The sequence below is a fragment of the Bombus pyrosoma genome, linkage group LG3 (assembly GCF_014825855.1).
Source record: "Bombus pyrosoma isolate SC7728 linkage group LG3, ASM1482585v1, whole genome shotgun sequence".
Taxonomy (NCBI): Eukaryota; Metazoa; Arthropoda; class Insecta; order Hymenoptera; family Apidae; genus Bombus; species Bombus pyrosoma.
This window is the reverse complement of record NC_057772.1, coordinates 8,140,693-8,429,050: the sequence shown is the minus strand read 5'-3', so window position 1 is coordinate 8,429,050 and position 288,358 is coordinate 8,140,693. Positions and strand designations below refer to the sequence as shown.

The 288,358-nt window shown below is 35.0% G+C and overlaps 19 protein-coding genes and 3 long non-coding RNA genes across 43 annotated transcripts in view; 13 read left to right on the top strand and 9 right to left on the bottom strand.

The window, feature by feature from the left end:
* Window positions 1–3,178, bottom strand: part of LOC122566221 — a 3,223-nt gene extending 45 nt beyond the window's left edge. Inside the window, exons 1-2 of the long non-coding RNA XR_006316439.1 lie at window positions 1,110–3,178; window positions 1–300 (exon numbers count right to left, since the gene is read on the bottom strand). The exon at window positions 1–300 is cut by the window's left edge and continues 45 nt beyond it. This is a non-coding gene — a long non-coding RNA (uncharacterized LOC122566221). The remainder of the gene's footprint in view (window positions 301–1,109) is intronic.
* A 160-nt stretch (window positions 3,179–3,338) lies between these two features.
* LOC122566216 (actin, muscle) lies at window positions 3,339–6,248 on the top strand. Its single transcript, XM_043723172.1, has 3 exons — window positions 3,339–3,476; window positions 4,437–4,587; window positions 4,680–6,248. Exons 2-3 carry the CDS (start codon window positions 4,462–4,464, stop codon window positions 5,682–5,684), a joined length of 1,131 nt encoding a protein of 376 aa, XP_043579107.1. The 5' UTR covers window positions 3,339–3,476; window positions 4,437–4,461; the 3' UTR covers window positions 5,685–6,248.
* A 136-nt stretch (window positions 6,249–6,384) lies between these two features.
* LOC122566214 lies at window positions 6,385–12,481 on the top strand. Of its 3 annotated transcripts, XM_043723164.1 has the most exons (11): window positions 6,385–7,769; window positions 8,347–8,487; window positions 8,574–8,905; window positions 9,183–9,884; window positions 9,948–10,281; window positions 10,355–10,689; window positions 10,763–10,988; window positions 11,065–11,403; window positions 11,504–11,657; window positions 11,730–11,893; window positions 11,982–12,481. In XM_043723164.1, the coding sequence occupies exons 4-11, from the start codon at window positions 9,235–9,237 to the stop codon at window positions 12,279–12,281; spliced, it is 2,502 nt and encodes an 833-aa protein (XP_043579099.1). In that variant the 5' UTR covers window positions 6,385–7,769; window positions 8,347–8,487; window positions 8,574–8,905; window positions 9,183–9,234; the 3' UTR covers window positions 12,282–12,481. The 3 variants fall into 3 exon arrangements, with proteins under 3 accessions (XP_043579099.1, XP_043579100.1, XP_043579098.1); XM_043723165.1 differs by lacking the exon at window positions 8,574–8,905; XM_043723163.1 differs by having other exon boundaries at window positions 8,347–8,905.
* LOC122566220 (26S proteasome complex subunit SEM1) lies at window positions 12,277–14,523 on the bottom strand. The gene is made up of 4 exons (XM_043723175.1): window positions 14,382–14,523; window positions 13,303–13,472; window positions 13,117–13,213; window positions 12,277–12,819 (listed from the first exon to the last, which is right to left on the bottom strand). The coding sequence occupies exons 2-4, from the start codon at window positions 13,385–13,387 to the stop codon at window positions 12,771–12,773; spliced, it is 231 nt and encodes a 76-aa protein (XP_043579110.1). The 5' UTR covers window positions 13,388–13,472; window positions 14,382–14,523; the 3' UTR covers window positions 12,277–12,770.
* A 64-nt stretch (window positions 14,524–14,587) lies between these two features.
* On the top strand, window positions 14,588–22,062 carry LOC122566217 (sugar transporter SWEET1). Of its 2 annotated transcripts, XR_006316438.1 has the most exons (7): window positions 14,588–14,813; window positions 15,965–16,042; window positions 16,315–16,438; window positions 19,562–19,717; window positions 20,837–20,956; window positions 21,052–21,257; window positions 21,373–22,062. XR_006316438.1 is itself a non-coding variant. In XM_043723173.1 (6 exons), exons 1-6 carry the CDS (start codon window positions 14,737–14,739, stop codon window positions 21,157–21,159), a joined length of 663 nt encoding a protein of 220 aa, XP_043579108.1. In that variant the 5' UTR covers window positions 14,588–14,736; the 3' UTR covers window positions 21,160–21,357. The 2 variants fall into 2 exon arrangements, 1 of the variants encoding a protein (XP_043579108.1); XM_043723173.1 differs by lacking the exon at window positions 21,373–22,062 and having other exon boundaries at window positions 21,052–21,357.
* An 885-nt stretch (window positions 22,063–22,947) lies between these two features.
* Window positions 22,948–55,762, top strand: LOC122566215 (soluble guanylate cyclase 88E). Of its 6 annotated transcripts, XR_006316437.1 has the most exons (14): window positions 22,948–23,608; window positions 42,410–42,600; window positions 43,879–44,092; window positions 44,584–44,857; window positions 46,313–46,436; window positions 46,875–47,016; window positions 48,739–48,865; window positions 50,740–50,944; window positions 51,545–51,691; window positions 52,644–52,776; window positions 53,505–53,732; window positions 53,952–54,281; window positions 54,939–55,067; window positions 55,141–55,277. XR_006316437.1 is itself a non-coding variant. In XM_043723171.1 (13 exons), the coding sequence occupies exons 2-13, from the start codon at window positions 42,433–42,435 to the stop codon at window positions 54,956–54,958; spliced, it is 2,112 nt and encodes a 703-aa protein (XP_043579106.1). In that variant the 5' UTR covers window positions 22,948–23,608; window positions 42,410–42,432; the 3' UTR covers window positions 54,959–55,280. The 6 variants fall into 6 exon arrangements, 5 of the variants coding, with proteins under 5 accessions (XP_043579106.1, XP_043579101.1, XP_043579103.1 ...); XM_043723171.1 differs by having other exon boundaries at window positions 54,939–55,280; XM_043723166.1 differs by lacking the exon at window positions 54,939–55,067 and having other exon boundaries at window positions 22,953–23,608; window positions 55,141–55,762.
* Window positions 55,763–61,043: 5,281 nt separating this feature from the next.
* On the top strand, window positions 61,044–67,487 carry LOC122577922 (odorant receptor 13a-like). The gene is made up of 9 exons (XM_043749627.1): window positions 61,044–61,187; window positions 62,536–62,661; window positions 62,722–62,842; window positions 63,758–64,019; window positions 65,490–65,612; window positions 65,737–65,827; window positions 65,911–66,050; window positions 66,839–66,971; window positions 67,355–67,487. Exons 1-9 carry the CDS (start codon window positions 61,044–61,046, stop codon window positions 67,403–67,405), a joined length of 1,191 nt encoding a protein of 396 aa, XP_043605562.1. The 3' UTR covers window positions 67,406–67,487.
* A 5,663-nt stretch (window positions 67,488–73,150) lies between these two features.
* Window positions 73,151–76,542, top strand: LOC122577928 (heart- and neural crest derivatives-expressed protein 1-like). Its single transcript, XM_043749642.1, has 3 exons — window positions 73,151–73,446; window positions 74,273–74,477; window positions 76,264–76,542. The coding sequence occupies exons 1-3, from the start codon at window positions 73,151–73,153 to the stop codon at window positions 76,540–76,542; spliced, it is 780 nt and encodes a 259-aa protein (XP_043605577.1).
* A 2,041-nt stretch (window positions 76,543–78,583) lies between these two features.
* LOC122566315 lies at window positions 78,584–196,926 on the bottom strand. Its single transcript, XR_006316458.1, has 4 exons — window positions 196,748–196,926; window positions 172,945–173,032; window positions 96,744–96,845; window positions 78,584–78,730 (listed from the first exon to the last, which is right to left on the bottom strand). It is a non-coding gene; the product is annotated as an uncharacterized LOC122566315 (long non-coding RNA).
* On the top strand, window positions 117,750–118,736 carry LOC122566313 (protein twist-like). Its single transcript, XM_043723419.1, has one exon. The coding sequence runs from the start codon at window positions 117,750–117,752 to the stop codon at window positions 118,734–118,736; it is 987 nt and encodes a 328-aa protein (XP_043579354.1).
* LOC122566316 lies at window positions 194,359–195,354 on the bottom strand. The gene is made up of 3 exons (XR_006316459.1): window positions 195,094–195,354; window positions 194,590–194,706; window positions 194,359–194,491 (listed from the first exon to the last, which is right to left on the bottom strand). It is a non-coding gene; the product is annotated as an uncharacterized LOC122566316 (long non-coding RNA).
* A 259-nt stretch (window positions 196,927–197,185) lies between the features above and the next one.
* LOC122566304 (trichohyalin-like) lies at window positions 197,186–199,968 on the top strand. 2 transcript variants are annotated; one of them, XM_043723404.1, is made up of 3 exons: window positions 197,186–197,413; window positions 197,686–198,942; window positions 199,061–199,201. In XM_043723404.1, the coding sequence occupies exons 2-3, from the start codon at window positions 197,717–197,719 to the stop codon at window positions 199,062–199,064; spliced, it is 1,230 nt and encodes a 409-aa protein (XP_043579339.1). In that variant the 5' UTR covers window positions 197,186–197,413; window positions 197,686–197,716; the 3' UTR covers window positions 199,065–199,201. The 2 variants fall into 2 exon arrangements, with proteins under 2 accessions (XP_043579339.1, XP_043579338.1); XM_043723403.1 differs by having other exon boundaries at window positions 197,686–199,968.
* A 1,040-nt stretch (window positions 199,969–201,008) lies between these two features.
* On the top strand, window positions 201,009–204,922 carry LOC122566302 (WD repeat-containing protein 3). Of its 2 annotated transcripts, XM_043723397.1 has the most exons (14): window positions 201,009–201,242; window positions 201,316–201,525; window positions 201,595–201,792; window positions 201,873–202,037; window positions 202,121–202,326; window positions 202,421–202,556; window positions 202,633–202,823; window positions 202,894–203,089; window positions 203,171–203,398; window positions 203,480–203,749; window positions 203,823–204,065; window positions 204,146–204,309; window positions 204,391–204,613; window positions 204,690–204,922. In XM_043723397.1, exons 1-14 carry the CDS (start codon window positions 201,072–201,074, stop codon window positions 204,852–204,854), a joined length of 2,766 nt encoding a protein of 921 aa, XP_043579332.1. In that variant the 5' UTR covers window positions 201,009–201,071; the 3' UTR covers window positions 204,855–204,922. The 2 variants fall into 2 exon arrangements, with proteins under 2 accessions (XP_043579332.1, XP_043579333.1); XM_043723398.1 differs by lacking the exon at window positions 204,690–204,922 and having other exon boundaries at window positions 204,380–204,533.
* A 150-nt stretch (window positions 204,923–205,072) lies between these two features.
* Window positions 205,073–207,610, bottom strand: LOC122578016 (KICSTOR subunit 2-like). Of its 4 annotated transcripts, none has more exons than XM_043749852.1 (10): window positions 207,200–207,610; window positions 206,757–206,903; window positions 206,518–206,669; window positions 206,316–206,456; window positions 206,085–206,223; window positions 205,953–206,017; window positions 205,824–205,889; window positions 205,605–205,755; window positions 205,386–205,496; window positions 205,073–205,322 (listed from the first exon to the last, which is right to left on the bottom strand). In XM_043749852.1, exons 1-10 carry the CDS (start codon window positions 207,278–207,280, stop codon window positions 205,152–205,154), a joined length of 1,224 nt encoding a protein of 407 aa, XP_043605787.1. In that variant the 5' UTR covers window positions 207,281–207,610; the 3' UTR covers window positions 205,073–205,151. The 4 variants fall into 4 exon arrangements, with proteins under 4 accessions (XP_043605787.1, XP_043605785.1, XP_043605786.1 ...); XM_043749850.1 differs by having other exon boundaries at window positions 205,074–205,322; window positions 205,824–206,017; window positions 207,200–207,287; window positions 207,381–207,609; XM_043749851.1 differs by having other exon boundaries at window positions 205,075–205,322; window positions 205,392–205,496; window positions 205,824–206,017; window positions 207,200–207,609.
* Window positions 207,611–207,785: 175 nt separating this feature from the next.
* On the top strand, window positions 207,786–210,292 carry LOC122578018 (transmembrane protein 165). Of its 3 annotated transcripts, none has more exons than XM_043749854.1 (7): window positions 207,786–207,824; window positions 208,200–208,258; window positions 208,335–208,536; window positions 209,173–209,348; window positions 209,476–209,658; window positions 209,767–209,872; window positions 210,018–210,292. In XM_043749854.1, the coding sequence occupies exons 2-7, from the start codon at window positions 208,241–208,243 to the stop codon at window positions 210,092–210,094; spliced, it is 762 nt and encodes a 253-aa protein (XP_043605789.1). In that variant the 5' UTR covers window positions 207,786–207,824; window positions 208,200–208,240; the 3' UTR covers window positions 210,095–210,292. The 3 variants fall into 3 exon arrangements, with proteins under 3 accessions (XP_043605789.1, XP_043605788.1, XP_043605790.1); XM_043749855.1 differs by lacking the exon at window positions 207,786–207,824 and adding an exon at window positions 207,852–208,007; XM_043749853.1 differs by lacking the exon at window positions 207,786–207,824 and having other exon boundaries at window positions 207,849–208,258.
* A 395-nt stretch (window positions 210,293–210,687) lies between these two features.
* On the bottom strand, window positions 210,688–222,193 carry LOC122578015 (protein mini spindles). The gene is made up of 31 exons (XM_043749848.1): window positions 221,946–222,193; window positions 221,072–221,138; window positions 220,782–220,975; window positions 220,424–220,630; window positions 220,177–220,296; window positions 219,902–220,077; window positions 219,604–219,827; window positions 219,339–219,533; window positions 218,970–219,150; window positions 218,764–218,876; window positions 218,487–218,691; window positions 218,236–218,399; window positions 217,990–218,141; window positions 217,698–217,916; window positions 217,422–217,605; window positions 217,091–217,294; window positions 216,025–217,026; window positions 215,704–215,907; window positions 215,462–215,597; window positions 215,200–215,393; window positions 214,907–215,127; window positions 213,979–214,158; window positions 213,639–213,810; window positions 213,406–213,564; window positions 213,143–213,330; window positions 212,843–213,005; window positions 212,581–212,754; window positions 212,352–212,501; window positions 212,058–212,232; window positions 211,845–211,988; window positions 210,688–211,065 (listed from the first exon to the last, which is right to left on the bottom strand). Exons 2-30 carry the CDS (start codon window positions 221,126–221,128, stop codon window positions 211,870–211,872), a joined length of 5,832 nt encoding a protein of 1,943 aa, XP_043605783.1. The 5' UTR covers window positions 221,129–221,138; window positions 221,946–222,193; the 3' UTR covers window positions 210,688–211,065; window positions 211,845–211,869.
* Window positions 222,194–226,472: 4,279 nt separating this feature from the next.
* LOC122577950 (high mobility group protein DSP1-like) lies at window positions 226,473–243,086 on the bottom strand. The gene is made up of 5 exons (XM_043749695.1): window positions 240,647–243,086; window positions 232,578–232,802; window positions 228,866–229,029; window positions 228,531–228,705; window positions 226,473–228,356 (listed from the first exon to the last, which is right to left on the bottom strand). Exons 1-5 carry the CDS (start codon window positions 241,340–241,342, stop codon window positions 228,246–228,248), a joined length of 1,371 nt encoding a protein of 456 aa, XP_043605630.1. The 5' UTR covers window positions 241,343–243,086; the 3' UTR covers window positions 226,473–228,245.
* An 11,731-nt stretch (window positions 243,087–254,817) lies between these two features.
* On the top strand, window positions 254,818–256,684 carry LOC122565679 (histone deacetylase complex subunit SAP30 homolog). The gene is made up of 3 exons (XM_043721892.1): window positions 254,818–255,546; window positions 256,057–256,284; window positions 256,408–256,684. The coding sequence occupies exons 1-3, from the start codon at window positions 255,376–255,378 to the stop codon at window positions 256,534–256,536; spliced, it is 528 nt and encodes a 175-aa protein (XP_043577827.1). The 5' UTR covers window positions 254,818–255,375; the 3' UTR covers window positions 256,537–256,684.
* Window positions 256,685–256,795: 111 nt separating this feature from the next.
* On the bottom strand, window positions 256,796–259,375 carry LOC122565677 (exosome complex component RRP45-like). Its single transcript, XM_043721888.1, has 10 exons — window positions 259,190–259,375; window positions 258,877–259,000; window positions 258,720–258,814; window positions 258,299–258,521; window positions 257,883–258,100; window positions 257,575–257,802; window positions 257,362–257,495; window positions 257,177–257,259; window positions 256,973–257,096; window positions 256,796–256,885 (listed from the first exon to the last, which is right to left on the bottom strand). Exons 2-10 carry the CDS (start codon window positions 258,940–258,942, stop codon window positions 256,824–256,826), a joined length of 1,233 nt encoding a protein of 410 aa, XP_043577823.1. The 5' UTR covers window positions 258,943–259,000; window positions 259,190–259,375; the 3' UTR covers window positions 256,796–256,823.
* Window positions 259,376–259,809: 434 nt separating this feature from the next.
* LOC122565678 (putative high mobility group protein B1-like 1) lies at window positions 259,810–263,028 on the top strand. Of its 2 annotated transcripts, none has more exons than XM_043721891.1 (7): window positions 259,810–259,828; window positions 261,039–261,121; window positions 261,394–261,568; window positions 261,714–261,832; window positions 261,912–262,054; window positions 262,112–262,286; window positions 262,362–263,028. In XM_043721891.1, exons 3-7 carry the CDS (start codon window positions 261,460–261,462, stop codon window positions 262,422–262,424), a joined length of 609 nt encoding a protein of 202 aa, XP_043577826.1. In that variant the 5' UTR covers window positions 259,810–259,828; window positions 261,039–261,121; window positions 261,394–261,459; the 3' UTR covers window positions 262,425–263,028. The 2 variants fall into 2 exon arrangements, with proteins under 2 accessions (XP_043577826.1, XP_043577824.1); XM_043721889.1 differs by lacking the exon at window positions 259,810–259,828 and adding an exon at window positions 259,926–260,280.
* An 86-nt stretch (window positions 263,029–263,114) lies between these two features.
* Window positions 263,115–266,329, bottom strand: LOC122565675 (alkylated DNA repair protein alkB homolog 8). Of its 4 annotated transcripts, none has more exons than XM_043721887.1 (8): window positions 266,286–266,329; window positions 265,307–265,417; window positions 265,006–265,237; window positions 264,746–264,868; window positions 264,461–264,658; window positions 263,998–264,383; window positions 263,757–263,912; window positions 263,115–263,685 (listed from the first exon to the last, which is right to left on the bottom strand). In XM_043721887.1, the coding sequence occupies exons 2-8, from the start codon at window positions 265,406–265,408 to the stop codon at window positions 263,131–263,133; spliced, it is 1,752 nt and encodes a 583-aa protein (XP_043577822.1). In that variant the 5' UTR covers window positions 265,409–265,417; window positions 266,286–266,329; the 3' UTR covers window positions 263,115–263,130. The 4 variants fall into 4 exon arrangements, with proteins under 4 accessions (XP_043577822.1, XP_043577821.1, XP_043577819.1 ...); XM_043721886.1 differs by lacking the exon at window positions 266,286–266,329 and adding an exon at window positions 265,999–266,264; XM_043721884.1 differs by lacking the exon at window positions 266,286–266,329 and adding an exon at window positions 265,851–265,990.
* Window positions 266,330–268,399: 2,070 nt separating this feature from the next.
* Window positions 268,400–288,358, top strand: part of LOC122566303 (flocculation protein FLO11) — a 30,017-nt gene continuing 10,058 nt past the window's right edge. The window contains exons 1-3 of one of the 3 annotated variants that reach the window (XM_043723400.1): window positions 268,400–268,562; window positions 271,097–271,282; window positions 287,652–287,740. In XM_043723400.1, the coding sequence (XP_043579335.1) occupies window positions 287,698–287,740 (43 nt within the window). In that variant the 5' untranslated portion in view covers window positions 268,400–268,562; window positions 271,097–271,282; window positions 287,652–287,697. Of the gene's footprint in view, window positions 268,563–271,096; window positions 271,283–284,591; window positions 284,682–286,971; window positions 287,013–287,651; window positions 287,741–288,358 lie in introns of those variants that run through there. The other 2 variants (XM_043723401.1, XM_043723399.1) reach the window with 2 other exon arrangements.

The following is a 288,358-nucleotide window of genomic DNA, read 5'->3' as shown; positions in this document are numbered from 1 at the left end:
ATTTATTCAAATCTCAACACTGGTATTCAACATAAATAACATTTTAGAAGGGATAGTAATATACGTATCGTCATCTACCATGCATGGATTGAATTACGCGAAGGAGTAACTCATTGCTTCTATCAAAATTACCGGGTTATCCAAACGGACTTCTTTACGTTATCGTAAGCTTCGTAGTCAATTTGTTAAGATAGACGCGCGCTCATCCAGGAACACGCTCCCCTTTAATGCTGGCTTTCTCCTTTAGCGTAGTCCATACATTGAGTGCTTGTCCTGTTTGTGTCTTTCGCATCGCAGTATCTGCAAATTTGTATTCATCACGCTAATCAATTGCTCAAATTTGATAATGTGATATTTATACAAAAGGTAGTTCGAATATCCATATACGTGGAATTATTTTGCCGTCTTCTTACTTCCTTGAAATTGTTGAATTACACACTAAGTACACATGCATGAAAAGAAGAATTTGGTTCTTCAAAATTCCTCCATTCTTCCATAAAGTTTCCTCTTTCTTGCAATTGCAATTCTTGCAATTCTACGTGCAACTCGAATTCTTTACAACTCTATAATATACTCTACAGTTACGATGAAAGATATCAACACTTAAATAACAATTATTACGTTCGATATCTTTCTTTAATCGATAATTACATCACTGACAACGTACATTGACAAAGTACTTTAACGTACTTAATTCTTCGCGAAAGTTATAATCTAATCAAAGGCCTGGTAGCAAAGACGACTCTTGTTTACGTTTGTCTTTTCTCAGGAAATTAAAATAATACTCCGTAGATCCTTTCGTACATTACAATTTTTCTTAACGAAATATTCATCGTATTGCACTATAACTACGAACGTGCCTCTATGTATATCGCTCTATCCAACAGCTATATCTAATTCGATTACAAACTTTTGGCACAACTGTTCGATTTTCATTCGACGATAGATCAGGACGTAGATCATTTTTCGTAATACCGATTCCGCCAAGTCGTGAATTTTCTGAAACGCGTTACTACTATCTAAATAGCAAAAAGGCTTGGCAAGGGTCGTCTTTGTCATGAGCCCCTCAATTTCTACCGATATTCTTATATAAATGAAAATCTCATCACCTTCGAACATTCCACCGAACATTGTCATCTTCTTGCACGATCACGAAACTTGGAAACTGTTGGTCGATCGATCGAATCACCGTCTGTATGCGTACAAGGGGATTCCGTGTGGAAGTTCGTTTGCGATAAAGACGTGCCGTTTCGGGGTTGAAACACGGCAATGCGAATCTGCGAATCGGTCGCACGGCTCGACGGTGGCTCTTGCAAATAGGTAGAGGGGATCGGTGGTGGCTCGAGCTACGTGGTCGCCCCGTGCACTCCCAATTATAGAAAGCAGCCTAATCGTCCAATAATTCGATTCTATATGCATTTCATCGGCCGTAAATGGCTGATTGAGCCATTTACACCCGGCGTTGCACGCAACCATAATATACGGATCGTTTAGCATCGAAAATGGCGTCGCGTCCCAACTGTAATTCGGATTATTATTGTTGGCACGCTGCGGCCATATGAAGTCATATATTATTCGTTTACGAGTATGAATGACAGCCGCGAAATAATGCGCTTGTTAGCGTGGACATTTTAGAGATCAGCGGCCTTAAAAATTTAATATTTCAAGAGAGAAGTTTCGAATCACGGAAGTTCGAAATCAGAGAAATGGAACGTCAATCGGTGAAATTAGGGCGATAATCGGTTGGGTTAATACAATCGTTTTAGAGGGATAATATTTAAATTTCTATTATGCTACTTCTATGGGTGTTACGCTTTTGCTTTTATGCTTTTCGTTGTTTCAGTATTTTACTTTTCCATTTTTACTTTTCGTAGATTTTAAGCGGATAAATCTTTTTATTTATTTCGACCCGATATTTTTTTTTTATTGTTTTATCGTTGCACTGTAAATTCTGCGTGGAAATTTTTTACAAAATTTTTAAATTTGCTACGAATAGAGTAATTCCCAGATATTGCCGATTCAGTTAGAGGAGAACGCACGAAAAATATTTCGCAAAGGCACGCAAAATTCAATTTTATTTCGATTACACGTATCTAGTGATTAAATTTTAGCTATAACGTATTTATTGAAAGATTTCTTTTGTTGAAAGATCGTCTCGTATTTAAAAAATGTATTCCAGGTTTCTCTTTGATTTATCCCTTCTTATTAACCGGATGCGTATCTTTCTAACTTGAATTCGAAAATAACGCAATCCTAAACGAATCATTCATTAATTGATAAACACTCATTTACTACGTATCGTAAACATCGAGATCCACTTTGTTGAATCTTCCTTTCACGAAGCACATTTCGTCCGAACCTCATAAACTTTCATGTCTATTAAAAGCTACCGACACACCGATCTAAACTTTTCATTCAAAAACATTGCAATTTCAAGATCCCATAAGCTTCACCAAGCTCTATATTTATAGACTATTACCACTACTAACATCCACATAAATTTTTTTTCTACTTTTAATTAATTAAATTCAACTTAAACGTAAATCCTAATACAATTTTCTGGTTAAATACAGCAGCAAGTATTTATACACTCGTAATCGCATTACCAGATACAAATATACCGCGGATATTTACGTAAATTCATATTTAAGACAACTAAAGAAATAGAATCTAAACAAAAATTCGTTTCACCCGCGAAATATCATAAACTTCGGACATTTTATACATTTTCGCACCTCTGATCCTCTCATAAATGCACGAACGTCATAGCTATAGTCATTCGGAGATCGCCTCTTCCTTTTTTCGACGATAGAAATCAAATATTCTATCTACATTTCAGTTGAAAGGAAACTGAACTTCATCGTCTACTTTAAATCATCTCCGTTGTTCTTCGATCGATTAAAAATATTTTGTCATTTTCTTACAGCCTTTGTCTATAACGTAACTTTATTTAAAAGGTAAAACATACCAGGTACCTCGAATATTTCAACGTATTTTGAAAAATGAAGAAACATTAGATACAGTACACGTTAGGTAAGAACAAGCTGTACATGTGCTTTGTGTCTACCTTCCGGTTAATGAATATGATGGCACATAAATTGGAGGATGAATCAGATTGGACGCCGGTGCCCTTCGACCCTCGGCCGATTAGCGCCTAACGGAAGACGGCCCTGGCGCGTGACGAGTCCTTATTTGGATTGGGGGGCCGTCGGCCGCCGCCTCGTCGCGACGCACGGCGTCTCTCCTTCTCGGCGTCACGGTTAGGGCGGCTAAGGACTAGGCGGTGGCGGCGGGCCGAGACGAGTGTTAATGCACGATAGATTTCCATCTAAGGGGCGGATCGCTATTTTCGGCTGCGAACCGATATGGATAAAGGGACCCCACAGAGCCGGCACTGTGCCACTCGCCGCTCTCGGTCTCTTGCACGACGTACGCCCTAAGCGACCATTGCCGATCTCTCGACTCATTAGCGAACGGTAAATCGAACGAGTGTTCCGTTAGTTTGCATCCGCTAAAACAGCGTGCTGGTGTGTAACCGATGAGCTTTCTTCTTGATCGTTGAATCGAGACGAGGGTTGCACGCATGATAATCGCGGACGATCGGCTCGGTCCTCGTGCCTCGTGGAAAACAGGAAACAGTGTGTAGAAACGAGGTTTTTGCAAGGTGTAATTCGCGTCGTTTCAGTGACTTCGCACCGGAAATCAGTATCGACCTTGCCGAGAGAGTGTACGAGGACCGAACGCAGTCGATCGTTGCAGGATCCTTGCATGTCATCGAATCCTCATTGTGAAGTGATGTTCCGCAAATGTGATACCAATGCCTGTGTTCTTTTTAGTATACGTTGCTACCGTTGGCTTTAATAGGCGATTCTTTGTTCGATTGGTTTACAATTAGACGCTCTTCTCTTAAAACAATGAGTAGCAAACGTTTAACGATAATAATTATTCGATCGTATAATTATGGTAGTATTTTAATAATCAACGATTAGATAGCTGCAATATGTCGACTAATTCTTATGACAAATATTTAGTTTAAATTAACAGTTCCTTTATGGTATCTCCTGTTAAAATTGCTAACGATATTTATCTTGATATTTATTCTGCTTGTAAGTAATATCTAATGAAATTCTCGATATTTTATTGATTATACCAAACATTCTTTTTTGCAATTCAAATTCTAGTGATTGAAACGGACTTCTTCTACCTATTTCTAATACTGCGCATTTGCTCCATAAAAGATCGTATGATTTTTGTCCTTTTACTGACTCAACCCCCTAACTCTCAAACCTCTTATCAAGATGCCTGTGAAGAAGTAAAAATTGCATTAAAATATTAATATCTAACTATTAACTAACCACTTAAGAAAAGAAAAAATATGATCGAAAACAAACGCACGAAATACAGGTTCATATGCATTTCAAATTTCATTTCTACAGTAGGTAACACTAATAATCAAACAAGATGTGTGATGATGATGTTGCGGCACTAGTCGTGGACAATGGGTCCGGTATGTGCAAGGCGGGATTCGCTGGAGATGACGCACCGCGTGCTGTCTTCCCCAGCATTGTTGGCCGCCCACGTCATCAGGTACGGAAATTTTGAAAATCATCATGGAATTCCAATATGTACGCCATTTTCTTGTTACCATGTCTCGCTAATACTGTTAATAATCATTGCAGGGTGTGATGGTCGGTATGGGTCAGAAAGACAGCTACGTGGGAGACGAGGCCCAAAGTAAAAGAGGTATACTTACCTTAAAGTATCCTATAGAACACGGTATCATTACCAATTGGGATGATATGGAGAAGATTTGGCACCACACCTTCTACAACGAATTGCGAGTTGCTCCTGAGGAACATCCAGTCCTTCTCACCGAGGCCCCTCTGAACCCAAAAGCTAACCGCGAAAAGATGACCCAGATCATGTTCGAAACCTTCAACAGCCCGGCCATGTACGTCGCCATCCAGGCCGTGCTCTCCCTGTACGCTTCCGGTCGTACCACCGGTATCGTCTTGGACTCCGGAGATGGTGTCTCGCACACCGTACCCATCTACGAAGGTTACGCCCTTCCTCATGCCATCCTCCGACTGGACTTGGCCGGTCGCGATTTGACCGACTACCTCATGAAGATCCTTACCGAGAGAGGTTACAGCTTCACGACCACGGCTGAGCGAGAAATCGTGCGCGACATCAAGGAGAAACTTTGCTATGTCGCCCTGGACTTCGAACAGGAAATGGCCACCGCAGCTGCCAGCACCTCCCTCGAGAAGAGCTACGAGTTGCCCGATGGACAGGTGATCACCATCGGTAACGAGAGGTTCCGTTGCCCAGAAGCCCTGTTCCAACCTTCCTTCCTGGGTATGGAATCCTGCGGTATCCATGAAACCGTCTACAACTCCATCATGAAGTGCGACGTCGACATCCGTAAGGATCTGTACGCCAACACCGTACTCTCTGGCGGTACCACCATGTACCCCGGTATTGCCGATCGTATGCAGAAAGAAATCACTGCCCTGGCTCCATCGACCATCAAGATCAAGATCATCGCTCCCCCCGAGAGGAAGTACTCCGTATGGATCGGTGGATCCATCTTGGCCTCCCTGTCCACCTTCCAACAGATGTGGATCTCCAAGCAGGAGTACGACGAGTCCGGGCCTGGCATCGTGCACCGCAAGTGCTTCTAAGGTGGTGCACCCATCACAGGGGTTCATGATTTTCACCTGCTTTCTTTTCTTTTTTTTCTATTCGTGCTCGAGCTGTGACCCTTTCACATATGGATTCACCGATGCCAAGGGGAAGAAAGAGAGAAGAAGGTAGAATGGGGGAAAACGAGATTTGGGAAAAGAAAATTACTGAAGTGCCTTTATTCTACACATTTATCAGACTGTACTTTACTTTTTAGTTTGTACAACATGACTGTTTGTTATTTTAACGTTAATTAATTTATTGATAATAATCTCCTCGGCCATTGCAACAAGCCCTTCTCGGCCTTGTCAATATGTATACGCTGACTTACATGTATCGTACAGACACGCACACATACACATACAGATACAAAGGCTTTCTTGAAATCGTAAGCGCACGTAATTTGGCATTTGCGATACGCACGGGGTGGTAATCGACGAGAGTGAAGTATATGATATGGGAAACCATGACCAGGCGCATCAACGTCGGCTCATATTGCTGCCTGGCGTATTGTTCTTATTATATCATATAATTGATGATAATAAAACTGTATTATATAATAATTCAATGTCGGATTATGTGAACCTTATCGTACGTGATATTTCTGGCGATTACTCAAAACAATGACATAATGGACGGGTACAAATTACGATTTTATAGATAAAGTTCAAGAGAATTATTGTGTTTTGGGTTCTCATGACATTTAACTACAGTGTGCTCTGGCAGCTGGCCAGTTTGTGTGCAACTTTAAGTGACTATACATATTTTCATTTCTTTCAACAGACTATAGAGTTACACAGTAATTAAGAAAAATTATGAATAATTCTCTGTTCGCTTATCATTATTATTATTATTTATATGACATTGAGAATTAGATATAATGCAAGCGTTAAATCTTCAAGAGAATTAGATACATACTCTATATTAAGAACCGACGATACTTCGATCCAGAAATAGATCTACAGGCTACACCTGTTCAGTCATAACATTTTACGAAGACATTACGAGCCAATTAGAAGATCACAGCAAATCCTTTAAAATAGAAACAATTAAATTTATCAATTCTCCGTACGATTTATTCGTGGGATTTAATTTCATCGTAAAACGAAACATCTCATTTATTTCCTTGTCCATTTATCTTTCTGGATATAATTATCTAAATTACCTAATATTTATCTATTACTCGTTTCGACATCAAAGTAATTATCTCCAGCATCAATGACCGTACTTTAATCCCACAACAAAAACATCTCTCACGTCTTTCGAGTTCGACGACGGTCGATTGTAGACTCTTGTTCGAAGGAAAATCCGTAACCCAAGACGAGCGATAAAACTGTGCTACAAATAAAGAAATAACAAAAATAGAGTTGTCGGTACGTGGATGCCGTGGCTGTCGAGGAGTGCATGCCGGGGGTCCCCGGGATTGCCTCCCTAGCCTTACAAGGCCCCGGGTGACTTACGCTTATTTTGACGCTTCACCAACTAAAATTAGAGCCCGCACTCTTTGGGAGTTTTGGGACGTGTATGCATACGTGCGTGCACCTGCATGGGGTGGAGGTGCTCCAGTTTAGGATGATTTTATCACACTCCGTCCCTCTTCACGAGACAGCCACGTGCTGAAAATGCTAATGCTAGAAAACGGATAGCTTTACGAGCAAGCTCGACGAGTAATTCGTATGTATTACGAATCGTTGCTCTTTACCAGTTAAATTATTACCGTATCGTATGACTTGTCTTTGTATGAGATAGTGAAACATGAAAAATGACTGTGCAGCATAATTCTTCGATCTATTATACGTGTAACGGAATAGATGCAGAAGGGAAGAATTGATAATTTATTTTTTCAAAGATAGAGTCGTTAATTACTTACTTTGGCTGAAACAAAACTTAAAAATTTATTATCAAGCGTCATAAATAAGATTTATTAGATAAGTTAACGAACAGTTTTATTTTCTAGTTATGTGATAATATAGTTATAATGATCGTGGTTTAAGTTATAGATAAATTATGTTCATTGAGAACGGACGGAAAATTATTAGTTTCTCGATGATTATAATGAAATTGTCTTGATCTTCTAAACACAGGTACATATTATAAGTATATACTAATAATTATAAGTAATAATAAGTAAGTGATTTGAATCGCATACTATAAATATTTTCTCTTTTTAACTGGAATTTCGCTTTTAATAAAATATATGAAACATTTTCCTATACGCAAATATCTATAATAAATTTCTACTTTATACATGTCATACTAATAAATAAATAATAAATATATTATTGCAATCTTAAATAATGTCAATTAATTGTTAAATTATAACTTGTATTGTCATTATTAATTTCTAAATATTTGTTTAGCTATGTTTATGAATAATTTTAATGATAATATGTTGAGGTAATACGTATATACGGTAATATAACACATAACATATTGTTTTGTAATATCATAATTAGACTACGGATTTTGCAGTATAGTTCTAACACTTATTAATTTTTACAATTTAATTAGAATTATATAATCTTCAAATTCAATTTGTATTAAATAGGTATGAAAATCCTGATTTAAATAGTGATATTACGTGTATGATTCAAATACTTTCTTAAACTTTATGATAAAATAAAGAAATACTAAACTTATATCTATGCACTCTGTATTCAGTCATCTTCTACGTTCTACATATTTAAGTACGCATGTGTCACAACACTTGCAACGGCGCATACATATGTTAACGTGGTTCTTTATCAACAAAAAGCGAAAAACAATTACTTTCGTAACCTCGAATTCGAGACACAGTACCAGGTACGTTTTATGATCTAAAGACTTTATTTCAATACAATTTAACAACATATCTTGTTTGTATAAAGTATGGTTTATTTGTGAAATAGTTACAGTGATTATTACTGTCATGTGTATCTTGTATCCTATTCTATTAAAACGAGAATAATCAAGCGATGACAAAGATCGCCATTCTTTCTAAAATGTAATCTATGTCTCATCGTATAGTCACGAAAGAAAATAAAATGTTGATAGAAATTCAGATGTATTTAAGTATAAAGGGATTAAGTTAATGATCTGTGATTATTAATGTATCTGTGAAACGAGTTACGTTCGTTAAGGAATTTTATGATCCAATTCGAACGAGAATAAAACATGCCGAGGTTGCAAAAAACATCAATATGTCAATACAAGTAATATAGGAATGTTTTAGAAATATAAGGTAAATTTCATAAATTATTAAAGTCATTTTAATAGGAAATAAGTTTAATTTAAAAAATAATTTAATAATTACAAGAATATTTGATTTTCTGAGGACATAATTTTGAATGATACAATGAATTTTTTATGCAACAATATTATGTTAATTAATGCTTACTGAAAAGAAAGCTTTTTGTGTTCCCAATATTAAAATTATTATATGAATAGTATTTCTGTATTTACATCTGATCAATATGGTAAGTTTGTAAAGGAATAAAAATATTTATCTTTTTTTGCAGATTTATATGATATTGGCACAAAATGTAATATTAAAGGTAGTATTCTTATATTATGTTTACAATGAAGGAAGTTATACCAATGAGCTGGTTGAACCAGATATTGTTGATTTTAAGTATATTAGTTACATTGTTATGTATATTTATACAAGAATGGGCTGGTCTGATACCATTATATATTTCTATTTCATGGGCTATTTTTATCATAATATTATCAGTGTGGCTCAGTTGTTTTTTATTTCAAGTTGCATTAAAAGCTAATAGACCACTTAATATAAGGTTTGTTAATAACTGGTTATATAACAAATTTGTAAATAATTTGAAATTACAAATTGATTCCAAAGAAAAAAGTGAATGTATTAGTAAATATGAGAATGAAGTAAGAACAAATAAAAACACAAACTCAACAGAAGCATCTAAAGAAAAGCGAAAGGAAAAAGTAATAATTAGATCTAGTGGAAAAGATACTTCTATAAAAAGAAAGAGAGCGATAGAAATATATAATTTAGTAACAGAAATAAATTTAAAATGCATAAAGGTTTGGTATAAATCTATCAGCGATGATAAATCATTCCCTAATGAAGCACAAGAATTGCTAAAAAAATTACTGACCAAACTGTTTCATAAGATCAGTTTAATAGACAAAATAAAGCTTACTCATAAGCTGTTTAATGTGTTCTTATTACATTTAAAAGAATATCACAGGTATGATGTTTCATATATATGTTTATAAAGTAAATTATTCAAACTAACTATATTATATTGTAGAGCATTACGACGAGTTGAGAAAGGAACAGCACCAAATATTGAGGAAGCATTTAGATATTTACATCCTGGTTCTCGTAATATGCCAGCGTTAGAACATATGCTTCATCGAATGGTTACTATCCTAGCACAAGAATTTTTACAATGGGAGTTAACAAGTTCATTACCATGTAAACTGTTACTATCTATCTTAGCAAAAAGATTATTAATAGTTGTTGAAACAGTAAGTTCTCCAAATTGGTTATTTCAAAATTTATCTGACTTTTTACTGCAACAAACACCAAAAAATGTTGCCAAAGTTCAAAGTAAACAGGAAGAAAATATTTCACATGTCCAAGTATGTGCAGAATTCTGTAATGCTTATTTTACTTATCATTGATTGTTACGAACTAATAAAAGAACTATTTCAGAAAGTTATATCCAATGCTCTAGGAGATGGTATAACATCTGCGACAGCAGCTGTGATTCCACGATCACTACCAAAACCAAAATCTGAATCATCTACTAAATCTTTAATTAAGCATGAGAATACCTCAGTATCTATAAATGATAAGAGACCTACTTTACATTTACATAACTTAGGTACAGAACACAGAGGTCTATGGGGTCAAAGTGTAGTAGAGATAGATGCTGACATAGAAGGGGATAAAATATCTCCTGTATATGAGGAACCTACAGATTTTGCTACAACAATTGCTAGACTTAGAAATGTATTACAGCAAAAGTCAACTGTGAATACACCATTGTGGGTATTAATATTTTTCAATTTTAATAAATAATCTAATAAATCAAATATATATCTATATTATATTTTTCAGACATGTGGAAGAAAAATCTTATGTAGTATATGAAGGTAGTCAATTTACAAATTTGTCAATTCCTTGGACAGAATTTCATACAGCTCTTGATGGATCACAACAATTACTTTATTGTATTCAATTTGATGATATAGAACAACGGGGAGTTGATCTATTTGAAACTACAACTGCTACTGTTAGAAGACAATACCGCGATTTTGCTCAGTTACATACTAGTCTACAAGAGGTGAATTTAATATTTTATACCTATTAACTGTTTTATGGTGCTTTTTGATTTATTTTATGTAATGTAAAATATATAGATTCCAGAATTAGCACCTATTATGTCAAACTTGGTATTACCAAAAGGTGGTCGTCTTGAATTAGAGAATTATTTGAAAACTTTAACTACACGCTTGGCTAGTGAATGCCCACCGCAATTGCGGCATTTTTTACGTCCAAGTAGTAACGCTAATAAAAAAGCAGATGTGGTTGCACCTCGATTTGACAAATTTTTAGTCAAAACAGTAAGTGGTGTTTTTAATACTCTAAGAACAGTCGTTCCAGGTTTTGAAATTGAACAAGAAGAAGAAAATGTTCCGTTACCAACGTTAATGCCTTTAGCTGATATTCCGTGGAGATTCGTCGAGAATATTAAATCGGTAACTAAATGTAAATTTTAATGGACAAAATATTTCAAATTAAATGAAATTTATAAATCATATCATTATATATAAAATTTCACCTCTCTTATTATGATAGAAAAGTCTAGCATCTGAACTTCAACAATTAATAACTGAAAGAACTGAATATTCTTGCGTGGATTCTGCTTACGAAGCTGTTGATTCAATGGAGAGTGCTAATGATTCTGCATTATTAACTCATTGGTGGGAAACTGTAAAAAGTTCTTATGAAGGTAAATATAATATATTATAAAAATTATTGAATATGTTATAAAATGTTTCTTTTCTTTTACTTTTATTTTCAGAGGACCTTGATGATTTGGATTCACATCTAATATTAACATGTGTTGCTGTCGATCTTATTTGTGAATTATTGGCAGGAGTTGGAAGTAATAATACCTTGCAGCAAGAGGCAGTTGTTCGATGGGTAAAGCTACTCTTTGGAAATGTTACTGAACCTATATTACAAGTAATAATTCATATTTATTTATTATTTTTTATTGTTACAAGAAGTACTATTATTTTTGTGTTCAATTATGAATTTCATATAATTACAGACTGTTACTTTACAAATTTTTGATCAATTGGGTAATATATCACTTCATAATGTCCAAAATAAACTTTCTGAGGAACCACTGGAACTATTAAAAAAAAGACTGTTGCAAGAATTATTAGTTAAACTTCCAAATGATGTAAAATTAGTATTTGGCGAAGATGACACGTTAAATATTTTAAAGTATATACTTGATTCTTATGAAATAAAGAAGATTAATGTAGACTTAAACCTACAAATATTAGATGTTCTAGCATCACAGCTATTAAGTACATGTAGGTCAAAACATAGTACAACTCTTTAATAATTTAATTTTATTTTAATTCAATAACAAAAGGTTGATTCAATTCCTTTTCTCAATTTTATTCAGCCATTGATCAAGTTACATGTATTAGAAGTTGCTAATTACTGAAATATGTTTTAGTTGAAAGGAATTGATGTGCCATATGTAACTAAATTTGTTGATTTAATAATGTAGAATTATATAAAATTTTCAAAAACAGACTATGTACCTGATTATATAAACTAAGGATGCCAAGTATTTTTTTCATTAATACAAGACTCTTTATGAGTTGTATGATGTAATTCGCGCATATTAGGTACTATATGCATTTAAATTGTACATTTGTATTTAATGTTTAAGTTTTGTACAAATATTTATGAAAAATCATTAAATTTCACAATTAATAAAAATCTATCAATATATACCAAATGAAACTTATATGTATGCAAAATCTTAGGAAATTAATACACATTTATTCTTATGAATAATAACATCTGATTTATAATTTAATTAAGGTTCCTTCCCTTTATTGTGACTCTTTTGTTTTTCTAATTGTGCCCTGAAACAAATAATTTTATTTTAAAAGATTTTATGATTTGTACTTTAAATATAAATTAATGTAATTTCATTGCTTACATTATATTATATACGCATATGACAATTTTTTAACCACTCATAACGCTCTTAATATTTTAAAGGAATTTATATTTTTCAGTATTAAACAATATTGCTATAAATTGCAATAGTATTATTGCAGTAAAAATATCATACTAATGAGATTGAATTGTTTACTATTTTATGGTTTATAAACCTGAAAGCTATGTGCTTCTTAAAATAGTGTTATGATAAAAATTACCTTAATTGTTGATTAAAATCATCTTCTACATCATCATCATCCCAGTTGTCTTCCCAAACACTAATATCTTCATTGTCTTCATCAACTGCAGTCCAATCTATCAAGTCATTCAGTCAAATTGAGGTTAGAATACTGCACGAACCATTTTAACAATTATAATTAGTGTATAACATTAAATTATTGTACCTTCTGCAGGGAATTCCTCAAATTCATCATCTTCCTCTAATAATCCCAGATCAACCTTTGCTTTATCGTTCTTGTTTTCTGACATTGTGAAATCTTATAATTATCACGTAAATATGTCACTTACAGAGGTAGGGACAGAACGCGTTTGAATCTTCTAGAGACTTTCCTTGCTGCATAAAAGACGATCGAGCATGAAATAAAAGTTCAAAGTTACCAACTTTGACTTAAAAGAATTCTATAGATTATTATAATAAATTTATTTTAATATAAAGAAATTAAATTATCGTTCCTCATGTATTTTCCTATAAGTGAATAGTGAATTGTATAAAAAAAAATATTGATTCTATAGTAGTATTCTTCATCATACACTAAAAATGTTATAAAAAATGCTTAAAATAAGTAATATAGGGACTATAGCACTTGGTTTGAAAATTATTGCATTTGGCTTAAAAAAAGTATCTATAATTTAACCAGTTCTCTTAATTGAAGCTGATTATATGATATTAATATTAACAATAAATAATAAAGCTGGCCCGATGAAGATAATATAATTATTTTAATCTTTTAAATACATATACCGTAATATAGATTAAATAAATATACATAATATAAATTAAATTAATGTATTGTAATTATATATTTTGTTAAGGAAAAAATATTAATAATTGAATTTCTCGAAATCATAATCTCAAATCATCATAGGCATTCAAAATTAACGCTAAAGAAAGCTAAATTTTCGTTATATCACTAGATTGCGCTGATCACTGATAGATACTTAACATTATTTCACTATCTTGTATGTGCTTTCAGATATAAAATACTATTTTAAGCAAAGAGTAGGGATACAACTATTGTATCCATGCATACCCCTACTCTTTTTTATACGTGTATGTATGAATGTACATCTACTGCTGTATAATGAAATTATATCACAGAAAGTATTGTGTAAACTGAAAAGCATAAATTTCAAATCTGTAAATTAATTATTGATATCGTATAGTAAAACGTTATCAGGTATACGAATTATCAACACTTTAAAGACATTAAAGATATATATAACTAAGTATATATTCGATTACCTTATCGTGTACAACGGAAAATTCCTTGTATCCTTTTTTTCATGTGACGCAATATAGGTAATCGTAAATATTACGTTTCACCGTTGATAGTTCAATTCATCAGAAATTAAAATTAAAATTGGAATTCGTGTCGATAAGCAAACGAGTGTAAGAGTGTGCTTACCGGTGTGTTGCATCGCAGTGGGGCGAGGAGCAACACACCAATGTCGTAAATGGAATAACCAATCATTAGGTACTTTTTTCCCTAATCTCCTCGTTTATGGTGGGGACATTCAGTTTCGTAATGATGAAGTGATTCGTAGTCGTAGTCTCATAGTAGTCATTGAGTGTCAAGGAAGATAACTGTTGAAACGCGATGGGCTTGGAGGATTACAAAGAAATTGTGGCATCATGTGCCTCAATTTGTACAATGGCTCAAATGTCAGCTGGCACGTAAGTTGAGGAAATAAAAAAATTTCGATTTATTCATTTTTTCTGAAATACAACGTTCGATTTCTATTAGAAAATATACGTTTTGGAATAGAAGTGTATTACAAACTACGTGAGCGTGTAACTGTTCTTTGACATTGACATTTATATTCAAACTACTTTTTTAATATTCCACGTGATACGCCGAACAATTGATTTCTTTGTTTTTTTCGTGCATTGCGGCAAAATTGAGAGAAGTTGTGTTACTTTTATATAAAGCCATTAATTATAAGTTATAAAATTTAAAAAATATGTATATTTATATTAGTAAAGTCCTGGATGTCATGATATAATTTAAATCGTAAATGTATGTTACTTTTAAAAGTGCCATATCATTTTTTTCATTATTGCGGTATTAAAATATTTAAACCATTTTATTTGCGAATATGCGCATGTGTCGCTCATTTTTTTAAATGACTAATTATAATGTAACAAATATGTATATATGTTTTTATAAACTTATCATAAAAATAATTAGGTATATTAGATACGAAATTTTTATATATGTTTCACGTTGACCTTTGTAAATTAAAATACCAAAAATGATAGTATTAATTATATGTTTGAACTATTACTGATGTACAATAAAAACATCTATTTGATATTTTTTATGTATTTATAACATGTAAGATATGTATGAAATTGATCAATTAGGACTAAAGTAATTAAAACTAGTATCTAATTAGTAACTAAAATTAACAAATAATTACTTTTTATATGATTAATCGTAAATATTTATACATAAACTTTGCAAATTTCATTCTCATTATTTGTACGTATACCTAATAATAATTTTAAAGAAAAGTGCTGACATAACATGATTCATGAATATATGAAGTTATCTAATAGCATATAGTTTATATAATAGAAATATAATATACCAATTTGTATAAGCAAATTATATATATAATATATTGTATCTATCATATGTAGATTTATAAGTCATTTGAAATATAAAATTTTTGTATTTTATCAATGTGACTTCAAAATATTGTAAAGATATAAGTCAAAAGTTGTATATGTGATTTTACATACTAGCTGTTTACATTATTACTATCAATTTGAAGTATGTTAAGTAATAGAAAATAACATTTTTGATTGTCATTTAATTGTAGATTGATATGTAAGGATATTTATCAAAAGGGCTCGTCTAGAGGATTTGATCCCATGCCTTTTTTGGGTGGCATAGGAATGTAAGTGCAGTATTTTATTATTTAACATAGATGACATAAAGTATGACATAAAGTGCAGTATGTAATGTTATTCAAAATATTACTGATTGTTTTGTTCTTGTGAAGTAAAGATATCTAAATATAGTATTAATACTTTTGCCCATAATAGAAATATTTCATATTGTTTTCTGTTCATAACTATGAAAAAAGTATTATAGATCGTAGTATAAGAAGGAAATACATATATACAGACTATTCAGATAGACATATAGTGAATCAAGAACTTTTTATAGGTGCATCTTGATGCTTCAATATGCATGGATTGTGAGGGATCCTGCAATGATTAATGTTAATGTTTTTGGATTACTCACAAATACAGCATACATGGCTGTATATTATTATTACTCACCACACACGGTACGAGTTTATATTTCTAAATTCAAATGCATGATGTGTTACTTTCATTTCAAATGCATGTTACTTTCTTTCTTTGTAACTTGTTTCCCTTTTTAGTTTCCATGTTTGAACGTTTCAATTAATATTCTGTTACGATATACACCATAGATGAAGTTGTATGTTTTGCTGTTAAATTTTAAGAAACTAAAAGACTCTTAGAAATATGTAGCTTTAATTTTTGTATATATTGCAATTTTCCTTATTGTATCATACATCATACAGGATGAGGCAGAAGTAAAATATTACAAGTTGTTTTCCCCGAAGCTATTGCAGATATCAACCTGAAATTTTTAAATGTTAAATGGTGCAGAAGGGCTAAAATTTTAGATTGTAAGATATTGTGAGCATGAGTGTTTTAAGACTGGAAAGGGTGCTACGCCCATTTTTTTATCAAATAAGATGACATATTAATTTTTCGATATTCGGGCAGATGTTATCAAACCTAACTGTTTCAATTTTGTATAGTTAAGGAATTATAGCGGAAAATAACTTGCATAAATGGTGCTGCGCAAAGATGTTGAAATATATCAAAAGAAATCTATATTGCTTCGAAAATTATTTTGTTAAATGTTCAAAGAGTTCCCCATTCACTTCCAAACACGCATTTATTCTTGCGATAATAGCTTTGCGAACTTCGCGAAAAAATACTTTAGATAAAAGTTGTTAAGTTTGATAACATCTGTCCGAATATCGAAAAATTAATATCCGATGTTAGTGCCTCTAAACCCTCCAATACCTAAAAATTTCAAGTTAGTATCTGCAATGGCTTCGGAGGGAACAGATCCAAACACTTTATCTGCCCCACCCTCTATACAAAATTATAATATATTCAGTTTGTTTGTTTTTTTTTCTTTTTTTTGCGAGACCAAAATGTAGCTACATCTAGCAAAGTCATATATTCATCAATAGTGCAAAAGGCGCGACAAACATTCGCAAACACTTGTAACATTTTCAAGATAACGTGTACGTGTATTTACTATTTGCTCATCTGTTGCACAGCCGATAGATACGCGGCTGAATATATAACGAGACATTGTCTTTATTGAATTACAAACAATTGTAATAAAATAAAACCACAGGATATCCGATAGCTGGTAGTATAACCAGTCAGTGGCTGATCCCGCATGAAAAAGTAAGTCGAAAAGAAAGACTAAAATTGTTTCATTTGACCCTTCGCTTTTGAGAAAATCAAGTTTAAAAATGTTTGCGGTACATGTACATTCAACCCAGCTCAGCGGATTTTACTGTAGGCTATCTTCATCCATATTACTAAACGCTTCTAATAATAGTTAACAATTTCAGATGACTTGAATGTTGAGGCCATAGGATAAAGGAAAATGTATATTGCATGAGTGTGGAAATAATGCAAGAATAATAGAAAAGATAATAATATTGACGATGTTTATAAATACGTGGTCTTCAAGGGTAAAGACAGCCTACTATGAAATCCATAATTTTAAACTTGATTTTCTCAGAAAAGAAGCCTTCGACTAAAAAGTGTTATTCTTCCTATTCGACTTATTATTGATAATTATCTACAAGAATGCCCATCTCATCGATTTTGATGGTTTCTGAATATATTGTAGAAATCCAAATGTTGAACAACTGTTTCCTATGTATATATATAACCTTTGCTCGGCCATAGTTTTTAAGATATTGCCTAAAAATTTATTTTGTTTATAATTGTGTATCGGTAACAACCTATACGTTAGTATTGGCTGCCGGCAGCCTTGCGGCGAGCAAGTATAATGACCCAAGCGAAAACTAGCTCTTATCTTTTATTTCTGGTACGTATAAACGAGAGTTTGGCGAGTTTGGCTAAAGGTCCGTGCACAATTGCATATGCGAGACTGTAAAAAATGTGTGTTATAACTTACAACGTATTGGATTTGGGCTTGAGTTAGTTCTTTAACGAATAAAGTTGTTGCGTAAGATAATAACAATTATTCTTTTCGTAAAATAACATCAATTATTCATTCGCCTGCTATTTTTATAATTAATTTGTTATCATTTCACGTAAGCGTTGCCAGCCGCCTCACGGTGGCCAGATTCAAAAGACTAACGCGAAGCGAAAACCTAATATGTAGATTGGTGTTCTTAATTGAATTATAACAGGCATTTCTTGCAGCCTCGCGTGTGCAGTTGTGCACGAGGCCTTTGAAGGAGGATTTTCGTGCGACAACAATAGAAGGAAGTGATTTTTATAAATCTTTTTGTAGACTAACTACTAATTATATGGGATTAGAGGTTTTCGGGATGCAAATACAGTCTTGAAGTACAAACGTAATATTTTTTATGTCAATTCTTCTTATCGTTTATTAAATTTTTGAATTGTCACGTTTGGTAACTTTTTAAACTGAGAAACTGATTGATTACTTAATTTAGGACAAAGTTGGTTTAAATTTCTCCAAGGGTTGAACCTCAAATTCTTAGTTGATTACTTATTTACAATATCTTTTTAAACAATAGAAAAAAGTAAATTTTTCCTCTGAACGCCAGAACTTTCCAATCTTTCGTGTTTTGATCTCAAAGACAGTTTCAATCAAAGCGTAATCTATCTGCCTTTAAGAAAATTTCTGATGACTGTGACAGATGCTATACTGTACGCAAACAATGGTTACATTGTCAAAGATGATAACAAGATTCGTATCCACTTAACTCGGAATCGTGCTCGCGAGAACATAGGAGAATGGCTACAGTGTACCATATACGTTTATTACTACAATCAAATGTCGTTGTCGTCTATGAGCTGTTGCTACAAGTATAATTAGGCGAGTGCGATTTGGTAGTCGCCGAAGGATTTTAAATTTAACGTCACAATGTTGATTTCTACAATATGTTAAAAAATCATGGAAATCGATGAAGTTGGCGTACCTGTAAATATAATTATCTTATTCTTTCATATAGAACCACCCCCTGTCCGGTTGCACTATCAGTTATCGGACACCCTGTATATCGATAGTTAGGCAAAATTAAGACTTTGCGTAGAACCTAAGTTGGTGTTTTGCGAAGAAACTTTGAACAAATATTTCTAACCGTATCAATGTCTGAATAAATATTTTACATCGTCTTCCGCATTTTTAGAAGGATACACTTGCTTTAATAGGCAAGGCAGCAGTCTTTGTAGCGGTCTTCCTCGCGTATGCACAAGTGGAAGATCCCGAGAAGCTCGAATTCAGATTCGGTTTGATTGTGACAGGATTATTTTTCCTCTTAATAGCGTCTCCTCTCCTACATATTGTAAGTAAAATTCCACGAACGTAGCTAAGAGCTCTAACAAACTTAATATCCACGAAACGAATAATACAAGTATTGTTATTCGTTTGCATAAACCTTACTTATCTTACATTGTTAGCATTTTACTCTAGCTTTTTATTCAGTTTTTCAAATTTCGATAAATATTAATATTATTCGATGTTAAATGTTAAAAATAATTATTGAAAGATTAGTGCATGTATATATGTTTTATCTTATCAACGTAGTTCTGTCGATGATATAATGTCTCTTTTCAAATAGCTAGCTATTTTTTTTGTATACAATAATGGACGAGAAATTTTGCAATCGTTGAGTAACAATTCTGCGTTGCGACAAGAAGTTGTAAAAAGTTGTGAGCCGTGACAAACCATGCGAAATCGTGTAATCATCCAAATAGAAATAGCGCAACTGGATTGGAAACTTTCAGATATTGTTATCGTAAAATTTTATTGCCTTCAGTAAGATTTCGATGAAATTTATCCAGCTTCTTTAATCACGATTGCGATGTTTTAAAGAATTTAAAATTGATTTTATATTCTTCAAATTTCCTCGGCTAAATTAGGATATATCTAACAGCCGTATTATTGTAGTTCCGTTACGTATTGCCTCAATTTCTCGTTGACCGAGATGTTCTTTGCACGCCATCGAGCGTAACAGTATTTTACCAGATGAGATTCATTTTCAAACGTGTAGCAGTTTCTTGAGTATACTTTCCTGAGATATTATACATCTTAGTATCCAATTTATTCATACGCACAGTTCTAAATATATTTCTTCCTACTTTTACTCGACTTCGAACGAAGAGTCGATTTAGTTACTGAATGATTTCCTTGTTAAACGTATTTCTATTTCGAACGAATGCGACACAAGAGCGAGTTAGAAAAAGATACTCTAATATTCTCAAACATAATGTTTAAGAAACACTGCTATTATTGTTCGCATGAAACAAATAATACGAATCAGAAGTTTCGTTAATAATTTTTTAAACGCTAGACATTACGTTTAATTATACTTAGATTGTCTGAATTAACTTATTTAACTTTAACTGTATTTACGAAATTTGTTTATACGACTGTAATAATCTTTTGTTTTTTGATTCGTCAGAGGGAGATCATAAAGACGAAAAACACGGATATCCTTCCGTTCCCGCTGATATTTATGGGCACAATCGTTATATTTTTATGGCTATTGTACGGCATTATAATTAACAACGTCTTCATTATCGTAAGTAGATTCCCTGTTTCTTATTCCTTCGTACTATCTAAACTACTACAAAATTCGCAGATTATCACTCGCTAATGTATTATGTATTTTTAAAGTTTCAGAACTCGGTAGGTTTTGTTTTGTCTGTGGCGCAATTGTCCCTGTTCGTGATATATCCATCGAAATCGAAAGGCAAAGCTTCCAGCCAAGAAAAGAAGGATTAAGAAAAGTGATATTGTAAATATTGGAACTGTGTAGGATGTCTTGTGCGTCCAACTGTTACAATTTTTCTACACGCCTACAAATTAGCAACTAAAATAAGGTCTACAAATATGAATTGGATAATAGTTAACGCCGATAGCCATCGATGTTAATTGTTATATCTAGACGATTCTTATTAAACGACGAATTTTCTAATGAAACGTACATTTTTTTAGATCCTGAATATTCTCGAGCGTAAAAATCTCTATATAGGCTAAGAGTTTGTTTAATGCTGTTATTTTTGCTCGTAATCTTTACCAGATTAATTTGTACAATTACCGTGACACGATAAATCAAGTCACCAATTTTCAATGTAGCGCAAAATACGTATTAGCATAATTTAAGACATATTAGAATATACATATAGAAATCAAATAATTGAAAGTTAATCAGAATTTGTGTACATTGCGGAAGTTTTACAGCGGAATAATACTTAGATGATTATAGTCGGAGTACTTTGTCAGCTATTAAAACAGTTGACAAATTTATAAACGCTTCTATCTTCTAAATCATCGATTAGTATATTTATATTTAGCGATCTTCATATTCTACGCTACAAAGTAACTTCTCTTCAGAATTGAAATGCACAATATTATATATAATCGTGTTTAACATGATTGTTGCGATCGTGAAGTTTATAATTTTATCAGAGTAACATATTTAATTAATCGGTTAGATATATCTTTTAATCGCATAATCATTAAATAATACTTTAAGCTTAAGTAAAACATTTATAGTACATGAATTTTCAGTGTACAGAAGTTTCCATTGTCGATATTGTACAAAATATGGTTAAAATCTTCTCCAAGTCTATATTACTTTTAGTATCCACAGATTATTAAGTGATATTATACTTTTATATCCTATTTCTAGTTACACATTTAAACTTCCTATAAAAATCCATTCTTTGTACGTGTATTAATAGTACACTGTACGCAAAAAGGGGAGAGATCTCTCCCCTGTTACTCATTCAGTTGTACGTTATATTTAAAACAGGAAGATCTTTTCAATTGAATAACAATGCTCTAAATGATGGTAGATTTTGGTAAGTGACCACATACCTTAACTCTTTGTTATTAACCACGAAGGATCGTTAAATCAATTTATTTCTAGTTCAGTCGCAATAACCGAACGTTTCCTATTATTCGTTTAACTAACGAGACAATCATTTCATTAGAATATTTTAAATAAAAAAAAAAAAAAAAACAAATTTTGAATATAACAAGGATCGCTTTTGCTGCGAGTTTTTCAATTTTATCATTTTAACTGTTCACAGGTCAAAATGGTTAACTCCACTTCTTGTTAAATTTTAGCCAACCGTTTGATCGCCCAAACGATTCATTGGTTACGTAATTTCATCAATTCCCTCTACTTGTTATCTTGTGGAGTTAATCGATCTGGCAAGTAAACGGTTCAGCCGTATTTTTAAAAACGATTTATCTTTTAAAATCATTATTTCCTACTACTCCTTAGATACGTGTAATGATCGTAACGATCAATCTGTAGCGTAATAAATCTTATCTTATCTTTATTATTCTCCTGAAAGTCACGGTTACCGACTCCGCTAACAGAGGTGCGTTTCTTCTTCCATTGAATTCATTACGTAAATTCAATTGTATGTCTACTAATAAACGTATATTTCTCAATGGCCGACACGCTCTTGGTATGATGCGGAGCGTGTGTGCGCGCGCTCGCCTCGGATCCGCGCTATTAAGAATAACCAAAGGTGATTACCATTTTACTTTCTACGGGGGCCACGTTACACAGCATGCAAATGCAATATTCTCTTGGCAACTGGCTGCGGTTCCCTTGCGATTTACGTCTGCGATGGCTCGTTAGTAGTCGCTCTTGGTATCGGCTTATTATATGAACGACGTACATCATCGCTTGACTTTCTGATCGAGTTTGCCGGCTAATAACAGGAAACAGTGACCTTCTATATAGTAGACAGTAACATGTCTGGGTATGTCGTGGTCAGTAAAGTGTCCGATTGTTTGACGGGCACCCGGTACTCTATGATTTTGCACGCGTCACATCAAATTAAACGGACGAACGTTCAATTATTTTTCGATCTCCACGACGGATCTCGTTTCGTTTGTTAAATTACAGAAACGTTCGAAATATTGCTCTTCTCTTTGTTTGTTGGTAATCTCGTCGAGCAGCGTGACAAATTAGCAGCTTAATTGTACGTCTCGTATTAGTAAAAAGAGCGCCAGTGACGCGAGTTTCTTGAGTTTTGCAAGTTTTGGCACGATACGATGTAAATGATTTTCGCAGCAACGCGCGTTTGATTTGTGCTACCTTGAGCAAGCAAAGTAATTGTTTGCAGCGTGTTGGAGATTTCAATAATTTCTCTAGCTGCTTTGATAGCCTCATTGCCGAGGAACAATCTAAAGAAGAAGATGGGACGAGGTAAGTGTGTCTCGTTCGATTTTCCAGAATGAAATCCTCCAGTTACTTGTTGATGTTTTGCGTTGGTGTTATCAGGTTTGTTCGTGTTGCAAGTGTTCCGATGTATTGAACGAAGCGAGGTATTACTGGCCATTGCTTGAACGAAATTCGATATTTTATTTATTTCGCGTTAAATTAAAAGATTTCGATAATCGTAAGTAAATTTCGTAGTTTTCGTTTGCGTTTGAAAATGTACGGCTTTGTCGTTTGACGAGTTCTTGGAACGAAGCGCAAATGATAGTAGCATTATTGGAAATTCTAGCTCATCAAATTTTTATTTGGTGCATGAAAGGGTCCTTCATGGAGCGTGAAGAGACTAGATTCGGTAAAAATGAGTCATTTGCCACGTATAAGTGAAGCTTGCGTGAGCAAAAATAAATAATTAATTATTGTATAATTAAGGTACCATTTATTACCGCATCTAGCGTATTCATTAAATTTCATTTTAATTTCAATCTTTGACTTTGCGATTTTCATCGATCTCCACCACTGCAAATGTACTTGGCCGAATGCAATTTTTGTCAGACACGGGAGTTAAGAAAGCTTGTATTGGCAATTACTGGTAAATATTTTGATGAAACGATCTTGAAGCATCGTTGGTTCAAATATATCAATGCCAAAGTTGCATTGAGAAGCAAAAATAATTTGGGATATGTGCTGCCTTTTCATTCCATTCTGAGAACGTTTCCAGCGATCCACGTAATTTGAGAAAACTGGCTGTGTAAAAGGTATCGAAATAAAATTTGTCTCCTTCTAAATAACTGTGTCGTTTTTGTACGTATATTATCATTAGTATCGTTCAATGGAGAGAATTTTATTCTTAAAAGTTTGAAAATACTTTTGTTACCATGATCGATCTTGATTTAAAATTCCGTCTTTAAAATGTGACTAACGAAAACATCGTTTCTCTCCTGGGAAGAAGACATTTTATACGATCCTGTGCCAAAAGCTTGAGGACAATATGAAACTCTTGCAACTTTCTATTCCTCTTTCCCATATAAAACCTGTCGCATGAATGTTTACACTCCGCGGAATTTCTATTTCGCATCGCAATACCATATTATCATTAATTCAAATAAATGAAAATCGTACGAGTTCTATTTCATATTGTATATAAATGTATATAACGAGAAAGGCATGGAAAGAAATTTCATGCAACAGAAACATAACCCGATACTTGTATTTCGCATTATTACTATGATATTGCGGATTCCGTATTTATCTTAACGAAAATACGACAAAATTTCTACTCTCTTAAATTAATGTTGCAAAACATAAAAGAAGCATGATTCACGTCCGACACATTTGGTCCGCGATTTACGTCACGAAACTGTGACTAGCTATCATAATGCAACACAGGTTAATTGACTTGGGACAACGTGACAAAATAAAATTAATATCTTTCTTCGATCAAAATTAATATCATTCTTTCTCCTTCGAAGAAAATATGTGTATACCCAAGGATGCCTTCAGACGATCGCTAATATCGTCAATATTTCAAGGTTTTCGACGAAGATAATTCGTCGATACATATTGACAATATCGATGATACACACGCGTGTATCGATCCTTTTAGGTTAAGAATATTGAAATACGGTAAAACTTCGTTTATGATCGTCCAACCAGGGAAAGAGTCGATTCGTATGTTTCGACGATTATGAAAAGTGGACCGAGTCAAGAATCTAGCATAAATGAGTTTATCGCTTATTTCACGTTGCGTTTAGTTACGTTACCCTATAATCCGAAACCATCTTTGCAGAGTAGTAGAAATTGAGCCGTAGGATCGAGTCGATTTTGCAGAAAACGATCGTTTTGCGCCCGTTGAACAGAATTCGTTTCTTTCCTCAAACGCAAAGCTGTAAATATCTCGAAACGAAAAATAAACGATTTAAGCCACTTTTATATTCATCCACACGATGTAACCACGTTGTTCATATGACAGGAGTCCACCTATTCCTCCCCACCACTTACGATTTTTCGTTCAATTGATAGCAGTTCACGAACGTGTAAGTACATATGAGAGGATTTCACGAAACATTTCCTCTTTAAACGGATAACAATGTCGCGGACTTGTATCGACTGCGAGGCGTTACAGCGTGTCACAGTGTGTCACAGTAGTCGCACAACGCTCTACTGTTTACATGTTAGTGACGTTCTTAAGAGCGGTTCGTTGGTAATAGGAGCACAGTTAAAGTTCGGTTAACACTAACCTTACCAGACCCGGTCGTACGAGCAGTTTCAAAATTTAACTTAAAGTCGTACATTCGTCTAAGTTCATGTAAATTCTTATATTAACAAAAATTGAGAAATTGATCGATCAGATAATGTAGGAATTCGTATAAAGTTAGATGAACGAAAGCAATTACAATGAATATACAGCTTTAAATAAAATTTCGATTAAATTTTGAAATTGCTGGTTCGATCAGGTCAGACATTACTAACATTTTGTTCGTACGAATGGAGTTCCACTGTATTGGCAATATACAGGGTGTCCCAAGCTTAAAGCGCAAGGGCTTAATGTATCGAAATTAAGGAAGGAAAAGAATATGCCGTATAACGTTTGTAGATGAAAGCTTCGTTAGAGAATTATAAGCAAATAACGATCGTATATATGAAACAGGCAACGACGTACTCTCCATCTCGGCGCACAAAAGTTACCTGTATCGTTGTGTCAGAGTAGTTACACGTTTTCCATCGTGCGGTGTTTCGTGTGGTTAACGGTCATGATAATGATGCAATAAAAAATGATTAGCTAGTATTTTTAGTTGCTCGTTTGCAAACGTTGTCCTTGCGCTCGGACACGAGCTTCACAACAACGAATTGGCGAAGATGAACAATGGAGTTAAAATAACGTCTCACAGCTCCTGAGAATTTTGTCGACTTCCAAGAACTGCGCTTTTCCATTCCGCGCGCTACTTCTTCGCGCAAACTCGCTTCCGTGAAATAAAACTTTTCTTTTATAGTTCGCCGAGAGTAAAAATCAAACGGTGACCTTGGAGGCCGAAAAATTGGTCCATAACAATTTTCTATCCATCTTTCACTATACTCGGCAGAATTGTATATGCTTGGAAGAATCAACACAAGAAATAAAAACGTAATTTTTGGAACTCAAGAAAATTCTTAGAAATTGCGAGATATTATTCCGTTGTTTATCGACGCGAAGCTCGTGTCTGAACGCAAGAACAACATTTTCGAACGAGCAACTAAAAATACTAGCTAATCATTTTTTATTGTCTTGTTATCGCACGGAAATTTAAAAAACTGATGCTTTTGTGTTCTTTGCGCTAGTTCTTCGTGCCAAGTACACCGAAAGGGGGATAGGTCGTGGTGGACCAGTTCATCGGGCTACAAGGTCACCGGACGTTACACCCCTTGATTTTTAGGAACCGTAAAACGGAAAGTTCATTCTACGGAAGTGACTTCGCACGAAAAATTCACGCGAGGAATAAAAGACGCAATCCTTGAAATTCAACGAAATTCTCAGGGCCCGTGATATGCTAATTCCATTGTTATCGACGTGAAGCTTCGAATCCGGCCACGTTTATTATCAGAACTATTAACGACATGGAAGTGCTACCATGTGATAAAAAGACGCGTGACTACACCCACACCATAACACGGTCGACTTTCGTGCGCTGTAATGGAAAATCGATCGTTGTCTACTTCATACGTACGATTACTCCTTCGTAACTCTGTAACGCAGCGTTTATCGACAAACTTTCCGTAACGTTCTTTCCTCTTAGCTGAGCCTTTGCTGTTCGACGACTCAAGTATGCAACACCCTGTATATTGACAATAATCTGACCGCATCCTGAAAGTTTCGAAACTTCCTGGTAAAAAACAGCGATAAAAGGAAATTGCAAGAGAAGAAAAAAAAAAGGAGAGAAGAAAAACGATGAAGAATTCAGTACGGCGGTTTTCGGTGCTGAGAAACGTGGTCGCACGAAGGAAGTTCGATCGTAGCCGGAAGAGTCGCGTGGATGGCGCGCATCCACGAAATTCATGTCCGCGCACGGCTTCTCTTCGTGATTGATCCCGAGTGTGCGCCTCGGCTCGTTGTTAGTATAATGTTCACACACAGGAAAATAGCTAGGTTAACGTGAGTGTGTTCCTGTTCTGTGGAGGTGGACTCGTTGTAACACCTGCTGCATCCCCTGATCCTCTCGTCGCGTTCGAGTCATGTGAATCAGCTGATGGTTCGTATAACAGAGCGCACGGTCAGATAAACATCGTAGAGAATAAGAACTGCCATTGCAGCCGTGCAAATGCCGCGATTCCAAGATACGTGTGCTTAGGGTAAATGTGCTTGGCAGGCATTTCCCAACAGTCAAGCGTTCACGGTCCTACGTACACGTGCTCGTATTACCTTTTCACCACGTATGATACAACATATAAGAGATGTTCGAGATTCCACGAGCGCGAAAATAAAGGAACATCGCGCCAAATGAATACGATTAGTCCATTTTTGTTGATCTTCTGTATGATTTGCTGGGTGAAAGAAGTATTGAAGTATTTTAGCGGATACGAGATAGTTGAGGGACAGTGACAATTTTTAGGATACGACAACTTTGCGAATAGGTGGTAAATTTCTATGATATTTCGCAAGAAACGAATAATAATTAGCTTAGGTGTTGTTTTAATTAAATTGATATTAGTCCGCGTGACCAAACGGTATTCATATTTTTGAGACACTCAAAGGAAAATCGAATTAAATGAGAATCCACATAACGAACTAAACGCAACGAATTAAACAATTATTGTTTTATGCAAAAATCATGGAAAATATGTTTTTCGAAAAGAAATTGCAAATGGCTGTAACGTTTATACGTTATGACCATGGAAATGATTCTTTTGATTGTCGAATAGAGAGATTCGTTTCTGTATCGAGTCTAATTAAGCGTTCAATACATATATATTGCTGTACATTTGTATTCGCCTAAATATAATATTCAACTACGATGTTATTTGACGTTTCGAATTGATAATACGTCAGTAGGAACGCGATTATAAGCATTCGATATTCGGTATGTTAATCGAATGAGGAATAATCAAATCGTAATTAAAAAGCAATTAAGCGAGAAGTTATTGACGAAATTGTTAAATGAGATCAATTGATCGCGAGGTATATTTTTACGATGAAATAATTCTGTGGTTAACGATCGAATACATGCTATAATTATAGTCATATATATAATTATTACCAGTCTTATACTCTTGAAATAAAATATAAGACGACTAAAATATAACAATTAAATTATAATTATGTCATCATAAATATGAACGTTTCACGATCATCACGCGATACACGTAATAAAAATGTATGAAACTAATTTCTTTAATGTCAGGATCTCGAAAGGCTGTGATTAATTAATTAAACGCGGATTATTATTCTCGGTAATTTTTTATACTTCATCAGCAGCATAAAAAAGTGGTCTTTTATATAAATCGATTCGTAAATTGTAAACTTTGATTGCTATGTTCGATATATACGGACGTTAATTTATTTATTGTAAATATATGTTCCATTAAACGTTCGTACAAACAGTATATTAGCTACAGCTAATAGACCGTATACTATGTACCAATTAACGTCATTAACGATCGATACGAGGAATATTTTATATTGAAATTTCTTGTTCGTAGGACGAATATTTCTTTCATCACAGAATGATGCATATTCTATTGATAATTTGTACGCGATTCATAAGCTGGAGGATTTTCTCTTTTACAGACAAGTCGATACTTGGATCATGTCTCGTTAGACCGAACGGCGTATTTCTTTTTTAAAAATCGTTTTCAATCTTTCGCTTGCTACCTTATTTTCACTGACGTCATCTGCATACTGGATCGTTTAAGTTCAACTTTTAAGGACAGTCTCTCACATTTTCGTGCTTCAACAAATCCCCGAAACTTCTTGAATAATACTCTTCCAAGTTTCTATATTATCATCCAACAGATTTTATTGCTTCACTTTATTTTAATTGTTTCGAGAAAGACGCAAAGCTTAAAGAAAAAATATAGAGAAAATGAGAAACTACTGGTCGACTCGGTATATGCAATAGATGGAGGATTAATTGGCAATAAGCGTAAATTGTTGCCAATTTTTCTTTCCAATTTGAATAAAATTGGAATAAATTCTCCGTTTCAATTTTAATTCGGTTTTCCTCTTAAACGAGAACGTACTATATCGAGGATTATAAATAACAGAAAACAGCAGAAGAATAAAGAAGAATAAAGGATATATATATATATATATATATACGTAATTTGGAAACTTTTTCCTGAACTGTCAACGTGGTCGATGTACTTTTTCATTCGCCTTTTCGAAGCAAGTTCGTAAATTATAGACGCTATGGAAAGTAGAACGTTTCCCTCTGCGTTCACATGGCAGAGGCACATCCAGAAACGGCAGCCCTCTCTCCCATTAGACTTAATATCAATTTAGAGCACAATACAGGGAGTATTTCGATGCCGTGTAATTTGCTTGAACGTTCGTTAAGTATATCTGGACAATTATAACCGTATCCAATAATGACGAGGTCGCACGAGTCGGTCAAATGGTTGCAACACGCGCCCTTAAGGATCTTATTAGCTAACAAGACACGCTAAATTCTGAATTTTCAAGAAGTATGAGCAACGATGAAAAAACGAGAAACGGAAAGAATATTAGACACGTACGTTCGTATAAATCTACAACGAAAATTGCACGATGAAAATTCTCGAAATTTTCCAATCATACGTCAGTTCGAATAACTCGAATTCATTTTTGAAGAACTGTGACATCACGGCAAAGTAACGTACGATATACAACATGTGTGTATCTGTATCACGTTCTTACGCTTATTTCCAGCGATAAATCGAAAGCAATTCCTTCTTTCTGTTTTTAATTATTTAGCGTCGCATTAACCGCTTACGATTTATTATCAGCGACGTGAAGCTCGATTCACACTAGCGGCCAAAGCTACGCTACGATCAATCAAAACCTGTGACTTTATCGAGGCATCCATACTAAACGACGAGAAACAATCGAATGTTAATTTCGATTTGATTTTGCGAGATTCGTCACAATATCTTTTGCGAATGAAATCATCTACTTCGCTGTAGTTTCGTCTAAATTCGATTAAACGTTCGTGCTTCGTATTTCTTTTCGACCGTTGATCGCGTAAAATCTCTACGTAGCAAATCGAAGTCGATAGATTTCCATTTGACTTAATCGGATCGCTTATGGTAAATCCTTCTCGTTGGATTACGTGTAAGGAATTTTGGTGTTGATGGGTGTGACTGATCTGATCGTATCGTAGTCGCTGGTGTGAACGAAGCTTAAGAGGCAAGTTCACAGTTTGTCATACGGTTTGACGAGCTTTAGGTAATTTAGGAGTCTTCGGATTGTTTGTTTCGTCCTTTCAGTTCGGCTTTACGTCCAATTATCGTCTTAAAATGTTACTTATATGCTTTCTTACTTTTATATATCGTTTATATATTTTGTAAAGTTGACGAATCGTACCAATCGAGTTGCGAAATTGCGTAAAGTAATCGTCGTGAAATTCATCGCCGGGAACGGTGCGTTTTTTAACGCTGTTTGTATTCTTTTCATCGACTTCCCTTCTCCGAGAGAAACGCGAATAAAACATAATGGTGAAAAAATTCTAATAGTTGTCGTAAAACTGCCTTAACGTATCATCGAGGGGAAGGAAGGACGGTTCCTATTAATTTGTAAATTTGAAAGGGGAAGGAAATTTGGTTGCAAAGAACGCATAAATCCATATAAATGTGCATGAAAAGGATTTTCCGAGGGACTAATTATTCGTTCATATACTCTTCGTAACGAGTGTAGAGCAAAATTACTGCGTAACCAAAGTTAGGTATTGTACAGTGGTGACAGATGTTGTGAGATTGTCTGAGACTCGTATTTACAGAAACTTTCATATGACGAAAGTTTTCTGTTGGCAGATTGGAGCTTCGATATTTCACTGTGAAATGTTTTCAAAATTATTCAGTAAGAATGTATCAGAAATGAAAATTGCACGAGTTCGTAATGCGTTTAATGAAAAGTATGTGAAAAGTCCTTGTAGAGTTATGCGTACGTAATATTCATATCGTGATGCTATGCACGTTAATTTGGTTCGATTCAAAAATTCTGGTTTAATTCTTCTAAAAATGTCTATGACGAAGAAAAGTGTAGTAAAATTTCGTAAAGAATAGTTAAAATAAAAATGAAATATTAAATAGAAACGTCTATGATTATTAGCGAAAACAATAACTCCCGCTGATTTCTTTACGAGTCGTCTTCATCTAATAGAATTTTTGATACATCTTTGACGTTAAAGAAATGTATATTAAACGTAGAAATTTTTCTTACTTTAATCCTTTATTTCTTTAAATACACTCGTACAAATTACACTTACGCGTTAAAAGCGGTGATTACATATTAATTAATACATATTAATTACATATTAATTAATTGTTACTTATGTGCATACATAAAATATAAGAAGTCTACTAGAAGAATATTACGAGTCTACTCACTAAAGAAACTAGTTTCTAGTAATTGATATCATGAACACACCTATCGTTACTCGTAACACATACAAAATCTTCAAAAAATATTCCTATTCGAAAAGGTTTCTTCTCCATTCCTTACAAATCTACCTACGAAGTAAAATATCCCTGACAACTGATATCGTGAACACACATAAAATCCCCCAAAAAGTTCGCCTTCTACTCCATTCCCTAAAAAACCCGCTAAAAAAAAAACAAAAGAAAAATTACTATGAAACAATGCGGTGAGCACGTCGTACAGTCGATTTCATCGTTGACATGGCACCTGCACCATCAAATTCTATCTACCATACGAGTCGCGTTAACGTATACAGTATATAGTATACAGAAGGATCCTTGATAGTGATCGTTCGAATCCAGCAGGCGAGGGAGTTGCCCCGGAAGCGAAGGTGGATTTCGTTTCCTAAAAGGCGGTCGAGATCCGCAGCTTCTGACGTCGCTGTAGTCTTGACGAGTCGACGACGGAAGGAAGAAAAGGTGGGAGCAGGGTGAGAGGGGGATGAGTAGGATAAGACGGAAAAAGAGGGAGTTCCTGGCCGGCCGACTATTCCGTACACGGCACACTGTCCCGCAGGACACGTGAATCGACGCTTTCACGAAATGTGTAACGCGCCGCTCTAACCAACTCGAGAGGATCTCCCTTTCGGTTTCCTTGGCCGACGAGGCGCACGGCCGCGCGGATTTTCCACCACAGTTTTAACGACGATTCCTTTCGTGCGCGCGGGTAACGCCGCGTCTTCTTTCCGGCCGCAACTTCCAGAACGAGTGACGCAAGTGAAGTGACACACAGTCGATAGATCGCACGGTCGAGAACCGTCCCGCAGAAAGAATCTCCCCTAAACGGTCGCTATTTACCGCTTCTTACACCCGTGTTTCCGGTTCTGGGCTTGCGACCTTTCGATTCTGCCGTCGAAACCAGTTCACGTAAGTGAGGCGAATGCTTTTTACCAAAACTTTGTATCTTCGCGCGGGCGCTTTTTTTGTCGCTACGTTCGAATCGAAGGGAGAAGCGAAGGAATCGGTTAAGAGATCGCGCTGTTACGCTGTCGGAATGTTTAAGGATTTGCGACTGTACTTGGCGAAGTTTCGTGCCAGTGACTCGGTTACTTTTTATCAAAATGTTTCTTCGTCCAGGATTTTCTTCCAACTTCCTAAGAGATCGTGTATAACGGCTATTTCATACGTTTGTTTTTGCGATCTTTACGAATTATACACATAGCGAAATTTGATACGAGTGACGCGCGTATAAAATTATTTTCAATAATCATTGCTTCTTGCTTCTTACCGATATGTTTCATCGCGCACGCTCTTCTCGTTTTCTATCTTATATTAGAATTATTTTGAAAAAGGAAACGATATCGTGAGATCGAATGATAGTCGTTTGATACATCGTCGATTCTTTAGATTTTCCAATTACGTGGTCAAATTTAATTCTAGCGACGAGATCGCTTCTTTTCAAACGTCTATCTGTGCATGTATCTTTCAATTATTTTTCCAGCCTGTTTCGTAAAAGCAAGAGAAGAGTAGCGCATTATCAGCAGATCAAACGATTGCTATTTGATACACTGTCGCTCCTTAAGACTTTGTCATTGCGTTGCTACATGAAATAACGATGTTCTCGATGTATAACCGCGCATTGTAGTTGACTCTACGATTAGTAACATTTCTGATAAACACACATTCTGTTATTTTCTAATAATGTTTGGAGAAAACACGATATTTCTCGATCGATATACTTAGCAGTGTTCATAGTTCTAACTGGAGAATCACGTGTATGTACATTGTACGTAGGACATGTGTAACGTGTGTTACGAATATTAAAGGTTTCTAATTCATATTCATTATGTCATGTCTAATTCTATTTAAATACGTGGTTACGCGTGTATCGTTATATTATTTAATCGATACATGGACATTTGACTGTCTAGATATATTTATTCGAACAACCTGTGAAAGAAAACTATGCATTTACGAATATTCAGGTTTCAAGCAATATTCTCAAATTTTAACGTAACGTCTCTCAACAAGATTTCATCGATTAATCGTCCGCTTTGATACAACAATATCGAGATTAGCAAACATGTATTTTGTTCTTAAAACGCGCAGGTATATAAAGTTAAACTGCGAATATATTTGTTCACGTGGAACAGACATCCTTAATGAGGTGTATTAAAGAAATTGATCTTTAAATAACTATTACTCTGAAGACGTTATAATTTTGTCCAGTCCATTGATTAGAATACTATTTTCTTTTTTGTAATTTTCATATTTAAAGTATTGATAATTGACATTTGTAAAAATTTGTTCGTCTCGAACGAAAGTCGATGTGATTCGATCAAAATTGTAATAATACAAAATTGGAACTTTTTGATATTGTATCAAATAATAAAAAAAAAATTATTCGTCGAGTATCTTTCAACTATAATTACTGCATTAAATAACGTTGAAAGCAATAGAATGTTAAAAGTGGAATTATTCGAAACACCAAACGCGTCCATTTAACGACTGTCTAGTTCGAATGTTTGCCTCTCGGTTTCAGGAGATTTCTAACGACGAACAGAAGCTTTTTAACGTAACGATAGTTCAGTGTTTTGATAGACGAAACACGAGGACGGATTACTATTTCGATATCGTTTACTCGAGGTTAAAAGATGAAAATCGTCGTAGCATGTTCATGACGTGTGCTTGAAACAAAAACAAGTATTCAAGACATGCATGCATTTATTACGCGAAATGCAAAAACGTAGATACAACGAGAACGAAATGTCGCGGTGTATCTTTGAGCATGCAAGAAAATGAGCGTCGCGGAATCGTAGACCGGCCGTTAAAATATTTCTGACTAACAAAGGAATAAAATCCGTGAATCTTTAAAAGGAAAGGTTCTTACAATTACCTAAAGTAGTTGCAGTCTCTTTCTCTTTAAGCGGATGTCTCTGTATTGCGAGCGTTAAACTTGTGCATTAAATATGCGCATATTAAGCACGTCCAAACTTCTCTATCGCTGAAATTTCAAGATAATTCGCAACATTTTTCGCTAAATACCAGAGTACAAACTACCTTGCAATTTTTTGCAAAATTTCTCGAAATCCTAGAATTTTTCAACGATACTATGCACGTTGGAACACGCGCGAAAAAGAGCTACGCAAAATAACGGGAACCGAGTAAAGTCCAATAAATCGGGTAGCAGCGAGCTTTCAAGAAAATGTGCGATATTTGAATGCGAGTGGTGTAAATTATAATAAATTACGCTGTATAATAAATTATTTAATAATAATTTAATTTAACAAAATTCCAAAAGGTCATGAAACCAATGAAATTGTTTTTTAAACGTATTGGAGTCCTAGAATTTGTTCGTAACGCTATATGTTGGAACGACGTAGAGAAGAAAATCTGAAGAAAATTCCCAATGTGTATTTCCATCGAATGGTACGCGCATAAACGATCCCACGCGTGAAAATTTCTTTTCCATGGAAAGCCGTAAAAAGCATCGGATAAAAGTTGAACCGATCACAGTCGGCGTTCACAACAGAAAGTGCTCGTTAAAGTAAGATCATTAATAGGGAGGGTGTTTATTTCAGGATATTTTTCTAGTGACTCCGCGGTCCTCCGCTAGTCCATCATATAAATAGAAGTTGCAGATGCGGCTGCCAGATATGTGTGCTTCCATTGATCGTTCGAAATTTATCGTGAGAAAAAGAAAGAAAGAGAGAGAGAGAGAGAGAGAGAGAGTATGAGTATCGATGGTATTACGAAATTCGAGTGATATCGTTTTGTATCGTGAACGGTATAATTTCATTGGCAAATACACGAAACGCGAGTGAAATTTTGTTCTTTGGTAATAAAACTGGTTTTGAGCATTTCGTATTGGCGACGCTGTTTTTCAATTTCGTCCACTCTTCCAATAATCTGTAGGATAATGTACGATAATTGACAATTTCTTCGAATTCCACGGTGCTGTGATTTGCTCGTTAAGATCGACTGAACCTGGACGATCGTAAGTAGATTTTCGAACAGACGGTTTTTGGGAGAAGACATTCTTTCTATTTTTTATGTAACGTTAACGAAAGATCGGAGTAGAATAAATTTGAGAGCAGAAGAAAAATGGACCTTTAGAATTAATACGAATGAAAGTACGCGTTGGAAAAGCTCGATAGCCGTTGTTATTTATAAAAGCATATTCAACGAGGGATTGATGAAAAATTTGAAGAATTTCATTTAATTGAATTATTTTCCCATGAAATTTTCTATATCGGGAATAATTAGCACATATTGTTTAACAAAGTATTTAGTTAGAACCGGAATTCTAAAATTTTAAATATTTCTAAGCATCTTTTTCTATATTTTGAAAACAACAGACTTATTAGAGTCATAAACAGCTATGTGTCTGTGAATTTCGAAATGAAAATGAACATTTTTTTAATTATTAATGGAATTAACGACCCTTGTTGATTTTTTAATAGGTCAACGTGACCCAATTGATTCTTTGGTTCATCTCCAATGTTAACAGAATAAATATTAAACGTGAATATTTCTCAGCTGGTTTCGTGGAAACACATAATTGCATGGGACGAGTTAAAATTAGTAGATAATGTAATAACTGTATATTTTTGGAAATTGTGTAATATCATCTCTACGATCTAGAACCGCGACGTTTGATCATACGTCGTTATTTATGCTAACATTGAAATCGTCCTTTCATTTTCAGTACGTGCAGAACGTAAAACTCGCCTGTTCCTCTAATTATTCTAAAACAAAATCTTTACAAATTCCATCGTAATTTGTTTCAGGAGAAATAACTCGCAGCACAAAGGTTTAACGAAATGCTAAAAATTTAACTGCCATTGAAAATTAAAGTAATTGGCCGATGAAGTTTAAAGCAATTGGCCGATGAAGTTTAAACGCAATTAAAATTGAAATAAGACTCGAAAGTAAAATTCCAAAGCAAATTCGATTATTTTCTAAATTTACCAAAACGATAAAACGTTTAACACTACGTGTTGTCGTTAAAAATGTCAGACGCCGTAAATTGTAGCTCAACGAAATAACACGTGGAATACGATAAAAAAAGAAAAAAGAAATAATTTACACGAAATTGAATTACCATATAGACAGTGACCAATAACAAAATAAAAAAATAAGTATTAAAAAAAACGATGATCGATAAAGTAATTTCTCAAAGTCAAACGGAAGCGCGAAAGTACAAGTTTCTTCCTTTTTATTTATTTATCGCGACTTTAAAATTTGTCCGATCGACGTTCGGTAAATTCTGCCGCGCTAGGAAAAGTAAAAGCGATCGCTGAAAAATCGCGCAGCTACGCTCGGCCACAAAGGAAGGTGGACTCTCGTTTTTCATCCGCGGGCGAACCTATCCGCGTATATCCATCGGTAAAGGTGCATACGTGAGCGAAATTGTGAACGGTCTAATAATAACCAGGCTCTTACTTATATGGACGCTTGATTTTAATTCAAGCAAAACCGTCGGCCAGACCTCGTCCTTTGGTGCGCGGGGTCAGTGATCATCATAATCGAAAAACGCGAGGAGCATCCGAAAGCGGTCAAAATCGTCCCGCGTATCGCTCGGGAAATATCGTTCCAACGCGAATTCCTTGATCTTCAGTTATTTTCGTCGGTTATGGTAAAAGGACTTGATCCAGCGACAGCAACGGGCCAGAATAAATCGCGACAAGTGAGAAGATTTCTAAAGTTTATTTTGTGCCGTAAATATAAAATCCAGCTTTTTTATTATCCGGCCTGGTATCAATGCCAAGAAGCGATGTAATAAACAGTTTGCTTAACATAGTTGAGTTAAGTGAATCGGATTGCGTCGGATATTTGCATACAGCTGGCTCGCGAAAGTATTCCAACGCTCTTAGAAACTTTTTATATTTCTTCCTAATTTATCATCACTTCCTTTCTTTTAAAAATTAGAAATTTTTTACGTTTAGATTGTCTTTTTTTCTTTTTTTTAATTTTTTATCTGTATCATTATTGGTCTCGTGTCAACGTACGAAGCGATATAAAAATTTCCGTGTTATCGAATCGACATATCGACCGGTCAATTAAGAATAATAAGTTTAAAAGTTACAAATAAATTACTCGATTACTTAAAAATAAACTTAGACATACTATATTACTATGACGAATATAAAATACCATTACCATTCGTATCTTTGACGGCTCATCGACTTAAGCATCCGATGATTAACACGATTCCGATAAGTTCTAAATGTACGATCTTTTCAATGAAATATAAATAGTTCGTAATATTCCGTAACCTCTGTAAGTATCGTCCGTAATTATTGAAATATTGAAGGAATCACACGTAACATTTATATTTATTGTTACTTTTATGACACTTTTTTTACCTTACTACAACTACTTTGTGGCATTTATATTTATATTTATATTTACTGTGTTTTATTTGCCAGCAGTTAATATAAACGAGATGAAAAATAATCGATGAAACGAAATTTTCTAATTAGACGTAACGCGCAGTAAGATTACAACACAGCTGTCTAACATATAGTGGACAAGATTGTTTGCAACGTATTCATTCTTATGACAAGAATTGGAGATCGTTAAACGTTAAAAATCATTAAACGTAATTAGGCTAGAAGATCGCTTGAAATTAATTGAAATATGCGATTCTTTAGAAACTTTTTTATACATAAAACATTTCCATTCAAATCAACAGTTCACTGTAACGAAACACGAACATCTCGATCATATTCGTAACAATTGAAACGAATCCGAAATTTTATATGAACGTTGCAGGATATTCATCGGATGTACATACCTTGCAAAGATGACCAAAGTATTTGAACAGTCGATCATTCGCTATATTAATAAGCCACGATATCCGAATGAGACCATCTTTATCATTAATTGTACGTTTGTAACTACTGCCACGTACCAATTTCTGACCAGGTGTAAAAAGATTTGCGATAAATTTGTCGTAATTTCTATAGTTTAGTATTATTTTTTTAAAATTTGTTTCAAATTTTACAATTATAAATCACGATGTTATAATGACGATGGTAGTGGCTCGTTACAGTGGCAACGAAATTTCGGAAAATTTCGCATAGTTCACGTGACGCGTTGATAAAAATTTATCGTGCTAAGTGTTCGAACACTTTTGCGAGCGGCTGTATTTATTTTTGAAACGGGATAATTAAATCTGAGTTAAGTTAAGTTTCCAAAAGTATCGTTTCTATCGAGATACCGCAAGCGATCTACTTACGCGCATAGCCATCGACAATTATCTGATAAGTGTGTCTGATAGAACAGTAGAAAGTCGGAAATAAAATCATAGAACAGATATCGGTATGGTAATAATTCATTTGAACAAAAGATATTTGGGTAATTCCATGAATTGAAATGTGGAGAATAATTTACACTATTTTCTTGGGAGAGGCAAATTCTGGAAACAAATCTCTCGGTTTTTGAAACGTCGAGTATTAATCGTATTGAACGTAAGTAATAAAGTTGAAAATTGGAAATTAATTTGTAACGTGTAGGGTATTATGATATACTGTATATATAGATATATTGTATATATAACAATATCATTCGTTAAATATAAATCAGAACACGTATTATTACATTCCGTACTTCAGACATCTCAGTTGTTGTTAAATTATTTGTCGCTGCGTTAAGTAGCAAGAAGCTTATGGTTTTAGGAAATTTAAGAAATTTCCTAAACTTAATGTCATGTGTGTATCATGTATCTGACATATCATTGATAGCTCTATGATCAAATAGTTTTCTATCGGCATAACTAAAATACGATTAAAATACACAATGAAACACAGAATAAAAATTTAAGAAGGGATTTAAGAAATACGAAATTTACGCCGGTATCGAGGTATTTTCTTTTTCGATAATAAAGTATTTTCTAACATTTCTTATATTTTTCGTTTTGCGGTGTATCACCGAGGCACGAGGTTGATTATTATCGGATTCAATTGGAACGTTGCAACTGTACGCGACACGAAGTTAACTTCTTACAACTTTTACGATTTTGTTGTCCCCATGTGATCTTTCCTTTTACAAATATATCGTTCTTTGTTTCAACGTGTCTTCGTTCTCGGATTTCTGCTTCTTTCTGTACACGGTGCATCAACTATTTTAAGAAGATTAAGTTGAAACATTTGAAATGTAAAGCATTTTGGAAATAAATCAAATGCACTCTGCTCATATCTGACAAGCATTTCATTTTAATTCCATGCTGAATCATTATACAGATGTAAAGTGGTGAAATATTACGAGCTTTGTGTCATAAATCTTGCATGGCCCATTCGCAGAAGACTCTTCGTCTTCGGATGAAAAATATTTTACGGACAGCGACTTCAAACTTTATATTGTATCCTATCTATATTGTATTATATCTATAGCAACAAATGTAACAATTGTTCGACATTTTACGTTAACAGTTTGACTAATCACCGTATCGGCTTTCACGATCATAATCGATCTTTTCGTTTTTAAGAAAACGGCGTGATGCGGATCGACGTTTACCTCGGATAATCGAAAATTTTGATAATACGGAAAGATCTATTAGCGTTCGTAAATCGTATGATAAAACCATAGAAATTTTGATAACATGATATTGAACGTGTATTTAGATTTAATTCGTTATTTAATCGATTAAAAGGTCGATTAATCGTTTTCACCTGGCTACTTACACTTTCGTACTTTTCGTGTTAAAATCTCGAAAAAGAAAAATAAAGACAAAGATATGATAAAGTACAAAGCAGCGCGGATAATGCAGAACTTTGGCTAAAAGAGACCCGGATTACCGAGACTGCAATGTTAATTCCTGCATATGACACGTTAATCCATAATTTTTCTATTATGGAAATACAATTAAAATTTAAGAGGAAAAGAATTGGAATTAATTCAAATAGAAGCTATTGTTCATAGACGCGAACATATTTATTATATATTTATTGTTAATTATTATTTGAAACCAATAACGAATTAATGTGTATTTTAGTTGTGTCGATAGAAAATTATTTGATCATGGAGCTGACAACGATATGTCAAATATATGACATATTAAGCTGTCCCAACAGTTCCTTTCGTTTCATAAGGAAATAACAGATGCACAGTGTTTCTTCTTTTATATTATTTTATTGGATCATGTACCATCCACTTTATTCTACTACTACAAAATGGACTATACATGATTCAATGAAATAGTATAAAACAAAAAATGTTGTGCTTTTATTATTTTGTTCTAGTACTACAAAATGGTCCATACATGATTCAATGAAATAATATAACACATAAAATGTTGTGCTTCTATTATTTTGTTCTAGTACTATAAAATGGTCCATATATGATTCAATGAAATAGTATAAAACAAAAAATATTGTGCGTCTATTATTTTGTTCTACTATCACAAAATGAACCATACATAATTCAGTGAAATAATATAAAATATAAAATGTTGTGTTTCTATTATTTTGTTCTATTACTACACAAGGGATTCTACATAATTCAATAAGATAATATAAAACAAAAAATGTTGTGTTTCTATTATTTTGTTCTACTACTACAAAATGGACCACACATGATTTAATGAAATAGTATAAAACATAAAATGTTGTGCTTCTATAATAATAGAATATTCTACACAGAATTCTTCACAGAATTCTATAATAGTAAAACAAAATATGTTCTACTACTACAAAATGGACCGCACATGATTTAATGAAATAATATAAAACATAAAACGTTGTGCTTCTATTATTTTCTTCTATTACTACAAAATGGTCCATACATGATTCAATGAAATAGTATAAAACAAAAAATGTTGTGCGTCTATTATTTTGTTCTACTATCACAAAATGGGCCACACATGATTTAATGAAATAATATAAAACAGAAAGTGTTGTGCATCCATTATTCCCATATAAAACGAAAGGAACTCTTGGAGCAATCTAATATTTTACTATTTATCGTGCCACTAATAACGTTTTCAACTTGTACTTCGTTACATAGAATAGTAAGCATCGTTCGTAACAGAAATTGGCGAATTGCAAGATAAATCGTATAACTTGACTGAAAATCCTATTTTATCCCATCGTTTGATGTTAACGGAAAGATCGATGCGTAGAAAATGAAATAAGAACCTCAAGCTATCAAACTCTTCGTTTTTAACATTCTCTATCCTTCTTATTCTTCTTCTGTTTATCGTAGGAAGCGAGTGAAAATTAGCGAAGATGTACGGCCTAATTCTGGAAAACATGTCCGAGTACATACGACAGGTGTACGGGGAAGATAGATGGGAGGAGATCCGACGACAAGCATCCGTAGATCAACCTAGTTTCAGCGTTCATCAGGTCTACCCTGAGAACCTTATACCGAGATTAGCGAAGAAGGCTATTCACGTATGTGTTTGTTAATTTCGTTGCGCAAGTGCATGATTAATGATCGATTGTAAAAGGAACGCATGACTTACAGTAGTCGGAGACAAAAATAAGTGGACATTTAGTGGAAGTAGGTACCGATGAAGTTTAATCAGACTAATACTAATGCTATGTACTTAATACTTGTGCTAGGTACTTAAGTTATTTCGATGTATGTATATCGTTATAGTAAGTGTTGGGCAAGGTCTTATTTACCGATTAAATAATAAATAACAGATTGAAACAATATTTTAATCTCGAATAAGATTTCTTATTTAAACAAAAGTCATTCGAACGACGCCAGATATAATTTATTGTTTTATTTTATTCTTCATTTGGATTTAAATCGGAAACAAACGATAATACATAAATAAATGTTTTTTCGCTTTTGTCTTATCTGTTTCATTTTGTACAATGGAAAGAAGATGAAATTAACGTGGCTATTTTTCGATGGTCAGGTTCACATTTGCTTCTTAAAACTACTCGCGTACACGAACAAGTTGTCCGCGAGACTATTTTATCTCGACATATTCAGCATAGTTAATGAATATCATTAAGACTAAAAGTTTTCATTTAAAAGACGAAGGGATAAGCTTTCGCAAACACATCGGTGAGACACGTGTTGTTTAAAAGAACAGAGTCAAAGAGAAGAGAACGTGCAAATAAAAGTTTTCGTTAAAAGAAACGTACTTCCCTTCAAGCCATTCGACTTTTATCTGATACATTTTCCGATATAATTAAACACTTAGCTGTTGCGACTTCTTTGAAAACTCTGCAAAACGTGTACCTAAAATATGTCGTAAAAGGTAAGCGATGACGAGTATACTCGTCGAACATAGAGTACGCGTGGCTGTTATAACATAGAATTAAAAATTGTAATGAAACAACTTTTTTTTTAAATTTAATTACTGAATTACAGGGCTCGCTACAACACGAAACATTGTCATTTCTTCGTGACGAGTATACTCGTCGAAAACAGCTAATCGGTTAATAATATCGAGAACATTTCAGTTTAAACTCTTAGGTGACTCACTCTGCACATTGGCACAGCCTGAAAGAATACACAGATGACTTTCTTTCTACGTTTCCTCGCTAATGTTACGTTTACGTGACTATCACGTGCTATTTCACTGCCTGGTTTTTTAATGGGTTGATTAGAAAAGCTTTACTCTACCTTATCACTTACGTACCTTTAAACTGTATACCCTGTGTATTGATATCGTTTAATTCAATCGAATACATTTCTAACTTGTACTACAGGTACTTGGCATAACGGAAAAAGAATTTTTCGATCAGATGGGTGTACACTTCGTCGGATTCGTTGGCCAGTACGGTTATGATCGTGTGCTTTCAGTACTTGGGCGTCACGTAAGAGATTTCCTTAATGGATTGGACAATTTACACGAATATCTGAAATTCTCCTACCCTAGGATGAGAGCGCCTTCGTTTATTTGCGAGAACGAGACGCGGCAAGGTAAACAACCTCCAAATGAATCGCATGTACCGTGAAATTACGCTATTCTCGCGATTTCACACGATCGTCTCAGGAAGCAAAACGATCAATTCCATTTCTTGTAATAAGCATCGCGATGTCATTAGTCCAACTACACGAAGAACGTTCAATTGTATAAAGATAAACCACTCATTTCCACAAGTTTACAAAAAATAGCGCTTTTAACGTCAATAAGTAATTTTTCCCCGATTTTCAATTCTCCCAGTCGATCAGTGTGACCCTTGCGGGTGTGTAGATTTTACATTTTTACCAGCGAAAGAACAAAGCAACATCGATCACGCGTTTATTAACGAAAAATTATTTCTTTCCTCATCCACTGTCCATCCTCGTTACTCCCAGTCTCACTGGTCTATAATTACAAAGCGCTAAAATAGAAAAACGGACTATTCGCAATATCATCGGCTAAGAATAGAGTTCGTGGTCTACATTTACTTTTATTACGTGCATTGCAGGCCTGACCCTCCATTACAGGAGCAAACGACGCGGATTCGTTTATTACACGATGGGTCAGATAAGAGAGGTGGCCCGACACTTTTATCACAAGGAATTACAGATCGAGCTGGTGCGCGAGGAGATTCTATTCGACACCGTGCACGTCACTTTTCAGCTCACCTTTGATAACAGGGCTTTTACCCAAGCCTCGTTGACTATGACACGCGAAGAGAAGCATTTGCCAATAGGAGCCTCTGTCTTGTTTGAAATATTTCCTTTTTGTATCGTTTTCGGGTATGTGTTGCAGCAAGTTTATTTACATCTTCGTTCATAGAGTATCGGGACACTTACGAAAACTGACAAACAAACCGTGAAATCCTGAGGAATCTTGTTAGAAAGTCTTAGACTCACTGTCCACTGTCAGCGGAACGTCGTGTCCATCAGAGTCGCTTCGTAGACATTTGGTCTGCTGGACGATCCATCTATAACTGTAGCGAGATACATTTTGTCGTGTTATTAAAATGTCACGCTTTCGTCTTCTATCGCTACGTTCTTTATAGTTGCAACGTGTTACCGGCGATGTCACAGCCGAATTTACGTTCTTTCACTTTGGAGGAACACGGCGGATCGACGCTGCCTTCGTTCTCGTTTCGTACGCCGATGAAACGAGCATGAGAGCACCGTTCGTTCGTCGTGTTTTGCCAAACTGAAACCGTGTAAATTCGGCTTAATTTGATGACGGATGTACGTTACATTACGATGATCGCTGCGCGGAAGAGTACTGCCAACATCAACGCGACCGAGAGATGTCTTCAGTTAATCAATAACATCGTCGATATCTCGAGGTTCTCTACGAAAATGCAATTTGTCAATAAATAACGAGGATATTGTATTGTAATAAATGACGATACAGGTTGAGCCTGTAGCGGCACTTGACATCAAACTTTCAGCAACTTTCCAACGGGTTCTGTCCCGTGGCTTGCTACACAAAGACCCTATCCTCGACCAGACGACGGCAGAGCTGTGGTTAGAGCAGTTGGTTACGAACGTTCAAGACTAGGTTTGAATCCCGGCACTCACAGTCGGGGTTTTTACGCAATTCCTAACTGAGAAGAAGGCAACCCGGATGAAGATCTCGTACACCAGCAGTACCTATCACGACCTATCCACCTGAATCCTTTTACTTGAGAACCTTGAAACATTGGCAAAATTCACGGTCTAAGATCATACGATCATACGCGTCTATGAAGCGACTCTTCGTGGACAGTGGCCTTTAGATTACTTTGTTTGGGACATTGGAATGTAAAGAATCTACATATTCCACGGTTGATTAGCTAGTTTGCAACTGGCTGGTGCAGCATCGGTGACGTGTCTAGACGAAGCTAGTTGCAACGCTGACGAAACGTCAAGTAATTTGTTCTTCTTGAAAACTGTTGGATTACTTCATTTGGAACATTTGAATATAAAGAATGCACATATTCCGTTGCAAGTAGCTGATACAGCATCGGTGCGTGTCTAGAGATCACCGGTGGAGCTAGTTGCAATGCTGGCAATGCAGAAACGTCTCAGCAAACAATTCCTCCAGGATGCTTGTTCGACCAGAAAATCTCAAGACTGTCATCGTTTATAAATAATACAATAAAGCGTTTTCCTTATCTTGGCAAAGCTTCTATCTTTACCGACAAAGTTTATTTATCTTTTTATCGATCGATGTGCGTGTACAGCGCGTAATTAAGCTTTCGTTTTTAGATCAGACATGATCGTAAGGAGTATCGGAAATTCTTTGATGGTAATATTGCCCGATCTAGTTGGCAAAAAGATTACACACTTCTTCGACCTTGTCAGACCACTCATTGCATTCAAATTTCACTCGGTACGTATATTTTTAGAGAATGTTCTATTTTTGTCACCTCTCTGTTCATTCTGTACTGTGCTTTTCCTTATTCCTTGATCCTTTCCAGCTTTCCTTTATTTTTAACTGGCAATACGAACTATTTCCCTTTGGTAATATTTTCTTACTATTATGTTATTCTTTAATCTCTCTTTTCTTCAGTTTACTTCATTGGATCTTGCCAAAACCTTGTCTTTCCTTGTTACTCCTGTTCTACGTTATAATTTACATCCATAGCTTTTATTTTTTCGTATATTTAAATCACGAACGTTTGCACATTTCTGAGCAAAATTTATCTATTATTTAGAAAATGGACATTACGAGAAAAAAAATGTAGAGAATGGACGTTCATACATCAAATTAGATTGTAAAAATAAGCTGCGGATATTCATGGAAATAATTGTTACCTGTTCTTTGCAGATTTTGAACAGAACGAATAATATTTTCGAGCTAGTTACCGTGGAACCAATTCTCACAGAACGGCCACCAGATCGACAGAAAGATGAAATTTTATTGAGCGACGAACTCGACTCGGTAGACGACAGAACCTTGAGATTGAAAGGTAATTTCTTTGACATTTCCATTTAACAGTTTACACTTGTAAAGATCGATTAATCTCCGACTTGATACTGTTATTTTGTTTCGTTAAAAAATTTAACACTATACCATTTGTTTATATCGTGTATTGTACATCTCGATTTTTCGTACTATGTTTTAGGCTTTTACAAATATTCCACTTACAACGGGGCGAAAAATTCGTTGTTACGTCGAGGCTCGTTCTTTTCTGCTTAAATTAGATCGTGTATCGGTGTCCTTCGACATTATCACTTCGAACAATGGAAATATTATTTAAGATAACGTATATCTATGTATATAAAATAGGTACGTGAACGGTTCTAGCGAAAAACAAGTATTTTCTTTGTAAGACTCACGGCTAAAGCGGGAAACACGTGAAGCAGCGATCGGTGTTCTGTCAGAAATTATTCGGTCGACTACTTCGGGCAGTCGTATATTTTCTAATTAATTTCTAATTAACCGAACCTAATAAACTCGGCGATCGTAGCTCTTGTTATCGGGCTGTAGTTAACATACCACGTTATTGAATAATATATTGCTGCAATTTATACAAATTTATTTGCTATCGCCACGTTGTTACGTGCTTTTGTAAATATATTAATTATTCCGTTGAACTAATTAGCCTACCGATGCGAAGGGCTCTACTAACTTTGACAACAATTTTAGCTTAAAAAGTTCTAATATCTGTAAAAACTTTGCCGACTTTAAATTGATCTTACGTCGCCGTCAATTTGCGAAACAAATATGAATCTAATCAGAGTCTTTGAGATTTCTTCTCAATTTATCATCCTCATATGGCGTAATTGCAATATAATTTGTCCATATTTTTTTTTAGTTAAATTCTTGATTAAATCGACACGTCGCTTGAAAATACTTATGGGACGCGAAGAAAATCATTATTTTCTTTCTACAAATCATTTTCATGCAACACGAAGAAGATGGCCGTGACTGAATTCGAACGAGACGTATTTTGAAACGTTTTTTCTTTAATTTAATAGGCGACAGTGACAAAAAAGAAAAATTTTGGTTCTCTTACTCTACCTTCTATATTTTATGTATAGTCTGTTCCAAAGATAATGACTCTGTCCGCTTTATAATTTAGATTGTTAGCTCCGAGAAAGTACATTTGCGCAATTGTAGACTGGCAAGTTTATTAAAATATTCACGTTACACATAGCCCTGTTCGTCGGCATTAAGACACGCGAGATAATAAGAAGGACCATTAGCAAATTATCGATACAAGAATTATTATCTCGTTTGAAACACCGAGGCCGTAAAACACCCATATGCTTAAAAAAAGAGAAAATCTTTGTCGACTAAGGCGATCGCTTTAATTCTGGAAGATGTTACCTAGAAATGTTTCTATAAATAAATCTTGCACACGCTTTTGGAACAGACTACGTACATATAAGAAGTGCAATACATAGAAATTGTTATTTAATGGAAGCTTCTAGTTCGCAATTTAAAAATCATCGATTTAGAGGGGGAAAAAAACAGATATTATCGAGTAACACGTATAGTTTAAAATATTTCCCGAATTCGAAGGTGAAAACGTTTCGGGCGATTTAATTCGAAACGAATACAGCGAACCGCGTGTTTCGCGTTCGTAAAATACGAGACAACGTAAAAACGCGATAGACAAAGCAATTTCTTCGTTTCAACATTGATTGTTTGAACCTTTGTAACAAATATCCACGACGTTCATTAGGTCAGATGATATACATGGATAACTGGAAGATGATGATGTATCTTGGTACGCCCGTTATGCCAGATTTGAATTCCCTGATCGCAACGGGTCTCTACATTAATGATCTATCGATGCATGACTTTAGCAGGTATCAGTGCATTTCTTTATTACTTCTGCCTTCCTAAGTTGTCCTAATGTACATGTTGTTTCGTTTAAATTCGAGCATCGGAGAAAATTTTATCGAGATATCGTTACTTGTCATTTTTTTTTTTCTGTTATAATCTGCGTACGAGCAATCTATCATACAATAAATTGACATGGATATTATCGATATTATTTAACTTACGTCGCTAGATCTGTATGGTAGATGTAAAAAGCGACGTCTCTTTATTTTGTGTATTCTCATTTGTTGTACGATAATTTTATGGTCGGGTTCACTGAATCATTGGGCTGATTATTCAGCCATTGTTGATGCAATCTGCTATTTACTTGTTGCTTACACATCTATTTATATGCTTTTGTAATATCGTTACCTTTTTACTTTTATTTGTTAAATTTGTATTACCTATTTTCTTCTTTATTTTTCTTCTTTCTAAATTAAATTTTTATTTACCTACTACCGCTTATTAATTATGCTTGTAACGGGCGAAAGCCTAACGCAGCAAGAATAACAATAAAAGGAAAAAAGAAAAAGTAAGAGGATTAAATAGGGGTTAATAAGTAAAATAATTCAACGTTATTGAAAGGACGTAGATTATTATTTTGCCAAGGTTAAGAAATATATTAGAACAATGATTATATTATGCAAATTGGAAGCATAAAAAAATAATCTAGCAAACAAGTATTATAGCTTATTCCAGTACTATAGAGTACTTTTTGTACTCTATATTATTTTTTCAAATTCCACAAAAATTACAGCATTCAGAGAGAAATATTAAATACATTTTTGGAATTCCTTCTCATAATTACCGTACGAATGGCGAAAATCGAATAAAAAGAAATCACAGATGAATGTTGATCCTTGACGGGTTAACCGTAAAACTTTAGAAAGTTCCTATTTTTTCTTTTTTTTAATTACGCCCCATAATGTTACCATTTCAGTCGTTGTTCTTAAAAAAAGGAGCAATTAACATTTCACGATTCTTAACAAACGACGCTTTACCAATCAACGTCGACAGCGAGAAGAATTTCGTACGCGACATCCATAGAGATTTATCAGCACGATACATTGTTATACGCAATTATAATCATAGTTCATTTTAGATTTCAAATCTTCGCGACGGCGAGGCGTCGTGACATTGGTTTCTCGGCAGCAACTACGTAACCGTTGCACTTGCACTTGCACTTGCACTTGCACTTGCACTTTGTACCTGCACTTGCACTTGCACTTGCACTTTGTACTTGCACTTGCACTTTGTACTTGCACTTGCACTTTGTACTTGCACTTGCACTTGCACTCGCACTTGCACTTTGTACTTGCACTTTGTACTTGCACTTTGTACTTGCACTTGCACTTGCACTTTGCACTTGCACTTTGTACTTGCACTTGCACTTGCACTGTGTACTTGCACTTGCACTTGCACTTGCACTTTGTACTTGCACTTGCACTTGCACTTGCACTTTGTACTTGCACTTGCACTTTGTACTTGCACTTGCACTTGAACTTTGTACCTGCACTTGCACTTGCACTTTGTACCTGCACTTGCACTTGCACTTGCACTTTGTACCTACAGTTGCACTTGCACTTTGTACTTGCACTTGCACTTTGCACTTGCATTTTGCATTTATCTTTTGCGCAAACGTTTCGTATACATTGCAGTCTACTTCTTGAGAGCAGACCTGAAACTGCAGCGTGTACGAAAAGTTGGCGCAAAGGACAAACGGGGAATGGAGGTGCGAAGTGCAAATACAAAGTGCAAGTGCGAGTGCAACAGTTACACGATTGCTGCGGAAAGCCAGTATCACGATGATTACGATAAAACAGATTGTATAGATAGAAAGCACGTGTCCCTTTTGTTATAGAGACCTGATGCTTGCTGGCACTCAACAGTCGGTGGAACTGAAGTTAGCTTTAGACCAGGAGCAATTGAAAAGCAAAAAGCTAGAGGAGTCTATGAGAAAGTTGGACGAGGAGATGAAACGCACGGACGAATTGCTGTATCAGATGATACCGAAACAGGTGGCAGATCGTTTGAGAAACGGCGAAAGTCCGATAGACACGTGCGAGGTAAGAGCGATGGTTTAAAACGAATCGTTGCCTGTTGTACGCTAATAAATCGTCTATCATCCATCGAAAAGCGATACTACGAAAGTATCTTTCTTTGTCATAAAGCAACCAGATTCTCGTCATCGTCGATGTTAAAAATTTCAGAACTCGAACGTCTTCATAGATTTCGCGAATCACATTTTTCATCGCGAACTTTATAGCGCGATGCAAGATGATTCGACGTACGAACGTATACGTCAGTTTCGAATCTTTGAACATTTCAGCGTATTATTTTAGAAATTGTTTCTCGTCTGAAGTTATCGGTAATTATTTTCCAAATTATTTCATTGAAACAGAAACTTTGCGATAACGCGTACAGGTAAAAGTTGTTCGGAACACCGACCTTGACAACGTATTTCAGGGTGGTTGAAATCGATCAGATCGTCCCCTTTGTAAATAATTACCAAATTATTGATCGCTACGTTTATCGAAATTACGTACCGTATCCTCTCGTTACGACTACCATTTACGCTATCGTACGTGAAAGCGATGGATGTCGAAGAAGAGTAATCATCTCTGACCGTGATTGATTAACACGTTTCACTATCATGACTATTTCAGATGTTCGACAGCGTTTCAATTTTATTCTCGGACGTAGTGACATTTACAGAGATCTGCAGCAGAATCACACCGATGGAGGTGGTGTCCATGTTGAACGCGATGTACTCCCTTTTCGACACGTTAACAGAACGGAACCGGGTGTATAAGGTATTCTTAGGTAGTAAGAGTTAGACATTTATTCGTCCTCAAAATCATTCTCTTGCTTTATTCGAGTACTCGACGCACAATCATTAAAAGAAACCGCGCGTCTTTTTCAAAATTCCTTCTAAATCTTGCTGCGTTCTTCTCAGTCATCGTCGATGCGATTCTACTATTCTAACGTTAAAACGTTCAAGAACAAAAATACCACCGTACGTAACATTCGAAGTATCAAATATTTCAGCGGATTACGTACGAAGAAATTATCGTTGAATATTTCAGTCACACCAATTAGTAACGATTTAATTAATTATTTCGTCGGAATATCGGGAACGTTGTATTCTTTGCGAAAGAAGAGGAGATGGAAAATTTGTAGGAACTTGAGAACCACAGCACGGTTAGTTTGCTTTAACCCTTTTGCTTTGAGCGCCGCTTATAGGCGACGACCACGCGACGACTCCTGGGTCCGGCACCCCATATATCCGGCATCCAAATGATGCATATACAAGTGTTATCTGTAGTCAATAATATATTTTTCCGTTATCGGCAGAATATTTTCTGTTGATTTTATTGACACATTGGATTAATCGCTTCTTAAAGTTACTCATTGTTGAAACAACATCAAAACGTTTCACGCAATATATTTCAAACATTCAAACGATCGTATACCGTTTCATGCTAAAAAATCTATTAAATTCATTGACAGTGAAACGATATTTCATATACGGTTCTTACAAGAATTATTGTTATTTAAGACTTAGGAAAACGTATATACAACAACCACGCACACTGTGCGTATCTCTGGCGCGCGTTTCCGTTCAGTGACAGTACTTCGGCGGACTGGACTGACGAAGCGAAAGGGTTAAACGTTCGTTTCCACGTATTTCGATAGTTCTTTTCATCCAGGGTATTGAATATTTCACGTATATTTGATGACAATCCTTGCAATTTGTTCCGCTAGGTCGAAACTATCGGCGACGCCTACATGGTGGTATCTGGTGCACCAGTGAAGGAGAACGATCACGCAGATCGTGTGTGTGATATGGCGCTCGATATGGTCGAAGCGATCACGGACCTCAAAGACCGATCCACAGGTAAATTTCTGCGACAGGTAACTTAATTTGCAAATTATACTTCGGGTGAAATTTTGTTCGCGTTAAGAAGATCGATATATTTCGCGAAATGTCCTGAAAAATTGATTTATGTACAGATACTACGTATATTCGATTCCATTTGAAAAAGGAAAGATACGTTTCACGCTCACCGTGTATATCGTTGCTGGTAAAAGCGACATTATAGAAAGATTATTACTTATTTATATAAATTAATATTCTCTCCTACGATCTGTTCCTTCTATCCCCATAGCGTGACTCACCCTGTATAGGATTAAACGATTTTCTCAGCTACAAATTCTTTCTTCGGTTTTAAATAAGCAGAACAACGAGTCTGCTTCTCCTCCTAACAGGTCCATAATACGCAAATACTGTGAATATTCACTCTTGAATCAAGAGGAAATGTTAAAGAACGCTTAGCACTGTATATACGCAATGGTAAACGTATTTTTGCGAATATTTCGAAGACTTGTTCATTAATTTTATTGAAAATGATTCATTAGAAGAATCTCGCTATTATATCTATATGTCGAGTTCTCATTAGTACAGAGAGTACAGAGAAAAAATGATTCAGAACGACGATATCGACGATATATCTCAAAGTCGTTGAAATCGCACGTGGCTCCTTTATCCTGCGTATTCGTCTCTTCTCTTCTTTTTGTTTCTTTTCTTTCTAGTGACTATAACACTCTTGTAATTTCCTACTTCAGGTCTTCATCTTCAAATACGAGTCGGTATCCATAGCGGTGCTGTGGTGGCCGGTATAGTCGGCTTGAAAATGCCACGATATTGTTTGTTCGGTGATTCGGTGAACACGGCATCTCGTATGGAGGCAACCAGCCAGGCAATGCAAATACACATATCAGAATCCACGCGAGAACTATTGTCACCGTCGTATAAAGTTAAAGAACGAGGGGAGATAGAAGTGAAGGGTAAAGGTATGAAATTAGCATTGTGAGATATAATTCGATGCGAAACATCGGCTTGGCAACTAAGTGATTGCGGATTTTGTCAATACCACCTAATGGGAAAATCCGCAATCACTTAGTTGCCAATCCAATATCAGAAATATCATCGGGATCCAACGAAATGGTTGAAGAAGGTGGCATCGAAACGACTCCAAACGTGCAGATTACAGAATATCGCGTGTATTTCAGGTACGATGAAGACTTACTGGTTAGAAAAAAGGGAGCATAGATCGTCGTCGACGAAAGGAATTACCATTCAAGAACCGACACAGTGGAACACGAGAAACACCGAGAAAAGAGTGTCCGCAGGGACGTCGGCTACTTTCCAGACAGCCACCATGTACGAAAATCAAAAATGCTTGGACACGTTGTCTAGGAGAGGTTCGAACATAGTCTCGCCAACGCCTGCAGATTCGACGTTCATCCCCGAGGAAAGAAGAATTTACTCGCCTATCACGTTCCAAGACGTTGCTCGTCGATCAGTGGCAAATTCACCGACGAAGAACGCCGATTCGAAAGGTAACTAAAATTCTGAAACGATAAATCGTTTATCCGTAAGCATGATTACGCGTATAGGATGCTAGAAAGAGCGCGAAGAGTCTGAAATTTCGATGAATTGTAATTTACACAAGCTACCTATTGGGAGATGTAAGAAGATGCTCGGTAAAGATAGAACCGAGTGTTAAATTTACACTTTCGCACGATATTTTTGTATTTTTACATTCTACCGTTCGAGTTTCGTATTTCACGCTTCCGTCTGGATTTCCATGTTTTCGAAGTTTAGGCGATGCGAGAAGTTTAGGTGGTAGAAGCACAGAGAACGAGGAACACGAGACGCGCGTTCTAAGCTCGAGTTTCAGTTGGGACGTTAACTCGGTGGTTGAAAGTAGAGCCAGAAAGCGGAGGACAGTGAAAGATAAATGAAAGGAAAAGATAGAGCAGGAAATTAATTAGAGCGTTGTATGTGAGGCAACGATCCAAAATACACGGCAGAGTTTCAGGCCAGACGTAATTGTACGTTTACGTGTGCTTATACGTATCAGCTTCTCTTATCGAGAGATTCTCCGACGAATCGAATAATTCGAAATCTAAATTTGCCGTCGAAATGGTTACGCGGTGATTCGCCGATCTCAACAAGCTCCTTTTTCTTTTTTTAATGCAAGCTAAATGTGGTAGTTTTCACAGCACGACCCTAAGAATGATATTTCGAATGAAATGGGAGACAACTAAATGCCACTAAAGACACCTTGCAAGAAAAACCGAACGAACTCTTCGGCCGACCCGATAGAATTAGGTCATCAGAAGGTCATTATTCATTATAGCGATCCTTATCAGCGAAACATTAATAATTTCTCCCTGAAAACCTGTCTACTTTCAGAATGCAGGTCGAACTCGATGGGTGCGGTGATGACCAGGAACTCGGAGATGTTCAGCTGTCTTCTGAGCGACACCGAGGAGCACTTCAGACAGCACAGGGACAGTTTATCGCCCCGCGCGGAGAACCGATCGGCTGGGATACATCCGAAACCAGAGCTGAACGTGACGAGCTCGAGTTCGTCGTCGGAGGAGTCTCGTGACGACAGAGCTGCGTCTGCCGATTCCGACGTCTCGAAGCGACAGAAGAGCAAAGAGTATTACACCACGTTCCATAGCGATCTCAGCAACTCGCAGTCGTTGACGCACCAAGATCAGTGTTGTCCTGGTTTCACGATGTCGAAGAGCGGCAAGACGCGCCATCAGAACAACGGATGCTGCATCGCCTAGTAGGACAAGCTGCGAGTCTGTCCATCGATTTGCCTTCTCGACGAGTTGACCTCGTTGTTTCGACGGTGCGTACACCGAGCGTGATCGAACTCATGGTTGCGAGCATACACAGTGTCCCACGCAACTGGGACAAGCTACAGCTCTGAAACGGTAGAAGATAGAGAAGAAAATTCGTTGTACAAAATTAATCGAGGGCGATGGTAATTAATCGTTTTGAATATTCCAAGATCACCTGTTTACAGCAGCAGGATCGTTCAGAGACTGACAACCCAAGTATTCTTTGACGATACAACGCATTCTGAAAAGAGTCTTTGCAACTTTAGTACGTACACTTAGACGTTTTTCGTGATATCAGTTTGATTCGAGCGATTACGACGTACACCTCGACGTCCACTTTCGTCGCGAGTTCCCTCGAGGACATTTTCAATTTTGCAAAAGACATCGCCTGTCTGCTTTGACACGTCTGTTGAGATTTTCTGTAACGACATATGGGCGGCCATCGAACTCCCGCATCTTCATGATCTTATCGCAGCTTGAAGAAGTAGGGACGATCTTAAGATTACATTAAGAAGAAAGGGGAAAACTAAAATTGAGAAAAATACATCGTACGATACCGTTTAATTTTGTCTAGCGAGATTCTCTTCTATCTTTTAACGTGTCAGAACGACAGCTTGTCCAAGTTGCGTGGGACACTTAGTATATGGTTCATTTTTCATTGGTCGAGCACTGACACCCTTAGGACGATTTGGAACCCGCTTATATTTCGCTGATGGTCGATTTTATATCCTGATCGCGAGATTAGCGTCGTAGAGCGTTGCTGCGAGATTGCGTCAGTCGTTGGAAACTGTCGTTTGAAATATTTTCGTTTATCGAATTCGAGAGAGATAAATTTCGACGTTTCGCTGGAATTGCAATTTTAGCTTTGTCGCGGTGACGAATGACACACGCTACTATCAAAGTGTGAACTCCGATAAAGCTATACTACCGCCAGCATAAGTTTAAGACACTTTCGGTGTGAGAGGAAATTGCGCCGTTTGACGCAAATTCGATGTTTCTCGTTATCTTCGTTTTCTAGTTGTCCTACTATAAATCTATCGTTTCATTCACCGTACGTATAATATACAAATATCATATTGTACATTATCGTTCAAAATGTGAAATCGTTCGGTAATCGCATAGAAGGTAAACATTTGCAAGAAAACTTTACGTGCGCAATTTTATTCGAGCAAGAGATACCATAGCATTGATTTCTAATTAATATGTCTATTACGTTTCGAATTAATCGAAATAATAAATGAAATTGATAGAAGATTCGCTGTATATGTAAAATACGGTTGAGCAAGTGATTTCGAGTTGTCCGATAATGTAGGTAAAATGATACGGAAGAGTAAATGAATCATAGAATAAGGCAAGCTGAATAATTCCATTTTTGAAAAACTTAACTTTTCTGTTAAAATGCACGTTCGTCGATTAATTCGTCGGGAATCGAACGATGGATGGTTCTCCATACGCAATGTTGGAATTTTTGAATTTATATACAGACACGTAGTCATAAATTTAGAATTCTAAGCGCTGTTGTTTTAAGAAAGTATTTATTATAGATATGTTACAGACATAAGAAAGATAAGCAACGTGACGTTTAGATAGTAGTTTAAATTATTGAATTTTTTAATGTCGCGAGGAACGAAAAATGTAACATCGATGACGAAAAGAAAAGATCTCAGTCAAGAAAAAAGAAAACGGTAGATACTTATTATCATTACCTTCCTTTTAATCGACGTTCTATCGATTATAAATAATAGAAATATCGTGTTTATAGATGTTATTAAATAATTAGACTGCGGACACTTAAGCAACTTTGTATCTTTATAAATAATTGAAACGATAAAATACTTTGAATATTTTGCATATATATATTCGCGTATGTTCATTCTGTGTATTTCTCCATTCTCAGATTTTCCAAAAAATGTATAAAAATCCGCAGTCTATTTACGATATATGTATACTGACTCACGATAGTATTAGAACATTTACGATCTTAGAACAATTTTATGTCCATATTGTATCTGTTATGTAAAACATTTTGAAACTTCGTTGGTACTATAACGAAAGGTATTTAATAACGAAAGCTCATTAGTACTACGATACTTGCCACGATTGTATTGGCAAAATATGAAATCAGTCTGAGAATAATGTATATAAAAATTGCAAAACACTTATCGCAAATATGTTAATAAAAAATTAATATACAGTTACAAATAGCCATCCGATGCATGTAATAATAATAATAATAATAATTGTTAAATATAGTCTCACTGAATATTCAGGTTTAATAATGTAACACTTAATCGACTGTCTTTAAATACTGTTGTCATCTCCACGAAATATAAACACAGGGTCCGTTCGACTAACACGTAAAATCGGGCAGGACGCGATTCTTTGCAGATAAATAAGGAAAAAGTATAGAATAAAATTTCGCGGATCAGTTTTCGAGAATATCGAATTTGAAAATTTATCGAGTATACTTGAACGTGGATGATCTAGAACTGAACAGGGTTAAGCTATCAACGAGAAGTTATTCTACGTGTGAAAATAAATCGGAAACGTAGAATGATATCTTCCCATTAAAAATTTTGTTTCCAAGAAATTAGGATGAATTTTCAAATTTATTTTTCTCGCAAACGAAGTGTCTTACGAACAAATGTTATTCTCACACGTAGAACGACTATGCGACGATTGTTTATTCTCAATTCAATTCAATTATACTCGATGAATTTTCGAACTAGATTTTCTCTAATCATTAAAAGCTAAGGCAAGAATAAACAAATTTTACTTCATAGTCTTCTCTCATCTTTCCACAAGCGATCGCGTCGTGTCGGCTTCTGCGTGTCGTTCGGTCGCATCCTGCACGCGTGTTCGTGTTAAATGTCTCGTAGTTCTATGTACAAACATTTTCAGATTGATTTGAAACGTTATCAATGTAATCGTGGTAATCGAGTTTCGTAACAACAAATTTCAAAATGTTTTCTCCTATAACGCACGCAATACATTGTCCGCGAGTAGTGGAATAGTTCTCGCGACTCGGTGTACAAATAACATTGTTTGCTGTATGTATAACGCGTATTTAATATTTCAAACGACAGTTTGCAGCGATTTGGCCAGCGCGCGAAAAGGGAACAAGCGAGAAACGTAGCACTTGGTTAGCTTCTACGCACGAGGTTTTAGCGGAAATTTAAAAGTCGACCGTGTGCGTTGTCGATCGAAACCGACGTTCTGCAATTCTCAACGATTGCAATTCAAAAGTGTCTTAAATGAAATTTATATATAGTATATTCTTGTCACGTAAGTTAATATTCGATACTCGTATCGTACATTTTAAATCGTATAAGAAGCAGAAACTTACCGAGAACTTAGGTTTCTTTTAATACTCGTCGCGTGTGACTCTTCCAGTTTCTCTGGCACATACTCCTTTCATATCCGTTTGTAATCTTTGTTTTCGCGAAGATGGTTCGTCGCGTCGATAGCTTTAAATCTGTTAAACGGAGGTGACGTTTATCACCGATTGATCGACGAAATACGATAAAATGAGATGCAACGAAGTGAAAAATTGATCAGATAAGCGAACGAATTAGCGGAGATGTAGTCTCTTTTCTTTTTCCGTTGATAATTAATTTTAAGCTTTGTCTGTGAACAATATCGTTTGAAATGTTTGCCTGCATTAATCGATTAATTAATCTTGATCTCAAGCGTTAATTCGTTACGATGATATTATAAAGTTAGAATTATTTTCTGTTATAACTTGCAGCCGACGTTATAAATTACGCTAAAGTCTAATAGATTCATTTGCATTTAATTCGTGTAATAAATTCATTTCGTAAAAATTCAATTGGCGCGTAATCAACAGAAGATCACGAGATTAATCGGTGTTTTCTTTTACATTGATCCGTCGAATTTTCATTGGATTAATTTAATGAGAAATATCATGCTGTAAGAAGTAACACAAATAATAAATATGTTAAGTATTTTCAATATAATTATGAGTGTATCTCTTAATATTTATGCTGCATTTTATAAAAACAATTCAAGAACAAACTTCTATAAATTTAATATCGTCCCCTTGACTGAAAATGAATTTTCCTCGTTTGCATATCTGTTGGCTGTCAACGAACGTTGCTCGATAAATTCTCAAAAGAATAGTAATCATAAGAAATATAGCAGATACGTAAAGAAATAATTTTGAACGAAAGATTAAAAGACTAAATATGTATAGCTAACAACATATTTTGTTTTTTAAAACGAAGATAACGAGCGTTACGAAGTCGTTGTGTATTTTCAAACTGTTCAATTTTAAATCTACGGCCGAAGAATTGTATACAAAGAAAACTTATCCTGTTTCTTAAAATAAAAATGACAAATATATATGTAAGAATTTGTTATATATGTAATTTCCAAATTTGCAATTGTTTCTTAAAAACGTTACTTGTAATAGCGTAATTACTCGCAATATTATCATTTCGTCTCACCGTACGTATTACGAAATATGAAAAAGATCGTGTCATTAAATTATCGCATCACGAATAATTTTGCGAATTTTGTTGCCTGCTCCGAATTTTAATGCGATTGAAAATTGTTAATCTTTACGATGATATGAATATCGGGAATAAAAGTTTATACTGTGCGATACCTACTACCTTCCACCGAGAGCTTTTATATTCATTTTAAAACGCATTTCTGTTCGTTTCTTGAAATAAAAAATAAAGAATCGAGTAACATCACGCGCATATTCGCAATACCGTTTTATTCTGTATTATTATTCAGATTTTATTTCGGAATCCAGCGTAATATTCACGTTGAATGGCCGACAAAAATAAATTAAAATAAACGAAATATCTCGACTATGAATGTTCAAATATAAATACATTTAACAAGTTTTCTCGCAAATAAAATATTTTATTCCCAAAAATACGACTAAATTTGCTATTTACAACTCGAAACAATATTTCATACAGCTGTGTCCAATACTGGCAACCAAGAACTGTGCCGCAAGTTAGATGCCCATTAATTAGGAATCGATGCTGTATCCTTTAATTATAAATCGAAATTGGCATGTAACTTCGCAGAATGTCTCACTTCATTGTACGTATTTTCCAGATTGCGTGTTCCAGAATGAATAGTCGATTTGAAAACGTCACTTCGGTCGTAGATTTCTCATTCGCCTTTGATTCTTTATGCAGAAATAATAGATTCTCGGAAGAGTTTAATTAACGCAATTCAGTCTTTGAATTAAATAAATCGTCAACCGTGCTTTCACCTATTGCTTGCCATCGTTTGCGTGACAAATTGAACGAATCAATTTCGTGTAGTTGTTCCTTAAATATCGTCTATGAAACGGAATATCTAATGACAGTAATCGTCCTTGTTGAGAACGGATCTTCAATGATAGGTCTGGCTAAACTTCATAGGCCAGTCTTTGGGAAGTAGTCGAGGAAAATACATTGAAACATCGAACATCTCGGCATGGATAGTACTCAATATGAGTACTTGAGACTCAATAAGTACCTTCTATTTACGATCGGCATCTGGCCGTATCAAACTACTCTGCAAAGGAGTTTGGTTGCAATCGTTTTCATTCCCATCATTGTTACTCAAGTGATCCTACAGGTATTGATGCACATCGTGAAACAAATATATTTCACTTCACAGCCAGATATTGGACTTGATTTATAAATATCTATATCTGCAGAGCTTCCATTTTGTCCATTGCAACGAACCTCGAATTATTCGCACCTCGACTTATTCTACCGATTAATTACGTTACTCGGTGTATGCTCTGCTGTTCGCTAAAACCTCGCCGAACAAATATCAATGTATCGAAATAACTGCGCGTAATTTGATTTTCGTTCTGCTGTCACATATAGTTATGTAGTTACAAACGTTATATTTTAAATAGTTTCCACATCCGATCGTCTTCGTGCTTCGACAGTGTAATAAAGTGGCGAATGATTCAACGAACGATTTAAAAAAGAATATTTTTATCTACAAGGTTTCTTGCATTTTTGGCATACGTTACTTGGTCGATTTTCCATAGGAAATAAATGTTGACACTTTGACTGTTACGGTTTTTCCTGTGACGCCACGATGGTCATTGGTGACCAGAGCGCTTGAACTTATTAAAATTGTAAACATTGTATGAAAATTGACAATTAGGGCAATTTGAATATAACCGATAATTAGAAGATACTGTGAAATGAAAAGTGCTCCATTGAACAATTGAACGTTTTTATTAGAACATCAATAAAAAAAAAAAAAAGAATGAGAACAAATCTTGCATCTAACGGTGCACTGTGTTTACATACATATCTTTGAGGGGTAATCTACGAATATTATTATAAACACACCTTAAAAAATAATCGTAAATGCTGCTTTATAATCATATAATTGGAGTTAGAAGTGCGCACATACCTTACTATTATACATAGAATGAGCAAATACCGTTGACTAATATCTTCTACGCGTTTCAACGATATATTCTGCACGTTTTGCTTACCACGAAATAACGAATGCGAATGATTTGTTGAAATAAACGAGGCCTTGTTACAATATGTCGCTATCAACTGTTATCAAGGCGCCACGGTGGTTACGTGATCACTAATAAAATAAACGGTCCATTGGGGAAGAATGTTGTCTTATATGATCAATTTATTATTATTTTGCCATTATATGCTTTGAATAATAAAAATACTCACGTGACGTCCTCAGCGAAACATGTGATTTCGGCGTGGCAGTCAAAGTGTTAATAGTTGGTTTTCATGTAACGATGCTTGAAGATTAGTACAAGTTGAGATGTTATTTTACTTTGATGTACCCTGTATAGTCCGATGTGAATGTAATAGTCTTGCGTTATGTAGTAGTCATTATTATATGCTATACGTATATTGTTAGCAATTTTCATTTCTTCTCTCGCGGAACGTTTTATTGGAATTTTCCTTTTGCAATATTCCTTTTTTAGGGTGGCGGAATGGTGGCTGCCATAACTGCCAACGACATAGACTCGCTACTGGAAGGTTTCGCGCCTTTTATGATCAGTTTGATGTGCCTCGCAAAGTATATCAATTTCTTTTACAATTTCAAACAGGTAAGTTTGCCGTGTCTCTCGTGTCAAAGTTAACGTTAACGTTCACGCGCGATCACACAGATGAGACGATTGCTGGACATAATGCGAGAAGACTGGGAAATTTATAAAAAACTGAGAAACGAGTACGATCTTCTTTGCGAACAATACGCGATAGGAAAGAAAATTACTATCAGTTTTGTAGGTAAGGCGACCTCGCAACTTGCGATACAGCGTTTAAGAGTGATTAATACTGTGAGTATCTCATACGTATTGACCTTCTAATAACGTTTATATTAGTAACATATACGATACAATATATTAATAACATTTACGTCATGTATCCTTAACGTAGATCAATTGTAAGAAAATTTGAATGTTCTAGAAACCTGAGAATATTTTATCCGTTTCACTCTGAACCTATTACTTTATCGTTCAAACATAATATCTGTGTATTTATTATTTTTTACTCTTTGGCTTTAATTTTTCCCAATTCTATGTAACTGCTTTCCTTACGTTCACTCATTCTGATCTTACTCTTTATCGAACGCTATATGAACTCTGTTCAAACTTTCGATAGATAAATTTTTATATCGCAAGCATTTTTCAAGATTCTCAAGATATTCGACAACGCGTGTTAAAATTCTTTCGGAATTCCTAGATCGAGCGGGAGATTTCATACCGAGTTGCTATTATTATTAAAATATTCTAAATCGATTTAGAACTTTCAGCAATTGACGCTGCATACAACTAACATAATTGATATCAACAAATTGAAATTATACGATACGTGTGTCGTCGATTATATCGAAGATTAATGCGAGTTCCAGTCGAAGCGATCTTTATCTCTCCAAAAAGAAAGAAAGAAAGAAAAAAATGGGCAAAATTGCTCGATGAGCAGTGGAATTTGTTAGATTCTTCGCTATTATGAGAACTTCGTCTCGCGTCGCTCGAAATTCAGATTTTATTTGACGAAAATAAATATGAGAAATATTTTTTGCGAAATTTACGAGCGTCCAAGAAAGTAAGAAAATTGGAAAAATAAGAGAAAAATGAAGGGAAAGCAGACGAAACGGTGCTTTCAAACTTCCGCAACTTTAATTCGTAACGTTGACCACAGCTTTCTTATGCGGATTAATAACACCGTTTGCGGCGATGCCATTGCTGCTGAATGCAGCTGACGCTTTAGGACTCTGCAATATATCCGACGACCGACCGTTGGCGTTTCGTGTTGAACATTTCGTCGACGTGGACAAATACTACTTTCCTCTTTTGGTGCACTCGTACATTGGCACTTTAGCGTACACCGCAATTGTTTTGGCTATCAACTCGATAATAGCTGTCTACGTTCTACACGAGTGCGGACTTTGCGAAGTTTTGAGGTAACCGTATTAACTGTATCGATAGAAATTTCCGTCGAAACTTTCGATCGATCTCCGTGCAATTTAGTTGTCCTCTGTCGCGTAAATTTCATGAGAATTTCGTTGTTGATACGACTACGAATAGGGCGAAAAATTGGCAAACACTGCGATGTTTATTTTGATGTCAAAAGCGATATGGAAAAGTAAGGTGAAATTGAGAAAGAAGAGCAAGCACGATCTGCGAAAAATTGTTGGAAAGTAAGAAACAATTAATGAAAATTGTCGAAAAGAATAAATATTTATCGAGCAATCAATATATTTTATGAAGCTTTTAAAATCTTAGCAAAGGTTTCTTCGAGTGGTAAGGTACGTACGATATTTGTGCAGGCAAAAGGCGCATAAATTTTTATATTTCTGACAAATTCCTCGGATTGATCTATGGACACTGAAAGGGTTAATAATTATTTAACGAGCAATTCTGAATTTCTGAAATTAATTTCCTCCAAAAGCATCGAATATCAAAGGTATCTACATTGCGACTCGATGTTACAAGAGGCAACGAATTGATACGAAATATTATTGCGTATACGTTTTTAATGTTAGCCGATTTAAAAACGAGATTTCAACGTTTAATACGAATATATGGATAATACCGATTGAATTGATTTCTCTTATATGCAATCTTCGTTAATCGAAAATTTCGAGATCTTTTCCATACTTTCTCAAACGATTACGGTAAGCTACGAACTTCTGCGAAATTTGTGTTTTTATTATAGTTTAGAACGTTTAGAATTTTTCAAATTGTCGCGCACAATTAAATAAACCAGCTAACAAGAGACACTGTCTACGATGAAATCTCGTATCTTTAGTATAAATCGAAACAGCGGTCTACGAAACTGGTAAAAATATTTTGAAAAATGCTATTGCAACTGATTTAGCAGCTAGCTCCATTTGTCGTTTATTAATTTTCTTTTATGAGAAGTAAGTTGTACAGTGTATTCGTGTTGCCACATCGTAATCGAATATTATTTTTTCACGAAGAGAAGCTCTATGCGTTCGTTCGAAAATATCCTAATAAATAAAGCGATAAAAATTCGCAAAAATAGATGCAACTCCCAAATTTATATCAATTTATCAATTTATCAATTTATAGCATGTTTGACTTTAAAGCTGCAAAGATACACAGAACGTACAGAAGATGGAAAAATCTACGAAATATCCAAAGTACTCGATATGATATTTATAGCAAATGAAACGATCTTTTCTCGTTCCTCTAATCGTAGTCATAAAAATATAAAATTACATAAATATTCACAGTCTGCTGATCGTCGACAGGATTGTTTAAAATATTTTTGCCAACATTGTACACTCTTTCAAATACTCATTCAATCTGTATCGAACGATTAATGCAATTGCACCGTGAATCAATTAACGTTGCTTATAAGAAGATAAACGAAGAACACTTTTAATCGTGAAATCGTAATTGTTTAGATTCAAGCTAGAAAACTTCGTGGAAAGCGACGTGATGGACGTGAAACTACATGCCAATGAACGCGATGATAAATGGTATCAAAATGCCAAGGACTGCGTAATACTGCACGAACACATAATCGAGTCAGTATTCTTAATCGTCTCAGATTGTTCTCTATTCGAGTTCTTTGTCACGTTTCTCTTCGTTTCTAAGTGTTTCCAATGAAATAAAAATATCGATCTTTGCATCTCTCCTTCGCTAATCAAGATTCGCTAATATACTCGAGGACGCAAATACAACGTCTTACTTGCTTCAGATAGGATTCAGCATGATTTGCGTAAGCTTCACACAGTTCCAGGTCGGTTTGTAATTCGGATCAAGTTCGTTTTATCGTTTGTCAGCAAGACGATATACACGTTAATTGTTTGTCATTGCGATTAGGCGGTAATAAACATACAAGAAAACGCAGCCTTGGCTTTTAGATATATCTCGGTGACGATTTCCTTGCTATGCGATCTTCTGTTCGTAAGCTGGCCAGGACAACAGCTGTCGGACTCCACCGAACGTATATTCGAATTTACGTAAGGATTTTTCTTTAACCTTTTCTATCCATCGACTTTCTTCGAACGAATGAAAAGCACGAAGGTTCTGCGTTAATTAAACGCGGAGTGTCTCGTAGTTTGGTATGCAAATTTTGTCGGTACGTTGAACGAGTAAAATGAAGAACAAAAATGTTGTACGAAAGTACTTGGAATTCGAGGTTTTAGTAAAAAGTTGTGATAGAAATATGAATTACGAAGACAACGATAATTATAATTTCCGCGATATTTTCGCTCTGATTTCACGTTATGTTAGATTTTGATGTGCAGCTGATATTAGAAAAATTCAAAGTGAAACTTTCGATGAGGACATTCCACTATCTCGTGTTACGTTGGAAAACTTGTTAATTATGTATATCTTATGCATTGTTTAAAAATGATTGAACAAATGACGATAGTTTATCTTATTCGTGTGCTTTTTAATATCTTCGATACGAAAAGATATAAGAGAGACGGATAAATAAATCGTTTAATCGTCGTAGATTGCATGGAAATTTTAACTACAGATGGTATATAAACAAATTAGAAAATTATTCTTTCGTGGTATATAAATTTTAATAGTAGGACTTTTGCAATCGTGAAAATTTCTTTCCTTTCTCAGTGGTAAATTTCGCGTTATTTAATAGAGTTTTATGTAGTAGTCAAGTAGTTGATTCCAGTATTAATAAATAGATTCGTGAAGTAAAGTAGACGATAAATCAGATTATGTAAATTAAAGTAGAAATTGTAGATTACAAATTAAAGATTCAAAGGAACGTACGTATTTTCAGAACAAACGGCAAATGGTATCTATCGTCGATTAATTGCAGGAAGCTTTTAATGATGATGCTATCAAAAAGCATAACGCCTCTGAAATTAACAGCCTACAAATTCTACACTTTAAATTTAGAGAGTTTCAGTGCGGTAAGATTTATTTTCTACATTGATCATTCCCTAAATCGTCACGAAATCATTCTCAAGTCTAATGATCATTCAGGTACATATCATAGCATGATCATAAACGCCAAAATATATCAATATTGACAATTAAATAACGTTAATCGAAGGATCACGTAAACCATTGTTCACTTAATTAACATTCATTTAAGAAAATCTCGTAATTCATTTTTATTTATACAATCAAACTTTTGTTTGATTGCTCCATCAAAAACATCCATTTTCACTGCTGCTAATTTATCAAATATTATTATTGTATGTATCATACATACGTATAATATTATTATCTTCAGACACGAAGCAGGTAATTAAATTATTTACTACATTTTTATTATCTTTCACGTTTTAAGGTTGCACGAACATCATTTTCTTATACCATGGTTTTATGCTCCGTTCAATAATTATCAACCAATGAACGATGATTATTGACGATTTGCAAAGAAGAAAGAGAGTTTATAAGAACAATGTAAGCGTCTGTTGCCATGAAAGAAGCGTAGGTACCGTAAGGTTGACTGAACTATGTACTTGAAATAAAAAATAGTCTAATTGTTACTCTTTCGATCTTCTTTTAATTGTTATTTTTTTACTCATTAACTAAACATTATGTTTTCAGCTTAATCCTATTTTTCTTCGATTATTTTTTTTTACAATATAATTTTAGATACCACGCGAATGTACTTAACGTAGATATATCGGATTGGCAACTAAGTGATTGCGGATTTTGTCATTAGGTGGTATTGACAACAACCGCAATCACTTAGTTGCCAACCCAATACGTAGTTGATCGATTAATTCCGCCTAAGACCTTGTGATCTCTGTATAATTTTTCAACATACGTTTATCACCTAATTTCGTACTTTCTTCGCGCTGTGACGAACAAACGTCAGAATATTAAGGGTTATCATAGTTCTCCTTGCCATGACCAATTCCACTATACGCCCACGCACATGTTGCCCTTTGGATTCATTCCGCCCTTGGAAGATTAAAATTGCTCTCCGATGGTCAACGTCATAGACTGTGACGAGTCGTTAACAAGTTTTTATCGACATTCGAATGACTTGTCCGATAGGTAGGTGAACGAAAATCAATTAAGCCCAGGTGGGAGGTGGAACGCGTGCCGAGCCTCTGATAGAACGGCGTTGCCGGTTTCGTTGTCGACAATCTATTTTTCTCGAAAAAGAATCGGCCCCCGGCAGCCATATGGCACGCCAAACATACGGTTCGTTCCGATAAACGTGGAACACCGTTCGCGCATTTTTCCCTTTCTCTTCTGAAACGTAAGATTCGGCAACGAAAGCTTCCAAGCTTAGTCGATGGAAATTATCGAATTATTGGGTTGGCAACTAAGTGCAATACAACGATTACAAAAACGATAATCGAAGAACGCTCGTAGAAAACACTGGAAGTGTGAATAAGAAGCAACTTTTCCAAGACGAAGGGAAAACTTGCGCATCGACGTGGTCCAAGTTCATGGAAAAGAAAGATACCTTCTCGTCGCAAAGAAAATTCAATCTTCCATTCGCTTAACACGGCTTATCATCGTACGAACGTTGCTCGCGAATCTGGCGAACGTGGTCAGCGAGTTTCCATGTTTCTCCCGAATCGTCGTTCGAACGCCGCACTGTACGAACGTCTTCTCCCACCGATCGGTAGGTTTCCGGCCAATTTGCGTCCTTGCCGGGTTAACGGACTCGAATCCTTGGAAGGACTGTACGTGTACGACCGAGCGTTCACGGGACAAGGTTTTTTCCCACCGGTTGGCCGTCTTTATCCTGAAATCTGCCGCGCTAGCCAGGCTAACACCTTGCGGCTCCTTTCGTCACGCGCCCTAGTTGCTCGTTGGCGCAGGGCACGCGCCGTGCCAGGGGCCCCTTTCACAGGGGTAGATCCCAGTGCAAGATGGATATCGCTAATTGTCTCAAGGCGATTCGTCCCGAGCAACGACCGTTGCATTCTGATACGTTCCCCTCCATTTTGCCCGTACGACCAACCATGGGTCGTACGCTACTTAATTAAGTTAATTAAGCGAATTGAAACGTACTGGAATTTTGATTGTTCGAAAGATGGCAGGAGGAATACTACGTTCGTTTTTTTACTAATTCGCAACGTTATTTCAGAAATTTTTTAGAATGGGTCGTATGGTTCATTCGATGCGTACGTACGTTGTATGCTATTTGTGGAATATGGAAAATACAGTATGCGACATGTGGACAGAGGGAAGATTAAAAAGTGGCGTAATTTTACGAAATTGAATTATGATAGTCGAAAACGATGAATGTATGATATAAATCAGACGGTCGATTCTGGAAAATCGAGTTTAGTTTGGGAATAATTAAATTAAATACAATAAAAGTTAGTAACAAATCTGCTGCAAATTTTACCTGGAAAATCGAGAATCGATTTTTTAAGTTCTAAATTACTGTTCTTTTCGCGTGATCTATTCTATTCAGCAAATGACTGCCGGTAAAATAAAGCAAAAGTAAAAATTCGGTTGGCAGGTAGTTTGAATTCTATAGAATTTACTTGTATATATTAGAATAGACGGCTGTTATTAATATGTTTAGTACGAACGAGAAAGCTTACCGAAAGCCTACTGAATTAGAAAGACGGTGCAATGTACGATACGCGACGACTATCAACTAAAAACCAAAGACTATACAACAGTGTACAAAGTGTATATCGTACAACTGTCCACAATAGTCAGCGTGTAAATTTCATATTACAAGAAGATAATTAGACGGACGGTGCAATGTACGATACGCAACTATCAATTAAAAACCAAAGACTATACAAGAGCATACAATAGTGTACAAAGTGTATATCGTACAACTGTCCACAATAGTCAGCGTGTAGATTTCATATTACAAGAAGATAATTAGACATACGGTGCAATGTACGATACGCGACTATCAACTAAAAACCAAAGACTATACAAGAGCATACAATAGTGTACAAAGTGTATATCGTACAACTGTCCACAATAGTCAGCGTGTAGATTTCATATTACAAGAAGATAATTAGACAGACGGTGCAATGTACGATACGCGACTATCAATTAAAACCAAAGACTATACAAGAGTATACAACAGTGTACAAAGTGTATATCGTACAACTGTCCACAATATGCAGTGTATAGATTTCATATTACAAGAAGATAATTAGACATACGGTGCAATGTACGATACGCGACTGTCAACTAAAAACCAAAGACTATACAAGAGCATACAACAGTGTACAAAGTGTATATCGTACAACTGTCCACAGTAGTCAGCGTGTAGATTTCATATTACAAGAAGATAATTAGACATACGGTGCAATGTACGATACGCGACTATCGATTAAAAACCAAAGACTATACAAAAGTATACAACAGTGTACAAAGTGTATATCGTACAACTGTGCACAGTCGTCAGCGTGTAGATTTCATATTACAAAGGAATTCTCTGAAATGCTGTCGATAACCAAAGAAGAGCAAGCGAAAGCAATACGCCAAATTTTACAAGCAAGTTAAAAATAAAAATGATTTTTCTGCTTGAACGAGTAAACTCGAGGATGTTTAGAACGTAAGAGTAGAAAATAAGAAAAATCTCTGTGCTCATGGAAATAAGATCGCAATAATCGTGAAAACCGACAAGTAACTGTTACTATTGTTATTATTGTTATTATATAATTTTCTTTTGTTCGTCACCGTAGATAATTGTTCCTGGAGAAATTCGAACGTTTACAACGTGTACGCCATCGTTGTACGTAAGTATACCGATACGAAAAGCCATAGATATTCGTCTCTACTAATTTTTAACATTATTTCAGATATCTTTTAGATAGTAGGATTTATTCTATGCATTTTAAATATGTTGTACATTATTCGTTGAATATTGAACACAGGTGTAATTGCTCCCGGAGGAGTTTGAACGCTTGAAACGTCGCGACGACTCGTCGACGTGCGTAAATACACTGGCTCCTCTTCGTCTTCGTTTCTTTTACGACTATTTTCTATTTGCAGCGACGAACAAGATTCGCAGATTACTCGTGCTTATTGTATTTCCTCCATCAAGAAGACATCTGTCGTCCGATCGATGCGAAGAAGCGAAGCAGCGAGACTTTCTATCCTCCGAATTGTAAATGGTACAAAGGCCGGAAAATTGGAAATTCGAAGTAAATTATCACCGTGGAATCCACTCTGTCAGTTTCGGATCGGCGTTTGAAATCCTTTACGAATAATAAAAGATGTTCCCTCGTTGTCATTTGTACGCTTCGATGCGATTTTAAATGCATTTCTCGACTTTTTAATCATTTTGAAATGTAACAAATTATGCTTTGTAAAACACAATGAAATAAGGAAAATTACTTATAATTTATCGTAATACCAACTACGGCGCTTCGCCACGAACAAGTCATCGATTAAAAGAAAATTACCGAACGTCCTTCTCCATCAGCCCAGATAATTTTGTATACGATAAACTTATGTCGAACACGTTTCTCGCAAATTGTACATATTCTCCGTGTATATTTTCATATTTTATAAACATTCACGGTCTAATCACCAGTATTTTCATAGCGGAGCCAATAGAATGCAAAGGGTCGATAAGAGTCACCGTATTACGTTGCTCTCTCGCGATCTTCGCTCGCAAACAGTCTGCCAATTTTTGTGCGTTTATGGCAAAGTCCGAAGGTACAAAAACGCGCATTCCGCGTTCAAAAAGTAGAATATACATTACAACATTACTTCTACTGCTCGCGTATTGCACATTGCACGACCGTAAGTTCGTCCAAATCCAAAAGGAAATATGCAGCTAAGGACTGGAACTGAACTACCGGAATATGCAAATAAGAAGATAAGTATCGTGCAATAAAAAAAATATACCGCGATATTTAACAAACGGAACGAATTTCTACTCGTATTCCGTTTAAAAATATAATAAACGCGCTAAAAAATAGAATAATATAATCCGCAGCTCAGAATCCGCAGTTCAGTTGCAAGCTTTCTTCGACGTTTGCTCTTTAAACTCTCGACGAGGATCACGCAGCATCGAGAAAAATTTCAATCAACAGGTACGCTCGCTCCTCGCGTGCCTGTTATCTAAATCAACAGGTTAATTCTTCCGCTGTTCTTCGGCAAGCGTTTAGCTGCTGTGTTATACGGCGGACCGATAAAGGGCTCGGACACAGGAAAGAAGAAAAGGAAGAACGCGAGCACGACGAGCGCGGGTCGTGGTGGTGGGTTTCTGCGGGGTAAAACGGTGCCGGCGAAGACAAGGAGAGGGTAGATGCAGAAGGAGCCAGAACGGGCCACCAGGTGCACCTACAGAATGGACATAAAACGAAGTGGGAACCATATGTTGATGCGGCGAAGGACGCCACGGCACGCGCCACACTCAAACTCCAGCTTTTACGTCGCGAGCATCGCTCACTCCTCTCGATTGTTGACACCGCTGCTGTTGCTCGATGAAACGACGAAACGATCCCGGTGCTTCGCGTACTTCGCGTCTTTTTAGAATCGCTGCAAGTACAGGAAAATACGAGGGCCGATAGTCGACGATCGATGCTGACTTTTCGATCGACAACCACGTGTTATTTTAAACGATGACTTTAACGTTTGCTGCCATACGACGGAACACTGCCGAAGGTGGATGACCGAAAAGATATTCGTCCAAGTTTGGTATTTCGGTACGTGTGAAACGGAAGTTAAACTGTGTTTCAGTTTAGTCGAATCTCGATGGGTAATTATAACGAACGTTGTTGATTCGACACGATCGAATCTCGTAACATGTGAAACCGGCGCACTATCGAGACTATTCTGTGATTGATCACGGTGTAAATATATTACTAACGTGGAAACCTTGTCGATCAGTATTTTCACGAAGAAAAGTAAAAGTGTTTTCATAAGGTGGAAAGCAGCTGGAAGAAGAATAAGAAGAAGAAGAAGAAGAAGATTAGTCGTCGATCGTCTTAGGGATCCTAAAGGGTCTAAGAGTTCTCCAGATTCACCGCTGTTGAGAGGAAAGCGTCGCCTGGAAATTCAACCCGATGGAACAGCAAAGAATTTCATCAAGATCGTCTTTCGAATTGTCGAGATTTCGCGTTTGTGTTGAGAATTAATTTATTTTAATGAGATATCGTTGGAAAGTAGCCAAGTGAGGAAAAGGATGGCTCTACTGTCGAACCACCACGAATACCCAGTTTCTACTGAGATCGTAACAACTACGTACCCGACGACGACGAGGACTTACGACACTTTATATCCGTCGCCGTACAATTCCCCGAATTACGACTCTATCAAAGTTGCATATAGTGAGAATTACGCGCACAAAGGTGAGATCACCCCGCAGAAGGCAGCAGAGACGATCAGTTATGGGAAAGAGGTAGTTGCAAAGTATTCGAGAACGCCGGATACGTACGAGAGAAGCTCGTTTAGCGTTCTGACACCTGTAACGCCTCAAAGGTAAGTTGATATTTTTGCTTCGAGCCCTGCGAATATTTCTCGCCGACTCGTCCTTACGATACATTTCCACTAGTTGCGAATCTGCGTTTCGTACGTCTGTCGCTTGTGCGAAATCGCGCATTATCGTAGCTTTGTACAAAGCAAGTAGCAGTATACGTTTATGTAAAACGAAAGTTGTATATAATTGTTTGAATGGAATTCAGTCGAAGTTGAAGTTTCCTACAATGTTTTTTATCTCGACAGATATCGAAGGAAATTTCATTTGAACAAGTTTGGTAAGTAAGTGATTTTCCTCGTCATCTTCGTCCAGCTCTCGCGTAGCTGCCTAGTCTCGAGATATATTCTATCGATAGTCCACCAACGACTTTATCGTAATCGAACAGCATGGCAAGACGTTTAATACGGTTGTTCTATCGCACTTAATTTGTAAAATATAATCAATGTGTATAATTATGATTATATATAATTATAAACGTTAGACAAGTGTCGAGATCATCGCGAACGACCTGCTTTTGCTTGCTTGGAGCGTGCAATGGCATTAAGATAATTCCCAGTTTTGAAATCGTAACACTAGCGTTGTTAGCACAACGACTATCGAAATGACTAAATCGTAAAAACGATCTCAATGGTTCGTTAAAACGCATGTGTATTTTACACGATATTAATACAGCTGGAGAACAAACGATACGAGGTAAATAATCGAAATAGCTATAGTAGTAACGTATATGAGAAGGATGTACAGCAGCATTTTTCTAGCGAATGCGACTCGTTACATGTTAATCACGTGGCTTGAATGATCACATTATAATCGATATAATTTTGACAGGTACGAGCCACAGCATGCGATAAATCACACCGCCTCTCCGGGAACGATGCTGCACGAGGACAGTTCCGTGGAGTATCATCCGCCAGCCTATTGCTACGAAACTCCGCCTCAAGAACAAAAATTTCAAAGCCTCGAGGCCGGCAAGCCGATGCAGATGATGGTGGAGCAAAGAAGCAATTGTTGGGAACCTGTTACATCGGCGCAGGTAAATCTCAATGGATAGTAGTTCTTAATCGAGAACATCTCGCGATTTTACGACCAACGAAAGTTGTTCCTGAAAAAAATGACGTAAGATCGTATAATAAGATTGAACTGACGTGGCTATTACGGGGATGTGCTGAATTAGAGTGTTTTAAAACAGCGTCTTCTTGTGATTTTTTTTTTTTTTTTTAGAAGGGAAAGAAAGAAACGAAGTTATTGAATTTGGAGGTATGGTTTTGTATATATTTAACGAATACAAACAAATTTTTGTTAAAGTAAAAAGAAGAATTGTAACAGATTTCTAAGCCCATTTCATGGGCTGTAGTTTTCGATCGGCGTGAAAGATCCAGCTCGTAACTTCTTGACCGAAACAAAGAACCAAAAAGCGATTAAATTATTATATATTTTTCTTCCCGATGAACTAAAAAAAGGGGGCAGAAAATAGTGCGAAATTAAAAATTTTGGCGGATTTCAAGAGAAAATGTGTTTTATAAAAAGAAAAAATAAACGTTAAGGTGCTATAACAATTATTTAAATAAACTTTCTGGCGAACTTTTTTACTTCGTCCTTTTTTGGTTTTTTGTTTCGATCAAGAATTACGAGGTGGATCTTTCACGCCGATTGAAAACTGTTATAATTTTTTTCTTTCCCTTTAAAAAAAAAATCACAAAAAGACGCTGTTTTAGAACATTCTAATTCAGGACACCCCATTAAGACGAAACACTGCGTACGCGGGAGTATGTAAACGCCTTCTATGAATGAAATTTATGAATAAATAAAATAGATAACGTTTGGAAGCAACGCGAAGATACGCGTGTGCAGAAATTCCAAGATATTTAGTACAGAGAAATATTTATATTAGGTTGTCCGACAAGTTTCTTTCGTTTTATGAGGAAATAATAGACGCACAATGTCATTGGTTTTATTTTGTCGAAATACGTACGATCCATTCTGTTCTGTTGAGATAAACACCGTGACATTTCACAGACTTGGTTTCACGTTCGTACGAAGGTGCATTGTTGTAGTAAACACGTTTGCGAAAGAAAGACACTTTCCGGACAACCTAATATACAGGGTGGTTGGTAACTGGTGGTACAAGCGGAAAGGGGATGATTCTACGCGAAAAAAGAAGTCGAAAATATAGAATAAAAATTTTTCGTCTGAGGCTTTGTTTTCGAGAAAATCGACTTTGAATTTTCGCTCGGTACGCGTGCACTTTATCGCGTCTCGTTATAACGGATCTCACTGTAAATCGTATATATATCCATTTTGTTCTATTATTACAAGAAATGTGGCGCATCTATCGTTTCCTCACAAAACGAAAGAAGCTTTGGGAACAGCCTAATACATTTTTAAAACATCAAATATCTTGGAATTTCTATTGGGTTGACAACAAAGTGATTCCGCAATCATGTGCGTTTCAATTTCGATGAACAACGTCGTATCTCGTTCGAGTGGGAATCAGATTTCCAAATTTTCTTGGCAAGCAGTTTGCACGATCGCAGCTCCAATTTTTTCTATCAGATGTTAATTTCAATTCGCGTGACAGGAGCCTACGTTCGGGCAAGCGAATCCAACCGGGTATTTATCGAAATTTACATGGCAGATTCGTGAAATCTCGTTTCAACGCACGGTGCTCGAACACGTAAACGACGTAACTAATCTGAACGAAGCTTCGTCTCGATACATCAACTTGTCGGATCGACGCGAGAGGCGAATAAAGGTTAACGAATTAACTGTCACGAATGAAAGATTTACATTGACGCAAGATGTGTAAATTGGTTTTGTAGAAACAAGTGTCGCCTACCAGCAGCCCTCGCAGAGGAAGACGACGCTCCAGGGACATTCCGCCATCGCCAAGCGTGTTGAAGCGCCGGCGTTTGGCCGCGAATGCGCGCGAAAGACGCCGAATGAACGGTCTGAACGACGCTTTTGATAAATTACGCGAAGTTGTACCGAGCCTTGGGGCGGATCACAAGCTCAGTAAATTCGAGACGTTGCAAATGGCGCAGACCTACATCGCCGCGCTCTGTGACCTTCTTCAGAGACACGATGGCAAGTGGCAGTGAAAAAGGAATAGCTGTAAAAGGCTAACGTTCGAGTATCTACGTTCTACGTATGTAAATTATCGCTTGCAAGTATTTAGAAATTTACTTTTTACGTATATCAAAATATTTTCGAGTCTGGCGATTCCAACGTTGCGTTAACTTGGTGTTAATTAATTGGCAACGAAATTATTAATAAAACTGTAATCGTATCGATAACGTAAAATGTACAAGTAATCTTCTGACAATGTGTTTAGATTTTTAAGTCTGCAGGGCAATATTTATTCTATTAATATGTGTTGTGTGTATTGCGTTCTTGATTAATTTGCATGTAATTCATACCTTTTATTCGTGGATCGTGTACGATTACGATCACAGACGGCTAATAGTCCAAAGATATATTAGATAAACTTATACATATAATTAAATTATTATTAAATCGTTTTTAAATGCCTAGGTATTATCGTAATCTATTTATATTATCGCTGTTGCGATACGTATTTCGTATCACTGCTAATTTTCTGCTACGTATGTAGAATTTAACACAGAACTTCATTTGTTTAATGTAAATTTATTCGATATTTTAGTCGATAAAACGCGCCAGAAATGATAGAAATGGCGGGAAAGCGTAATCGAACGAGTAATAGGATAATTTAAAAGATCGGTGCCATTATTGTAATACTTAAATAAATACTAATTTCATAGACATCGTGAACATATTGTATTTATATTAAAAATTAATGCGAGGTCGTAATAATTATTTATCGTTTAAGAAGCTTTCTAAATTTTTACCTATCACAACGTTTTAGATTATCTATTCGTAACTAGTACCATGTTCTTCTATTTCGATTTATTAGGTTGTCCGAAAGGTGTCTTTCTTTCGCAAACGTGATTTTTACAACAGCGCACTTCTATACGAACTAAGTCTGCAAAATGTCGCGGTGTTTAGAACAAAACGCATCGTACGTAATTCGACGAAATAATATAAAACGAAAAAACGTTGTGCGTCTATTATTTCCTCATAGAACGAAAGAAACTTTCCGGACGACCTAATAGTTTATAAATAAACGTTCAAGAGCAACGCCAGTGACTCGTGCGATTATTGTATATTTATATATTTATTGTGTAGCTAGTCAGGAATTGGAAAGATGCGATTTCGACGTTTATCGAGCTAGGAACAATAATATTTCGTACCGTCCATTTGATAGAATAAGTAATTCACGAAGCCAAAGAAGAATCGTTGAACGACGTGAAGATTCGAGGATGTCGGATAACCGTAAGTGATAATTTCTAGATTAAGTTGTTTAAAAGAAGATTCGTGTGAATATTATATCAATATGTTATGGGAAATTTATATCGATGTAAACTATTGTAAATAAAATATCCGAAGATTCGAACGAAAAATTTTCTCGTTTCTTGAAAATTTCGAAAATAAATTAAAAATGATGATCTCTTGTAAGTCATTACGCATTACCCTCGTCCATGCAAATTTTTCCAAACCAAAGAACTGGCAGCTGTTTTCAAAGGCACAACGATGGAACCTTATCGATCATCTTGAAAGCAGAAAACGAGAGAAATAAATTTCGAGGCTTTGATAAATTAATTTTCAAAAGCAAACTTTCAAGATTGTCAGTTTAATAGACCAACGATGAATGAATAAATTTGTATTTATTATTTATTTTAGTCCTTAAGCCTTTCGGCTTTGGACGAACTTTCGGTTTACATTTCTTACATTTAATGTATTGCACTCCTTAGCATATTCTTACCTCTAGCATCTAAAACTAATGACTACAAACTATTGCAACTTATGACTACACATTATTGCCACTTTGGTTTTTTTTTTGCCTCCTTGCTGTGCTACCTTCTCGTCATTCCACTCCGTCTTGTATTGCCTCTGCCCTTCTTTTCTCTATTATTGCTCTTAAATCCATCAGTCCTTCTCCAGTCTCACTCAGTGTTTTTTCCATGTCTTTTGGTCCTCCCGTTATTTCCCATTCTTCTATTACATGTCGCAGGTCCTCTTCTTCCCTTCCACATAATCTGCACCTTTTTTCTCTCTCCTCTTTCCAGTATTCCTTCGCTTTGGTCTCGTTTCCACGCCTGAATCTGGCTATAATTTTCCTGCCCTTCCACCTCATCCTCCCTTCCAAGAATAAATTTGTATATCTATGGAATACGTTTAATTGCGCACGCTGATACCTTGCCAGGGAATCTAACGATAAATAATCATTAAACGAATAAATAAAATTTACTCATTCGGACGTAAACAATGTTTTGTATCTAATTAATGGAAGATGGCTGTTTTACTAACGCGTTTAATATAACATAGTGATATTACTACGAATAAGATAAGAATAGCGAGGAAAGTAAACTGAAAGACCGGAATCTTGTGCGATTCATAAGGAAAACGATAAAGATATTATCTACAGAATTTCCAAAGTAACATTAAACAGGTTGCCCTGTCGAAGTCCTGGAATTTCGTTCGTTTGAAATTAAAAAGAAACATTGGTTGGCGATGGAACGGAAAGAGAAGGATGACAGTGATCGGCAATCCTTTTCCATGCGGCAGATTGGCGAGACTGAAAGAAAAAAATGTCTGTTTGGAAGCGCGTGGGCGGACAGCGGCACGTGCCGCACAATAGAGCTCGTTAGCAGTTTTGCATGGATTCTCTCGTTTCTCTTTTTCTCCAAACGGAGATCCACCTTTCTGTAATAAGTAGGCATTCCTTCCAATCTTAGATGCTCGATGATCAGAGATCATTAATTACTGGGATGGACACGTGCCACGGCTCATATACTTCGCGAAGGCTAAAACGAGATCACGAGATACCTGGAAATACATGGAATGGGGTAAAATTCAGAAGCAAATACGTACATCGTCCTGCTCGTGTATTTTCGATTTTCTCAAAAATTGCAACCAGCAAAAGCATGTAAACCTACGTACGAGAGATAATTAGAAACATTTTGATCGATCTTGGAAAATCGATCGTTCAATTAAATCAAAATTGCAACTGTTAAAACTATGTACGTAAACCGATATTCCCAAAAGTCGTAAAGCTCGATCTACTAAGCTCGGGTGAGTTGCTGGTCGCTTATTACAGTCGTTGATACATTGTACATAATGCAGTATCTTCAATGGAATATGTTGCTATTATATCCTAATATTTGTAATTTATTTACAATGAATGGATTGTACAAATATAGACAGAAAAACGATGGTAGGTTAATATGAACTAATCGCAATAATACGCTACAATTTAGACAACTCTCGACACAACGGATCCAACGTTCTCTCTCACGCGGACCACACTCTCTCGACAGCGCTAACAGCACTATATCGACAACGCAACTCGCACTCTCTGACTTCTCGATTCACAGTCTTCGACTTCTCAACTCAAACTCCACTGCCCTCGCATGTCTTTTGTCCTCCCGTAGACCCACCACACACGTGTTCCGCGACCGCTCGTGGTCAAAGCCACGTAGACCTCTTCTATGAAACTATTCACTTGAAGGACTTGAAGGACGACACATTTACGGGCCCATCGGCACCTCGGCTCTCGGGACATTGTTTATGGTTTAAAAACGCCTCGGCTCTCGCGACATTGTATGTGGTTCTCCCGCTAACTCCTAGGCCTTATGTCCGCGATACTACAATAATTAAAAACAAAGTTAGAAATAAATTGTATTTATTCGCGATTTTATGTATCATCTTCCCTCGGAGTTATGCGAATCGAACAAATAACAATAATCGTATGGGCAAAACACGTGTGTAGCAACTTCTACATGGAATTAATGTCGACAATAATGACGATAAAAAGGAGATGGAACAAAGGATAAATCAGTGTAGCAGAGGTATCGTATTTTCGTAAGATCTTCGATATAAAAGCGTGAAAGTGTAAGAGCGAAGAAACACGCGTGCGTATCCTTTTTTCTGTCGATGAAGATTTCGTGGAAATTCGACTCGCTGTCAAACAGACGTACGCCCGGACGTTGCGTGTAATCGAATTAGCGACGCGAACGAGGAGTGACAAAAGAGTACGATCGTGAAATTTCTGAAAAAGACAACACGTTCCAGTTGCAAGCTGAACGCTGAAACGACGTTCGTCTGACAACTGAAACGTGTGTTCGGTTTAATGGAGTACGCGGGAAAAGAACAGAGCAGAGAATTCACGAGACGAATTTGACCGAGCCGAGAGCTGGAGTTTGGGCGTGACCAAAAGTGGTCGACTTTTCGAAATTGCTATTTCAGGTAAAATTCGTGCCGCTTACGATCCTTCACGCTGGTTTATTCGACGGCACAAAACAGCAATTTTCGCACTTCTCTCGTTGTTGACTCTGGCGCGTAATCCGATTGTAGTTTTCGATCGATCGATCACGGCTTGTTTTTTTCTACACGCAAAACTGCGTAAAATTTGGTGTAAGAATATGGAAAATATTATTCTATGTAACCAAATTATTCTCTTTTCGCTAGGAAAATGAGGCTAACGATCCGCGATGCCCATTGGTTATGACCTACGTTAATGAATGAAGATAGGAGGAGAAAACCTTCTACCAGCGTGGCTATGGCTGCCATTGTCCATAGGAAAAACCAAGCTTTTAGGTAAATAAGTACCCCCACTCTCCGTGATTTTTAAGAACGAATAATAAATCTAAGAACTGTTCCAAGGCCCGCCCATAAATCGATTATCCTTGCAGGAATGAAGATTTCGCCAAAAAGATTCTGTTTGGTGGTTCCTTAGATTTACTAAGGGTCTGTATAACTTGTGCGCGGACTTTTGAAGGTCAGACAATTACGGACGCGACGTAACAAAGCTTCTCGTTGCGACTTGAACAATAATACGTCCTTATTCCAGATAACTTTTCGATCGGACGTTGTTCCAAATGTTTCAACACTGCGACAAAATATTGTTAAGAATATTTATTATATGCGAGGATGTCGTTACGTCCTTTCCAAATCTCAATGTATCGGTAACCTTTGGGCAGAAGAGTAAATTACAACGTTGAAATAGTTTGACAGCAATTTGGTCATAGAGGGGAAACAGCAACGAAAGGGCGGTTTCCAGAGTTAAACTCTGGAAATTTTTCGGCAGAAATTACACCCTAATTACTGCGACGTGTTGTTCGATAACGAGCCGTGGCCACGGTCCTTGGTGCACGGCATCCTAAAGGAAGAACGATTCGTTCCAGGTTTGCGAGAGCGCGCGTACCATTGAGAATTTTGTGACACCTCGCTACCCTTATGGTGTCAAAGCCAGCACCCTCTATGGAATTACGACCCCAACCACCTGACTCCGTGTCGAAAGATTTTGCCACCGCTCTCTTTCTCTCTCACTTTTCGACCGCAAAACTCGTTAACCCTTTTCGTGATGAAAACTCTCGTTGATTTAACCCGCAAGGAACTGGAACCCATAGGGGTTTGTGTTGGAAAAATCTAGTCTGACCTGGCTTCAGAGAAATAACACGGTTGAAATTCGTCTCGAGTACTCCCATGGCGCCGTGTTTCTTAGTTTTTTTTTTTTTTCGGAATCCATTGTGTTTGTCCAGTATAACGTAGACTTTCCTGGAATCGAGGGAGCGGAAAGAATCGAGGGAGGAATCGAAGCTACGATTTCCGAAAATGGCACGGTGTTCTGTTCGTACCGTTTTGTAGAGAAATTCAAAACAATTTGAGAGAGTAAATTACCGAATGTAATGCAACGATAAATGCAAGATAAATTTTATTGTATCCTAGATAGGTAGATGGAGATTTCAATTCGTTTATGGAATATCTGGAGACGTAAGATTGTACAGAACGCATATAATTCGCGCGAAAGTACGAGATATCCGAGGTATAGGTTTATCAACCTACCTGCCTAACTATCCTTCGGTTTGACCTAACATTTAATCTATTCACTAAGAATCTTTCGTCCAAGTGGCATTTTTTCAGTTATATTCGTAAATTATATTTGCAGAAATTATATTACATTTGCGATATAATTATAACATAACCAGGAAATAAACCTGTTTTAAGTTTGTTTTCATCACGGATATTAAACAAATTATAGAAACTGAAAGAATTCTTTCTTATCTTTCTCTAGTAAGATATAAACTTATAGTTACGTTATAAACAACGAGATAGCAATTTGGATAAAAATGGGATGGTGTTAAAAACAAGTTGAAGAACGAAGAAAACTGTCAAAAGATGAGGTCAAATGTCGCGTCATTCATCGACAGTGAACTAAACTTTCGTTGGAAAGAGTGAGAAAGGAGAAGAGAGAAAAACACCTCAAACATGTGTTGAAAACACCAACACGTATATGGTATAGAGTAGTAAGTAAACTCCGGGTGTAGTAATACACACGGGGATTTTCTCTTCTCGTTCAAGTTTGATAACGCCGTGGTGACGCACAAACATGCGCAAGTATCAATCAGTTGAATTAAAGTCATCACACACACACTCCAACCCAATCTCGAACGTTTTTTGAAGAACATCAGTGCGAGAAATAATGAAGAGAAGAGAGGCCAATGGTCACTGCCATTCGAAACCTATCATTCCACACACTAGGTGAAAAAACGCGCGGATAAGACGACCACCAGTGTCACGAAACACCGTTGGTGACTAAAGGAAGATAGAGGAAAGAGGTGCTTCTTCATTGAGAAAGCCGTTCGATATAGATGTCGACGCCTCGGACCCCACCGACATATAACGTTCGAAATCGTTATTATATAGAAACTCGTACATAATGCGACCACTAGCGAGAAACCAGTTGCACTTTATGCAACACCTATGTACCGCAAAGAAGTCCGATACACTTGTTAGCCTACCGCTAGGCGCAACAATAACTGCAGAATTTGCTGTACCTTTCGCTCAGATCGAATATCGCAAAGGTAATAAACGAGGACGATCGTTAAAATTCTAGAAGCGTAAAATACATAGAAATGATATTTCTGTTGACAAATGTTCGAATAGAACGGAAAGCAATTACGAAACACGACCACCGGTCTTTTAATTAGTTAGGGAGATAAGCGCGATACGAGCGGTTCGGAGGCTAAAAGCTAAATTAACTTCGCATTTTGAGATTTCTTAAAACTTTAGCCCCGAACCACTTGCTTCGTACTTCTGTCGCGTAATTTCATCGATCTTTTCTATTTTTTGTTTCGGGCAGTTACTCGATTTTACAAACGACTGGCTCGTTGCTTTTATCCTGATGTTACGTATCGCTGTTTTGCACTGACAGTGGTACACAATTCAAGGAAAGCAAACTCTAGCAGCAGAGGCGTTTCAAAATTTACAAAGAAATCTTCGCGAGTTATTTCAACGACGTTACAAGGTCGACTTAGCGTAAGATACGACACCACTACTCGCGAAAGCAGTTCAACCTTGCACTTGCAGCGTTACGAAAGGTGGAGCCAGGGTTGTTGCAACACTAAAGCCAACTAGATAGTTATAAACAACAATTTTATTCTCTAACGCGTAACAAATAGTATTGAGGTGTTGTTGTGAGTGATAGTGCTACTGCTGGTATGGATGTCGCTGCTGGGATACTGCGGCTTTCTTCTTATTTTGATGTCGTGGAAAAAAATCGGATTTCGGTCGCCGGGATTCGACGATCTCGGGTTCCGAAGTTCGTAACCTAAGGCGCTAACCACTGCGCTGTCGTCGTCTGACAATAGTTGCTGTCGAGTACCGCTACAGCATCATAAATATATCCTTTTACACTAAAAATGCAAACATAATGCTTTTACTCGCTAAAAATAAATTTGAAATCGTTCGGGCTGCGCCGAAGCAAAGTATCGACGCATAGTTTCAGACGAAATCTTCGCAATGTCCAAGTAAGTGGAAAACGTGAAACGTTTCATTAAGAAATTCGTCCATTTCATGCGCAACGTGTATCAACGCGTAGCAACACGAGAGATGGTTCGTTTCTTGCCACCGCAGCTTTCCACGCCTAACCATCGTCATCTTCCTAAAGTCTGCGGTGTGTCTCACGGTGTGCCGAAACTGCTGAAAGCGTCGCCTAAATTACGCTTCGATTAGGGTGATGATCCCGAGAATTCGTAATATCCAGTTGTATTATATCGACGCAGGTATTCGAGCAACCGCAGAGGCGTCGTGATGCGGCGACAGAAGTAGACGCCAGGAGAAAAAAAGTTGGCGGCGAAATTGCCGAATTCACGGTAGGACATCGGCAAGAGCGAAACCATGCATCGTGTAGTTATTACAGTTTTAGAAAAAAATTAGACTGGACCGCGTGTCGACAGAAACGCAAATGCTCGCCCGCTTTCAATGCAAAACTCGTATCTCTTTCCTTTCTCTATCGTCGATCGACCTCTTGTTCGCGTTTTTCGTCTCGTCCGCTCTTACGTAACTGTGATTCATCGACGCGTCAGTTGCTCGAAAATAAGAAACTCGAAATCTCCAACGTGTAACTGCCTCCGAGCATGTAACAAATCCAATCTTTCGACGGTAACATTTACAAAAGAGAAAATTGTTTTTTCATCGACGATCCACCGAAACTTTGATATAGTATTACTTCGCACGTATTGTTTCAGATATTATGCGTGGTACGATGTTACGAAGACAAAGTCACGGAATCTTCAGCGAAACCAATTGTCCCGATTATTTCATCGCATTTGCAGGTAAACGTATTTCAGTTATTTATACGTGTGCTAAGAATTTGTAATCCAAAGAGCGCAAACTTGATGGCAGTTTGAACTTTTAGAAGGTTTATAAAAAAGAGATGAACGTTTTACGCGTAACTTTATGTTCAAAGTAAAACCCCAAACTCCGTGCAAATTTTAACAAATAGACGTCGTGTCGCAGCTAAGCTACGCTGTATAGCTGTTCCAAGTATGTACCATTGGTAATAATTTTTGTAAATTAAATATTGGTTCGCGTGATGTCCGCTCGTATTAATACAAAAAGCTTTTAATAGGCGTATTTGCTTCCGAAAGAAAGATAAATACCACCGCCGCGGATGAAGATTTGCCTCATTAAAGAGACCAATTATTATTTAATCATCGGCGCGCTGCTCAATTTCGCTCGACTGTCGAACCATATGTTTCATTGTCCGTATAAATTGTTACCTCGATGTCAATTTTTTCGGGCTGCAATTTTTTACCTCTTGTCGTTGAACACGTACCATCGTATTATCGACACGGCACGCGCCCTGTCCAAAATATGGCGAACAGATGATCACGATGAATACCCCGAAAGCTGTAGGTGCATTCACAGTAGACATCGAAATTTCGTGGACGATCGTTTCGGTATCACGGCTGAAAGATGAATAAGCTTCGTGTGCGGAACAAGTGTTTCGAACAGATCCAACGAATCCAACCAGATCACGAACGAACAGATATTTTTTGTTCTATCAAGCATCTGGAAGCTCGTACGAGATTCGTTTCTGTCGTAGAAACGCGGACACCAATTACACGATACTCGAACGACAGCTCGTAAATTAAGTTGAAACCGTTCGTTCTAAATTCTATGATCAGGATTTTTAGAAAAGCTTGGAACAAATGTGAACAGGCTGATATGTTTGCTTCGACGATTATCACGTGTATAGTTGAAGGAAGGTATAGTTTAATTCCTTGCAGTCGTCTCGTCGAGTTCAATCGTTGTGAGTCGTAAAGACAGCATCGCCTTGTAACGCGATTTACATCTTGTACTGCGTTTCCAAACTCACATTTAGGATCAGTGATAATATTCATGCATTTTATGTGTTCACGAATGCGAACAAAGAAGCAGAACCTAAATCTTCGGAGTCAGATCAAGTTCGCTTTATCACTAAATGCAATGCGTAAAACACGACATTCTACGTATTTTCCGTATTAAATTTTCACTCAATCCGATGCTAAAAATTAGTAAAAAGGCTGTCAAAATTACATCAAGCCTATATCTTCCTACAAGGTCCTTGCGACTTTGATTTCTTCTCGTCTAAAGTTTGAACAGTGCAACCTAACGCAAGATTAATATACCTTGGGCTCTGAGAACCAGAAATAGAAATTCGCTTCACCTGCTTCGTACTACAATAAATATTTATCTTCTGCAACTTGAAAAGTTCGTACATTTTTGCATATTATACGCTTCGTGTGCATTTTCGTGCTTTCCAGTTGCCCAAAAATTCATGAAAATCCAGTCTACTCGCGTCGGTAATCACGGAGTCGCGATAATTATACTAATTGTATCTTTAAAATTCGACTAAGTGACGAACAACACGAGCACAGCCTGCGTCGTCCATTATATTCCTGTTTTGTGCTCTACTTGTCGTTCGAAAGCGCCGTATCAAAGCCATATAGTCAGAAATTGCTTGTCGATGACAAGGTCGCTCGTTACGAAACAATTTTTAACTATCGATTCGCAGTGACAGCGTTCTGCCGGTCAATTAGAAGGTAATTGATCCCCTGTGCTACGTTTATAGTAGCCGGTTACCAAGCACGGTCACGCTTTGATGGTCAGGATGTAACCGATGCAACAGATGACACCGGCTTCTCGATGCCACCACCCAAGCCTATCACTACACCAGGGATACCGCATTTATTCTCCGCCCCGTAGACTCGTGCCATGTGGCGATCCCTTCGTCCACGTGGAACACATCTTCCGACACGTCATCGATACAGTTAATTTACGACCGTGCCACGCTCTGTCCCGAACAGATATACCTTTCGACTTTGGTGAACCCAAAGGATCGGCTGTGTTCACAGCATTGACGAAACCTTCAGCTTGTGGATTGTTTTTTTCCAGGAAAGTTTTGGAGTAGGGCGAAGCAGTAAGCATACTCGTCACATCGTAAAGTAATTCGGATATGTTTGTTTATAGCTCAAATGTGTAGTACGAATTTAAAGTTCAAATTAATGTTAAAGGTAAAGCGGTGTTTTTACAACACGGTTTGAGAACTGTGGAAAACCTCGTGCAACGCGGTATCTCCATAACGCAATTTCGCTCTGCCTCGATTCGAGAATTGGAGAAATTGGAGTCTGTATAAAAAAAAAAAAAAAGAAAAAAAGGAACGCAATGAGAGTTTTTAAAAGCAAGCACCGTCATTCGTTGTTTCTTGGTTGAGTCTGTTTTTAGTTCGTGGAGTATCAATCCTTTGCGCTCGAGAATTTGTTTATAGGAAAGTAACAACTGCAAGCTTCTCAGATAAAAAGTGGATGATACTTTTAACGACTAACATAAATAATATTAATGTGTAATATTTTAACACTAATCTAACCAGGCCTGGTGAAATGAACGGTTTCAAAATTTAATTCACTGCTGTTTCTTCTGTTCGTCTAACTTTATGTAAATTCTTATATTATTCGATTAATCAATGTCTCAATTTTTGTTAATACAAGAATTTACATCAAGGTACATGAATGAAAGAAATAACAGTGAATGTACAATCTTAAATTAAACTTTGGAACCGGTCATTTGACCTGGCCTGGTAAGGCTAGCATTGAATTAATTATCGATCGTTTGAATAAACACATTTCTCTTAGTTACAAAGAAATACAAACAGCGTGCTTTTGTTAATTAATTGAAACCTAGCGTTATATGAAAAATATCCGTACTTCTATAATCGCAATATTACAAACATACCACAGTCTATATAAAGGTAAATTCAAAATAAACGAAGAATTCAGTGTGTTGCACGAGTAAATTATCACTTTTCAATATCTGTATTTCTTTCTCCATCACATTTCGGATAAATACCAACGATATTTATCGTTCTTTGAGAGATGGCCGCAAATATTCCGCAAATAAATTTTTCAACCGCGAGAAGCTGCGAGAACGATCATTTTTTAACATTCTCCCGTGTCGTACGTCTACGAAAAATTCGACCGACAGTAAACGCGTTAAAAGAACGCACTACCGACAAGCGTACCAGAGTCTGTAAGACTAAAACAAGCTTCTTCAAAGTAGGCCGCATTCTGAGCGCTCGGAACAAACGCGTTATCTCCTCGGGGTTGAGTCGCGTGTAGCCAAAGCCAAGTACCGTACTTACACGAACCAGGTAATGATGCAAGTCTTTATGCTGGCTTTGTCGAGCGGCACTTCGCACAATGTCGTCGAAAGAATATTCGCGGCTACGTTCGCGACGATTTCTCGAGCTTCGACAGGAAACGTCCATTAGCGTTCCGCTTAAACGACGATTTATAGCTACGGTACCCGTTTCCTTCTCTCGCCACCTTCTTTTCTTCTTTTATTTTTCTTTTGTTTTTTTTTTTTGTCGTTCCTTCCCCTGCTACGCCACCCCTGCCTTGTTCTCGTTTAACCGACAATTGTCAAGAAAATCGCAGTATCAGCGAGTCACAGGTTTACAGTATCGGGCGGCAGGTAACTGGTGAGTTTTTAGCAACGAGGCTTCCGAATCGGTCAGGTAATTTTAACGACGATGTAACGCCGGCGTCACCACCCGTCATAAAGTACGATCATCACAGAGATCTGTCTCGGGATGGCTCGGCTAAGTGAAGTATCGTGTTCGTGCACCGAAGTTCGACTACCACCGATTTGCTGATTCGATCAGCGACGAGCTGCGTACACGCAGGACGATGGCTACCAACGAGTAGAATTATTTCGTTATTGGATCGAGCAATTATATCGGTGAATTTTATTGATTGGGTATCGATTAGATCGTCAATTCAAGGAAGTAACGGTATGTCAGATTGTTAGAATTTCACGGTGCCTGTTAGATGACACGTTTGTGATTCGCCTGGAATGTTGCTACTTTCGAAAATATATTTTCGCCGATTCTCTCCATTTCTTTCTTTTTTAATTTCTCACGAATTTATGAATGTCTTCTAGCTTTATTGTAAGACTCGACTCGCCCAACGGTGATTGTGCCGGCTATGCAGCGAAAGATCGAAATATATTGTACGTACTTTTTATTTGAATTGCAAATTCGCAAATAAATAATTGTTGTAGAAATTTTATTTCCAATACAATGGAATAGAAGGGTATAGTCAGAAGCGAATTGTTGAAGTAATTACCTCAAAAAAAGTTCTGCATCTTTTCTTTTGTTACGAGGAGAATAGAATTTAGTGAAACAAATTCAAAACAAAAAGAGGTCCGTATTATCGTGTGCTTGAATAAAAATTTTACTTTGGGTTACAAGGTCTAGAAACAAAAGAGCTATAAGTAAATTTCTGTTGTTGTTTCTTGTAGCTTCCAGCTACAGTTACAAACCAAGGTTATCTTTTCGGTAATGTCCTATACCATGAATATATAAACGTACTCCCTATTTTATCCTATTGTATCGTAACACTGAAAGAGTGAGGATCTGCAACACTATACCTGTACTTATACCTACACTTATTTCAATATATATTTTCTATTACAAATTCATCCACTCGTTCCTCCATCAATCAACCTCAACACTAATAAGATAAAATCAGACAGATACGTGACATCCTAGAAAATTAATGCCGACTGCCTCGTTTAGTTATAATCGTAGCGAACTACGAACGACGTAACAGCGAAAAAGCTATTGGGTTGTCCGAGAAGTTTCTTTCGTTTTATAAGGAAATAATAGACGCACAATGTTTTTTTTCTTTTATATTAGCTTATTGAATATGCACGAACATAATAATAGAAATATAACGAAATGAATCATACCTAATTCGATAAAATAATATAAAACAGAAATTGCTGTTCATCTATTATCATCTTATAGAACGAAAGAAACTTTTCGGACAACCTATATGAATTCCTATTACATTTGTTGCATATAACGAGACACGGTGGCCAATAAGTATCATATCGGATCAATTACACCTGGATATATGTTCAAAGATCCCCCTTGCAAACATGAAAAGTTTCATCCCTTTGGTTTGTACACCCTATGAAACACTTGACTGCTAACCCTCCCTTCTGTCATTCGAGTTTTCTCTTTTGAACTCGGTCGACCGTGATAAAACCTAAACTGCATCAGAACCATAAACCGTGTCATTGAAAATGTAAATTAGGAATAACAAGGGTGCTAGTATTTAATAATTAGCGCGTACGAGCCTGTGTGGATAATATATGTCTAGGACGAAGGACATCGGGGCTTTTCTTTTGGAATGCCTGGAAAGGTCCCCAATACTCTAGTCCAGACTTTTTATTATAGCTGTACTTAAATAATAAAACTGAGAAATAGTTTATGATTTAATCCGAGAGGAGTATATAAGGACAGTCAATAGTCCACTTGGACTGAGATTCAGTAGGATAAGTTCTACTTGTACTGTGAACAAGTACGTTGGGTCACACCAGAATCGTGGACCAAATCGCATTCGTCATCCCGTTGACCGTGGATTCGTTATCGAACCTAAATTCATTGTCATCGATATCTCGATTATCCAATCGCCGCTATTACTCGTCAAACTCTGTGACAATCACATTTGTATCGGTAAATATCATCTATAGTACATAACAACGATGGCTAATTCATGTAAAGATTCGTTATACGCCTCTGACTCCAATGATAACCCGACATATATAGCTAACATTTTGCGAGATTTTTTACGTGATAACGATACACAATGAGTTCTGAAATTGTTAGAGAGAGAATAGGTGCTTTAAACGAAGAACCAACGATACAAATTTCTTCGCGCAATTCTGCAATTTACTTTACTTTAGTTTTTGCGCTGTGTATTTACCAGTTTATTTTTCGTATATTTTCAGGTGTACAAATTTATCGTCACCTGTAATAGGTGGCACTTTCAAAGATGATAATTTAGAAAAATATTCATTCTATTAAATAATAATTACGTGTTATACAGCGTGTTCCCAATTTAAATGTGAAAACTACGGGAACGTTTAGGGGAGCTGATTTCCTCGGTCTCGGTCTACTTTGGAAAATATCGCCAAGAAGACAAACCGAAAAGTTGTTGTCTTTTCGCTCATTTATTTACTTATTTATACTTTTTCTCCATTCTGAGAAAGAAACGAAAGAAACTTTTCGGACAACCTAATACATTCCACCATCCGAGGAGCGTTCAGTCAGCGGTTGATATGACTTTTGGGTCGATATTATTGTCGATATCTAAGGTTCTCGACGTTTTATCAACAATATAAAATATCGATCGTTGATACCTGTATTTATTTATTTATTTACAACGAATCTCTTCTCTCCGAAAAGGTTGTCGACGAGTCTTTTAATTATACGTATTAATTAACGCTAAAACTACCACAGCAATCGAGATGACTGGTTGTACAATTTTACAAACCAAGGTTCGTTCAGCGATCATGGTCCCAGATGGATGAATAATGCCAAAAGTGTACGTAACGTGAAATTCCTTTTGTACGAAACTAGTAAACCGATAAATATAAGAATATTCCCTTACGTATTTTTTTAGAGACCAGTCACTTTGACCGGTTTTGGTAGAAATAGCTTGGTCTTAACCGCTACGCCAAAAAACTACCTGAAGCAGATCCGTGACAAACGAGAAATTAAGAACCGCCGGTCTAGAGGGTCTCTTACGCGCGCTAATATCGAGAACCTGGAACACCAGCGACGAGTAACAAGTATCGGCAATAATATCGACCGTCTGGCTTCTTTAAAAGTACTAGGAAATGCAGGAAAGTCAACCGCCAATGAACGAACTTCTCTCGAAAGCACGCGAGAAGCCAAGTTTTCTGAAAGGAACTCCGTAGAGAAGCGAAGAAAATGAGGAGGTCGAAATGCATGATTTCACGTATACAATTCCTGAGGCGATACCTGTTCTCTGGCCATAACGTAACGATAGGTTGGCCGCGTCGCGTAACGGCGTCCGCGTGGCAGCTTAATTTCCCCGAAACGAAAGACCGGAGCGCGAGCGTGACGTTCGTGGCAGAAGTGCGGCTCACGACGCGAAATAACAACCAGGAGACGTATTATTCGAACAGGGTCCAGTTATCCGCGAAAGGGTAACAAAGGGGTTAGCAGAGAGACCGCGGCTAGAAATGATCGGTGTGCGTACGAAGGCAAAAGCGAAGGGCAAAAGCGAAGCGAGGCGAATCAGCGGGGCGTGACCGAGGCGAGGGGCAGGCTGGCGCAATTGCGGGCCACGTGCCGGTCGCGTGGCACCAACCGACGATTGGGCCGCGATGCGACGGCACGTCGGGACGACGGGACGCCAGGAAGCCCGCTCACCGTCTCTCGTAATGTCCTATTCCGATGTGTCATGTGCGAGAGATCGTTGGGCCCAGCGGAGCACGACGGCACGCGACCACGGAAACCTCTTCTTCCTCTCTTCGCCTTTCTCTTCCTTTTCGCGACCGCTGCCTGTTTCGTAGCTGCCCGAGCAGCTTACGCAGGTACAGGAGAAACGACAGCGGAGCTGTTAGGCCGGTTTCTCAGTTTTTCACTTTTAATAAATTACGTGGGCGGGATGCCGGGTCATCCCACGAGTTTTGCTACTTTGTCGTGTTAAGTCAAAAGGGCGTATCTGCAATTTACGTTTTTTAAATCAAGTCTTGCGCTGTCGTGTACCGGCGAAATCGTTTATTTATGCGCGTATTCAGGTAGGAGAGCCGTGTTTCCATCGGGACTGAAGATACGACGGTTTATATTTCCAATATTTTTATTTTTTATTATTTATTTAGACGCGAAATCGACGTTTGCTCGTTGAATGGTCGCTTTTCTCGAAAACACCTTTCGACCGATACCGCGGTATTTGGAACAGAATTTGAGATACACCTGTAGATGCTATGGAAACATTCAATCATCGTCTCGTTCTACTTCTCTTCGGCTTTCTCGCAAATACGTTTTACCTGTACAACTTTTGTGCTTCTTCAAAGGTACGTGCTTCGGGGCAACGTTTCGCGAACGATCAAACTACCCCTATAGGCAAGCAGATTTTTCTGGTTTTTACAAACACTGCAATTAGCCGGTCTTTGGGAACATTCGCGGCTACATAACGAAAAACAAGTATGGATATCGAAAAAAGGGAAGAAAATAGGGGAGGAACATTGTGATCTATTTAAGCTTATTAGAATCGCCAGAAGAAAAAGTACTTTGAGTTATTCTATCGATTGAAAATGATACTCGATGCGTATCGCGATATTTAAAATGCTGGAAACGACAGCAATATAAAAGCGGTAGGAGAAGACAAAGGAGAAGACAATAAGCCATAATTTGACTTTTCGAATTTAATCGGCGGATAAAGAAGCACTTTTATATACATTGGACTTGTTGATAAAATTAATAATAACGAACAGTGATGTTAAAATAAAACAAAAAGGATTATATCGTATTGGAACAACGGAAACGTGTACACATATTGTGAATAATAAAAACGAGTATAACGTTGAAACGTTTTTGCTAAATACTTCAACTTTTGCTACGAACAACGTTAAACTTGCAGATTGTTATCCTTTTGTTAAATGTCTTTAAGCGGAGTCACGTTGGACGGCAAGAAGTTAGCACATGAGACATCGTGACTCTTGGAAATTACGTATCCGTTGTTCTTCATTTAGGATTTATTGCCGGTAACGGGAAGATGATGACTGTATGGTTATCTTAAGTATCGTCCCCTGTCTCCTTCAATCTTCCGTGTTTTCATCGCCATCAAGCTATCGTTATAAGCCGTGTGATTTACATTCTTTTACAACCATCGTAATATTTTGCAAGTGCAAACGGCACGCTTACGTAAATGATACTATGATTAGAAATCAAATCTTCGTCATTTTTTTTTTTTTCTCATTCCATGAATTGCACGTTCTAATGGAACACATACGTACGCACGTAACATACTATGACTAAATTTTGAACGTACTGAGAATTACGTACGTTTTGCGATGCGTATGCGAAGATACGTTTCAAATGGGAATTTAAGTTTATTAATTCGGCTCGATCGATGTAATTTAAGTTTAAAATGTGGTTAATGCGCCGCGAATTTTTACGCAAACGCGTATCTTCATAGAAAATTGATAAGAAGGAAAGAAATTCGTAACAAGTACGCGGATGTGGATAAAAATTTGTTTTGCTTCTATCGTGTCGATGCTATTTATTTTACACGTTCGATATAATTTGCATATTTTCAAGAAGCATATGATATTTCTTAGATTAGACATATACAGGTAGAATTTCAGAATTCTCAGACTCGTTCTTTTCGTTGTTCGCAATTCGCGGAAATAATTAGAATAATTGTTGAGACGGCTGCGACTATTCATTCGGAACTTTCTAAGAAGATAATATATGAAACGTGCTAATAACCTTTTGAAGTGAAATTTCTAGATTGACGTCTCTTCAATCACGTCAAAGTAATTCCGTTCGATGTGATATTTATTTCAAAGGAATCAGATTCACAAAGAAGAGTTAATACCCGGTCGTCGATAATACCATAATCTTACAATAAATCAAAATTAATAGAACGGTGATAGAAAATGTGTGCGAGGATGTGTGGCATTTTTAGAAATTTCTAACGGTAAGTGAGATCAGAAGAAGACCGAGTATAAAGCGGAGATTAATATAAAATCAGCAGAGACGCGTTACTGTATTTTAGAAAAATACGCGATTAAAATGCAAGGATGATTATAAAAACAGTAATGAATGAGTATAGAACAGCTGATCTGATGTAACGGTGTCCTTTACGTATAAATTTCTACAACCGTTAAGATAATAACCTTCGTATAGATATATTATCGCTTATAAGAGTGGTATCATTTACTCGATGAGAAGGGAAAAACACGAATTTTTTACTGGACAATGTATTGGATTGGCAACTAAGCGATTGCGGATTTTGTCATTACGTGGTAATAGCAAACCCCGCAATCACTTAGTTGCCAACCCAATACGATGTGTTTGAATTTCTATCCACTCTAAGTCGATACTTAGATAATTGCAGCGAAGAATTGTTACTTTGTATTTATTTAAAACGTTTGAATAATAATTCTTTGCTGATAATTCTTCGTCTTTTCTGTTTAATTTCTTTCGATCGTACTTCATCTTACACCGATTACGTTTACTTTCAAAGGCGACAGTACCGTTTTACAGCAAAGTTAATTGAAATCTACCGAGGCGATGATACACCTACGGCAAGTCTTACGGTGTATTAAAGTAATCTCAAATTAGAGAAAGACTAATAACGATACGAACATTGTAAAAAAAAAAAAACAAACGCGGACAGACAAACCGTAATGTGTATGTTTAAGAGCAGCAAGGTGTTAAAACGAACGTTTCACTGACCAATTCTATGTAGCACGCGACTAAAGCACGCGATTTAATTCGAGCAATTTGATTTACAGCTATCACGCGACCGTTGCGTACTCGTGGGTAACGACCCGTTGCAAACGAGCCAAAGAGGATGCCTTCGATGGAAGCATCCCACTACGTGCACGTGAATTCCAATGAGCCCGATGCATTTCGACCGTTACACTCGAGACGGCTGCCGCCGCTTCTACCTAATCTACGAAATCTCCCGCCAAAACAGAACGTTCTCTGTCAACCGTGACAGCTTACGATGTAGCGAATATTCAGCTTTACAGAGGAGTAAGGTCATTTTAACACGTCGAGATGAAATTTTATTTTACGTGCGACTTGATTAACAAATGACAAATAAACGCGGATGTATTAAAAGAAAAAAAAAAATACCATTCAGCGTTTCTTTATTTTCCGACGATTTTATCGTATTACGTTTAACCGTCGAATTTTTAATCCTATCGCGGTGTTGCATAAAATGGAAACGAGAAATCATGCGTGTTAATAAATATTCCCTCGCGTCTTCTCCAAATGTATGAAATTTTCTAACGATAAAAGAGTACGATCTGGCCGAAAACGATCCAAAGGATGCAACGGGGATAAGATTTTCGTTGTACGTTAGCTATGATCTGGATTTAAAATACAAAAGCATGGAACGTGCTTTGGTAATGCATTGTGCATCATTCGGATGCGTGGTTTAAATCAGCTCCAAGGCCAGACAAACGCGAATTTTGTTGTTCAAATATCAATGTCATTGTGTCACGGTACTTTCGAACGCGTACATCGCTGTAACAATTGCAAGGAATAGATTCATTGTAGATCTACCTGTCTGTCTATAATTTGTTTAATCTGATTTCTTTAATCTGCGAGAACGATCAGGGGCGATCTCCTTTGGCGGAGATACAGGCGTGTGCATAAAATTGGACGAAGGAAACACGAGACTCAACTTCTTCTCAGGTGTGTGTCAGGTATATGTTGACTTTCGCGTATCTCTTTTTAGACTTATTGGGTGGTTTAATGCGCATGAAGGAAGGGGCCTAAGATAGGTCAATTTCAATTTGATGCATAACCCTGTCTAATGATTTATAAATTGGCCTGACTCACCCCACGCGAATGCTGTCACGCTTCATCGCCATTCAATTTTCGGTAACATGATCACGCGATCAATGACCAACCCTCTCTCCTTCTTCCTCTTGTCTCGATACTCTGCAATGGAAAGAGAAAAATAGCGGTAATTACTTAGATGCAATATTCTTAACGTTATCTAACATCAAAATTAATTGCACCTAGTACGAACTTACGAGTATACTTATAAGAGCGTTGCGCGTAAATATAGTAATTACGAGAAGTGTGAAACAGGTTTTGGAATGTCAAGCGTGGCCACATATTGGAAACTCGCGTTCCAAAACTATTTCAGACGTTTGAGTCTAGCGGAAGAGCGACCATGTAGTTTGTTAAAGCGTGGTGTAAGTTTGCGTGTAAGGTAAAGTATGTGAAATATTGTGCAGGTAAGTGTAAGCGTAAAATATAAATATGATAAATGTAATTAAGCGTGGAATGTTATTTATATTAATTTAAACATCGGTATAGAAGCTGTTCGAGAAAGGAAAAAACATAGTGAAGAAACATCGTTAATGGCACTCGTCAATAATATCATGTGCGTCATTATTTGTTATTTTTCATAATCCATCGTATCAAGTTCGATGTGTCTGGTATATTCGAACTAATGGAACGATAAATCAATTTAATCTCTGCACAAATAATTATGTCGCTTGTAATATTCTAAATAATAATAATAATAATAAATGTAATATTCTAAAGTCGTTATCGTTGTACACTCTGTAGCTAATTTCCTGACTGTCGTGCCACTGAGTGATTAAAGAAACGTATTTTGAAATAAAACAAGTTGAAGAAGTGGACGAATGGATTCGAAGTTGTTGATTTTTTCGACGTAATTAATAGATGCCTTTAGAAGAAACGAATAACATTAGTCCAACTTGAACTATATTAGCGTGTACAACTAACGTTATTTATATTTTTCAAATGTCCAAGAGCATGACAAAGCAGATGTTCCATCTTCAAAATCAAATTAAACAGGTTGCTATTTCCATGGAAAATAGGTCGACGATGCATCGAATTTTAAAATTACTTTTCTATGAAAATTGCCAATATCTGATATCGTATCGCTTACTTACAGCTCTCAAGCGCATACCACGCTATATAATAATCGATAAAACCTGCTAATGTAGAGATATCGGTGTACAAGGAGCTGATCGAGAAACACAAGCGGCTTTGTTATCGGCCACTTTCTCTTCATCACGCAAAATGAATCAATGACAAACTTTGTGACTTCCGTTTCAAAAATTATTGCTAAAATTACCGATAAGACGTTCGATTTTCGAGTACCGATAGCAACGAAGTCGGTTTTATTTATCAGAGTACACCAATCGCTCTAATTAATCTTCCTGCCATCTTCACACGTCGCTGGGCACACCTTGCCTGTAATTACGTTACTCGTGCTAACTTCAAATTGCCCTCCATCCGATACACTTCCTACATTACATGCTATTTATTTACGCACATTTCGCACATCTATACGAACATCGGGTCGAACGAAAGCGAAACTATCGTAGAAATATTAATTTTTGCCTCGTCGAAAAAACCATATGACAACTATTGATATTTTTTCTTTCGTCCAGACGTGTCAAATATCGTCAACGGATGCTTCTGGCTTGTTTCTTTGATTGTTCAATAACCTGCGAGATATTATATCGTTTCAATCGATAAGATTTTTATTTGTTAGCGTCGGTGCATCCAAACGGTTTATTCAATTATTCGATATTTTGCTCACTTTTCTCATCGTGCGACAAATTTATCAGTTTTAAGGAATAGAATCGTATGGCTGTCTTTGGCTCCGTGTCTTTTTTAAATATAACGTCTCACTCTTTTTTGCGTAATTTTATTTCGTTTCGTCAGGAATATCTCGAATATGTTTATAATACTAAAATTTGGAATGAATTTCTGAAAATAGTAATCTGTGCTGGTAAGAAGCAATCGGACGAGTAATTTTTATCGAAAAAGTATCCAAAGGTATTACTTTATGCTCGTGTAGTTAATAATTATCTGTTCGGGATGCTTTCACGTAGGTTACGGCATTTATCAACATCATGACCAATCATTTCCCCATCACGGAACATCAAGCCAATCACGCATCTAAAACCGCCAGGCGTATTTAATGAAATATCGATACATCTCTCGGTTTGGTGCACGAAGCGTCGAAGTTTAATCAATTTATATCAACGTTCACCAGTTAGAAGCAATAATTTTTCATCTAACTTTTTGTACCTCTGCTACATTTAAAAGAAAGATCAATGTCCGTTTTGTTTTTACCTGCTTCGGAATTAATCAAATTGAAGTAACTGATTTAGGAATTTTGTACAGTGAATTTAACGAAATTCAATATCTACGCATTTTGGTCCAACGAACGCAGCTCCGGAATTATAATACAATTTTAATTTCTCATAAAAATAACGTTTAGTCGTTTTATTATTTATATATCTTCGCCATCCATACACTGTACGTGTTTCGTGGATATAATGTGAATCTTAATTCTAACATACAAACCAGTGTAACGTTTAGTTCTACGTTATACTATATTCAAAGTTTACTTTTTATTTGAAAAATTGTATTATTAAATAATTGTATTAAGAATATATCAAACTTCTCCATTTTTAAGCTATTAACTTGAGAATCGTGCGATAATGCAACAGTTGTTAAAATAAAAAATCAAAATTATAAAAAATTATCAAAAGTATCAAAATTATAAAATAAAAATAACATAAAATACATACTATATGTAGATGGTATAAAAAGCACGTACAGCATGATATATAAATAAACAGTCATATAATAAGAAATACGTCGTTTTCCGCTCCCATTAAACCAATATAATTCACCCTTTTTGCATAAGCCACGTTATCCTACCACCAATTACAGCGATGTAACTTATCATGCTGCTTCACCGATCCTCCGTGTACTCTTAATTCTCGTGCAGCATTCAACGTGTTAATAAAAGCTGATCATCCACGGTACGATATTTCTACGCTTTGATATTACACCTCGGACGTTGCTGCAGTCACCAGGCTGACGAATTATGACGAGTGGTAATGGCGAAAGAAAAACGGGCATTCGTTGTTTTAAGGTGCTATTATGGTAATCACCGGTGGGACATAAATTAAAGAAAGTAGCGTGTTGCCCGAAGGCGTCCGCGTGTTCTGCCACGAGTAGTCAAGATGACGATGCAACTGTCAGAGCTCACAGTCACTTCCTAGGTGGCGATGTACCCGGTGCACCTGGTCACCCGTTATCCGCGACCAGGATAACGTCGATGCTCCTACGATTCACCGATTAACGCAACTGCCGTCTGTTCTTACTCCGCTCGCCCCTTTCTCCTTGTCCTCGATTTGTCTGTTGACTAATTGTAAGAAATCTGCGACCATGATACATGACCGATCGCGACGTACTTTCGTCTTGATCCGAGCAAACCTTCCGATACTAAGCCTGTGTCAATGAACGCTATGTTTCAGCTGCGTCTCGATTAATCGTCCGCTGTTTCTTCCAACTCGAGTATTTTACTTCAGCGTGTTATTGGTTCCGCAATTGGCAGAAATTGACTATTATTTTTTGGAAGCTGAACATCCTTTACGAGCATTGTGTTAGTTCTTCGGTTGGAACCGTCGCTTTTTGGATTCAGAGTGTTTTATTTGGGTATGTTGTTAGTTTTCCTTTTGGCACAAGTCGTCTACTATTTTTTTAGAACTCGAGCGTTTGGCTGTGTTATTAGCCTTTCAGTTGGGAGACGTCGTGCAGTACCTTTTACAAGTTGAATATTTTGTTCGAGTAAGTTTTACTTTTCCAATTGGGAAGGATTTTCTACTATTTCTTAGGATTCGAGTATTTTACTCGAGCGTGTTATCAGTTTCCTAATTGGGCTGAAACGCGGAACTGGCATTTAATATTAGATTTTTAATCTTCGCGTGCTTTTTAAATTACGTATTTATATTTCCTCGGATCGCGATCATGTTGTACGCGGTTCAATGCTCGTCTCAACATCTCGCGGACATTCCAGTTCACCGTTCCAACTCATACTTGGAACAATCGAAACAAATATATACCATGAGAAACACGATCGAATGCTGAGAAAACTGTAAAGTATTCTAATTAATGGCATATACTCTTCGTTCTTGTCGACCAGGTTTCTTCGTCGACTACTTTTCTCTCTCTTTAACATCTTAATCTTACTCATTCATCGACTTGTATTATTAAAAAAAGAAGATGCTACGTCGATCGAATCAAACGTCATCGAATTAAAATTAAACTAAATATTAACAATTTTGCAGCATTTGTCGATTATTCGTGTTTGTAATCTCTCGTTACGATGTTAGAAGACAGTTTCCTTCGAAATGAAGAGACTCTAACGTACAACACAGGAAGGAAAGGAAGCGAATTGTGAGTTTCGGAAGACGACAGACTGCGAACGCGTAACGTTCACGGAGAACCGCGAGGAGAAAGATCCTCCTCGCTTTCTTTGCGTACGAATAAATAATTAACTAATCGCCAGAGTGAAATTCATCCGTTCGGAAGGCAATCCTTTGGGACGAGTTGTCCGACGACGTGTCTTCGACGACTAAATCGCACGAAACAGTGCGAATAATCCAGTCGCAAAGTCTATTCGTTTTCAAAAAGACAAATCGTTATTCGTTTAGAGGCTGTTGGTGGACGATACGGAAAAAGTGACGAGAGATAAGTGAAACCAAAGTTCAAACGTTCACGGACGACTTTCCCCGTAGCTGTTTTCGACTCGAACGCAGTTCCGTGGCTAGACACACTTTGTCGCTGAAACGTTCGGTTAGAAAAGCGACGTACGGTAGAAACTACAGTTTTGTCGCGCAGTAACGAACGCATTGTCGAACAGCGGTCATTCGATTCGCGTCTTTGAAATATCTGTTTCACGGACGACACGGTTATCCTACGTACTTTCTTCTTTCAGATTTCTTCTTGCAAGTATAGTACGACACGTAGTATAAATTATTACATATGTTATTGCAGTATCGTAACTACTATGATCAGTTTATTAACGATAAGTAGATCGAACAGCTGTTAATTGAACAGAAAACAATGTTTGTTAAACATGAACTGATCGCAGCAAACGTATAATAATTAACGCAACTAAGTAATTAATCGGCAACTCTCATCAACGCAATCCGCGCTCTCTGGCATCTCAACTCGTACTGCTGTTAATTCGTTTATTGTCCCCTAGCAACCCCTTGTCTTTTGTTTTGGCCTCACTACGTACATGCTCAGCAATCGCTTGTTTATAATCCGCACAACACCCCCCAGGCCCCTCGTCCATGATACTATATTATGAAAGAGGATATTGTATAAGTATTTGCAAAAAAAAAGAAACATTTGACGTGAAAACTGAGGAGTAATAATTGATACAAAGCGGTGTAATGACATAACGGTTTAGAAATAAGCAAATAAAACAAAATTCGAGAAATATGGATTTTATGGATTCGAAAAGTACGCGGATATGTAATTTGTAAGTCATACGCTACTATAGCGTTTAAAAGTGGTAATCTAAATATTTAATTGGCAAATTAATATATTAGAATAATTACATTGCTCGTCTGTAATTTAATATCGTACGACAAAGAAAAGTTAGCTACGGTAAAATCATAAGCAAAATTCCACTTATTAATATAGCGATGTTTGAATGCACGTGTACAAACGTATATATATACGGCTATGTATACTCTAACGCCGTAATTATTATGGTCGTTTGTGTTTGAAATACATCAATCCTGTCAGTGGCACGCGCTCATTATATAATTTACGTTTTCGTTACATCTGCAACGTTTCTCTCCTAAGATAAATCGCTAAAAGTCAAGCGTTTTCAAAGAATACTAGATTTATGGTACGGAGAATTTGATAGAATTCAGACGAAGGTAAGGCAAAAGGCGCTTCTTTCAGAGTAGATTAATTAAATTTCATTAAACCTATGGAGGTTACAAAAACTAATATTTGCTTGCCTATCCTCATTTTCCAACGAGGTATTTTCTTAGCGGATCCTTCGGTTCATTTCCACGGTAATCGACGTTTTCTATCGAGTTCCAGGAAATTTAATATACTTCGATCTAATTAATCAGTACGCGTATAAACGTTATAATAAATACGACGCCGAAGAAATAGATCTTCTTTGTTTTATACAGCCACTGTATAAATTACAACTCTAGAGGAGCCATGTATAAGTATTAAGAACTAAATATTTTAGTTCTTAGTGGACTGACAGGAGATTTGGCAAGAGAAAATAATTAAATTCGAGTTATTATACCGGTGTACGAACAAACGAATACGAATAAATACGAGAACATAATAGATTTGCACGCACCAGTTAGCAGCGGCGAGTTTTTGCCAATGGCACGTTCTTAAAATGTTGGAAGACACGGCACCTGCCTATTCTCGGCTGTTTATGAGGGGAATTACCACGGTACGAGATGCAAGAGGGATTTCAATTAACACTATCGATCTACGTAACGACTGCAACATTCGTTATATCGTAACTTCTATCGAACATCGAAACGTTTGATATATCATTCACCATAAATCTTTTTACTACTTCGAAAATTATAATTATATCGATCTACTTCGATCGGGATTCACATAAAATATCAATCTGATGTTAGATCGCACTAACGTTTCGCAGGTGCGCCACTACACCTGCGAATGAAACAAGGATGCAGGAAATTACACCTTACGAAATCATTTAATCTTTCTCTTTAGCAATGTTTTCTGCTTCTCATCAGCATAGATATATGTCCTATCAGTTTCGTACATCATCCTGCATATTCATCCGCGAATCTTATTTTAAATGCTGAAATCTTCCTTTCTTTTCTAATTATTTTATAGTCTTGCCTATTCATGTTATTTCCTCTATTTTTCTCGCTCACTATTATTATATATTATATTTATCTCTCTTTTTCATATATACACATCTTGTATATTAACTCGCTTTCCTCAATCTTTACCTTTTGTTGCCTTCTTTTGCGTTTCTTTCTAACATTAAGGACCACTGTATCATATATTGAGTTGGCAACTAAGTGATTGCGGATTTTGCCATTAGCTGGTATTGACAAAATCCGCAATCACTTAGTTGCCAATCATATTACATGTCACGGTATTATATGCCAATATAATAAAATAAAAGCGTGAATGCACTTGAAGAGTAAGTTAAGCGCCAAGACGTCCGACTTTTCGCTCTAAATTCCAAGCTCGATACAATTCTCTCGATGATTAGGCTTTTAATTGACACGATACTGTGATCCTTTACTGGCTCACATAAATATGCTCACGAGGTTTCACTCCGACTTTCTGAAACACCCTGTACAATTTCCACTCTCAAACGATTACTTTTCCTTCCAAAGCACTTTCTTAACGTAACGAGGCCTCGTTGGAAATTTCCTCGACATCGTGGCGCTCACCAGCCAAGATACTTCCCGGACGGGTTAAGAATAACCTGCTAACGATTTTCCGGCTCCTGTAGAGCTTCGTCATGCTTGCAAACTATCCTTCGCACGGTTATCACACGCGCAGATACTGATACAAGCGTAGGTCGCGGACTACGTGTGATTTTCTCTTCGATATGTGAACGCGTGCAGCGTTCTGTGTCTTTGTTGCGTCCGAGAAATGGCTTGGTCCGAGAAACACAGAATATGTAGTTGGGATAATTGGTAGTTTTCTATTTTAATACTAATCTCATACCGATTGCAACTTTGTAAGATAACAGACTTTGCAAGAAAACTCTTGGAAATATAATTTTAATCGCGCGATATTTTTTCCTACTCGGAGAGGATCACGAAATTATTCGAACGCTCCTGCAGATTTTTGACCCACCTATCGTTTTGAAATTTCATTAGCACCGTGATTAAAACGCGATTATACCGGTAAAATTGGCAACAGATCAGCGAACGCGTATTATAGAAGTTACAAGATATTTACTGGAGATAGACACTCTGCAACAATCGGTAAATTGTTTGAACAATCGATTTATTATTTTATAGCGAGGCAATCGTTCGCATTAATTGTATGTTTCACGCTACTCTTCACGCTGTGTATACCAATTCTTTGCTACGTGTATGTTCGCAATAAACGTCTCGTACCTTACACATACATATCTTTTTTGTATTTATTTATTACTATACTTATTTATTATACTATATTATTTTATGCGTATTTAAATGTTACCGATACAATCGCGATACTCTCATTACCGCGTTAACGAAATTTCAAAGAAGAATTTACGTATAACGCGCACGATATAATCAGCCAAAACGAAACTTGCCCTGTAAACATACGAACACTCTCACAAGCGTAAAATACATAATCGCGTACGTAACGAAAGATTAAACATACGAATACAAAAGAGCGAATTTCAAAGGTATTAACAGCGACAGACACAAATCCAGCGAATAAGTCTCAATTCAAAGGTTCGTTAATTAATTGCTAAGAATTTCGCGAAACGGTATAAACCAACGTTTTAGCCGGTATCTTGTGGTATTCCAGATGCGCCAGCGAAAAGGTTAACCGCCTGGTGTTTTTCACCGCTTTCTTTTCTCCCGGTTGTACGCGTCCTCTTGCAGGCAAGTTTGCGGTGCTCGATGTGAACGTAGCTTTAGGATCGTACTCGCTCGCAAATAAGTAATTAGCGCTATTAGACGCGCGTGCTGCGTCGAGCCGATGGTAATTAGAAATAAACGATCCAACCGGTGGAATACGCGTTGCGGCGCCGCGATACGCTGCCAACGTTCGCGGTGTGTTTAGCGAATAGGTATTCGTGCTTTAACCGCCTAATAAATCAATAAAATGTTGGTAAACCTCGTAGGAAAAGCAAGGTGATACGCGTTTCAGTCGTACGCGTGAAAACACGCTGAACCGACGAAACGATTAGCATCGATATTGTACGGTGCGAAACGGATGAATAACGATGATTGCACGATAAATTGTTCGGTTAATTCTTTCTGACCTACTTTGATTCGAGCGCTATGCATAGGATGTAAAATTGATTTATTTCGGAACGTGTCTCTTTTCGGTGGAAAACGTAGAAATGTCTCGCAGACGATTTCAGAAATGGAACGTCGTTGTCGTAAAATTCGCTTGATACGGAGAACATTATTTGTATTTTCGTATCACACAACGTGCGAACGAGGAGAACGACTTTAGAAACGTCTTAGAACATAGAAATTTAGAATCTAAACGAGAAACTATATACACGTGTACATAATTTATTAGACGTTATTGTGTGTTACTATCAGCGATTTTTTTTTTTTTTTTTTGCAACTTTCTCAAACTGAAACTTTTCTACCGAAGTAATCTCGAGGGTAGGATATTAAAATCGTGAAAGTTAAGTACCGTCACTCGCTGTTGCGATACCAGTTCCCTGCAACTTGAATTAATATCGTGTAATTAACCAAATGCTCGCGATAATTGACTTCGCTCGGGACTTCGTACGAAAACGTAATAAAGATATTGATTTTGTAAAAGGACGAGTAAAAATTGATTACGGTATTACTCTAACTATGGTGTTATCGGAATTGTCGCGTTAAAACCAACCTATACTAAATAATCAATTTCTTACGATCCTATCTATCTTGCAGGGATAGGCGAATCCACCGCGTACAATCTGAAATTACCACAGCGGCATATTTCAAATCTAATTCAATCGATGTTATACAGAAAGAAGTTGTTTAATAGACCAATAAATTTGCCAAACATTTGACAGTGTAATTCGCGTCTACTACGCCAAGCTATTAACTACTTGCTATGTAGTACTACTATATAGTAGATGTTAATTATTGCTGGTAGAAAATCGACGAGTCGAGCTTCTTATTCTCTCATTGATGTCCCCAAGCATTCTTGTTTAATGGCATCCCGGCGATGCCTGGTAGCGAGGACATCCACTATCTTTACTTCGTTATAAACGCCTCTGGAAAACCACCGTGAATTAAAACGAGCAGTACCACTCGGATCTTCGGGTTTTATTGGTCAGTTAACAGATTATTACCGTTGTTAATTACACTGCAGCTATTTAGAACGACCGAAAAGTAACTGTACAGTATGTGTGCGGAAGATGCTTCGTACTGATGTTAACGAAACGGTACACTAAGTATCATCGTGCCGCAGAGTATTTTTACGCGTGTACCTAAACGATCGCACCTTGCGCAATAAACATTCGACGAGAATTATCGTATACCCGGGTTATATTTTTCGAGCAAATACTGCAACCCTTATTGACAAAATGGACCTTCTTTTTATTATTATTATTATTCTTTTTTTTTATGCCGAGAACATTTCCTGGGTTTTTATCGAAATTGTACGAATACCATTTTTGGATAATTATATATTCCCTCTCGTCGTGATTTGTTCTTGTTTCTTGTAGATTTTATTTTTATTCCGTGTCTGTTGCTTTAATCGATATCGATGAATCGTAGGCCGTTTAGATCGAGTTATTCAACTTTACAGAGCTTCGTCTGAATTTGTCAGATTTTACGTAAGGAGAGCAGCATCGATAACATTTACTACGTCGAATATAGGAATATAAATTGAAAGTAAAGATACTTTAGAATTAAGTAGGTACTAATGCTTTTACGGTATAAATACGACGACGTTGTTTTCTAGAGAATATCCAGCTGGATCGAGTAATGTTACAACAAATATACGATAGAATTTAAAGGACTCCTGGTTACCTTGACATCTCGGAAAATCTAAGAAGTTAGAAGATAAATTCGTATCCATCCGACGAGTTCCTCGAAACGCAACGTTAATTCCAAGATATATTTCAATGAAACCGAGTAGATAATGAGTTATTTTAGATAATACTTCTCGTTGATTTAGCCTGTATATCAACTTAAATCTACCACAAACTATCGCGGTCATCAACGATACTACCAGCAGGATAATTATAATTTTTCGTATACAGAGAGTTGGTTCAGCGGCGAGGATATAAAATGGGGAAAGTGCTTTTAGCAAGCTCAACTTAATTTATTTTGTAATTACTATCCGAGATAAAAATCTAATAGCCATTCTATATTCATGGTGCCTCGAAATACAAGAAACATATTTTTCTGCCGCGTGATTATCCTGGCGATCGAATCGTTTCACGCGACTATCGCAGGTCGGATTCATCAGGATAATAGCGAAACGGTAATGTCATCCTCTGTTGCTTGGCTTTCTCAAACTCTAATCACTGATACGAACCGTTAGCCGTAGAAATTAATGAATGTCTTCTCTCTGCATAAAACATTGGACAGCCGACCTCGTTGCGACAAAATTTATCATTGTTGCAATTTATCCCATCCACCGTGAAATTAATAATTGCCCCGGAAATATGCTTTCGCCGGGTCTGCGCGTTTATACGCGAATATCATTGGATTTTTTTAATACGAATCTTGAAACCTTTCGCGAATTATAGGTATCTATTATTTGGACTGGCTAACGTTTCCGTTTATTTGTAAATACATTTTTAGACTTGCCGTGGAAATGGACGCGGAATTTATTATCATTATTTACCTATTCGTTCAGTTAATTTATTTATTAAACAACAGTTGTTAAACAGCCAAAGACTATTTGCTATCGATACCGCAACGTGAATATGGTAGAACCTTGTTCATCCGAACTAATCGTAGGATCGCACGCTGTTCGAACACGCGTGCACGTTAATTATTCCTCTGACTGTGAGAAATGCGAACGAATTTCACGCAAAAGTTGTTCGAGTCGGCAAAAGATCGTCAAACGTTTCAACTTTTTCTCCCTCTCCATATTCGAACTTCCTTTTCAGTCTGTTCGTTGAAATGTCAATGCAGAACGTTGCACGATCTCGGAGACTATGTTACAAATTGAGATCAACTTTTACGAGACTTCTAGTTCCTAATTTTCCGAAAGATAAAAAGAAAAAGGATAGGAATTCTGTATGAATTCTTATTCTACAAACCGACCCTCCTGGCTATAGATCAGAAGAAAAAGAAACAAAGAAGGCGTTAAAATGGTTCATTTGCGACGTCAGATATAGTGCGAGCTAATCAGATGTAGATTCGAGTGTAGCCAACGCCCACGCTTGTCTACTTTTCCTAGGATTAACGATCCGTTAGTGAAAAAAGGGCAGAAATTGGCAGGATTGGAATCGTTTTGCGCCAAAGGCGAAGCCTCGGGAAGGCTCGAAAACGCCGCGGCCAAACCTGTAATTAGGACACCTCGGTGTGATTCTAATTAGGGGCCCCGGTTTCCCATAAATCTCGGCCTGTTACAGGGGTCATGTTTGAATGAACCCCGAGGAATCGGGATCTTAAATCATCTGGAAAATCGAGCCCTAGTTGGCTAACAGAATCGAGATGAGTAAACGCTCGCCTTCGTTAAATCTGTTTCTAACGTCTACTTACTGATTGTCGTCTAACGAAAGGAACGACGTTAGTTTGTTGAATTTACGCCGATGTACGTTTCGTATAGGGCGTTTTGTATACGACAAAGTTTTCGTTTTCTCGCTTATTTGTTTGCATTTGTTTACTCGTGTCATCGTCTATTCGACGAATGGATATTTTTCAAAATGCTGGCCTCTTGCAGCGATGCAAGCGTCAGATACATCCGACAGCAGCAAGTTGCTCCGATTTTATTTTGGATTTTGGATTTACATTGGTGTCTCAGAATGAAGAAAAAGATATAAAAAAGTAGATAAATGAACGAAAAGACGACAACTTTTTGGTTTGCTTTCTTGGCGTTTTTTTTTTTTTTTCAAAGTAGGGCGAGAACGACATGTTCCCGTTGTTTTCACATTTAAATTGGGAACACGCTGTATAACACGTAATTATTATTTAATAGAATGAATATTTTTCTAAATTATCATCGTTGAAAGTGCCACCTATTACAAGTGACGATAAATTTTAACATTAAGTTATGGAATGTACAACGGTCATTGTACTTATCCGAAAAGTTTCTTTCGTTTTATAAGAAAATAATAGACGCACAATGTTTTTCGTTTTATATCAGTTTATTGAATTATGCACGGATATAATAATAGAAATATAACGAAATGGATCATAACTAATTCAATATAATAATACGAAATTGTTGTTCATCTATTATCACCTTATGAAACGAAAGAAACTTCTCGGACAACCTAATGTATTTTGATACACGTGCCTTCGGTAATTAGTAAAGCGTGAATTATATTGTCGATAACGTTATCATTGTCTTACGTTACTTGTCGTTGCTCCATGAATTCAATTTACTTGATCTTCGACTGGACGGAATCCGAAAGCGTTTAGAAACGTTTCGACTTGGTCTTTAATTCCTTCCGAACACAGTAGCTACGTTGAAGAGTCATTACACGGTTTAAAATTTGTTTGTTCCAAGAAATCGCTAAACCAACAACCGACGACCATGTGAATCCGATTAACTGATTTCACGACCGCGCTAACCAACCGTGTACCTACTTAAATACTCGTTTACGCGTGTCTTTGTAAGCCGCGTACACGTGTCTTCGATACCTGAAACGAATCCACGTATCACGTGCCACGTGCATTTCAAAATCGCGATCTCTACGCTCGATTCGCGTTGATCCGTTCGTGCAACTTGCAACCAACTGAAAAGTACTTACACTGGCGTATATCAGTGCGGTATATGCATCGGTCGAACACGAATCATTATGTTGTAAATCATCGGCACGGTGGACCGAACTGTAACTGTGCCGCGGTCAACTAATAATCAATTTATGCCCTTCATCGGCCGCAATAAATTTATTATTGCTCACCGGCGTGTTATCCGTCCCCTGGCCGACAGATCGTTCGTTCCTCCGCCGCTATTATAGATCGATGCTGCAAAGAAGGTGCGTGCAAGCGTGACAAACCGCCACAGCCAACAGGATTGGATCATACGTATGGCGAGTTGATTGCATTTGCATACATGTATTACCCAAGCAGTTGGAAAAATAGAGTTTCTTTTGGGTAATACACGGCTTCCTGTATCTCTCGCGGTGCTCTGCCGTCAGACACGCGGCTATAACTTATAACGTAGCGGACGCGGGGATTTATTCCCGCGTTTTTATTTTCATCTCGGTTACCTGCTCGTGATCGAAGACTGGATGTGCAGCATGGACATCATAAATCATTGGCTCGCGTGATTTCAGGCTGAAACGGTGCGCGTCGATTGATTAAATAAAATAAAATTAGCGGGAAAGCGGCATGGAATATTAGCAATTTGTCGAGATATCGAGTACGATGTTGCTTCGCGTTATAATTACGCGCAATGGATAAGTTTCGAAATGGTAGGCGCGTGTAGGTGATGTTACGCGTTTGGGAAATATCGGCTCTCGATAAAGTTGAGAGGACGGTGGTTTTGAATGATAGAGCGCTCGAGTAGAGAGAAAAGTAACGATAAAATTAATATTAGGCTGGATAAAGTTTTGGGCAGTTGCAAATAATGATGCGCGTTTTAAACGTAGGTGGAACATTAAGGTAGGTAGGGAAATTCAAAATTTAAAATTCTTTACAGATGTATAGAATCGTAAAATTTTGAAATCGATGTATTATTATTTACAAAATATCTTTGGAAAACTCGGATAAAATAGAAATCATCGTAGGCAGCAAGTATCCCATAAAATGAATATAAATTAAAGGAATATAAATTTCGTATATTCTGCAATTATTTTTCCACTGAAACATGCAAGTTTTAAAACGATACGATAATAGTTCGTAGGAAAATCAGGTAATGAAAATTAAATTAATTTCGAATTGATATCAATACGAAGGCAGTTGTCATTCGCGTTACTAGCAAACAGAACTAACAACAAATACACAAAATGCAATTAATCAGTAGAAGTGATAACTTCGCTCGTCATCCAACATGCGTACAAATGAAAAATATATATTTTTCCTCAGAAATAAAACAATTTAAATCGCCATGAAATATGAACATGTCACGAGGTAATCGTATATACAGAGTGCGGTCGAATAACATGTACAAGGGGACACGAGGTGATTGCTTACGAGAAAATAAGAACAAAATAAGATTTACTTTTCGAGAAAATCAAGTTTGAAAATGTATCGGATATACTTGAACGTGGCTAATTCTCGATTGGACAGTACTAAATAATCGACAGGAGGTCGTGAAGATGATAAATCGAAAACGTGAAATAAAATTTTCCCATTCGGGAATTTCATTTTCAAGGAAATAAAGTTCGAGCAGATTCGGTTAAAAATTAACCGAGTACAAGCGTATGATAAATTTGAAAATTGATTTTTCTCTGAAACAAAGCGTGTTGAGAAAAAATTTCTGAAATTGGCCATATTCAAATATACTTGAAAAACTTCTTCAAACTCGATTTTCTCGCCAACTAAGCCTTAAATGGAAAAATTCTACTCGAGATTTTCTTCCTATTTTCCCATAGGAGATCACCTGGTGCCGTGCATAAATTTGGCCGCACTCTGTACGTAATAATTAGCCAGATTTTCGATACACCCGATATATGTACGTATGTATGGAAGACGAAAGATTTCTTTGCATAGAGAAGAAGCAACATAATGGTCCTTCAGAGAATACCGGGTTCGATAGATCGATCGATGGTCACGCTCGAAGACGGGATAGTTGCTGGTGAGGTTCATTTGACGCAAATTACTCGTATTCATTATGATTGACCAATTTTGTGTAGCGTAATAGCGACAAGTCTCGGCGAAATAATGTCTCGGTCATGAAACTGCTATCTCGATGCTTAAACTTATCGCTCGATTGTAGGACATGATTCGCTATTGAAAAATCGGAATCAATACACAGAGAGGACGAGGAAGAGATAGGCTGCAACGATACTCGCTGTGTATCATTCATCGCCTCGCTTCTTCCTGATACAGCGTATAAACAAGAGGTGGTAATGGCTTGTCGTTATTCGCCATCCAACCGGATTTTTAAGAACACGATATTTTACGAGCAATGTGAAAGGATCTCGAGAGGTTCGTAAGTCGATCTGAGTGGAAAATACTATATTGCACAGAAACAGATTGTCGAAAATATCGTAGTATCGTGAACGAGGGGCCTGGGGGGTGTCGGGTGAGTTATAAACAAACAGTTGCGGAACACGTAAGTGGTGGGGCTAAGACAAAAGGCGTAGGGCTGAGACAAAAGACAAGGGGTTGCTAAGGGACGATAATTGAATTAACAGTTTTATGAGTTGAGAAGTCAGAGAGTGAGAATTGCGAGAGAGCGTTGGATCCGTGGTGACGAGAATTGCGAATTAACTATCTAATTGTCTTAATTATAATACGTTACTGTGATTAGTTCACGTTAAACAACCATCGATTAACCAACGTCTGTTTAATCCATTTATTGTAAATAAAGTAATTGTAGTAAAGGTCCTACAATATTTATACAGCTGTAACGATTTCAAGCTTCGTTGTTATCGGCATGAAATTGCACGTTTAACAAGAAACTGTAAGACACGATTCTAAACGAGAAGGAAGAAATGAAAGGACTCTTACAGTTTCTGAAAGACACGAAGCTTTTCCAATTGAGCCGCTACGAAGTAACGGCATTCGCTACAACTGATACGTGTCACAAGTATAGAAATATGCTCGACAATACGATGTAGATATTGCATGTATTTATCACCAAACAATAACGCACACCAGCGTAATATAAAATTGTACGAGTCTATGACATACGATAATTATATAACTGTAGTCGCCAACAACTCTGAGAGGTGAATGCGAGTCTAAATAAATGAATTAAAAAAATAACAATTGGGAAATGTTTTAAAACAAAGTCGTAGTACCTGTTCGCGTTGTTCAAACCCGTCTTAATAAGATGATTCATTTTTTTTTTTTTATTACGAATATTTTAGGACGATTATAGTAAGACAAATTTCATACACTCGACAATCTCCAACTCAATAATATTCTACAGGCATAATATAATATTTTACAAAGGAAACCTATTGTAAATATAACATAAAAAACGTTATCACTGGTAGGGGAGTGACGTAGCGGCACATGGCAATTCAAATCACGTTGTTGCTTGCCTCGGAGTAACAAAATCTTTAGGATACACATAATATAAGAATAAACAAACTCCGGACAAAACAATGTCGCCGCTACGTGCAACCGTCGAGGAAAGACGAATTTAGCAATCCCTTGTTTTTTGTCTTAGCCTCGCTACGTACATACTCTGCAACCGCTTGTTTATAATCCGCACAACACCCCCCCCCCCCCAAGGTTGAGTAGTATCATGGCCGAGGGGCCTAAGACAAAATACAAGGGATTGCTGGGGGACAATAAACGAATTAACAGCAGTACGAGTTGAGATGTGAGAGAGTGCGGATTGCGTTGGTGAGAGTTGTCGATTAATTATGTTAATTATTATACGTTTGCTGCGATTAGTTCATGTTTAACAAACATTGTTTTCTGTTCGATTAGCACCTGTTCAATCACATGGACGAGCCCCCAAATTGTAGTATCGTAACTACTGTAATTAGTTTATTAATGATAAGTAGATTGAACAGGTGTTAATTGAACAGAAAACAATGTTTGTTAAACGTGAACTAATCGCAGCAAACGTATAATAATTAACGCAACTAGGTAATTAATCGACAACTCTCATCAACGCAATCCGCGCTCTCTGACATCTCAACTCGTACCGCTGTTAATTCGTTTATCGTCCCCTAGCAACCCCTTGTCTTTTGTCTTGGCCTCACTACATTCATGCTCAGCAACCGCTTATTTATAATCAACACCCCCCAGCACCCTCCCTCATCTATGATACTACAATATGTTTTAAGACTGCTAAGAAACATGACACGAACGACGCTACCCTTTTGTGCACGTTTCCCTTTCTTTGTGGGTCGGGCACGAAGGGTCGGCTCATTTGTTGGGTATTAGCAGAGGATAATGAGCTTCTTGAGGCCGCCGCCTTTTGCAAACAGCCAAGTGACTTCGAGTTTCCGGAAAAGAGGAGGGAAATAAATGAGGTACGCCCATACAACCCCGAACTAGAATTTCCCTGGGACCGAGAATTTCGAAAATCACTGGTTTGCGGCTGCTGCCGGTCCAAAGTTAATCGATTTTGCCTCATTCGTCTCGTTACGTCGTGTGAAAAAATTGCCACGTCGATTATTATATTTTTGCCCGTTGATACGAAACTGTGTTTGATCTCTTTCAACAAACTCGCTTTCCTAGCGAAAGGGTCCGAGAAGAAGGAGCTTATTCCGCGAAGCTCCAAGGTCATAACGCGAGTGAATTTTATGTAATTGTTTGTTCTTCCTTTAAGTTAAGAAGAATATTTTTGTTTGTCGTAGCTTTCGTTTTCTTTTATGCTATAATACGGAACGAAATAAACGATTTTGTCAATTTTTATTTTAATATTGCGACAAACGTAAAAACGAGGTTGACTTTATAATTATGCACGGAATTGTACGTTAATCGTTTAATGGAATTCAAAGTGTACGGTTGCTGAAACAAATGTCTCGCCTTGCGTTCTATTTTCCCAGTTTTGTCCATAAAAATATGAATCTCTGTATACTAAATATTAAATTACGCGTAATATTAAGTGAACCAATTCCAATGGAACAATGTAATTTGTTTAACACTGTTATCATAAATGTTTCTGCAATATACCAACAGGAGATCGTTTATATAACATCTATTAAATCGGAAATGTTCATAAAGTGTCGTGAGTCTAAGTGGTATGGCAAACTCGAGGACCAACATAGCTATTTACTGTTGGTAAAAATATTCGCGTACAATAAGATTCGTCAATAAAAGCATTTTCGCGTGAATTTGTCACGTCTGTAGCGTCAAACGTAGAATTCACATGTTTCGCAATATGTGAACTTGAGATATCGAAAACTGCCTTTCCTTGTTCGTAGTATTCTTATGCAATAGTCTTTGCCACTGTTACGCCAGTTCTGCTGTTTGTACAACGTATAAACGTATTTTCAAAGACGTTAGAACAGTAAACCAGTTTTACAGAAATATTTGCAACGACTTGGGTTGATAGTGAAACTCGTACAAAAGAACTTTTACAGACCAAAGAGAAAAGACATTAGGATCAGCATCAAAGGTAGTTCTCCATAGATTTTTATAACAATTTCGTATTATATCTTATTGTCGTGTTGGCTTGGTATTATCTTCTTATGCGTTTGAATCTTAAGCTATTTTCCTATCTTTTTTGCACTGATGCCGCAAGTAAATTCATCCTTCATATATCCTTCTATGAACAGTTTGAAAAACAATTTACGTTATAATTTAAATATTGTTCGTGCGCATGATTCATCATGATAAATAATGATTTTTTTTAACCTAAGTACGTAATACTTGACGTAAATTAACGACGCACACGGCACACTGTATAAAGTAGCTGGAATACATACATTAAAGGAAGAGATACGATCTCTGATAAAAAGCGAAGATTTAGAAGGACAAAAAAAAAGCAAACCTCTGGAAGAATCTGCACCATCTACACGGAATGGACGTACACCGAGCGCAACCCTCGTAAACCAGTCAAATTTGTCCACACTTTCCAGCCCCTCTGTATTTAAAGTGCCATAAAGTACGACGGCGACGAAGAGGAAAAAGAGGACGAGAAAGAAGTTGCCAACGAGTCGCATAATTACTTTGGCCCTCGTTTACAGGTTGCAAAGTATCTGCGTGAAGGACAATGATTTAACGTTCAATTTATATTCTTGCGAAGCCACTGTTTCGTGCGTTCTTTTCGCGGTTGTTCTATTTGTTGATAAATCGCGTAAAGCAAACAAACGTATATATTTTTCATCGTATTATCGTCCTTTTGATTTCCAATGTTATTTTCTTTGATTAATAATCTTTATCCGAAACGTTTGAAATCTCAGGCGAGATTTACTTCAGCCGTATAAATGTCCAAAATATTTGTGTACATGCAAAGAATATTGTATCACGAATACTTTATTACATAATTTTTAAAAGACAGAATCAAAAATAGACGATATGTATTATATATAGTCTTTGTTACTATTTATAGTCTGTGGTTCGTTTGCGCGGTTATTGACGGGTCAGAGGCCATATTTCGCGTCGTCGATAAAGGCAAAAACTAGCAATCGAATGGCAACTGCAACGAGAAGGGACAGCATAAATAGCTGTAAATTTCAAAGAGAATTGAAACAACAAAATCTTTGCAACCGTCGTTCTTCTGCGCAGTTTAATCTACGAAGTTGATCGGCGTTGCTTCTGAAGTACTCGAATCCTTGCATGTTTTTCAAACAGACATTTTGAAACGATTTACAGCAACAGCGATCGTGTGGAAACTCCGGCCGAAATCTCCTCTGCGCAAGGGTCACGAGAAGGGAGAGTGGAGAGAAAAAAAGAAAAATCGAACAGCGGCTAGTTGCCGTGTCTCAAATGTCAAGAACGCGGCGCCTCGTCCCATGACCGTGCGTGCCACTTGATAGAGCGCCTTTCTTTCGCGTCGATCGTCTTTTGACTCTACCTTCCAGAGCCCCCAGCGAAGAAGGACGAAGGAAGACGAGGGGCGTGTCCGGTCGCGCGGCTTCTACAAAGAGATGCCCACTTCCCTGTGGACCCCTTCCATTTCTCCGGGATCCCTTCCACGTGGGCCCCAGTAGTCCTCCATCCCCACTATCGGGCCCTAAGAAAACTGGGCAGCATGGTCCAGACCACGAGATCGCCAGGTAAAGTCAGTTTACGCAACGCTTCCGTACGCGAAGCATACACGGTCATCCAGAGGATCCAGTGAGTCCTTTCGATTCTTCCGATCAGTTTCACGCATCGATCAAACATGATATATCGCGACAGGATCAACCAATTAGCAGTTTGAACGTACGTTCTGCCCTCTGGAGGGGGCCGAATGTTCCTATCGCGAGAACACGTCGACTTCGTCAATTCGCTCGTTCCAGCAGACAAGATGACAGTTGCCTGAGGAGATCGTTCCTTCGAACAGTTCTAGTGCATCATGTTCTAAATATCACGTTGCACGTCGTCGAGTATCGTTAGTTCGAGTAAACTGAAGAGACACAGACGTTCCGTGAGAATGACCGCTTACACCAGTTTCCAACAGTACGATCTGTTAGACTCCGAGGGTTACGGGTCGGCGAGTAGCCCAGAGTCGAATCCTCGTAGCTGGGTTCATCAAGAGATCTATCCTCAACCGCCGAGGTCCAGGGGTAGCAGCTGCGGTAGCGTGAGCTCGTTGGATTGTCAAAATCGCGAGTACCAAGAGATCGGTGCAGCGAATGGCAGCTTTCACGTGACCGCGACTGGCTTCAACTGCGCCGAGTTCTACGAGGGTTACTACCAAGAAGGTTGCCGAAACGAGCAGCAAATCGGCCATTCGAATAACATGAGGACGGCGAAGGAGCCGGCCAGGCCGGCGTTCAGGATGAACGAGTGCGCGGAGAACGTTTACGACGGTGTATCGAGCCGGGCCGAATTCACCGGTGAGAATGCTACGGCCAAACAAAGCGCCGACACCCCGCCAAAAATGGAGCACCACACGAGCAATATCTTTAGCAACGGCAGGTGCGAGTTCGGCCAGAATCAGGAGAGTTTCTTCGCCGCGAAGAGTTATGGTATCCCGAAAGGTGATGGTTTTTTGCCTAGAAATAACGGCAATCCTTATGGGCAGAGGGGCGACATTCTTTATTTGGGTGCCACGTACAGCGTGCAGAGAAACGAAAACTACGTTCAGAGCCAGCAAGGCGGCAAATGCGAGCCGTCCAGGTACCACCAAAAAAACGACGCTCTCCACATCTCGCCGATGGAGTACCCCGGCCAAAAGGCGAAGGAGAGCATGCAGAAGATCAAAAACGGCACGCCGGGTATCGAGGTGTTGAGAAAGAGACGGCTGGCGGCGAACGCGCGTGAAAGAAGAAGGATGAACAGTCTGAACGATGCTTTCGATAGGCTACGGGACGTCGTGCCTAGCCTCGGCAATGACAGAAAGCTCAGCAAATTCGAGACTCTACAAATGGCGCAAACGTATATCGCGGCGTTGTACGAGCTGTTGCAAAGGGAGTGAAAACTCTTGCGACGAAAAGATTCGGATTGCCTTCGAAGGACCTACTTTCTTTGAAAGAAGGAAGAGAACGACGAGAGGCAAAGGCGAGGAACGTTCATTTTCGCCGGAGAGAAGAGTCGAGCGCGTAAAAAGACTCGAAGTTAAAGTACTGCATCAATTTCGAGCAAATTCGTTGACGGAGGGACGCGGATGGCCAAAACAGGCGTCTCAAAGTCTCCGGTTCTTGCAAGCGGAGCGTGGTTTTTCGGATCACCGTGAAATCTTCCGTCACCTGCGAGAACGAGGGGAATTGTCGCTACGTAGTCGCTCATCGACGACGACAGAAATGGTCTTGAAACGATGTGCGAGCGAACGTCCAGCTGGAAGAACGCCAGGACGTATGGGATCGAGCTGAACATCGTCGAAGCTTCGTTGCACGATCCACGATGTCAATCGGCGCGTAAAGGTAAAAATGGTACGTAACAAAAATCACGAAGCGTCGTTATCAGCGCAGATATTAACGATTAGAGACTGAACTACGGAATCGTCGAGTTTCCCAACTTTCTCGTAGAACGTGGTCGAGCCGCATTTCTCGGCGAGGAGAATTTCAGTTTCGATCCCGGTGGATAGTTTAATTAACAATAATTGCCGCGTGCAGACGCGGTACACGATGCTACTCGTTAATGCTTTTTCCTCGTTCGGCCTTGTTGCCGGATTCCGCGATATTTTTCGCTTGATCGAACCGCGATAACATCGTTGATACGCGAAACGCAACGAGTTTGATGAACTTGCTAACCCTAGGGGATGAGATCCAAGGGAAGCAGAATAGAAGATGAGATTATTTAAGCGTATTGCGAGACAGGTCGACGCGAAGTACACCTCGTACGCTTTGCTTAGGGTTTAAGGATGATTTACGTTATCCATCGGTACAAATTTCGTTACGGTATATCATTGTATAATTGTCTATACAGCGTGTTACGTTCCACCATAAATATTTTTCTATTTATGAGAATTAAATTTTCTCCGTTCAATAATTAAAAATAAATACAAAATAGTATGGAACGACGTGCACTGTACGATACGGAGAAATATTCTTACGTCGATACTGTCAGATACCATAATGATGAATCACTACCGTAAACGTTATTCGACTATTGTCCGAACGATTATTCTCGCGTTCGAACGCGTAATGTAAATCGATCTTTAGACAAACAGCGGAAACGAGCTCCGCCTGAAGTTTCATTGTAAATAGTAAAATATCGTGTAGCGTGTTTTAGTTGTAGGATTTGTGTAAATATCTAATTAGATACAATTAAGTTATTGCGACGTTGTTATAGTTAATTGTGTACATATATAAATAAACGAACAGGGATCTCTCGATCGCGATGATCGATCCATGTGACTGCGAAAACGTAATATCGTCTGTAGGCGAGATTCACGACGGTACTTCGTATTGTGAAACGCGTGGATGATCGAATCGTTTTTAAATCGTTGAATTTTGGAACGTACGACGACTTGGATTCCGTGTGACAAAAAATTAAACGTCGAGCTACAAGTAGCTACGAAAATGATTGGCGCGTCGTTGTGCCTGTTACAACATTTACGTAGCAATTGGTTACGCTGCAGCGTGTTAATGCGACTAGAAAAATTCGAGATACGACGATGAAAATCGAACGTAGAATCCGATTAAAAACGCTTCGTTCGAGGCGAAGGGTAGGTGGAAACGCTTTTTGTCGCCACTGTGAATGATTTATAAGAAGAAAGTCGATGGCAAATAACGACGTAAGAAAAGATTAAGTACCTCGTCGATTACAAGGGACAACGAACTTTACAGTCCATTAAAAGATTTCAAGATAAACCAAAGAATCCGTAGGCGTTAAGACACTGCGTTGACCTCGATTATTTCCCCGGTTGCAAACAATTGTATACAGCACCAGCCATATGAAATTGAAATTACACGTTTAATTGTATTAACACGATACGATAGAATCAGTTCTATTTGATTAAATTTACATACGAAATGAAATTTTGTGTCGTTATTAACCCTTAACTGTAGATCTCTCGTCTATCGGAGAAGGTTCGACTCTTACTTCGTTCTTATTAGATCACAGAGTATTATGCTAATTGTATATTTTTAGAAAATACGATCTAAACAGACGTTTTACGTACCTTCCGCATATCGTACGTAGGTTTCACACTCTTAAATTCTTCACACAAGCGCAATGCATAAAAATCTACGATCCGATCGTTACAATGTCGATTTAAGCAGAACTTTGCAAGTTCGACCATTCGAATACCTTCATCGACCTATATCTTAATCGTATAACATAAGGATCGCGATAGCAAAGATATGAACGCGTGTAATTAAGGGTTAATACAAACGTGTTTAGAAACATTTTTAAGCAAGTCAGACGGCTTATCGTTTTTTTGAAACGAACTATCGATTAATTTTTCAAATATTCGCGAGTTCCTCGGAACGCGTCGCGACTCGAAACATTTCGTCGATTATCGAGTGCACGTCGCTCTCGCGAACACTCTAAAATCGTTTCCCTCGGGATCGACGTGACCGTTTGACACAGAGACTCGATAAAGAAGTTAACCGAGGAAGAAAAGCGCGAGGACAGGTTTTTAGGGTTCTTTCTCGCGAGGCAAATGATTCGGCCGGCCGATTCAGCGGCGATGTTCCTCCCGCAATTAGGGATATGCAAAAATCGGAGGACAAATGGCGGTGGTCGGCCACCTCCACTTAGCAGTCAATCACAATTAAATACAATTTTGCGCGAGCTTCGGGGCCTGGTAATGGCGCAAAAAGAGAGCAAATTGAAATCTCCTAGCTGACAGAATGATAGATGGTGCCGGCCAGACGCGAAAACACGGAGAACGAGGGAGAAAGAAAGGGGAAGAAGGAGGGAGAAAGAGGGATAGAGACGGAAGAGAGTTACCTTCCTTCCCTGAACGCTGTGAGAAAGCTCGGCTCTCTTTGCTTCGAGCCGAGAATCGCGACGACGAACGAAAATACAAAAGTCAAGCGGCGGCTGACGTTAATACCGCTATACCGAGCCGATTTCTCCCGGCCAATATCGTTAATCCTCTTCATCCAGAGAAAATGGCAATCCGATCGTACCACGGAACAGCGACACTGCGCGTAGCCGATCGAACGAACGAGTGCCTCGATGCAGGAAACTTGCAACTGCAATGCAACGTGACTACACGAAATCCTTCGAGCCGATTACCATTGTTTTCTCTCGGCGACCACGGCTGAACGCACCAATTTCGAGGCAAAGTGTTTTTCTTCGCTAGAAATTGCACGCCAAAGCGCTTTTCATTCGCTTATTACCGTCAAGTAGAACAAGTCGAGCGCGTTATTGAGCGCGTTATTTAGCGCGTTATTTAGCGCTCGATCTCTAGAATTCTCCTGGAAAAAATGTCGAGCAACGTGTACGCTTTGGAATAATCTGTAAATCGCGAATTCCTCGAATCCGACAGCCACTAATTTAATATCTATTGGATTTAACAGTGCGCTTGCTATCTTCGTGCGTGGATGAAGAAAAAAGATAGCGCAAAAAGTGCATCGTTCTTGGTAAAATCTAATTAGAATCGTTCGTGATCATCAACGAGCGCAATCGCAATCACGCTCTAACCTGATCGTCGGGATACCGTGCAAAGTGAAAAGATCGGCTTATGAAAAACGCAAACGTCGCATTATCACGCATGCTCAATTAAGCCGTAGAAATTAGCGCTCGGCGGGCAGGTAGCCCGAAGACGGTAGCGACGATTAATCGAGGCTCGAACAAAGGAAAACCGGCCTCTTTGTGCGCGGCACAAATCTATTTCCGCGTAGCTTCCTCAATTAAGCCGATAGAAATTTATGCGATTCGCTCGTCGATTAGAGAGAAAAGGCTAATTATTCATCAACTCGTTCGCTCGAACGGAGAGGATGTTTAACGCGTGGACAGCGAAGGAGGAACAAGGGGGAGGAAATGATTTTAACGTCAAAAGTGGATGCCATATGACGGCATGTGTGGCCTGTCTTCTCCTGGCTACACGCTCCTTAACCCTTTGTCGTACGATCCGACTTTCCTTTCCTACAATGTCGTATGCTAACAAATAATTTTCATACCTTGCTTAATATGCGATACTTGTCACGGAGTATTTTCGCGAATATATTATCATCGTTCACTGTACGAAACATTTTTAAAATTTCGTTAGCATCTCAACGAGACACGATTATATTGGTAAAACTTGAAACGGATACGAGAATGTATATAAAAGTTGCAAAATATTTATTAGGAACATAGTCGGTCTAAAATCAGCGTAAAGCACGAACAGTAACGTTAAACCTACAACCAGTGGCAAAATCGTCCAACTATATACCGTGCTTTCCTAACACAACGAATTGATCGTTCGAACAATTTGATGATGTTTGCGAAGCGTGTGCTTCCAATTAATATCTCGTAACTTCCATATACATTTTCATATCCGTTTCAAATTTTATCGATATAATCTCGATAGTCGCGTCTTTCAAACAATCTTTCGTGTACGTACATACATACGCAAAAAGATTGTACGAGCATCGGAATACTTTCGCGAGCCACTGTAAAGCTACTTCGAATTTCCTACACTGCCAGGTCGTTCCCCTTTGTTTTCCATTTTTCGTGCGATCTTGTACACTCTGCGCACCGCAAGCCTGTGATTCGCGATTTTCACGTGTAAATAATTCCGTATCACCAGTCTCGCTCGATATTACGTTATTTATTATACGGCGAGGGGTGGACACGCTCTGTCTCTGTTCAGTCACGGCGCCGGCAAACAATGCAGCAGTCGCTAATCAGCGGACGAACGCGCAACGTCTTCATCTGTGGACATAGGTCGCACCATAGGCCGCGTTTCGCCATCATAGCAACGCTATTTGTCTTCCGTGCAGGATTTTGCACGGCTGAGTAATGAGAGGATACTCGATACGCTTCAGGTCCGCGGTAATAGTTACGTGTTAAGCCGATGAAGAGAGAAGACTGTACGATGCGCGGCAAAAGGGTGGAGGAAACGGCCGAGTGAAAGAAAACGATTTCCGACTAGCTGAGGCGATTCCGGTAACGCAGGCAGTTTGTTATTCGCCGTGGAAAAAGTGCATTCGCTACGCGAGGTTTTGTTTATTCGCGTAAATATAGCGAGTACGTACTACGCGGCCGAGACATCGCGAGCAGAGACGTCGCGTCGACCCAGAGAAACGTGTTTCGGACGCAGATGGGTTACTACTTCTTCGGAGTTTTGTAATCGATTCGTTTGGCGTTTTCTTCCACGTGTCTCTATTCCCGGTGTGCAAAGTTTCAGACGTTCCCAGCGTGTGAAATTTAATGTTTCAAGGTTCAACGTACGACGCCAGTTTTACACCGAAGTAACGAAAAAACATCAAAATATGACGGTCGAATGAAAAAACGTTCGGACAGAATAAAATATTTGTACGGTGGAACGTTCGGAAGGATGGAAATTCGAAATTATTTTTCTTGCGTCTAGGTAGTCTAGATTTGTTCTAGATTTTATTTTCAGAAACTTGTACATTCCTTACGCTGCTTACAGAAATAAAACATAGTTACGTTCATTGGTGAAATTATTCGCGATACGGAATAACCGTACGAGTTTTCAAACGTTTAACGTTTCGGAATATCGTGGAACGTGGCGTAGGTAGATCGGAGAGGCGTGATTGTTTCGGCTTAAAAAGCTTTGCGACTTGAAAAACAAGAGGAAGGATCGGCCCTATTTTCAAATTAAGCCTCGTCGTCGTTTCCATTCATTTTCTGGATGAAATGCGCGGTTCGTTTCTTCTCGCGTGCTCGTCTTAGACGATATTATCATAACTCGCTTCTAATTTGTGGACTAGCGACGAGAGAAACGTAAAAGAGACTGAGGGCTCTGTTTCGAGCGGCGCCCTTCAAATTACGGTGTTTTTCGAAAGTATTCGATGAAGATTCGAGAAGTGATCCGGCTATAGTTGTAATAAACGTCGTTGTTCTTTTACCAACGAAGCGGACCGAGGTTCGCTCGAAAGGCGAGATTACGTAGATCGTAAGATGCGAATTTTGCGACGCGATCGTATTTCGGGCCGGTAACACTGCCATCGAGTACCTTTGTAAATAAATCGTACGCTTTATTATACCGTTGTTACGATACGATGTTAGACGATAATCTTAATTTAAGAGGAGATTCCCTTCAGTTAGGCAAAACCAATTCCCACCAATAATGTTCCTCTGATGAGACCAAATGTATTTAAGCATGTGCAATGTTGAATAAAAATCATTTGAAAAATTCAAAACGTTTTACGTTTATTACGCTTTTTATCCTGACATTTGTAAATTTTATCCCGATATTGGTACACCCCTTTACGAATAATACGCTATTCCTAACGAATCTATTAAACCTATTAAATGATAAGATGAAATATTCCAAACACTAGAAACGTTGTCGTGATTTTTATTTGAATCATCACGCAGTATCTTGATGTCAGTAACCTTCGGTCGGATTCAGCTCTATAACTATCACCATTGTTTATATCTATAATTTTATAATTAATCTGATAGATCCAACTGTTGTAGACTCGCATCCGAGATCGCCGTATAATTGACGTTTTCCCCGTTCCATTTCCATTTCATTGCATAGCAGTTAAGAATTAGATGGAAACAAAGCAAAAGAATTTATAAATAGAGGGAAAAATCTAACTTCGTATGGCATCTCGACAGAGAGAAAGAGAAAGAGAGAGAGAGAATTATGCAGATTTCGTGGTGCGTTTGAACCGGATCATCGGGAACACTCGTAAGTATACTATTGGGATCTGGTAGATTATGAAAATCGATCGAGTCTGCCTTCCATAATTTCTAACTCACGGAACGAAGAGTCGATCGATGGAAGACTATCGTTCGGTGCATAAGGATGCACATTCCGGTTCCACTTGAACAGCACATCCGAGAAGGACCACCTAAACCTAAACTATTCCTCGAGGCCATCGGTTTTTTTCTAGGAAGCCTAGGATATAACTGCGCCAACAATTTCGAGGACGCGACGAAAAATAAGTAGCGACGTTCGCCAACGTTCTGCACCTTCGACGATTCTCGAGGAAACGATAATGAAACCATTTTGTTAGATCATTAGGCTAATGATTGAATTCCCTCGATTTTATTTGCCTCGACTGTCGTAACCATTTCGGCGCGTTGCACAATTTGCTTTTCGTCAATTTTTCTCCAACGCTTCTAACAAATTGTTATAAAAAGTAATATACCATTAGGAAGTATCGGTTAAGTCGCTCAGAAGCCACGCTGGTCAACTGCATAAATTAAAACGGATGGGAGAACGACGATTATTTATACAGATGTTATTTTTCAAAACTTTCTTTGCAATTTACAATCACCTACGCTATCTTCTTATGATAAATAATTTCACGAAAATCTGAGAAGAGGTTTATCGTCGTCGCGTCGAATGTTTCATCTTATTACGATAAAGCGACGAATCAACGGGACAAGCTTTCTCTCCCTCCGCGGTAACTGAATTTACATGGAAGGTAAACCTTCGCATAATTCGATAGCGGAAGTAACTTAGAAATAACGAGCACGAGGTTCACCGCGCGAGTCGAAATTTGCCCAATCTTCGTTGTTCAAAAGCGTCAATCGTTTTATTCGTCGAATTAAGATTCGAATAAAATTGTACGCGTATCACATTTGGATCGAGGTTGGACCTCGTCGTAAGAAGCACGTTGACGTAAATTAGAAGCCCATTTTGTCCCAAAATGTGCTTGGTATGCTTTAGACCCTTACATTCGAGGTTTCCATTCCATTCGCTCGTGCAACATCGTCAAACACATGTGCAACATCGTCAAACACACGTGCAACATCGTCAAACACACGTGCATAGAGGAGAAGAAAATAAGGAGAGCTCCACCTGTGGCCAGCACTGACTCAAAGCGAAAGCTCGGTCGCTTAACTGCCGATTTCCATTCGAAGGTGAGTAGCGTACGCGCTACAGGTAATTGGTATCTTACGCGGCCGTTGCGAGAATAAATCGATCGTAGCGAATGTTGTTGGGTTTGATAGAATGCCGGATAGCGGCTCGCACAAAGCGACCTTCGTCTGGTCGAGTGAACCTGCTACCAGCCAGACAAATTGATACCAGGCAACGCACTCACTCTCCCTATCTTTTCCGCCTGTGCGCAGGGGTACCTTACGTGCCTGCAGTAAGTACGGGCGCATAACTCGCACAGCTCGATACGCCGCTGTTGGAAACGATCCATGCAAGTTGTATAGAACTAGCTGATGCACCGCTTACAACCCCGTATTAACTCGAAATAGTCCGTCTTAGTCATTTTGTTTGATCTATTGTTACATCTTTCTATCACACTCCTCGTGCTTCGTCGCTTGCAATCGGTGCGACCCATGCTACTTGCTTTTTCTTTCGGTTTCTTCGTATCGGTTGCTCGATGCTGGCAGACATTATGATTCATTGTAGTTTGATCGCACGAGACACAGTACGTTTCTTTCTCTTCTTTTTTTTTTTTTTTTTTTATTAGAATTGGTAGAAGTAAGAGTTTATTGAAATTCGATTGTCTACTCGTCGACGTTTCTTCGTTTACGTATTCGATGATGCAACGAGTGTTAGTGAAATGGATTAATGAGAGTGAAAAGCGATTCCTATCGCGTTTCTGTGGAATCAACAGATAATAAATTGTAATCATTTCTTTGAAAATTGACCAACTATCGAACTCTGAAACGCTACTCGTGGATCTGTCTACTGGTTCGGAAAAATCTCCCTTGTTTCATTTGTAGTTTAAAGACTGTATGGATAGACGGCTTCACCTGAACGTTTCGTTAGAAATTTTTATCGAGGAATTATACTGTAGCTCGTTCCACTCTTGCAATGTTATAATTAAATGATTATTCCAAACTATTGTTTAAATTAAATCGTAGCCTGTTACAGTAATAAGACGACGATACAGAGGTATCGTTCATCGACGCACAATGTTCCTCGTAATTCCGTAATCAAGTTACATTCCGACAAAAAGAAACGAGCATGCAGATGATTTGAAGCGGTGACGTAGAGCAGAAACTCGTCGACAGTCGAGGGTTAATAATGCGAGGAATAGTAAAATTAAGCTATTCGAAGTTCTCGGCCAGCTAAAACTCTAAGCCATCTTGTTGAACAGCGAAGGAACAGAGAACGCGATAAATTAAAAGCGACGTCGAAACGCGGAGGAATGTGTCTAATGTTGGGACAATCGTCTTTTGTGCGTGTCGCAGCTGTGACAAGACGTTATGCCGCAGTTTATTTCGCGTGCTCGCAATTTCTTGATAAATTAGATACACCGCGGTATCCCTCGAGTGTTTCAGTCGGTGACGATTACAAGCCGTGATAATAAAGTTAATGCGTGTACTCGCCGTACAATGAAGTAAACCGCCATTATCGCGATTACTGTTATTATTGCAATTATGACGATTGCTCGGGGTAGGCTCGTCGAGAAGGAACGAGCATGAATTACGCTTTCAAATGCGAGGAGCTGCGCGAACGTTTGCGCCGATGTATGAAAATTAATCGTCTGCTCGAGAGCTCGAGTATTTACGCATACTTACGTACATTAAATGTATAATAATCTAATGACGTTCAAGTATTATGCAAATAGTAACGCCGGATAACACGCGTAGTAACACGTGACAGTAAGATGTGCGAGAATTTGATTTTCAAAAATAGTATATAAAAATAATAAAATTAATGATTTAATTGAATATTTGATTAAAAAAATGACAAATTTATAATACCACTGGTGAACAGCAATTGTAATTTTTATCCAGTATACGTTTTTCCAAGTAGAGTGATTAAAATGAATTTTTGTCCAATCGCTCTTTGTAACGATAGTGCATATCCAGTCTATTATTTCTGAATATTTCTTTCTTTTTTTCTTTATATTGACTTTAACATCGCATCGACTGCACCTATTCAGAGAAAGATTTAGTAGTTAGATTTTGTTAAAAAGCGACATGTATTTCAGAAAGGAGGAAACGTTTGAAAGTTCATTTTTGCTTCGAGCTGGTTGCGTGGGTGATCGTATTTAGGGAAATTTAAAAGCACGTGTTTGACAATTGTAATTTAACGATTACAGGTCAAATTCAGATTATATACGCGCGTGTGAGTCTGAGATGTGGCCAATTCTAAGTTTCTGTTTAATACAACTTGGTGTCGACGAGCTTCTTTTACAATCGAAAATTAATTCTCTAAGTATCGAGAAACATAATTGAACGAAAGTTTAAACTACACTTTATTATAAAAGTTTCTTCTGTTACTCAAAAGTTATTCAAAATGTTTGCGAAAAGTGTATTTTCAAACGCGTACAACGTTACTCGGCCGGTCTAGTTTTCTTCGGTTTGAACAGTAAAGAAAAAGAAGAGAATAATTTAAAAGAAAAAGTAACAAAGTAGATACGAGTGCAAACATTTTCACGTAAATCGTTTTAAATGCCCCGAACATCCACGCAGAACAGTAGGACAGGTCCGGGTTTCTTGATGTCTACATGACTTTGCTATTTCCTCGATCTCGTTTGCTACACGTCACCTTCGGTATTATGTGCTCGTGCCCGTCGTCAAGACACGTGAATGTTCACTTGTCGCTTGAAAGCAATTCAATACCTAAATTTCATTTCATCGAGTGATATAGACACAGAGACTTTATAAATAAAGCATCGATATAGACTTGGCAAAGAGAAATCTCGATATCCTTCATTCCCAACAAATCTCTCAAACTAACGAGTGAAGCTTTCTCATCATCTTATTTAATTAATTTTATTAAATATCTTGAAGATAAACTTTCTAAAGAAAAGTAATACCTTTCCGTAAAGAAGACTCGTAGACATCTGACGATGTCTTAATTAGGCTGTTTAGTTAAAATTAATTGTAATTATTTCTAGAGATCTTATAACAGTCATTCATTGTAATTATACACGTACGATCATGAAATTGTATTATCTTAAATATAAAATTAATTGGAAGCTATGAAAAATATCTTCGTTTTTATGTCGAAATTGAGACTGAATATTTCTCATTGTCTTGTTTTATTAAATATTTTGAAGGCAAGCTTTCTACTAAAAAGGTGTATCTTTTCGTAAACGAGAATTACAGACATCTGACAATGTCTTAATTAGGTTGTTTAGTTAAAATTAATTGTAATTATTTCTAGAGATTTTATAATAGTCATTCGTAGTAATTATACACATACGATCGTGAAATTTTATTGTTTTAAAGATCTCTTCATTTTTATGTCGAGATTAAAATTGAATATTATTTTATCGTCTTTAGCAAATGTTTTCATACAATATAAAGAAAAACGCATAGCTATTCATCAATTGAAAACATTCACGGTCCTCTCATTACGCTAAAGCTATGAAATATTTATGAAATCTATACAAAATCCAATCTATATCGTCGAATTACGTATAAGTAGTATAATTTTGTTCTTTCCTCATACAAATGTACTATTCATGAAAAAAAAAAAATTGCAATAAAGTATACAATAACGCAAATGTCACAATATTTGGAGATCGTACGATAAGTTCATTTTTATCGATCGTCTATCTGACTTTCATGCCATTTAATGGGTAAAAAGAAGTGCATAATATTTTAATACGAAACAGTTGAAGAAGCAAAGCCTGATAAACTCACTCTTTGAGAATATTTCAGACTTAAAGACTACGAAAATATAAAACGTGCTTCCAACTCTACTCGATCACTTTCCCTTAACAAAACTACCCACATAAAGTTAAGATCGTTCAATCGAAGAAAAACAAAAATTCCTACACTTATAGCGTCTACGCGTATCCACGTGTCTCTATATATTTTTATATCATCGTTATCCGGCAGTTCTAATTTTGTTTAAATTTCGTTTACGTTTATACCGCGAAAGCAAGTGTAATTTCTTGGCCACCAGGCTGAAATAAATAAATAAATAAATACGTACATACGTATCCATGTCGAAGGATGCAGGACTCTGAACTCGCCATCCTCCTTCCAGAACGAAAACGTACAAAACGCAATCCCTTCTTTCACAGTTCGCGTCCAACCTCGACCAACGAGCGTCTACAAAAACACGGAGGAACTGTCGCAACGCTCTCCATACGTCCTGCATCCTTTAATCCTTCGTCGTCCCGTTGAATAACAGATAACAGAATCGCATCGGCCATGCCGAACAATTGGCCCTGGACAATGCGCGTTTTTCTCGTGGCCGCGGAACACGGCCTGCTGCGACTCTACAATTACCGTGGCTACGACCAACCAACAGGTAGTAGGTGCTGGTTTTCTGGCAATGTCCTGTACAACGCACGATATAACAGTTACACAGGAGACAACGGTGGCCTGCGTTGACAACACGCAGCGAATCTTTTGCATAGAATCGGGAAGAATCGAGGAGGACGGTCGCGGTCGAACTCGCCGAGAGTCGAACGAATAGCGCGCCCGTGGCGAACGCATTGATGATTCGTGCATTCCACCTGGGATTAATCGATTTAACGGTTCGACGGGCCGAGCAGTGTCCACGGTGCTATAATTTGATGGAGTGGCGTACAGCGTACATCTCTTTCGCGTCATCCACGTCCGATTCATTGACCGTGCGTTTTCGCACTGTCACCGCGTAACCGTTGCCGCGGTGCTTGAGCCGCCGCGCCGCGGACAAAGCGGAGGCGAACGAGAGAATAACCGAAGAGAGAATATACAGGGGAGTGAGGGCTGCGCAGGGGAAGAGGGGACGATAATACGCGGCCACACGATCATTAATTCAAGTTTGCTCGCAGATATTCTCGTCTTTGAACACGGAAGCTATCCGAGTCTCTCCTTTCTTCCTGCGGCACTGTCTCCGCTTCGTTGCTTGGGCGCTCCACTAGGCAAGCTCGATGAAGACGGAGACACGATGGATCGAACGAGTTGATGAAAGAGGCAGGCTGTTACCTGACGGGGCAGTGGATTTTTGGACTCGACGCAGGTGAACAATGCGACGCATGGCGACACGTAGAATTTTACAGGTTTAAGAAATATCCGAGCGTGGACAAAAGATATTTATACGAATTTATATTCTTGTAATGTGTAATTAGTTAATGCTGTGTATAATTAATTCTTTAGGGATGTGGATGTCGTCACAACGATGGCAAAATTTGTCTGCAAGCTGTAAATATTTATTGTTTACTAGTTGGTAGCGTCGATGAGAAAAATATGACGATCGCAAGGTGTTAAAAGTCTGGAATCTAAATTTTGGAAATTGATCTACCTGTTAAGAGATAATAATATTCACGTAAATTAAGTTGATGATATCAGCTGTCTCGCCTTCTATATTTCTAATAGCGTGCAATTCTATGCCACCGTATCATTAATCCTTAATTGGTATAGTCGTATCGATATTGGATCGTACATCGCAAACATACATCATAATTTTGCTTAAATTAAATTATTATATTATATCACGTACTTATTGTCTAAATTACTTTTACTTTACGTTCTACATGATATACAATTTATAATTATTATACGATTATAATTATTACAATGTATTAGGTTGTCCGGGAAGTGTCTTTCTTTTACAGACACGTCTTTTACAACAACGCGTCTTTACACAAACATGAAACCCAATCTGTCGAACGTTGTGATCTTTAGTTTGACAGAACAAAATGGATCATACGTAATTCGATAAAATAATATAAAACTGAAAATGTTGTGTATCCATTATTTCCTTATAAAACGAAAGAATCGTTTTCGGACGACCTAATACAAATACAGAATGCAGATGAGATTTTAACATTGATAAACTATCTCAAATAATTATTCCAAAATTAAAAGTCAAGTCACAAACTTGCTTTCTCTATCTACGGCCCAACGATGCCGATTGAAGCTTCGAAATATAATATCAAAGGAACGAAATCGTATTGATATCGCAACCTTTTAGCTCCAGTTAAACTTTACGCTAGTTTGGACGATCGAAAGTCGAAAGTCGCTGCACCGAACGTTCTCTGAAGAGCGTCGATGCTTCCGGCGAGGAAATGGTCAATGGCCAATCGCGTTTTCAACTGCGATGAATGCACTCTTGCTTATGGATTTACGTTGTTGTTGCGTGTGTGTTTGGAAACGGGATACTGCGCCTCTTTCCAACGTCCAGAGACTTGTTTTCCTTTGTACGAACGTAAATAGTCACAGACTCTTTCTACGCGAAATGTTAGCAAAGACTGATGTCGATGGGATCATCATTGTATATTTAACCTTTGCGATTCTTAACGACTGTAACTGCAGAAATTATTTTTACCACTAAACGGCAGTCAAGCGCGAACATATTAGGAAACGCAGGTAGATAATCTTCGACTAATGCGTTTAGCAGTCTTACCATAGCGAAACGGAATCGATGTATTTTGAAGTTGTGGGCGACACGTTTCTCGCTTCAACTTCAAATCAACGTTAACTTCTACGCAACCTTCTTAATCGATTTATATTTTAGAGCTTTACTTCCTCTAGAAAAATTTCCGGACTAATTACGACAGAGCCAATCTTCGTTCGAATACTGTGATATCCGGACGTTCTATCGTCCGAACGTGATATTTCGCGGTAACCCTTTTCCCTTTCAAATACGTCCGTGTTCTTGCACCATGCGTTCTTTCTTTTATTCCATCGAGCGAATTTTGATTATGAGAATTTAGTGCGAAAGTAACAGCGTTCGAACTATCGACCGAGTTAAAAATTTCGAAAATGATGTAGGTGCAACAGAATTGGGAAAAATACACGGCGTTCGAATAGGCACAGTCACAGACGTTGGAAAACAGAAACGTGATATTGAAAATTATCTAAAGCACGTGGAGTGCTCGGTTGCTGGCAACGATATGAAAACCTTAAACATATCGATGCAACGAAATGGTTTCATCGCGATAAAGACGATGATAACGACGATTTTGCACGAATGCAAACAGCAAACGAAAGTGATAATGGACAGGTGCGTTCTCGTGCCGAAGTATTCGTTGCATTCGAAAAAGCGCTTCGATGGTTCAAACAACAAAAGGAACGTAACTCTATGCGGTTACTTATGCGAAAAGAATCACGCGACTTAGCAGCGAAAAAGAAATGGCATTCATAAATATTTGAAGAATCTATCGATTAATCTTAACCCGTATTTAAATAAATGAAATTTCATGTCAGAAAAATGACTGTTTCGTTATTCGAAAATTCTATTACCCCAACAATTTCCCGATTAATTCACTATAATATCAAAGTCTTAATCTATTTAACAAAAGGTTGAAAGATTAATAAATAGCACGAATCAACGTTTCTTAAAAAAATCTCTTACTAATCGTTTTTTAATTTTTTATTTTATTAGTTAGCATTTAACAATTTACAGGCTCCTGTACGAGTGGGTGTTTCTACAAAATTTCGCAATCAGAAATTGATCTGATGTTGGAATTTTCTATCTACTGTATAGTTAGATCACTGTAAGAGAGAATTTGTTTTACACCGATTGGCGACAAGTATCTGAAAGGAAGCAATAATTATGAAATACGATGCAGAAGAAGCGCAAAACGAAGAAAATCACAGAGATAACTTCCTCTCTCAGATTGCGAATGAATGAAAAATCTTTTTAGTGTACGACCAAGTCCGTAATAGCCAGTTTCTTGGAAAAGGTTTAATGCGTACAATTGCTATGGTATGTTAAGAAATCGTCGTTTACACAGTATAAGTACGGTAGTTGAGCAAAAGGCGTGTATTAATTCCTACATTGACGTAAGTTTTTATTCCGAGCCAAAAACCTGCCCTATCATACATATTATTATGTAGATTTGCGCTTCCTTTTTTGAACAATTTTAAACGTATAATAACACAGATTTCTGAACTAAAACGAGTACCGATTCGAATAACGAGCTATCTGGTGCTAATGGTACAGACGATCATTTTATAATTGTTAATGGGTGTTAGTTTAACCGTGGAAGAACACATACAACCGCATCAGTCGTTGCGATTACGTAAAGTATTTCTGGTGAAGGATAACCGGCAATTTCTTAGCCGAACGTTGTTGCTTTCGATGCGTATCGTACATTTCGAAGGTACAGTACGCAGCTGAATAGAATTATACGTCGTACGATTGACGGAACGCGTGAAATTCCGAAATAAATGGCGAATATCGTGCTTGAACACCAAAACTTGTAAATCGTTTTGCAGATTTAAACGTAAAGTTCTTTTCGAGTTTGTCGATAAAGTGATTAAGCGTGCCGAATCGTTGAAAATACAGATATCATTTTAAAAAACGCATTAGCGTGCTTGAAAAAGTAACATGTGTACTTCCGAACTAAATAAGTGAGATAAAAATCGCCAGTTTGGTCGTTTAAGATTGATAAAAAGAATTGTACCGTTCGACGCTTGGTCGCTTCTTGTCCAAAGTCTCTGCTTCGCTCCGTGCTTCCCTATTTGCTACGGTACTTGCGCGCGTGAACTGTAGACATGTAGAATGGAGACATATACGGTAATGACATGAAAATTTATAGCAATAAAAAATGAGAGAATAAATACAGCAACGAAACGGGAAAACGAATAGACGACGAATGACATCGAGAAACTTCACCACTGTTTCGCGCATATTTCGCTAAAATCTCACTGTACACCGTGTTTTCCCAAAAGCGGCGTTTGGTGCGCGCCTGATCTACTTTCAAGAGCGTGAAAGGTGCGCAACAAAGCGCATTTATTCGCTTTGTTAAGTGCAAGACACGCTGCTGTAGAATTGACGAATAATTAGACGAAGCTTCGCGTTAAACTGGCTTCATCCTGTCCTCTGTGATCGCTTTAAAGACCAAGAAAGAGGTTCATCAGACCCAACAGGATTCAAACTACGCGAAACCTGTGCGTAATTGTGGTCCGTAATTAACACTAAAACTACCAGTCAAATTGACTGGTTTTACAATTTTATTTTCAAATTCCTGCTTCATGTTATTTTTTTCCGCAATGATGTAATGACTTTCGCAACGATAACTAAAATAATAATATAATGAATTTTGTTTCTTATGTATTCAAACTGAGACTAATTTTGTATCAAGGCTACTTACACCAATATCAGTCAAAATGACCGGTACCTGTCAAAGTGTAAAAGGGTCTTGCTATCTGTTTATCGAACCCCAATTAACCAGTTTCCTCGTTTTGTACAACTTCCCACGCGTTTTTCAAACTTTTACTGCGTATCATTCAATACGACGACATCAGTTATCAGGAGAATTCCGGATCGATCGCTAGATCGTTAGATGCTAACACTGGAAATACCACAGTAGTCAAAACGATTAGTTCTACAATTTTATAAATGTGTCAACCCTCGTTTAGGGATCATAGTCCCGGATGGATTAATAATACCAAAAATGTACTTGACATGGGATTCCTTCTGTGAGAAAGTAATAAATCAATAAATATAAAAATATTCTATTATCACGTATTTTTTAAAGACCAGTCATTTTCATCGGTTTTGATAAAAATAGCTTCGTGTTAACTATCGGTAGTTCTAGTGTTAATTAATTAACTCCGCGTATCGACTTAAAGAATCGTCCTTCAACGGAAAAATATCTCGTTAAATACAAGTTTTGGCTTGGAAACGTCAAGCTCGTAGATTCTAGATCGTTACACGGCGCCTCGAAATTTCAGTATCATTAACCAATCAGCGTCAGGCAAATCGACGCGGACTGTCGTATCGCGGCTCGCAATCCAAACCCTATAAATAGTCACGCAGAAGCGTGTATAGTCGTAATAACATATCGAGACCACGGGTTTGCCGTCGATCCGTATCGTGTATCAAGCGCGAATATACGACTGGTCTGGATCGCGTCGATAATTAAATAGCCGACGCGCCGACTTTGCGAGCATTCGCGCGCCTCCCTCCCATCTGCCCCTTTTCGACATCCATCGCGGACATCCGTTCGCGGACGTTCACCACGGAGAAAGACATCACGCGCAAATCGTTCCCCTATTTCACGGTTTGCGCAACGAAACGCTTCGTGTTCGTGCGATCGACGTGATCTTGAAATTCCTCGCGTTTTCTACACGTCCAAGGTTGACCGTCTTAACGATCCACGACGACAGTTAGGGATCGAATGAGCGAGTACAGTGTCGCGTCTGACCCGTTTCGATCGAAGCGGCTGATCTATTAATTCCGGCTAATTGTAAATATTTCACAGTCGAGAACTGGTGTCGTTAAGATTGTAAGATCGTTTATGTAGCTTCGATTGGAGTAGCAGCGTGGACGTGACGGAATTTTTCAAGTTGGACGGGTTCGATTATTTTGTTTAGTTTAAAGCTGCGTCTATGTCACACAGTGGCTACAGAAAGTGTCTGCACAGGTTTTCCAACGAAACGTTTTTTTATTACGTTCCGCGCTTCATTTGCATAGCGCTGAATTTTTGTAATCGTATGACGCCAAATAATACGAAATTTAATCTAATTGATCAGTATGTAAATAATAAATACAGTGGTGTACAAATACCTTTTGCAGTGGTTTTATGACAAAAACGCGTTATGTAGCAAAGTTATATAACACGTTACGGAAACAAAGAGAACAGTATCGCATAACGATACTATATAGTAATGTACAAAACGTGTTAAGAACATTATGCAACATAATGTACCGTAACGTCGTTCCAGCGATGTAGCGAATTAACGCGACTTGTGTTTGCACTTCCTTTGATCCTTTAAATTCTAACATCTAACTCGCCACATAACAAAATTAATTATACGCTACAAAAAACGACGCTACGACAGCATCTGTAAATTATTTACAAAATAAGAATACCAAACTACGAACAATCGTTTTCCATTCTCGTTTAAAATAAAATCTGCCCAAACCCTCGATAGATATTACGGTCGAAGTGAATAGCGTGACATATCAAAGCTCGCTCCCTTCGACCATCGACATAGCGAAACTAGCGAGGGCCGATCACGATAGGCGAAAAATCAAAGGATTCGGTCGAGACTTGCCCGGAGGTCGACATCGTCAGCCACACCTGCCGCATCGGCGTTGAAGCGAGGAGAAAAGGGTCTACGAAGAAGAAGAAAGAGTTTCTAGACGACGCGTATCGTGTACGGAGCATGGAGATTCCAAGATGCGCCCGAAGCCGACGGACACGCCTAGTTAAAACGTGTGATGGATGCGCGAAAAAGAGCGCGAAAAGCAGGCCGGATCCGTAGCCGGGCCCCGTCGAACATCGGTGGCAGATCCCGAAACTGATTCGCGCGCCGTTACGCGCGTCTCTTTCGCTCGTACGTTCCATCTTTGCGATCTTAACCGCCGCCGGACATGCAAATTATTATCCGTCTCTAGGAGGGGGAGATCTCTCGCCTACTGCAACCGTGACTTATCATGCTTAATTACACGGTCTACCGTTGAGTTATTGGCTGTTTTATAATATTAAAGAGGCGCCAATTAGCCGAGTCGATGCCTTGATCCGCTTTCGTTTCCTTTCAGGGGGTAGCATCCTGTTCGACTCGCGTTTAGATCTGCTTTTAACCCCTCTTCGCGATCTTCTTTGGATCAGGGATTCGCAGTCGCACGTAGTATGCATGTACAGGGTGTCTTGGTAAAACTCTTTCGAAGAAGGGAAATGCTGGAGGAATGAATCGTTCGGCTCGTTACATCGTTGCTCATGGTTGCGATGAAACGTTGCATTTTCATGCTCATATTTTTCGACACTGGAGTGTTACCGCGATTCTTTCTTCTTGCATATCGATATGTTTTTTTATCGCCTACACTGAAGTGTTTTGAAAGATATCTCGACTGCTTGTTTCAAAAGATGCGTCGATTTTTATCTCATCACGTTTACTTTTACCTATGGGAGGCAAGAGAAAGAGAGACGGAGGGTATTTTTCATGTGTAAAGTTTTACGAAATTAAAGTCAAAGCATCAAAGTATCTCTTAAACGAAGCGTTTTCAAAAATATATACCTTGATACTTTTGTGTAGGAAATAAAGAAACGCATCGACTGGCATGTAAAAAGCACAAGGTTCCATATAGAAGAATGAATGGAGACATCATCTATTTAACATCATCGTCACATATCGTGAAAAGAATGTTCCTCGAAGCAAACAGTTCGTTGCTTGACCATTTCTTCGTATCGTAAAATGTGACGAAGATATCTATCGCTTTGTAACGGAATTACCGAGACACCCTGTATATGTGTATGCGTGATAATATATAACGGAATATAAAACACCGATGCATACATTTTGGAAATAACATGGTTCCAAAAGGAGAGGTCTGTTGCGATGGCACGGTGTCCATGCGAAATTGTTTAGTGGGTAATCACTATGCCAGATTTGACCCTTTAGCTATCGAGAAGAATATAGACTCTTTGTGCGAGAAATATCGGTATAGATATCACCGTCTGGCACTTTCGACCTATTATTGCTATCATCGGAACCTCGTATTTCATTCGACTTTTTGGTACTTAAGAGGTACCATTTTGCATAATCCTTTTCGTAGAATGCACGATGATACGAAGAATATAAAATAGGTTGAAACTTTTTTCCAACAAGGGAGAATTAAACGCGTTATGGTAAAAATATATTCTTCAATTGTATTTCATGTTCGTGCGTTCCTAAAAATGGTACTTAATATACGTATGTGAAATTCTACCCTGGGTCTCGTTTAATTATATCAAAAATCCTTCGTCTTTGTTTCTGCTAGAAGTTGAGATTCTTCGAATTTTACTTTGAATTTTCACTCGTCCCGCATATTCATAGAAGATTTTCATAAGCGTTCAAACAGCTTCGCGCACGTACATACATTAACGTTAATGGCGTATCGATCAACATCCTCCCAATACTTACAAATAGCAATCTATATACCTATTTGTTTTAATTACCTGCATCGGTGTCTCTACACGCGAAAATTCCCCACATTGTAAAGCGAATCTATCGTGCACTCGTTTAAACATCCTGGTTAAACAGTTATCGAATGCACGTTCTATGTAAAATAATTTCGCGGTATCCAGCGATCCATAAACACGAGCTATTCGTGCATCAAGAGCTACGAAACCATCGATAACCGCGTGACACGCGCTTGCAAATTTTCTGCAGTGTAAATCGACACAGCGAAAGTTGGCCAGAAAGAGGAACTAATAATTCAAACGCGAAGAATAATTATCAATTCGAGGGGCATCGCACCCGCCATAATTCCATCGAAGAGTTTTTTCATTACAGGGGCCGACGTACCATTTTTCTCATTACCCGGACACGTTGTCGGCTCATTTTTTTCTCTAGTTGAAAGCGTAGCCAGTGGCACGAGAGTGGAGGCTAAGGGAAGCCGACGATACCAGTTGGGACAGTGGAAAAGGGTTGCAAGTACCGAAAGATACATAGCGCGATGCCTTCAGCGGACACCGACCCATTTCTCTTTCGCGCCTCTTTCTCTCGTTAACGAAACGCTATCGCTCTTTCACCCACGGCGTGCGCGTTTAAGCGCCGCCGGTCCCGTTGCGCTGATTTCACTAACGAACCCAGCGATTTATATCATCGATCGAACCGTGTCCGCGGTAGGCGAACTCCGACTTACTTCGATGGTTCATTGTTAAACAGCAGCCGGCAGCCAAGAACGACCCTTATCGTTTGCATTCGCCATCTTATTGGCCATAGGCACTGATCGAACGTTCCAAACAAACCACTTTGGGATCTTCTCAATCGTTGTACGGCTAATGTTTGATGATTTTGTCTGCTTGAGATAGACACGAACGTTGATGAGATATACGACTGAGAAAATCAAGAGGTTCCAGCGTAATTTTGTAATTTCAACGTTTCGACGTTTGATTACCAGCAATTTTACGTGTCGTGTGTATTTTTCGTTAAAGTTTTGCTACCAGCAGCTCCTACTGTGGGCATGTTGCGATACACAAAATGGCTTGGGACCAAACGTCTAAAAGTGTGAGTTTGTAGAAATCAGAAGCTCCGTTAGCTTTGACAGTGCTGACAGTGACGCGAGCAGAAAAATAGAATTTTCGTGTTAACTTGTGAGGCAACTATGCATATGTTTGTATATGTGTTGATTTTATCCGTACGTACACGATAGATACGAAAATTGAAAAATATCTGCTATATCGTAGGAGCTGTGTCCATCTCAATTATAAATAAAATAGCTTACGGAAGTATTCGAACGCTTATCACAGAATCTTTTATGAATATATTTTACGGATACGAAGATTGTGTAACGTAATGACGCTCGGCTATCGTAATTGTAATAGAAAAATTTCAAACCAATCCGAAAATGTATATACCAGTCACAAGACGTTTATTGCAAACATATGTATACTTAGCCTCATTATGCGCACGGTCTCGCTATACATTGTGGCTTATTAACGCGGTGAATAAATCGATTGTTCAAGAAAATTGATCATCCTCGCGAAATGCGTGCCTCCAATGGATATCTTGTAATACATTGCCAGATCCGTTTCTCGATATAGTGCTGATAGAATTTAAAAAAGCTTCGTTCAATGCAATAAAGAAGTTCGTTAAAAAATGTATAAATAATTCTGTGGTAGACGAATTCGTTAGAAATTTCCTTAACACCGTGACGAGACACGAGTATCCTGACTACATTGGTAAAATTTGAAACACATTTTAAAAGTTGAAAAATATCTATTGATATGTTACAAGTTATTATACAATATACTATATTAACAAGCCACGATATAGAGCGAGAACATGTTTAGAACTAATCGTATGTTTGACACTAACTATTCGCGCTTCGTAGTAATTTTCCACTAAATTTACATCTGCAACAAATATTTTCTAACTTTTATATACATTTTCGAATCGATTTCGAATCTGACTATTACGATCACGATGCTCGCGTCTCGTTACAACGCCGACGAAATTCCAAAAGGTTCTGCATAATATTCCAATGAAATGCTTGCGAGACCGTTCCAATACTCTCGTGTGCCTGTGTAGGTACGCAAGTACGTTCCGACTGATAATCCAGAAATAAAACAGAATGGTATGGTTTTCCGTGGCCTGCAGTGCAGGCGAAGAAATCGAAAGGATCGTTACCGTGGCCGGTTGTGGCCCCAGTCGTGGGCCGAAAGCTCTCGTGGCAAGATACTAAGTCAGAGTTAAGGTAGGTCGGGGCGTAACCCAGGATCAAACGAGTCAATAACTCGTGCCGTGCCTCCTCCACCTACAATGAGAAATCGCCATGGTGTACAATGAATGTGGGTGCGCGGTGACGTATCGTCGAAAGGTTGGCGCGCGTATTCGCGCATGCAGCCACGTGTGCGCGTTGATATGTCTTCATGGAATCGGAACCTCGAGCGACGGGACATTCCTCGTGTTCACGAGCAGCGTAAAACAGTCGTCGCGCCGTAAAAATTCCTGGCCGCGATCTAATCGAAGAAACAGAAAACCGGCCGTATTCGCGGGATAGCTCTTTCCTATACCGCGGCTATTGTCAGCGTTTCGTTGTGCTCGTTTCTATTGTTGCATTTACGCGTTGTTCCTTTTTCGCACGAACTGGATAATCTTGTTCCGCGCGATGACAATTCGGTGGAAATTGTGCGCACGACGTCGTAGAAGGAAATGCGAACGGTGCGTATACGAATATTCAATGAAATTCTGAAATCTGTGCGGTATTGTTTCGAACGGATCTTTCTCCTGGCTTTGACCTTTGCACGTTGGATTAATTCAGTAGCAAGAAATTGCCACAGGGCGTATTTCTAACGAAACACGTGTCATAAATCGTTGTTATTTATTACTTTTTACTTCGGAATTTCCGTATTCGTTAGCGATAAATCTTTGCTTGCTCAATGATCAACGCTGTGGACGATGCGGCAGTGCGCAGTTCGAACTCTTGCCTAGCACGCGATAAGTTAAATATTAATCGAGTTATTAGATTTAAATCAATGTTGCGAGAGTGAAAATTCGTAATTTTTGTAGAATCTCGAATAATTAATATCGGTGAAATATTAACGAAGATCAATGAAAATTAATCTTGCGCAGCCACCTGAGTGACTTTAGCTGCGTGTCTGTTCACTGGAAGGTTTCAATAATTGAAATACATGTTTCTAATCGTATTCTTAAAGTTTATAATATACCGCACGTCGTCTATTTTGTTACACATAAACATGGAATTCTTTCGAACGATACAAGCGTATTCCTTGGCTGAATTTATATTTAACAGAGCGTTTAATCCCATTTACCAGGTCAAAAATCAACAGCAAAGAAACGTTCTTCAACAGTAATTTCGATAAAATGGACATTGCCAATCTTCTCTTTTACCTTTCAATTCCTTTTGAGAACAAAGTGGCAAATAATGTGCTGGAAATAAGAATGCAACGGAATGCTCCGAGGGATAATAAGAGAAACCTTTAACGCCAGTACTAATACAATATTATGATAGGCTTATGATAGGTCGGTATTGCTGTCGGAGGAGGATCCAGTTATTTGGTTGGTTCGGCAGCGAGCAGAGTTATTTTTTCGTTATTTGGTCGTTTCGAGGATGCTCGTAGTATATACGGCTGCATAAAATGTGAAGCGTGGCTGCGTGAGGCACGAGACAATAATAATTCATGGCTGGAGGGCTCGCAGCACGCAGCCTATGCTCGCGATTCTAATCCTTGGGCAATTTGCACAGAGCGCCGTAAAATAAGAGGCACACGAGCCACGGCTATAGAGTCTCTTTCTCCGCTCTTTTGGATCGGCCAAACACGATTCGTAGAAGAGGATTCGCAGCGGTGAGCGGATTGCGAAAAAACGACCAACGTTTTCTGCCGGATGTCTCTCAAAAGTGACGCTTCTTAAGCTCCTTTCACATGTAACGATAGGTTACAGCGATAAAACGAGCGACGAGATCTTTGACTGCTTGTTCCTCTCGCGCGATCCGATCGTTCGAATTAGTTCGGATCAGAGTCGGATATTGTTCGAATTGTTTCGAGCATTAATATTCACCTACGATAATTTGATTACTCGGAAGGAAGTTACTGTGATCGAATATTTTATCCGCGTAATTTTTTATTCGCAGCAAATAAATCGTTCGACAATTGTTTTGACAATTTGGCAAGTGTTTGTTGCCATTTAATTTTGTTCGAATTTATACGAATGGATCCGAAGTCACGTTTATTCGCGATCGGTTTCAATTTTTGCTATTAATTTTAAGAAAAGAGCTTAAATAGGCTTTCTAATCCAATCTGAACGATAATCTTTCTTAATCTAACAAACTTGCTTTCTAATCTCAAAGAGATAACTGTAAGAGCTAAAATCACGACAACTGAGAGCAATAAAGCTTGAAGATGCGTTATGCATTCAGTATTTCGTACTTACAATCTCCGTGTAATACAACTTAGATCAATTTTGTTTGAATATGTTTTTATCCAGATCAATTTCCTTACATAAATGACAAATATAAGCTATAAACTATAAAACTATTATCGATTCAACGACATTTTGACTAATCCTCCTTTCGCTATCCTCCACATACTATCAAGAATATAGCATCTCAAAATATGTTTCAATTCGCGTTTCAAAAACGAATAATAAAATCTTTTAGAAACTTCCTTAATCGATTAATTCTATCAAACAACTATCGCTAACGAATTATCGAATCTTCCGAGCGGAAGACTGCCTAAAAACTATAATAAGCGGAATCCAGCGTAATTCGACCGGCTGTCGAAACCGTACACGTTGTACAAGTTGAAGATACTTCTGGAGAAGAAGAATCCGCAAAATGAACCCTTTGACCGGCGAAAGAAAATTCTTCAAAGCGTAGTCATGTTAATCGTCGTGGAATGGACCATCAAACGAACGTTCATCCGTGTCCAGGCGAATTCCTAGAGCGGTCAAAAACCCAGAAATCGGTCAGAAACGTACCGCTGACGCCCCGAGGACAACACGATCCAAACAAGTAAACCTTTCTTTAATAAACGGCCGTGAGCTATCACGAAAACGGTCGAAAGGGGTCCGCGGGCGAGGACCTTCGAACCTGCGTCTCTTCCTCGTACACGTCGTCGTCGAACGGCCTTTTCAACTGGCGCTTCTTCGGCTCGTCTACGCGCTTCGGGCTGAATTTCGCCCGGAAAAAACGAGAAGAAGCATCGACTCGAATGACGCTCTCGTAGAGGAATACACCGAGCGGATCGCGAAATGTCGTTGCACCGAACTGAGACGGCGATTAATTGACGGTGCGCCGCGCACCACAGGATAAGCCAGCGTAACAACTTAATGGGGGTTTCTTCGTATCCACCGGTGCTGCCCCGCAGCCCCGAACGTCGCGAACAACATGCGGATCGGCTTTGATCTTAACCCTCTATTTGCCGAAACCAAAGAAACCAGAGAATTAATTTCTAACGTGGTCACTTTCGGGCATACGAAGATTACAGGGGGAAAAAATCGTTTTTTAATAAAGCTGCGGATTTTTATGCATTTTTATAATCTCATGAGTTTAAATAAAAAAAATCGTTCAAGTTTAGTTAAGTTCGAGCCCCGGTCCAGACCTCGGTCTACCGTTGAGTTTATTTTTGGGTTTAATTCTAATCCGGTGAGATTATAAGGGTAGGAGGATAGAGTTTGCGATAAGGATAATGTATGAAGTAAGGTAAGGTGAGATATCGCAAATGGAGATACGAAAAACGTGGATCACGAGTGGACAAAAAAGACAATAAGAAAAGAAGAGAAACTTGGGTAGAAATTTCGTTTCATTTACAAAATATTGCGAATTTTCCATATTACATTAGTGCGGCGATAAGACAGCAATTTTTGTGCTCAACAAGCTGTGAAACGAACACACCGACCGATACGAAGACCACATGGAGAGAATATGATAAATCCATTTTTGTAATAAATTCGAAGATGTATAATTCTGATCCAATCGGACAAATTCGAAGATACAAGTCTCTTGGAAATAGGTTTTCTTCTTCGCGATCTCACACTGCGATCTAAGAACTGTACTTCTTTGTTGTACTTTAAAAATAAAATATGCGTGTCTACCTTAAAAATATTATCGAATTCTGTGTCAAAATGAAGCAAATATGTGAAGTTTGAAATCCTCTGAACGAAGCTATATACACAAACAATTGTCCAATAATATATAATTTTTAAGTAAATAAAACCAAGCTCCGTGTATTATGCATCGATAAAACAAAATTATGAGAAAGTACCGTTTGAAGAAAAGAGCATCCTTAACACGACAGAGATCCTAAATAGACGATACAAAATATGCAAAAATATATACTGTCGAGTGTGGAAGATGCGAAACAGCGAATAATTGTCAACGACGAAGCTGCAATAAGTTTGCAGTAAGTGGAAAGTAATGCAATTTATTTTTATTTAACCAGATGAAATGACGTGATATCGCTGGTACGTTTACTTCGTCAACGTAAACGGTGATCTCTTTGCGAATCGGAGTAGGAAGTAAGTAGCGAGTACGCTGATTCATATTATCAGCTCGTCTCCATCTGGAAACAGCGCGGCTGCCGTCTCGCGTGGCGATATTACAACGAGAAATAATTCACTTGTACTTTCTATTCTTCCCACCGACTGATATCTCGCGTTTGCCGCACTTTCGAAATTGAAATTAATCGCGTATAATCAATCGATCAATCTGAGATGTTGGTTGAGCGTGGCGAAGAGTTGTGTAATTATAGCAGATGCGCCGAGGCGCGTGTAACTCGCAACTGTTCGATGCAAGTTCGCTCTGACATATCCAGCGGTATCGCGAAATCGATCAATTACACCATGACTCGATCCAGACAAACTTTAATCGTGTTATGCTACTGCTTACACGCATGCCAGATTTGTATTTATTGTCTTCGGCTAACGTCTCAATTGCTAGAATACAGCGCAATGATCTACGACTGTGGAAGTTGTTTATAATTGTTCTTCGTATTCGTTGGTACAACGAGTCATCGGAGACACGGTCGAAAAATGTTTCGCGACTTTTATGATTTAGAACGTAAGAACGAGGATACGTTTTGCACGTACTTCCATTAAAAACAGATAAATTTAAAGACATTGGAAATTAATCTTCAGGTGTACGTTCTCGTTCGTAAGTCACTGGTCACCTACTTAGCTGGGCCAAAATGATCGTTAGAACGTACGTTACGTACTTCGACGTTACGTAATTTCACTATTTGTTAACTTTATATCGCAATATATGTTACTTCATAGTATAAAGTCGTGGATATTTTAATTCGACTGCGTGACTTATGGATAAACGATAAAATCAGTTCAGAAAGGCGTACAAACTAACCATCACTTTGCCCAAAACAAGCAAGCGTCCAATGGCTTATCGGAGTGTAAGAAGTATACTTATGAAGTACAATATACACATCAATATATAGTATCATCATCATAGTTATAATCCAAGTGCCAATTCTTTTTCCTAAATGTTTGTCGATCCAAACGAAAATGTTCCTGCTAAGGGACCATCTGTTTGACAAATCAATGTCGAATGTGAGCAAAACGTTCGATTCGATTAGTTGACAAAGGCTTGTTAATCTGGCACAAGCTCGAAAATGCTTCACCAAGACAACGCAAGACCGCGTGTGTCAATCGCGGCGCGACAAAAATTGCTGCAACTTGGATGGGACGTTCTACCCCGTCTAAATAGCACGATCAGCCGATCTTGCACGCTCAGACTATCGCTTATTCCGCTCGTTACAAAACTGCCTCGATAATAAGAACGCCTGTTTTCTTTCAAACACTCCAAAAACGAATTCTTTTTCTCCGGATTAGAAGACCAAGCAATTCCACGCCGATGTAACAACGAAGTAACCACGGAGACGAAATGGCGAAAAATCATCGGAAGAAACACGTGGTACAACCTGGAAGATGCGTGCAATGATGGAACGCAATACGCGTGAAAATACAAATACACGCTCTTCCGTTTGGCCGGAAAAACAGAACGAACTTTCCATTTAACTGACCAGTAAAAGAAAGTGGTGATAGATACGTCACCCAAGTAACGATCGATTATCCGGGAGATTTATTCGTATAACGGCACGGCGCGCTGCAAAAGGGCAAATGAAAACGAAAGGAGGAAGAACAAGGACCAAACGATCCTCTTCGCGATTCCTAGGAGAAAAAAGACTCGCTAGGTGAACAAAGCGCGAAGCTAATTGTCGACGAGGGTACATCGTACGGCGCGCAAGGTCCACGACTGAAATCTCTGAAACGGCCACTGACCTTCCCCACGGAGTCCTCGACGGAGCTGTCGCGATTCCGCACACCCGAGATACGCGCAATGAAGGTCGTGTGAATGGTTAAGCCGTAATCTTCTTGATCGCGCGGCGAAGAGGAGAGAGTGCTTGAGATAAAGCGAAGAAAGCCGTGCGGCAAAGTGGTAGGAGGTTAACTAGCATCGATCTCAGGATGGAGAACTAGAAGCGGCAATTAACTCAAGTTCCAGTATCTCTGCTCGTCTTACCCCTTTAACTGTAGTTGCACTTTATCCATTACTTTTATCCTCGACTCTGCGCCGCGGCTTCGTTCTCATGTCGCGATGAGTATCTGGGTTATGAAATCATAAGCTTCTAAGATTCTGTGATACCGCTGCCGGCTGTTTCATTGCCAAATGCGTTATACCGTTTCGCAAGAGTATTCCTTGATATTTCCAACTTGCGACTTGTAAAATTTCATCGGTAATTTTAATAGTTCAATCGTGAGAGACAGACGCGTAATAATCGTCGATCATAAGATCGATATTTCTATCGGTGTTAGACATCGGGCAAAGTTCCTCCGTATCTACGGTAAAATATTTGTCACTTTTTTTAATAAAATTGAAGAGTATGAGCAAAGTGTGATCAGCAGGGTGATACACGCGCACTTGTTAAGAACACGCGTTCCTTTTCTTCGAGGAATAAACTGATTATCAAGGACGAAAGATATCACGCGTTTTATGACATTTCTCCCCTTGTATTTTATCATATAATACCATTTCTTTGATCTTATATCTTGGTCATCGGTGATTTTATGTATTAACGAGATTCTAATTCCGCCAAACATACAAGGTGAACAGACAAGAACGGTATTTGTAATTGTTTCGCTGCTCTTGTCTCTCGCGCTTCGTTCCAGGCTCATTCGTGCCGTGCAAATGTATTTGTTCTTGAATCGACTATGCATTAACTTTCGTACGACAAGGAGGACTTTAAGTATTGACCGAAGGTTATGATTAATTACGTTATACAGCAGGATACGCGTAACGACCTGCCTTCGATTCGGACCAAGACTCCTCGAAGCCTGAATTCTTGCAAGATGTCACTACCGCCGTTCGGTGCCAACAGCGACCAAGAAATTCGCTGGAATGAAATTTGTTAGCAAGGAACAGAGTCGCTTAAACAATCATTTCGAAAGGAAAGCAGGATGGTACAAGGAACAACAGGTTCTATCCGCCGATAATGAACATTCTTCGTCTTGTGGTCGTCTCCGCTGCTTTATCTGGTTCCCCTCTCCGACCATCGAGTTGACTTATTCCCGCTCATTGTCGCCATTCCAGGCTTCTCGTCCCGAAGGGAAGAGAGAACGAGAATGCGACGTGACGCGAAGCAAGCAACGAACCTGAAGAGGAACGCTTTTGCAAGAGAGCGGGTTCGACCTAGGAATTTATCACCGCTACCGACAGCCATTAATATGGCATTGTGCGCCCGCGGACACCGGCAGTGGCTCGTCCATCTTTTCGTGACGCGTTAACGACTGACCTCTGCCGCGAAGGACGGCTCCTGAAGGTACATGCTACGTGCGATCGTCACCAACTCGCGATCTAGATTCTCCACCGAATCGTTGCACCCTCCTTGTACCAGGATCGAGCGCCAGGTAGTAGCTTGGTCACTGCTACAGCGGTTGGAAAGCTCGCTGATTGCGCCAAGACTCATTTGTTCCACGTGTATGTGTGTGTGTGTGTGTGTGTGTGTGTGTGTGTATGAGAGAAAAAATTGAACCCGAAGTGGAATTAGATTTTATCAGATGTTGCAGCTTCTATTCCTCGTACGAATACGATTAATCGCTTGCCGCGATTCGCCAATCTTTATATTTCAATCTTGTACTATCTTTGGCGATCAACGAGGATTTGTAACGGTTTAAAAAGACATCGAACGGAAGATCGAAACAAGAAATCACGCATACCAAATGGTATTATTATGGAAAAGATTGAGAAAGAAGAATAGGAACTGGAAGGTATAAATAATGTGTCAGCGTTGCGTGTGCTCGCCTTCGTTGAAACGAGCGAAATGAATCAGTTCATCAAAGAGATTAATCGTCGATTCTTCTTCCGTTTTCTATATAAGTTTCTATTCGCTCTTTTGTCCTTAACTCTTCGTTTCTGCTTTAACAAATTTTGCCGCTTCGTTTTTACATCTTTTGGAATATTAATTAAATATATAACAGGTGCTTAACGTTTCACTAAGATCTGCTGAAAATTAGGTTCTCTGTAATTGCTCCCGTTATAAATATGCCAAGATTTTACAATGGATCGAGTAACGAGCTCGCGAAATCTCGAAGACGCGATGAAAATGAATTTCTCGATGAAGCACGAAATGTTAAGATTTAATTTTAATTTTACACGGTCGTTCGGACGGAAGCTGATTAAAAGAAATGTACGCTTGGAACGTACATTACACAAGAGCTTATACAAGTACAATGTATGAAACATCGAAGAATTAGTATCGTCAATTATTTTCGACGTACAATCGAGCATCGATTGAATGACAGCTCGTCGCTGTAATTACTGTGATTGTTAAAGAAATCTCCACTGGTAACGTGCCGTATTGGATACTTACGGTAAAAAACAAGGTACTAACGAACGATATCGAAATTTCTAGTTTCCTTATGCGGCTCGTAAAACGCTTCAAGACTCTAGCCATTGATGCTTTAAACGTCAACACGACTAATGGAAGGATATAATTAACGGGAGACAAACACAAGAGCTAACAAAGAAGAACACGAAGAAACACAAAGATTATCTAAATTTCCTTAATTTAATCGCACAAGTGAAGAAATCAGATAAAGTGGAACATGCCGAGAAAAATAACGAAAATTATTTACGATCCGTCAATTTCTACATCCCGAACTCGCCTTAGCTTCCAACAAGCGAAAAGACATTTAAATACGTTTTAATAAAATCTTCGGCGTACGATTTGATCGAGAAAAATCTTGCGTACCAACGACGATCCTATCGTAACACCGTCGAAGCACGAGATATTTTTCAACGTTCGGACGATCTTGAAAATTACGATTAGACGTGAAATGAGCGAAAGAACGCAACAGGTTTAAGAACGAGCATCTTCGTAATTGTATTATTTTTATCGCGAAGAAAAAGCAGCGTGGCACCTTCAGATTTTTATCAGTATCAATTTACAAGCGATACAAACGACGTACGCGGTGCCTCGGCCATCCCGCGAAGAAGGGGGCGAGATCTATGCGAAATCCGACAATTACTAATTTGCCGATGCTAGTACGAGATATCCCGATAAATCTCGCATTATCCTTGGTCTATTGCCCCGTGCGAGTGCCGTTTAATGGAGGTAACGTTTACTTATATCCGTCTAAGTGCACACACGGTGTCTTTCAGAAATCCATCATTATCCTTCCTGTCTGACAATAATCAACCGTATTCTCAGCGTCTCGCTGTAAAACTCGACGTTAAACACCGCGATACGAACAGTCGTTTCCATTCGCATGCAAACAAAAAACGGACTTTCTTATCAAGATGAAAATTGATTTGTTTCAGAGGGTATATTTCATCGGATCCACCGTGTATGAGTGTGGATGCACGCGCGCGTCGAGATCTATGCGGAAATGCTTAACTTATGAACTCATCCCGAGGATTGCCAGCAATATACCACAGGACCACGCGCGGCACACTGAATAGAAACGTCTTTGGATCGAACGATGCTGATTCCCGCGTTGGATCTCGTCGTTTCCTGGATCATTGCCAAGGTGAAAACATCGGTACGTCACAGTCAGCGCGCGCGGTATGATTAATGATCGTTCGACAGCGAGCGGCTCCGAGCGGAGCGGATCGACGCGACGCGCCGACGAAAGCCTTCTTCCCTCGCGTTGCCATCGAACCAACCTTCACGCACAAAGTAATCAGCCACTGCTACCGATTGGTACCGCAAAGAGAACCGTAGTCGGAATTATAGTTCGGTGACCTGGTCGTTCTTCTTGCGTGCGGATCGCGCTGTATTATTGAATATTAATATATCATTGCGTTCGTTGATCTCGTTCGAAGGCGCCGTACACGTGATGCAGCATGATGAAGGAATATTATTGTTACCGTGACTATATGCGATGGTAGTATGAAGTTTAGAAATTGTATAGTACAGTCGCCTATAAATAGTATTCTTGTTACTGTGGCAGGTGTTTAACGTATTAAACATCACGGGATCTTACGATCTTATTCGAAGTGTATTGGAGGCTCGACTCCAACGAGATTAATTATTATTCGACTCCCGAGGCATCAAACGTTAGTCGCGTGTTTTCGTGTAAGAATTAAGAAATTTTTGATAAATAGAATTTTCGAGTCTGAGAAGTTTAAATCAATCTGTAACTTCTTGACGCTTATAGGGAATAAATTTCAGATTTTATTAAATAATTAGAATTCTAGGAAATTAGGCGTGAAGGAACGGCCGGATGAATGTCAACTAAGAGTTATTTATAGATAGACTGCTTGGTACCATAGCAGCGATAAAACAGAATACGTCATACGTTTGAATAGAAAGAAAGAAGAAAGATAAACAGTTAACATATAGTTGAAGTAAGAAACTGCGTGTACCAATAACGATGAGACAGCGGACATAAAAGGCAGCGGAATTGCGAATTATAAAATTATAAGCGCGCAACACTGTCAGAAAACTGTTGCAATTTCTCGTCGTATTATCCAAAACTCCGGGCAATTAGAATATCGTGCCACTGGAGGGATGCGTGAATGGAAATTACAGCGGAGGACTCGTAAGGGGACTACTTTAAGGACCGAACCTGTTGGATCGGCAAATTCTATAGGGAAGCGGCTTTATCAATATTCACGCGCGTAACACGAAAATTCCGAAGTGAGTGAATCGCGGCGATTTAACAACTCATTTTACACGGCAACGGACACCTTCGTGTCGCGAATTTTACCTCCGGCTCGTTCCCCTACCCCCTGCGAATTATAAAAGCGGCAAGCGGAACAACATTTCTGAATTGCCTCGTTACCGAAACCGTGAATTACGATTGGTCGCCCTCTGTTACGCTGAGAAATCTTATTAGCATTTTTTGCTCAGTGCCTTGGTAAGTAATAATGGCTCAGAAGACGCCGCACACGAATTAAAGTCGTTCAAATTATATTCGTATCCATGTAATCGCAGCATGTAAATTGGAAGTTGATCTGATTTTTGATGTTCAGCTACAAGGATCTGATGTTAATCAGCTACGTGTGCGAAAATATGTTTAATTTCGTCTAATTGATATGCGATTTAAACCAATCATAACGGTAAAAACCTCGAATATACGGAGGCATTTCGCAGACAGAAGAACGTGATGAATGGGACTACGGATAATCACGATAATTCGTATTTTTGTAAATACAGCTAGAAAGATGAAGCAAAGATTTGCCTTAATAGTTAACTATGACGGCGAATACTATACTCTTACAATATTTTACATATTTTTGAATATTACGTTTGTTACGTGCCCTTTGTATCTTCAAATTTCTCGTAGATTCACAAACGTCCACGATTTAATTACGAACGAGTCTGAATCTTCAGTCCCCAATCTTCTGTATCTTTTACATTTGTATTGCTTTTTCTCAATGCACTCAGTTTTCATTAGTTTCTATCGACTAAGTGATATATATGTAGTATCGATTATCGGATGTAACTCAAAGAAATTAAAGAATTTCTTACGAATTAGTGAAATAGTATACGATTCCAGCCGACTTAATGACGAGTGCGAAAATCGGAAACGATTATTTAAATTAAGAATATACGAGCTTAAAATTAGCTATATTTACATCCGAACAATTTTTTAATTCAATATCGATAATTAATCTTTCACATACACGGCGAAGCTTTGAACGAAAGTATACACGAAGAAACTACAGTGGCTCTATTCCAAGAATTCTTGAATTTCAGAACTTGCAAAAATTCATATAAATCTACAATAATAATACCAAGTTACCAATAATACCAAGTACTAGTTATTTGAAAGATGCACTGTATTGTATGGAAATTGATTAAATATATAACGTTATTAAATACCACGTACTATTAAAATTTTGTTTAAAAGTACATTTCTTATGTACCAGTCCCGTGTACGCACGTAACGATTATATAAAATATATTAATATTTAGCTTAATGTTAAACGATACAAACATATTTCGTATAAAATTACCTAGGTATTCGTCAAATGTCCAGAAATTTATTCGGATCATCTTTCATCTACGCAAATCGTGGACATCTTCGACTATGGGACACGAACACACGAACAAGATGGAAGATGTGTGCGAGCATAATATTGCAGTTGCATAAAGATACATAGGTGTACACAGGGATGAGGTAAAACGGTACCGGAAGGATGTTGCGTAAACGGAAGTGCGTGTGCTGCTCTTTGTTTCTTCGAGTCTTATTGAGGGATGCACCTGACAACAAGTTGGGCACACAATGGTGCGGCTGGAAATAAAGTGAATGGATAAAGGATACGAGAAATTACAAGTCTCCGAGATCCGAACTTCCGTCATACCATATCCTAACCGCGGATAAACGTTATAAGAACAATGGCTGGCCGGGTGGAAGAAAAAGAAAACAAAGAAGAGCACGTACGAATCGCTAATTGACAAGACATCTTCAATGATATAGGTGCAATTTCGCGTACATCGTACGTACGACAAAATTGAGTAAGTTCGAGTAAGGCGAGTTTCGCTGCTAAGCCAATAGCATTCTCATTGGAACAAATGGATTTGTGACTCCTCTATCTTTCGAAACCGCTTAAAACTCTCTGAAACTTGTCCGAAACTCTTCGTTTTTGAACGAAAATCCATACGTACAGAAGAAAATCGATGAACTTCTACAATGTGAATTTCACTTATACAAGCTACTATTTCACTAATGATAGACTAACGTAAATAGGAGTTTAATCGGTTATAGGAGATACAAGTAGAATCCTTAGTCCTTAATTATCAACGATAATTTATCAGTAGCGTTTTAAAAGGGTCCGTCAATATCATTAAACAATTACCGTGTCAAGACAGATAAAGGATCCTAAACGTCCCTATCATTTATCCACGCAATCTTTTCGATTCGTCTTTGCACTCAAAACGCAAGAGAATGCAGCATCTCTGTAAGAAAGAGAAAGCAGCGCATCCAGGCCGAGATACGTGGCCCGGCTCGCGAGTTGATTATTGTAATCGTGAATCGACTGAACCGCCAGCTAACCAATCAGAAAAATCACCATCCAAAGGTGCTGGCCCATCGATATTCCCCTGATGCAATTGCATAATCATCGAAGCACGCCGAACCCCCGCCTAAGTGGCAAGCGTGCACGTCACGAGACACGCGATCGTCCGGTCGCGTTACGAACGCACGAAAATTATAACAGACCCCCAATATGCGTATAATACCCCTTGTCTCGTCATTCGATGCACTTTCTCTGCTTGCCACCTTTCTTCCATTCGATTCTTCTTTTCTCGGCATCGCAGGGCACGATCGTTCCCTTTGCCTCATGGAGGAGGCATCTCCACGGGGACGAACCAGTAAAGAACAAATACGTGAGAAGAAAAAGATGCACGCGCGTCTTTAAGGGAATTCGAATATGATCGCTTCCGCAAAAATCGAGAAAATCGAGTGTATCGGGCTTCGTTTGGAATTTGTTGTCTTCCGTATGGCGGGTCCGGTGTGTCGCATCTCGTATTCGAAACTACAGGGTACCATGCAGTACGGAAACAACGAGAAGAAAAGACGTGATTACACACTGTACGCAGGGGATCGGTCGTAAGACTTGAAACTTTTTCTTCGTTAATGTTAGTTAAACCGAAAGAAAAGAGCATGATGCTTGTGTATGGGACTAAATTTAGAGGGTAAAAGAAGGATGTGTGTGTGTGTGTGTGTATGAGGCAGAAGGAAGTATTTAACTCCGTGTAAAAATATAGGAGGCGAAATGTAATAGTCCAAGCATTTCTCGAACAGTTCAAACATTTTTCCAATAATTTTGTACGTTTTTTATTGTTGTTATCGATTCTTTGACGTTGAATAACACCTTTGGTTTATCATGTGTTTTCTGTGTCGAGGGTATTCAATTAAGTTGTCCAAAAAATGTAGTTTGACGCTAACGATAGAAGATGAATAATTTCTATTCGCTCTAACGATAAAATGTTTTAATTTTAAAGACGATATAACTAGTTTTCTCGCCACTGTGTGTATGCGTATATATACGTATATCTATCGAGGATTTTAATAAATTAAATAAAATACGATTTCTTCGAGCATCAATAACTTCCTATTTCTGTCACTTCGGAAACTAAATAATGCGAATGCAGCTTCCGAAATAATTAAAATCACATTTACACATTTATTTCAGCGTCGGCCATCCGTCAAGACACGTAACAGCATTATGTAAACGCGAAGCTTCCGGCGAAATTCATTTCCCTTTAAATCACATCCTAATTTCTAAGCCCTCGTCTTCGCTTTAGCCTCGCGTTTCACTTTCTCCCGTGCTCTGCCGTTTCATGATAAAAAAGCAAAAAAGAAGCGAACAATTCCACGAGAAGAGCCTAACGTCGAATAAAATTGAGACGTTACACCGACAAATCGAACGTTACATCGAAACGTTGCCGAGGAGGAAGTCGTAATCGAATTTCTCGCCGCAACAAAGTCCTTCCGAGATAGCGCTGGATCCTGTTCCGGTACACGATCGGGAAGTTGATCGACGGCATCTGGCGCGCCACATCCTGCAGAATGCACGAGTCATCGCGTGGCCTACAATCGAAAATGAATGAAGACACTTTGTCGTGGGAGATCAAAGGAAAGGGGAGTATCTGTTCGATGAAGACGTTTCACGCGAGACTATACACACAGTCGGATCGAGAAAAGTCGATCAGTGGGTCTTCGATGTATCGTGTGGAGTTCACGAGGATCGTGGTAGGTGTTCGTAAGATGAAAAGGCTACAAAAGCATCGCTTCTCTCTCCTCCCAAAACCCTTAAGATTCGGCATTGTCTAACGGCGAGTCCGTAAGCGGTTTCTAAATTACCTTAAAAGGCCGTGTAATGTGGCCAACGAAGAACCACCCACGTGGTAACAGAGTGTATCGTCCGGTGCAATAAAAACACCATGCAGGGTGAGAGCTTCACGTTTTCACGCGATTCCGCCTCCATGCCCTACATATAATAGATCCACGGTGTTACTTTCTGTCGGCCAATGAACGATTGCCTTCTCTCTGTTCCGGTACAATCCTTCATGTAGCGATGTTTCTCACGATGCGACAGTTTCGAAGAAGTCGGACAGAGAGAAAGTTTTTCGGTCGAGTCTTGTGCAGATCGGTCGAGTTACCTGAATTTACCGTAATTTGAAATCTGTTTACCGATGTTATTTACTCGATTTGAAATATCCTTTCGAGTTTCTACGATCGTCCTCGTTAAACGTTACTTTACTATCTACTTTCTATATACGATCGTCTTCGATAGTAATTTTATTTTTAAATATCTAATTTTAATTTACTCGTGTTATTTTATATAGCTTCTCGGAAATTTCGAGCACAGACTATTAGTAAGAGCGCTTTTCGATCATTTCCTCGGCCGAAAGCAACAACGATGCTGTATAACGAAACGTTACGTAATTCAGCGTCCTGTTGATACCGATTTGCCGAACCGACTTTAAAATCTCGATTCACATCGATTAAGGCAAGGCAAAGCTTTCGTAAATGTGACCGTTCGGATGTGAAAATCGTGCCGCTAACTGGTTTCGAGGATCTCGCAGAGAAAGTCTTCTTTCCCTTTAATTTTTCTCGATTCTTTTGATAAGATACGACGAAAACGGAAGAAACGTGTTACGAAGTAGCACGTTTCGTGAAATTCAGAAACGTGCTTAAGATGTTATTTATGCCTGCTCGTGGAGCGATTCTCGAGCGTGGCGATAAACGGTTGACATTAATTTGATGTGGCATACACTTAAAAAATAATTTACGCAATCCCGAGGAATATTCCGAAAAATACAAACGAGATTATTATACGTAGATCGACAGATTAGTTTTCCGATTAGATATTCGTTAGATTATTCCCTGTGACTAATTCGCCGTCGTGTTTTTTAAAATATTTTAATACAAGTTGAGTACAATTAACATTTTTACTATAGACGATTTCTGAAACGTAATCCAAAGACATTTAAACGATTATGTAAATTGTAAAGTGACGGTTGCTTATATGTAACATAAATTTCACTTCCAACTATTTTTGCATTTCTGATTACACATAAAATACACTTTTATATTCTTACGCTTGTTTCGTTTCAAAAATTTCCTTATTTGTGGTCATGCTCGTAGCTACATAGAGAATTTGTCCTGAAATATAACAATAAATTATATGAAGTTAACATATTTCCACGATAGACTATTTATGATAATAAATATATTTCTATCCTTTTCCAGTCAACGTTGATCTTAAGAAGGAAAATTTCTGTATTATTTATAACTTCAAATCAAATAACTTCTATATATATATATATGTACAACTTTAATCAGAAGCAGATTATACTAGTTTTTCTTCTTTCAAATATTTCTGAACTACAAGGAACCTAATAAATATATTAAGAGCTACAGAAACGATACACGAGGGTGGCCACATTCTTTTGTGACTTGTGCGCGCTCAACGGGGTGTGATCTTGTGGGAAATAGGAGGGAAATCTGTAACGGCCACCCATGGTGACCATGGCGGGAAGATGAATTAAGTCACAATACAACTACGGGATCTGGAAATTTTGAAATAATGGCTGCGCCAGAATACTGGTTTTGTTCCCCCGAATCACCAGATATCGTCTTACGACCGCAAAGAAGTTCCTTTCATTAAAGAAATTTTTCTCCTCCGGTTTTGACCCGTGCTACGCTTCGTAAAAGTGCCGCTCGCGTGCAGGACATCTTTATCTATCATTACACGTAACTCTACCAATTGAAATTAATCGTCTTTCCTATTTCTCGATACGAAGGAAAAAGCGGAAGTTACATCTTATATTTTAAACGAAGATTATATATTGTATGAAAGTTTATCAAGTTTAAGTTTCCATGAATATTTGGTCTCGAATTAAAAATAGTTACATTGCCAGTGCTTCTGTTTAAAGTACGTCAAATCATATTAAAACAAACGCGTGAGATACGTGTAATAAGCATATCGAAAATAAATTGCACTTATATTTAGAATCTTGAATCCTAGATCGAACATTTAATCGGAAGGAAAGTATAATCAACCCATCATATTGTAAAATAAGAAACATACAAGTTGCTTGGAAGAAAAAGAAACTGCGAATAATATAACGAAATCGCTGGAATAGCTAATCCAAGGGAGAAAAGCAATTTTCGGCCTATCGTACTTGACCAAAGCAAATAATAAATGATATCTCGAGAACTGTGTTCGATAAAAGGAAAAGGAAATTGCAAAGTTAAATGATTTTGGCAACCTGCTTCGAATACCATCCACCGGTGATGACAAATTAGTTGGTACATTCTGATTACTCGTTAACACGTACATAACTTATGGTATTACGGAGGCGATCGTTGAAAAAGTGGCAGAGAAAATAAAAACACGGAGATATTTTATTTCGTTGCTTTAAAACCAGTCTTTAACACAGATGACTATCCATATCGTGATTACCACCGGAACGAGTGTCGTAACGCTGGACAACGAGACATCGGCAACTACACATGGATCGGCTATAAGGAAATGACAGTTAAGAGAACTTTTAATTTATAACTTATTAAATTTTTCTCTCCTTGTTTCCCTGCTTCCGCGAAATAAGTCGCTAACTACCCGGTCGTTCGCTCCAGGGGCCTTCTCGTCCTTGATCTTCGCCACGTGATTTATGGAGACGCATTGACAACGACGCGACACGGCGACGTACCGCGTATCCAGCTAAAGATCTGTCAATAAACTTCAACGGTACTCTTCCATGCTGCCTGCTATCGCGTAAACGCCTCTAGAAAGTGAGAAAATGTCCTTGACCAAGGCCATCGGATGAAAAATACAAAAATTGCAGTTCAGCGACGAGTAAAAATTAGAGGCCTTACCCTGCGTCACGTATGTCTAAAGACACGTGTACACTCATGGCAAACGAATCTTTGGTTTTTCAAATCTTCCGCTCGTGAAACTCACTTCGATGCGAATAATTTTCAGTACACGGATACACGTGTGTTTCCGTATTACGTGTCTCAAATTAAAGGAAGAGAAAATTAAGAGATCGTGTCATTTCGAAAGTAGGTGAAACAACTGAGCATCGTATATGATGTTTTAAATGATACCGAGATTAGAATTAAAAAATAGTTTAAAGTATGGCGCAAAACGAAACAAGATTGCAGATGAAAAAATTCCCTTCTACGTTGTCTACTCGATTTCTGTACGATTGTCCATCCTTAAACGCTGGCGAATTAGCACAATGCACGTTTACTTGACAAATTTCCAAAATTCGATTTTCTAACAAAATGTGCTCTCCAACGCAAGTTTTTTACTCTTAATTCTTCTCTTAGTCTGAGCTGCAAAGTCTTGTCTATTTTCGTTGTACCACGAATTGAGGCTGACATAAGTGTAAACAGTATAAAAGCATTTAATGCAAGACACAGTCAAGCCCAGGGAATGAACTTCCACGTCCACTTCATAACGTCTTCGGGAAGATTTCGCCAGAATTTCCTCCGGTGTCTTTTCGAGTTCGATTCGCGCACAGTCACGCAGTCAGATTGAGTAGATGTTCCGTGATCCTGATTAGGATGACTGGTTGAAAGCTTTGAAGCGTCTCGTTTGCACATCTCTCCTCCGTGGCTTTTTCCTTGAAAAGATAGGGCCAGTCAATGTCATTCGGTAGCCACGCGATGCTCGGATATTCTGACGGCAACTATATCGACACAATCGTCAGCGATTCGATACGTTCAACTTCCTACTAGCAGCAGACGCAGAAAAAGAAATGCCTCCCAAGTCGAAATTAATGTGATTCCGCGACTCGAATAAGCTACCGTGTATTGTGTCTTTCCGAAAATTGATCTTCGCTAGACCACCTAGTTTGGACTACTGCGGGCAGCAGAGAATTCAATGGGAACAAGTTTTCTTTCTATTCGGGGCTATATCTTCAGGAAAATAAAATTTTGTATATTTAACGATGTTAGAAGAATAATTATGGAATTACTATATATATATATTGGTTTCAAATGTTTTATGCTATTGTAGGTAGTTACACGTAAGTTTAGTTGTAACTTTCCTTTATGTTTATAAAGTATGTAAAACGAGGTCCAATTTCTATGCCATCAGGTTGAAATAAATGAGTACAATACAATATAATTATTATTTATTATTATATAATTATTATGAAATATTTTCATTACCCTTATGTTGCCAAATCATTTACAGATGATTATAGCCAGTTTGGAAGATTATTCCGAAGAACTCGGCGAAAATGATCGATCTTGAGAATTTATATTAATTAATTTATATAGTTTGTATAAATATATATGACTTAGTTGATCTAATTTTTATGAAACATTATGAAATATTTTCATTGCCCTTATGTTGCCAAATCATTTTCAGATGACTGTAACCAGTTGGGAAGATTATTCCGAAGAACTCGGCGAAAATGATCGATCTTGAGAATTTATATTAATTAATTTATATAGTTTGTATAAATATATATGACTTAGTTGATTTAATTTTTATGAAACTCTCCAGTTTGACTTAATATGAACTGTAAAATGTTTCGCTATGCACCGAGGTACAAACGTAACGATGAATTAACATGGGATTATCCATAAGAAATCTGACGTAAGAATATTTAGTGAACATATTTTATGTACTGATTCATATAATAGAATCGTCTTATATAAATTGTTACGAATAAAATTCTTTAAGATTTTTAGACAAATCTGTGCGATAACTTATTATCTGTAAATTTACCGGAAACTTTAATTTATCGGATAACTTTTACCGATATTGTATATCGATGAAATCCAATTACGAATTCTGTACGAAGTAAGAATAACGGTAATTCATACCACGTTAAAATTTCTTCTGTGTATACGTGCTTCTCACATCATCAATTATTATCGTTTAATTTTTTTTACTGACATCATAATGAAGATTGATTCATCTTCGATTCATTAGGATCGATGATACTGTGATTTGTTTCGATAATAAATAGCGTAAATCATTAGATGTTATTTAGTATAGTGTGATATCGAAAGAACGTTTTTAGAAAAGCGATAAAAAAATGGATTATAAACCCAGAAAATTCGATGAAAACCCGACAGTCAAACTACTTAATATTAAAACAATTGATATTTTTGAGATATTCCAGAGAAATGGAAAAATCCTGTTGCCTAACTTCATTGGTCAAATAGAGGCGAAAGTTTATTGCAACGAGATTGCTTAAAAGCGCCTTCTGAATTTTAAAAATGTGAATTATCGCGTTTGTCCCCTATGGTCTTCAAATATAAGACAAATACGAATGAAATAACGACGAAATATCAAGTCGAGAAAATATCTCCAACTTTTATTTGCCGAAAAATAAAACGAGAACGTAGCCAGTAATTTCATTTTCCTAAACGGAAGTAAGTTCGATGTTTAATAGAATCTCTTTCGATCGACAACTGTCAATTCTGATCGCTTTCATCCCGATGAGAAGTATCACAATAAAAAATCAGAGGATAAAAGTAGGTGGATCTGAGGCTCTGATTAAGACGTGTGCTTCCTTCGTTCTCGACGTCTAATTATAGAGCGATCATTTCCACGGTCTATCGAAAGGTGGAGTCGGTCGAAAACAGCCTCATAAAGGCTTGATGTTTAATGATTGACAAATAACGATTAGGCACCTGTTACACCGATCACCCTTTCTCTTCTTTTCTTTTCTTTTTTTTCTTCCATCAGCTTCGTGATAGAGAGACTCTCAATGAAATCCCTTTGCATCCATTCAAGCAGCTCCTCCCACGCTTCCTCTTCCTTCCTCCTTTTCTACTTTTACTTTCTTTCGGAAAGCTCGCTCTTGTTCCCATATCGCTTTCCCTCGAGTATCTTTTTCTTTTCCTTTTTTATCGATCGTCGACGATAGAGTCGTTACGACTTCCAGGCAAGCTGACAAAAAGGCGAGAGGAAACGTGTTCGACACTTCACACGGCATAATCTATAGGGAAAGACGCTGAAGGATGAGAGGAAATCTTAGACAGGAAATGTCCTGTGATAAAAAATATTTTGGGCTGTGTTAAGATATAAAGACGTCGAAGGTTTCAGTTAGTATTTTCAACGAAATATTAATAAACTCGTGGAATTGAAGTTATACTTCGTAAGAAGATATTAAATGCAGTCTTAATGAAATGGGATTAGCGTGATAAAGAATATTTTCGGATGGAAAGTATATAATTATAAAGCCCAAAGGCACAGAAGGCTAAAACGTTGTTATTACATTCCATATTAGCAGCTAACATGGGCGATATATATATATATATAGAAAATGTACCGAGTAAATGGATAGATGAATATCCTGTGATGGATGAAATTAATGAACAAAGATAATGGGATTCTGACGCGCCAAAAAGTATAAAATTAATTTGCACTAAATAAGACGTTACAGCAAAATCATAGAATAAAACAATTACAATTATTCTTATAAATTATTCGATTCAATAAATTATAAAATTCAACAGTTACTTCACAGGGTACCATGAATTTGCTAAAAGCACGTACGATTAAAAGGTGCAGTTAATTAATAACTTACTAAAGTACAAGGTTACGTGTACTGAGTGCGAGCATGGAAAGAGTTAAGCGCAACATGCTGGCGTATCGAATTTCCATAAAAAATGTTCATCCTTTTTCCCTAAAATTCATACACAAACGCGACGTGTATCGGACTGAAACGCATGCTCCGTCATCCACTGCGCCTTATTCAACCTTTCAACGGCGCAACGAAGAAATAATTCAATCCGGACATACTACACGGAACACACGGTCAACCGGTAGAAACGAACAGAAATTTGTCGACTGCGGCATACGTCCGACACGGAGTTTCGCGCAAATTACTCTCGTCGGCCAACGAGGCAAACATAGCGAAGACTGAATCCCGCGGTAGCGGAGGAACGGATACAATGATAGCATAAAAATAATGAACAGAGGGACCGCCACGTCGGGCCTCGGATCGCGTAAAAATTTCCACGAGATATACGACGCCGTTACTGGGATTGGAGCTAATTACCACCCAGAAGCGACGTCCATATCCCCGGTAATAGTGAATCAGCGTTAGCTGACCTCCTATTGGCGACCATAGAACTCGACCTCGGTGTCGACCTCGCCGATTTATTTGCTCGTAACGAGGTAAAAAGACCGGAGGATAAAGGGAGACAACGCTGAAAGAAGGCTAGGACTTTTACATACGCCGAGGTAATATTCATCGTTGTTCATATATCTTTCATCATCGGTGTCTCGTAGTCAACGTCGTCGGTCATGCTCATTGTCCTCGTCTTCTTCGTCTTCTTCCTCCTCGTCATCTACGATCTACACTACCGTTCATAAGTATTTCGATACTTTTCCAAATTATTGCAAGATGTATAACATATGCTTCGAATGGGATGCTTTAATCTAATTTTCACCTGTAATCCTATCTCGGGTAAATAATACCAAGATTACAGGGGAAACACGAGATATGAGCAGAATTTTGGCGACCTTTTCATTTCTATGTCGTTTAACGTTTGAAAATATGTACTTCAACGTAACGTAATTTGGGTGGATCAAAGGTATCGAGCTTTTTAGCTATAGGCGACAGATCCATGAAATTTTCTAAAGGAAACTATCTGTTTTACTTTCGAAGAACTGATATTTTCAACGTCAACATTTTTCGAAGGAACACCGTAACTAAATTTAGTAAAAATAAAATAACGTGTGCTTGGTTAACAAGGTCTAGCTAAGGTTCAATTTCTAGTCTAACATCTCTTGGTTAAAAATTAACGCCTTTGGACGTTTCGTTCAATCAAGTATCCCTTTGTTTTGTGCATTTTATTAGTCGAGAAATACTCGCGTTAAATAATTTCTTAATCTTCCATACCGCTAGAACACGAAACAGACTTGGCATCGTTGAAAAATGATACAAATTTTTCCAACAATTTAGTATTTCTGAACGGTAGTGTACGTGTCATCTTCTTCATCGTCAATTCTAATCACGATGCCCGTTTTCGTTGCTACTTGCGACACCGCTACCAGCATGAAAAAGAACGAGGAAATGGCGATCTTCGTCAGGCTTTAACTCCCCTATTTGTCAAACATTGACACGCGGCTTTTTGCGGCTTGAATAATTACCCCCATATTAGAGTAACTGTATTGTGCGCGATATTGACGACGCAGCGTTGATTCGCATCTGGCAATTTCGATGCAAAATTAGGTATTTTATACGTATCGCGGCAAGACGTAATATCACCTTGGCTCCGATGATTTTTTATCCGACACCGGTAACGGTAAAAAGCCAAGCTGTTGCATGATTTTAATGATAGACGTTATAAGCAAGCATCGCGATGATACAAGGTTGTTGAACTAGCTGTGTTATTAAATTATCGAGTAGCACATTTTATAATATTTTACGGTAGTTGCGGTTTTATTTGTACCTGTACCGCGTGGATATCGCTGGATTAAAACGATGTTACGTAAGAAAATTGCAAGATTTCTAAACTTCGCGTCTATTTGTAGCTACATATTTAGTGTAAAGCAATACATGTTTCAGTGAATCAGGGACGTGGTTATCGTCAATAACTTCGCTAATCATTAACTACATTAAAATTGTCTTTTATTTTTTAGCGTTATATTTAATATTCCTCGTTGTAAAAGATATCTTACGTCGAAGAATTCTTGTATCGAAGATGTCGATAATTATATAATTGCGCATTAGCGTATTTGTTCACAGGGAGATCACCGTGGCGAACATACCAACCATCAAAATTAACGATTATGTTGATAAAGTTACTTCCTTTCTTAAATCATATTCAATCGATCGACGAGGTATTGAGCTTGAAGAATCAATACTGATCATTTTCTTAAGCTGTTATTTATTATAGATATTTACTTGGCTCATAATTTTAAGTATCTCTCGTCCAAAGAACTCCTGAAAATATCAAATTATGCGTAGAATGTGAAATTTTTATCCACGATATCTGCTGTACTCGTTAGAAAAGACTAAACCAATATAACACATAAGTAAAATTGTTACGTAAGAAATGATTTAACGCCTAAAAAGCCAAGTAATAAGATACATAAAGTGTGTAAATACAAGCCGAATTTATAACAAAGATTATACATGGCTATGACAGGTTTTTAGAAATAAACGATTTGCCTGTACCTCTAACTGGTAGTTTTCTTAAAAGAGATCGCTAACTCGTAGATAGCAAGCGTTCGGTTTGATACTATTCGCCCTCCTTCTTTTTCTAATCTTCCCTATAAAATAATTCAAACTCTTCCATCCTTTTCCTCCATTTACCCTCCTGTTGTGTTGCATGATCTAAGAGAAGCTTAAAACAGTTCCACTGTACACATCAATCACAAAAAAAATATCGGTTCTTGACGAAAATTGTGTAGAAATGTTCGATACATAAATTACCAACAACCAGATTATACAGCGAGAAAAAGACACGTTCTCAAATGTACAGCAAATGATTCATATAAATCAATTATTATCCGTCAAATATACTGAAAAAGTGTCGTACTTGGTAATCAAGATCGCCAATGTACTACTATTCATTTTTATGATCGGTGATCGATCAACTGGTAAGACATTATTCGTCGGCGATTTAAAAACTTCAACATTTAGAATTTCCATAGAGAATCGCTATAGAGAAGCACCGTTAAACGTCGAAATACGCTACCGACTGGTCAACCACAGCCAATTCCAGCCACGTACATAGAACGTACAGTATAATTTATGCCCGACACGGAAACCGTCCCTTCTCCTGATAATCGTCTAAATTACGAAACACGTAATCACTGACAGACAATTAACAATCCGGCGATAACAACGTGACAACTTACAGTTAAAAGTTGACGCCTAGTCTATCGATCAAAACTGTCGAGCGAGTTTCGCATCTGAAACCTATACGCAACATTCAAAGATATCTGATCGCTTGCTTATTTTCGACACGATGTATTTTAATTGTAAAATTACAAATGAGAAAGATACGAAGATAATAATTGTATTCCTTGCAATCTACGTAACAAGATTACTACGACACGCTTAAATTAATTTTTAACTCGTAATATGGTGTTCTTCCGAACCACACGTTTAATGTTTAGAAGAAAGATAATTAAACAAGTTTTAAAAAGCAATATGCTCTTCGTTACTAGATTCCAAATATTTGTACAAAAATTCGCGTTTGGCTAAAGACAATCGGAGAAATCGTATGTAAACGGAGCTTTGTCGCGTCTACTAAATATTACACAGTTACTATAATTTGAATATTTTGCATATATCTATATTATGTGCAAAAATCCGCAGAGTCCATATGCTATACAGAAACATACAAAATTCTTAAAACATACTGTCTTCTAATATCTATAGTATCATAATATCTAGTAGGTAAAACAATTTTCTCGCTGGGTATGCTGTCTCTTTAATTATACGATACGATTGTAAAAATACGAATTTGCATAAATATTCGCAATCTGATAAAAGGTGTACCGATCGAGTAAGTCAAAGAACGTGATGGAGCCAACTGTAAAATCGGCTCCGGTGCAACAGGTTTATTGACAAAAATAACGTGCGTGTAACTTGACGACGGACAGACAACCGTTACACGAAAAACGTCGCAATCGGAAAGGCACCATAGTGAGGCGAGACGAACTATCGAGCATACTAATGTAATTCTATCAAACGTTTGCACTTTGTCTCGAGCGGCGTTTAAAGTTAAATCGTGGCGGACGTGCGATGCAATCTGCCACGAGGAAAGGCAACGAAACGAAACTCGCACTGAAGAGAGAGATCGGTGAGAATCATCGAGAAACAAGACCTCGACCAATTACGGCAAGTAACTATCATATCGCTAGAAAAGATCTTCGTGTTGTACCAGCCGCGAGATAACGAAGGATATCTTTCGATCCTATATACGTTATGACGTGTAGGTACACGCGTGATTCTGCAATATCTGTTATTAGATAGTATCTTTAACTGTTTTGGTATCACCATGATACGTGTACGTCGATGATTCGTGAGGAGCGATCGATGTAATTATTCTTAATGCTTTGACGACTTTAGAGATGCGACGGTGGAATACAATCGTGTAACGTTATTTGGATCACGAATATACGATTGCTTATATCAATTATACATACATCTTCGTTTTTCTATTTCGATGAGATCAAATACTATCGATTTTTGGATTGTTGAACTCGTCTAGAGACAGACAATTTTATGTACAACAAATTATAACTATAGATTTAAGAACATTCGTGATCTCGTCATCTATACGAAAGTCACTTAGAATATTTAGGGAATGAAACGAATATTTATGTAAATTTCGTGTCAATAGCTGTGTTCATAAAAATGTAAGTTTGCATAAACACCGCATAGTCTAATTATGAATGTGAGATTTTAAAACATTCTTCCTGATTCGTATATGTTTCTTAACTTATGCAAAATCTAGCAGCTAAATAGTACGTAAAAGTGGCATGAATTGAAGCTTGATGAATATACGAAAAATATATTAGAACGATAAATATTTTCCAGAAGTTCGTTATGTAAATCCAGAGCACGAAATAATATCTATGATTTAGGAATAAATTGTTTATTACAGTGCAACGAAGACTTCAACTTGTTTCAATTTCATAACATTGTAGAATCTATGCGCAGAAAAGAACAGCGATAAAAGAAATATTAAGGAAATTCTTGAAGCTCCCTTTCATCACCATGGAGTTAAAAAACAAAATTCAATAATGTAAATTGAGTGAAAAAATTTGTAAAGGAAATACGTTGCATTAACGTAACGTTAGTCCTCTTAATGGGCTAATGAGAGAAGCCTGAGGCAATCAGCTATAGGTTTAGTCCTTTTAAGTGGCCTTCAGTTTCAATAGAACCGAAGATGTTAAAAGTAATTTTAGTGCAAAATGTGTTCCTTTGATGACTGTACGCATTATTATAATTTAATATTACCTCTTTAGAACAAATTAAGTAAAGTGCTATGTTTAAATAATTGTAGAAAAAAGTCCTCCATAACTCCAACTACTTAGATTGCTGTTCCCTAAATTCTTATAACGGTCCTGCATAAAAATTACCAATCTCTCTTAACATATGCCAAAAAAATATCCATCGACGCATTTTACTACGATCAACGCAATATTAACCATCGTATTTACCAATTATGTTTTTATTGTTATCATTCTAATAAAAAGAGTAATTCATTTCGAAAATGTTACATACATAAATGTACTGGCAGACGCCAAGCCATTCAGAAAGGAAATTAAAAAAGATGATTTGAAAATTTAGCGATTATAGTTCTGTATAGTTCTGTATAATATTCTATAGTATAAGTCTGTTTATAGATCGTGTACATAACAATAACTGTTGACGCGACTGTAAACGACAAATTAAAAATGGGAGCATGGCGAGAAAAATTCGTTGAAATTTCGCCTTCCACCCAACCAGTTTCTAACAAATCCCTGACAAAATCGACTTCGCGTAATTCGGATAACAAAACTATAGGATAGGAACGGGACTTCTGACTCGGCGAGTATGGGGTTCGTTGTTTAATCGCACGATTAATCTGCGCTGTCATCTGAAACGGTCGGTCGAAATCTTTCACGGTACGAGCGTACCCTCGGAAAGGTACTCGGCATATAAATCCCAAAGATTTAAAATGAATTTATAGATAGGTACAACAAGCGTACTCCCGACGTCTATTTTCACGCGTATACCTCGCGGTGCTCGTATCATCGTTTATAGCCGTATCAGATTTACTGCGACTTTTCTCCGCACGTCTCGAACTTTTGCGAACAGGACAATCCGCTGAGCAGCCACGAACTTTCGTTCGTTGATTTCTAACGGCACAACCTGACTTACGTGCAGAGCGTTTCTCGTAGTTTCCACAACACTTTTAGAAACTTTTCATAATTTGTTCATCAAATAATTAATTCAATTATTTCGAACTAATTTTTCTTTACACACGACACCTTGTCAGATTATTGAAAGTGTGTGAAAAATCAGAACACGTCCTAAAATCGATTTTTTAAATTGTTACCAATTTTATAGGTTTCGTGTCATCGCGCATTGCCATGTATTTTTCATTGTCTTTGTATTTTCATTTTTATCGCCGACTCGTGTAATCGTAAGTAAGCAACAATGTCACTAATGATATCGCCACTCGAGTACGATTTCTTCTCGATTAGTGCGATTTCACCTCGGTTATACATCTAGGAGAATATTCCCGAAGACAGTTGCGAGTTATTACACCGTATAATATATGAGTAATTACGTCTATATAATCGAATGCGTTTATGCATCCACGTCGTAAATTCGTATTTTAACGTCCTTCGTTTTCTCACGGATCTAATTCGGCGTATTCACGAACTCGCTATCCGGCTAATAACTCACAGCTCGTCGAATATTCTTCACGTTTTCCCTTTTCTACTTCGACGGTGAAAAGTCCATGAGAACATTTTTAAATTTACATTTCTTCTTCATTTATATTTTGCTATCATAATACGTTTTATGCAAGGTGTCTCGTTTCAATTTTCTCAGGTAAAATTACCTCGAGAACTATGGAAAGCGCGATACAGTTTTTTCGAATCGTTCGAATCGAGTTTGTAATATTCGAATTTATAAAATCTATCGTAAGCGCGTAATGAACTTCGACAATTGTCTCATTGAATATTCAGATTTATCGATAGAATGGATAATTGACTGTTTAAACATTTTTGCGATCTCTACAAGGTATGTATAGACTTGTACAATCTTATAATTCATACTTGTAATATCTGCACATTTGTTCGCAACCTTACGAATATGTTCGTAACGATCGAATCTCGTGTCAGTGCTAATGAAATTTTAAAACGCTTCGCTATAACACACACAATATAATCGTAATAGGTTGCAAATGTTCGAATACTTTCGTAAACCTGTGTGCGTTGGAATTGTTAAGCTTGGTTAATTGAACATACACCCTCGTCGATAAGAATTTCGAAGCTCGTATAATACGGAAATATGAATCGATCGTTGTCAAGAAATTCAAAATCGGTAAACAGGGGATCGAATAATCGTGTGACTCACTGCATACAGAGATCTTCTAATGACACTGGTCTTTCAATCGACATAACCGTCGGCCATTACCGATAACACATGAAAATAATGGAAATACGGTAGCGTTAACAGAAATTGTACATCCTGAAGATTGCCGTACGGCCGCTAGATGATCGTTACTCGATGTGGCTGCCTTCGGGTATCCTCGCGAACAGCCAGCCCAAAGAGAGGACAGAGGAAGGAAGAGACGAAGAGATGGTAGCCCCTCGCTCGGTTTTTCAAGCGAGCAGGGAGGGCAAGAGAATCTGATTGCGCAGGATTCCCGCTTTGAAGTGGCACCGCCGATGTTCTCGGCCATCTCGACTCGTTACCACTACGGAATCGGCACTCTTCCCGCGATATCTTTTCTTCGGATTCGTTCACCGGGTCAACTGGTGACTCTATCCGGCCCCGACTTCATTTTTTTCGTCCGGGCTCTCGTTCCATTTAAATTAACACATTATCCAACAGATGCGGAATTTTTCGTATTTTCGATGCTGATCGTCGTTGGCCGCGTTGCGAAGAAGAAGTTGCGCTCTTTTCAACGCGTTATTCTTTGGGTTATAATACCATGACATAGCGTTAACGTCTTCCGTTCGAAAGTTTACAGCGTGTTAGAATTTCACAGGAAACAACATTTTCCTTAAGCAAATAAATATTCGATTTACGATATAGTAATTTACTTTATGATATAATACCATTTTGTAGTATTGGCACGTAACTAAATATATTAATTATATATTAATTAGAATTATTATTATATTAGTCTTATAATTATAGCTTATAATTATATTAGTCTTATCCGTTCTCGGAAAAGTGTACGGAAATGTTTATTTCCTCTAAGAAGCAAAAGGTGTTTCGAACTTTTGTACGGTACAGTAATTACATATCGGAGATTTCATCTTCGCTAAGAGAATAAAAGTGTTTCAAGGTAAGTATGTTCTAATATTTATGGCCGGCAGTGTGCATCGTTATATCGCTTTCAAATAAATCATTTTCCTTAAATAAACCGACTAGCCTGTAGCTTCGTCCATTCCACTCCAAATTCTAATTAAATCCCTTCGAAAAAGGAAGACCATATATTATCTCTACAGCTCTTCTACTCATTCGAAATTTCTTCGATAGAATCTACGCCGTGGAAACGTGAGCAATTTACACGTTAAAGCGAATACACTGCGGATAATAACGCGTCATTATACGGCACGTCGATCCTGATCTTCTACACCGGGACCTTTGGAGAGGTAATCTTCAATGTTTCTAAAAGATCGCACGAAATCGACGGGGAACAAGGATCGAAGGATCTCTCGTACAAAGAGCCGAAATCTTAATTACCCAGCGGACAGCCACTTTTCAATTTCTCACCTTGCCGTGGGGGGCGGCAAAAAGTCAGTGGCTATGTACCCTGGAATATGCCGTGATGCCAACCTGACACGGTTTATAACTCGCGTTTCTTGCCTTCTCCGCGATGAAACGCCATTTTCTGCGCTTTCCTTTCTCTAATTACGGATTTCTTCCTTCTTTTTCCCCGCCAGAATTAAGAAAGTATTTTCTTACAAGGTTCTATTCTCTTAAACTATTATGCAAATTGATTATTTTCAGAGTTAAGGATTTAAACCTTGTAAAAGTGTCCTATTAGATATAATTGTAGTAACTTTAAGCTGCCTTATGAAACTGTACCGACGCTGATTGGAGTTACGGACAGAAAATGTTTAGCTCAATTACTACTTACATGCGTAATGTGTACATACGTATATCTATATACTTCATACACAAAATGAACTATATTCGTTAATCTTTGCTTACCAATCGCAGCAAGATTCCACGTAACGGAACACGTATCTCCGAGTAATCTGCATACATGAGCCGTTTGAAGGTTAATCAAATTCAAAACCTGAAAAATAGAGAAAAATGGTAATGTATTATCTTTGAAATCTATCTTAGAATTTATAATTATTTCTATCGTCTTCTCGCGATGAACGAACTTGTGAGATTCGTCAATTTTGTTACTAACAACCGAACATCATCAATCGCGTACTTTTGTAACCAACTTGAAGAGAAGCTGTGAAAAAAATGGAGTTTAAGGCTCGTATCTCACCAAGCACCTTATCTACTAGTCCAATTTAATTCCTTAAATGTAACACGCTTGTAACGGCAGGTAACATAAGCGTATGGCCAAATGGTGTATAGGTGTACACCGTCGTATCATGGAATCCGCGAGTGGCGCTGACTGGCCGCGGCAAGAAGATAATGCGCCCTCCGAACATTTCGGATTCCAGCCGCACCAAAGAATAAGATTCTCTTTGCGACTCCTTATCCCTTTCTTTCTCCCCCTCTGCCCTCTCTGTCACACGCGGCCCTCTCTCTTTTACTACTTCGTCTCTCCGCGCTGCGTCGCGTTTCTCTCTATCTGCGGCGTTTGGGTTCCTTGACTTGGCGGATAATTATGTTCCCGGCCCTTATTCCTCGACTTCGAACCTCTCCATAAACGTATCGAACTGTTCTCTCGATTCAGGCCTCGGCCCCTACTACTTCGATCCTCTTCTACTCCCTCGTCGTCAGTTTTCTCCCGATCTTCAACCACCTCTGTTTCCTCTCCTTTCATCCACCCTACTCTGTACCTCCTACTCTTTCTCCGTTTCCTTTTATTCTTAATCCTTTTTCGCCCCCTTTCCTTCGCTCTTTCTATCTCGATCTCGAGATTTCTTCGTTCAACCAACCTTCCAGGCCTTTCTCGTTCCTCGACGTCTAACGCCTCCTACGTTTTGCTCGGTTTCGTCATTTTGCCGGCCGGTGCGTGTCGTTGTCGCTCATCCGTGGACGTGACACTTCGTCTTCCGTCTGATTCCGGACCCACGATCGACGATCCCCCGATACGGACGATCCTTCTTACCACGTTCCACCAAACGGGTCATTCGCGACGTCATTTCTCACCACCGCTTTCGTAACTCTCGTGGTTTCTCTCCATCGACGTTCTTGATATTCGAATACCACGTGTGTTAGATTGTCCCAGGAGCTTCTTTCGTTTTATGGGAAAATAATGGATGCACAACGTTTCTTGTTTTATATTATTTTATTGAATTATGGTATGATCCATTTTGTAGTAATGGAACAAGATTTGCTTGTAAAACGAAAGAATCTTTTGAATATGGCAACCTAATGTGATAAACTGGATCTTGATTTTTCCACTTTTTTCACGTTCGGTGGCGAGAAGTATCTTCGTATGAAATGGATCGGAGAGTAGAAAAGAAGAGGATAATTCGATGGACTTTTGGAACTGAATGACGAATTCACAAATTTCCGTAAGTTTGTGTATTAACCAATGTGCTATCGTAATTAGTTGAACTTAATTAGTATCGATTTACGTGATTAATGTTTTTCAAGTATTCAAGACAGTGACAGGAACGATATAATTCATTGTTTATTAATGCAGGATTAAAAGATACTTCACGGATGCAATATTTTTAGTAATACAATAATAATAACATAGTAAAAGTGACAAAGATATACTTTATGTTTTTCTAATTTTACGAAAGTATATGAAAACGTTAATATAAATAAAAGAAAAGTAGAAATGTTCTGCTGATTATTTTTTAGAACAGAATTACCTGTTCGTGTATACATATAACATTCGAGTTTTGTTATATGTAAATTCCTACATAAATTTCTCTTTATAAAAGAAGATTTAACTGCGGAACGTTTTAACGTGTTTGAATTTATATCTTTCACTTTTCATCTGATCGCTATTATCGAACGCAACTTTACATTTATTTCATTTTAATCTTGTGGCATACAAGTATTGTTTTCAAGAGCAACATAATCTTATAAAAGCATCTTTGTAAAAGTATATGAGTTTTAGAGATATTAAAATGTTGATAAATCGCAGGCCATAACACTTTAGAAAGTATAGAGTAACGTTAGCGTATCTCTTACGTAGATTCACCGATAGCGTTTAAATAATACTCGTTAAATATATAATGATAGCTTACAACGTAATAGAGGGACGCATTTAGAAAGATAAAACAGTCCTATTTCCAACCAATTTTTTACTACGTCGATATTGTTTCATTTTTCTTGCAATAGTAATCAAACTATATAACTATATAACTCGGTCAACACGAAAGAAAGAACCAAAATTCTACACATCTATGTTTCGCCTATAAAAATTTAATCAACTAGAATAATTCTATCAAAAATATCAATTAGAGACTTGTATTCGTACACGACTGAAAAGTTACTGATTTACATCTTTATCGGAGAAAATTATGAAAAATTCATCGATTTATACTTGTCGGTTAAAAAATCACAGGCGATATATTATCATCCATTGAAGAAATTAATTAACGCTTAATTATCAACTGTAAAACATCAAGAAACCAATCATTCGTAAAATAACTTTAGAACATTTCGTGCCAAGAATAATCTTCGACCTAACATGATAAAAGTTACATCTTTAGTGACTCCAGTCTATCTCCTCTCATTTCGCTTGCACGAGAGACGCAAAAGAAATATTTCAAATTTTCTCACAGCTGTCAAAGCGTTCCCAGAGTTCCAAAAAGTATCACGTTAAGGATTAATCCTCGATAAATAACGAAAAGACGTATTACAACGGATTGAAGGATACATACATACGCATTGTACAAAAATTGCGTGTTTAGCGACTCGAGTTTGTTGAGTTAACAGCCGACCAAGAACATACCACAAAGTAACGAAAAGGGGCGAGAATGATCTTGTTAAACGTTGAAAACGAAGAATTTCGTTGTTAACCGCGCTTCCGCGGGCAGGAGATAATTGACGTTAAACAACAATACTCGATTCCACAATGGTGAAACGACTCGCAATAAACGTCCTGTTTCGAAATCGGCTCCTAAGAATTCTGCCAGGGCAAAGAGAGACGGAGGCACGGACTTCCAGGTCCTCCAGCACGAACTGGAGAAGCCGAGGGGGCAATTACATCGGAGAACAATTACAGGTTGGCACGTCCTCCCGGTGCCATCGCGGCTTTTTCTATCCCCGGGATTCCGAGTTGAGGAACGTCCAGGAACGTTTTCGAGAGATGCGAGAGGGTGGGTCAAAGACATTTTTATTACGGTTCAACATTTCAGCTCGTAACGATGTAACGAGCAACGAGTAGAAATATTTATATCGAAACACCATTATTCGTCGGCCAGTTTTAATCATGATTAACTAGTATAGTGGATGCAATGGAATGCTATAAAGCAAGAAATAAAAATGCTCTCGTAAGAATTTGTTACGGTCTTCGATCCACCATGTGTTGATAACGGACTCGATATTTCTAAAAATATATTTTTCTGAATGGTAGTGTTAAATTATTTCAAACTTAATTTATTTTATTTTCGGCATACGATTCTTCTAACGATATGCAAATTAAACGTATTTTTGATCAGATTTTATATACGAGTATAATATGCAAAATAGTCGATATCTTTCCTAAAGATCTTCTGAAGCAGCTGAGTAATTTCTTCAAGAAATATATTTCTATATTATAATAATGTTATACCTGGTATTATTTGAATATTATAACACATCAAGTATTGAATATAATAACAATAAAATATAACTAATATGTAAAATCTTATCTGAATGAAATTCCTTTCACTTTTGTCTGGAAGCAACGAAATCAAATTTTCTTGATTTTTCATCGATCGTTGATAGCAATTATAACACATCCCAAGCATGTACTCTTCTAAAATCGCATATCTCGTCTGATATCAAAAATTAATTTACTAGGTTGATTGTAACGTACCCGTGCTCTGTGCAACTACCTTTAATTAGCTCTCACAATTGTTCGCACGCGGTCCTTAACACCGAGTGATCTTTTAAAAGCATTCGATCGTCCAGTGTGGATCGGTGCACGGTGTATAGGAGTTCGCACAAATCTCGTATATCTTCAATCATCCATCCATCGTTTGATCTCCATGATAATAGCCGCAATTTAACTACACGTGCCTCTATGCAGCTATAAAATATAGGCACCTGCTTTAAAACGTTTAAACATTCAATCGTTCGGCTACGCGAGATCTTGGAATGGATTTTACGTTAAATCGAAAGCTGAAGTTTAAATATACCAATAAACCGTTCAGCCTGAACAGAATGATATATGTCGAAGGGAGCGAAGGTTTTTCAACTACGAGTAAAATTTGCGGATTAAAATATCGATAAAACAGTTCCAAAGCGATAAAAGGTTAGCAACTTTATGGCGTGAAATAAATTTTAAGCTTCATCGAAATTCTGTACATATTTTTTGACCATACAAAGTGCATGAAATTTTCAATGAAAGTTATGAATGTAGATAAGAAAGTATATTATTCCAATAAATATTCTTGGCCAAGGTATAAATACTTAAAAATTCTCGGCAAGTTAAGTATATGTAATAAACTTTTTAACCCACGGAGGACTTTTATCAGAACTATTAACGTCTCCTCGCGAAACAAACTTATTACGATAAACGCGCTGAAAACCGAACGTAATTAATGGAGGTAACTATAAAGATATATATTAGCTGGATGAATTATTTTTCTGAAACGGATTCAGAACTCGATTTGTATAAAATTGATAGTCGAAAAGAGAGAAATACAGAGGAAACTTCGTTTGAATAAATAACGCGACCGAAACTTAATCGTTAGAATAAAGCTCGAGAGATAAGAAACGAAAAATTTCACTTTCTACCACTTTGTTGATTTCACTGTCACGGGATAAATTGAACTTACAAAGTTCGAGTTAATCTCACGTAGATTAACGCATCGAACACAATTAAAATCGTACTGCGAAATCTAAAGTATAGGACGATCTATAAATATTCATTCCTCTACGCAGTTAATAACCCGTGCGAGCATAAATAATGAAAGAACGATTAAAATAAATTGAACTTCTTCGCTTTTCATCAATTTTCATCTCAAAATCAGAATGTCAAATACCTAAACACGTGAATCTTAAGAAACTTGAACGTCATGCCAAGAGTACGGTTTTTACCATTGAAAATTCGATCTCGATAACAACGGGCCAAAGTCGCAGGACGCGTTATTACACACAAGTGTCCACGTATAGCGTAGGAAGCGAGCGCGCGAACATTTTGTCCGCGTGTATACCGATAGCGATGACTTATCGATTTATCGTTGTGTCCACGTGGATCGAGTGGCGGAATTAGGGGTTAAGTTAAGCTAGGTCGCGACTCAGGGTCGAAGGGTTACATGTCTGGTCGATGTGCCGCGATGATTGGCGGAATGTGCCGTTTTACGAGGCTTCGAGGACGCGTACCTACGAGCAGTGAAAAAAAGCAGAAAACGACGGACACGGTCGAGAAGAGAAGAGAGCCTAACAGCGAAGACGAAGAGGAAGGAAGAAAAGGAAAGCAGAGAAAAGACGACGCTGGAAGCGCGCGCCGTCGCAGTTATAATTTGATGCAACGCGGCTATAAAGGGGATTACGCGCATAGATGGCTATAATTTTCGTGGAAAATGGCCAAGAACCCTTTTACCGCTCTTCAACACGACACGTCGATGACCTTCCCTCTACTTCCTCTCTCCTGGTTTCCTTAACGCGGCATTCCAGTACGCATTCCGTGCTGTTGTCGTTCGTTTTTTTATCTCTGACTCGCCATGCTGCGATTAATTGGCGACCCGGGAATCACAGTGCTGCGAGTCAACATTTTTAGAATATAAATTGCCTGATTAATTAGTAAATTAATGAGCCTTCTATAGTTTGTCAAATTATTCGACGATCATCGAACGTTCGTCGATATCGAATGGAGGAACGAACGAACGATCGAACGAATGAATGAAGCGTAACGAGGAGAATGTTTATGTAAAATACTTGGAAATAAAGAGGAAGGATATATTTGATATATTTTTGGAACTGATATACTTTTATGCTATTGACACTGTCTGTACGTGTAGTTTCAGTTTTGTTTTATGTTTACAAACAATGTAGAAACAAGTCCAATTCCTAGCCCATCGGGCTGAATTAATATATATATTATACGATACATAAACAAATTTTTAAAAAATTACAAATGTGTAAGGAAAAAAGTTTGATAAATACATTTTTGTTGATATTTTTAGCTTAATGTCATTTCATGATTAGAAGGGAATATTTTAATATGACAGTGAAGAGTAAAAAGAAGCTGCTCTGCTCAAAGATATAATATTTTTAGAACACTCGTATCAACTTCTTCGAATGACCAAATACTTTTTAACCACTCGATGCACATGCCTGTGGCCGATTATTTTAACCATTCGTATTTACAGACTGGAACTCTACTTACATTCTATATCCTAAAATATTTAAATACAAATTATACATCCATCTATACCGTCATCATTTCCCCATTATACAAAACTTAATTGTTCTCGTTGATAAACCGAGAAAAAGATTGACCCACGAACGGTATGGTTTACCAACTCGCGAAGACAATTTTCACACGAATAACCAACACCTCAATTTTATTACCAAACAACACAAACAACTGCCTTCTAAAACTTAACCGGGAACGTCGGCGATCATTTCCTATTGAAAGGCGATACCGTTGTTTAAGAAAAATAAAGTGCAGTATAGTGCGCCACGGTCAATATTAGTTTTAGCCCGGTGAAAAAAAATGTATCATGTTTCTCGAAAAAGGCAGAGCACGGTTAACCGAGCGCCTTCTACCATTAGTGATATATCATGGTTGCGGAGTGTTATCATAGCATTATAGACAATGATTATCCATCCCCTCGTTCGCGAAGTGAAAGGGGTGGGCCGAAAGGATCGAGATGGAAACAGAGCAAAGAGAGAACCGCGGTGAGATGGATCCCCGGATCGAACGGTCTGTGCAGCTTATTTTAAGGTCAGCCGTAAACGAGCTGAAAGGTCGGTAAGGGGTATGGGGCGTGGCGAGCATAAACAAACCTCATGCCATATTTCGCAACAACAAATCAACTCGACACCTCGCGGCGCTCGGTATAATCAGCTAATTCGCGATAACAACTTAATTCAGGCCTCCGTGGCCCCGATTAAACAAAGCGTAACTACTTAATTCGTTTAACGAGCGGTGTTGCGCGGTAGGGCGAACGCATCGCTCTTTGCGGAGGTGCGAACTTCGCACGTACCGGTTACGTACATCCCCTTAGCCAGTGTTCTTCAACCTGATTCCACGACGATGCGCTCGATCGTGATATATATCGTAAGATAGTTTTCGAGTAAACGATAGAATAATTGAACGTGCACGATAGAAACGATTTCAAATCGATCGAATAGCGTTTGATTTGATTGACGAAATTGTCATGTTGTTGCAAAAGTTTCTTTCGTTTTATAAGGGAATAATAGAAGCAGAACATTTTTTGTTTTACGTTCGATGAAATAATATAGAGCAAATTAATATAGAAGGAACAAACTAATATATAACATTCAAAGGAGGGGAAAGATAAATTTCTAAAGATAACGTCGCGTTTATGGATTCAAGCTAAAAATCTCGTTATAATCAGATTGTGTTCTATATGCCTTTCTTCTTTCTTATAAATATATGAACCGATAGATTAGTTACGATAGTAGCAGTGATATGTTGGAAAAAATTGCGCTTTCAAAAAAGCTACTATTTTTCGTATTCTACTTCGCTTATTTTTATTTTCAAGACAAAACTCATATATTTCTATGTATGGCGATAATCGTTCGGAAGTGAAATAATTGCTCGTAGTCTTCCGAAAATGAAAGTAAACTTTCGCTTGGAAACATTTTAAAAGTTGCTTCGACTATTTTACAAAAACTGTACCCAGTTACAATTTACGTAAGATCTAAGATCATATACTAGAAATTGTATGTTTTAAAGGACCTATAGAAAGAGATGGTTTCTAGTTTCTATGAAAGCATCGAATAACGTGGCAAGAAAGTTGGGAACCGCTAAGGTGCAGCACTGATCGAAGCCAATCGATTCGTCCGGTCATTACACGGTAATGATCATTACCAACACGGCACATGTGTTCCTCGAACTCGTCCAGCTCACCGAAATTCGCCTGCCTCTACTCTGTCGTCATTTTTCTACGCGTCTCGGGCGCAGCAACTTGCCACGAAAACGCACCCTGTAACTAATGCCTTCCACCTTCTCGCTGTGTTTCTTTAGCGTGCCACATACGTATTTCGTAAATTGGTTTAAAGAATTTCCTACGAACAGACTCGTGTAAAAATCCATTTAGAAAGATCAAATGTTAAACAAGAAATTTAAAGAAGAAGTCAGATACATTTGTTCGATTTTGTGAAAGTTGCTTAATCTTTTTCATATAAGTTAGTGGAGATAGTCAATGGAAAAGCTTGGTACACATCATTTTTGCTATTTCTATACACAGCTAAAAAGATGCAACATATGATTTGTTTCATCCGTTAAGTTTTGTCATTGTTGTGCAACAAATAATTCATTGTGTGAAGTAAAATAATACAAATATTAATAAATTGAATATCAAATGATAATATTATGGATTAAATACTGCAATATGTGGGTGCACATATCTGTGTTATCTTTCTTTCTCCTTTGATTTAAATAAGCATTTAAAGAAGCAAATATAAAAGTATTAAAATCTTGTACAAATGTTTTACTTATCAAATAAATAACTAGTATATGTAGGAAACATATTCGCGCAAGTTAATTTTAAAAGAATAGACTAATTCGAAATTTTATCCGTACCATGTTTTCAATCTTATTCGTTCCACGACAGCTTAAGAAAAGAAATTATCAAATTTATTTGTCTTAAGTACATAACGCGTCGTACATTCTTACTACCATATCAGGACTCGTATAAAGAATTTGACAAAATCATACAATTTCATATATAATGAGTACCATAAACATTCTTCCCCTCCCTCCTCCCTTCCCACCCCGTTAACCACGTTCGTACATTGTTGGCTGCTACAATCCTTTCTGAAGGTCCGAAGAAAATACACAACCTTGTAAAGGGCCACGTTTACCTATCTTTAACGTGTTTCTCCTCTCTTCTTACGAGAGTTCACCTCATGAAATATGGCTGTTTGAACCCGGACATGTTTCCTCTAACTTTTACAAGCGCCAATTCCGGCTCGTAACATTCCAAACTACTCTTTGAACTACGTCGGACGGTAAAGAGTGCTTCTTCGGGTCGAGAAAAAAGGCTTTACTGTTACATCGTGTACCACATTGTATCGGGTAATCAGCTGCGTTATATTCGACTCGGTGTGCTAATTTTTAATAGTCCCGTTCGATGTTAGTAGCCGCAAAAGCAGCCGAGAAAACACGAGTCATCACGTGGAATGCAATCAACTTGAATAAGTCATTACGCGATGACGTTTCATGAACGTCGTTGTCTGCATAGCCTCGTCAGGCATCAGACGAATTTACACAGAAATTAAAACAGAGTAATTTATAATCATGAACGCTTGGAGAAAATGGAACATAACGAAAGCGATGGGGGGAAAAAACGAGATAAAAATAAGAGAAAACTACGAGATCGACTAACCTCGATGATTTCGCGCGATCGTCAAATATCAATTAACAGATTGGAAAATATAAGGTAATAATAACGGCTGTGCTGGACAAATGATTCATACTTCTTAACGTCGTAACCACGATATGTACTAGATAATTTATACCTAATCGTAAGTGGTTTAAAGGTATACTGAATAAAAGGCAACGATACACTTGTTAACGGCAATCGTTAAAAGATACACTACCATCCATAAGTCTCTAGTCGTGCAGCGTTTCTTATAGCTTCGCGTAATGATCACTGCATTATACGCTTCTTGTGAATATATTCGATATTATAAATTTTAAATAACTGAAGGTATTCTTTAGGCTATAAAGAAATGTATTTTTCAAAATTGACGTAATATATTCAAATCTAGTTGTTTTTATTTTCTTTTTTTTTTATCATTTATCGTATAAATCTCGTGAAAAATTTGGTCCTGTACCTTTCGTATCAAATTAAACACATGATGATTTTAAAGATTCCTATTACATGTGTGTACATATATCAACAAATATTTTCACGTCATTGTACTTATCATAGGAGATATTTATATACTAATTAATTTGGCCCAAGCATATTCAAATTCACGTCACTTTCATATGGCTGGAAAAATTTGATACTACGAAAATGCTATGTAGAACCTGACAGACGAAGATTTTATTCCAAAATAAGAACATGTATGTGAAAAGAAGAGGGAAACTCGATTTTTCATGCAAATGGAACACTAGTTAAAAAACGCTGAACACAGAGCACAAGATATTAAACAACGCTGACTGCAGAAATGACAGATACCAAAAGTGGAATGAAAATAAAAATTCGACGAGGTGATACTTGGAAAGGACTTAATTTCTTGACAATGTATATGTTGGCAACAAGTAATAAGTATAGGCCAGACTAGTCGAGCGTATAGATCATACTTCGAACACGGAGGTGGAGTAAATAATACCTGTGTGGCTGTGGAAGCATTGTTCTGATGACTTATGGTAGGCAGCTACACATCGAGAAACCTCGCGATAATATACGTGCTTACGACTTACACGGGTCGCATGAAATATAAGCAACATTAATGACCGGCACGGAGATCGTGTAATTTGCCACGAATTTTTCCCCTTTCCGCATCTTTCTCAATCTTCACGCGCGCGAGAGACTTTCCAAGATTTACTAACCGATCATGTAATTACACGCAACACAACAGTGAAATCACTGGATGTCAACCCGCGTTTAAGTAAATGAGCGTCACGCTACTGAGCTTTCTAATGGAATTAAGATCGTCCCTTACCTTTAATACCGATGCTCTTTATCCTCGAACTTTTCTTATTGTTTCTCGTTTAACGTCAACGTTTAACGTGATCGTGAATAACGTTTCTTGTTCAGACAGACCGATCATTTACTGCCCTATCGTTCGTAATGAGAGAACTGCGGATTTATATTACAAGGTACATACAATATGCCGAAATATGCAAAGTAAAATTGCCATTTTCAGGTCATCGAGGGTTGGTAGATTTTTGCATGACTCAACCCGGATAATGTAGAGTTATTCGAGTCAGAGGGATATTTGGACCAAGCTGAGCAATTTGTCTTGTAATTGTGATAATTGTAATTCGCCAAATTCGATTATAAACAAATCTTTAAACGATCTACGCTTGGAAACAGATTATTAGACTCGTTATCAGAGATGTGATAAACAGTTAAATATACAGAGAGCAGAGGGGAACATTACGAATTCAACCATCGATGTGCTACGCTTCCTATCGTCTCTTGTCATTTAGAAATTAATTTTTCTATCCTTATCTTATAGAATCCCTGTGAAATAAAATTTCGTTCAAAAATTAAAATGAAATAAAACCTTATCTTATAATACTATCATCGGAACGTAGTAAACTTTATTTTCAACTTTCACACATTTTTTTCTCATTAATTACTGTAATATAGAATTCTCGATTTTCGAGGAGATCTGTTCCAAAAATAAAAAAAAGATAGTAGTCGAATGTTGCACCTGCAGTCGAGAATGTGTTAATACGATCTTTCTTTTCGAAACGCTTGTAATTTCATAAAGAACTGCATTGCAACGCTATAATTTTAAGATATAAGCACATTTATTATAAACACGCTTTGAATACCACAGCATGTAAATGCATATCTGTTCAAAGTGTGTGAAAAATGGGCTTTTACAACGATACGTTAGGATGCACCGTTGATGCAACAGCTTCGTTATTCTTGAAAACCGCAATTTCAGTATGTATTTACAAAACATTCGCGCGTTTCGTGTTTTCTACAGATATCGTCCCGTGTACCGTTATACTCGTGTTGCATCGAGGGAAATGACAAGTACAGCAAACTAAATTGTTCATTGGAGGAAACTATTACAGTATAATACGCAACTGTCGATATACGAAACCTCATGAGAATTTTTTTTTAATTATTGATGAACCGCTATAACATCTTACAAGCAACTCAGTTGGAATCATCAAATTTTGGAAAAGATTGAAGCAATTTAATATTAAAATATGATCTAGCACAGGAAAATTTATCGCGGTACAGCATGAGATAGCTCATAGCCATTTTTGTGCCTGACATATAATTGAAACTAAATTTACAAATGAATAAAAACGTTAAACAAGATGAAATAAAGTTTGAAATAAAATAAAAACAAGTATTATACTGAGTTTATTCAAGTAAATTTCAATATCCTTCATTTGAGATTCTCAAAGAAATATAAAATCAAGCCAAAGAATCATATTACAATGCCATAAACATGGAAGCTCGCCGATAAACGATAAATTCAACTATGTAGCCGTATATCTGTTTGGTAAAAAATTTGAAGAGGGGTTATATTTTCGTAGAGGATGAGCTAGTGAAATAACGTATTCCGTTAAGTTGAAGCAAACATAGGGAGAAGGAAAAAATCGGATATGTGCGCGGCGACGATAAGAGCAGTGAATCGCGCATGTTTCTCCTAATAACAAATCTTGTTTCATGCACGTGGTGGAAGGAACGGCTTCGTGACTCTTCTACGTGGTCAGATATCCCCGCCAGAGATATAATTTATTACGGAGTATACGTATCACTTCATCCGAAGGGATCAAAACGGTGGCTCTCGCAACCACTTTAGCAACATCAGCTGATATGATGGTATTAGCCACAAGAAGACAGCACTTATGCACAGTTATTTCTTAGAAAGATTAACTTTTCCAACGATCCTCTCTCGTGTTATAAGATGCTATATACGCACGTGTATCTTCTGTTCAAATTGTATAACACGAGTTAAATATTAATTAGAATACAAATATCCTTCTTCTAAGAATGAACGGATAAGTGAGCGTATCTAGGTCAAAATTGTGAACCAAGTCCTTCCTTTACTATGAAGCGAAAATAAAAAAGATATTCTTCTTCTGTGTCGTTAGTTTTCTAATTTCTCTGCTTAACTTGTCATGATAACTTAGATATAATCTGGTACAACATTTAGGAAGAAAGTAAGGTATCAAGTGATCGGATTGTTTGAAAGAATATTATTTTTATTGTTATTATTTGTTTGGAATAAATATTTGTCTATTGGATTAGAACTTAGACAAGCTTTGTTTTAACATGTAGAATTTAGAATTCCACATTCTTACGACTTTTATTATAAAGAGTATAGCATATTATCTAAGAAAAGAAATAATATGTGATTATTATATTCGTTAAATAAAAAAGAGAAAAATATGACAATTCGTTGTCTGATTTTTTCTTTTATTCATACCACGTCGCGGAGTTAAATAGGCACACGCATTGTATGCTTAACTCGAGTAAAAGAAATCAATGACGGAAGTCAAGATTGTCGTATATTAATTGCAAGTGCGTGCAGCACGAACGTAGTAGCGTACTTTACAACTACAAATGGCACACTATATCATATCCAAATAAGGAGGAATCGTCGTCCTTTAAGAACTTCTTAACGTGGAGTTTACATATGACGAAACACGAAATAAAGAAAAAATAGAACGAAGGTAATATCTTAATATTGTGGAAGGTCGTGTAAATAACTAGTAATATAAGAAATACGTAAACGAGTTAGCTACATTGATGTTCTTATAACAAAATATCTAATAAAGAGAATAAATGTAAATTAATAAAGAAACTGTTTCCGAATTGTATATTTACATTTTCTTCAGAAAGTTATAACACAAAATGAAGAAAAATGATCATAATGGAGAATCTTTCATGAAAAAGCAACATTTCGTACTTTCAATCTAATAAAATTATATTACAAGCGTAAAAAAAAAGTTAACGAATGGAAAGCAGTAATTTAAAATTCTCGTAATACAACTTTTGCAAATCCAATAGTCTAAATGACATCTACAACCCTCTCTATACGTTTCCCTTAGTGATTCAGCACAACCAATGAACAAATCTCAAATCTCCATCATCGCTGGAATTACTTTACTGTAATAGCAAGTGTTATGCTGCAAATTGACACTGATAGATAAAAAAATGAATACCTCTGGACCACACACAGTTTTAGACATATTATTATCATTTCAGCTGTGTAATTCAATCATTTTCTCTATCTTTTTTTTCGGAACTCTTTCGCGTATCGAGCATCAGATAACTTTTTTTCTGAAATTCGAGCAAAAAGATATCGTTTACCGTACAAAGTAAAACGCCTTGTTTAATTACAAATTTCTGAATTCCATTTCTTTAAAATTAGAATTTCACGTTCTTTGAATTTAAAAACACCTGTTCTTTGTACGTTTCATCAACAATTCTTAAATTTATCATACGAATTTTCTTTTCTTACAAACACGAAAACAGTATACAATCTTTTCAACACTTACTTTGTTATATAAAGAAGCTCAAAGAACTACCTCAAAATGTCCGTAAACCTAAATGTAACTTTAATTTACATTTTGATCGACAATTGCTGAATTTCAATCAGATACTTATGAAGTGTTGTACGGTTCTACGTATTTGCCTTAAAACTCAAATTCTCTGTTTTCCTACGCGTAAAGACCGCTATCTTTCATCGGCAATTTCTCATTTTTAGATATCAAATTTTTCAAATTTACATATCACAAAATAAAATCATCTAATCGAAATAAATATACATGCGTGTTAACCCAATGTAAATTAATTCGACGAACGATTAAAAATTGAGAATACCGAAATATTAATATCGATCAAGCGATTCACATCCGTTAACATCGAGCGAACGGTTCACAACGATTCACGTCGATTAAGATCGGTGGAACGGTACTGTAGTAACAAAACGAAAGTCACTCGGCGTTAAAACACTAATTTAATTTGAACAGAGACCCGGCCGACATGCCGCGAACAGCTTTCGATTAAATTGAGGACCATCTGTAACACCGGATCCCTTCGATCAATCCCACGAAGACGGACTGTTTACAGAGTATATACCTGGAAGAACGAATGCGTGTCACGATTTCTATCGTGATGGACCACCAAATAAAACGCGATGAAGCGGCGGCTGATCCGCGGCGGCTGATCCGCGGCGTTTGTATAGCGAATCATTTGAAAAACCACCGTGACGATGGCCTTCCACACACGAGACACGAAACCGCATCAGAGACGCGTGACGATGAGAAGAGCCGAGAAAACGAATAGTGGAAGATAGACGTAGAGAGAGAAAAAGAGGCGAAGAGAGAAAAAAGAAGGAAGAAAAAGGACAGGCCAAGTGAGACGATGGTGATGATGAAGATCGGCGACCGACGGAGAAAATGAACCACGAACCATCGGGCCTGCACCTCACCCCTTCTTAAATCGTGTGCACACACAATCACCTCTCGCGGCGAACTCGGAGTGTCGAGCGAGCTGGCCAACTCCTATATTATTATCTGCTTCTAATGCCAGCGGCATTGTGTCAGCGGGAGACAGTGGCGCGGATGAAAGGAAACTTGTCTGTGAAAAAACGGCAAAAACGTAGCATCGAACCGACAGAAAACATGGAAACGCGCACGACGACCTCTCAACGTCCTTTTCAACGGTACAACTCTCTTCTCTTCTATTCAACGATTCGATCTATCTCTGCTCGCGTTCTACCCTCTACACTTCTGTCGCTTCGTCACTGTTTTTCTCTCTACACGTCACTGCCATCCTTGCTTTTATACTAACACGCCATTCTGCTCTAATTTGTACATCGCAAGAGGCTGAAAAATGCTGTTGTTCAAGTTTGAGTTTGATAAAAATTTGGATAAGCAGGTTCGTTGCGTTTATGTTAGTGGTTAGTGGATAAAAAGAAATGTCGTAAGAGAAAATTAGATAGTGCGCGTAGAATAAAATGTATTTTAAGATTAATTTTAGGTGATGTTGAGCGAGTACATCTTTCTTTAAGTTGCAGGATCGCGTGTTCTTCGTGTCTTGTCTTTATCTTATTGTCATAGTTTATACATATGTGTGTACCTGTGTCATAACAAATATTCGAATTCTTCGTCGCGTTCTAGATACTTGTTTTTCGTTTACTAAATGTTATAATCGGCAGATTATTTGGGATATTTGACATACTTTTTCACGTCGTATGCACTCTATAATTAGCTTCGTTATAACATTATATATGTGTGAGAAAGATAGACACGAGATGTGTAACATTGACGCCTAAGTATAAAGAAAGATAACGTGCTCGTTCAAGCATCCGCTTAGGAAAAAAAGGAATTATTTCGTTTTACTTGCAAGGACTAGCTAATTCAAGGACATGATTTTTACCTGCTCACATCAATCAGAAAAGTTATAATTTTCCAACTGAAAGGAAGCGTGGCGAGTTTTATTAATTTTTCTATGTTGAGAATCTTCAGAACGTAAAAGAAGATAAATGATTTAAAATTAGTTAAATGAAAAGCACAATTTGCTAACTGAATAACATACGTAATTAGATGTTTCATAATTTTTAAAAAATCAAAATGAATCTATCGTCTACAATAAGGCGTTTTCTATTAAATATATTCAACGCAACATACAGATTTCTATTTCTATATACATAATAAATTATTCGACATTAGATAGTACGAATTAAAAGTTTTCCCACATGCGAAACGGGAATTCTAAGGAGAAACTCTGACTACAAAATTGATTGTGGAAATGAGACTTCCTTGCTTCGCGCAATTCAATTTCGATTACATTTAAGTATCTTGAAATGATCAATAACGAAGCATCAATCTCAATCCGAAAGACAGTCCGAAGAAAAGGTACGGTCAGCGCTTCTTGATTGCTCATGCTAGTATACAAATCAGCACGACAATGCGTACTACACTTACGAGAAATATTATTCTACATAGTTGAATGAAATGTTATTAACATCGCTGTGTGTAATGAAGACGTACTAATGTCGCACGAACATGTCGATAATCAATATCGACAATTTCGCTGCAATTTCTATTAGTTTCCTTATTATTTCCGCGACGTGAACGAATAAACCTACGTACGTTATGTTAATCACACACCTCGCCGTTTTCTTTTCTTTTTTTCTGTCGAACTTTTGATGGCTTCGGTCGAAAAAGATACCACGAGTGTGCTGCTTTAATTTCACAATAACGCGTCTACAATTTTATTTATAATTACAAGGAATGCGATACGCGAAGAGTCACGTCGAAATAAGTTCGTACAATGTCTTCTTTTCGGCAAAATAAAATTTAAAAGTTTATTTACTATGTATATGTGAATTTAACTAATCGCCGATAAAATAAACGCGAACAATCAACAGTCGATCAGTCTGTTTGTGAAAATAAGTGAAAAGTGTAATCGTTTAAAACTTCATCTTGGAGAGAATAGAATTTGAACGTGTTCAGTGAAGAATTAGATAGGAGATTCCATCCACCAAATTGACCAAGCAATGTGATCGGTTCGAAAAACGCTATTTTCAGTAAAACGACCACATAACCGTGGAAATGTAGGATATCATCAACTACGTTTTTATACAAAACTTTTGTGTGAAATTTTTTAAAGATAACTGTTGTAGCTTTGAATGAAAATATTTTTGGAAAATCAATTTCTTTCATTTTACTCGTTGCTATAACACGCATACTGTCACACATTAACTGCTAAACACGTGGATTTCGCTCAAAGCGAACAGGTTTAAACAGAAATTTTAACTCGTTGATAGCTTTGTACATACAGCCTCGTTAAGCTGGATAAATATAAGAGAAGAAACAATAAAATATTAACTTTGGCCTTCTTTTTGTGTAACATCCGACTAAAGTAGCTACTTGCAACTAACAAACTCGTTAGTACGTTGCCATGTTCTTTGCGGTGTCTTTTTACAAAGCAATTGGTATAGCAGGTTATCAAAAGGAAATTATACGGCATATGAAGAGAATTTTTTCTTTTGCAACTCGTACCATGCACGGAGAGAATGCAATGCTGTTTGTCTACCATATTCTCGACCTGTCTACTGTTGAATCGACACGCTGTATATCCACGTTCTTGCAAGAACTTCGAAAGAAACTTCGAAGGAAACTGAAACTGACTGACTTCGGATAAAACGTCGTAAGAAAACTCTTACTTTGCTTCGAATGCGACTTAATCGAATGGAATTAAACGACATACAAACATATAAGTAAGTATGTACGATACTGTAAAGCTATGCTGTTTTACCCTGTGCTACTCTCTTCCATGAAATAAATAAAATTTTGATAGAGTCACGTTGTGTTAGCGTTTACGGGATATCGAATATGCTTTCTTATTAATTTGCAACAAATTAATTTGCAATAAAAAGAAAACACAAGTTCAGCATATTTTGGCAATATTTAGTTTCATCCATATTGTATCTACTTTGCGTTTGATGCATTCGATTTGGATATTTTGATATATATGTTGCTTATAACCGCACGATGTAATGCAAATCCGAAAAGATCGGATTGATCGATCCTGAAAAACTCAGTTAGAACCACGCCACGCACTTAGCAGTGTACATGCAGATAGATTATTGAACGATTTATTTGCCCGTATATTTAAGTGGTCGTAATTTTTGTCTTCGCTTCTTCGTATGTCGAATCTACTTTGAATGTGAATTCACTTCTGACATATACGACGTGTCTCAAAACAAATCCGATATTCCATATTATCTATAACTGTATGATGTAATGGAAATCCAGGAAGAAATCCACCGGATTAAGCGATCCTGAAAAGCTCAGCTAGAACGATGCAATTAACAACATACACGCAGGTAGGCTTCGCATGATGGAGCGTATTTACGATGCATATATTCATCGTACAGCGAGGAGAGTGCGTTGGAAGGGTGGTAGAATCCGCAACGAGAACGGAAGACAAGAGGACGCATCGAGGCCGACAAAACGAAATGTTTGGCCGGGAAAGAAGAAGCCGGCGGGTATAATGGATATCTTTATTATCGGATGGAGAAGGCAAAGCCGATGGCAGTCAGTCCAAAGTGGTCGTAGTATCGTCCCAACGACGACGTTCCGCTATGGCAGGCCAACAGAACTTCGGTCCAATTGGTCTACCCTCCCTCCCCGACATAAATATTGATGAAAACGATACATTTATACGCGAACGACAAGTCCGTCCGCGGAGAAAAAGCCGAGAGATTTATTGGGACGCGGCCTCGCGACGACAGCCATTTCTGCGCCGATCATACATCAAGCAGAGCCTCCAGGCCAATCTCCGATGGCGGAGAAGCCGATGCTCATGCGATTCCTGTTTCTAGACCGATCCACGTACGATTCGTTAGAGAGTGTCGTTTCGGGCAGATTTTTTAAATGCCCCCGCCAGACCAGATTCGATCGTTTATCGCTCTAACTTTCCTTTCTTCGGCATCGAGCTTTGTCCAACGATCCCCGCTCCTACGAGCTTTGCTTTTTATCACGCGCTATATAACCCTCTTAACGGACTAATGTCCTGTTAAAAAGTTTCAACTTTCGGCCGATTATTAGCCGTGCTGTTTGTATTCAGCTTGAGAAGAAACAAACGGATTCCTTTGGTCAGCATTGTAAAGAAGTATACCGATGAGATGGTGTAGCCGAAAAGACGTTGACATTATACTAGTGCTGTTCTTAATAGAATCTATAACGATAATAACTAATTTTAGCTTTATGTATTGTTAATCGCAGTAAATAGTCATTTAATTTAACTTTACTGCGCTTTCTCAGTCATTTTTTGACTGTATCGTATATTTCTAAAATTAAAAGATATCCCAAGCTTAAGAAAAATATAATGCCTTGTAACATTAAGTTTTATGTACTAGATCTAGAACCCTAAAACGTTAAGATCCTTTCAGTCTAGAATACTGCTAATTTTGTTGCGTCTTAACATTAAAACTGATGACAAGAAGTCAACTCAATAACCAAAAATTAGTAGAAAATTAGTAAAAGGATTGTTAAAACCTCTGGAAATATTTGTATATCAGTGAAAAAACTCGTCTCTAAATCTCTTACCTATTTGTCACGTTATTACCATGTATAAATTTCCAATCAACAAATAAATAACTATACCATCGATTGTTGTAAATAAAACGAAAAAGAACTACCAAATACAATCCGTAAAATATTGTGTAAACGTTTAATTACGATGATTAGTTATATCGTGTTAAATATCTTCTAATTAAAAAGATGTTCGATCAAGCTGATGCAACGATTATAAAAAAAAAGACAAAACAAGTTGCCGATTGTGTTTAGGAACGCTCCTTTTCCTTCACTTGCGAGCATGTTTTGTAAGCATCATTAGAACCGGTTCCCTCGAACACGTGGCGTCGAATGAAACGTGCCAGGGAATTATTTAAGGCCTTAGTCTTGCTAATTTAATAGTAAGGAGTACCGCAAAAAGAATATTTAGAAAGGAAAAACGGTGCGAGCAGGATCGACCACTACACGCGTTAAATTTGATTTACGCGCATCGATGATGTATCAGTTTCGTATCGCGACTGATAATCGTCAAGGATGATTAAAATCTCTATATTTTAAGTATATCATTTTACAACTATGTATATCGTGTCTCTGTCGCGTTTGGAAGCTCAAATTTTTTTAACAAGCAAACACATTCGTGATTTCCATGAAAATAAATACAAATATTATTTGCCAACCTACCATCGATCGAAATCATAAATCTTATGAACAATGGTGCACGTAACAATTGTCAATTGAAAACGAAAAACATGGCACTATTAAATTGCAAGTTTTGTGAAAGAAAAGTAAACTAAAGGCAAAGTTTTCATCTAACTTGAAAGACTAACAATTTTTAAATTATTAATAATTTATAAATGTATTAGTAATTTCAAAAAATTTTGTAATTTCCCTTCAGAAATCTCTTTCAATATTTATATTGTAACAACGTACACTTTTTATCAGACGTGGCATTAACTTATAATTTACAGTACTAACGCCATTATACACATGCATAAATACATACATACGTACACACGCATACGTATATTATAGATAAAGTTTTGAACTACTGACGCGCCATCTCTCGTAAATATATCATTGATACCGATTACGATGCAACCGATCACCTCACCGAGAATGTTTTCTTACGTCGGGATCCCTGAACAAGCAAGGGGCCAGCCCCCTTTATTGGATTTAGTCCCCTAATGATTTTGTCAAGCCAAGATGAAAAGAACCTGCCAACATTCCGCCGTGACTCGTTCTGCATTCGAATTTGGCGCTGTAACCACGCTTGGTTAACCGGCGGGGATCCCCTCGTAAATTACGCTTCACGGATCGTAACCCATCACCTAACGCAATTATCCGCGAGAAATAGTTGACAGGGGAATAATTTTCTTAATGTCATTTAATTTCAATCTTATATCACAATTTTTTATTCACCGCTACTCTTATGAATTACTTCTTATGATTTACAATTAATCATGCCACTTTTAACCTGTTAACAAGGGAGATCGAGTTGACTCGTCATTCGAATCCAAATCTCTAGAAGATATCAACATTTTTATTGATAAATTTATTGATAGTATTTATATTTGTAAAAATGAAAATTGATATGATTGAAATTAATTTATATTTAATACCTTTTCTACGATTATTTAATTTTGTTGCTTATATTAATTCTATCAATCCTATGATTATAGAAGTTGCTGGTTAAGAAATGACCTGGTTAATAGGTTATGAGCTGTCATTTTTTCTACCTAAAAGTGATCAGAAAATATGCACACCTTAAATAAATTCTTTGGAAATAAATATTATTCACTAGATTGTACAAAATAATTTTTTGTAAATTTTGACAATCATTTGGAAATTTTTACTTTGTAAGTTATATTAAAAGATAAACCTACTCTCTAAGAATAGCTGTACTTAGGCTCAATTTGTAGCTAAACGAGGTAACTATGTTTACTTCAAAAGTAACAGACACAATTTTTTATTATTAAGAAAAAATAGAAAAATATTAATCAAGACATAAAGGTTCAATTATTTCCTCAAATGCCGCACGTTATCGTATAGTATATAGAGTATCGAACATTGGATCTCTCGCTATTACGCGAAACTAATAAATCTTTCTCGCGATAGATACATACGTATCGTTCCTTTCTTATACAGCTACGTTCCCTCGTTCCAGGAACGGAACCCTCGATCATACACCATTAATTATCAACACAATGCATGAGGATTAGGTTTTTCTGAAGCGTGGACCGCCGAAAACGAACGCGCTCCAGGCGCATCTCCGCACGTCACCGGACGTCAACTTTAAATGGAAATGTCTTAATTATCAGAGCACGTAGCGGCCAACAAAAACATTATCCGCTCCTGAATCGTCCCACCGCGACGCTATATGTATGTCCGCGATGGTAAAGTAAGATTCTCATATGAAGAGAGGACGTTCGAATACTGGTGACATTTATTGATAGAGCTGAACGAGCATTGGCAACAATACGCAACAATAGATGAAAGATTGAACGAAAAATTCTTGATCAGCGACAATTTAATCTAGCGATTTTCAACCTTTCTTATCTCATGCCACTAACCTAACTAAATTACTAACTAAACTAATTATTACAATTGTGCAATACTCCAGAAAATATATTATGAATTATATTTGGTTCATCCACATTAGACAGTTAGTGTTTTGGTTGTTGTCATTTTTTTATTTGACAATCTAGGAGAAAAGAAGATCAATGGTCCTAACTAAATATGTACTTAGTTAGGTGTTGCATGTCTTAAAAATTCTCGTGACACTCCTGTGGTCCTCTCGCGGCACACTCATTGAAAATCGTTGATCTAACCCAAACTTAATCCTAATTGGTTAGTAAAGTACATGTTTTCATGCAAATTGATATTTTTGAGAATATTATTTAAAAAGTGAAAACTCAATAGAAAATCACTTCACCCGCTAAATATTATGCAAAGCATTATACTTTTCATACATTTCATATGTGTGTTCTGTGCAATTTTGCACCTTCAAATTTCCTATAAATCTATAGAAATCCGCAGTCTACTTATTAATACTAATTAAAGAAACAGACTCTGGGACATAATCATATTTTACTCAAATAAGAAATATTAATAGCTACTTTCACGTAATTGTGTTTCACAATGTAAAAATGGATATGTACATAGATGCGAAAAAGAAACAAGTAATAAATGTATAGCAAATATATACGTGAAAAAGACAAATTCCAATGAACTAAGATTTTGTATAAAATTTATATGCGTGAAAGAAACTAATAAATTATAAAAATAAAAAATTGCAATCTTCGTATTTTGGGAATTAATGACCTCTAAGATAAATTTTAAAAATAACCTCTTTCAACTTCAATAGTAATTTTCAATTTCGTTTTTTCATAAATTCCATTAGGAAATCTTTGTCCCCCAATTCCAATGTTCGTATAAAATATATTAACAATAGAAGCAATGTATAAAATATCTAAATATCGTTAAACTATAAAATATTAATTCATCTAGAATATTAATAAATGTTCATAGATATAAAGTTCTACAATACTTATACGTAGATTGCAGATTTTTGTGCATTTATGTAGAATTTGAGGATGCAAAAATGCACAGAATGTATATAATATACAAGAATATATGATATACATATATATAGTAGTATAGTATATGTAGTATAGTAGTAACTTCCATTTCTTTGTGTTCATAAAAATATAAATTCACATAGAAATTCACAATCTACTTATAGCAAATAAACTGAACATAACAAAAATATTTACTCACGAATCATTCTGGCGAATCTGATGACTACATAGCCTTAACAATATATAAAATATCACTTCTCACAAACTTAAATTCGACGAAAAATGCTTAAACTCATTAATGTCTTCGTGGAAAACGCTCGACAATTGCGAATATTCACGAAATTGAATTACGCAATTGAATTACACGATTGAATTATAATATCGAATACAATAGCATCATATTTTCGACCGAACGCGCGAAACTAAAATAACTGATCTGCGCATACGCATTCTATTTCGATATCTTTCCTTTTTTAAATCATTTTTAGTGATTGGTCAATTCATTTCAATACTTATACGATCTATACGGAAAACATTGGCTGCTTTTTCAGAACGACAAGAATTAGCCAATGGTTGTTTCTACTTTTTGCGCAAGTGCAGCTAGCGCAGTCAATGCGAATAAACCTAATGTCGACCGACGTGGATAGACGAACAGCAAGTAGCACGACGTGCAAATTAATTCCGTGCAGAGTTAAACAGTCAAATTTATGGCTACTGATCTGTTCTATCGACTATATCGCATTAACATGTGACACAGAGGAAAATGATAACGGTTGAAAGTCTGCGACCTGCAGCAAAAATGAATATGTTCTAAACGCTTGCAGCATCATCTTTGAATCAGCTGTCATAAGCAGACGATGCACAGGTAAAGTTTATAGTTTGATACTTCATTTCCTAATTTTGATATTCTTTATCAATGAAAATACAATTTTTAATTATTCTTATAGAAATTTTAACATAAATATTATGTACCTCGATTCGATATCTTTTAAATAAATATTTTAAGTATTCTGAACATTATAAATTTCTCACATTATATACCATTTACATATCTTATCTACATATCAATGTAATTTTTAAATTTATTACAGATAAACTTGTTTTTAGTCTAGTTTATTTGTTTCTTAAATATTTCAGTATCTGATGCCATTTATTGGATTGTAAGGTCATGGAATTGACTGAAACTAATGTACAGATAAGAGATTGTTCCATTGACTTTATTCCTGTTTACATTAAACAAGAGAATGATGAACATGAGACAGATTTTAATGATATTGAAATAATTAATGCAGCTCAAAATTTTTGTTCTATTGAAATTAAAGAAAGCAAAGGATGTGGTACAATTAATAACAATGAAGAATCAAATATAAATAACAAAAGCAGTACACAAAATACAAATAATTTAAACAATCCAAACTCAGCATTAAATATTACACAACAAAATGAAACCTGTAATATCAATGGTATTTTAAATAGTTCAGTGTATTTGCAAAATTTGGATTATGAAAATATAAATATAGAAATACAAAAACCAACGAATCAAATAGCTGAAGTTTTTATTAATCAAAATGAACAAATACAAACAACCAATTATAATGTTTCAACAGTTACAATACCAAGTGAACTATTAGGACTAAATCTTAATATAAAAAAAGAAAATGAATTAGATCAAGAAACAGTTTATACTACAGAATGGTTGTGTAATGTAAATAATGAAACTGATCTTCGATTAAAAGTTTCAAAAAATACCAAGGATAGGATTCAAGAAGTTCCTACTGACATTAATGATACAGTAACATTACTGAACAAACACAAAGATCAAACATTAGAGAATGTTAATAATATAAGAACCAAGGAAAGTAAACCTGAAAGACCTAAAAGACAATTGAAAATAAGATCAAACTCGTTACAAGATTATAAAGAAAAGTTACGAAGAAAAGCAGAGTGCATGAGAGAGAAAAGGAAAAAATTATATGAACAAGAAAGTGAAGAACAGCGGCAACAGAGATTAGCAAAGGAGGCAGCGAAAAGACGAGAAATGAGAATGTATTATGAAACACCAGAGCAAAGGAGAAAAAGATTAGATGCAGAAGCTGCAAGGAAAAGAGAATACAGAATGTACAATGAAACACCTGAAGACAGAAGAAAAAGGTTAGATCGTGAAGCAGAAAGAAGAAGAATGAAAAGGCTTTCGTTATATGCTAGTGAAACTCCTGAACAAAGAAGAGAGAGATTAAATAGAGAATCAGCGAAGAGAAGAGAGGCTCGACTTAACCAATATGCTAAAGAAACACAAGAAGAAAGAAAGGAAAGATTAAAGAGAGATGCTTTGAGAGTTAGAGAAATGAGATTTACTAGATCTGCTATTGAAACAGAAGAGGAGCGCAAACAAAGGTTAGTAAAAGATGCTCTTCGAAAAAGGGAGGTAAGAATGCATGGACGTCATTCGGTGAATAATAATTTCACTGAACTTCAAACGGTTCGCAATTTTGAAGAATTAAACAATGTGCAGATAAAGGAGAATCCTGATAATAAATTGGGAGGTCATTACTTAAGTAACTGGATGATGTGGTTCCAAAATTCATTAGTCCAACCTGTTCATGTTGAAGAACAAATCATCAAATCTCAATCAGAAAGTAGTGGATAAAAAATTTGTATAATAAATTTTTAGTACTGTATATATTCTCTTTAAACATCTATACATGAAACATAAATCTCAATCATGTAAGATGATTTGTACATATTATTTATACAATATTTATGCTTGAAATATAATAGCAAAATATAACATATTCTATGGCTGCATCAACATAATATTTAGAATATACAACATATATAAATAATGGTTCTTATATACTGTACAATTTTATTTTTAATATTTATATACTTTACAATCAAGTACGATTATGTTATCATATATTGTTAAGAATGTGAAAACTTGTTATTTACTATATTTATTAATGTAAGATAAAATTCAATGACTAATGAATATTATAAACATTTGAAACGTTTAATATCATTAAACTTTGTATCGTAAAAATTACAAAGTATATTCAAAAGTTTTACTATTTCAAAAGATGTACAAAATATGATAAAATTATTGCATTGTTATTCTATTATTTAATATAAATAACAAAAAGGAATTTATTAATGTATTAAAATTGTAAAGAATTAGAATGATACATTTGTGTGAGATAAAAGAAATACATACTTCTTAACAGTGCCTTTTTGTTCACTGTTCTACAAAAGCAATTTCTAATGTGATTCAAACAATTTATACATATGTATATATCATTTAATTATGAATGAATGATTCTGATGAAAATGTGGCTACTTCTTAAACTATACATACATTGTCATGCGACTTTCCTACAAGTTCCTTTATATGGAATAAAATAAGATAATATCATTATCATAAAATTTTGTTTCATTAATAATCTTATTTTCCTTTTCTGCTCTTCTTCTCTGTCTCTTACGTTTAAAATTTATTATTAATCAATGGGTAGCCCAGCCAAATGGCTTCACCTAAATATCTGTCTTATTTATTACTGTATGAAAAATGTTCTCAGGATAAAGTTACACTATTTCAAGGGTCACAAATAACAACAGAAATAGTTTTCTCTCATGATCATCTTTTTACGAGATTTGAAAGGAATCAGTAATTCTTTAAATAAAAACATATATTTATTTTTCGATATTCTTCCAGAGTATAAAAATTTCATTACCATATCGTTCCCATTATTTAATCTTGAAATATTTGCATCAGAAATAGACATGTGTAATGTTTAATTGTTCAATAGACAGGTGGTAAAATTAAGAAATTCCAATTTCTCAGTTCCTAAACAGAATTTAATAATTTTTTCATGCTCAATTTATAACCCAAGGAATTAATTATTACTCTTATTGAAATATTCTTCCTACTTTCTTAGTTATAAGCAAATTTCAAAAATCGTCCAATCTACGAACAACGATACGCTATAACCATCTAGCGGTGAAAAAGTGGAACTAATCTCTTTATGATGAAATTAAAAAATCAAATTTCTCTGTCTATAAAGCGAATCCATGACCTCTTCAGAAATTAAATTAATGTTTTAATTCTCAGAAATCATCTTTGTCTAATATTATTCCGACTATCTACATAATTAATTAATTACATATACCTAATATAAAGTGCTCTATTTGGACATATTTTTTACATCGTGACACCATCTACTAGCGAGTCTACAAACCTTGGCTGTATATAATGTTATAAACGCCGTGGTCTCTGTCGAGTGCGTGAGTTTATAACCTATATTATAAACTGAATGTTTTTAGAACAATCAAAATTAAATTGATATTTTAAAAAATAAGTTTGGATTATTCGATAGACATTTTAATATAATATCATTGATCAGAAATTTTTTTTAAATAAATACTGTGCATTTACTATATAAAAAATAGATAAGAGAATAAATGAATAAATGTTGACATTTCTTCATAGTTAAATAAATAAAATTAATGTATATTTGATATATAAATAAAAAATGGGTTTAACAAAACAATATTTGAGATATGTACCAGGTGGGAATTTAAATATAATTATTAGTTCTTCCTGTAATGTTGTTTTTGTAACATTACAAGAACAAGAAGGTAGATTTGTAGCAGTTGGAGCATGCGAACATGTTTTTATATGGGATTTACGCCTTGGAGAAAAGGTAGATTGTAAATCATTTTTAATTTATGTTCTTACAATAGATCATATAATTATCGAAATTTCTGATATTTCAGGTTCAGGTATTATCAGGTGAAAAAGTAAATGTAACATACTTAGCTGCATCTCCTAATAAGCAACATATAGCAGTTGGTTATGCAGATGGTACTATAAAAACATTTGACTTAAAAACAGGGGAAAATACAAGTATATTTGTTGGTCATAGATCTGAAATTACAACTTTGATATATGATAGAGGAGGACATAGATTAGCATCAGGTTCAAAGGTAAAATAATTTAATAGAAGAAGCAGAGCATAAAAGTGCATAAAATAATTTTCAATTACATGTTTTCAGGATACAGATATTATTCTTTGGGATACTGTAGCTGAGACTGGTATATGTAGATTAACTGGACATAAAGGTGTAATAACAAATTTAGCATTCATGAAAGATCACAATATTATTATTAGTAGTAGTAAAGATACATTTGTCAAATTTTGGGATTTAGATAATGAACATAATTTTAGAACTCTTATTGGTCATAGAACAGAAGTAAATATAATTTTAAATATATATAATGATGGTTAATTTAGTTACATAATATATTGATAACAATACTTCTATCATTTAAGGTTTGGGGTTTAGTTTTAATTAAAGATGATCAATATTTAATAACTGGTTGCAATGATAATGAACTACGTATATGGCAAATATCTTTCACTGAAGGTGAAGCTGTAGACTTTGATTTTAATTTACATGACTTAACCCTCACTGATGATGCTGAAATCAGCAATGTGGTATGTTTTCTTTCGATTTAATAAATATTTATATTTAGAATATATTTATTAGATTAGTATTTAATGAAAATATATTGTATTAGAAACATCCTTTAAAATGTGAAAAAGTTGGAAGTATACTAAGAAGTGGTCACGGAAGAGTTGCGTCTCTCAATGTTGATACTACTCATACAGTTATTGGATGTCATGGTTTGGACAATACCGTAGAATTATTTCAACTATTACCTGACGCTAAAATAAAAGATAACATTCTTAAAAGATTACGAAAAGAAAGGAGGAAAGCAGAGAAGTATGCAAAGACATTTTTGTAGTATGTTTGTAAAAACAAATGTTTTCTAAATATACAAATATCTTTTTATGTGACATTTTTATTTTTTTAATAGAAATGAAGAAAGTGCAGAAACAAATTTCTCAGGAACACCAACTATAAAGGATGAACTCATACGTTTACCTTTCATCAAAGTATCTGCTAAAGCTAAAGGATTAAGTATAGTTATGGGTAGAAGCGGTGAACTTAGAGTAAGTTACTATAAAAATCATCTTCTAGAATAATTAAAAGTACTATTCAATCAATTTTTACATGTCATTATTTTAGGTATGTGTAGGATTAAATAATAATTCCATTGAATTATATTCCTTATTCACGCAAGAAAAAAATGCTGAAGTAAAACATTTAAGATCAATAACAAATCATGGTCATCGCTCAGAGGTCCGTGCTGTTTGTTTTAGTTCTGATAATTTAGCTTTTGCAACAGCAGCTGGTGATTCTGTGAAATTATGGAATAGGTATGGAAATAAAATTGACATAAACTTCTGAAATGATTTAGCAATTTCATAATATTTTTTATGATTCTAGACCAACTCTGGCGTGTTTAAGGACTGTACAATGTAATTATGCTTTAACAGCAACATTTGTACCAGGAGACAGACATTTAATTGTAGGTTTAAAAGATGGTAAAATGCTAATTATTGATATTGCTTCGGGCGACATTTTAGAGGAAATTCCTGCACATTCTAAAGAACTTTGGAGTGTTACATTATTTCCTGATAAGGTAACTTAATAATGTTCTTCATTATTTATAGTAACTTCATAATGGTATATAATTTCATGATTATTTTATATATGCTTATAGAAAGGAGTAGCTAGTGGTGGCGGAGATCAGACAGTAAAATTTTGGAATTTTGAACTTATTCAAGATCCTGATAGAGAAATAAAAGCGAAAGTTTTATCTGTTTTACATTCAAAAACTTTAAAATTGGAAGATAGTGTATTATGTGTAAGAATAAGTCCCAACAGCAGATTTGTTGCAGTCGCATTACTTGATTCTACTGTAAAAATCTTTTTCCTTGATACATTTAAGGTAATTATGTGAAAATATGCATATAATTTCTATAGTATCAAACAATGTGCGATATATCTAAAAACTTTGATGTCATTTTAGTTTTTCATTTCCCTCTATGGGCATAAATTACCAGTTTTGTGTATGGATATATCAAGTGATTCAACACTTATTGCTACTGGTTCTGCTGACCGAAATATAAAAATTTGGGGTTTAGATTTTGGAGATTGCCATAAATCGATATTCGCTCATGATGACTCTGTATCAGGACTTTCATTCGTACCTAATACACATTATATTTTTACTTGTGGGAAGGATGGGAAAGTAAAACAATGGGATGCTGACAATTTTCAAAAAATTGTGACATTACAAGTAATAAATCTTTTTTTAAAATATTTAGAAATTGTATGCTAACAATTACAACATTAAACATTTTTCTACATAGGGGCATGCAGGTACAGCATGGAACTGTGCTGTTTCACCAAATGGACTTTATGTTATTTCTTGTGGATCTGATAGAGTAGTTAGGCTATATGAACGGACTTCAGAACCTTTAGTTCTCCAAGATGAAGAAGAAGAAGAACGAGAACGTCAAGAAAATGAGTTAACTACTGGAGAAACTACTCTTGTCCTGGGACAAAAACAACAATCTTTACCTTCAAGAAAAACAGTATCCAGTGAAAAAGGGGTAAATGTCAATAAATAAATTGAACATAAAAATTAATTCATTTAGGGCATCATGTATGATTCAATTTATATAATGTTTAGGCTGAATTGATATTAGAATGTTTAAATGTATCTAAAGAATACAACGAGCAATTATCGCAAGCAACAGCAGATAAACCACCTGCTATTCCTTTACAAATGCAGGCTTATAATTGTACAAATACAGAAGATTATTTATTAGAAATAATTAAACGGATTAGAGGAAGGTAAGAAATTTATATACAGTGTGTATATATGTAGCATAAATATGATAAAAATAAAATACACATAATAAAGTAATTTTACAGTGATTTAGAAGAAACGTTACTATTGTTACCATACTCAGCTGCTTGTGAAATTCTTAAAATGCTTCCTACATTATTACAATCAGATTATCACACGGAATTAATTACAAGACTAGCGTTATGTTTAGTTCAAGCTCACCATGGTCCAATTATAGCTACTGAAGAACTTTTACCTATCATAAAAACTGTGAAAACACTTGCGATTAAAAAAGTTTCTGAACTAAGGGTAAGAGCATTTTTATTTTATAAATTTTATTTAAGTAATTATCTAAAGAATATAAATTCAAAATTAATTTCTCTAGGATACAATTGGATTTAACTTATATGGAATGATGCATATGCAACGAGTTATTGAAGAGAAAGAGGGAATACAGCTTTTCATAGATGCAACCCAAAGTAATAAACGTAAAAATAAAATTAGAAAAAATAAAGAAAAGGCATTAAAAAGAGCAATTATGTCGTTATGAAACTTTTTACTTAATTACGATTAAAATATTTTGTAAATACTATTTTAATAAATATTAAAATAATTATATATTTAACTGCGTTTATTATTACTACAATATTATTTTTAAGATAATACTTAACTAAAAATAAATTATAAGTTTTACTTCAGAAATAAATAATATAGTACATAACTGAGCAATAAAAATTTTATTAACATACAACATGTTTCATGTTATTATTTAAATAACTTTTGATTCTTTTTCTCCTTATAATCTTTGGTGGTATTTTAACATTTTTATACGTATATATGTGATTCCTCATTTTGATAATTTTAACAACTCATATATTTTATTACATCTAATTTGCACACATAAGTCTGTCATAAATGATGCTATGTGAGCTTCTTTGTCTTTTTGTTTACCACTTTCAAATACAGTGACTAAAGTCATTCTAAGATCGGTATTATACATGGCATATGTACATATATCCTAAAAGAAAATCAATTTGTATTAAAATATAAAATTTATCAAAAAGCGCCTCTATTAACATACTTTTACATTTTTATAATATATAATCTTATCCATAGCAAGAAGTTCCGTATGTCGTTCTTTAATTCGTTTTTGTATGTGATCTAAGTGAATTGATGGCTTTTGTACAAATACCTAAAAAGTAATATTTTTTTTAGAAAACAAAATTTAGTGAATATTAATACTGCTACAACGTATTACATTTATCTTTTTTCCAATCATTTATAATTTATATAGACTCACGCTAGGACAACTAAGAACAACAGGAAATTGTTCAGAAGTATTTGGTTCTCTACGTGGATGTCTGTAACCCAGACCTGCATCTTCTACTCCCCTAGAGTCAAATATTATTAAGACTGCGAGGACGTCGTGTTTACGTTGAAAGCTTTGTATTCTAAAATAAAAATGTATATCAATACTCATTCAATAACTTATTAATTGAAATAATTAAAAATGTTTTACTTATGGTAGTAGTCCACATTTTGCTTGCTCATGATACTTCTCATTTCTCCTGGACTAGCCTGCTGACTTAAAGTAGTATGAAAATATAAAGAGCACTTAGCTAATATGCTACTACGTAGTTTCACTAACCATTGATACAATGCTGGTTGTTGATTTGCTTTTAAAAATGAGGCACTGAAACCCAGTTTCCATGACTAAAAATATGTTAATTAATTAAAAATATTTATCTTTTTCCTTCTTTATCTTATCTATATCACTTACCTCTTTACTTTGTAAAGTTCTCTCCCAAGCTGACATTCTTGTCTGTGCACCATACAGAGCCATTAATGTTGATAAAAATCTCCAATGTTGAAGTTCAACTTGTGCCTTTGTTAATTGCACTAATATTTCGCACTCTAAACTAATCAAAGCATGTCTTAATTTCAAGAAGAATAAATTATGACCACAATTTCCAGTTTTTAACTCTAATATTTTATTTTTATTTGTACTTACGTTAAACTTGCTTTAATAGCAGTTAGTGCTAGATGCGAACAAGACAAGGAATGAATTTCTACTATTCCTTCAATGCATTGTAATAATTCCTGATATTTCATAGTTTTGCTATTGATACTCATATTGTACATTTTTTCATAACTGTAATAGAATAATATTATATGAGATATTTAACTACAAGTTATAGTAACAATATACTAACAAATCTATCAGTTGTATTTTCGCAGTAATATATTGACACAGTTGATTAGAAACCTCAGCAACTGTTGCACCAATTGAATTGGTTCCTCTGGTCATTTCCTCTACCCTTTTTAGATCAGATTTCAAAGATTCATATACTGTTCTTAATGAGTTCTAGAAAAACACGTAATAATAGATATTAATTAAATGTCATTATTATTTATTTTTATATTATATTAAAATAAATATTAACATATTTACATCTTTCCGCAAAAATCCTTTATTTTTAGTATGGAGGAAACCTAGATCTGCATATGAATGTTCTGCTACTGCTATTTGTGGTAAATGCATAAGTAGCATTCCCCATGGGCCCATTTGTGTTTGACGACATGATCCACGTTCCTTTTCCTGGAATTAATGATTACAGATGAATTTCTAAATTATTAGAAGATAGTAATTAGTTCTCAATTTAAAATGTTGAGTTTATATATCTAAATTTGTAGAATATCATCACAATTTCATTTATGGATTTGTATATTTCATCTGTCATATTCTGCAGTAATGTATGTTACGTTAATGTATGGAAACGTTAACACTAAAGTTCGTAAAAGCTATTATAAATATACATTCCATTATATTAAATCAAACAGATTTTTATTTTACGTTACTAGTAAATTTGTATATACTTTATAGTAATTACTTACAACTAATTCTTTAGCTTTGTCAGTACACAATTGAGCAACTTGAGCAAAAAATGTATTAAGAAATTCTTCTTCGTGATCCATTTCTTATCTGTTTTTATTATGATCACAACAAAATAGCTTATGTTTATTTTCATTACTCATATTTCTAGAGGTTATAAAATCTTAAAATAGTGTACATTACACTGAATTGTAGTCATTTCAATATGGACTGATTTATGATTGTGGTGACCTCTGAGTTGCACATGTATTTCACAAATAATCTGAATTCGCGCCAAAAATAAACCATTTAAATGGTCTTAAGAAGATAGAATGTCATTATTTTCAACAAAACATTAAGCCTATGTTTATGTAATATAAATTTCAAGATGCACTTTAAATATTTGTGACGACTAAACAACTATTCTTGTCTTCAATCATATATGTATGTTCATACATTGTTAAATTTAATATTTATTCATTTCTATAGAACCATCCCCTCTTTCTAACTTCATTTGTTGTTCAGCGACATCTATCAGATTAATGTTTTCTAGGTGTATAATTCTAATGTTCAAGTCCTACAAATACATATATGTTTCATGAAATAAATAGTAGTTTGAAAATTGTAACTCAAACTTTTGAAAATTTAGTATGTTTAAATACTAATTCTTATAAAATACATGAAATACATAGTATATTTGTATCAAATATTTTCATTTGATAAGTGATGAATTTTCGAAAGATTAAATATCCATCACGAATATTGTGTAAATTTCACAATATAGAATCTGCAACGTAAAACATTAGATAGTATAAGTATCCGTACTTCGCGGTGCGTATGTTCCATGTACTGATAACGCGTTCAATACTAAAAAAAAGTTGAAGTTAAAACTCCTAGTATTATAAATTATTATAATTAATTTAAAGTATTATAAATTAAAAACAATGGGCTTTATTCGATCTCTATCAACAAGCGAGTATTTTTTATATATATGTGTAATAAACTGCTTTTTTTTATCTACAGTATTAAGTGAAAGTGAACCTATATATGATGGTAGATTTCAAATGATAATGACGTCTATGGTAAATATTTATAATTCAATTTATCTGTATTAAATAATATGAACTTACACGTATTAATGTTTCTAATAAATACTAGAGACCTGAAGATGCAATGTCACCACAAACCAAGGATAACCTTGGTTTTATACATGCATTTATAGCTTCTTTGTCTGTCATCGTTGTTTCTGAATTGGGCGACAAAACTTTCTTTATCGCTGCTATTATGGCAATGAAACATCCAAGATTGACAGTTTTTATAGGAGCAATTAGTGCACTGGCTTTGATGACTCTCCTCTCAGGTATTGTTATATGTAAAAGTTTGATTAGACAACTTTTTTTATTATCCAATAATATCTAGGATCTATTCTAAATATGAGTGTGACATTTGAAAATTGTTACAAAAATTCATATAACTAAGTATTCCATGTAATTTTATCTATGATATACAATGAAGTTTGCATTCTGTTATCCAATATCTGATTACCTGTATAAAAGATATCCAAAACATTTTTATGTTTTAGCACATGATTACACAGTATGTTTTGATAATCTTGTCACTTCTCTTGTAACTTTAAGTATTATTTGGATTCGTAATAAGCCCAATTCAATCCTGAACTTAAGTATTTTAATATTATTAATAGGTTTTATCTAGATTACAGATTTTATTTATTTTCCAAGTAAAGAAACAAGAAATTTAAATTCAAAGAGCAAATAGATTTTATGATAAGATTTCTATACTCAATCTACTAATTTTAACATTTTTTATATATTTGATTGAAATGTGGCAGAATACCATAATATAAAAGCTATATACGGTATAACACATTTACTAGAATTGTTTTTAGTAGTATATTCAATAATATTATGGTATTTATAAAATAATCAAAACATTATATGTATATTATATAATAGTTGTCTTTCTTTCTGATCTTCAGTCATTTTTGGATATGCTGCAACCATAATTCCTAGTGTTTATACATACTACATTTCTACTGCACTTTTTGCTTTATTTGGTTTCAAAATGCTACGGGATGGTTATAAGATGTCTGCAACTGAGGCACAAGAAGAATTAGAAGAAGTGCAATCTGATTTAAGGAAACGAGAAGATGAGGTATCAGTATTAAAAATATAAATAGTTATAAGCAATTTTCATTAGATTTTATAGAATAATTGTTTTGAAACTATTCCTTTAACGTTTTTGCAGGAATTAAATAATTTTTAAATATCATCACTTTCAGTATGAAAAGGAAACTGCAAGCACTTTAGTACAAGATCCAGAAACTGGTGTTATAAGAAAAGCAACAAAAATTAGTGCACTGATGCTCCTCTCTAGGATATTCCTTCAAGCATTTACATTAACATTTCTTGCAGAATGGGGTGATCGCTCACAGCTTACAACTATCATACTTGCAGCAAGAGAGGTGACATTTATATTTAATATTTGACTTTATAATATTTATTTTTATAAAATCATGTATAGAACAATGTTGAACCCTAATTATAAAGAAAGAAAAATTTATTATTTCTAGAATGTTTATGGAGTTGTAATAGGTGGAATATTAGGACATTCATTTTGTACAGGATTAGCAGTATTAGGGGGGAGGATGATAGCTCAGAGAATTTCAGTACGAACAGGTGAAGTATACTTTTCTATATTAAAAAATAGATAATATTTCTACTTGTATAAATTATATATGTATATGTAAATCATTAAATATTAATGATACTGTAATGGAATTTAAAAGGAATAACGAATTGGGACTATTTTTATTATTTATAGTGACCATAATTGGTGGATTAGTATTTCTACTATTTGCTTTAACAGCACTTTTTATCAGACCTACGGAAGATGTATGAAAACAGTATACAGTGTTTATATACCTATATGTCATAAAATATATTTTGCTATGAGATAATGTACATATTTTCCATATTTGTGTACAGATTGTGTGATGAGATAGTAAAAATCATAATATACACTACATTTTTACCTAAAAAGTACTTATGTATATAATTTGTACATTATGCTTGAAATTATATTGATATAAATAATTACTCATGTGAATAAAATTGTTGTAAGATTAAATGATACGACATATCAAGCACTAAACAACGGTGTATAGTGTAAAAATAATAAGTAGTATTATTATAAGCTATTTTATTGAATACTTTAAGTTAGAATATATACACACTCTACTTACACTACATAAATTCTTCCAGAAATTCTTGTAGATATATTAAGTTACTATTATTTTATAATTACTATTATTATCATTATTTCGCTAATACTATGTTCTTTTATTATGAAAAATTAACGTATTAAATCTACATTCGTATACCGGGATTATAAATATGGAGAAACATGCTTCTTATGTGTAGTACAATTAAGTTTTAATTAATTAAATAACAAAGACATGTAATATTTCTTTTATAAATATAGATCAACGATATACATTAATGAGTGGATTTATTTTAAAAGAAATAACGAAATATAAATCGATTCTGTGTAAAATCAGTCTAAAGAGAGCATAATACTAGCTTCTTATAGCTTAATTATCCTTCCCAAATATTGATACATACGAGTACTATAACATGTTCGCAATTATTTTAAGAGTTGTAACACATAAACTCCTGATAATTAGCATTATAACACATATATAGTTACTGAGAAAATCAAGACATAAATGCTACAGTTAATGTTGCACTGAATAGCGTAACATTACGTACATTAGGTACGACGATTATTCTTTCTGGTCTATGTACTATTTACTTCATATTGTATTGTGTGTATTATTGGTTCTTAATCCAGTTATTTAAGCACTGCAACCCTGTAAAATAGAATTTATCTGTTCATATAGATAATATACATAATAAAATAAATATTATTAATATTTTCTTTATATAAAATTAATTTAAAGACGTAAATCAGAAGGAATATTTTTAATTGCTTTAATTCCGAATTCTACTTTATGATTCATGATTGTTATATACAATATACAGAATGTATAAAGAAAATATTTAAAAATATATGAACTCGTTGAGAGCTCATTGAGAGGAATCGTCAAAAACATCAAAATCAATTTTAGTACAAAATGTAATTTTGTATTTACTAGTATTTCGTAATACGAATGAATCTTTTAAAAACACATTAAATGTAACTGAAAGTATTAAGAATTTTTGAAATCCCAACAAAGAAAAATTTAAAGAAAAACTGTATTGCAACATAAAATTGTAATATTAACAAAGAAACTATTAAAATACTTATATTTATTTTCACTTCTAAAAATATGTTCAATGTGTTCTTTTATTAATCTACATTCACATTTGTGAATCATAAGCCAATGTATATTTTAAAGTATTTATATTTTGTATTATTTTTATTCATTGTCATGATTTCATTATATTATTTATTACGAATAAGTAACCTCATGAAAGGATACAAAATTACATTTTAGGCCAAAAAATTCTTTCTTTATATATCTTCCTTAAGTCTCAAAACCATTTTCACTAAACACTCTGTACATTTTATTTTATATTCTTGAAATGCAAGCTAAAATTTTTAATAAATTCTTAAACTATTATTCATATGTAATTCCTTCTTTCTTACTTAGTAAGAATTAATAGGGGTTAATTCATGTTGGACTTGACTGGCTAGTAGTTCTACATTGTGCTTCAGATGCTCGAAGTTTTTCGAGCCTATGCAATGGATCCATTAGGCTTTTTTCTTCCGAACTGGCGGATTCGGCTATTTCTGGAGCAAATTATTTATGTAAAGTAATAATAAGTAATTTCATTAGTATTTCACATTATAAGTATTTACCTGCTGAGTACTGATTATTAGTTTGTGTTATAAGATTTTGATTTTTTCGTGCTTGATCAATATCCCTTAATCCTTGTTCTATAAAGTCTTGAAAGAATTGATGAGATTTTACCAAGAAAGGTTGTACATCCGCTTCAGGATATTGAAGTTTAAAATCGTAAAGCTGCATTAAACCCTGTACAAAATAAGTATACTTATTAAGTATAAGTATAAAAACATTAGCTACTAGATAATTGAAATATATTATCTAGTTATCCATTAAAAAATAAATATATTATTTATCGATATACATACTTCTTTTGTATGTTCTTTAGATCCAATCTTTTTAAATATTTCGGACAACTGTTGATGCGTAAATTTCGACAAATGTTCTTGAGTTTTTCCCGCACCGCTGGATTTTAGAGCACTTTTGGGGTTGCTATTAATTTCATCTGGCTTAAATGTCTATTAAACATTATTATCAGAAATTAAAATTTTATGTATTTCATAAGATTCAATATCTCATAATATTTAATTTACTAACCGCAATTAGCCTAATAAGATAATTCTGTAATTCTGATTCATTTGTATTGTTTATTCGTGTTAAGTGACTGAGTATGGTACTGCCTTTTACACGGGTCATACTATGAAGAATTGTCTTTATTGTACGTAATGGAGTATCAGATTTTCGTTTTTTCCACCATACACTTGGATAATCCTGTAAAATATACAAATTTAAAAAGAAGAAAAAAGTATCTTTATTATAGATGGCACATACAAAATGTTTACAACAAAAAAACTGTTACCTTAAGGAACCGATGTACTTCTAAAAGAATAGTGTCATAATCTAAATCTGCAGCCCAATTAGGGATTGTTTTCACTATTTTCCATAAACACTTCATTACTAGTTCCTCATATTTGGATGGAGCAGCAGATTCAGCACATCCATGAAGTAATTTTATTAAAACACTTAGCATTAAAAAGATGAATGAATTAGTTATATTTAATACTTTAATAAGGATATTTAAATATATGTATAACAACTGTCATCAACATTATTATCAATGCTAACATACATTACTAAATAAAATTTTTAAGATTATTACCATATGATAGTAGTATGATTTGAGTTGTCTATTATTTTACAAACAATGTTGTTAATAACGCGATAATATGCTTCTGCCTGGTGTAAATGATTTAGTTTGTTCTCTGCTAATAAGCTGATCATTTGATCCACAAGTTCTTTCAGATGTATTAATGGAACGTTCTTTCCAAGAATCCCAGTATCGTAAAACTGTAGATAGTTCCACAATAAATACAAAAATGTATACTGTTACTATCTTATATGTATTATATAATTAATTCTTACCGCTAATAAAACCATAAATGTATTTCTAAAACCTTTAGATATATCTGCACCTCCTTGTTGTAAAGGATAAGTTTGCAAAAGTTTTAATTGCATATTTATCGAACCAATAAATTTATCTTCCTTAGATTGTAAACTCAAAAATTGATGAGATTTTATCAGCTACAAAATAATTAAAAATTACAAATATAATATGTATAACTTAATACACAAACATGTATATTCTAAATACGGACATTATCGATGCTGTTCATTGATTGTATTGCAACAGCCAAATCTAAACTAGCCATTGCAAGAATTTTACGTTCAAGACTTTCCTCTTTGCTAGTATTACCAGTGCCCAGCTGCTGCTGCGTCATTGATGCAGATTTTGATACTAATAATTTTGGAGGGGACATAGGAATAACTCTAGAAAAAATTTTTTAATTAAAATCTAACATTTCAAACAAGTCACTTTGATAGCTTGTATTATTAGATCTAACTTTATATAAAAACATAAAACGAAGAAAATTACTAATTATGCCTTCTATTACTGATAATTAGAAAATGTAACAAAAGATGATAATAATTACTTACGGTACTTTATGTATATTCATTGTGTTTGTTGTGGGATTTTCATTTAGATCTGTTAAATCAATTTCTACCAGAACAGGATTACTATACTTTACAGGTGCATTTAATTCAATTCTTTGTAAAAAATCCATGTCAAGTCCAAATGGACCTGAAACTTTTGGTTGTGCCGAAGTTGGAGAATTTCTAAAAATTAAAATTATGTAAAAATTGTGTAAAATCATATTAATACTACATTTACTGTACTTATTATTACAGTATTTACTACATATAAATCTAATCTATATAGGACGATTGTCTTGTCACCTTAACAACATTGAACCAGTTTCAAACCACAAAATTTATTCTAATGTATATTATCTTTTATAAAATTGATATGATCATTATGATCAAGAATATGTATATGCAATAGTGACCTCAAATAAACTTATACTACTACGCTGAAAATAAAATAACCAACTAAACATGCGATTGCTTGTTATTTCCCATATACCCGCCACCATACATATACAGCATACTAAAAACAAATCACAAGAAGCACAAACGTTTTAATATCATCTTCATCATGATTTGGAGATGAAATGTTTGAAAGAGGTTCATTAGTTTCATAAGAGTCTGTTGGTACATTTGTAGTCTCTGTTACATGTGGCCTGGAAATATTAAAAGCAGATTCGTACAAACAAAAATAATTAACAAAAAAGAAATAATAAGATATAGTTACAAAAAATATATAGTATTAAAGATGTTTTGTTTAATTATATTAGCAATTTAATAATAACATCAAAAGCAATGGCATTAAATATCCATAAGTGATATAATTAATGTCACGACATAAAAATTATAATACATAAAATAAATGCTTTTATATGGAAATGTCATTAAAAATAAGTTTTAATGTGCAGAAATATATATAAAACTATTGCATTACACTTACAGTTCATTAGATTGAGGTGGTACAGGTGGCTGTGGTGATTCAGGTATTTCATCATTTTCTTCTTCATATTCTTCATTAGAACTTTTAACATCTTCATTAGAAGGAATAGGTGTTGCATTTGAAGGTGTTGAAAGTCTATTGGCAGAGGCTAATTTTACTGGGTAATTTTTAGCAGCTCTTTTAATACGCTCATCCAATAATGATTGATCTTTTTCAGATATCTAAAAATCAATAAATTAGTGAAACACCATAATTACGTAGCAATAAATACATAACAATTATAAAATCATTACCTGACCAATAAGTTTGTATATTCGTTCCCCTTGAAGAAAATATGCTTGAACAATGCAATTTAAAGCAGCATTTCGAACAGAATTATCACGATCTGCTATTTGTTTGGCAATTTCTTTTAGTGCCACAGATGTAGATGGTTGGCAAACTGACAATCCATAATTTTCAATAAGAGAACCAAGTTGATCTAAGCATTCTAAAAGTAGAACAATTATTTAGCATTTGCTAATCACGATTTCTATATTTTTTAATTACTTTATTTACCTGTTCTCTGCCGAGCATTTTTAGATTTTAAGCCTTCCATTACATAAGAAAATAATTTGCTCACTGGATACACCAATGCTATTTGTTTAAATAAAGCACGAACTCCATTACGCACTGCATCTTTTGGATCGCCAATCTGGACAAATATGTGTGTATATATTGATACAAGTAAAATATATGTTGACAGAAACAACTATTAAAACAACAATATTGCTGATATAGCAAGGTATGAAGTAATTTACTTTGATAATGAGATATGGAATAAACGATGCGGCCTCATTTTCCAACATATGATACTGGTTTTCTATTAATAAATCAAATACCATTCTCAAATACTCTAAACCTTTTAATAGTACTGAAGGATTAGTGTCAAAAAATCGTAGCGTCAACCACTTGAGAATAAGGTCTAAATTCGATACCAATGCTTTACTATTATCGGGCAAATCCTAAAAATAATAAAAATATTAAAATGACAAACATTAAAAACACTACAGTAGAATATTAGTATTTACAAAAATAAATAAATACAAGATTTCGATATGTTAAATGTTTAAAATAATTACCTCGGTTAATGCCTCAATTGCTTTAAGATGATATCGAAAATCAGAATGAAACATATTGGCTAATAAAGTTTTATTTACGTTTGCAGCAGTCATAAGTTCTTTTAAAAGTTCAACAAATTCTTCCCTTGGTGTCGTAAAATTCCATTTTAAGACTTTTAACTTTTGTTCGTCGATCACTCTTTGATGTTTCAAATTATTAGTAGCCAATAAAGGACTTGTATCCACATCATCATCTTTTTTACGAGCACTACCAGGTTTTGATGTTGGTTGTTTTTGATTAGGTTTTACTACTGCTTTTGCAGCTTTCAAAGCTCCAGCACTTTTAACAGTTTTCTGATTTTCCTTTGGTGCTTGTTTTTTCGGCAGAGGTTTTATAGGCAAATTCGGTCGAGATTTATCTAACGCAGTAAGTACTACTGTTCGTGAACCAGGTTTCAGTTTTTCTGTATTTCTAGCCATTACTTCATAAGAAAGATGAATCATAAATCCTAAAACTGCTTCTTGAGCATTTTTCCGCACATCGGAATTACGATCCTCTAAATTATTGTACAAATACGGAAGACATACAAGAAGTTCTTCTTTTGGTATTTGTTTTATAGGAATCAATGGTAATTTTTGTGCTAACCAACCCCAAACCTCAGCTCTAAGTAGTGGTGACCCAGATTTCAAAGCATCTCCAATCATTTCACCATCAAAAAATTCTTTATAACCACATTGATCTCCCCATGTATTTATGCAAGAAATAGCTGCAGTTCTAATCCAATTTTTGTTATCACCTAAACATTGTATAAAGCCGGGGAATAGGACTCGAATATGTTGTTTTGCTGGAGGACCCATTGCAACAGCTAAAGCTTGACATATCCCTAAAGTTGACTGAGCTATTTTACTATTGCTATCAACTAATCGTAGTGCCAAACCTTGTGGTAAATCACCAATAGAACCTTTTATAAATTTTGCCTCAGATATAATGGCATTTATTTTTTGTAAGCCTTCATTTCGTACCTAATTTAAACAAAAATTTTTTTAGATTATCAAATAATTGCTCATCTTAAAGTATAATGCTAACCTTCCAATTTTTATCAGTTAGTTCATTAAGAAGACCTTCTGTAATTTGATTACTAATATCAGCACGTGGAATAAGATTATTAATATCAGTTTCACTATTACTACTAGATTTTTTGTCCATTTCTACATCTTCATCATCATCGCTTGTTTTATCCTTTTTGCTCTTTATCCCACGAATTGGAACAGGTGGTGACTCACCATTGTGCTATTAAATAATAATTTATATTAACATAATATTATCATTATTACAAACATAAAGTTTAATTTATATAAAGTATTATAAAAGACATGTATTTTGAAACAATAATTTACTACAACAGAACTAAGATTACCTTTTCACATTCTTGTTCAATTTGTTGACGTAAAGCTGGTTTCTCATTCTCAAAAAACATAAGTAGTGGTTTACCCATAAATAAGTATAATGTACCTAATAATGTAATAGCTGAAGTACGAACACCAGGATTTGTGGCGGCAACTGCCTTTTTTATATTTTCCATTAAGGATTTAACATTGATACTAAAACATATTTATTATAAGTTATATATGTATACACTAACCACCGTACATTATTTAGAATAGAATGTTATATTAAATAAATTATTACTTACACACATCCAAATTCTATAAGACCCCTACATAATAACGCTAATGTTTCTTGTTGAACTTTAGGATTTTTTTGATTAAAAGCAAATGCTACTATTTCTTGTGCCACATATTCCAAGCTTGTTGCTTCTGCTATTACTAAAAGAGTTTCGCCGGCAACTGCGCTATTTTTCGCGTCGCCTAATTTTTCAGCTATGTCCATGACACAATATTCACAAACAGTACTGGAAAGAAATACAATTATACTACGTATATGACTTACAATATACCTCTAAAATTAAACTTGGATTATCTTACGTTGAAAACGGAAAATTTTCTGCCAAAAACTTTACTATCTCTAATCTCAATTTTAGAACTTGGAAATTTGTATCTTTGAAACCTGGTTTCTTTGCTAAGGTTCGTACAATCACTTGTATAGGTATTTCCATTGGATCTATTTGCTTTACAAACTAAAATAACACATTGTTTGTTACTTAACATCTAATACAATATTAGTACTTTACTTATGATTAAAAACAGATTACATATAAATGTTTCAATTACCTCCAAAAGTTGCTCAACTGCAGCTAACCGAGTCTTCCAATTGCTGTCAACAAGACCACTAAGGATATCAGCTGGTAGCATTTGAATAGCCATTTCTTCTATCTCTTCAACACTATAATTTTTTTCTATTTGAAGTTTTGTACCAGATGACTTTTTAGAAACAGCTATAATAAATAATAAAGATTAGATAACTAGATCAAGCAACAGTAAAATTATTAGAATAATAAACTTTAGGAATTATGTATAATTACCTAAATTAGTTAAAGAAGCAGATGGTTTCTTAGAAGGAAGTTTTTTAGTTGTACTAGTATTAGGTCTTTTTGTGGTTTTCGACTCTAGCTCTTTAGCTTTTGCTGTTGATTCAATTTTACTTGGAGCAGTATTTGGTCTTTCTACTACTTTTGGTGCACTAGGAACTTTAACATGAATTACAGCTTTGTCTGCGCATTCTTTTATCTAGCAAGATGGGAAAAAAATATATATATAACATTATAATGGATATAATTAACAATTTTTGGCCTTAAATACCTTAGTCATTTTCAAATTATCTATATCCGTAAGAAATGGCATCATAGATTTTTCACCAATTAATTTCATAGCTGTGCCAAGTGCTTCTGCAGAACTATCTCGAACAGTTGGATCTAAAACAAATGATTTTGGTGGTAATAATATTAACAAATGTATGTTAATACATGTATATATTAGTACATAGTACAATGTATCTCAAAATATACCTGGTTCATTTAAGGTTTTCAAAAGTACACCAGTATAAGCCTTTAATAGCTTTTTATTTAAAGTTGGTGGTGGAGTATGTGAAAAACATCTTGCTAAATAAGCAGCCGTTTCTGCTTTTACTGCAGGATTTTTGTTCTCTAATGCAGCAAGTGTATCTTCTAGTATAAGATCAATAGAAACCTAATGTATGCATAAAACATTATTTGCATATTTATAAGGTGCATATTATTCTTTTATAAATTTTATTATATATTATCTAAACATTGGATTAAATCTACAGTAAAAAGATGTTAAAATTATATACATATAAAGAAATATAATAATAAATATACATAGTTAACAATTATTTATACTTCACTTATACTTACACTAAGAAAAATAGCATCTGCAGCTTCTCTAAGTGCTTGCACAACGTTTTGTTTCTTTTCACGAAACTTTTCCAAAATTGATGACAAACACGCAGTTGCATAAGGTTGAAATCTCTTTTTTAGACCGCCTGCTAATCCTGCCAAACATTTTCCAGCCAATGCAACCACTAATACGTTAGTATCTTTGGATATGATCTGTTTATAATATTTAAAAAATGAATAAAGTAGAAATGATTGAAATATGTAGTAGCAAAGAGACTCATACCTTTTTCAAAGCTCTTACAACATCTCCATAATCACCATTTTCCAATTTAGGATTTTTTACGAGAGCATCTAATGCTTCTAAGGCTTCTTTCCGTTCTTGCCATTTTTTAGCTTCAAGTTTTTCATAAAAATCTTTTGGAAGTTTAGAAAGTATATCAACAGGTTCCAACAATTCATAAGGATCAATGTCAGGAGCAGAAACGCTATCACCATCATCTTTGCCCTCTTAAATATAATGCAAATCTTTTATTAAGAATAGGAACAGCAAAATTACAATATATAATTTTAAAACCATTTACCTTCACCGATATCACTTGTAGAATCTGTAATACATATCGCCTTAGGCTTTTGCGATTTCAAAAATCGAGTAGGAACAACTTTTTCTTCTTTTAAATTATTAAACTCTGCCTCCAATTCCGTAATTTGTACTGGTTTTAATGTATTCAACTGTTGTTTTAAAGGAGCTCCTATCCATCTAGATATTGCAAAATAAAATTAGAAATAGAACTTTTGTTAATTTTATTTACATGAATATTATATATTACTGTATAATGAAAATGTTTTAAGACAATACCTGTAAATTTCAATAACCATGAATTTTCCTTCATCTCTGACAGTTTTGTCTCTATCTTCAAGAAAACCAGGAATCTTCTTCATTAAAGGCTTTATATTAATTACTTTTGGTCCAAATTGTCTACAAGTTTAAGAAACTAGTAGTTACATACTGAGATAATAATATATATCGAACAACAATTTTCTTGACACCTGGCTATTACGGTCAATATATACAATAATATGTAATACAAATAATATGTAATTACCTTAAAGCCAATGTTAAAGTAGAAATACATGCAGCAACAATTTTTGGATTTTTTGCTTCTGTCCCCTTTAATAACTCTTCTTGAACAGCTTCATGTTTTTCGATTTCTATATACATCAGTGTTATTTGTACTGCTAACTCTTTTGTTTTAGCTTTAGGTGCAGCAATACATTTAGTAACTATTCCACTCATAACTTCACCAACAGTTCTATAAAATTACAAGTATGTAATTTTGTTAAAAGTTTATCAATGTATATTAAAAAAACATGCATTATACATATTAATAAACTTCATACCATAAAGATAATAGTAAATTATTTTAATAGATTAATACATTTATTATAATACACAATACTCACTTCCCTGCTACCGCAGCATTTTCTATGAAAGCTAATGCTGCTTCCAATCCTTTTTCTTGAGCAACTGCATTACTGTCTACCACAAACTTTTTAATAAATCCTAAAAACTTGTTCCACTCTGGAGATTTTTCATCATCGATACATTGGAATGTATTTACACATTCTTTATATCCATGCAAACGAGCCCTCCATAACTAAATAATATTAATGAATAGAAATATTTAAAAAGTCATATTTTTTAAACTAAATGTTAAAGGTTATAGCAAGAAAGGAACATATGTATATATTACCTTATGCACACATCTTTCTTCTAGTGGTAATTTGATATATTCTGTGTCTTGTTCCATGTTTCAAAATCTATAAAGATAATAATTAAAATGTTTTAATTTCTGTTTCATGTTATATTTATTTCTATTTTATTAAACATATGGTTTACCAAAAACTTTAATAGCAAGGTTTAATTCCCAATAAGTATTGCATTATCTTTTTTTACAAAGTTCTTTATAAACTAAATATAACTGTATCCACAATTTATAGAAAATATGTAGCAAATTAGACCATATTTTGATTAAGTATGACATTTAATTGCAGAAACCAGAGCAAAACATATATTATGAATATGAATATAATCAATATGTGAAACATTAAATTTATAAAATTTACAAGATATGAAATACATTCATATGTTCATTGGAAGCTGCAATTTTTGCTAACATTTACACAATTTTCGAAGATATTTTATTTCTAGTTATGAGTAGGAGAATAAATTTTTAAAATAAACATGTAATAATAAAAATGTAAATTAGGTGGATTGAATTTTCAAATCTTAAAAGTAACATATGAAATAAAAGATTAGAAGTTATAATTCTCTAGCTGTAATTATAATTGGTATAAAAATAATGTATATTAAATGATTTGTAGAAAAATTAAAATTATAATTTGAAGATGATATTTATTGCATATAAATTTATTGCACAATGATATATTTTAGTACTAACGATTTACATGTTTCGTATATAACGGAGTAAATATTAATTTCTTACTACGTACGTTTTTTGATAGAAGAAACAAAACAATACAACAAATGTTGTACTGTGACAGGAGAGATTTCAGATATTAGGACATAATACTCGTAAGGATTCGTCATTAAAAATTCGAACCTACCTTACAAAACGAAGATATAGGAGAATATCTTTTGACAGGAGAATCAACGTTCTTAGAAAAATCGTCGATTCAGTTTATTCGAAATATTCACGTAACCAGACTGTAAGGCCTATGATGACCTTTCAGCGGCTGTTGAGTCTTTTACATTTAATTTTCAAATATAAATTCTCTGTTCTGTACAACCGTCAAGCTGAACGCAAACAAAAAGACAACTATGTATATCTTTCGAAACTATGAATTTCTGAACCCGGTCAATGTTGCAGTTTACTACTTCTGTCGATAGATGGTACTAAAAGCCAATTTCTTTTGTTCTAAATCTTATGCTTCATTTCATTAACTTCATTTACTCATTTAAAAAATTTTTCATAACTTTATATATTCATTTTTATCTCTAATTGATGTATCTTTACATAATATTGTTTAACTTTATTAAAACCAATTATTAATATTTGAATATTTCTGTTCATAATTTAAAAGTTTATAGAACAGCAGTTCTTAAACATTTTCCATTTACGATCCCATCTTGCCCGGGAAAATTTTACATGACTCCAGTTATATACATAATAAAGTACATAAAATAAATATACAAACAAAACGTTAATCAATAATAAATAAAAGAACTTTAATTCTAAACAATTCTTTATTATATTTATAATTTTCTTGCTTATTGTTACTTCGTAGGACAAAGCCAAAGCATATTGATGACATAAATATGCTTGTTTATTTTTTGTATAAAGAATTAAATCTTGACTGTATGTCTGAAACAACAAAGTATCTTTAACGTTTTACAGAGTTTATCAATATTGTGATTTTACAATCGTCAATGACGAAGATACCGTTTTGAAACAGATATGTAGTATAAAATCTTATAAGTGTGTTTGAGACTATTTTAGAAGTTGTTGGAAATTCTGTCTCAAATCTAAGCAAAAACAGGTTTGAACGATATTTTAAAATGCTTAGTGAATTCTTTGTGATCCTTTAGTAACAAATGATTGACATTTTTCATTTCATTGATATGTAGTAGTTGCAAAAATTTTTAATATGACATACTAGAAACTCAATTATTTTTACTATGGGCTACTAGCTACTCCGAGATTATTTACAATGGTGCGATTGCGTTTCTGCGGAAGTTTCAAAACTTTGTTTTACAACTATAAAAAGACGTATGTATTTTTATAATTATGCTTTATTAATAAAATATAATATCAAAAATATAACCATACAAAAAATAAAGACTACTATTTGTATTTCTTCATTTTATGATATCTTGAAAAACAATCCCCAAGGTGCATTCTTGGTTTATCAGGACAAGTATTGCAGTATTCACTCGTTTCATGTCTTTCACCTTTCTTCTGTCTGTTGGAGCAAACAATACAATCTCTTTTTTTACCTCTACGCATTTCATGAAGTTTCCCGTTTAATCTAAATTCAGAAGATGATGTAGAAGCTCTAGATCTTTCTTGTCGAAAATTATTAATCAGTTGGTCGACTAATAGTTTAACATATTTCAAATGTGTTAATGGTTTCTCATTTTGTTCTTTTTTCACAATTTTATATATGATATATGAATTAATTACACACACCTCCATGCCCCAAAAAAACATTTTTCTCCACCACTTAAGAGACTTTTTCAAAAAACAATAAGTAGATGTATATTGATTAGTTCGATTTATGCTGCTCATAGAATTTGTGTAGCTGACAACTACATTAGGCTTTCTAATGTTTACTTCTTTACCTCCTTGTAGAATTCTTTTTGAATCTATCATTCCAGCATCATTCCAAGTACTCAAGAGTGACATAATTCTCTTGTCTTTCCAGGCTAAGAACATCATTTTTCTTTTTTTATAAATAAAAATTTTCTTATCTGAAAACTTTGATTTTTCAATAAGCATCGGAATATCTTTGCTATTAGCTTTTATGGTACCAGTTAAGTAACATTTTACTTTCATTAATTCTTCTGCCAAAGGTATACTGGTATAGTATCTATCAGTAAACATATGATAACCCTGTGCCTCTGGAATTTTATCTAACAACTTTTGATATAAATGCAATGGAATCCTAGTGCTAACTGGTAAATCTGGACGAATAAGATTTCCTGATGTAATACTCCCATAATAAGGTAAGATAGTATAGATATAACCAGTTTCAGAATCCACCATCGCATATATTCTTATATTCCACTTTGTTGGCTTAATAGGGTTATAGGTAATAAATGAAATTTTCCCTTTAAATGTTACTATTGATTCATGTAAACAAATATTTTGACCAGGAATAAAGTGTTCAGAAAATTTTGAATCTATATAGTCTAAAAAAATGCTGGCTTGTTGTATATGTGTTTTAAGATTTTTGCTCCCTGAGTCAGGTGTTTTTAAATGAAGCATCCAAAATATTTGATTGAATCGAGCTCTTGTAAATATATCCGAAAAAAAAGGGATTCTACTGTTATGTTTGGTCGACCAATATTCTTTCATGTTAGAAATAGGCATTGTACCCATATTTAGAATGACTCCAATGAAAGCCCAGAATTCATCTTCAGTTACATCATGCCATGTTTGCCATATAGAGTCTTTAGTTAGATCCTTTGAATTCAACACAGATTTTGCATAGTTATTTGTTTCCTTTATTATTTCATCAACAAGTGGTTTTGTGAAAAATAGTTTGAAAAACTGAATAGGTTCAAAAATATTAGAAGAAATTTGTGGTCCTGTCGACTTTCGTCCTATTGAATAATTTACTCTCGTAGGCCTGTACTCATCCTCTGTAATACTAATCCAATCATCCTCTTCCGTGATGGGGCTTGCGATATCATCGGTATCTGATTCAATAGGCCGAGCATTTCGACTTCGATTAATTATAATATCACTGCTGTCGCTATCGCTCTCGGTATCACTATATCTACTTTCATTTATACTATTAATTTCAGCCAAATCGTCACTATAAAAACTAAGTTCGAATTCCTCTTCGCTTTCCGAAAATTCATTTTTTTTCATTTTCAGAGTAAATAAAAAAAAGGATTATAATAATTTTAACGCACAATTATACATTGAATGTAACAGTACAGACTTCTAAGGAAAAATGAAGAATATTTTAATTTAAATGTAAAAATAAACTACGCAGATTACTTGAAGCTTTCTTATTCATCGTTAATGTATGGTATAAACTATTGTTTTTATGTTGCCGCAACAGCGACAATGAAGTTGTTAGTTCCATTTACAATGTCGCTACGACAGCGACGACGGATTGCAAAGGGTTAAAAAATATATATTCTTTATATAAATATATTTTTCAAAACATCAATATATCTTCAATTTTATCTAACAGTATTAACTTCGAAACTTATTTGTTAATAATACAACAATTATTATATTTTAATGATATATATTAGTTATATTTTTTACTATTCTTTATGTTTACTTGTGCAGATAAAAGAGAATATAACATTTTTATATCTTTATTCATTTATTACTAATAATACTTACCTATACAGAAAATAGAATACTGTACAAATATTTTGTTAATTTATACAAATTTTTCTGTTTTCATAAGTCATTTATATCTTTGAATATTAATACAACATTGTTATACAATCACTTTTATGAGTGTTGCCTTTATCGAATTAATGTTATTTTTCCAATTCGATATATAAATTCCAGTAATTGCACTGCATTGTAACATCTATTTGATTATATATTTTTTTATTTATTTTTTTAGATATGTATGTATTTTATTTAGAATAATACACTAATGTTATGTACCTATAGCAAAAGCAAAATCCAATTATAATCCTAATTATAGAATGAGCTGAAAAATTTTTATGTAATAATAATTGATATATTGCAATATAACAGCAAAATATTAATTTAGAATATTATGTATACATAATCTCTTTTGATTATAATTAAATGCAATGATAAATCTCGCAAACATTTCGTTCGCTAGTTTATTACAGTAAGATTATAAATCAGATAAATATTATTTATTACATTTATTAATGTTTTATGCACATCATTGAATCATAAATTATAGGTAAGAAATAATGAACTGTTCTACCAGATTATGAATGAAAAAATTTATATTGTAGGTAACAATTATTCATCTATTATTAGGAATACTATATCAATGGTACATTTATGATCTATAGTAATACTTATATAAAATAATAGAAAATTATTTGAACCTACGATATACATATAAAAAAGTACAGTAACATCCTTCTGTATTGAAACATGTAATATGTATAACATGAAATAAGTTAACACATTACTTCCGATTTTAAGTTAACTTCTAATTCTGATGTAAATAGCACCAGCATAAACGTATAAAATGCACATGTTTCATATTATAAGAAAGCAGCGTGAAAAATAATACTTTATATCATAAACAAATAGACTATATATACTTACTTTTATATAAATATATATATATAAATGTTAGTACTCTAAATCTAGTACTGCTTTGAGAATTCAATATTTCGGACATATACATGCTTAGAAACAGGTTCGGAGCAGTACCAGAAACATATTCACATATTTTTTTAAAAGTTTATTTATCCTAAGAGATATACAAAACAAACATTTTTTTGTAACTGTTATAATTCCCCTATAATAACACAGAAAATTCTGCCATAATTTTCAATATCTGTTTTTATTAATTATCTCCATCAAATGGATACCTTTGTATCAGTACAATTCATTTTAACCAGCTATGTTAAAATTATGCACATCTGCAAATCAGTATTAAAATATTACAATTTCATATTTTACAGTATTCATCCTCTAGCTCCCTCTAGAACAGGTTTTGCTTATATAATCACACATTACATGATAATGTGCAGGGGAGATGAAAAGCTTTTACGTCAAAAAGTAGTGGTTACCTGCTGAGCCAAATCAAGGTGCAAGTCAGTCTGACTGTAAAGAAGCCTCTTGTATATTCATTTTGCATACCAATCTTGGCCACGAAATTCATATTTGCATTACTTAGCCTGCTTTTTTTGGTATGCTTCTTACACAGTTGACTCTAATCTCAATGATTAAATTCTGTACACACTAGGATCTAGGAATGTTAATATTACAAGAAACCACAATAATTTATTATAATACAGCCTGCTGTACACCAGATGACTCGAGGCAATACAAGACACGCCTTATCTTACTTTCTTAAACAATGAACGGAATCACATGATTCTGAAAGGATTTTAACGTATTTGTTTTATTGGAAAATGAATATGAGAGGGAGAATGACGATGGTAAGGGCAGGGACTACTTCAATTTGCTAAAACTCAAAGAATAATTCTACTTTAGTTTGTCTTCAACGACTGTCACTAATTTCAATAAGAACAAAAATTCATTACTTTAAACGATTATAAAAGACTTGAAATCATAATTATTACTAAGATAACATAAAAACGAAATTTTTATCAGTTATGTAAAATAAATCGAATCGCCTTGTTTTTACGAATAAGAATTAATTGTGTTTTATGTTTTACGTACTTTTACGTACTTTTTACAATACTACTGCTCCATGGCTGGGTTATCGGCCCAATTTTGATTTTACAATGTTGCGAATTAAATATCTTGTTTCGATTTCGATCACTTATAAGCTATAAGGCTCAATCTCGTGGTTTAGAATACATCATCTGTGGAAACTATCACATGTTGACGCAGATGTAGAATCGAAGTTGCATTAAAATATATACTTATCCTAATACTTACAACTATACGACACGTACTTAAATCAATTACATTCATACAAAGCAGCCCCATACCCCACCTGCGACAGATTTGATTTAAAGAAATATTCTGTACAAGGATATACAATAAGTCTTCTTACACTGGCAGCGAATGAACTGAACTGATAAATATCAAATTATTTCGAATGATACTGCCCAACTATGGAGCCGCCGTATCCAGTTTTGTATAGCTGCAACAGCTTTCAACATAGTCCGAACATAATGTTAACAATGATTGAGCCCCTGCGCCTTCCACCTGATAGAAAGTAGGGTCACCATATCTTTCCATTCTGCTATCCTACGCCATTTTACATGTTACTATCAATATGTTAAAATACAAATGTCATTCATACGATCTTCTTTCGCACCTCTCATACATACAATTTTAAAATAATTATTATAATCGCGGGTATTTAATTATTATTGTAAATAATCAAGGACTGGTGATTAGTTATTTGTTTTCCTAGTGGTGTAAGTACGCTCACGCTAAGATCAATGGTACGTACAGTAGGTGAGGTATGCTTTCAGGATCAAGGACACGGGGTGATAGATGAAATTTTGTCGTGCATCCGCTATTCATCATCTTCTTTATACTCTTCTTCACTGTCACTTTTTACAGTATTTGCTGGAACTCCTACTACAGGTGCACCATCTTTCATTTTCTTTTTGTACGCAGTCATTTCCTAAATAACAAAACATAATATATATCGAGTTCACATAAATCATTGCAAACATTGTCAATATATTTGTACATACTGTAGTTTAAATTCTAAATATAAGATATATTTAATATTTAATAATACAATAAAAAATACCTAATAATTTGTTTGAATCATATATAATTATGTTATACATACTCTTTCATATCGAGCCTTATCCTTTTCCGCCATAGCCTCATATTTCGATTTGGTTTCAGGATCTGCATCTGACCACTTTTTACCAAGTTCCTTAGCAATATCACCTACACCAAATTCAGGATTTAGCATTTTCACCTTTCCACGTTCATCATTGCAGAACCAGAAAAAGGCAGATCTATTGAATAAAATGTAATATCATTATTACACGCACACACATACACAATTTATAGTTTTATAAATATAAATGTAAATAACAATTAGAGATAATTAAAAACTATCTGAATATATCAATTGCGTTTTATTGTTATTTAAGTAATTTCATCACATTTACTTACAGCGATCTTTTAGGAGCATTATGGTCTTTGATGTGTTTGCGTTTTTTGCCCCTGCCTTTACTTTCTCCTTTCGGTGGTGTATAATTTTGCATCTCTGCATCGTATCTCTTTTTATCTTTTTCAGCCATTTCGTGAAAACGCTTCTTTTCTTTATCTGACATTGTCTACAAACATATAGTACATATTATGATTATACGAAATATACCTGTATGACACTAAATTTATAAATTACATAAAGTAATTGTAACTATAATACATTTACTGGTTTACACACTTATATATGTACGCAATGCTATAAAATGTAAATATAATTTGAATCATATATATAAAAGTGCAATAATTGTGAAAAGTACTAATAAAAATTAACAACTGATTTATATTATTTATATAAATGTATAATAATAATAATGTATAAATGTATAATAATAATATTTATATAAATTACTTAATATTATGATTAATATTTTTTTAATATTATTGAGGAAAATTAGAGATATTATATTTAATCCTTGTAACTAAAAATTTAGAATGAACAGTAATAGATAATAATTATATTATTACACGTTGCAAATACTGACAGAACCTGAATATATTTTTATCGCCTTTGTTGTTATAATCATTTATGATGAGGTATGAGAATGGGATCGTGAAGATGAACTTGGGATTAATCAAAGGAGAAGTGATTTTTATATATGGTTGAAAATATTTTTTTGGGTATATTTTTTCTACCTTAGACATCTTGTTATGTCTCAAAAGAATACAAACGACATATTTTACTAAAAAGGAAAAAAGCTAATATGGCGAGTAATTAAAATATTGTTAATTTGGAGAATACCTAATAATAAGTAGATTACGAATGTTTATATATCCATGGGAGAATTGAAGGTGCAAAAATGTATATAATATAATTATATATATATAACCAGCCTTCTGCGCTCAAAAATATACTTGAAAACGAGATAGTTCGTGGAAGAACATTTAAAAATTTTACAGCTGCTGAGACCAACATTTTAGTAAGATAATGGGAGGTCAATGTCTTTAATCGTAAAGACCATCTGGTCTGTAATCTAAAAGAGGAGCGTGCAGAAAGTGTCTCTCCCTTTTCGAGGGGTAGGATGACCAGATGTTGGAGTAGCACCTGTTCAAAGTGACGTTGTTTCACATTTGCAAAACTTCTTCTACCGAAAAATATATCTGAACTTCTTAACGTACCGAAAAGTTTGCGATAAGTAATATTACATGTTATTTTATAGATATTTATCAAACAGTAAGTAATCGTGACAGACATTACGTGAAAATATTTTCTAAAATGTAAATCAATTTCAAATTGATACATTTTATTCGCTTGCAGCTTTCTAATCGTACTTTTATTATACACATTTTGCACAGTAGTTTTATAAGTATTATACAAAATATAAATAATTGGTAAAACAAAATTATTTCCTAATGGAAGATACGATTCGTATTTACGTGTTTTATAGTAATTCTAATAGTAATAATTCCGACCTGTATTTAACTCGTATTTAACTATACTTGTGTTAGACAAAATTCAAGAGAAAATTAATTTTAATCCAAAATTTGTCAAAAAGGCTAACAACCTTATTACCTATTAGTAGATTTTAACTGCGAATTTTATAGTATATTTTAAAATATTTTTAATGAATAAGAGAAAATTCAAGTATACGATTTAAAAGATTAAAGGACAGCCATGTGACTGGCAGTTCTATGACATGATGCATACTATAAAATATAAGGGACGAACTCTAAGGAACAACGAGTTGTAAACCGGTCCCGTTCCTAATCAAACTCATGATAAGATCCCAGGTAGTAGCAGGTATATGATTAACCGTTAATCCGAAATATTCCTGATCTGTCCATCTTAAAACTACTTTCCCGACTAGAAGTTTACATAGACAAATATAATCAAGAATTAAGCGTAAGTATAATATTGATGGTGTATTATAAAAAAATGGCTTCACTAAAACATTTCAGTACTTCGTATTATAAAAAAATAATTTCATCGAAATATTTCATTACTGTGTATCGATCAAACAAGAATTTCATTCATTGAAATCAACGTCTAACTACCTATAACATTCTTCATTCATAAAAGAAATACATATACCTATTTACAAAATATTTATCTAAAATATTTTCCTACAAGAATTCTTTCCCTTATTAGTTAAGATATTTTTTAGTAATTTCATAAATAATTTCTTTTTTAAAGCTTGTACTATTATCAGTTTGTTGTAAAACTTTATGCACTCAAAATGATTCTGTGGGAGCTTGCCTTATGTATAAAAAGATACGGACAAGTTATCTTCAAAGAAATCAACGTATAGCAACTTCCAGATGAGGTCAGTTAACTGTAAATTACTACTTAAATTAGTTACACTTTTACTCCGGCGAACAACGCTAGGAATTATTATTATTTCCTGAAACATGTTTAACGAACTAATTATAGTTACTTATATCTTAAAACAGTGTAAAGAAGTTTCATTAGAAATATATATTCTAAATCCAATCAGAGTTTTTTTTCGTTCGAAGTTTAGTATTATGCGCACTAGGAAATATCATACTTTTACATCTTATGCATTCTTATTAAACTTGTTTAAATACGTTTGTGTTTCTTTATTGTATATTTATGTCGGCAAAATATGTCTATATAAAATATATTCTTCTGATGTTTTGTTCCTATATGTGTACTATTTTATTATATATCACAAAATATATATCATGCTCTTTATATTAAAGTGAAAATCTCGACTTTATAAGCCACATTCAATTATAGAATTACATAAAATATGTAGAATTATGCTGCTAAATATATATCTGGTAATTAAATCAGTTTCTGAAGATGTAACTTCCACAAAGACGTAAATGCTGTGAAGTTTGGAAATTATACTACATTTTACAATATGCAGAATAATGCAAAAATAATAGATTGTAACTAATGATTGTAGTAATTATTACATTATAATTTATTAGCATTATTAGTCTTGTGTTAATATTATTATAATTAATGAACTAAACACATATTAATTATAACACACATGCTATCCTACAGTGAAAAATTTTGATAAATAATTCTAAAAATATAAATAAGTGCACGACAATAATTTTTGCTTATATGTACATACTATTTTCATTGATTAAATCTTTCTGGTAAGTTTGTTGTCTGAATTTTGATCTTTTTCCTTTATTTCTGTAAAACCCTTTATCTTGCTTAACCATAAATTTACTTCAGTTTTCTAAATTATCAAGCTTTAAATCAAATGAATATTATTTAAAACAAAAAATAATCTGTAAGTTCTGGTTATTAACGATAAACTTTTTACATGAGCCTCTCAGAAACGAAACTAAACTATTTCATTTTTTATTAATTTCTTAATTTCATGACACACGATTAATTAATATTCAATTCTCAAAGAACAAATGACTTACTTCCATAAGTTCATTATGATGAAAAATAACATAAATAATGGTAAATTCTAAGGTGAATTTGAAAAACTGGTTGTAACATCGTTACTTTTCTGTACTTTTCAATTTATAGAATTGGTCAACGTGTACTTCTGAAAAACTCATATATTTTATTCCCTATAAAATGTGTAACATGCTTTTATTTCATTATTATTAATTTGGAAGTAAAACGATATAATTTTAATTATATCTCAAATAGATGAAGTTCTAGAAATATTTTAATGTCTCTTACCTTCCACCTCATTGCACACTTTTTAGAGAATTCTCGAAAGACAATCTTTTCCTCGGGGTGTTTCTTTTTATGTTCTTGACGACATGTTTGCACGAAGAACGCGTATGCGGTCATCCGTCCTCTTGGCTTCGAATCCTTTCCTCTCGGCATATTGTCTCGTTGTTGTAAACTCTGAGCGTTATTTTGCTGGAGATTATTCTGCTGCGGTAACTGCTGTATCTGGTGCTGCAATAAAAGAATCATTATTAAAAACACGGTGGTAATTATCAGTGTCCTCTTAACTCTCGTTTAACGAATATTTTAAAAAAGGAAGAATTCGCTCGCGTTTTATTTTTGACGCAAAACGAACAGACTAAAAAAATTACTATTCTTCTTTTTCTCTTTCTCTTGCAGAAATTGATTAATTATCGTATCAAATTGGTACTGTAGATTGGCTCAAAGTTACAAGATTCGAGCCATCATATTTTGTGATGCGTACAATTCTCTTTTGTTTCACATTGTGATAATCTCTACTCTAAACATAATATACAGGTATAAATACTGTATTGGATTGCCAAATGTTTGAATAGACCAGAAGTCGCCTCTAAAGACGTGTTTTCCAGCGAATATTATTCAAATTAGCTTTGAAACTTCTTCGATACTCTCATCCAAAGCCAGAATCTGTCTGAATAATTGTTAAAAGATATCGAATAATTAGTCCATATCGAGACGTATCTACATGTTAATTTAACCCATTACTACTATAACGTGCAATATATTGGTAATGACCTTTTTATCTCCAATATACGAATCCGGAATCTAATAAAGGGATTCTGGAAAATAAGGTTTTTTTATTTCTAATCAGATTTTCTCCCTGCGTGCAAAGCATTGCTTCGTAGACGAAAATAATACCAGGCGCATAATAGTATTGCGTGCAGCTATGTTATAATTCTAGAAGCTAGCTGTTTAAAACACTATGTGTACAGGAAACAAAATTCCTTCATGACATAATATAATATATGATGATTGTATAATACATTGTATTAATAAGCATAATTGTCATGAATATCATTTCTAATATCTAATATATAATATACATATACATATAATCTTTTAATAAATATATAAATAAGTTTCAAATATTAATTCATTGCATGATGTCTAGCACTGTTATCTTCTTGTTAAAGATAACATTCACCAACATTTTGTATATAATTTAAATAGTGTTCTGCAAGTCAATATTTTGTTCTAAGTTTATTAATGAAATATAATTTTCCTAATGATAATATAAGTTAAAATGAATTATTCTAAATAATTTACTAATATCGTACAGTTATAGATAGCAACGAATTGGAGACAGGCTAGTTGACAACTAAACAATTATTATCGTGTACTATTTATCGGATATTAAACAGTATAATATTATACTACTGTTAATATCATACTGCATATTATTATTATAAAGTTACAGTATCTATTTTAAACTACAATTTCATTGTGGTTGAAAATAGAAACAAAAAATGCATCTAATGTGAGAATATCATAATTCATTTGATCATTATACTTATATGGAATATCTTGTAATGTATTTAATGTAATATACCTATCGAAGAGTAAATTATTTTCCTTTCTCTGAGTATGAAACCCATAAAATATAGCAGAACAAATCTGTATGCATTCTCTATGAATAACAGTACAAAAAGAAGAATTGTTGTAATAAAGACCATGCTTATATTATATTGTATGTCTTTTACAGTTTCCAGTAAAATGAGAATGGTAAATGATAAAACAAAAAGATGAATGAAGAGTACTTAACTTTACTACATGACATCACGATATACTAATTTCATTAACGATGCGTATTATACGGAAAAGAGAATTATAATTTACATTGTGATAACAAAAAATAAGTACTTTAGAAATATATTTTCGAAACGAACGGCGTAGTACGAGAAAGTTAAAATTTTGCGAACATCGTTAGTGTTCGTAATGAACATTGATGTATGTACAAACTTCATTAAACGAGATCGTGTTTTCAGCATCAACTAAAATTACTTCTAGATTGCATGTTACTACGTGTACCCAACAAATATTTACATATACGATCAAACAGAAATTGATATCCCCCCTTTGTTTAATATTAAAATTTAGTTCAATTATTTATCTAATTGACAGAAACTGTCGAAGAAAGAAGATGAAGATTTAGATAGTAAAATGAAATACTGAACACAATTCATTGGATTTTCAAGAGAAGATTTCCTGAAAGAATGTACTCTAATTTAATTTAATATTATTAATATATTACTTCAAGTTTCGTTGATATCGTATTTTAAATTTATATCGTATCAAAACTTATCAGTGAAAACTTTGGAGATTGGATTCTTTTTATGTGTACTGCATTTTAAATCTATGAACAAAATTTATATATCACTTACAGCGATATTTATATCAGTATATTACTAACATCTTTTTCGATATCTTAAAAACAATTTTGTATTTATGCCATGTACCTCACTACTATTGGTTATTACTTCTTTTTCGAAAAAACCTTATCTTTTTTTATAAACTTTAAGGTCAATGTAGATATAAAATATTGATGTAGAAATAATGTATTTCATGTAGTTATTTACTCTTCTGTAAATTTGTATCGACAAAAAATAAAATTCTGTATAATTAATAAATTAAGAGATAATAAGTTGCAAGAATTTCTGCACAAAATTTTTAATATTATGTTTTGTGTATTTGTAAATGGAGATCTCGTAAAATATCGAGTACAAATGATCAAGTAAAAATATTTTCTTTAAACATTCGTAAAAAGTATAATTTACTCAATGATAAGAATCCACTTTAAATTATAAATCCTTATTACTGAAATATGTCTTTTCAACTCAAAACAAATTAATTCCAAAGCTATTTATTTATTTAAATACGCTTAAATTATCTAGCCAGTTTACAAATAACTTCTTTTTATTGTACCATTGTGTACGTTATTTAATACGTTTTAACGGAAACAAGTCAAATAAGTGTTCAATTATTTAAACGAAAGATTAAGAGATAATATGATAACTTGAGGAACAAATTTCACCAAAAGGATATGATTCTGAAGAAAACTAAAATTTAATTTACTTCTGATCTTTTTTAAATTCTAAAATTGCGATCAAATGTTCTAAGATCTCTGTAATGATAAAATATACGAACTAATATGCATTTCATGAATAATCGTGCAATATGTATTCTTCATTGCTGCATTTCATTTCCTTTGCAAAAAAATAATGTTCTGTAATAATGTTTAAGATAATTTGACAATTAACATACTAGAGAATGTTAAAATTCAATCAAAATGTTAAAAATGTAACAATACTTTCATCTGCAATATCTGAAAAATAAGAATTCATTATATGTACATCATTTTGAACTCCAAAAATTATACCATATGTTATAAAGATTGAATTCCTCCTAACGCTACTACGTCACATTGGATCAATTTCGAAACAATCTGTGTTGTTCCGTTATTAAAAATATTCTCAAGTTTGAAAGAAATACGAAAGAATTGTTGCAGACATACATAAATTCTTGTTTCCTTTTACTGGTTGGAACAAGGATTACAATATAAAAATCCGAAGACTACATCAGAGTTAAGAATAATATAAACCACTCGATCCACTATTCGAGACTTTATATTGCTATAACTAAAACACGTTGTCAAGGAATATAAGATCTTAACCGATTTCAGGAATTAATCAAACATTAAAAATAATGGAAATATTTTTCCATATTTAAACGTTCTTCAATGTATCTTCGTTGGAGATTAAAGAATCATTTATTACTGTTAATACCGGTTTCTCATTTACGATACTGTTTTACAATGTTTGCGACTATCGTTTGCAGTTATAATGTTTTAGTAAATCCTCCGTGTAATCACGTTCGTACAATAGAAACATATTATATAAAGATTTGATACATAAACCATTTTGAATCACTACATAAAGTTTTATCGAAAATTGATTACTGTTTCAAATTTATGTCCAAACATATCACCGAATAAATAGGTGGCATTTCAAATATCCCATAGCTCAAACTATTTTATTGATAAAATCGGAGCATCGTTTATTCTCTGATATCGAAAAGCGGTCAGAATAACTAAGAGGATCAACTCCTAAGTTTATTGTAAAGTAAAATTTAACGGAACGAAGTTATAAAAAATTCCAAGATCTTAAATTTAATAAAGAGATCTGTGGAGATTTAAAAATCCTTGAAAAATATATGTTTGTATATTTCATACATATATTCATAGATGAAAAATATATACAAAATAAATTTTATGTTCATTTTTTAAATTCCCCTCGAAATAACTTTTACTGTTTTGGTAAAATCTATAACGTAAAAGTCGCAATATTTCTGAACGAATATCGTTTATTATTTTATGAGATGTACGCATAATCGAATCGATAGTTTCAATCTTTTCTTTTCGCAAAGAGAAAATGGCAAAGAAGGTTTTCTTGAATAACGATACATTCAACATTTTATCCAAGGAGAAAGAACGTAAGTTTATTTCCTCCATTTACCTCTATCACTGTAATCTTAAATTTTCGGACCACTTTCTGACTTTCTCTCCATCTGATAGATACAGAGACTTTAATCTTAACTTTCATTCGAGCTCTGCTTTTAATATTGCTCCAAATACGTTTTCAATGCTCCGCGATATTGAATGCTCTTTATTGGAATCTCGGGGAAAAAAATACGGTATTTTTAAAGACAGACATTCTTAACCGACATTCTGTAACATTGCGATTCCGGAGCAATAAAAAGTTGTAGAGAAGTAATAATTTTACGTGTTTCATCAGTGACGTGTTAATAACTTATATTGTTAATATCGCGCGATTCTAGATTAATAAAGATTAGTGTGAAAGTAATAATTTCAAATTAATAAGTTTATGTGTTTCATATCTATTATAATACAGTGTCTCATACCATATTTTTGAATAAAGGCATTTTTAACCATATTCTTTTCAAAATTATTTCAAGATAATCATTTCATGCTTCAAACTAAGTGCTCTAAAGAAATATTGTAGCATGTATATTTACATTAAGTATAATGTAAGAAACCTATTCCTAGTGCATTACGTATGTAAGAGATTCAACACTTGTTGACTTGTTGGCATATTGCTAAATTTGAACTTGTCATAGTACAACTTTACAATGTGTGAATATTTATATTGACACACGTTTATCATTGTACAGTCTATGCTTGTAACTCTGCTGTTAAAATATACACAAAAATGATATTATGATTTGAAACAGTCTGATTAACGTGTATTTTTTGCTTCCCAAACGTTAAATAATTCATAAACCGGCAATTAATTTTGCCGTTAAAAGATACGCAGTACAGATATCAAATTGTATTATTAAACACGTGCGGCTCATCTCTAATTAGACTAGAACATATACATGAATTAAAACTTGCTGAAATTAGGACAAAAATCAGACAATTATAGAACCAGTATATCCAATATCGTGGAGAAATAACTAAAAGTATTCGAAGGATTTTGTAATTTCTCGAAAATATTGGAATACCCAGATTCAATATTGCTAGTATTACTTTTATTTTTCCTTAGGGATTTGTAATTTATATCCATCGCATATTATGTATTTATGCATTTATGTATTTTATATATGTATTATGTACGTGTTAGAGTTTAATATGAAAGATCATATTAAAATATGAAACATAATCCTTCTGAAATTTTGAAGTATCCTGAAACTTTACAGGGTTGAAATAGAGTTTAATTTATCGTTAAAAGAACTGAAAAGCTGAATATTCTTGAATATTTTTCTGTAAATTTAACACGAACTTGTGTACAGGGAATGTAATAATATACTTGAATAACTGCAATCATAAAATCCAGTAAAATAGAAGATGAAGAACAGTATTCACGAAACAGAATTTTATACTTTTAACATCAATGAAAAATAGAATTACTCTTTTGTGCTCAACCTTCCAACAGACATCAACTTTAGGAAATTCATGAGGAAAAAATGACTATAATTTCGTCACTGTATTTTATAAATAAAGCGGAAAATTGTCTAACTTTTATCGAAAAGAGTCTAAATTTCTTTTTTCCAATATAAATGAATAAAACAGGAACCAACAATACGGAGATATGAATTTTATATTTGATTCGCGAAATCGATTCCAATGCGAATATTTTTCAATATCGGACATACGATTGCTCGGAGCTTCTTTTACTTATTAATAATAAATATACGAATAAAGGAAACGACTAAAAAAGTTTTCAATCACTCAGAATCTCTGAAAAATAAAATTCTTCATTTCATATTTAATCAACGAAACCAATTAAAAAGTGGCGCCTCTTTGTACCAAAGCAATGACGCTGTGAATTAGAATTTCTTTTTCTATCTACTAACGATTAAAACTTCAACCAGGACGATCAAAAACTAAATTTCAAATCGTCCAGAACATCTTTGAAAAAATAGGAATTTTTAAATAGGTATTAAAAAAATATTCAAATATGGCCAAAATATTTCAAGTAATTAAAATATCTGACAAAAAATCAAATAAAATACAGTCATGAATAAATGAAGAAAAGTCTAAAGAAGAAACATTTGAATGTTCCATAAAATAGAATTTTGTTGCGTTAAAATGAAAAAAGCAAACTAAGAACAAAATGATTTCTTATCAAAGGAACGTCGATCAATCGGAATTTCTATTTCCAATCGTGAATGCCTAAAACACTTCGATCAGAAGAATCGAAAAAAAAGAAGGGAACCGGCACGGTAAGAGCCGCTGTACGAACGTACGTACGAAGAAGGCCGCACGAAACCCGGAATCAATAGCGGACAACGGTCGGTGGGGCAAGAGACGCGAGTCAGGATGAAACGCAGACGGTAGTACGAAAGCAAGCACGATAGAATCAGTTATTAAGATTTTTTCAACGCAAATAGAGCCGAAAATTCATAACTAATTTGAGTCAATTATCATCGATCGTCGACATGTTTTGTCAACTACATGCATAAAATGAAATTTTTCTTAATGAAAATAGCGATCTATCGGTAATTTTAATAAAATATAGAAGATAAAAAATTAACAAGATAAAAATAAAGAATATTTTCAAGCGTATTGCCCTTGCTAATCCAATTGTTAGATATTTGAGATGAAGTATAAATCCATCTGATTATTTCCTGCTAAGTGCTTTCCCTTAATAACGTCGAGATAAACAACAGCTCGACGACATAGCTACGGGTATAATGATTCAAAACGTCGTTCGTGTTAAAGTATAACCATCACAATGACGACCGTTTAAACTTTTACAGCTGAGACAAACAGAATAACAAGAGTTCAAAATTCTTAGAATTATTCTCGCATATTAAAGCATGTCTTTATGAAGATATTACACGGCTAAGGAGAAATTGACGTTCAGTCACGTGTTATCATAATTACTGTAATTATGCTCTTTACTTTACTCTTTCTCTTCGGTTCACAGACAGAATGAAATAGTGATGCTTGCCCAGCTAGTCGAAATCGATTTTCTTCTTTTCGTCAGTTCTTCTCAAAACAAAAGAGAGAAGCTGTACAACTCGGATATTTGTTACAAGTATTATTCTATATCACTAAGCGTAAAACACTAGAAAAAAAGTACTTTTCTTTTCAGTGTTTCGCATAGTTACTAACAAACCACTAATAGATTTCTCGCTTTATCTACGAAAAAAGAACAGAAAAAAGGTAGTTGGAGACCGAGATGCAACAGAAGTGCAACTTTTTGAAAGAAACCGCAACATATTTAATAAGTTAGAATAAGAGAGATGTTAAACCTATCGGTTAAAAAGCGATACGAAACTGATTGACAAGAAATATTAAAAGACCGTATCTCAGCCGCTTTTCTTCCAAGTGCATAAAAGAATCCCGCGCAAATAGAAGTAAGCGAAAAATATATATATATATAAATGTATGTAAATGTAATGATGTATAGGGTGAAAAAAAAACAATAGAATATACTTGTATGAAATTAAAAAGCAGGCAATAACGAGAAAAAGAGGAAGCATAAAGGGGGTCGATCGTGGTCGCAACATACCGGGGACATAACGGGGGGCGTGGACGTTTGTGTGGTAATGGGCGAGAGGTGCTGCTGTTGTTGGCCCTGCAATTGCTGATGCAGGTTGTTCTGGCCGGCGTCCATAACTCCACCTGGGTACCACCACTGTACGCCAGGCGGTGGTGCGGAAGGTGTACCAGGTACACCTCCGCCTGTTCCGGGCCCCGTTCCTAATCTATAATCATAGCCTCCCCTCATGCAGGAGCCAACCGGCGTAGACGTCGAGACGGGATTCGACTGTGTGCCCGTGGTGGCTGGATTCTGAAAGCTGGAGGCCATCTTGTAGGAGAAAAGCTGCTGGGTAGCGGCAGCGGTACTCCTAACGATATCCTGATGATGCTGTTGCTGTGCTTGCTGCTGTTGCGTTAGCTGCTGCTGCTGTTGATTCATCAGGTGTTGATGTAAATTCTGCTGTTGTTGCTGTTGCTGCTGTTGTTGCTGTTGTTGTTCGGCGGATACGGCGTTTAAACCCGAAGGCCACCAGGCGGTACCACCGGAGGCATCCTCGCGGCTTCCTGGGCTCGCTGTGCCCCAGCCACCGGCAACGCGGTGGTGTTCCGACATATCGTACACGCGGACGGTCTGTCTGTCACTTCGGCCTCGTTTACCAGAAACGGTACCACCAACCAAGGAAAAGAAGAGGATGCACGAAGAAATTACACGACACGCACTCATACACCACACATACGCTCCTCTGTCTCCCTCATACAGGACATGCACACATACGCACGCGAACGCTGTGCGCGCGCGCACGCACTCGCTCGCTTGCTTGCTCTCACACCACCGACGAAGTATACCTCTCTACACGCACACACACACGTACGCACACGCACCCTCACATTCGTACGGGATCCTGTTCGTGACCGTCGTGTATCGCGCGACACGCACCGCACGCGCTACTGTGTTCTCACTGTCACACCACGTTTCTCTTGTCCAGCCGGCGCACTACACGATCACTACTAGTACTCCTGGTAGCACAAGCGGCTTCATACACGCTGCTTTTTCCACGACGATGTATAGAGGAGGTCCTCGTGAATACGTACGTTATACTTGGGATGCGGTCTACTCGACGCTACGCTCAACCGTTCGTTAGCTCCGTGAGTAGGTATGGCGGGTAGAGGAGGAGGGCGGGCGGGTGGGTAGGGGAGGGCGCTCTCTCTCCCCTTCTAGCTCTTTCTTTTTCCCTCTGTCTCCCCACCATCGACAGATACACTGCCGCGTCTCTCCGTCTCTCTTTTTCTCCCTCTTTCTCTTGCCGTCTCTTCTCTCTTCGCTCTCCTTCTCTTTCTCTCTTTCCCTTTTCTTCCCTCCCCTAAGTACTCATAGAGCCTTTCATTCGAGAGACACAACGTTTCTTTTCGAAGTCACCGATAATGATATTTGATAATAAATATGTATCTTCGTTCATTTATGCGTGCACTATCGTTCCCGTTACGAAAAATACATAGTATATATATATATACACATATATATATATATATCTATATCGCCCTTTTCTTCCCTCGAAAACGTGACGGCCTCTTCTCTCTACTTGCTCGTACACACGGTGCTAATTACGCACTCTATGCGACACCACGCTCGCATAGAGACGCAATGCTTCTTTTACGTGTATATACACACCGACGTTGGCTGTTGCACAGTGGTAGTGGAACGCGTAATAGCTTTTTCACATGGAGAAGCTTACGCGCGGATTGCTTCTCTCGCCACCGACTCTACACGCGATGCCGCACACACAGAGGGCGAACCTGGCGAGGACGGGCTGGCTGGACGCTTGTATATTCTCTCTTTCTCTTTCTCCAACCAGATCCCCTTCCACACCGACCCGAAGTCTCACTCACTACTTGTCTGTTTGTCTCTTTCTCCGCGTTCCTCTGTCTTTTTTCCACTTGCACGAGCTTAGCCTTCCTTCCAGCGGACGCCGGCGAACTCGTACAGCGTTGCCAAGCCACGCTTTCACCCGCCCGCTCACAAAGGAAAACCCGAGTACGCCGACCAATCGAACTACATTTCAGCAGTGGTGGGGATGGCGGGAGTCTACCACTACTGACATCGAGGCAACGTCGCTTTCTCTCTTCCGTTCGTAGAGAATTCGAGAGCCATGGCTCGTAGTCCCCGGTAAGGTAGAGGGGCAAACGACTGCAAACCCTTCTCTACCCTTGAAACTCGAGGTCAACTTTTAGGCAGAGAAAGAGAGCGAAAGGGAGAGGAAGACACACCAACTCTGACTTGTCGCCGTGCGCTCTTTCTTCTCGCGCCTTTTTTTACCCTTCTTAGTTTCGTTACACTGCTACGGTCACTGGAATTTGCTCCACATTGGTACTTCCTGCTTTTCGCGCACCCTTTTTCCTGCGTGTCAAGTCGGCTTTACCGACCGAAGAACTCTCACTTCGTGTCACTTGTCAGTCGATACGGAAGAACTTTTTAAAATTTCCAAGAAAACAAAACGCGGAACATCTTTTACAATTTTTTTTAGATTTAACGAAATTATGCTTTCCTTTAGAATTCGTTAAGTTTTATAAAATGTACCGAATTTAAAAATTTTACATATTTCTAAAAATCCAGTGGAAAATTGAAAAGTTTAAATATGTATACTTTACAAACTTACTAACTTACTAACAATTTCTGGAACAATGCTTTATACTAACAAATCATGTTTCTATAGAAACATAATTAACTTCTAATGATTACGATAATAAGTAAATCTTTCAGTGCGTTAATTATCCTCCTTTCATTATTCAGAATAGTATTTCAAAAAGTATGGTTACAACGTTTTACATTATATACTGAATTTATTCAAACGGAACACAAACTGTCATGCCACATATGGAATGCAATTCCTAGCATATATATACTCTATAAACTCGTACCCCATAGCCAACGCATACCCCGTAATTTCTAGCTGTTATCAGCAGAAAGATCAAATCTATTAATATGGAAACGTATCGTGGGAACGATCGCTGTGCAACGTTGTTAAACGGCGAACCTGAACCTCCACGAGAAATTTCTAACGCGTAAGGAGCAACGTGAAATTGCGCAAGCTTTTGGAATTCCGATTTTTTAAAATTGCGCACAGACAAGACAAAATGAAAATGTATATCATAGGATTTGTACGTCGGGCTTCCTTTCTTCCCACTCAACCCCCAATCAAGAGGCGGGTGAGTCGGAGGTAACCCGGCAAATCGAGAGAGAGAGGAGAAGAGAACCGGGTCCGGGTCAATAAGACGCATGAGCAAGTGAAACAGAGATGGAACGAGAGAGAGAAACCGAAGGAGCGAGCGAGCAAACAGGCACGTTGGAGAAACAGAGAGAAAGAGAGACCGCGCATTCCCAGGGCTAGGCAACGTAACGAACGAACGAACGAACGAACGAATGCAAGAAGGGGCACGGTGAACAAGGGAAATGGTGGAATGGCAAGAAAAAGAGAGGCACCGATGACGAAAGGAAGGAGAAAGAGAGAGGGAAAAAGAAACATACGATGAAAGAGAAAAGGCACAGCAGGCAACGAGAGTCCTGGCTTCAAATTCTCGACTCGTGTTGGTACCGCGATGTTCGTTCGAGCGAAGCGAGCCGATTCCGTCCGAAACGAACCGATCTCTCTCGATTCCGTCAGTGTGAAAAAGTAACCGAATAATTTTACGACAAGACGTCGAAATTAGAAAATAGTAATAGATTTTACGAATTTATATAGATCCTGCAAAATACGTTTTATGTAACTTTAATGATAAATTTAAGAAAATTTATGAAAAAGATTTTTCGAAGATTTCAAGAAAATGTAAAGAATAGTAAATACATATGTAAAATTGTTAATCTATTTGGTACTATAATATCTTTTAAAGTAGAAGCAAAATAAGAGAAGTATTATTATATATCTGAGAATTATGAAAACAAATGTACACATTCCATGTATACATACAAATAAACGTGTGTAATTCACTGACTTCACATTAGTATTTCAGTTTAAGTAGCTACCAAAATATGTGTAGACCTATAAGTAATATGATTGGAACTAAAATAAGAAAGATCATAACAGTTGTCGATGAAAAACTTTCAATATTAGATAGAATATGTTATATCGGAGGATGTCCAATCTTTTTTTTAAGATTCCAAATTAAATTTTTCAATATATAATTTTCAAAACATGCACAATACATGTAATGATTTTATCAAAAAATGATATGCATCTACATTTTAAATAAAATTAAATAAATTAATAAATAAGAGCTAAAGCAGGCTAATTTTGAATTTTTTACATATTTAAATTATAGGTAATAATAAATATAAATAATCATGCATTCCCATTAATATAATTTATATAAATGTACAAAATATGTAAATACTAGAATATTAATATTTATAATAATAGAATATTAATAGTAATATTTCTTAAATATATCTTAAGCTAAATTAACTGAAATCATTAAATTAAATCATTGCATATAAATGTCCGCTCCCCAATCAAAAAATGAAATGAAAAATTAACAAGTGACTAACTAAAATTAAAAATACATCCCATCTCTGTTCTTTTCGTTCCTTTAAATTTGACAGGTTTGCCAAAAAATTGGAACTCAAGTAAAATGATCTTGCTATTTTGATACTACTTGTTGACCAATTCTGTCGATAAAAATTATGTCATTCTGTTGAAAGCATTTTTACGTTTATTCGTGTATGTCACGACTTTTAAGCATACAATGCGAAATTTTAATGTACGGCGTAAGAAAAGGAACATGATATATCTATTATGGACCAATGCCAAACGCGTGTATGTATATACGTACATACTTCATACCATGTACATTTAAAAGTGTTATATTTGCATTTATTCGATGCACCTGTATAAGTATAAAGAAACAATGTGAAATACTTAATATCCTTTTTCGCGTAAATGTATATGTTTTCTCATACATATAAGCGAATTTATGCACATATGTCTGTATAACGTTCTCCTGTTTTTTCTTGACATCGAATAAATGGTAATTGCGAGCTACATGTACATATATAACGTTGAACGTGCCTGTCAGTATTACGCAAGATCACTTTCAATTTTATTATTCCTATATTTGAAACTGCTCTTGCGTTTCGTTATAATTCAAGTGGAATATTTTTACGCAGGGACCTAAATCCCTAATGTTATAAATTGTAAAAAGAATTGTTTAAAAAGTTAAAGTTAGTTTTAAAAGTTAAAAGTTGACAAGTGAAAAAAATATAATATTAATTCTATAAAATAGTACTATCAATTATATGCTTTCTATAATATCTACTCAGTATTTCGTGATTACAATATCTAAATAATTTAAGAACTATACATATACTTATTTTTTAAATCACGAAGCTTTATAGACGGTGGCAATACAGAGAAAACATTTCAAAATAGTTATGCAACAATACTATGTTATGCTCTTCAGCTAAAGTTAATTTCATACTTTTAGATGTTTATCTTCGAGATATTCACGTAACATTAGATAGTATGGAACATTTCAAAATATATATAATATAATATGAACTTTTTATATAGCAAATGAAATAATATTTTTTAAATATTCTTTACCCAAAACTCTTACCCAAAAAATTTTATTTTCTATTTAATAACGAGTTTACTAATTGTAAGCCTAGAAAAGGTCATAAATACAATTTAATCCGTAAATAAAATACTGAAGTTAATAACCACTGAATATAAACATACTTAATATAAGAAATGAAATACAATGAAATATAAATAAAAAAACTTAAATAATAGGTTAAGAGATTTTCACAACAAATTTTCATAATAGGAATAAAATGTTATATCAATTTGATTTATGATTCATATAAAAGATTCAGAAAAGATTCAGATTCAGAATATTTAGAATGTGTAAATATTGAAGTTGCATCGTATATTATATAGGGTGAGTCGCCACCTAACTCAACTGCTTCAAATTATTCATGAAATCGTGTATTATATATAAAAAAAATATTTTAAACAAAAATTAAATGGTTTTGGGAATAATTTGATGTTATTAGTATTTTTGTAAACGAACATATAGAGGACATTAAAGAACAAAGTTTAGTTGGAATAGAATCATGTAAATATTCTTTAATCTATTAACCCATCCTATGTATCTCGTCATTTCCTCTAAAAATGATTCAGCTACTTATATTTAAAAATAATTAGTTCAGCTGATATTTTGATTTCAATCTTGTGAAGTGATCCTTATAGTACAACGTTTACTTTCTTAAAATTAATATTGAGAAGTACGATTTTTAACTTGAATTCAGAGATTTATTGGCGTTTAAAATGACCTGGCGATAGCAACGATCCTGTTTAGTACTTCTTTAAAAATCTGTTGACCTGTCGAAAAGATCTGCTTCAAGTCGTTAAAAGTACTATATACTGTTTCTTACGACCTTCGTTTCTCAAACAACTTTATAAAAAATCTGATAGTGTCAAAAAAATATTTATTCTAGTAATCTCTGTGGAACTTCAATATATCCGCATTATCCAATTAATAATTAGTTGAAATTTAATTATATTCATTGATTATGTGTTATCTAAAGTCTTTTTTCGAAATTGAATACCATATCGTAATATTGAAGTAAAATTATATCTCTTGAACTAATAGATATTTAGTACAAATAGTTCATATCATTAATATCTGTTTGTAAGAAATTACGAGTTGCATCGACTAATATATTAAAAAATCATATATTTCCAAATATATATCCTCTGCATGTTCACGTATAAAAGAACCGTGTATATAATATCAAATTATGTTCCTCTCAATTTTTATGTAAAACATTTTCCTGTACAATAAACGACTTACGAGTAACTCTTAATAGTCAAGTTCAATTAAACATCCTATATATTGTGGGATAACGTGTACAATTTTATATTTGGCATAATTCCTAATAAGTTATATAATAATTTTCCACAATTTCTAAAAAATATCACTCCACATAGTTCACATAATTTTTAAATGTTAATCATTATTATAAATTTCGATTGTATTCGTAATAATACCTATAAATGCAACAATTTTCAGAAATCATGTTTTTCGAAATTGTATGTATCGTATATATTAAGTTTTTAATCAAATCATACCCAACGATTGCTGTAATTCAATATATCGTATTCCACAAGTATAATTTTTCTTGCTATAAGTTTAATCAGTACATATTCAACACTGTTATCATACGTATTCATATGGATATGAAATACTACTAATCAAAATAACATCTTCGTAAATATAAAACTATTATTGGAAAATCTAAAATACTTCAATGTTAATAATGAAGTACATCATTAATTTAATAAGGAAAATGATTGAGAAATATAATATACGAATTAAAGATATCTGTATTTAATTCCAAATTATTTAAGTAAAACTGTTGTAAGTAAAATTCTGTGGAGCATTATTTAAAATAATATTTCAGTATATTTAGTTCTGACTATAATAATTTTTATTTTAATTTGGTTTGATTTATAAGTAGAGTGAAATATACATTGTGAATAATAATAAATAAATATTAATGCAATTACTTCAAAATTTAATACTTTAAAATTTCTAAATATTTTTGGGTATAAATAATTGTAGGAGAAAACTTATTTCGGTGCTGTTCGTCAACAGGTAAACGTTTTGACGACATAAAGGTAGGGTTCAATTAGTTCTAGCAATTACTGTGAACATTTTTCTAGCTTCGTATACCTGGCTTCAATAATACATTGGAATTGCCTAAATAAAAACTGGTCAAGCAGGTAACCAGAAAAACACGAAATCGATGTAAAAAAAGAAACTGTAAACAAATACTTACATATTCCTATGTATAGTATTTGTTCGAAAATAAATATAACTTGGATAAAATATTCTTCTCTGGAGATAGATAATTTTCTTTCAAAATTAACAAATCAACATCCTTATTATTAGAATTTTATCATTCATATTTCTGTGAAATCATACTATATATAATGTAATAATCAATTGTATAATTCTAGATTATTGTGTTGACTATTTCTATAACACAACTACTCTTCTCTATATTAGAAAATTAAATAGTGAATTATATATAATTCAAGTTATTGATGTTGCAAGTGGTTTCATTAAAAATATTTTTAAATACAAGCGACTATGAAAATATATAAAATATTCTCAGCGAATAATTGATTTTTCTATTAAAAATTTTTTATTGCAGAATGATAATGCTCCGGAACGGTTAAAATATTAAGTTACTTTAAAACTACAATCTTCGAACAGATGTACACCATCAATTAGGAAGTATCAGGAACTCTTATGTGGGTCAATGGTCCACGAGAATATGAAAGTATGTCTTATAGCAGTATAATAATTACGATGTAGCAAAGATAGTATGTTTCGAAACAGCAAAATTTATTGACATGAAGTATGTAAAATTTATCGACTCGTTAAAAAAAGAAATAATAAAATGAACCTTGCCTATATTTTTATTTGTTCTAAATATTTGTTCTTGAACATTACACAAATAAACAAAATATGTTATAGTTTCTGATTGCAGTATATAGAACTGTTTTAAAAGTTCATATCTAGGAACTGAAAATTATGTTTTACTAGTTTTTATATAAGATGCTCCCATTCAAATGAAAGGATTAAACTTTTCAAGATAGAGATTTGTTTGACGTCATAGGAATGCATGTAGAATAAAAGTTTCTTATCTGTTTAGAACATTTTTATACAATTGATTAGACTCGAATATCTTCAATTCTTCCAAACATGAAAAATTATCTGCTTTTCCGAAAAATGAAAGACTATAGATATTATATAGGTAAAATTTCTAATTGTAAAGTGAAATGTATATAATCATGTATGTTGTATTTAGTAAGTTTTTGAAATGAATACCACATATTATTAAAATACACCTACATAAATGTAAAAGGAAAACAAAAGATAACAATATTTCAACTACAAAGCGCTCGTAAATTAAGTTCCTTTAATCGTTATAATTAAATAAATAATTAAAATAAAATAATATAAAATAATAATATAAAATAATAAATAATAATTAATAATATAATAGAATAAATAATTAAATAAATTCGTCCAAAGCTCTATGTCCAACTGCTATTACTACTCCTCTAAAATCTATTTTTAAATTCAAAATCATGCTATTACCTTACTGGTAACGTAAATTCTTTAGTGTTTATACTTTGTTTTTATTTTTACTCCCATACAACATATAACATAACTGTTTAATTTGATAACACTTTGTTTTGCACAAAATTTTATGTAAAATTTATATAACTTTAACCACGTAAGCAGGGTATAAATAGCAGCCACACAGAAGTTTTATAGCATATAAACATTGGTTAAATGTTGATACTCGATAATCGATTATTAATACACGTAACATGTAGAGATACCCTGTCGCGGAGTAATACTTTATATCACACAGACATCGTATAAGTGTAAGAAAATAATAAAATAACAACGATAAAATTAAATATATAAAATCAAACTGTCATATATATATATATATATATATAGTAAACTAATAATTTTCACTATTTCTTATTTCATAATAGAATCCTAGAAATTATCTGAATAATGCTTTTTTGTTTATACTATCTAATTTGATCTAAAAACACTATCCATTTTAAAAAATGAGATATAAGATAATTCCCTAACGTCATTTATCATAAATGTAATTGTAGCAACATTATAATTAATACATAAAAGAATTATATAATATTAAATAACTACTGAAGAACGTTATGGAAAACTTTGAACTCTGAAGATCAATGAAAATATATTTTGAATTTATTCTTAATTTCTAAAAAATAATTTTTGTGAATTATTTTTTACTATGTCTAGAAACATACTATCTAGATATACATATACGTATATACATTTGTTTATTAAAAAAACTATTATATAATTAATATAATACACAATTAATATAATAATTATAAAAGACATTAATATAATAATCAATATATCAATATATATATAATATATATAATAATATAATATATAAATATATACATAAATATACATATACGTATTTGTATCAATTACTGAAATATTCAATTACTTTTCGTGGTTGTAGCTTATATTATGTTTAATTATAATATTGAAACTTTCTCAACTTCGCGCACATATTTCATTTTTATATTCATATAAATTCTCTTTTTGTAAACAATGCAGATAAAAAATTGCTATCAGGAATGCAAGTTATGTTTTTCCTTTTACATTTCTGTTAATTAGTAACTCATAAAATTATGTGCATTAACATGCTTAGTTTATTCTTTTCGTTTTTTCTTGATATCTTTTTAAGCAAATGACTAAAGACTATATCGAAAAATTAATGTCCGATACCTTTTTGTAATACGAATAAATACGAGCTATATTGAGAACATAGTACACAGTATAATCTACTCATAATTAGTTTTCACATTGTCCCGACATTGATCCATTAGTATTCTTTAATACTGGCTCAATAATAAATGTATCCGTATTATAAAAGATGATGATTTATGTGGATGGTGGTAATATTATACTGTCCACAGTATCTACGTATAATATGACTACGTCGAATATACATAAAATCGAATAACTGGTTTACTCCTGATTTCATAACATTACATGCCATGTGTCAGGTGCATTTTGTATAAGCAAATTTATCGCGTTTTTGGGGTAGTGTAACATTAATTTCAAAAATATGCAAAAAATTGCAATTAATTGAATATTCAGTATAGTATTCAGTATAGTATTTGTTGGATCTTATTTTATGTTTTTGAATATGGTAGTAATATACACACAGTAATTATTGCACAAAATGATTTAAAAGAGAAAAAAGATGTTCAAATTAAAGCTATAAAATAGTTCACTAACTTAATATTAAACAGCATCGAAAATATTTTGTGTACTAAACAGGCACGATTTATAAATCAAAATCTTATCTCCGGTTCATCGTTTGGAGTACAGAGAGAACGATTATGGTCCGATGAAATTATCAATGCATTTCATATTAGAACTTTGATAAAAAAAAGTCAGAATAGTTGTATCATATATTAAGAAAATATTTAAAAGATGTACTTAAAATATAGACTTCTTCTTACAATCTAAATACTTCATAATTTGAAAATTTTTTATATAAATTGGATGCAAAATATTTATATTGGTTGCAAAAAATCAAATAAATACAATTAAAATTAAAAAATTAAATATCTAATAAAAATTTAAAAATTATTTTTATATAAATAGGTGAGTCATTGATAATTTTCTCTCAGGTGTGTAAATATAGATATGACATATAGTATTGAAGAATTAGTAATATTGTTATTGTAGAAATTCCAGACATTCCAATCCAATAAACAATAATTGTAGTATCCAAGAGCACATATTAATACATGTAAAAAATATATATCTTTAAGAAAAAAAAGTTGTGATTTGATAACGTGTTGTGAGTATAAGCAAAAGAGACGAATAAGTATAATATCACGTATACATCTCTACCGGACTACATGTAAGCTCATATTACGCACACACAACAAGTACAGTGACGTTTGCGTATTGCAAACATGTCTTCCGTACATTGATTATATTCCCACCATTTTATATATAATCAACCACATATTTCAATATAAAATGATCTGGTATTTTATTTATATTAGACATATAAAAGAAAAATAACGTCGACAAATTTTAGGAACTGACCAAAAATATTATATGCTGAATGTAGAAATGCAATAACAGCCAAAGAAAGAAAGTAAAAATTATTTTGGCGCCTTGTATAGTACATTTCGTTGATGATATGGCGCAGACAGTAAAAACAGACGCTTAAGAGACGCTTACGTGTAAACATACTGTGCATAACGCTCGTTCTTTCTCGTTTTACTATTCATTGATTCGTTTAACACAAATCGTAAAAATGATTTTCGTTAACTCAACTACATTCATATTACTCTATAAAAGTGAATAAAATAGGACGTAAATATGCCATTGTCGATCATGCACATATAATTTTAATAGACTAGAGAATTGGATGTGAGCGGGAAATCAAAAGCAATATAATATATTATAAACCACGTTATGGATAACAAACTAATGACTAAAAGTCCCTCTCATTTTTTACACATTTTCCAATTGCATCGTGCTCTCCGCCATAATTTAAGGATTAAACGGGAAATTAATCGTTATAAAACTATGACGAGTACTATAGTACAAGATCCCATATATGCCAATGCATGGCGCAAGTAGCCAAACAGAGACTGATCGTACGCGGGCTATAGCCTTGACGGATGATTTATGACGAAACACTCGTGACACAGGCCACGCCGACATTTTACATTATGAATCTAGAATATCTACGTTTTCACGACAGTGAAAATTGTCACATGAGATTCCTTCACGTATTTATACATAATGATAACAAAGTATACGAGAACCTTCCTGCTAAACACATCTCTGGGCAGCCATTTGCTATGACGGCTGTGTAGAAATAAAAGGTATATGCACAGTACGCAGCACAGTAGCACTTCACTAAATAATAGCTCGTATTACGCTTATCATACTATGATGATAGCCTATTGATCAATTGTTGGTCGCCAAAATCTGTCAACACTCAAAAAGAAAAATATTTGGATTTTTCTTACCTGAACGGTCCTCTACAGCTAAAAGGATTCTCAGCTTCGAATATCGCGACCCCACGCCACTTGTGCGGCATATGAAAGTGTATGGGGAAAATCTGTATTACTATTGGCTTATTTCAGATAAGCCGCAAAAAGTAAGCCAATCAGCATCAACCTTTTATGTTTTGAAGCGTTTCTTTTTGCCCCCCCCAATAAAATGTCTGCTGGTGGAAAGGGCGCGAAAAATCATGCATGGAAAACTGCCTACACGATATCATTTGCTTCACAGTAAACAATATCGTTCTCTACCCTATTGAATAAACGTATTTTTGGTAATAAAACGTATTTGTTATGTTTGACTAGAATAATAATACCTTTAGACAAATAAATAGTTTAAATCATTAAGGTTAGAATTTATTATTATTGTAGATGGCGCTAGATTCCGAAAGCTAAATGTTAAGGCGCAAATTACAGTACCGCCAACATGATGCATAAAGTATTCATGCATATATATATATATATACATATATGTGTGTTGTATATATATATACATATATATAATATCTTTCTCTAATTTAATGAATTATTTTGTATTATGGAGATAAATATGTTTAAGTAATAAAAAATAAATGATATAATTGTTTTATTAAATATTCTGAAATACATATATGTAATAATCTTTAACATAAAAAAATAATTGCACATAGTTTTTATTATAAATAAACAGCTATTTATAAAAATTTGTATTGTATATATTATACTTATTAGTATTATATGAAATATAATATTTATAAATCCGTTTTTATTAACCATAATACATTTACGAATTTACAGTAAAGAAAGAATTGAAATACTATAATAAATTTTTGCAAATATGTATGTTAAGCTACGAATTTAAAATATAAAATTATACAAAAGAGTTAGAAGTTGTACGCTACATGTAATTTATACTTTAGTATATATATAAATTCTACTGATATCTTTTCTATAACAATTACGATTTTTCAAAAAATATATTATGTTGTTCACAAAATATGTTTTATATTGTGAATATGACATAAATCATATATGTATAATAGCAGAGAGAATATCTTATAATAGATATATTTATTAGCTTTATTCATACACACATGCATATATATATATATATATATATAATAAACATACAACATGTGAAAGAAAAGAAACTAGTTTTCCGAATCAAAAACTTTATAATTTTTTTATTAGATATTACTTTTTGTTATTTTTATCTTTTTTTCTTATCCCACAGACTGTAAACGTATGATTTATTTTGGGAAATATTTTTAGTAGATATGGATTTGATAGAAAAGCTAAATGAATTTAAAACAAAAAAGAAATAATAATAACAATGTAAAATATAAAATATTGATAAAATACTATACGGATTATGAAATATATACATGTATATGATTAATTAAAAGTTGTTCATTTTGAGTCAATGACGAAATTTATAGTTGGTAGAACTGATTTTTGCTGTATAGGAATTTCTTAAAGCTAACCATGTCGTTCATGTATATGTATATCCATTTATATATTTACATTATACATGCATGCACATATGTATCTTCAGTTCACGCAGTATCATATGAATCAATGTAGATGTGTAAATAATAAAACGCGGTGAAGTGCTGTAACATAGGATTTTAAAGAATTCTGCAGAAACATAGACGTATTGCGATGAAATAGTGGTGTCAAATGTTCGTCTTCTAACAAAATTTTCAAAACATTTGCAGTAACAGATACGTATAAACAATTCGTATGTTAAATTGTTTGAGAGAAAGAAAGTGAAACATTATACGACATCGTTTAACGTTGATGTCTTTGTAATACGCAAACTCTACTATTTAAATTATCGATTTGTGAGCTTGAATCTTTACATTAAATAAAATTCTTTTTACACCGGCAACTGAAGAATAAGTTTCTTTGAAAAGTTATCGACAACAAATGAAATTGGACGGGAAATTATGACTGTGAAAAATAGGCATCGCCGAGTATATTTTACTCTCAGACACGCCGTTTTTTGACGCAAAACACGTACACCAAAATATCTCGAGGTTGTTAAAGTTCCAAATACTCTTCATACTGATTTAGTTGATGTTAAGAATAAAAAAAAATGAATGGATTCAGTACCGGTGAAGAAGATTCCAGAGGAGCTGCTGATCAGATTTGTTGCCTTGTAGATGAGGGTGAACGATGCACTCGGCCAGCTGGCAACGCTTCTTATAGCAAACGTATTCAAAAAACTGTAACTCAACGACGATTAAAACTTAATCTTGATCCAGTGGTAAGATTAATGACTACAAATTATGTTACAATACATATACTTGTCATTTTCTTTTAAGTTTGTTTTAAGATTTCTTTTCTATGATTCTGAATGTTATGTGTCATTCCTGAAAGATTTAGTCATTATTTTTGTAAAATAGCATTATTTTAGTTTTTTTTTTAAGATCCTTTATAAAAGATTAAAGTTATTGAGTATGTCACAATGTCATACTGGTACAAGTCTTGGAAGTAAATTTATATAATTAAACGTTATGATTCATCTATATTACTATTAATTTTTTTAAGTGCTAATAATATGTGCAGTCTAAGTCATATATACAATTTAAAAAGTAAAAAGATAGTATTCTCAGTATTTTTATAAATACTGTATCTTTATATTTTATTACTATTTTTTTAATCTTTTGTAATCTTTTATAAATAGTTCATTTAAAGAAAAATTTTTAAATATCAAAAGTAGTTATAAATGATTAAGTGATAATAACATGTCATTATATATCTTATCTATCATTAGGCACGTCATATATATATTTGTGATTATCATAAGCAAGTGATACAATGTGCAAGATCTAAGCAACAACAGCAGCGTAGGCGCAAGGATTCGGAAGAAGATTCAGGTGAAACAGATAATGATCTTCCTGAAGTTGATCTTTTCCAATTACAAGTTGGTACACTAAGGAGATATAAAAGGCATTATAAAGTTTCTACACGTCCAGGCTTAAATAAAGCTCAATTAGCTGATGTATGTATTAAATAAAAATATATATTTTAAACAAAAATTATTTTATTTTTAAGAATGTCTACTCATTGTACTTGTAATAATTTATATAAAATATTTATAATGAAGTATATTGTTTCCTTCCAGACTCTTATGAAGCATTTTAAGACCATCCCTGTAATTGAAAAAGAAGCATTAAGCTTTTTCATTTACACAGTAAAAACCAATGCCAACAAATTGGATCAAAAGAATGGTTTAAGTAATGATACGACATAGCCTAGGTCTCATTTCATGAGTTTTGTTACTGTAATAACATTTTATTAGTAAGATCAAAAATATATGTATGGATTTTTACTTGTTAATAGGCATAGGTATTTTATAAGAGCTATGTATAAAAAATATATATATTAGAAATACAACAATATATAATAAAATGTTGCTTATTTATACCATTCATTTTTATTTTCATTGTCATTCGAAAAAAATACTATTTAATAATAAGTAGATAAAACAATGATTAAATTATACTTTTATATAATTTTGATTTGTCATTTATTCACTCATTACATTAAATCCTTTGTTTCTAACATTTCGATAGCTTCGTCTTCACTGTCTCCACTTAATTCTAAAACAATTAATAATTGCTCGATTAATTATTTATAAATCATTTATCAAAAATGTTATACATCCAGAAATGAATTATATAGAATACCTATATCTTCTATTTTATTTTCTTCTTTCTTTATCTCCGCAGTAATTTCAACATCGTTTATTTCTTCTTCTGAAGATTCTGACGAATTCCATGTATTAGGTCCACCTTCGCCAAATGACATGCCCTATGGAAATAGTTTTAAAATGTCTATTACATTAGCCATATTAAATTGTAATGTAACTTTTTAAGTGAATGGATATTTACTGTATTTGCTATTAATTCAGCAGAACCTTCTCCAGGCTTTATAATTGTACAATTTTCATCTTCGTCCTCTTTCTCTACGTCAACTTAAAAACAGAAGTAAATACAAATGTATATAAGACTATGATAGATGGTTGTTTAGTATCATTGCTTTCACACTATACTGTTATGATCAATGAATTATTTACCATTAGATACTATTTTTTCTATCTCACCCCATTTACGCAGTTTAATACTGATACATTCACTATTCATAGTTGTCAACTTCTTCGTCATTATGCACTCTTTAAAACGATTTACATTACGATTATCTTTCTTGTACCTAAACATATATTTATAAAATGAAAATAATCTAATATGGGAAATAAAAGAAATAAAATAACTAAAAGATGAAAGTTTACCTTGTTTCTACATCATAATTTACTGCTTCTTTTATTTGTTGCACTAATTGAACAGCATAATTTGATGCATAAGTAGAAACTGCTGATATCACGTCTTCAACAGTCATAGTTTTTGTCAAGTAGTTAAAATGCAAACTACAAAGTTCTCTATACGAATTAATACCAAGAGTAAGTTGAGCTACACCAACTCTTTCTTCTAAATATGTTGGATCCATAACTGTACTTCCACTAAGAAGATATAATTTTATAACAAATTTTATTACTTGGAATGGGTTATTTAAAATAATTACACAATTTAAATAATTAACCTTTCAAATGTTATAAAAGAGACACACACTGGATAATGATATAATGTTAAAGGTAAAGGGTCTTTTTCAGAAAATGGATGAACTATAATATCTTCACCATTTGAAGTTACATCAGGCCTATGGAAATGTGAGAGAGCAGCTAATGTTGCAATGGAAGCACAATCGATTAAATTTCCATCATGATTAATAACGTTAACATCAACCCTTAAATTCCACACCTGTATTAATTAAAAAATATCTCATGTCATATTAATATCCAAATATAAAATGTAATTAAAATAATATTTTATGCAAATATGTATAGAATTTGTCATATAACTGTTAACTCTTATATAATGCCTGTTACAATTACTCCTAACATCTTGATTAATTTCAGGTAATTAAAAGTTCAAAGTGTTTAAGACCATATTACTTACTTGTTTATCAGCTATGATACATAAAGATTCTAAATCTATACATTTGGAATCTTGATAACATTTTTCAAGTTGTCTGCTAATCAATACTGAAATCTCAGATTGTCTACCACCATCAAAATGCTGCGCAGCCATTGGATTAAGTTCAACATTTATATGTAACATCCCTTCATTAGGACGAGAAGTCTTAGGTTGTTGAATATCACATGTTACTTGTGCTACAACTCTATAATAAAATTAATACTTTACAATATCATAAAACATTTTATATATAAATTAAATACGTAAATTTATAAGTATCTAATATTTATTGATAATAACAAATATAAAAATATTCTTATTTGTTACATTCAAAGAAATAAATCATATTAATATTATCTATAATACTTTTAAGTAAATATTACATTATTGAGTTTGTTCTTACCTAGTTTGACCAAGCAAAACCATACAACTACCCCAATTGGATGCAAAATAAATTTTAGCGGGTCGTGCTTCAAATAAACATCTACCATCCAATCGCTAAAATACATTTTAACCAATTTTAAACTTTTACATACAATAAGATATTAAAAAATACATACCGTGCCTTGTTCCACTGATTTATTTACAAAGTTCTTTTCACAATTCGTTAGCAAAACTTCCTTCATGATTTAAAATATTTATTTACCCATCAAACACGTGTAAAATGTTGAACAAAAATATAACCTTAAATCAACGATATTACATATTTATCATATAAATTTTATATTTTACTATCTTATCATCGTCAAACTATATTTATGATTATTTAATGTGCGTGTAATATAAATTAATTTTTCTTCCATTAATAGTTGCAAATAAAAAATAAGTAAATATTTTTAAATACTATCCCAAACTACTTTTTACTATCGATACTTTATATGATAACACCCATGCATTTCGATATTCCATCTTCGAGGTAGTCGCTCTAGAACCAAGATTATGATAACAGCATAATTTTGAAAAGCTTGTTGATATTAATTTATGTTATCATTAAGTTGTGAAAGATATTAAAAATGAACTTTAAAAAGTTAGTTATATTCCAATTCCTTTAAACATTAAACCCATTTACATGTGACAGATTTTTTTAAATTAATTATACAAAGTGTACTTTATCTTTAAAATGTTTATATACAGAAAATATCTATCTATTATATTATAAACATATTTAAAAATTGAATATAATTATCAACACTTATCTTATTTTATATAGTTTGTACATTTTTCTAAACGAGAATTAAACCAATGTATAATCATGCGAATGACGTTTTATAATATTTACGAACGGTATAGAAAAAGTATACATTAAGTTAATTTTTGTTCCCGTACATATTTTATTCCAATCGATATTATCAAAAAATGTATGTATTGATGACATTTGACATCATCCTCCGACGTATGAACTTCCCTTAATATTTCCTTTATTATAGAATTGTTGTTCTCAATTCCTTTGAAATTGTAACATGATTTTAGAGATAGAAGCCGAAATAGAACAACGAAACGTTTAACAATAAGGTAATAGGTTTAAAGTCTTGTAAAAATAAATAGTATTAAAAAATTTATGTATTAGTGCACGCGCTCGCGCGTATTATATATATATATATGTACACCACACAAGTGGCCATGCCCGGTCATATCTGCTTCAATCAGCTTGGTTTATACGATCTGTTTTTAACGTTGAGTCTTGTCGTCAATAATCTGAATTCTATAGTTCAATAACTGGCGAATATCGTATTCGTGAATATCCCAAATTTTAAGAAATTTCAATCTGTGTGTTTGGTAAAAGTTGTATTTAGATATCATACGCGTTTCGTATATAATGCTGATCACGGTACGCGTGATATGTGCGGATAGATACGTATAGATAGGGCCGATCTGTGGAATGGATGCTTAATAAGTTACATTTCGCGTTGCCTAAAATTATCTTTTCGGAGCTCTTTTGTAACGTTTACTTTCAGTTATTATCGGTAAGTTTGATTACCATCTATATCGCGTATCTAGCTATATTCCGTTTGCTACTTTTTCATTCTTTCAAGTTGTGTATCGTCGTAAGATAGCTTTTATATTGTGTTGTTGTAGTAGCGATTGCCTTTGTACGTCATCTGTAGGTAAATATCTGTTACATTCGCCTCTTTCGTTACTTATATATTTTTGATATATTTGAGTATTTCATTATTTTCTCAGTTATTTTTTGATAATCATATATTTATTCATCTCATATTTGAAAATATTTCGTTTCTCTACAAGGTATTTGATATATATATATACATATATATATATAATTATATATATATAACTATATTATATGTATATATATATATATATGTATATCATTTCTCGGTTTATATCATAATGAAAAAGTTCGATGTTTATATAATTTAAATAGAATTTTTATCACAAATTCTAATTGTATTTATGTAAAATGTAGTTTATATTTGTTTATATTTAAATAGTAGTTTACAATATTTATAAAAGTTGAATTTACTTTCGTGGCAATAAAAGTTGTATAAACAAAAATTTTTCAAATTGCGAAATTTTACATTAATTATGCACAACATGTAATTAATGTAACAAATTAAAAAAATCTGTCCATATTACATTGTTCTATCGGTAACTAATTTATTAGAAAGCAAAAGAGAATATTATGTTTTATTATTATTATGTAATTTATGTAATTTAATTTATAATATTTTAAACAATTTCGTGTATTTTTATATTTCTACAGAACTTGAAATATTCATCTATGATGCTGTTTTATTAAGGACATGACAACAATCTGTTATATACTTACTATAAACTATATTTGTGGTAAGTAATATTTAATATCTAATCATTATTATAAAATATTTAAATGTTTTAGTCTTACATAATATAAAAAGTTGATATAAGAATTATATATTTTATTTGCATCTTATTTTTATGCAAATAAAAAAGATACTTAATTTATAAATTATACTATAGATAATATATTTAAAACTTTGATTTACTATTTCATATTTTACATATTTCTTTATCAAATTTTATTTCATAATGATTAAAAATAACAAATCAATAAAATATAAAGAAAATATTATTTGTAGATTACTGTGGTTTTGGATAAATCATTCATTTCTTGATCGTAACATTATAAAGAATTTTATACAGTTATGGAATCAAATGACAGAAAAAATGTTTATCTTGCAAAAACGGGTGATAATTCCTTGAATTCTGGAATGAGAGACACAATGATTGTTGGTCAGACAAATATGACACCAGGTAAAAGTATATTATATTTATATAAAATGTAGATTTAAATAAAATTTTATTATAAATAAATAAAATGGTACAAAAATATAATATTCATCAAGAAATTCGCAATTAAATTATGGCTTTTTATATGTTTATTTGTTTAATTTGTTAGAATGTGGCGAACCTGTGATGAAACCTGGAAATGTGTCCAGTGTTTCAAACAATCAAGCAAAGTGGTCAAATACTCAAAGTAAGAATTTTATAATCAATGCAGTCCCAGTGAAAAACGAGGTAAGTATATAAAATGAGTAGTAATTTATGTAATAAGAATATATATACATGCGTTAATGGAATTACATTGTATTTCTAGATTGTCCACCTTGAAGATGGAGCACATTGCAATAAAAAAATGTATTATTACGATAGACATTACACAGGCCATGAAGAAACAGAGAGACCAACACGTAGAGGAACAAAACGATACAGAGACAAAGATGCACCTAAAAGGGCACTGTATGTGTTTACAATGTTGATTGATGTTTGATGTGTTGTTCACAAGTGTCGTTTTAGGTCTGCCTTTTTCTATTTTTGTCAAGAATTACGTGGAAAAATGAGAGAATTACATCCAGAAATGGGAGTTGGTGATATTGCTAAAGAGCTGGGTAAATTATGGATGAGTACAGATCTTCAAACTAAATCAAAATATATGGCAATAGCAGAAGAGGATAGAGCCAGATATGAAAGAGTAAATAACTTATTCAATATTTTTATTAATATTAAAATGTAATTTTAACAGATGTTTGAACTTTTAATTATTTAGGAAATTATTGCATACAATAAAAGAGTAAAAAACTATGATACAGAAGAAGTTGGACCTGTATAAGTTTCTCAATCTATTAAGAATGAAGGGACAGTGTACTTTGCCCTAAATCAAGCACTCGCCAATTAAAAATGTATAACAATTTTACTAATAGTTTAGTATTGTCAATCGTTGTATATATTACGTACACTGTTGACATCAACAAATCTGAAGAAAAATTATGTGCTATCAAATTTGGTTATAATTCTTGGAAAAAGCATTTGAAACCAACTGTTCTTTTTCATTTATTTAACAAATTGAATATTATTTTTTGTGAATAAGGTGTGCTAATATATTTACAAACGATATCTAATACAAGTAATAACATTAATATCAATAGTAATAATACTGAAAAGTATGATGCAGATAATAATAACATTATTATTATTATTAAAGGATGATAATCTATATTGCTATTAAATATGTTATACACAATTGAAGCACAATACAAGTAAAAGTCAAGCAGAGTGAGCTTTGTACAGTGCACTTTTCTTGTCTAATTATGCATTATTCATGTTTATAATGATAAAATTAGATATCAGGGACTATTTATATCTAAAACCCTGTATAGAACATATATTCCATGTATTTTGTTCTTTTTCCAATAAAGATAAAATCATTTAAAGCATTTATAATCCTTATACTCTTGTTATATTTTTAAACTTATTATTTCTTTACTAATATTGTGAAAAGGTATGATTAACATAATTCTGATTAAAAATTGATTTCATTAATTTATTTGATCTTTTTTGTGTAAAATTACACACCAATTTCCTTGATCATAATACACCTTTTTTATTGTAAGATTCGGCACTTCTGAACATAATTGTGATAGTTCATTTTCTTCAAATACATGATAATATCTAAGGAAGTTGCCGCCTCCTTTTCTTTTCCATGGAACAAGCATATCCTTACAAACAAATTTTGTACGATTTTCATGCACGGGTAATGTTATACCATATTCTGTTAATTTTTGTGTATGTGAAATATTGTCTTCTTTTTTACTTAAATTATATCGCAAGTAAGCTGTTTGAATAGAATCCTTTTCTTGCTCTTTTGCCCATACATAAATTAAACATTTTCCATTTGGCCTAAGAATTCTTGTTAATTCAGAAATGGCTTGTTTCCTTCGCTCATGAGTCGAAAGATGATGAATTACAGCTATACATATTACTGCATCCAGACTGTTGTCTTTATAAGGTAAATATAAACAGTCAGATAGGGATACTTCGAAACCTTTACTGCGACAAATTTTCATTAAATTGTAACTTCTATCACACCCAACCTATATTATAGAGGGTTTGTTTTTATATTATGCTTGTTATTATATAAAGTTAAATGATGTGTAATGCATACCTTAAATATATTTTTAGCTTGGTAAAGATATTTGCCATTCCCGCATCCTACATCTAATAAGATATCACCTGTATTTAAAGTTTGAAGGAATTTGGTTACATTGGGCCATTGTTTATGCCTTGTTTCATCAAAATGATTTGAAATTTTATCATAGACCTATATATAAAAAAGTTGCAAATTTATTTAATAACTCATTAAACATAAGTACAATCGCACATAAATGGTAATTTATAATACATACATCATGCACATAAGAATTTTCTATTCCTAGAGCTATTTTATTATCGATCAGAGTAGTAGCGTTATTCTGTTTAGTATCACAATATTCCGGAAAATTACAGCAACAATCACCCCTGTGTATTTTCCGGAATGTAAACGATACTCTTGTTCCTCGTGGTTGAGTTGTCACTCCATTTGAAGATTTTACTATGTCATTATGTCTAGGACAAATTCCATGCGACCAGGCATAACGAGCTTCTCCTGACATGATTAACAATGAACGAGCAGGCAAAAGGACAGCAGCTTTTTCATTTTCTCGTTTAAAATCCATTATGCAAGCTGAGCCCAATGATAATGACAATATACTATCTTCAAACGCACTATGTGTATCAATATGTGGAGGAATACCTTAAAATTTAAAACATTACTACTGTATTTATTTGAAAAAATGAAGTATGTTAAAGGATAATCTTTGTGAAATATACCTTGACCAGGTAAATAATGATTAATTGTCAATTGATCATATTCATATGGAACATCATGATATTTTTTGAACAGCGTTTTTAAAAATCGATAGTTTTCAGGTATAGGTATAATAGGTTTATCTGGATCTACTTTATTTGAATTATATTGAAATTCATATCCAAAGTGTTTAACTTTCCTATGTTTTAATTCTGACGATTCTGAAAAAGAGATTTATATCGCAGTTAAATTTACATAATCTGATAATTTGTAATATTCTTTTATTAAAGTAACAAGATTTTTGTTACCTTCATTAGACCAATTAATTGTGCTTAATAACATTTCTTCTTCTTTTTCAGTGATAAAATTTTCTATTAACTTAAGTCCAGGAGGAAGATTTGAAGACCACCCACAATAATTTAAATCAGGAACTAAAACAAATTCATAATATCAAAATATACAAATTTAATCTTTATATTCTGTATGGGTGAGTATACATTTTAATTAATAATTAATACCATAAGAAGATGCAATAAATTTTATGTAGATTTCAAGATAAATTATATACCTGATTCTGTAAATGTTGCATACAATGGTGTATTTTGTCCATTAATTTTAATGTTACCATTAATTTTATTGTGTACATATGTAGCAACTTCTACTGAATAAAATTTAATAAAACAATATGACTTGTTTAGTGGCATTATTAAATCATATAAGTCAACAAATGGATCTATCACATCTTGTAATGTTTTTCTTTGTAAACCAGTCACTAATCCCGCATTACAAATCATTATGTACTGCAATACAGTAAAATAAAAAAATATTCCTAATATTATAATGAATAAATTACATAAATGAATACTGACCTGTGTAGGATTATCACAGCATTTAATATCCATATCCTTAAGAAGTCTATGATATGCTCGTCTTTGCTTACGGTGGCTCTTCTTGTTCAGTTTCTCCTCCATTATTTTTAACTACATTAAACCATATTGAATTATATTTTATAAATTTCCTTAAAATATATGCATGTTTATATTATTACGTACTATATTCATTTGTATGTTTTTTTATTACATATACATAAATATTTTCCCTATGTAATAACATTTGTGCATTACTGCATACTTTATTATATTTTTAGTTTATGTATGAACATTAAAAAATCAATGTAATAAATGTGCATTAAAATTTTATTTCATGCAATATTCTCTATTTACGAATAATTAAATTAAAAAAATAAATTAAATAAATATACAGACTTGAATATTTATAGACCAGTATTTTTTGAGTACTTTGAATTTGATAAGTAAAATAAAATTATACTTTTTTATAATTAAATAGATAGCATTAATTTACTTAGTTTGTCTATTATCTATTAAATGTCAATAGATTGTTCTGTGCACTAACCAAATATGTAACTTTATGTAACATTCAAGTAGTAAAATTCTACTTGAAGTACTGTGCATGTGCAATGCTCAGGAATATAAAATAATTTCATCGTAAGATATACACACACACACACACACATTTCTGTAAAAGCTATGGATATACGTACATATGTACTTATAAATGTGCGGAAAGCTTTAAACAAATCAATAACTTCATAAATGTCAGGTTCAAAATGAAATACATAAAAATATGTCAAATAAGAATATAATTAAATTTTCTTCTTTTTATTAAATAAAATAATGAAGTTGTCAAAATGTAACTGATGATTATCATTTAATCGAGATATCGACGTCCGAAGTGTATTCAAATTCAAATTTCAAGGCTTCTAAGCAGGATTTTAACTTCTGAAGGCTCAAATGATATTCTAGAACTCAAAGAATTGATTAAAATTACTTTTATCTAAATATTCACCCTGGTTCCTTATTTTGATTACCGATGAATCAGTGATATGTGCTAACAAAAAGTAAACTTTTACATTAATAGATGGTGCCATCATGCATAAAATAGGGCACTTTGCACTAACTGTACTTAATTAATTAATTACATATTTAATTTAATTAATTAGGAAAACGATATAATATTCTGATTTCTAAGAGTTTAATTTCATTCTTGAGCAGTTCAAGAATTCGCCTTATAGATTAAGAAATTTCATATTTTAATTTTGTCATAAAGAAATTAGTTTCACCTTTTCACCGCTAGGTGGTTATAATGTTTCGTCGTCCATGGATTGGACGATTTTAAAAGCCTGTTTATAACTATGAAACCAGAGAGAATATTTAGATAAAAGTGATTTTAATTAACTCTTTGGATCTAAACTATTATTTGAGTTTTCAAGAGTTAAAAAATTCTTTAATTTCTTCTTTAATTTTGCTACCTGCCTATTGACCATAATTGAATATACATACGTAAGTACATATCAAACGTAAATATTTCAAGATTAGATGATAAGAATGGTAAGGTATATCATTGAATTTGTTTTTTCATACTCTATTAGGATATCGAAAAATAAATATATGATTCTATTAAAAAAATATTGATGGCCTTTAAATCCCGTAAAAAAGAATGATGATAAGAAAAAAACTATTTTCACCATTGTATGTGGCTTTTGAAATAATGTAACTTTGTTCTGACAAGTTTTTTTATACAACAATACATAAGTTAGATATTTAGATGATCCCATTTAGTTCGTCCAGCAATTTAAATAAAAGTATTGTTTTCTATATTAACAGCTAAAACAATTTTGTAATGTTTCCTAGAAGAAAGTGGGCATAGATGTCGACACAGTAAAGTTGATTTTTGTCTTCAAATATTTATATTAGAATGCTTATTTCCTAAATGTGTTAAACGCGTTTAAAAGGGAAACTTATTATGTTAAATATATGCTATTTTGATTATAATCTCCTCTAATTGCAAAAATTATTAAATAATTCATATTAAGAAATTTTATCAAACGAACTGATACAATTTTATAAACTTTATTTATAATTAATGAGTTATGTCTCACATGTCAAAATTTATTTTATTACTATATTGTATTATTACTATTTACGATATATATAATTACTATTACTGTATTTATTTTTTCATTTTATCACATTAATCTTTTCTCTTTTATTTTCAAGGTTTGTAACATCTCTTTCGTTTCTGATGTTCGTTTTAATCTCTCAAATTATTCAGCAATTTATATTTTGAATATTCAGTGGTAAATAATTTATTGTAAGTACTATATCAATCTATTACTATTATTTATCGTATCGTTATAAATCTTTCCGAACTTCGGGCTTTCATTAAAGCATCTGTTATATGATAAATACAATTGTCATCTCTTTTTTAAAAAAATACTTTCTTAATAACTATTTATATTTCATCTGATCATAGTTTCAATTCCTAATTCTTCGTTTTCATTTTGTAATAGTTGAGCGAAAGAGGGCGAGGGAGAAAGAGAGAGTGAGAGAATATATCAGATTTAAAGTAGTTCAAACATTTTGGAATTGTCTTTGAGGAGATCAAAAAATATTAAAATTCAAAAGATTTGCAACCAGATAATCTTCCTGGCAATCCAATTACTCTTCACAAAATTGTAAAAAAGATTCCCATTAATTTTCCTTTCTCATGCCATAATAGATGAGAATATATCGGATTTAAAGTACAATTGAAATCTTTCAGAATTGTCTTTCACGAGGTCGGAAGGATATTAAAATTCAAAAGATTTCCATCTGTATAATCTTCCTCGCGATCCGATTACTTTTTACAAGATTGCAGAAAATGTTGCCTCGTCCGACTACTTTCGTCTTTCACAGTCTTCGTCTACTAGCATGTAATTAGAAATGCATCTCAGTCCCCATAAAAGCGAAGCGTTACGCGGATCATGTTCTATCCAGATTCGTCGGAGCTGCGCGGTCTCGTCGTCGCTGGACCAACAACGTCGCGTGCGAACGTCGCCGCGAGATCATGGTTCACCATTTCCTCGACGGATGAAGTGAAAGCCATGATCGAGGCTGGAGTAGAATGTAAAGAAGTCGATGCGATTCGAGAGAGGGAAACCGCTTTGGCGTCCAGTTACTCCAAGGCAAGCTGAAAGGAATGTTGAACGGCGTGCATCGCGACGCCAACGAGTTCTCACATTGATCGTCTCTAATCAACGTCGACGTCGTCAACGACGTACTATCGGTGAGTAAACCACCCTCTTCTCGCGACTCGGCCCATCCGCGGTCAACATCGTCCTAAACATATATCTTAGTCACCCTTATAATTAACAATAAGCTTAGAACAGTTTCTTAAACGCGATAATTCGCTTTTGGTAGGTAGATAGGTACCTTTATATAATCGACTTCTTTAAGATCGTTTCCTATACGCTCGTTTCCTGGTCTGAGAAGTCGTGTACAGTGGCTCATGTACACCGTCGACGATAAGTATTTTAAAATACCTACTGGTTATACTTGTTGGAAAATTCTAAGAAACTTTATTTTATCTCGTATTTCATATTTTATTTTATTTATAATTTATAATACAATAGCTATAAAATGAAAGTAGCGCAAAGCAGTAAGTTTATATTTTAAGCGTTAATAAGTAAAAGATTTTGGAACTCCACTGTTGCGATTGTATTGGGGAAATTTGAAACCGATCTGAAAATGTATGTAGAAATTACAAGATATTTACTGCAGATATATATTTAAGGATGAATTAGTGACGACTCTATTAAATAACGCAGTTTCTCCATATAATGAATAATTGATTTTTTAAATATTTTTGTAACCTCTGCGAAACGTATACTTGCAGTATATACCTTGTAGTTTTTATGTTTATCTTCGCGTTTGTTTCAAGTTTTGCTAATATAATCATGATAATCCGATATCGTTACAGTGCTAATGAGATTTTAAATACACAATATATCCATAGAAGGTTTGTAGTTACTTTGATAAGTATTTAAACACTTCCGTAAGTTACTGTAATGCAATGAGTTTTTTAAGTTGTATTTAAATGTCTCTCATGGAGGTACTGCTATGGTATGTCGGGAAAAGCCGAACATTTTTCTTGGTTTCGAATGTAACGAATAGACTGCAAATTTTTATGTATTTATGGGAAATTTAAAAGTGAAAAAATGTATAGAATGTGCATAATGTATGAAAATATATAAAATATCCAAAATATAGCGCGTACAAAATTTAATGGACGAAACAAATCTGCGACTTCTTAAATTTGTAGAATTGAGAAGATGGCTTTATCCAGTAAAATCTTTTTAAATATTTGAAAAATATTATATGCGGTAAATTTACGTTTATCTAAGACATATATTTTTAAAACGGGTAACGTTATCTGCAATTGAACATGGTTCAATATTTTAATCGAATAATCTAATTGAGCAGTATATTTATTACGAATGATAGCCATTACAATGTCGTTTAGCATTTTAAGTAATAATTAAATAGTTTGTTAAACTTATTTGTGAGCAGCAACTAAGCTGCAAAAGCCTGCAGCAATTTCCTAACGTTTACAAATATTGCGACCAGATTCCTCCATAAAATGTGTCACTTTCATATTTGTTACATACCAGAGAAAGTTCTGTTGTTATTTGCAAAGAATATTCATTAAACCGTCATTTTTTAAGCATCTAATGAAAAGAAATTCATACTAAACTCCCTGTGTTTAAGATTATATCTTTAATGTTAATTCATAGTAAGTGAAAGTTTGAATTGTATTTATTGCTATAATTAATTTGAACTTTAGTCACTTTTGTTTCTATAAAAGATAGGAAACTTATACTACATGTTTAACGTAAGGATACATATTTTAATAAATATCTATTCATACATGATTTGTAGATATTTGGATATAATTTTGATACGATGGAATTACAGATACGCTTATTGAAATTATTTTCTTTTCATGTAAAAAGACAGACACGAACAAAGTTCGTTTTGAGCCCTTCAATTGTAAAAAATCATCGTACAAAAACATAATTTTCCTATTTGGATGACAGCAATTCACAGACGAATGCTCGTTGTAATTCCAGTTCGTTTAATAACGATATTATAATAATAATATAGCCGTTGATACAGTACACGATACAGTGTAATAATTGCCTTAAACTGAATTTACATATCTAGCAACATTCCATCGCAATGCTCGTCGTAACAATACAAGTACCGTAATAAAGATCAAACATAACGGCCTATACTACAAAGCAAGTACGCGATCATCGATTAAGCAATTTTAAATAACGCTGATAATATAAAGAGATGGAAAATTGAGAAACACGTTAAATTTGTCTTTTAACAATCTTACGTAAATACGTGTATTCGTTGTTGTAAATATATTGCTTGTCATGATTATTATCAGTGTAAAAGAGTAAAAATTTCAAAGGGGTTGTAAAAGAATTAGTAAATAAAAAGGGATTAAAATTCTCACGCTTCGTCCTTGCAGGATTAGCATTTAACTGTTTTTTTAATCATATGAATCATTGGCGGATGCATTTATAAATATCAATCAGTGATTACGTCACTGATATTTTTCTAGCATTGCCCCTGATTGTTATGAATGATGCGCAACGTTTTACAAGGAAATTTAGGACGCGCATACACTTTCACCTTACTCCTCTGTTTCATTTCTAATCTGTTTCCTAATAATTGAACTTCTTTACCATAAAGTTACGTGAATATTTATATATGTATTTTTTTGTATACGATTATTGTTTGTCATTTTAGGAATCTCAAACCTCTAACTTACAACCGAGAACCAAGAATCCATATCCTCGAAACCAAGCTGCCTAATCTGTAGTAACAACACTTAGATAGATTTTCATTATATAAAAATATCTCGAAGACAACAGAAATTAGACGAACGAAGGATTCAGAAGGAAGATTTTAAATAACGTAAAATCCAAAAAAACAGTAAGGTTTTCTGACACAAAGATAATATCTCCTACAGTTTGTAAGCGCGGAAGGTGTAACCGCGGCTTGCTTATCTTTCCATGTATCTACCAGGTGTATTCAACGAAATCCAAGTGAAAGTACATCACAATTTGCGTGAACGCGTGTATGGCTCTGCTAGCACGTGCTTACGTTCCTTATTATAATTGGGGCATCGTTTACATTGCGTTATACATTACCGTGTGCTACGGCGCCGCGTTACAAAGTGAAACCCTGTTACTCGGATTTAGTTGAAATTAGCATTATAGAATGTTTTTTTGCTAATTAACGTTTCTTTTGTACACCGTTCACCAACGAATAAATGGGCGAACGGTGTTTCTTGTTCCCTTTTGTGACTCAGTTTGCGAAATATTTCGCTCGATGAATTAACTCGAAATGTGAACACCGTGGTATTACTATTTTCATAGATTCTTTGATACTTAAGTATCTTTCGTAAATCTTGTAAGTCTTTTTATGGTATAATTCGCAGAATTTAGGATAATTTAATTTACGATATAACGACAGACAAAACACTATCGTAATAGAGATATTTGGTTCCGTTAGTGACATTTACGTATTTTCGTCTATTTATCGACAAGATAAATTCCCAAAATTAAGGAAAGATTCCAAAATCGAGGAAATTCTAACATAATTAGTAATTTAATTAATCTTCGGCCAGCCAAAGAGTTCAGTTGTTTAGGCAAGGCAAATTAAGTCGTTTATATGGAAACCTAACTTTCGTCACTGATTTACGCGTTAAGAATATTTGGAAAAATTTGTCTGTACTTATATCTCTTGCAAGATTATCATTTTAATTCTATATCGGTCCCAAAACAGTTAAGGAATCAGTTTTGTGCATTATTTATATTATAGCAATCGTAATTTTACGATTTATTATTACAGCAAAAGCAATTTATTATTTACGTTTACTGCTTGCCGATATTGAATTATGGTATACCTAAGCTGATCTAGACTCGAAAGTTATTTTCCAAAAGCTAAAAATAAGGAATCGGAAGTTTTATAGATTTACACAGCATTTTACAGGCGAAATCCGCTGCGCGTTACTATTTCTGTTCATTCGTACTGCACGTATACTTTTGAAGATTCGAAGTAGGTCAGGAAACCGTGTGACGCGTGTCCGACAACGAGAAAACGATTTTTTCTGTTTTGCAAAACATTTTTGCCAACCTACTTTGCGGCTTTCCGTTCGAAGGCATTAATGATTGATCGGAAATCGACATTCCGCGAGATCGTTTGCATTCTAACGCCGGTTGTCACGTGCGGCGTATTACCACGCGGATATTTGCGTATAGACACGTGCAACGTTTGATGTCTACTCGTGACCACGATCCATTTACATTTTACAAGGACTGCGTGTGGCACTTTGCGTGCGAACGTTCACTGCTCTCTTTGCGAATATTGCACTCTCGTCCCACACGAGAACACAATTCATGTAACAGAATCTTCTGTTATCCGGCTAGGATACTTCGAGTAAGAGATACGCTTGATATCTAATTCTACGGTGCCAGGCGTCTTGTGGTTGAATTTTAACGATAGAGAGAAATACGTATTTTATGGGGAATAGTAGGAACGTGACACTATGTATTACGTAGTGTCGTGTAAGTGTACAGGGTGGATTGTACACGTTAAACTTTAAATTTGCATCCGAGTCATTTTTTGGACTTGAAGGTATCGTTTATCGTAGTATAAAGTTTTCGATGTACGAGACACAGAAATGAAATATTTCTTTGCTATAGAAGATACTTTAGAAAGAATAGTAAATATAAATATATAATTTGAGAAAAAAGTAATATAGAATATTTTATGTGAGTGTCATTTCAGCTTCCACTTTCTTTTTCTCTTTTTGCATATATTATAGCACGAAGTAAAATACTTGTTTAAGCTTTTTCCAACATACCTGTAAATTCTAATTTAATCATGTATATAATGTAGATATATCCAGTAATCGAGTGAAACGATGATGCTAGTAGTAACTGGGCAACGATATTCTTATTTGAAATTTACCTATTGACGAAGTGATACATAGCACAAATATTATCTTGAATGTTTAACTAGCTTTCTGTCGGTATCTACCGTATGTCGACGCATTGCACGTCACACGCCTATCAAAACAGCAACTTTTCTTTGCTAACTATGTTCCGATACGTTATTAATAGCCAATCTCTTAAGTTCTAATTCTACAACGTATGCACATTTAGGCGTAAACGAATTCTCTTTCGAATATCACTCGTCGAAGGCTATTACGGGAAATATTAAAAAGAATTTTTATTCTTGACCTCTAGAATGGAGTATAATTAAAATCAATGTTTTAACCGAAGATATTATCCTAATGTAATTCAGAAATGTAATTGATTTAATTACGAGAATACAATAGACTTCAATTTAGACACGTGAAATTTGTATACGCATGAGGACGAGATCGGAAGGAATAAGATTTGAATAAAATGTAGTATAACGACGTCTATTCATAAACATATTCGGATATTTTATCGATTTGAAGAGTGAAAGGATTGTTACTTTCTCTTACTCACTTGTAACCGAGGAAGAAAAGCGGAAGCAATGGATCAGATGAAGCTACCCGATACTGAAGTTCTCATGCGGTTCTTTCTACTTTATATTTTTCGTCGTTTTCCTATCATTGATATACGACGTTCGTTCTTTGTCAATGTCATGTCATTAGTAGCTAGCACGAAACTAATATCGTTTCTTGATTAATTGATCACAGTAGCGTCAAACACTATGATAGATTATTAGCGACTCGGTTGTGAGATTGGGTTTCGTTGTTTAATTAATATTGAGTTGAGATCGAGATAGATCGTGTCCTAGAATTTTTTGAAAGATGATTTATATTAAAAAATTTGTGGCGATTGCAACGTTCGATTAAACTTGTTCAGTTCTCTTTTACAGAAGACGAATTAACATTAAATATTTACAAGAAAAAGATTCGTCGGTTGTGTCTCGGTTGAAGATGTGAGCCGCTACTTTCTTACACTTTCTATGTCGTGATGTCATACCTTGATTACCGACTTTGCCAGAAAATAATTTTTTAACACGACCTACACGACGGTATCATCGTTGAAGCATTGCGTGCACCGCATTTGCGATATAACATGGTATAGAAAAACCATTATAGGATATTCTGTTGTTTGCTGCATACGTATTAGCCACACCTAAAGGTACAACGAAATTGTAAACACAAAGATTGACGCGTTTCACTTCTCTTCGTGCCCATGCAAACTAATATCCATTTAACGCAGTTAAGTGCATGCTTATGTAAAAGAAATTCGTGTTTATGGTCCAGGAGGTTCAAGGTCTTAATATAATTATAATACTGTCTCAAATATAATTCGGTATAATCTTCTGTCCGATATTTGATTATTAGAATTCATTGTACCTTCTTCTCTCCGGTAATTAAAATTTTTAATAATTCTTCTTCATAGAAAATTAATTTTGGTAATTCATTAATTGTTATAATTTATCAATTACTTTAATCTTTTGTTTGTGTTAATCTTTTTTTTTTTTAATTGGATCTCCTAACGTCGCGTCAACTGCAAAATTATTAGCGACACTATGGTTGTAATAACTGGAAATGGAGAATCGACTTGCCGTAAGAGACGCTCCAAAGTGAAATCAAGCTTCCGCTATCGAGATTCATCCGGTGTTTGGTAGAAACCGGAGGAAAAGAATTCAGGTCGATCGCCGCTCCAAAACTGCGCGCTCGAAACGGGAAGTAATTAAAATAACACTCGCTTCCGTAAACGGCAAGAAAAAAATTTTACGGGCTAAAGTGCACACGCTGGCAACGTTACCAGTCCAAAAATGTCTAAAACTAGACTCGATGTGGCAATGGTACCAGGGAACGTGGGACAGCGTTACAAAACGTTCCGATTTCCTTTCTCTGAAAGTTTGCCTCGTGTCATGGTGAATCAGACGCTGTTAAAAAGTTCAAGAACGCGGGGAATTATAGCCCCCTTTCGTCACCTCTTTGCATTATCGTTCTTCCGAAGGTAAATAAAGTTTTTATTCGGAAACATAACGACGATCGCATTTGAAGGAATATCTTGTGACTTTGCGCAGATACAGTACCCTTTCAAAGGTATTCCGATAGTTGCTTATCTTTGGAGAGATGTATGTTAATTACAGAATCACGAATAAATCAAACTGCGATGATTTTATTCCTTACTTTTACAATGTCAAATCGTATCGTAATATTTTATACCATAAATTTTATATAAATAGTACGACGCGATTTGAAACTTTAACACACTGTTGGTCAATTTTTAAACAAACGACGATCAATGATTAATAATGGTTAATGATGAATGATTATAAGTAAATTATTATTCGTTGATTATAAAAAAGCATAAGATTATAAGAGTATAAGAAAATGATAAATGTTGCTATCGACCACTAATTTCTTCTTAATTTACAAATCGGATAAAATATTTACGACTGATAAGCGTACGCACATACAAGAAAAATTACGTAAACCTATAAAAGAAAAGAATTAATAAAATATATATATATACGTATACATATAAAAATGATGAAGCTCGAAGTATCTAAGTATCAATATTCTTCTTCGCAATATCATAAAATCGTTCGTACACATTGAATTAACGACATTACATCTATCGTGCATTCTATGGTAGAGATTTAGATCTGGAAAATCAACTTTCTTCTCAATGGAATTAATTAAAATCCCCTTTTAGACTTTAACGGCATCGAACATCAGCCTTTGAAAGTTTTGAATAAATAAACGTAGATTATTTAAAGAGAGGTTTTTAAACGCAGGAGGCGAACAAGTATCGTTGATTTACGGCTCGTTGTAACATTGTCTCGGAGAAATGAAAATCGTGAATGCCGAGATGCGTGGAGTCACGGAATTCAGAATGAGTTATCTAATCGTTAGATGTGAACTGGCTCTTGACAATTGGAAGATTCTCGGCGATTGTTCTCGTAACAATCACACCAGCTGGGAACTGCTTTCAAACAACGATCGTTCACAGGATAACATAGCGACTTCTTAATGTGGGAATCGCTGTTACAACCACCCAAGTTCCCTCTCATTGAGTTACGATAGCAGCCATAAAAAAAGGTGCGTGCAAGGTGCCTCCATGCGCATTCCTGCAAATACATATTTTTTCGATTCAATTACCGACCGTACAAATCCGATCCTCTTACTTTCTCATAAGATATAGAAATCGACAAAAATGAATTTCATTGGAATCTTGTAAATTCGTTGAAATTCTTTAATCGCCTCGGCGAATTTTACTTGTGGTTGCGCTTCATTTAATTCGCTACTTAATAACTAATTAACTGGAAAAATATTCTCTGCCTACATGTACACTTGCAATAAGTGCTCTATAAAACTTGTACAAGTTCACTAAAAGATTACAAATTAGAAATTTTGTCAGTATAATCGTGGGAGTATTAATGAAACTTGAAAAGATTTTGTACGACATAGATAATGCAGTGATAGACGTTTAACGTTAAGTGTAAAATTCTTTTTATGTAAAACTTCAATACATTTTCAAAAGGATAGATACTATATACGTCCATTTGCGTCTACAAAATGCATTGTTAAATTCAGTAAATTGGATGTGAAAAGTATGTCTGGATCAAAGCAAGAGTAATAGAAAATACAAATATTAATAAATCAAATAGAAACGTTGAAATTATACGTGTAGCGTATAATCTATGCGTAGTTGACAAATTGATTATCTAAATTCAAATCTAAAGAATTTGTTTTGAATGGTTCGTATGGAATTTTATTATCTGCCGTTGACGTAGCTTGTTCCTTGTCTCAGGAACCAGAAGTCCTCGTACGATACCAGTTGTTCATGCAAAAATATGCGACCTCGGTTCGGGAATGAAAATGTTTACAATAAAACTTAAACGGCTTCTCGACCGGCCATGATTCTTGACCTTGCGAGTAGACGAAATATTCGTATCAGAATTTTTACCATGAACTTGAGAGAAAAAAAGATTGTAACTGTAACTGCAGGCGAAAATCAGAGAGATGTACGTTTTCTTTTATATACTTTATATCGAAAATTATAAGCAATTATAATTCCATTTATTAGACAGCATGAATTTCAGCACGAGAAAGCGCTATACTTCTTTTTCTATCAAGATAGTATTAAGTAATTGTGAACGTTCGAACTTAAAATAAATACATATATTACATATACATAAAATAGATACAATTTCCATAGTAAAAATCATTATGTCTGTTCTATATACATACTAATAATTTTAAATTAATTTAAATTTATTAAAACTAAATATATTTTTTCGTTTTGCACGTTTAAACTCGTAGAAACGATCATGGTTCGTACGTGTAACAGTTTCCTTACGTTCCATGTACTTTCATAAGTCTGACATAGATTTATAATTAATGTAAAACAGCCACCAATGAGCGAATTATTTCAATTTATACATACAACATCAATTACATAGCATCATACTTATACAATGAATGTATACATAGATATATATAGAGAGTTTTTATCGCTCTGTTATTTGTAAAAACAGATACACGTGTCTAGTATAGGTAAGATATTTGAATGGCAAATAGTGCTTTTATTCTCCAGGAATAAAATCATTAAGTCAAGAAACCATCGAATAATTAACAGTTTGGTAGAAAAAGTTGTTTATTACAAGAAGATGAAATAAATAATTTATGGGTCGATTAATGAGACTTCTGAACGATACAATTCATAGTTTTTTTTGTGCTTGTTCCGCTGCTTTAACCGTTTTCTCACCAGTAAGGAATATACGCAAATAATATGCCATTAAAAAATCTTAAAATCAAAAGACTTCATCATGGTTAATGAGTTGAATAATTAAGCCTTCTCTGTTTCAAATCGATTTTTCGATAAACTTATTTTTCTCACTGTTAATTGTGTCACTCTTCATGCCAACGACACGTGTGTGTAAGTAATAAAACACGGCGATAGTATCAAATTATGAAGCATGTCCGGCAAGGTTCGTCGTTTTTTTGTGCCATTTTTTCCTCGAATCCTTAATATTGTTTTATATCTTCCTTCTGAATCTCTATTTGGCCTGACTTTTATTACCCTGATTTTATTATCCCAAAGCATACAAATAATACGCGTAAAAATGCCACTCGCTAGATTATCATTAAAAGTTTAATAGCGAACAGAAGAAGATTTACGACGTTCATTATGAATATCAAAGGAAAGTCGATGCTACTGTTGCAACAAAAACTTGCATCCTATTTCCGATGACGATATTGCAAAATTTTAAAACAACGCAAAATCGTTTATTTCTCCAGGTTTCTATTCATTATTTTCATAAGGGTGCGTTTGATGAGCCAATCGCAACCTACCTTGTAGCAACGCACAACCTCAACCATCTGTAGTTAACCTTTTCTCTTAACGATGGAAGAAGTACCATGCATGGGAAAGTACTTTCCTAAGAATTCTCACAATCGCAGGACGTATAGCCGTCGCTATAATAAATATTACGAAGTTCTATAGATTCACGTTTAGTACTGGCACCGCCTATCGCGCTTAGTAGCGATCATGGCATATAGCGATTTTAATCATCGCACTGGTCTACGGTAATTTCCCAATCTTTTTTAAATCATGCTCCACTTCAACGCTTCAATGATTCTGTCGTCCTCCTTAGCACAAGAGACAATCAAGTTCTTAACTTAGAAAGAAAAAGAACTATAAAACTATCTTTAACGCGATTGTGTCTTCGATGGATACAGATTTGAAATAATAATTTTAAATAACGAATCTTAAAAATCAATTTTCCGATATTCTCCTATTTGTATACTGTGCGTTCTGGCTGGATTATTTAAATTCGTACGTACGTTTATACGATGAACTTTGCCCCAAGATTTTGTCATGTTCGGATCTCGTGTCATTGTTCGTCACGCAGATGTAGGACTGTCCCGAGTAAATTGCACGAAAATTGTGTCGCGTCAAATGTGAGAAATACGTTGCATGTCAGCGTTGTATGTCGTTAGCAACAACCTACATTTGGGTACATCATGGTGACTCTTCTCACGTGACTCCGTTTCGTTGATCCATTCATATTCATCTTGTCGATATTGATTATGAAGCAATTGATAAATATACATTTGCGCTTCGTTCCTATTAATATTCTTCATTTCAAAATCCTCGTTTAAATGAGCAGATTGGAATAGGCTTTTAGTAATTTAATAGGCATGTAGAAAGAAGGTACATAAGTGCAGGAAAAAGATACTTTCGAAACCGTGATCATTGTTGGTGAAATTTGATCTTACGAAAATAGAATCGAGGAAGGTGTAATACATAGTTGGAACCGGTCGATGGTCAACCAAATGACCATGATCTTGGATCTTGGCCAGAAATCCCGTTCTCCATTGATGACCGGTTTTAACGCATTCAAGGAAGTGACAGTACGTTGTATGTAATTATATATGACCGTGGGTAACGTGTAATTTTAAACTGATATCGCGTGCATTGTCCTAAATGGTCTCTGTATAAGTCAGAAATTTAAGCACTTTATCTGCATTAATTGATTTAATCGGATTAATTCTACATTTTTTGGAACAGATATCCATTCAATTATTTGTACGTTCTTCTTTTTATATTGTAATATATATCACATTTAAGGTCGAAAAATATGCGTTTGTTGCGATAAACTTCCTACATGCAAATTACATTTCTAAGCATCGTCCTCTTACTAAATAATGTATGAGTCAATGGATGTGTAAATTTGGATAATCTTAACACGTTCTCTGTGTAGATGTCGAATTCGAGCCCAGCACGCGTAGGTACTTATTACTCGTAAGATGTATACCTAACATCTACTCGAACGCTGAAAGCAAATTAAACATCATGAAACTTTGAAAAAATAAATATCTTCGTAACAATTTATACAAAACGTACCAGTAAAGTTTCACAATATATTACAAAAATTGATTTTCTACAAGAGTTATCTGTTAGCATATAACACATATGTATAAGGAAGAGTCAACTTGAATCGAAGATCGCAGGAGGGAAACGTGATAAGCACGTCTATGTTGATTTTCGGATTTCCATGTCATTTTATGACTAAACAGGAGCATTTTAATACGACACGCAATGAAACGAATCTGCTGATCGGAAGACAAACAAATTTTCATATCGTAAACATGTATTTTATAACAAATAAACAAGCGATTTTGTAGAATATAAATTTCTAGAATAGAAATATTTGCTACTCAGGGCTAAAAGTACTGAACAATTTGCCAAAGGGCAAAACCTTAATTTGTATATTGACGTTGATTATTTTCCGTCCAAGAAACGATTCGACAAAATATGGAAGACATTAGGAGATAAATATCTTAAAAGTTCGTATTCATAAATTTTAAAAGTTCGTATTCATAAATTCTATCGGAAACGCTGTCACAGAGTTTGCAAATGTGAACGTCTCGTTTGAGATATCCGATAGGTAGGTTTGTTCAACCGAAAAGACAGTCCGTTTTCACGTGTGGGATGGTCGTTCGATCGCGAGTATGTACATTTTCTGCTGAATGGCCTTGAAAGAAACGACAACGACCTGGTGACGAGATTGTATGAATTTCGTTTCGCGTCATTATGTAGACACGTCCGATCAGTTACATACGAACGCAAATTATCGCGTGTGTTCTATCGAACTTATTGTTAGCTCGACCAGTTAAGTTCGAAAGATTTACTTTCTGATTATCATATTCGTGTTTAATCCGTAAGTCGTATGAACGAAGCATCATTATGATAAACCGGTAACAAAAAAAAAAAAAAAAAAAGACAAACTGAAACGTTTTGCGTGTAAGTCCAATATATGCGAAGTTTCCTATCGTTGATCTATAATTTTCTGTCAGAGGACATAAACTAGCTTTTGAATTAATCAGTTGGCGGAACCTAATGGCATTTAGTAGAATAAATTACCGCGGCTGTTCTCCCTCATTTATGGCAAGATGTCTTTCAATTACAAAATTCCGGATAAATCGAACTGTAGTGGTAATGCTTTTATTTTTCATAATCGTCGTACCTATGTGCGTCATAGAATATCATACGATTAAATTGATTTCAAAAAACTAATATACAGTAATGAAAGAACATTTGTAACCGTTAAACGTTGTTGCCTGACAAGCTCTTCAAATTCTTTGGTATCTGAGTTATTAATCACACGAACAAGGTTCCTCTAAAACGATAAAGAGGTTTTCGTCGTTAAATTGAAAGCAGTGATATTTAAGTAGTCAATGTTTGTAATAGCATATACATATAGCAAATAGTCAAATAAACTATCGCTACGTTTTTCAACAGATGATCTAAGTTCGTCTGTGGATTCCGTGAAGAAAAGTAGCTGCTGTTTCTAATTACTAATTACTCGTAACTCGCTTGTACATTCCGGACAAATTAAAATATCGTTGCTACGAATCGATCAAAATGCTCGAATTTAATATCGGCAGGCTGCTTGCGAACGAGTAACGAGGAGTAAAAATGACAAAGTGGCATCAAAAGTAGGGCAATGACAGATAATGGGTGAAGTTTGCGGATAGCGTTCGTCCAGGTATCTCGTTCAACTCATGCGGAAAGTTTCACGTGATCGAACGACATAAATCCAAGCTTTAAATCGCTCGAGGGAGATATGTGAATGCCTCCGAGATAGTCGGCTAGCCGCTCACTTTTTCTTTGCGAAACGCACGGTGCAGCGAGTGTTGCGCCAAACGAGGAAATGCAACGGACACGTGAACGATCGAGACCAGCTACGGACACCCTGATTTTCATCGAAATCCTACGTCGAATCTCGTAGAATCTTATGAACTTCGATCAGCCTGCTTCGACACTTCTTGCGGCTTCACGGTGAAAGTGAAAGTTTTCTAAAGAATTTACAATCGATTTGAATAGGAATTCCGATCTAGGGTAACACGTACAGGGTGTTTTGTAGGAATTTACGCGTTGTACCGCAACTATTAACCGATCGAGGAGCAAAGTTTGGATCAACGTGCGTTAACAGATTCTACCGAATATCTCGTTACGATTATGAAAAAGAAATTCCAGGAATTTACTCGATATCTTTCTCGTTATCGTTTCTTTTTCCATCTGGACGATACGATTGTATGAAATATGAAGAAACCGAAGTTGTGACATCGTTGTGACATGTCTTCCCTTCAAGTTATACAAATTGTTCCCGTGCCTCTGAGAGATGGAACTGTATTCTTACAATTAGAACGTGGAAATAAGAGGAGCAAAATTTGTACATAGAAAATGTATAAAGAAGTTGCAACGTATTTAACGCAAGCGTATATTTTACAGAGATTAGAAAAGTATTTAAACAGTCGATATCCCATTACATTAAACAAGCCTCGATATTGAGTGGGACCATCTTTAACGCTTATTATACGTTTAAGACACCTTCACACTGTATACTAATTTTTTGGTATATATATACGTATGTTTATAATAAACGTCTTACAATTTTTATGTACGTTTTCAACATGATCATGATAGTCTGATTGCAGTGTTAATGAAATTTTAAACGCGTATAATATACATACGTATGAAAGTTTTCCATAGAAAGTGTCCAAGTACTTTTCCGAGACACATTATATACTGTCATTGATATCGCGGTTACATCGACGCGTTGCCGTCATCATCGATAATTATTCTTACGTTGACAATGGTATTGTCTAACGATATTATTTCTCAATAAACTAGATGAGATTGCAATTTGCACGTGTATAGTTGTAGTTCTGTTCGAGGACGATCTCGAAGGACGTAGAAGGACCGTTACACACGGTTTAATGGAAGAATTGTTTATTGGATATTTCAGACACGAGTAGCAACAGTTGATTAATGGTGTTCGTCTGAATTATTAAGTACCTAACACTCGACACTCTGCCAAACATGGTATTTGTCATATGGAAACCGCAACAAGAACGCGTTAAAGATGATAATCGAAAAATATATTTGGCAAAACGACACTGATGTATGAAAACCCATTTACTCGAAGAAGCAAGAAGCCAGAAGCCAGAGAACGATTTAACTAAATATTACTTCAATTTATTATTAATTCAATTCACGTTGTTCGTATGCTTAACTCGTATTTCGTAATACGCTTGATTACGTCAGAGAAATCCGTGACTTCGTACTTAACAGTTATCCACGTTACGATAATTTATAGAATCACATTTCAATTCAAAATATTGTAATGCCGATTTGCAATGTAAATTTAGGTTCTCGGTTTTCCCTAAATAACGAGCCGTATTTCATCTTTTTTGCAAGACAAAAAAAATTGATTTAAAATCCGTTTGCAAGTTTGTATTTTACTAATAACAGTGTTACGAAGTCTCTTGTCGCTCTATATGTAAGTTGTAAATTTTTGAAAAATAGTACTTCGTGCCTCGCGTATGAACATCTACGTGCTTCCGAAAATTCGTAACGTAATTTGAACGAGCAAAAAGACACGATATTCGTCGATTGGAAACACCCTGATAATTCCAAGCTTCTAAAATACAACGCACACGAATTATACGAATTATAAAATATTATCTCAAAGCCGGAACTGAAAAGTTCTGCGTTGTTTATAAGATTTCTTAAGATTTGAAGAATCTTGGAAGTTCCAAGCTTCTTCAGAATTCCAGACACAGGATAAACAATTTAATTACAACATATTATAGAGGAAATACTGAAAAATATTAAAACATCTGGTACATCACGATAAAGCGAATGTATGTGTGTATAAAGTTGATAGTTGATTTTACGTGTGACCAAGAAAAGCCAACCACGTTGGTTGCAAATTGTGGTTTGCAAAAAAAGAAAAGATACTGCGTCAGGGCGAATAACGAAATGTTCATGCACACTGTTTGCTTCAGCTGTATGAATGCACCCTAACGTTTCTTTGAACGTGTCCTGTTTGTATAAGCGGTATCACAGTGGCGTAGAGATCCATTTGTGAGACCACTCCTTACCGCGTACGTATGGAATGACAACTTGAAACTCGGTAGTCCTTGAAGTACCGAAAATAAAAATTCGATATTAAAAAAAAAAGGCCTTCCACTGATAATCCAAGTTTTACGAATAAACAAGCGAGAAGCAAAGTGAAAAGCAAAGTGGAATTTTCGCTTGTTAGTCACCGTGTCAGCTTCTTTATTTGAAAAGATGATACGTTTCGTATAGCTGGCGCGAACGAAATAACATGACAAATCGCTGAAACACGCGAATTGTCAATAATTACTTTTCAGCTTTCCTATTATTGCAGCGTTTCGCGATAGTAACGCGCGAATCAAGGATCGCTCGCGCTTTTTACCGCAAGCGTGCGGATTATACGAACACCTTGCCGCAATATCTTGAAAGAATACAAGTGAAAGGAACAGGTTATGAACTCACGATACTTCTAACATTGGTTTCGTCGATTTACTATAAAATACTCTTATCAAAATTCCCCATAAAACCGCCACCGTACCCAATGACGAATGCTTCGACGAACACGAAGACGAAAAGAGAAGAAGAAAAAAGACGAAGAAGGAAAAATGATTAATTCGTTTAAATAAAAACATTAATTCTTCTCTTTTCTGTATTTTTACTTTCGTGTTATTTTTAGTATTTATTTAGAAGCTTCGCTCGAAATCGTTTTTATCCTTAAAACTTGAAGGAGAAACGTAAATAGAGATTTCTATGAGTAAACAATTTTTCTGTGCGAAGAAAAATTGATATCGTTTCTAGTGTTGCGAATCGATCTAGAATTATAAATTCCAGTCATGCCCGTTAAGCATCCAAGCTGGAACGGTATTGCCTTTTACTATTGTTTCACGCTAACTGATTACCAACACTGTTCTTATGCAATAATTTCGTTGCCTTCTCAACGGTCCGCGATTCTGTACATGTGCACGATGAGATAGCGCATCATTCAGGACGCCATTCATACGTCTCGTCTCGTCATGAGGATGCGTTGCATATTATAATGATGTACTATACATGTATATAAAGTAAAGAGTGGCTCTGCATACTAACCTTAATTACATACACTAATTTATTAATTACAAGATGTTAGCTTCACGAATCTTTCGACGTATTAAATCTCACCCGTTCTTCAGTTTCGCATCTTAACGTGTCCCTCGGTGTCGGTTTGACGCGGTAAAAAATCAATGAAACGGAGAGACGAGTGATTAATTTTGAAAATTATTTTGTTGAGATTTCGCATTCTTCACAGAGAATAGGAAAGTAAAAATATTTCAGAAAAATTGTTCTGTAAATGGCCGGATAACTTTTTTTTACTGGGAAAGTGTGTCAAATAGATACGAGGTACGGGTGAGAGTTGAGACACATATTGTTGAAACGTAACACAATTTACTTGCTATCGTATTTATCGGGAAATAAAAAAGATATAAATTATAGTATCGCGAACATTACACGCACCTTTTATATACACGAAATCGTAAAAATATTGAATATTATATGAATATTTTGCAGGTCCTCACTCCCTTATGTAAGCATAAATGAAAACACCCTGCTATCATCTTGTCGCTGAACAAATTGAAGATTTTGCAGTTTCTGATGAAACTCTATCTCAAGGTTCCGCGAGAGTTGAATATTTTAATTTTGCTAATTCCGCTTAAAAGTATCTTAATAATAATTGCATCGATGCATAAATATGAATAATTTGATGATAAAGCGCGCGTTTTTAGTTCCTTTAATGAGGTAGAAAATTCGATAGACGCAGTAGACTTTCGTAACCGATTGTATATATACGTATTAGAGTTCTTTCCATTTTACAACTTCCATTTTACACAAAAATCGGAAAGAATTCATTTCTTCGGCCGATCTATAACAAATTATATAAAGATTAGACGTAAAGTAAACGTGTGTATGGCTTTTTGCAAGGACTCGACACACGTGTGTTTAGAAAGTAACTCGATATATCTGCTGATCTTAATTACGTGTATGTATAAGAATTTCAAGTTTTAACATTTTGTTTCAACTGTTGCAAAGACTTAATTTTACGACACGACGTAGACTTATCTGAAGACAACGAAGATACAAAAATTATTTGCATACGATCGTATATCTTAAAAAATTTAAATAAAAGCAATTTTTAGGAGAACGCTTTTGCATTTTATTTTTGTTATTTTCGGGGATAATTATTTATGTTGATTAAGAATTCAGCATACAAATTTTGGCAAAAGATTGAATAGAAATGAGTATACTTAACTGTGTAAAATGTTATATAAATTACATACAAAGTACAAAATAAAGTTTCAAAAAGTTATATAATATGATATATTACTTCCTTATACAAGTATCGGATTGAAATAGCCGTTATTTAGATATTAAACGTCGTACACAATGATATTAATTACGTAAAAACGCTACCACTGTCGTGAAAACGAATTTACAAGAATTTCTCTAAAATTCCTATAATATTTGTTATACTTAAATCTATTAACCGTGTTTATTTCTAATAAAAAAATTTATATAACGTCAAAGATCACACAATTTATTTCATTTTCGCTAATGAGATAAAGAAAGATACATCTTTTTGCAAAAACGAACGTTCTTTAAGATCCTTTCAAGTTTACAACGATATATACAACAATAAAAGAAGAACGTATAATTAAAAGATATTTATTATCCTTATTTGCAAATGTGTGCCAATGTTAATTACAGATGGAAAACATAGAAGTTTCAACACGTTGAATATTCCTGAGGTAGTTATAATTCAATAAATATCTTCTGCTTCTTATTTTTACTATCACTATTTCTGCGACTGATGTAACTGACGTGTCTTTTTTTTTTTTCTCTGTTCGATTATTTACAATCCCATCCACGGAATAATAATATTCCTTCCATAAGCCTTTCGTGACGTATTACGTATAAAGTATTTGTTTTGGGCAATTATTGCACAAAATCCATTATGCTAATGACGAGGGCTATGAAGCGTGCAGCGTTTGAAAAGTACGCCCAGCAGAACCATTTATTTATGCATTCACCATGATTACCTTCTTGGAATCTTCCATTACCACATTTGTATTATGTAAAAGTATCGGTATTGTGCGGCGAGATTAATTTTTTTTTTGTCCTCTGAAAAATGGTTTTCAACTGCGGTTAATTTTAAACGCAAAGGCTATTGCGTAATTTAGAATTCAAACTATATTTGTACGATGAATAATCGACGAGATCGTATATTGAAGAAAGGGCTGTTGTTAAATAAGCTTTAAGCCAGAGATTTATTTAATTTATATTTACTCGTGTTTGTTTAATATACAGTTATTTAAATAAATGTATACTCGACTTAGGTTTATATTTAGTAGGTATATGCATATTTTATATTTACGTTTCTGTTCCAGATTAAAAATTCATGCTCTGGCGTAGAATGAAATCAGGCTGACTACGATGCTATCGAAATATTTGATTATTGCCATATCTTTAGTATGCGGTGAGTATTCATTCATCTGTATTTTAATATTGCATTTAATCTTAATAAGATATTGATCGCGAATACATGCAAATTTTTATCGCCAATAAAACTAATAATATTTATAAATTAAAAAGTATCTTTTTAGGACAGAAATATCGCTTAAGAAAGACGATAAAGTACGACAGATCGATACCAGAATATCAATTTCTCTTGAAATCCTTTGAACACTGCCGTCTCTCGAGCACAAGATATTTTTAAACCCATTTTCATGTCTCTTTAATCTTAGTACGCTACGTGTTGATCAAAAGGTTTCAGCGCGGATACCTAAGGCGTCTCTTTATTATCAAATGGCTACTCGTTCCCACACTTGCCACGTACTAGCTATATATACAAAATATACGTGTATACACGTACTCTTCTGTAATGTAAAGGACTTCGATTTGTAAGCAACGTCGTGCCCATTTCGTTACAGCATCGGCGGGCTCGAGTCTTTGGACACGCCACTCGAGTGCAAAATTAACCATGATTCAAATGTAAATTTCGCGACGAAACGAATTTTCTACGAAACAAAAAGGTACCTACGAGGAACAACTTGCGCAATTTGAAATTTTAAAAAATCGTTCGCCACTTCTGCTT

Coding starts and splice junctions, on each gene's coding strand:
- LOC122566216 (XM_043723172.1), top strand. CDS start 4,462: ATGTGTGATGATGATGTTGCGGCACTAGTCGTGGACAATGGGTCCGGT. Junction 4,588..4,679: donor TTGGCCGCCCACGTCATCAG/GTACGGAAATTT, acceptor TAATCATTGCAG/GGTGTGATGGTCGGTATGGG.
- LOC122566214 (XM_043723165.1), top strand. CDS start 9,235: ATGTTTACAATGAAGGAAGTTATACCAATGAGCTGGTTGAACCAGATA. Junction 11,404..11,503: donor TCGTCGAGAATATTAAATCG/GTAACTAAATGT, acceptor TTATTATGATAG/AAAAGTCTAGCATCTGAACT. Junction 11,894..11,981: donor TTACTGAACCTATATTACAA/GTAATAATTCAT, acceptor ATATAATTACAG/ACTGTTACTTTACAAATTTT.
- LOC122566220 (XM_043723175.1), bottom strand. CDS start 13,387: ATGTCAGAAAACAAGAACGATAAAGCAAAGGTTGATCTGGGATTATTA. Junction 13,214..13,302: donor TGAGGAATTCCCTGCAGAAG/GTACAATAATTT, acceptor ATGACTTGATAG/ATTGGACTGCAGTTGATGAA. Junction 12,820..13,116: donor GATTTTAATCAACAATTAAG/GTAATTTTTATC, acceptor TATTTGTTTCAG/GGCACAATTAGAAAAACAAA.
- LOC122566217 (XM_043723173.1), top strand. CDS start 14,737: ATGGGCTTGGAGGATTACAAAGAAATTGTGGCATCATGTGCCTCAATT. Junction 19,718..20,836: donor CGTCTCCTCTCCTACATATT/GTAAGTAAAATT, acceptor TTGATTCGTCAG/AGGGAGATCATAAAGACGAA. Junction 20,957..21,051: donor TTAACAACGTCTTCATTATC/GTAAGTAGATTC, acceptor GTATTTTTAAAG/TTTCAGAACTCGGTAGGTTT.
- LOC122566215 (XM_043723166.1), top strand. CDS start 42,433: ATGTACGGCCTAATTCTGGAAAACATGTCCGAGTACATACGACAGGTG. Junction 42,601..43,878: donor TAGCGAAGAAGGCTATTCAC/GTATGTGTTTGT, acceptor CTTGTACTACAG/GTACTTGGCATAACGGAAAA. Junction 47,017..48,738: donor CAGAACCTTGAGATTGAAAG/GTAATTTCTTTG, acceptor GACGTTCATTAG/GTCAGATGATATACATGGAT.
- LOC122577922 (XM_043749627.1), top strand. CDS start 61,044: ATGGATAGTACTCAATATGAGTACTTGAGACTCAATAAGTACCTTCTA. Junction 62,843..63,757: donor AATTACTATCAGTTTTGTAG/GTAAGGCGACCT, acceptor CGTTGACCACAG/CTTTCTTATGCGGATTAATA. Junction 65,828..65,910: donor TAAGCTTCACACAGTTCCAG/GTCGGTTTGTAA, acceptor CATTGCGATTAG/GCGGTAATAAACATACAAGA.
- LOC122577928 (XM_043749642.1), top strand. CDS start 73,151: ATGGCTCTACTGTCGAACCACCACGAATACCCAGTTTCTACTGAGATC. Junction 73,447..74,272: donor ACACCTGTAACGCCTCAAAG/GTAAGTTGATAT, acceptor TAATTTTGACAG/GTACGAGCCACAGCATGCGA. Junction 74,478..76,263: donor AACCTGTTACATCGGCGCAG/GTAAATCTCAAT, acceptor TTGGTTTTGTAG/AAACAAGTGTCGCCTACCAG.
- LOC122566313 (XM_043723419.1), top strand. CDS start 117,750: ATGACCGCTTACACCAGTTTCCAACAGTACGATCTGTTAGACTCCGAG.
- LOC122566304 (XM_043723403.1), top strand. CDS start 197,717: ATGGAATTGACTGAAACTAATGTACAGATAAGAGATTGTTCCATTGAC.
- LOC122566302 (XM_043723397.1), top strand. CDS start 201,072: ATGGGTTTAACAAAACAATATTTGAGATATGTACCAGGTGGGAATTTA. Junction 202,327..202,420: donor GAAAGGAGGAAAGCAGAGAA/GTATGCAAAGAC, acceptor TTTTTTTAATAG/AAATGAAGAAAGTGCAGAAA. Junction 204,614..204,689: donor AAAAAGTTTCTGAACTAAGG/GTAAGAGCATTT, acceptor TAATTTCTCTAG/GATACAATTGGATTTAACTT.
- LOC122578016 (XM_043749850.1), bottom strand. CDS start 207,280: ATGGATCACGAAGAAGAATTTCTTAATACATTTTTTGCTCAAGTTGCT. Junction 206,457..206,517: donor AAAATACAACTGATAGATTT/GTTAGTATATTG, acceptor ATTCTATTACAG/TTATGAAAAAATGTACAATA. Junction 205,756..205,823: donor AATGTGGACTACTACCATAA/GTAAAACATTTT, acceptor TTTTTATTTTAG/AATACAAAGCTTTCAACGTA.
- LOC122578018 (XM_043749853.1), top strand. CDS start 208,121: ATGGGCTTTATTCGATCTCTATCAACAAGCGAGTATTTTTTATATATA. Junction 208,259..208,334: donor AAATGATAATGACGTCTATG/GTAAATATTTAT, acceptor AATAAATACTAG/AGACCTGAAGATGCAATGTC. Junction 209,873..210,017: donor GAGAATTTCAGTACGAACAG/GTGAAGTATACT, acceptor TATTATTTATAG/TGACCATAATTGGTGGATTA.
- LOC122578015 (XM_043749848.1), bottom strand. CDS start 221,128: ATGGAACAAGACACAGAATATATCAAATTACCACTAGAAGAAAGATGT. Junction 217,606..217,697: donor CTTATAGAATTTGGATGTGT/GTAAGTAATAAT, acceptor AATATGTTTTAG/TATCAATGTTAAATCCTTAA. Junction 214,159..214,906: donor CCACCTCAATCTAATGAACT/GTAAGTGTAATG, acceptor TTTAATTTTTAG/AAATTCTCCAACTTCGGCAC.
- LOC122577950 (XM_043749695.1), bottom strand. CDS start 241,342: ATGAGTGCGTGTCGTGTAATTTCTTCGTGCATCCTCTTCTTTTCCTTG. Junction 229,030..232,577: donor AGTGTGCAATGAGGTGGAAG/GTAAGAGACATT, acceptor ATATGTTTGTAG/ACAATGTCAGATAAAGAAAA. Junction 228,357..228,530: donor ATAAGGCTCGATATGAAAGA/GTATGTATAACA, acceptor TTTGTTATTTAG/GAAATGACTGCGTACAAAAA.
- LOC122565679 (XM_043721892.1), top strand. CDS start 255,376: ATGAATGGATTCAGTACCGGTGAAGAAGATTCCAGAGGAGCTGCTGAT. Junction 255,547..256,056: donor AACTTAATCTTGATCCAGTG/GTAAGATTAATG, acceptor ATCTATCATTAG/GCACGTCATATATATATTTG. Junction 256,285..256,407: donor ATAAAGCTCAATTAGCTGAT/GTATGTATTAAA, acceptor GTTTCCTTCCAG/ACTCTTATGAAGCATTTTAA.
- LOC122565677 (XM_043721888.1), bottom strand. CDS start 258,942: ATGAAGGAAGTTTTGCTAACGAATTGTGAAAAGAACTTTGTAAATAAA. Junction 258,815..258,876: donor AATCAGTGGAACAAGGCACG/GTATGTATTTTT, acceptor AATGTATTTTAG/CGATTGGATGGTAGATGTTT. Junction 257,260..257,361: donor AGAAAAAATAGTATCTAATG/GTAAATAATTCA, acceptor TCTGTTTTTAAG/TTGACGTAGAGAAAGAGGAC.
- LOC122565678 (XM_043721891.1), top strand. CDS start 261,460: ATGGAATCAAATGACAGAAAAAATGTTTATCTTGCAAAAACGGGTGAT. Junction 261,833..261,911: donor CAGTCCCAGTGAAAAACGAG/GTAAGTATATAA, acceptor TTGTATTTCTAG/ATTGTCCACCTTGAAGATGG. Junction 262,287..262,361: donor ATAGAGCCAGATATGAAAGA/GTAAATAACTTA, acceptor TTAATTATTTAG/GAAATTATTGCATACAATAA.
- LOC122565675 (XM_043721884.1), bottom strand. CDS start 265,874: ATGTTACATAAAGTTACATATTTG. Junction 264,659..264,745: donor AATTAATTGGTCTAATGAAG/GTAACAAAAATC, acceptor TCTCTTTTTCAG/AATCGTCAGAATTAAAACAT. Junction 263,913..263,997: donor AAAATTCTTATGTGCATGAT/GTATGTATTATA, acceptor TTTTATATATAG/GTCTATGATAAAATTTCAAA.